At 38.8% G+C, this 288358-nt stretch overlaps 4 protein-coding genes and 1 pseudogene across 9 annotated transcripts; 3 read left to right on the forward strand and 2 right to left on the reverse strand.

Moving 5' to 3' along the window:
* Positions 1–2938: 2938 nt before the first annotated feature.
* Positions 2939–34552, forward strand: LOC127967812 (gastrula zinc finger protein XlCGF26.1-like; annotated as a pseudogene).
* Positions 34553–46338: 11786 nt separating this feature from the next.
* Positions 46339–50888, forward strand: LOC127981169 (uncharacterized). Its single transcript, XM_052585487.1, has 3 exons — positions 46339–46456; positions 47012–47060; positions 49484–50888. The coding sequence occupies exons 1-3, from the start codon at positions 46339–46341 to the stop codon at positions 50382–50384; spliced, it is 1068 nt and encodes a 355-aa protein (XP_052441447.1). The 3' UTR covers positions 50385–50888.
* Positions 50889–59457: 8569 nt separating this feature from the next.
* LOC127981185 (uncharacterized) lies at positions 59458–61480 on the forward strand. Its single transcript, XM_052585488.1, has 4 exons — positions 59458–60404; positions 60541–60793; positions 60905–61074; positions 61337–61480. Exons 1-4 carry the CDS (start codon positions 59916–59918, stop codon positions 61478–61480), a joined length of 1056 nt encoding a protein of 351 aa, XP_052441448.1. The 5' UTR covers positions 59458–59915.
* A 50280-nt stretch (positions 61481–111760) lies between these two features.
* Positions 111761–235367, reverse strand: LOC127967419 (stonustoxin subunit beta). 6 transcript variants are annotated; one of them, XM_052568319.1, is made up of 5 exons: positions 235217–235367; positions 178266–178358; positions 137876–139591; positions 131325–131357; positions 111761–112759 (listed from the first exon to the last, which is right to left on the reverse strand). In XM_052568319.1, the coding sequence occupies exons 1-5, from the start codon at positions 235254–235256 to the stop codon at positions 112158–112160; spliced, it is 2484 nt and encodes an 827-aa protein (XP_052424279.1). In that variant the 5' UTR covers positions 235257–235367; the 3' UTR covers positions 111761–112157. The 6 variants fall into 6 exon arrangements, with proteins under 6 accessions (XP_052424279.1, XP_052424281.1, XP_052424278.1 ...); XM_052568321.1 differs by lacking the exon at positions 235217–235367 and adding an exon at positions 234519–234698; XM_052568318.1 differs by lacking the exon at positions 235217–235367 and adding an exon at positions 203999–204197.
* A 35485-nt stretch (positions 235368–270852) lies between these two features.
* Positions 270853–273658, reverse strand: LOC127968413 (C-type lectin domain family 10 member A-like). Its single transcript, XM_052569623.1, has 3 exons — positions 272825–273658; positions 272087–272332; positions 270853–271015 (listed from the first exon to the last, which is right to left on the reverse strand). Exons 1-3 carry the CDS (start codon positions 272952–272954, stop codon positions 270858–270860), a joined length of 534 nt encoding a protein of 177 aa, XP_052425583.1. The 5' UTR covers positions 272955–273658; the 3' UTR covers positions 270853–270857.
* Positions 273659–288358: the final 14700 nt, after the last annotated feature.

The following is a 288358-nucleotide window of genomic DNA, read 5'->3' on the forward strand; positions in this document are numbered from 1 at the left end:
ACTCCTGAACACATATTATATCTGGGCAGCTTTCTTGTTTTAATATAAAGTTCTTAAACTCCTGTCCGTTTGCAATCAAACTTCTTGCGTTCCACTGCAATATTTGTAATACCATTATGAACCACCACATGTTGTCTGGGTGTTTCCTACCTGTACTTTTAGTTTTTCCATTTACCATCTCCACATTGATTCAATCCATTTCCAAATACTTTTCTGCTGCTCTAATGATTTTAATTCTCGCTGTCCGACTTTCCGTTTGTGCAGAGCAATTTACCACTTCAACTATAAATGCTACAAAAGACACTCAGTCTCTTCTAAGCCTTGGTTCATTCTCTGAGGTTCAACTTTCTCAATTTCTTTTGTTTTTGTTTCCTGTTACACTTTCTTCAGGGCCTCAGCATATGTTAACCCATTTTCCACTCTTACATTTTGTACTTTCAAGACCTTTTGTCTCGCTTGACCTCCTCCGTACCCTGCGCTGTGCTCTCCCCCACAGTTACAACATTTGGGATTTACTCCTTGTTCGCATTTACCGTAATCATGCTCTCCTCCACATCTGGCACATCTTTGTTTCCCTCTACATACTGCTGCAACACGACCGAATCTTTGACATTTAAAACATCTTAACGGGGGAGGTACATGGGGTCTAACCATATAGCTCATGTATCCTAAATATACTGTTTCAGGTAATTTATCCTCATCAAAATGTATCATCACAGATAAACTATCCTTCCTTTCTTTGTCTTCGACATACTGAAGTCTTCTTACTTCCTTCACTTCCGCTCCAGAGATATTCTTTTTGATTCTTTCAATTGTCATGTCAATCGGGATTCCTGTTATTACCCCTCTTACCCAATTTTTTTCTTCGGGAATTGAATTTACTACTTTTTTCCCCAATAACATCTTCATTCCTAGTGCTTTTTAGTTGCTTGTGATTTTTACAAAATAATAACAATTTACCACCCCTTAACATTTTTGCATTATCAATCTTGTATTCCTTCTTTCTTCTCCTTAACTTATGTCTTCCCTTTTCACTATCAGAATCCGAAATCTGACCCCAGTTTGACTTTCTTTTTCGATTTTCAACTACCTTCCATTCATCTCCTCCATTTCTGGATCGCTTCCGGAATCACCACAGCTTCCTACCATGCGCACTCCACTCTCAATCCAGCTGTTGCCAACCAACCGCTGATCAGCCATCTACACACAACACAACTGATGGTCCCAACCCCATTTATAAGGCAAGAAATCACACTTATTAAACCTGACAGGGCACACCTGTGAGGTGAAAACCATTTCAGGTGACGACCTCTTGAAGCTCATCAAGAGAATGCCAAGAGTGTGCAAAGCAGTAATCAAAGCAAAAGGTGGCTACTTTGAAGAACCTACAATATGACATATTTTCAGTTGTTTCACACTTTTTTTGTTATGTATATAATTCCATATGTGTTAATTCATAGTTTTGATGCCTTCAGTGTGAATCTACAATTTTCATAGTCATGAAAATAAAGAAAACTCTTTGAATGAGAAGGTGTGTCCAAACTTTTGGTTTTTTATATATATATATATATATATATATATATATATATATATATATATATAATATATATATATATATAATATATATATATATATATAATTTTTTTTTTTTTTGATGAGTAGTATACAGATCTTGATAGAAGATTGAAGATAGAAGAAGTACAAAATCACTTTTACAGACTTCTAAATTAAATGTTCCCTCCTGGTGGAATGACCTCCCTAACTCAATCCGAGCAGCTGAGTCCTTAACCATCTTCAAGAATCGGCTTAAAACACATCTCTGTCTTTAACACTCACTATTCTAATTCTATTCTTTAAAAAAGTGCCCCATTTAGACTTAAACTCTATTAATTTACGTGTTTTCTCAAAATAAATCAATAACACTTACTGTTCTATTCTTTTTGCATTCTATCTATTTTTTTATTTATTATACAATTAACAAAAGCAAAAAGGCTAGCTAAAAAGGCTTGCTCTATTCTACCCATTTTCTTTTTATTACATAATAAAACTTGCTACGTGAACTGCGTTTAAGCTAACTGAGACTTGTTATAGCACTTATTTATAATTGCTGTTTTATTGTCTGCTAAACAACTAAATGTAAATGGATATAAATACAAATACATGCATGTATATATTTAAGAAAAATGTTATGTTTATATATTAAATATATTTATATATAAAATATAAGAATGTAAATATAAAAACGTATATACACATGTAAATATATAGGCCTACAGTAAAAATATATAAATATATACTAATTGTGTGTGCATTTATATATACTTATTTTAAATACACACTAAACATTGGTTGTGTGGGCCGCGAGTTGAAAAAGGTTGGGAACCACTGATTTAGAAAATATTTTAATTAACTAAAGATTGCCATTCAGAGAATCAAAAGCAAATGTTTTAAACCTACCATCATGATAGGTAAAAATGTATAGCCTGAATGCATTGTAAGTCGCTTTGGATAAAAGCATCTGCTAAATGCATCCATTTAATTTGATTTGTAATATTTTAATATAATACACTTTAACTAAATAAAGATGATTTTTTGTGCCTGTTATATTCTGAGGAGAAACTGAGATTGAGATTAAACAGTTAAATATTTTTACTGTCTTTTCGATTGCTCCTGTACTGTATTGCATTTGTTTTTAAATGTAAAATTATATGTTTTTAGAAAAATACTTTTATGACAGAGCACAGGTGAGAGAATTGTTGGGTTTTTTAAAGGATACTGGGCTTTATTATAGGATATAAAGGGTTTCCCCCTTCCCTCCCCCCCCCTTTCCCTTTTTTTTGTTTTTTTTGGATATTATAGATTATACTGTAAACCTACTGACTGATCCACACTCCGGAACAGAAGGTGGCGGTAATGCACCATTAAGCTGGATGCCAACCGCCGTTAAAAAAAAAAAAAAGAAGAAGAAGAAAAGACTTTTATTTTGCTCTGGCGGTGTGACGTCATAAGGCTGCGCGCACTCCCGCGTCTGTGATTCGGCTGAAGAAAGGTGTGTGATTTTAATAGTTTAAAGAGTGTTTCAATCGACTAAACTCATTTAGAGAGTCGTATATTATTACACTGTGAAAACAAGTCTGAACCCGTGTCACATTGTAATGCTTTAACTAGTGTTATTAATGATGGTTAATGCTTGTAAAGTGCTCCCGCACAGAAGTAACAGTAACAGTGCGTCTCATTTCGCTCCCTATATAGTGAATCAGTTCATTTTAAACACAGCCTCGGTTACTGGTTAGTAGTGTTGGAGAAAACAGCAATGAATCAATTGAATTGCAAAATGATTCAGTGATTTTAACGAATCATCGCGCGCTGACGTCATCTGCTGTTTAAAACAGAGTAAATGCGATGAAAATGAACACAAATCTGTTTAATGATAACTTTTACTAACCAACTGTAAATATTTTCCTGAAAGTGAAATCTATTAAATATAATCTACACATGAAGCAATGCTAAACATACGTCTTAATACACATGTAAACCAATTTGTGTCCTTTTATTAATTTGATTGCTAATGTTGTTTTTAATGTCATACATTTTAAGTCCATGAACTCTGACTCCCTTAGCAGTGTGCTGACTACTGAACTAGAGCTGATTATTTCTGTTTATTATTCTCATCTTAATCACAGATAAACTGAGGTCCACGTGACACTGTTATAAAGATGGAGTTTATTAAAGAGGAGACAGAAGATGTGAAGATTGAAGACACATTCAGAGTCAAACATGAAGAGACTGAGACACACAATATTATAAAGATGGAGTTTATTAAAGAGGAGACAGAAGACGTGAAGATTGAAGACACATTTAGAGTCAAACATGAAGAGACTGAGGAACAAACAGGTTAGTTTTCATTCTCAAAGCTGAACTCAGTTGATCATTATTAAAATGTCCAGCTCTACAGAACACATTAATCTCTAGTGTTGATATTTCCAGTTATTAATAAAAGTAGTCTTAATAGAAGGCTATTATATTATTAACAAAAAAACTATTTCTGTGAAAGCAACAGTTAGTTTCCTAATTGTGAAAAATGATGTGATGGTGAATCGCTCCATCAAGATCAAGATGGATGGAGATTTGTTGTTGTTTTTTGGCTTGTGACTTGATCTTTTGAATTTAATACAAAACTGCTATTACAAAACTGAACCTAGTTGAGAGGAAAGTGTTTCTAATGTTTTAGACCTAGATGTCTGTAAGAAACCAGTTCTGCTGGGTCGAAGTCTTGTGGTCCTCTAACATGATTTTTGATGAGATGTTTGATAACTGCCAGCTTAAAGATACAGTTGCAATCAAAATTATTAGAGACTAATACTGTAGAAATGCAAGCTAGAATTTCATAAAATTGCATCTATAACAGTTTACTTGCATATAGGGCTGTGCGATATGCAAAAAAAAAAAACCTATCATGATTTTATTTATCAATTTTGCGATTTCAATTTTAATCACTATTTTGACACACACAGACATGCTTTACAGTCATAAATGCAATCAGTATAAATTTGAAACATATTTCCAAAAGAAAACCAATGAGAGCTTTATCAAAAAGTTGTAATATGTCTCTAGAACAGACTCGAGTCAAAATAATCATTAAGTAAAGATGTCAAAGAAATCTAGACATATGGCAAAATATTATAATAAAAAAATAAAATAAAACCCGTGTTCAGGGAGATGTTTTTTTTTTGTCATGCATCGGTCATAAAGCTCACTGTAGCGGTGCCTCGGGTGTTATATGTTTTGCCCAATATATAGGGCTGTGCAAAAAATTGAGTGTGATTTCCATGCGCATCTCATCAGTAAAGACGCTCCTGTAATTAGAAGTATATCTCCAGCACGTGCGTTCAGATCAGGGTTGCCAGGTTTTCACAACAAATCCAGTTGCTTCTTAAAACTAGTCCAAACCTAGCCCAATCGCGCTTCCAGAAGGTTTCTCGATAAAAATTGCTTCCCGGGGTTAAAATATAAGTTTTTTTAGCAGGGTTGCCTTGGTATAATTCGCATTTTAGGGGCTAAATATCACGTTATTTGTATTGGGGTCGCTTTGACCCGCGGACATGAAAAACAACCACAGACTTGGCAACACTGGTTGGCATTTACTACACCGAGCCGTAATTCACTGACAATCTACACAAAATCGATGTTAAAATTGCAGGAGATTCTTTGTCGATTTTGAAAGCGATTTTGTGTTAGTTGTCGGTAGACTACGGCTCTGTGTAGTAACTGCCGCTCCGCCTGAACCAATGTTGCCAAGTCTGCGGTTGTTTTTCATGTCCGCGGGTCAAAGTGACCCCAATACAAATAACGTGATATTTAGCCCCTAAAATGCAAATGCAAAGGGAAACCCTTCCAAAAAATTTATATTTGGCAACCCTGATCTGAACGCACATGCTGGAGATATACTTCTAATTACAGGAGCGTCTTTACTGATGAGATGCGCATGAAAATCGCATTCGATTTTTTGCACAGCCCTACCAATATAATTATTGCCCAAGGTTCACACGTACTCCGTCTGCAGTGCTTTTACAGTAAGTTATGTGTACGCGATTCAGAAGCAGCAACGAGAGCGCATTATTGTAACGTGAAAGCACATAAAATAATGCACGAGCCCGAATCTATCCACTCGCACACAGATTTCCTTTGCTCTGTTAACAAAACCAGACACGCGTGCTCAGATAATAGACTTTATAAGGCTCAGATACACACTGCCTCACAACGTGTCTCCTCTCGCTCAACCTGTGTCCTGTGCACTCACAACTCTCTCTGTGCTCATGCGCAAGATATTCAATCTTTTCGCACCTTTCTATCTATAACCTTTTCTGTTCTCATCTTTTTACTTCGTGCAGTGTAACCGCTCTGATACATTAACTCTATTTTCTATGAATAAGTAATGGTCGTAATGTTTACATGGTGGAAAAGCTGAACGCTTCTAATCGAAGAAACCTATCTGCTTGTGTGCTAAATTAAAGCGCGTGAGCAGATCATCTACAGGACAAGCAGGAATCCACCAAAGCTCCCCGTGATGAGTCTTTTAATTTGTGTGTGTGTTGGCACAATTGTTCAATTAATTCGCCAATTTCATCCATCCTTATAAGTAGTAATAGGTTGAATTGAAACACAGGGTCTGACTGTATTGTATATTGTTATTGAAATTTCATAATGTTTCACTTGATTATACATTTAGTCAGGATTTAAAGTTTGGAAAAAGTCTAACTAGTAAAATGTTTTACACGTTATGTGAAAACTAGTACAAGTATATAAATAATTAAAAAGAGACTTACTCATGTTTATTATCTCTGCTGAATAAAGTGCTTCATTCTTTTTTTCTGAGGAAATCCAAATCCTCAACCACATCACATCTTTTTGGAGTGATGTATGTCTTATTCCTCTCATCCCGAAGCAAACAGTAAAATAAAAAAACTTGAAGAACAGTCTGGCTGCTTTTTCTTCTGTATGGGCATATTCAAGCGCGGGGGGGTGGTCACATTAGATATAATGAAGGGAGACGTGAAAAACAGACATCGCGTTGTTTTCATATGGATTACTTTATCACAGAATGTTTTCGGCGGCACTTGTTTAGTTTAAAAGTAGACATGTCAGGCTTTCTATAGATATCTCTCTCATGTCTCTTCGTTGAGTATTCACGGAGTTACAGTTCATTTTAATGATGTGTTTGTAAATGAAGATCAGCGCAAACTAAGACTGCAGACAGCGCACCTTGTGTGTTATCTTTATTTTATAAATGCACAAAGTTCTGTTGTTATTATGTCTGTATCCAAAAAAAAAAATTAGACCCTTTACAGATTCAATTGATGTATTGCTCTTATCTGTACGATCAAAACTGAAAGTGTAATTTAAGTTCTTTTCGTGGTTATCAGGAGAAAATGCCTCATAACGCATATCTGCGTTAATCGACTCCAGAGGTTAACCCTCTGGAGTCTAAGGGTATTTTTGGGGCCTGGAGAAGTTTTGTCATTCAATTCAATTCAAGTTTATTTGTATAGCGCTTTTTACAATACAAATCGTTACAAAGCAACTTTACAGAAAATTATGTTTCTACAATATTTAGTAGTAGCTAGTAGTTTGTGTATGTTTGACAGGATTTTAGAAAAAATAAAAAATAATAATAATAATACAAGACGTAGTCAGCTAGACGATGAACTATCAATATTATTAATTAATAGTTATTATATGATGCAGTCACACATGTAGCAATAATTGTTAGTTATGTTTGTTGATTCAGGGTTAGCATCATCTGAGGTCCTCTGAGGGTCAGCATCATCTCTTCTCAGGTGTTCTGGATCCAGACTGGAGCTTGTGTAAATCCTAGTTACCAGAACATAGAAACAAAATAGAGACATCATTAGCATAGCTGCTTATCCAACAAAGTAAAAATTAGTTTAACCCAAGCTAATGAATAAAAATGCACATTTGATCAGATGCAACTACACTCACAATTTAAAAGATACATTATTCGAATGCTTGGCGAAAGAGATGCGTTTTTAATCTAGATTTAAACAGAGAAAGTGTGTCTGAACCCCGAACATTATCAGGAAGGCTATTCCAGAGTTTGGGAGCCAAATGTGAGAAAGCTCTACCTCCTTTAGTGGGCTTTGCTATCCTAGGAACTACCAAACGTCCAGCGTTTTGTGACCTTAGGGTGCGTGATGGGTTGTAGCGTGGTAGAAGGCTAGTTAGGTACGCAGGAGCTAAACCATTTAGGGCCTTATAGGTAAGTAATGATAATTTGTAACTTATACGGAACTTAATAGGTAGCCAGTGCAGAGACTGTAAAATTGGGGTAATATGATCATATTTTCTTGACCTCGTAAGGACTCTAGCTGCTGCATTTTGGACTACCTGTAGCTTGTTTATTGACGAAGCAGGACAACCACCTAGAAGTGCATTACAATAGTCCAGTCTAGAGGTCATGAATGCATAAACTAGCTTTTCTGCATCAGAAACAGATAACATGTTTCGTAGCTTGGCAATGTTTCTAAGATGGAAGAATGCAGTTTTTGTAACATTGGAAATATGATTTTTAAAAGACAAATTGCTGTCTAATATGACACCCAGATTTTTGACTGTAGAGGAAGTAACAGTACATCCGTCTAGTTGCAGATTGTAATCTACAAGATTCTGTGTAGTGTTTTTTGGTCCAATAATTAATATCTCTGTCTTATCCGAATTTAATTGGAGAAAATTATTTGTCATTCAATCTTTTACATTTTTAACACACTCACATTAGCTTAGATAATTGATAAGTTTCATCTGGTCTCGTTGAGATATAAAGCTGAGTATCATCAGCATAACAGTGGAAGCTAATTCCCAATTTTCTAATAATATTACCAAGGGGCAACATGTATATTGAAAATAGAAGGGGACCTAGGACGGATCCTTGTGGCACTCCATATTTTACTGATGATAAATGAGATGACACCCCATTTAAGTAAACAAAATGGTAGCGATCGGACAGGTAGGATCTAAACCATCTTAGAGCCTGCCCTTGAATACCTGTATAGTTTTGTAATCGATCTATGAGTATGTCATGATCTATGGTGTCGAACGCAACACTAAGATCAAGTAAGACTAGAAATGAGATGCAGCCTTGATCTGACGCAAGGAGCAGGTCATTTGTAATTTTAACAAGTGCAGTTTCTGTGCTATGGTGGGGCCTGAAACCTGACTGAAATTCTTCATACAGATCATTTTTGAGCAGGAAGGTGCTCAATTGAGCAGACACAACTTTTTCTAAAATTTTAGACATAAATGGATGATTTGAAATAGGCCTATAATTTGCCAGCACACTAGGATCTAGTTTTGGTTTCTTAATAAGAGGCTTGATAACCGCCAGCTTGAATGGTTTTGGGACGTGACCTAAAGATAACGACGAGTTAATGATATTGAGAAGCGGTTCTTCGGGTACAGGTAACAGCTCTTTCAGTAATTTAGTGGGTACAGGATCTAATAAACATATTGTTGGTTTAGATACAGTGATAAGTTTATTTAGCTCTTCCTGTCCTATATTTGTAAAGCACTGCAGTTTATCTTTGGGTGCGATGGATGAAACTGAAGTGTTAGACGCTGTAGAATCTACATTCGCTATTGTATTTCTAATGTTATCTATTTTATCAGTGAAGAAATTCATAAAGTCATTACTATTTAACGTTGGTGAAATATTTGAATCAGGTGGCGTCTGGTAATTTGTTAATTTAGCCACTGTGCTAAGTAAAAACCTTGGATTGTTTTGGTTATTTTCAATGAGTTTGTGTATATGCTCTGCCCTAGCAGTTTTTAGAGTCTGTCTATAGCTGGACATACTGTTTTTCCATGCAATTCTAAAAACTTCTAAGTTAGTTTTTCTCCATTTGCGTTCAAGATTACGAGTTACTTTCTTGAGAGAGTGAGTATTACTGTTATACCATGGTACAGTACGTTTTTCTCTAACCTTTTTCAATTTGATGGGGGCAACAGCTTCTAATGTATTAGAGAAAATAGTGCCCATGTTGTCAGTAATTTCGTCTAATTCATGTGTATTTTTGGGTACAAATAGCAGTTGAGATAGATCAGGCAGGTTATTTGCGAATCTTTCTTTAGTGACGGTAATGCTGAGACATATAATTAATATCAGTTATACGCAGCATGCACGATACAAGGAAATGGTCTGTAATATCATCACTTTTAGGTACAATATCTATAGCAGTAAGATCGATTCCATGCGATATAATTAAATCTAGTGTATGATTAAAATGATGAGTGGGCCCGGTGACATTTTGCTTGACTCCAAAGGAGTTTATTAGGTCAGTAAACGCAAGTCCTAATATATAATTTGCATTATCAACGTGAATATTAAAATCTCCCATGATTAGCGCCTTATCAACTGTAACTAGAAAGGTTTGAGAGGAAATCTGCAAATTCTTTTAGGAATTCTGTATACGGCCCTGGTGGTCTATACACAGTAGCTAGAGCGAGAGATACATTAGATTTCTTTTGCATGTCTGACAGAGTAACATTTAGCAGAAGTATTTCAAAAGAGTTAAACCTGTATCCTGTTTTCTGGGTAATTTTGAGAATATCACTATATATTGTTGCAACACCTCCGCCACGACCAGTCTGACGGGGCTCATGCTTATAACAGTAGTTTGGTGGAGTAGACTCATTTAGACCAAAATAATCATTTGGTTTTAGCCAGGTTTCAGTCAAGCAGAGTACATCAAAACTATTATCTGTGATAATTTCATTTACAATAACTGCTTTGGGTGTGAGTGATCTAATATTTATGAGCCCAAACTTTAAAAATTGTTTTTGTTCATTTACTTTACATTTTTCTGGTTTAATTATGATAAGATTTTTTCTAGATCCTACATTATATTTTGACCTCACTATTCGGGGAACAGACACAGTCTTAATAGTTTTTACAGCGCAAGTGCTTTTATCATTTAAGCGGGTGGAACAAAACTCATCATAATAGTTATTTGAGAATTGTCTTACTAGTCACATGGAGCGAAGTGTCCTGGAGATGTTGTCAGAAAGTAGCTCCGCTCCGATTGTGCTGGGGTGTAATCCATCAGCGCGAAACAGTCTAGGACGCTCCCAGAAAAGATTCCAGTTATTAACAAATAGCAGTTTCTGTTCTTTACACCCATGACAACAACCATTCATTTAAAGCAAAAAGTCTACTGAACCTTTCCTGTCCTCGTCGATACGTGGGCAGTGGTCCTGACACGATGATCGTCGCCGCGGGCGTCGTGCTGCAAACCGTCTCGATCAGGCTCCTGAAGTCCCTCTTCAGCGTCTCCGTCTGCCACAGCGTGGTGTCGTTAACCCTGGCGTGAAGCACGACCGCTCTGGGGCTCTCGTCCGCCTTCAGGATCGCGGGTATCTGCACAGAAACATCGAGAACACGAGCACCAGGAAAACAATGAGTGTGCACTTTACCTTCGATGAAGTCTCCGATGATCACAGCGTCGCTTCCTGTCTCGCGGAGGGGAGCGAAGCAGTTCCGGATGGAGATCTCGAAGGCAGGAGGGGAGAAGTCGTCGCCCGGGGCCCGGCTCGCGTCCTCCGCTGTGGATGCACCCAGGGTCCGTGGTGTCCCGGCGTCCCAGTGAAGGACATCTGGGAAGATCGCGTCCTGGGTGCACCGGGCCTGCGCAGAGAAACACGCGGAGTAGACGTGGCGGGACTGTTAACAGCACGCTGTATACTTACCCCGGACTTGTGAGCGTCAGCCCGCGATGATTCCAGCGCGGCTCTCCGCTCTCTCAGCTGGGCCTGCCTTACCTCCAGGTCGCAAATCTGCTTCCCCACGGCCTCGAGCTCGAGCTGCACAGAGTTCATCCGCCATTAAAGCAAGTAACAGTGAGTACAGCATTGGCAATGTGTGTGAATAGAGTATTAGCAATGTAAGCGCAGTTACCAGCAACCACGCTTGCAGATGCTAACGGGCTAAAAGCTAATAGTGGACCCGGGAGATCAAAATAAAACTAGTGATAGCGAGGCGCTCTGATTGTTTTTGTTGTAGAATACAATAGAGGATATATTCACACGTTATATAAACGGAAACGATGATGTATAAAATTGATTTTTAAGTTAAAAAATAGTCAATGAAAAGAATATAGTGACGGCGCTCAAACGCAGTACAGCCGCCAACAACAAACAGGAAGTGACATGGTTGTTACTGAGACTGCCCTGACATTTGTGCTTTTTTCAGTTTCTTATAAATATCTAAATGGGTAAAGTCTAATCTCACTGTAATCAGCACAAACTGGGCTATAATAATATGTGAGCAGCATGTATGTACATGATTGTGTTTTTTGAGAAAAAAATATTATGCGTGGTTACACATAAAGAACAATGGTTCCCGGGATTTTTGAGAACTGGAGCTTGTAGCCTAGAATTGTTCTTTCTAAATTATGTGAAAATCATCTTGTTTACTCACTCACAGAAAACAATATATTGATTTAAATTGTCTAAGACACTTTTTGTTGGTAAAAGTCATATGTGAGTAGGCGTCAACTATCATGAATATCATTGTGATTTACACCTGAGAAGACAAAGGCCCACATAATGAGCCTCTCATTCAACTGTGCCACTGTGAGTGAGGAGTTACAAGAAAGAATGTGAGGACAAAATAAAAGTATATAATTTTATGTTTGTAGTTTATTAAGAATATATTTAATTATCCCACAACATAATTGAATATCCACTTGGGAGAGCAGTTAAAAAGTTTATTAGAAATAAAGTTGACTTTCAAACTAATTGTTTGGCATCATTACTCCAGTCACACAATCCTTCAGAAATCATTTTAACAATCTTATTTTCTACAACAAAAAAAAAAAACATTTATTGTTATTATCATTATTATTATTATTATTAATGTTGAAAAGAGCTGAGAATATTTTTCTGGGTTTTTATGGGGAATAAATTGAAAGAAAAGCAACGTTTTTACATTTGTTACAGTTATCTATTTGTTACATTTATATTATTTACATCAAGCTTTTGAATGGTATAGTATTGTATATTGTTATTGAAACTTCATAATGTTTCACTTGATTATACATTTAGTCAGGAATTATAGTTTGGAAAAAGTCTAACTAGTAAAATGTTTACACGTTATGTGAAAACTAGTACAAGTATATAAATAAAAAAAAGAGACTTACTCATGTTTATGATGAAGTGCTTCATTCTTTTTTTTTCTGAGGAAATCCATTTCTCAGATCCTCAACCACATCACATCTTTTTGGGGTGATTTATGTCTTATTCCTCTCATCGCGAAGCAAACAGTAAAATAAAAAAAACTTGAACAGTCTGGCTGCTTTTTCTTCTGTGTGTGCGTATTCAAGCCGCGCGCTTCAGTTTGAATCTGAATAGCGCGTTAAGCGCGGGGGGCGTGGTCACATTAGATATAATGAAGGGAAACATGAAAAACAGACATCGCGTTGTTTTCATATGGATTACTTTATCACAGAATATCTGTTTTCGGCGACACTTGTTTAGTTTAAAGGGGGGGTGAAATGCTAGTTTTTTACACTGTTAAAGAGTTGGATTCCCATGCTAAACATGGACAAAGTTTCAAAAATTAAGTTGTACGTTTGAAGGAGTATTTTTGTTCCAAAAATACCTCTTCCGGTTTGTCACAAGTTTCGGAATGTTTTTTTCGAGTATGGCTCTGTGTGACGTTAGATGGAGCGGAATTTCCTTATATGGGTCCTAAGGGCACTTCTGCCGGAAGAGCGCACGCTCCCGTAGAGCAGAGCAGAGACATTCACTGATCAGAGCGAGAGACCGAATTGTCACAAAAGAAGTGTGTTTTTGGTTGCCAGGGCAAGACAACCCTGCACAGATTACCAAAAAAAAAACAGCATTAAGGGTCCAGTGGACGGAGTTTATTTTTACAGAGCATCAACGGAGTTGTGCAAGTGTTTGTGTTTGTTCCCTGCATTTCGAAGATGCTTGTTTTACAAACAAGGCCCAGTTTGACGCCAGATTTGCATATCGTTTATTTCTTAAGGATAATGCAGTCCCAACGAAAAAGGGTCACGATCGTGTGTTGGAACCGCAGGCGGTGAGTAAAACTGCTTCAAATATCTCTGTTTTCTTAACTTAGCTATCGGCGTGTAAGCACATCAAGTAAACAACATGCGATGTTGGCATCAAACTGCACTTTCCACATGTACAGCTTAAAAAAAAAAAAAAAAAACGACGACATAAAGTGGAACTTAGTCATTTTCCAAAACCGCTAAGCAAATATATACAGTTTCAATACATACCACATAGAGACGTTGTTGCTGATGCTGCTCTTGTTCAGTTTCAGCATCTGGATCTGATTCTGGATCATAAATAAACGGCTGAATCTGACTGTTAGCCATGGTTTGTTTTGGATGATGTTTTTTTCCTCACGGTAATGTCACAGCTTCCAAACGCTCTCAACGCAAAAGCCTACTGGCGCTCGTGATTCTTTAGCTCCGCCCACACGTCACGCCTCCAGGCGCTCGTGTTTTTCCGGGAAAAATCGGTACAGACTCAAGACTAGGTACTCAAGATTAACAGGATATTGAGTGAAAACGAGCATTTCACCCCCCCCCCCCCTTTAAAAGTAGACATGTCAAGCTTTCTATATATATCTCTCTCATGTCTCTTCGTTGAGTATTCACGGAGTTCAGTTCATTTTAATGACGTGTTTGTACATGACGATCAGCGCAGACTAAGGCTGCAGACAGCGCACCTTGTGTGTTATCTTTATTTTATAAGTGCACAAAGTTTTGTTGTTATTATGTCTGTATCCAAAAAAAGTAGACCCTTTACAGATTTGATTGATGTATTGTTTTTATCTGTACGATTAAAACTGAAAGTGTAATTTAAGTTATTTTCGGGGTTATCAGGAGAAAATGACTCAAAACGCATATATGTGGTAATTGACTCCAGAGGGTTTAAAACTGGGACAACATTCTAATCATATAACACACTAATAAATGAACATATGAACAGCAGATATATTAAACATTTGAACAAAATATGAAATATAAAAATGTAAAAAATAAAATAGAGCAATGACATTCAAGGTAAAGAAAGAATAAATTTAGCAGCATTATCTCAGTTATCATAAGAAACATTAGAGTAATAAATGTATCTTGATTCTGAACTTTGAATAAAAACATGAACAGCGATTTATATTAAACAATGTTTATGAACTCAGAAGATTAAATGTCAAAAGATAAATAATATCAATTTAAGCAATGGCATTGAAGTAAAAAAAAAAGCGAATAAAATTTAGCAGCAATATCTCAGATATTGTTACTTATTCTGTCAGTTGTGCAACCTGTTCTTTCAGAGGAGAAAACTTTAGTCAAGAATTGCGATTTAATGAGCGTCATCCTTTTCTACCAGTTGTGGACCGGCGGCCACAGCATCACTTGTGCTCGCAGATGCAGTCTAGTGATGCCCGGGTCGGGTTTTTTTCCAACCCGCGGGTCCCGCTTTTATGAAATTATTTGGCCCGCCCCAGCCCACAAATAAAGTAAGATTTCTTTACCCACCCGGACCCGCGCATCGGGGACATCACGGAAGATACGTTGCTACTAGACTCTGTTGTTCACTGAAGTTCCCATAGACAGTAAAAGTTCCTCCCTCCACAGCAGCGCGCGAGCTCGGCGCTATTAGCAGCGCATGCGCAGCTCGTGGACAGCTCTGTGAACTGTTTCATCCTGTCAAAGAGTTACTCAAGATGTGACGGAGCATGTGATTTGTTGAATGTAGTGAACGAATCCGCCCTTCACTGAACGAGATCGAGAGACCTTCTCATTCGTGAACGAGCTGAATGATCTGATACATCTCGTTTATGAATGAAATGAGTGAGCCAAGCATGTAAATCTCGATCAGCAATCAGCAGATACAAAGCAAGTTATAGCTGCTGTGCAGATACGCTTTTTTCATTTTCATATTTAGCATACAGAACATAACTCCATGTTTAAGCCCCGATTAATGTGAATATTATATATGAACTGTCTGACCAAACAATTAAAATGTTAATTATGCAAGAAAACCTCGTGCTTTATTCATCTGAACAACTTATCTAAACTATTTAATGCGATTATGCACACATTTTAGTAAAGTCAAATCAGTTTTGTAAAGCCACTAATGCAGACATCTCGCTGTAGTGCTTTTTTGCTGCTTGCGTGAAAAGAAAACACAGACATCCATAGTGAGGCACTGGAAGCGTATGAAATGCGTCTCTTTCAAATCTGGAACGCAGTCACTCTTTGAAGTATCGATACTAATAAATTTAGGTATCGTGACGTATTTAATTTCCGAGAATTGCGATACTTTTGAAGTATCGGTGCACCGTGCAACACTATAGCGACTTATAGGTGCGCACAAGCAGGGGGAATGAACCGTTAATAGTTTGTGCTATACGCTCCCATGTCTGCTTCTTGTCCCTTGCTGTGACACCTGGCCCGAATTTTCCTTTAAGAATGGCCTTGTGTTCATCCACTAACTGGGCTAACAGTAAACACTGTTCATCTGTCCAATTTGGCTTTCTCGCCCTTCTTGGTTTTGATTCCATGTTTGATACATTAAAACCAACATTCAATCCGCCACTTAAATAGGACAGCAATCACTGTAATTGAAAAAAGTCGAGCAATTTTTATCATTCTAAGCCAATCAAATATCTTATAGGAAATTAAAAGCATTGTAAATAAAAAAGGATATACACACATGTGTATGTGTGTGTGTGTGTGTGAGAGAGAACGATCAAATAGGATAAATTACGCATGTAAATTCAAAGTGAAAATTACAATAGACCCTATACCTAAAATCAATCTTTTTTTCATTGGTTGGACAACCAACCAATCACAGTCTTCAAAAGATTGTATCATACATAGCAACGGGGTCAACCCCGCCTCCTCACTAAGATGAAAGTTTTTGTCTTTTCCTTACTCAGGTCCCGAATCGCTCTTAAGCTAAGACTCCAACGTAAAAGGTTTTAAACTAAGTTAAGAGTTTTCTGAGAGGATTCTTAGAATCTTTATGAATACAGGCCCAGGAATCTTATCAAACGTGAAGTTTAGGGCAGATCATGTTATATATGTTATACGTTTATGTTATAATTTTAAGTTATATAGGAGGAGTTACACCGCACTCACGAGCACCAAGGTGCCAGACAAACAAGACTGAAAATCTCAAATAATAAACTCTCTGCACACTTGAATCCTTAAAGCATATCTAATCACCAAGCATTCAGTCAAACGACCTGAGGATTAATTTATTTAAAATAACAACATTTCCTGTTGCCAGCAGGTGGCGCTATAATTAATTTAATATTAGCCTTTAGATGTGTTCAGGCCCGGACTCTAATCAAATGTTTGAGGCAGATTGGACATTGTATGGACAAGTTATAGTAATGTTCTAGTTTCACTGCATTAATAGTATGTTTTAACACTTAGCTAAGTGTTGGTAGCTTTTAGCATACTTCTAAAATGTTGCCAGCCTATTACACACTTGTTGATGCTTTTTAATATGTTGTTAGAAGTCCATAAATGTAAACCATGCCACTTCCTGTTACCAGCAGGTGGCGCTATGACTATAACTGAATTTGGGCATGATGATGTGTTCAGGACAGGACTCTTGTCAAATATGTGAAGTTTAGGGCAGATTGGACATTGCTTGCCTTAGATACAGCAACTTTCTTTATCACTGCATTAGTAGCATGCTTTAGCACTTAGCTAAGTGTTGCTAGCATGTTTTATTATGTTTCTAGCATGTTGCCAGCCTATTTAGCACTTGCTGACACTTTTTAATATGTTCCTAGTAGTCCAAAACAGTGTTAACCATGTCACTTCTTGTTGCCAGTAGGTGGCGCTATAGCTATAACCGAATACGGGTTATGTTGATGTGTTCAGGACATGACTCTTGTCAAACATGTGAAGTTTGGGGCAGATTAAACATTGCTTGCCTGAGTTACAGCAACATCCTGTTTCACAACAAAACAACAAAATTTGTCAGGCCGCCAGAGAGACACCCCTTGATGAAAACTCAAAATCTTCACAATTTAACATCACAAAGGTCTTATGATGATTAATCAAATCACAGTCGCGATCTGAGACATTGTGATTTTGCTAATCGTAAAGCCTGCGATGTGGACATGATATTACTCTGTTCCAGAGCTGTCAGCCTTGAGTGACAGTCTTACTAACCAATAGAGTGAGGGCACCTCCGTTCTCCCCAATCAGCTCTGCTCTAACCAACTGTGTAAACGCCCACCATAAAAAAAGAGAGAGAGAGTGTTTGTGTGTGATTATGGCATCTGCAGGGTCGATAACTTAATGTAATATGAGATTACTTGGCTTCTAACAGATAGACACCAAACAAAAAAGGTAACGTTAATTTACAAGAGCTGTGTCACAACAATTATCAAGAGCTCACTTATTGGTTCTGCTTTCAGTACCTGAGAATTAGGGCTGCAAAAAACAATTATTTTGATAGTCGATTATTCTAACGATTGTAGCCGATCTGACTCGAACCAGACAAATTAAAAGAGTCGATCAGGGCTGTGGTTGAAACATGAGCCAAATTCCTCAGTAAGGCAACAGGAAGTCATAAAACATTCTGTGCCAAAAGTCCCAAGCAAGATAACCAACCAACCAACGCTTTCACAGAACAGCTTTCAACATTAACACCACTAGAACAATTATTGACAATTTTAATTCGGAGAAGAGATTGTCAAATTTGTTGTTCGTAATTGATAGGCAACGCCGGACATCACGTGTGAGAGTACTACACAAGATCCTTTGACTTCCCCCCACCCAGCAGAACCAGACTGAAATTCCTAAGGGGAGGGCCTTTGAACCTCTGGTCTCCACAGAAATCTTTGTCAAAAGATAATGACACAAAAACTGTCTTTTCTACATATATATGGACTTATAAATGAATATCAGTCTATCGCTTCACTCCATATTCATTTTTATGTAATCCACACATTTGACTATCATGTTATAATCACTTATTGTGTATGTCTTTAATAACTATGGGATAGCTTAAGGATTCATAATCCTGTTTGGTAGGTGTGTGATTGAATCTGCTTGCTTGAAACAGTCCTGACCATCAGTTATTTGTCAAATGTATCATATTCTTGTTATAGCAGGGTTTCTGCAGGGTTTAATAAGTCAAATTTAAGACTTTTTAAGACCTTTTTATGACCATTAGGATTTGAATTTATGACCTACACGAATTACGATAAATAACTTTCTAATATAAATAAATAATTCCTTTCAAAAAGCCTTTTTCTGTTATTGACTTTCATTTAAAGTAACAAGTTTTATTATTTAAAGAGTTATTCTATTATTTCTTAAGATTAAGAAACTGAAGCCTTCGCCTTATTTTTCTTGAGTTATCAAGAACACAGGAACACTTAACAATTGTAACATTGTAAAGTAACATTGAAAATTAACAATAATTTTATGGCATTACTTTCCAAAATAACAAGTGTTATTGGTGTTTGGTCACAGTATTCAACACCCACAGCCAGGGCCGTAGCTGGGGTCAGCAGGGACCCGGTGAAGGTTGTACCAGTGGGCCCTGTTTGAAATTGTTTAATTTGTATGTTTATTTTATTTATTTTTTAAGTTTATTTGTATTTATTTTTGCTATTTACAAAATCTTTAAGTTTTTTTCAAGTTTGTAAGTGTCCAGGTACAGAAACGAATAATTAAATGTAAAATAGCACTGTATAGTCTTCAATGTAAAAATAAAATATACAATCAAACCAAAATTTATTCAGACACCTTGAACATTTCTCACATTATTACAGTTTATTTGCTATTGCTTCTAAAATGGTTATAAAATATGACAAGAATTTAGAGTTAAACTCTGTCAGAACAAATTCGTCTTGATAATGTCATAACTTTGATAGAAAATGTACGTAATGGATTACAATCAACCAAAACTACATACAACTGTTATTATGACAATATTTTCACAACTATCAATACTTTGTTGACCAATTACCAAGCAATGCTTCATCTTGTTCAGACTGTGGTGTGAAAAGGTTGCATTAGCAATTCAGAAAAAAAAAAAAACATAAACAATGCATGGTGCTTTATAAGGTGCTGAATAATTTTTGGTCCCAATTTTATATAGATAGATAAAACATTTATATCTATTTCACTAGTAGTTCATTGTATGAAGATTCTTTGGGTATAATATGTCACAGTTTGCTTATACTCACTTACAAAAATGTATTAGTGTTCTGTACCTACTAGTAAAATATGTATATCAAAAATTATACCTGGAGTCTGGATAATTTTTGGTTTGACACTGCATAAATTCTTGATAAAACTACAAAGTAATGCAGTCAAGAGCAGTGAGTGATTTTTCTTTCATTTTCTTGGATTAACATTACAGCAGCTAGTGGATAAATTAGGCGCGGTCACTTTAAGAGACGATGAACGCATCTTTTCCCTCAACTGTTTACTTTCACTTAAAGAACCAGTAATATGAAAATTCTAAGCTTCCTATCACTGTTTATAAGTCCTGTACAATGGGTTTAAATCCATCCAAGGTTAAAAAACATTGTCATTTTGTCAAAATATCATTTTAAAATTACCTCAATTCTCAGAGATCCCCAAACGGTTCGCGTGAAGCTGTTCAAAAGATTCAGTTTCCTTAAACCCCACCTTTCGGTAGCATACTGTGTTCGGATTAGCCAACTGATATAGTCAGTTTTGTTTGGTTGATCCGCACACAACTTCATGGTAAACAATGCGTTAGCATCTTTTTGGGGTAAATTATGTCTTATTCCTCTCATCGCTGCTTTTTCTTCTGTGTGTGCGTATTCAAGCAGCACGCTTCAGTTTGAATCTGAAAGCGCGTTCAGCTCGGGGGCGTGGTCACATTAGATATAATGAAGGGAGACGTGAAAAACGGACATCGCGTTGTTTTCATATGGATTACTTTATCACAGAATATCTATTAGCAGCACTTGTTACACTTCATTTTAATGATGTGTTTGTAAATGAAGATCAACACAGACAAAGGCTGCAGACAGCACACATACTGATAAGACGCTCGGGAGAAAACAAACACATAACTTCATAATCATATTTCGCGTTGTGATTCGGAGATGCTTGTTGGTCTAAATAAAGTTGGTAATGAACCCTCTTTTATGGCCAAACGCTTTGAAAATCCCGCCTTGTACTCACCGAGATTAGAAAAGCAGTCATCAGTGAAATGTTGTGAACACAACAAAAGGGATTTGTTGTACTGCTCTGTTATTGTGGTAAAAATTAATTTTAGCCATTGGATCTTCTGATCTTCATTCTTTGGCAGTGAAAATAAAACAAACTTGCCTTTACAATTAAAAACACACTGTCTCCTCGACATGATGCTATCACACCAACCAGAGCGTCTGTGTTGAGGGTGGGGCAGGTCAGAGTTTTGTTTCTCTCAAGACGGTAGGCGATTATTATGCAAAGTGTTCCTAGTGACGTACATAGAGATGGGCAAAAGATTTGAAATCTATAACGACTCGTTTCAGCGATTCAGAGTCGACTCCTTAAATCGAGTTTTTTCGAGCATACTTTCCAAGGCGGGTATTTTGACATATTTTGTATGTATTTGTGTACAAGCGTTTTGAGACGCCTTTCTCTGCGTTAGTCCTGGACACCTGAACACCGTGGTATACTGAATTGGGCTCTTTCACGTCCTTTTGTTTGTTCAAAACTGCGATTAGTATTTGTTCGTTCATGTGCAGGAGGGACTGTCCGTGATACGCGGCTCTCTCTACGCACCGAACACAGAGCGCGCAAGTAACCAGCAGCTACTCAGTTCAGCTTTTCCACGTCTTGAGTTTGGATGCTTGATACCGATCGTTAGCGACGGGCTTGAGCCAGCTACAAAATGCACCATCTTCGAGCCATGGATCGTTAAAGGTACATTTTCCCATTGTGATAGCCAGGATGATTTCAATTAAGCCAAGCAGTGACTCAGTATGACACAGTATGTTCGGAGTTTGCGTGGGTTTCTGTGAAAGTCCTTCTGACAAGTCTGTATGCTGCCGCATGGACCTTGTAGTTCTGGAACGCTGTGATACCAGTGTGATACCACTCAGATTCCTCATACAGAACTACAACAGGCGAAACAAATGAATGCCGTTGCCGCTGCGAGCGCATTTTGATGGAAGAACAAATTAATGGACTAGCATATCAATTAAAGACGTGGCAAAATGTTTTTTATGAACTTGTATGGAAAATCCGGACGTTTTTATGACCTTTTATGGCCTTAAATTCTAATTGTTAAATTTATGACTTTTTATGGACCCGCGGAAACCCTGTATAGGATCATGTCCAAAATTAGACCCTGCAAGAGCGGGAAAATTCGGACCATGTGCTTGATAAGATAACATATGATTTATGATACCCCCGAGCCAAGACAATATCTGATTGGTCAAGACAACATTTGAGGTGTGGCCAACAGTCCAGTTTAAATACTTAGGACACCATAAAATCTTTTAGAAATTTTAAAATTGCTTTTAGTTTTTAGCTATGCGTTTAGCTTCTGCTATTAGTCATGCCTGCTTTTAGCTTTGCTTCTTAGCTTTAGCTTTTAGCCATGATGTTTGTCATCACTGTTCTTTGAGCGCGGTTCCAGCGTGCTTCGGCCTGCACGCCTGCTGCTACTTAGCCACAATGAGAAGAAACACCACCTAGTCTCGTCAAACTTTACTTCTTTTCTTTTCCGTTTGAGAGTTTCGTGTTCTGAGTTAAGTTTTGTAACCGAGTTCAACTTCAATCAGCCACACAACTCTGCATCTTCAGCCAACGCCCAACCACGGGCTTCCCAAGATGTCACTTCAGCGACTACTGAACTTCCAGCCAATCAGCGACATCAGAAACCCCCTTTCAACGACAACAAAGGGACACCTTTACACAGGCAATGTACCTTCAGACATTTGTACTGGTGTATCTAATATAATTTAAACCTCATTGAGGAACTCAATGCGAGGGTTAATTAAGTGATTGATGGCTGTTCATGTCTATGCAATTTAACGTATTGCTGTAAACTTGGGATTCCACATTTCCATTCTCTTAAACTCATTTTTTCCCTAACTTTCAATCTTCCTGCAACTTGTGTGAATGTGTGAGTGCGTGCGTTTATTTGTAAGATTAGTTTATATGTCTTAGATTTATCTAATAAAGCCTTATTCATATTGAAAAGAGAAGTATCTTGTGTTTTGTGCTTACAAGTTAATGTCTTAAACTGACGATCTTGTTACTGTGTTAATTGATAGTGTTTTCACTATAGTTTGTATATTAATATCCAGCGCAGATTTGATGTTAAACGGCTCGTTCAGTGAATCGCAGGGCGTCTCAGTGATCAGCCGTGAAACAGTGATTCTGTTCAAATTCCCTTTAAAATCTTAAATGATTCCCTTTGAGCTAAATTGACCCGTTTCCCTTACACGATTACTAGAACGATTAATCTACTAATCGCTGATTATTTCACTGATTAATCAATAGAATTTGATCGATTATTCAGCTCTTGCAATTAGTTAATACTGTTTTACATAACAAATAAATAAAAGATAGTCTAATCATTTCAGCTTTGGGAAATAATATTATGTAATTACAATTATTAAATAATTTATACAAATAAATATATTTGACAAAATGAGATGACAGAGAAACCATTTAATTACTATATGAAAATTAACGGAAGGACACATCATTCTGCATAACATCTCCTTTCGTAAGTGTGTAACATGGATAAGAGACCAAATAAAGTTAAGGGGTTAACTTTGTTTGCTTTGATTTTGGATTAGATTGGTGTTCTTGTTGTTAGATTAGTTTTGGAGTATTTCACAACCCTAGTAATTTAGTTTTTAGATTAGGGTAATTTAGTTCATGGCGTCGCATACGCCAAAGATCACACATTTTTCTTTTTAGTTTAGAAGATAGTTACATTTACATTACATTAAAAAAACATACAAATGAAAATAGCAAATAGAAGCAATTCAGACCTATATAAGGCCAACAGTATTCAAGTGCTGTAACAAGCCTTAAAAAAGGGTCTTGCTGATGAAAAATATGTTTCTTTAAACGTTTTTAGAAGATGGCTGCTCGAATTGAGATAGGCAGGTTCTTCCACCAGCTTGGAACAGTCCAGGTAAAGGTCTGTGAGAATGTTTTTGTGCCATTTTGGGATGATATGACGAGTTGTCATTCATTTGCAAAACTCTAGAAGGCGCATAAGTCTGAAATAGCGAGATTAAGTTCTTAAGTGCAGAGCCAGTAGTTGTCTTGTATACAAGTGTCTTGATTTTGATGCGAGCTGCTATCGGCAGCCAGTGCAAACTGATGAAGAGAGGTGTGACATGCGCTCTCTTCAGCTCATTGAAGACTACTTTTGTTGCAGCATCCTGGATCAGTTGCAGAGGCTTAATAGTACATGCCGGAAGGCCTGCTAAGAGAGCAATACAATAGTCCAGTCTGGAGAAAACAAGAGCTGTGTGAGGAAGTGTGTTACTTCCGGCGTGCCGCTACGATGGCGTCGCTGACGAGCGCTCTGTGCAAACTTTGCTGTTTTTCGTGTTTTTTTGTGTTATTCGTGTTACTAAGTATACTTACTTTTGCTCAGACAGTACAGACTCTAATACAATACGATCGGCAAACACTACTGGATATCCGATCAAATTTAAACTTCGGTTCGGAAACAACGCCGCCTCTGAACTCCAGCTTCAGCGTCTGCGCGCTCCCTCTGTTGCCGGCTTGCGTCCTAAGACACCGTCGGAAAAGGAGGAAAGGCAAGCGTGCTGGAATTCTATGCAGATCGCGGAAAAGAAGTTGTAATCCTCCTCTCCCTACCATCTTGTTAGCCAACATACAGTCTCTGGATAACAAACTTGACGAACTTAATGCGAGAATCACGTACCAACGGGACATTCGTAACTGCTGCGTTCTGGCTTTCTGTGAGACGTGGTTACACTCAGAGGTACCCGATACGGCCATTACACCGCCTGGATTCTCAGTTTTTCGTCATGACAGATCGTTAAACTCTGGTAAGAGCAGAGGTGGAGGTGTGTGCTTTATGGTTAACACTCGCTGGGGCACTGATGTTACAGTTTTATCTACACACTGCTCCCCTGAGATTGAACTGCTCTCCGTTAAAGTGTGCCCCCTTCTACCTCCCGCGGGAGTTTAATTCAGTCATTCTCACAGTTGTTTACATCCCGCCTCATGTGGACAAAACTAAAGCATTGAACGAACTGTACAGCACCATAAACGGATTGGAAATTGCTCATCCTGACTCTGCTTTTATCGTTGTTGGGGATTTTAACAGGGTGAATATGAGGAAAGTTCTTCCCAAATTCTACCAACACATAAATTTCCCCACACGAGGTGATCAGACATTAGATCACTGCTATTCAACACTAAAGGACAGTTACAAACCCCTCCCCCGACCAGCATTTGGCAAAGGTGACCACATTAGCATACTGCTGTTACCAGCCTACAGACAATGCCTCAAACAGGAAAAACCGGTTTCTAAAACAGTCTACAAGTGGAGTGAAGAGGCCATCTCCACACTGCAGGACTGCTTTGATTCCACAGACTGGCAGATGTTTCAAGATGCAGCTGGAGACAACATACAGGAATACACAGACTCTGTGATAGGCTACATTAACAAATGCTCAGAGGATGTTGTTCCATCAACTAACGTTAAATCATTTCCAAACCAGAAACCATGGGTCAACGGTGAGGTGCGGGCCAAATTAAGAGCACAGACTGCTGCCTTCAACTCTGGTGATTTAACTGCCTATAAGAAGTCCAGGTATGACCTTCAAAAATCAATAAAAACAGCCAAAAGAGACTTTAGGGACAGAGTGGAGTCAGAATATCATGGCTCTGACCCCCAACGCATGTGGAGCAGTCTACGCTACATCACAGACTACAAAGGAAGGAAAAGCAGTGGTGTGTCTTTGTCTGCCTCCTTACCAGATGAGCTCAATACATTCTATGCTCGTTTTGAGGCAGACAATACATTTCCTGCTGTGAAAATACCTGCTGACACTGACACCTGCCCCTTGGTTCTAACCACACACGAAGTGAGTAAGGCCTTCAAGAGAGTCAACGGCCGCAAAGCTCCAGGTCCAGATGGCATACACGGACGTGTCGTGAGGGCCTGTGCTGTCCAGTTAGCAGATGTCTTCACCAACATCTTCAACCTCTCCTTGAGACTTACAGTGATCCCCACATGCTTCAAGCAAACCACCATCATCCCTGTTCCCAAGAAAACAACCGTCTCCTGCCTGAACGACTACCGCCCTGTAGCACTGACATCAGTCATCATGAAGTGCTTTGAACGACTAGTCAAATCACACATCTGCTCCTCTCTGCCTGACACCTTGGACCCATTACAATTTGCTTACCGCTCAAACAGATCCACTGATGACGCCATTGCAATGGCCATACACTCTGCCCTGGAACACTTGGAGGGAAGAGATACCTATGTGCGGATGCTGTTTGTTGATTACAGCTCTGCATTTAACACCATCATCCCTACCAAACTTATAGCCAAACTGAAAAATCTGGGTCTTAACAGTCACTTATGTAACTGGGTCCTGGACTTCCTGACCGGCAGACCCCAGGTGGTCAGAATTGGCAATCACACATCCTCCTCACTTATACTCAGCACTGGTGCCCCTCAGGGTTGTGTACTCAGTCCTCTCTTGTACTCCCTGTTCACTTATGACTGCTCTGCTAAGCATAGGTCCAACACCATCATCAAATTTGCTGACGATACAACTATCTTAGGACTCATTACTAATGGCGATGAGACATCCTACAGAGATGAGGTTAATGCACTCACAACATGGTGTGCTGATAACAATCTCTCTCTAAACGTCAACAAGACCAAGGAGATGATTGTGGACTACAGGAAGTCACAGAGAGAGGGTCACGTTCCCATTCACATCAACGGAGAGATAGTAGAGACAGTTAAGAGCTACAAGTTCCTTGGCATTAACATCTCTGAGGATCTTTCCTGGAGCCTTCACTCAGAGACCATAGTGAGAACAGCCCGTCAGCGTCTCAACTTCCTGCGGAGACTGAAGAGGTTTGGCATCTCCTCTAACATCATGTCAAACTTCTACCGCTGCACTATAGAGCATTCTGACCAGCTGCATCACTGTATGGTACGGCAACTGCTCTTCCTTGGACCGCAAAGCTCTTCAGCGAGTGGTGAGAACAGCAGAGCTCATCATTGGACATAAACTCCCAGCCTTACAGGACATCTATCAGACTCGCTGCTTGAGAAAGGCTCGCAGCATCATCAAGGACCGCACTCATCCTGCTCATCACCTGTTTGCCACACTGCCATCTGGCAGGCGTTTCTGATCCATCCGTTCACGAACAACCAGACTGAAGAACAGCTTCTATCTTCAAGCTACTTAACAATCAGCTTTCCTCGATCTAAAAACCGGAATACATGCTGCTCTTATGTTTACTTTCATTGTACTTGCCTTGCACTGCCACTTTTTTTAAATACTCCTTAATGTTTCTACGTGACACTCTACAATGACTTTTGGACATTGCTCTACTCAGGAATACATCTGAATGTGTGCTGCTCTTAAGTTTATTTATTGCATCTGCACTGCCACTTTAATTTTCCTGCATGTAGCTCTACGTCACACTACAAAGACATTTTAGACACCGTTCTACCTCAGTAATCATAATACTACCTCAGGACTTCTTATGTACTCTATATATTCTAAACACTGATTACCTTTATTGTACCTGTTACTTCCACTTATTTGTATATAATGCTCTGTCTATGTCTTTCTGTCTAAGGGCACTGTAGTCACTCAATCTCAGTGCTCTCCATGTACGTCTATGTCTTATGTCTTGTTATTGTCCCGTGTGTCTGAGCCTCGTCATAAGCATTTCAATGCCCAGTTTTCCCCAGTGTTAACTATGCAAATGACAAATAAATGCCTCTTGACTCTTGACTCTTGAAGGGTCTAATCTTCCTAATGTTGTATAAAGCAAATCTGCAGGACCGAGCCGTTGTAGTAATATGATCTGTGAAGCTTAGTTGATCATCAGTCACAACTCCAAGGTTCCTGGCTGTCCTAGAAGGAGTAATGGTGGACGATCCTAGCTGTATGGAGAAGTTGTGATGAAGTGCTGGGTTGGCAAAGACCACACACAACTCATTCTGTCTTCACAAGGTTGAGTTTAAAATAAAGCACATCAATGATATTTGAGAGTGTATTTTCCCTTTTCAGGAAAAGTATCGAAAAAGTATCGAAATCGCAATTCTTGACTAGGTATCGGTATCGAAACAATAATTTTGGTATCCTGACAACACTATTCTGCTATATTCATAAATGCAGTTTTTTGAGCCTGCAAGGTAGGAGTGTCCAGTGAAAATGAAATGAACTGCGACACAATAAGATGTTCTGAAAGTGCTGTAATTGTTTGTGTGATCACTCTGCTTACAGAAGGCTGTGACAGACCCAAATCATCACTATTGCATTGTTGCATTTTCCCAGTTGCCAAATATCATAATGTAGTGATTACTTTAATTTCTGGCGCTATGGCATTTCTGCGCTGTGTCGGAGATGTTAGCATGTCTCTAATAAGATCAACACAATCTAATCTATAGCGTCTTATTAACTCACTGTCATCCATTGTCTGCAACACATTTCTTCTGCCTCTTCGTCTTTCTGCCGTTTTCTACTCTGCCAAAGAAACTCTTAAGCCTCTTAAAAGTCCTCTTCTGTGCTCCTAACAAGTTTGACCTTAAGACCTCTTTTAAGGGTTAAGATCCTTTCTGAATTACTTTTCTCTTTACTAGGATTTTTTCTTTAATTTTAAGAGTAAACGCCCACATTTCTAAGAATTTTCTTAGAATTTTGTCACTAGGAGCTACTTTTTGCATTAAGATTCTTTATGAATACGGGCCCTGGTCTCAACTGATCTTTAGGCCAATATTTATTTAGTCTTAGCGCCACCTGTTGGCAACAGGAATTTACTTCTTTTACACTAACTTAAACATGCAATGTCTAATCTGACCAAAACTCTGCATGTTTGGAAAGAGTCCTGTCCTGAACACATTTACATGCCGATATTCAGTTATAATCATAGCGCCACCTGTTGGCAGCAGGAAATGTGGCTCAAATATTTACCATTTTATAAGCATATGGCCCAACGTTCGCTGTTCTCCTATGGCAACCGGGTGGTGCTGAGCCCAGGTGCGAGGGCCCTTTCATCGCTTCTTGCAGCTTTAATTTATATTTTATCTGTATTTAATGTTCTACCATTAGTGTTACCTGTTTGCACCGAGGGTCTTAAGAGTAATGCAATTTAAATTCTCTGTATGTACTGTACTGTACATGTGGAAGAATTGACAATAAAGCAGACTTGACATGTCTAATTAATTAATTAAACAAATTAATGTTTCTACATTAATTTGGAGATTCAATGTGAAGTTGTGACAATACAAATATATTAATATGCAATTTATTTTCTGAAAGTATGCAATTACTAATTTTGTAATTGATTGACAGCATTAGTCTAAATGTTTAGATGTCTGTTGTTTTGTGTAATTAAACTAGTATTTGTCTCTTTTTACCTCAGACCTGATGGCACTGAAAGAGGAGAGTCAAGGACTGAATGAAACAGAAGAGAAAGATCAAAATGAGAAACATCATGATTTCAAAACTGAAGAAAAATCAATTAGTTGTTCACAGACTGAAAAGACTCCGAAAATACAAACTAAAACCCTTAATTACAACATAATTCACACTGGAGAGAAACCTTACACCTGCAAAGTGTGTGGAAAGTGTTTTACTCTGAAAAATCACCTTAATGTCCACAAGAGAATTCACAGTGAAGAGAAACCATTCATATGCCCTCATTGTGGAAAGAGATTTAAACAGAAAAATACCCTTAATGTCCACATGAGAATTCATACTGGAGAGAAACCTTACACCTGTGAGCTGTGTGGAAAGTGTTTTACACATAAAAATACCCTTAATGGCCACATGAGAATTCACACTGGAGAGAAACCTTACACCTGTGAGCTGTGTGAGAAGAGTTTCACACGAATTGGAGAGCTTAAGATTCACAAGAGAATTCACAGTGAAGAGAAACCATTCATATGCCCTCATTGTGGAAAGAGATTTAAACATATAAATACCCTTAATGTCCACATGAGAATTCACACTGGAGAGAAACCTTACACCTGCAAAGTGTGTGGAAAGTGTTTTACTCTGAAAAATCACCTTACTGCCCACAAGAGAATTCACAGTGAAGAGAAAACATTCATATGCCCTCAATGTGGAAAGCGATTTAAACAGAAAAATACCCTTAATGTCCACATGAGAATTCACACTGGAGAGAAACCTTACACCTGTGAGCTGTGTGGAAAGTGTTTTACACATAAAAATACCCTTAATGACCACATGAGAATTCACACTGGAGAGAAACCTTACACCTGTGAGCTGTGTGAGAAGAGTTTCACACGAATTGGAGAGCTTAAGATTCACAAGAGAATTCACAGTGAAGAGAAACCATTCATATGCCCTCAGTGTGGAAAGAGATTTAAACAGATAAATACCCTTAATGGCCACATGAGAATTCACACTGGAGAGAAACCTTACACCTGCAAAGTGTGTGGAAAGTGTTTTACTCTGAAAAATCACCTTACTGCCCACAAGAGAATTCACAGTGAAGAGAAACCATTCATATGCCCTCATTGTGGAAAGAGATTTAAACAGAAAAATACCCTTAATGTCCACATGAGAATTCACACTGGAGAGAAACCTTACACCTGTGAGCTGTGTGAGAAGAGTTTCACACGAATTGGAGAGCTTAAGATTCACAAGCATTCACAGTGAAGAGAAACCATTCATATGCCCTCAGTGTGGAAAGAGATTTAAACAGATAAATACCCTTAATGTCGACACGAGTATTCACACTGGAGAGAAACCTTACACCTGCAAAATTTGTGGAAAGTGTTTTACACAGAAAATTCACCTTAATGTCCACATGAGTATTCACACTGGAGAGAAACCTTTTATCTTCAAACTCTGTGGAAAGAATTTCTCACATAACATATACCTAAAGAATCACATGAGGATTCACACTAGAAAGAATCCGCTCAACAGGAGGAAGCCACAAGAAACACTTTAGAATTCGGCTGGTCTCCATATTTGGAAACCCAGAGTCCCAGTCAAACTCAGTCAGTCCAGCATGGGATGAACATAGCAAAGAAAATACTATTTTGAAGATGTGGAAGAAAGTTTGTACACAAATTTGAGATGTGGCTAACAGAGTTTAGCAGTGTGCTACATATGGAGAAATTCTGTTGTGAAATTGCTGGTAAACCGAAGAAATTCTTACAGATATGGAAACCCTTTTAAATATCGTGAAGGTGATAACTGATTATTAATTTCAACACTCTAGACAAGGGATAGGTAACATTGGTTCTGGGTACCACTGTCCTGCAGATTTTAGCTCCAACCCTAATCAAACACACCTGAACAAGCTAATTAAAGTCTTCAAAGTTACAAAGGCTACAGGCAGGTGTTGGTTTTTTCAAGGTTTGAGGTAAACTCTGCAGGACATCGTCACTCCAGGACCACATTGCCTATCCCTGATCTGGACATATTCTCTGTGTGGTGTGACAGAGTATGTCTAGTAAGGTTATCATGCAGCTATTGAATAATTGGATAATATTTTGTACTGAAATTTTATTTTATATAGCCCCCCTCCCAATTTTAGAAAACATTTGGGGCATCATAAAGAGGAAGATGCGACAAAGAAGACCTAAGACAGTTGACATCCAAAGCAATTTGACCAATAACATGCAGGTATTATTCATAATTGACCAATTGTGGGGCTGCGCGTGAGAAGGTGAGAACTACAAGGAACGATCAAAGTGGTGCAAACATGTGTTTGTTCTGTCGATTGACTTGAATCGTTGCTGCACACCAATCAAAAAAAGGCACCAAAGTAGGTTCGAGAGAGTGAATCGAAAGTATTAGGAGCGGTCTGCTTTGCTCTCTATAGCTCATGAATGTCACACAACCTGGATATTTTAGGCAATATTAAAATCCTGGCCGGGACGTGTCCCGTATGATGGCGCATGTGGCCACTCTATTGAGTATAAACTGCTTACCTGTGCTCCCACTTTCCAGTGATCACTCCGGTGTATTCTCCAAGTTCCTGTTTTCCTTGTCATCCAGTTGTCATCGTGTGTATAAGTGCTCCATGTGTGGTTGTAGCTCCATGTAGCTTCGCTTTTCTGTTGAATCTCCATCTTACTATCACTCTCTGTTGTCTAAAGTGATCAAATATAAACTTAATTCCCACCATATATTCGATATTATCTTTCAAACTAATCTGACCATTCGCTTTGTAGCCGATCTGACTTGAACCAGACAAATTAAAGAGTCGATCAGGACTGTGGTTGAAACACGAGCCAAATTCCTCAGGAAGTCCTAAAACATTCTGTGCCACAAGTCCCAAGCAAGATAACCAACCAACCAACTCTGCATCTTCAGCCAACGCCCAACCACGGTCTTCCCAAGACGTCACTTTAGCGACTACTGAACTTCCAGCCAATCAGCGACATCGGAAACCCCCTTTCAACGACAACAAAGGGACACCTTTACACAGGCAATGTACCTTCAGACATTTGTACTGGTGTATCTAATATAATTTAAACCTCATTGAGGAACTCAATGCGAGGGTTAATTAAGTGATTGATGGCTGTTCATGTCTATGCAATTTCACGTATTGCTGTAAACTTGGGATTCCACATTTCCATTCTCTTAAACTCATCTTTCACACAAGTTGCAGGAAGATCGAAAGTTAGGGAATGTGTGAGTGCGTGCATTTATTTGTTAGATTAGTTTATATGTCTTAGATTTATCTAATAAAACCTTATTCATATTGAAAAGAGAAGTATCTTGTGTTTTGTGCTTACAAGTTAATGTCTTAAATTGCCGATCTTGTTACTGTGCTAATTGATAAGTGTTTTCACTATAGTTTGGATATTAATATTCAGCGCAGATTTGATGTTAAACGGCTCGTTCAGTGAATCGCAGGGCGTCCCAGTGACCAGCCGTGAAACAGTGATTCTGTTCAAATTCCCTTTAAAATCTTAAATGATTCCCTTTGAGCTAAATTGACATGTTTCCCTTACAGCTTTAAACTTTACATTGCAAATGCTTTGCGTATACACCGCGTTAGCATTCGTTAGCTTGTCATTCACATTTCCACTCGCGCTTCTATTCGCATCTACTACCGTTTTCTTTTCTCTTGCCTCATTTCTTTTATCTCACACGCCATTTTTCAGAAGTTTATCAAAATACATTGGTAAGTCAGAATCATTCTTCATTCACGGTAAGTAATGGCTTCTTCTCCTGCTATTGTTGTTTGCATCACTTGCCACATGTACAGTTCAGCTTTCTCTGTTGGCAACGAGGGATTTACATGTGATAAATGCAGAGAAATAGCAAGGCTGACAGAGAAGATTTCAGAATTAGAGACACGCATCCAAACTTTAATCGAGGACAGTAAGACTGTGAGGGCTCTAGATACGGCTTTGGATGTGTCTAGCTCAGGGATTCCTGTACATTGTTCGGTTCCGGAATCAGAGCCCCTGCAGCAGGGCAACTGGGTGACGGTGAGGCAGTGTAGTCATGGGTCAAAACACCGCTCTTCTGTTCCGATCAAAACATTAAACAGGTTCTCCCCACTCAGTGATGCACCCACTGAGAAACCTGATGAAAGTGCTCTAGTTATTGGCGATTCTATTGTACGGAACGTGAATATAGGGACACCAGTCACCATAGTCAAATGTTTACTTGGAGCCAGAGCGCCTGACATCTTGGCAAATTTAAAAGTACTGGCTAATGCTAAACATTAATACTGTAAGTTATTCACTAATGATGTTCGTCGGAGATCACTAAAAATAACATTAAACTGTTAACCTGCACCCCGACGCAGGCGTCCTCAATGCCCCTCAACTCGCAGGTGTCAGTGTTTACGAATGGATTAAAATGAAATGGAACAAATTTAATCTTGACAGACTATGTATCATTATAAAGATCTAAGCCTCAAGCATCGATGACAGATCGCTGTTTTTGATTGGAAAGCTTATAAAGACTGTATTTGACTAGATTTGTGTAAGCAGTACACATCAAAACATGGACAATGGAAACGCAGTACATACCAGATTCATCGTAATAACGAGTCATAAACACATCCACAGCTGTAAATCCCAGTTTAGTTAGAAAGGTAAGGGTCCACTGAACGACATCTCATGGAGCACGTTTAGTCCAACGAAGCAATAACATTGTAATATGGATCATATTCCTTTGTTTACGTTTCAGTTCTTCAGCGACAGAATTGTTTGCGTCCGTTTTGGAATAACTCATGGTCAGAAACTGCATGTTGGTAGTAAAAAACGGCATGGTTTTGCAGCGTACAGTGTCACAAACAGAATGAGATGATCCACCGGAAAAAAGAATGAATGAAAGATAGGCGAAAGATAGATTATTTGAATTTCGCCGCTCCCTCGTGACGCGCTCTGACGCACCTGTCAGCTGATGGACGCAGAACTTATAGCAATCGCCTTTTTCTGTGTTTCTTTTAATTTTCAACAGTTTTTATATATGTGAGAGTGTGTTTTATGTTGAATGTGAATGTATCTGCATGATTGCCATCTGTTTGAGTGCAAATCAGCCCAAATCAGCTCGCTATTACTGCATGATCATGGCTATCAAAGTGAACGCGTCTATATGAATAGAGAGAGTGGATTATTTACTTTATGGCACATTTGTATTATTACCATCTGTATAAGTGGCCATCAGCACTTATTTTCATTGTAATTCATTGTAAATGCTGCATTTCTAGCAATCTCAGGATGTTCTGTAATTGGCAAGTAAAGTTAAATCTTATTATTATTATTATTATTACTCATGATTCTTATTGTATTTTTCTAGTGCTCAAATAAATCACTTATATGATGTCTAAGTTTCTGTCTATTGTTTTATAATTGAAAAAATGTGTTTAATGACTAAATAGTTTGTAGAAGCCTTCAATACTATTGGCAAATATTTTTATATTTGGGGTGTGGGGGGGTCTAGACATAGTCTCATAAAAATATCTCATTTTTCATGCTATCTTATTCAGATTTGAAATCTAAACTCATGAGACATGTGACTTCCAACCTATTAATTTTCTAGATTGCTCCAGGTATCATTTCATGTGTTTTCATATCAAATAAAAAAATATTTAAGTGTGGTAAAAAAAATAAAAATAAAATTCAAGGCACTTCAGTGTCTATACATTTTAATATTTTTGAGCATTATCAAATCTGGTTGATAAAAAGTAAAGCCCAGAGGGTCTTCTTTCCATAGACACCAAAATTATGTGTCTAACACACTGAAGTAGGAAACTTACAATTTTAAGTTAGGTAGAGCACTTTCAGCCCATAAGGGAGGGTTAAAGAGGTGTCTGAACTTGCAAGCACGATGTCAGACATTGTAATATGCTTACCGTGGTGATGAGATACACAGCAGTGTAAGGCAAAATTCCCAGTAGTGAGATAAAAAAGTCAAAGAAACATTTTTATATATATATACACCATATTTTTCGGACTATAAGTCGCACCTGGGTAAGTCGCATCAGTCCAAAAATATGTCATGATGAGGAAAAAAACATATATAAGTCGCACTGGACTATAAGTCGCATTTATTAAGAACCAAGAACCAAGAGAAAACATTACCGTCTCCAGCCGCGAGAGGGCACTCTATGTTCTCAGTGTACAGTCGTGGCCAAAAGTTTTGAGAATTACATAAATATTGGAAATTGGAAAAGTTGCTGCTTAAGTTTTTATAATAGCAATTTGCATATACTCCAGAATGTTATGAAGAGTGATCAGATGAATTGCATAGTCCTTCTTTGCCATGAAAATTAACTTAATCCCAAAAAAACCTTTCCACTGCATTTCATTGCTGTCATTAAAGGACCTGCTGAGATCATTTCAGAAATCGTCTTGTTAACTCAGGTGAGAATGTTGACGAGCACAAGGCTGGAGATCATTATGTCAGGCTGATTGGGTTAGAATGGCAGACTTGACATGTTAAAAGGAGGGTGATGCTTGAAATCATTGTTCTTCCATTGTTAACCATGGTGACCTGCAAAGAAACGCGTGCAGCCATCATTGCGCAGCATAAAAATGGCTTCACAGGCAAGGATATTGTGGCTACTAAGATTGCACCTAAATCAACAATTTATAGGATCATCAAGAACTTCAAGGAAAGAGGTTCAATTCTTGTAAAGAAGGCTTCAGGGCGTCCAAGAAAGTCCAGCAAGCACCAGGATCGTCTCCTAAAGAGGATTCAGCTGCGGGATCGGAGTGCCACCAGTGCAGAGCTTGCTAAGGAATGGCAGCAGGCAGGTGTGAGTGCATCTGTACGCACAATGAGGCGAAGACTTTTGGAAGATGGCCTGGTGTCAAGAAGGGCAGCAAAGAAGCCACTTCTCTCCAAAAAAAACATCAGGGACAGATTGATCTTCTGCAGAAAGTATAGTGAATGGACTACTGAGGACTGGGGCAAAGTCATATTCTCCGATGAAGCCCCTTTCCGATTGTTTGGGGCATCTGGAAAAAGGCTTGTCCGGAGAAGAAAAGGTGAGCGCTACCATCAGTCCTGTGTCATGCCAACAGTAAAGCATCCTGACACCATTCTTGTGTGGGGTTGCTTCTCATCCAAGGGAGTGGGCTCACTCACAATTCTGCCCAAAAACACAGCCATGAATAAAGAATGGTACCAAAACACCCTCCAACAGCAACTTCTTCCAACAATCCAACAACAGTTTGGTGAAGAACAATGCATTTTCCAGCACGATGGAGCACCGTGCCATAAGGCAAAAGTGATAACTAAGTGGCTCGGGGACCAGAATGTTGAAATTTTGGGTCCATGGCCTGGAAACTCCCCAGATCTTAATCCCATTGAGAACTTGTGGTAAATCCTCAAGAGGCGGGTGGACAAACAAAAACCCACTAATTCTGACAAACTCCAAGAAGTGATTATGAAAGAATGGGTTGCTATCAGTCAGGATTTGGCCCAGAAGTTGATTGAGAGCATGCCCAGTCGAATTGCAGAGGTCCTGAAAAAGAAGGGCCAACACTGCAAATACTGACTCTTTGCATAAATGTCATGTAATTGTCGATAAAAGCCTTTGAAACGTATGAAGTGCTTGTAATTATATTTCAGTACATCACAGAAACAACTGAAACAAAGATCTAAAAGCAGTGTAGCAGCAAACTTTTTAAAAACTAATATTTATGTAATTCTCAAAACTTTTGGCCACGACTGTGGACTACAGGAGCACTGAGCAACATAGAGCGCCCTCTCGCGGCTGGTAATGTTTTCCCTTGGTTCATTTCTCTTGGTTCATTTCTCTCGGTTCATGTCAAATTAATTTTGATAAATAAGTCGCACCTGACTATAAGTCGCAGGACCAGCCAAACTATTTATAGTCCGGAAAATACGTTATATATATATATATAGATAGATAGATAGATAGATAGATAGTGTATATATATATATATATATATATATAGTATTTATAAATATTGATTATATATATAAATTGCATTAGGACACAATTGATTATATATATAAATTGCATTAGGGCACAATTCTGTAAAGTTAAAAAAGCAAGTTCTTCTTTATTCATCCATGGGTGTTATTGCATCAAGTCAGTACAGACCGCCCAGAGAACACACAAGACAAAGAACTGCCAATTGAAAAATACAAAGTAAAGGAAACATCCAAATGAGTTCGACAAAGACATAAACTATAGCAGCTCTAAGCTTATCAAACTTGACTGTGTGAAAGTAGAAGAGGAGATCTTGAAAATAAGAGAATGGAAAAAGCTAGACCTAGAAAATGTCAAATTAAACCTAGAAATCATTAAATTACTAGAGAAGTTAAAGCCTCTGGCTATTCCTTCCAGTGATGTGCGGGACAATGTATTAATAACCTGCTCCCGACCGACGTTTTCAACTAACCCGCCAGCAACTCGAACAGCAAAAAAAAAAAATATTGTATCTGACTCGCTTCTTGATCTGCATTTTTTTAAAGTATAAAAATGCCCATCGTAGCGTCATTAGGCCATATACCTAGGAACTAGGCAAAAAAAAAAAAAAAAAAATTAAATGCAGGGTAGGTAAAAAAAATGTATAAAAAACTTTTTTTCCAAATTTGTTTAAACTTCATTTATATATCAATACATAATTAAAATGTAAGTACTCTGAAAAAGAAAGTATAAAAATCGAGTGTTTGTAGACCTCTCACGACTGTTTAAGACAGCTCATTATTTCCATTCACTCCACCCCCTCCCTTCTGGGCTCCTTCCAAAGCCACGCCCCCAAAACACATGAACGCGCGACTCCGACCACTGAGCTGGTGGTCGCATTATTTACCTGAGACGCGCGGAGAGGAAGGAGCCATGGGCGTAGGTTTAGGGGGGGATGCTAGGTACTAGTCCCTATCAATATTTTGAGATGACAAATTTGTCCCCACCAATATTTAGCAAGCTCCTTTGAACTGCTATTTGGATCTTTGCACTGCTATTTGGATCGATTCTAACGGCCAGGACGACGACAGTACAAGAAACGCCGTAATTTGATTGGCGGCAGGGTATCTGACAGACTACACGCTCGGGCCGGGACTACTTTTGTGCTTGCACTAGCAGCGAGCGGGTGGTTTGTGTGCGCGCATGTTGATGACGCCGACGGTAAGTTACAAGGGCCGTCTCCAACCAACATTTTAATATTCCGGTTTTTTTTTTTTTTTTGCCCCTTTTTGTACTTTGTAGATGCCACCCAAGAAGAAGAAAGGGGACATAAGAAGCTTTTTCATAAAGCAGAGTCAGAGTGTAAGTAGGCAAAATAACTAGCTAGCCACAAAAATAAACTAGCAGTTGTGACTGACCAGGCTTTCAAATGCATATTCTGTGGAAAATAGTATTAACTGGTGATAGTATTACCCAGGATGATAGAATGCTACGTTAGCAAGTAACTGAATGTCAATTAGCCTGTACCTTAACTTAGAATCTTGCAGTCAACAAACGTGAGTGTACTGGAGGGTAAATTGTGTTTATAATAGAAAAAGGTTATTATATTTATTTATTTAGATTTGTTTCCTTGTGGCAGAGTATTTTTTGTTAGTGTAAATACTAATGTACATAATAATTTATCTTAATAAAACGTTTGGTTGTTCAGCATTACACAGTCTCAGATTTTTATTTTTTGAGAGTGCATTTTTGAGATTATACAGTTATACTAAATCACCATTAAATAACTGGTATCTTTACCATTAAATCACTGAGGCGGGGGGTGGGGGTGGGGGGGGGGTGTCCCCACCAAACCAAACCAAACCAAACCAAACCAAACCAAACCAAACCTGAGACCAAACCTACGCCCATGGAAGGAGCACAGTACATGTAGTGACATCATGTCAGAATCACATGTAACTTGTAGTGTGGCAGTATGGAGCATTGGGACAGGGTCACAGAGTCGTGATACCAAGTTGCTGCGTCTGGAAGATACGCGATCGTTATCCTGATCCACTGCAACAGTACAGAGGTTTTATTCCTAGTAGAGTCTAAGAGTCTAGAGTGCTTTAGAGAACTGTCCATGAATACATGTACATAGTTTCTGTGTTTTACATTCTACAATATTACAATTATTTTTTTTGTTTGGTATACTATTTTCTTCGTTTATTTTTAATTTTTAATTAATTCTTTACACTTGATATAGCACTGATGTCATAGCTGATGCGAATCAATAAGAGGAGAGTAATCGCTAGCTCTGTTAGCTGTTTTAGTTCTTCAGATCGCATAAATCAGTGTAAAATGAATAGAAATGTTATTCTGTATGACGAAATATTTTACAAACATGTCATAAAATTATTATCTCTTCAAATGTAAGTACCATTGGACTATAGCCCTGGCGGATCGTGTATGTATACGAACACAAATAAACCGGAGCTGAGATGAATGGCTGCTGTATGAGTGATGATTTCTATTCAAAATAAGCGTTATTATTAATATTATTATTATTAATTGTCGGATATCCATTCTTGAATCTTGATGCAGTCTGTTGCATGTCGTTCATTTTGAACGAATCTTTAATATGACTCAGGACTACCGAGTTGTCTCAGAGAGTGAGTCGTTCATTTTGTGTTGACTGCACATGCGGATTACACAACATATGGGTTCTGAATCGACAGGTGAGGTCCGAGTCTTTTATTCTTCCTGTCAGTCCCATATGGGAAGAGAAAACATTGGATCATTTTGCTGAACGAGACTCAAAGATCCGAGTCAGTAAAATGATCCGAACTTCCCACTACTGTACTGGCAACACCGCAAGCAATTGGTCAACACTGACAAGTTGCAGCGCAATATGAAAGACTTCGTCTTTAACAACAAACAACCTATGAAACTAATAATGAACAATATGAAACTAAAACGACATAAGCTTAATTTAAAATGTCATAGGAACTGTAGGCTATTTAGAGGTGGATAAACTCAATTTAGAGGTGGATAAACGCACTTTGGAGGTGGGTAAATGCTATTTCCGAATTTTGGGAGGTGCGTAAACGGCGCAAAAAATTCTGAAAAAAAAATCTGATTTCCATGGCAAAATCTCAAAAGAAAGCAATGAGAGAGCAAGATACAGATCAGCGGGAGTTCGGGGAGGAGTTATAGACCACAGTATCAGCAAGCATGGCTTCATTTCAGAAAAAGGCTTACTTCTCGGTCTGTTTGGACCCATGAAATGGAAGATAAATTAGTATAAATTTAGCAGGAGCCCCCGTGTCTGTTTGAAGTTTCATCTGAGCTATCACAGTCTCATGTGAAAACTCCCGTCTTGCACGTGTGATATCGTGTTGTTTCCTTGTCACATCTCGTGGGTGTTTGATTGTGAAACATAGTTTGCGTGCCAGACAGAATTGTCCGCGATTCTTCCTATTGTTAAATCATGCAGTGTGAAACCTGTCGCCGATCCATCGAGCAGTGTGAACACAGCAGTGACTGAATGCTGGCAATGTTAGTCATTTGTGTGTGAAAAGTGTGAAAAGAACAGTGACCCGACTACTTTGAAAATCATGCAGTCTGAACTCGGCTTTAGCAAGTTTCATGGGTCAAAAAAGGGAAAAAAGTCACAGTTTGTGAGACTCTAGGACAAATATTAAGTTGTTATAGTTTTATTATTATTATTTTAACATAGTGCCATGAGTATGAATAATGGCACAATAACATATTTTCTTCAGACTATCTACAGATTGCATTATAATTTCTAGCAGGACTAATTGTTTTACATTCAGTAGTACAGTGTCTTAAAGGATGTGCTCTCTGTTTGCTTAAAGGCTATGGTGCAGGTTAAACACTACTTTCGATTAATGGGTACGTAAAGCAGTCAAGATATGTATATAAAGTTAGAAATGTCTCCAAAATGGTGTTAAAGTCCAGTTTTTGTAGTTTTTGGTTAGTAACGGTTATTTTTTACGCAATTCGGCGATGACGTCACATGAGGTAGACGTGCTGGAAGGTAGCCTCAGCCTTGCAGCTCAGCTACTAGAACTAGTTCTAGCACTCAGTGACTATGGCTTCTAACTGGGATGAGGAAGAGGTGGAAAGACCCACAGTTAACATTTATGATGGCCCACAGCCATATAATTTCGAACCGTTTAGACGTGACAGGGCGAATGAGGAAATACCGAGAGCCGATGGCAATCAAAGACAAATAAATGCATGGTCAGAGGAGAATGAGTGGAGAGTTGGTGAAGTGTCCTGGTGAGTTGCTACCATTTAGAAACGCAGCAATGACCGCTGGAGCTAGTAGTCTGTGAACAGCAGTGCATACAATAACAACTTTTTTTTTACTGTCAGTGAATAGCACCGAATAAAAGTCAACGTTTTCTTTATATCTAGTGACAGTGATTAGCTATGGGCTAGCTTGACAGTCCCACCTGTGAACCCCTACTGTTAATTTCTAAGCTTTTACCACCTCCTCCGGTGAAAATGTTGTTTGCAAACGTAGCCGACGCCGACGGCTGGTCATGTCTTCAGTGTGATTATTGTTGATAGTGCCAACTAGTTTTCCTCGTGATTAATTGTCATTGACACCGTCAGGCTTACCGGTAGAGGGAGTGAGTAGTATGCGTCTGTGTCGCTGTGTTTGGCAGGTGTCTGTGTGGGCGGTGTCGTCCCATGGAAACTGTGGTGGAGAGCTTGTGTTGTAGGGAGGTGAGAGCGTTTTGGTCGCTGGTCGAGGACCTCACCCCGCGGCCAGCAGATGTAACGTGCCTAACGCAGCATCCTGGATTTGAGGCATGCTGCCTGAATCCGTTTGTGCTACACATAGCATACTCACACTTCAGGCAGGATCATGGTCCCCTTCAAGCCAGCACGCACGAGTATGTTCATGGTTTGTTTACTTTACCAATCTTTTTACACTGAGTCTTTTGAACAACAGCTATAGGTGACAGGAGATGTGTTGCATACACAATAAACATGCATAAGAGACAGGCTTAAAATGACGTTTCCAACCTACTTACAGTTTTAAACTTAAGAATCTTTCCTACTTATCCCTAGGCAATACCGGTACACTGCGTACAGGCAGGCTATACGCTGGGCTTATGGAGTTTTAGGCAGGAGTATAAGGAAGCCTCTACCCTCTTGTGTTGTTTCAACCATCAGACAACAATTTCAAAGTGGTGACCAGACCTATCAGGGCTTTCAACTGCCTCGTTTGGATGAAAATTAATAAAAATAATTGCTTATTCTGTTGTGATCCCCCAATTGCCCTTAAAATGTTATAAAGCACACAGAACACATGAATTTTGATAAGAAAACACAGTTTATTGGCATTGCTTTTAACGGTTACTGAACATTTACTGAACAAGGACGAAGATTACTGACCTGAAACGTTTGCACAGTTTCTTTTGTTTCTCTCACACACACACACACGCAAAAGCACATCAAGCAGACACACAGTGAGCCCAGACAACACCGCACACAGAGGTTGACAAGGCACAGGTAAAATGATTGGTAAATTATTTTGAATTACATACAACAAATTTCATGCAAATAACAGGCAGAGGAGCAGACATGCGGCATGCAGGACCCCTTGAATGGGGTACAGCGACAATTATTGCCACTTACAAAGATGGAAAAAACACATCACAAACCAACAGACTAAAGCCAGCCTGGTACATACATTGTAAATTATCTGGCAAGACAGTCAGAGCTATCAGATTGTAATTAGATATTCTGATTTTCTAACCAGATGGCCTGCTGCGCAAACAAAACCGTACCTGCTTGATCTTAACAAAAGTTCCTTCCTGCTGCACGATGCTACTATCTGACCTCTCACAACAGGCCGGACAGATGGCAAAAAGGCCCATCAGCTCCTCTTGGCAAACAATGAATTTGTCAATGCCACTACAACAACAAAAAATTAGGGAGGGAGGGAGGTGTCATTCAAACTACCAAAGCTACAGTACACAATAAAATGAGCATTCAAAATGGTCTATGTTGGTTTTAAATTATCTCACTTGTGGTGGGGGTCACACGCGTAAGGTGGCTCCTCATCAAACAAGTCCTCCTCATGTATCGGCTCTTCGGGCACCCACGATAAGTCACTAACGACAGAGGCATTATCATCATCTTCATCATCTGTCTGTTCAGGACTAGCGAGGGGAGTGGAGGTTTGTGGGCTGAAAGACGTCTGTGTACCCACGCTGACCATCTTGGGCTTCAGGTTAACCTGCACAGCTGTGGAGAGGCAGTAAACATACCCAAACATGTGACAATCATAGCAAATCTAAGCGGCTATGTTTTGGTGTAGGCTATGTATTAATTTAATCAATGTGTATGGAAATGTACTGCTTGCATAGATACTGGCAATGATTTAGACAGAATATCTACCACTTAAAATACCCAAGACTTACCGCGAGACCATCGGGGGGGCTTCAAATAACACTGTGTCACAGCGTCAGAAGTGGAGGAGGGCAAGGGCTGATCGCCAGTATCGACACTCTCCACAGTACACTACACTGTCCACGGTCTCCTGCTGTGAGGTATCTGTAATCATCTTGCGAAAACAAATATAATAAGTGGTTATAAATGTCTAGAGTACATGTGGTGCATAAACTCTATGAGGTAACGTTAGTGAATTTACTGAGAGGTAGCTAAACTTTGAAGTGAAAAGTGGATAAACTGTTTCTGATATTCCAGAGGTGGGTAAACTGTGTTTACTTGCGTTTAGCCTCCACTACACGGTCACGGTCAAATATATGTGAAAGAGAACCGTAGCAGTCTAACACAAAACGCAAACACACTATTGTGAAAGCCCATTGCCGATGACGATTCCCGATGTCCATATTATGGACATTTACTTCAGGGCAATTTTGTTTCGGCTCATATTCGTGAATCACGAAATATGCTCTTCTAATGTCAGAATGATCATGCTTGTAGTGGAGGCTGTGTCAAAGGGAACACGGTATGCAAAATACAAACAGAGCTAGCTAAAACGCAGCTTGTAAACATTAACGTTAGCATGATGCTTACCGTGGCAATATATCGCTTGCGGCAGACGGTGTCTCTCGACCTCGGGACAGGACAAGCAGAGAGGTTTGCATTCACAGACGGCACGGCGGTAGGAATTAACTTAGCCATCCTCGTACTTTTTAAAGAAAGTGCGACCATCTTGGCATCCCCTGAGTGGTAATCCTCCTCTTTGAAATGCGCGCTGCATATTCTCGAGTAGGCGGTGACAGAGCTAGCTGAAAAATCTGCCCGCCTAATCTTGACAAATTGCATCCCAGCTTCGGAAGATCCCTTTGTCCTTGGGGAAACAATGGACCCTATGTCCAGTTTTGCTTTAGTTCTTGCACCCGCCACAAACACAGTAATAAACCATGTTGTCTATTTATTCTCTACTCTTTCTCTAAGCTATCTGTTATGCTATGCTATCTCTGACTATATATTTATGCTATGCTATGATATCTATCTATGTATCTATCTATTTATCTATCAATCTATCGATCTCTTTCACTAGCTACTAACACTACTCGTCTCACTCTCTCAATGGTATTAAAGCGGGCTTTCGTTTGTCGTCCAAAAGCGAGTACCTCATGTGACGTCATGCAATGCATTGTGGGAGAAACAAGATTCATTGCTAACCTGTAGCTAACCGCTAAGATATCACCTACTTTTCCTTATTATATTTCTTTTTTGTAATACCCTACAACATCAAATACAATGGATAGCTGTTTAAATGTTTATTACGAACTAGAAAATTGCCAGAAAAGAAAAAAAAAAAAACCTGCAACATAGCCTTTAAAGGGATACTTAACCCCAAAATAAAAGCTGTCACCATTTACTCTCCTTCATGTCTTTCCTAAACCATGAGACATTGGTTAATCTTAAAGTGACACAACTAAAGATATAGATGTTAGAGGAAGGATATGAATGGTAAAGAAGACAACTACTGTGGAAACACAGAATTATGTTTTTATTGTTACTGACACATGGTTTAGAACAAACTAAAAACTAACAAACAAAAGAAAAGCTTCAAGCAGAGAAAACATCAAATGTTAAACAGTGAAAAACCCCCACAAACTAAACAGACAGAGTTGTAAACAGATAACTATTTACATTTTACTGCTTTACTGAATGAACCTTTAAAAACACGGCGGTTTATGTGTTTTAAAATTAGCCTCATGGGCAGCTGGAGATCAGGTCATCCTCATTGAGTAGATGCTCTCAGGTATTGCATACACCACGGAGTCACTTGTGAGGAAGATAACTTCCACTTCAGTTTCTTGGACCTGCCCCATAGCAATCTGTAAGTTTTACAAATAAATAAATAAATAAAATAAAATGAGTCCTGGAAGTTTAAAGTTTTACACTGCATCCCAATTCAATTGCTTGTACTATATCCAAAAAATATGTACACTTAAGAGTACATACTTTAGAGTGTGTAGTAAAAGCTGCCAAAGTTTGAGACCTACTACTTTGTCGTAATTGCACCTATTAGTTATGCGCACCCTGTTATCATTTAAAGTGTGTAATGCAGATTAGAGACCCAGTGAGTCAATGTATTGATAAATTAGGTAGATTTTCTTTAAAGCATACTTATGAATAAGCTACTGAGTCATCTAGAGTCTCTAACCTGCATTACGTACTTTAAACTGCCCAGTCAATCATCTCATCACAGTTAATATCCTCCACATTAAATGTTAGTGTTAGAGTGTGCTATATCTGGACTTCAAATTTTGTCTTGAAACGATTATCTCGGTACTTTTGGAAAACTTATATCAACATACTACAGTTTGGGAAGCTAATCATAGTTTTGAATACTGTTTCATGATTAGGTTTGATTATCATGTCAAGTCAATGATTCGATTCAGTTCGATATAATAATGCATCATGATTATATCAAATTTAATTTGTGCATTTTTATTAAATTATACATGCAGGCTACTTTTTAACATAATTACGTCAATTAATTAATTATTGTCAAGTATCAAACAAAGTAAATATAGCTTGATTCATTTATTGTTTATAACTGGCTTTTCTTCATGGGATTAGTGTTTTATGGACATAGTAGATGGATTAGTTGTGCATTATGTACCTTCACAGAGGTATATATGGAAGACTGAACTTTTCCCCGGCCGTCGTTGAGGATGCGGGGACGAAGATGGGTGATGACCACATCCTCTCCTTCACACAGGTCCCACAGTGCCTCTTCCCTCCACAACGACACCTCGAAAACCTTTTCACCACACTTCAGGTGAAGATCCAGGACGGGAACGTGGGTGTGTCATCCTCACCCCACGCAGCTAGAAGATTAAAATTCAACTGAGTGTAGCATTTCACAATCCTGTTCCTGGAATATTTATTTTATTAAATTCACCCAATTTAGGTTAATTAATCTTCGATTAGGGAACACATTTGTTATTAACTTATTGATTATTAGCATGTATATTACTAACATATTGGCTGTTTATTGGTTCTTACAAAGATATATAGAAAGAAAAAATGTGTTGTTAATCATGCAGTGCTACTCCACATTTATTTAAAATTATTCTAAATTCTAAATCTTTATACATGGTGTTGGTGAAGATTTTCTGATTTAGCTTCTGCATCATTAACTTTACTATGTTAAATGGAAAATATGTGTCTTTATATTATTTAGTTTTTCAGAATTACTTTAGCACTTATTTTCTGAACCTTATTTTCAAAACTTCAATTCAATTGAAAGTTTATTTGTAGTGCTTTTTATGATACAAATCATTTTTATGTCTGATTCCTTTGTTTTTCTTACATTTGTTATGTTTGATTTCTTAAAGTCAGTTCACTCTCTATGCTAGGTAACTTGGAGCTGGAAAAGGATGATAGAGAGGTAATACTGTTAAACTGGTAAGTTACTTAAAGGGTTAGTTCGCCCAAAAATGAAAATTATGTCATTAATAACTCTAACCCTTATGCTGTTCCAAACATGTAAGGCCTCCTTTTATCTTCGGAACACAGTTTAAGATAATTTAGATTTAGTCCAACAGCTCTCAGTCCCTCCATTGAAGCTGTGTGTACGGTCTACTGTCCATGTCCAGAAAGATAAGAAAAACATCATCAAAGTAGTCCATGTGACATCAGAGGGTCCGTTGGAATTTTTTGAAGCATCGAAAATACATTTTGGTCCAAAAATTGCAAAAACGACGACTTTATTCAGCATTGTCTTCTCTTCCGTGTCTGTTGTGAGAAAGAATTCAAATCAAAGCAGTCTGGATATCCGGTTCGCGAACGAATCATTCAGTTCACCAAATCGAACTGAATCGTTTTAAACGGTTCGCATCTCTAATACGCATTAATCCACAAATGACTTAAGATGTTAATTTTTTTAATGTGGCTTACACTCCCTCTGAGTTCAAACAAACCAATATCCCGGAGTAATCCATGCACTCAAACAGTACACTGACTGAACTGATGTGAAGAGAGAACTGAAGATGAACACCGAGCTGAGCCAGATAATGAACAATAGACTGACTCGTTCACGAGTGAAGAACCGGTTGCATCGGTGTTCGGATCACCAGTAGTTGTTTTGGGCAGTTTGATTCAATTAACCGGTTGAAGAAAGCGGTTCACCGTTTTTTTTGTGCTCGACATAATGGCGTCATTTGCAATGATTGCCCTTGATTCAAGCCTTCGGTTTACCCGCGCTCATAACACTAGCACAGAATCAGTTCAGAATCAATCACCAAAAGAATGAGTTCGGTTCAGACGCTCTGTGTGTCGGTCTGCGTCATGCTGAATCACACATGCACAGTATCATCAGCTCCTCGGTTCACGAATCGGACGCGTCTGACAGAAACGGTTCTTGACTCGTGAACGAGTCAGTCTTTCGTTCGTTATCTGGCTCGGTGTTCATCTTCAGTTCTCTCTTCACAGCAGTTCAGTCAGTGTACTGTTTGAGTACATGAATTACTCCGAGATATTGGTTTGTTTTAACCTCAAAGTGATGATATTACAGACCATTTCCTTGTATCGTGCATGCTGCGTATAACTGATATTAACTATATGTCGCAGCGTTACCGTCTGGGCAGAACTATTGTTCCAGCCACCAAAGAAAGATTCGCAAATAACCTGCCTGATCTATCTCAACTGCTAATTATACCCAAAAATACACACGAATTAGACAAAATTATTGACAACATGGGCACTATTTTCTCTAATACATTAGAAGCTGTTGCCCCAATCAAATTGAAAAAAGTTAGAGAAAAACGTACTGTACCATGGTATAACAGTAATACTCACTCTCTCAAGAAATTAACTCGTAGTCTTGAACGCAAATGGAGAAAAACTAACTTAGAAGTTTTTAGAATTGCATGGAAAAACAGTATGTCCAGCTATAGACAGGCTCTAAAAACTGCTAGGGCAGAGCATATACACAAACTCATTGAAAATAACCAAAACAATCCAAGGTTTTTATTTAGCACAGTGGCTAAGTTAACAAATTACCAGACGCCACCTGATTCAAATATTCCACCAACGTTAAATAGTAATGACTTTATGAATTTCTTCACTGATAAAATAGATAACATTAGAAATACAATAGCGAATGTAGATTCTACAGCGTCTAACACTTCAGTTTCATCCATCGCACCCAAAGATAAACTGCAGTGCTTTACAACCATAGGACAGGAAGAGCTAAATAAACTTATCACTGTATCTAAACCAACAACATGTTTATTAGATCCTGTACCCTCTAAATTACTGAAAGAGCTGTTACCTGTAGCCGAAGAACCGCTTCTCAATATCATAAACTCGTCGTTAACTTTAGGACACGTCCCAAAACCATTCAAGCTGGCGGTTATCAAGCCTCTTATTAAGAAACCAAAACTAGATCCTAGTGTACTGGCAAATTATAGGCCTATTTCAAATCTTCCATTTATGTCTAAAATTTTAGAGAAAGTTGTGTCTGCTCAATTGAGCACCTTCCTGCATAAAAATGATCTGTATGAAGAATTTCAGTCAGGTTTCAGGCCCCACCATAGCACAGAAACTGCACTTGTTAAAATTACAAATGACCTGCTCCTTGCGTCAGACCAAGGCTGCATCTCATTTCTAGTCTTACTTGATCTTAGTGCTGCGTTCGACACCATAGATCATGACATACTCATAGATCGATTACAAAACTATACAGGTATTCAAGGGCAGGCTCTAAGATGGTTTAGATCCTACCTGTCCGATCGCTACCATTTTGTTTACTTAAATGGGGAGTCATCTCATTTATCATCAGTAAAATATGGAGTGCCACAAGGATCCGTCCTAGGTCCCCTTCTATTTTCAATATATATGTTGCCCCTTGGTAATATTATTAGAAAATACGGAATTAGCTTCCACTGTTATGCTGATGATACTCAGCTATATATCTCAACGAGACCAGATGAAACTTCCCAATTATCTAAGCTAACAGAGTGTGTTAAAAATGTAAAAGATTGGATGACACACAATTTTCTCCAATTAAATTCGGATAAGACAGAGATACTAATTATTGGACCAAAAAACACTACACAGAATCTTGTAGATTACAATCTGCAACTAGACGGATGTACTGTTACTTCCTCTACAGTCAGAAATCTGGGTGTTATATTAGACAGCAATTTGTCTTTTGAAAATCATATTTCCAATGTTACAAAAACTGCATTCTTCCATCTTAGAAACATTGCCAAGCTACGAAACATGTTATCTGTTTCTGATGCAGAAAAGCTAGTTCATGCATTCATGACCTCTAGACTGGACTATTGTAATGCACTTCTAGGTGGTTGTCCTGCTTCGTCAATAAACAAGCTACAGGTCGTCCAAAATGCAGCAGCTAGAGTCCTTACCAGGTCAAGAAAATATGATCATATTACCCCAATTTTACAGTCTCTGCACTGGCTACCTATTAAGTTCCGTATCAGTTACAAATTATCATTACTTACCTATAAGGCCCTAAATGGTTTAGCTCCAGCGTACCTAACTAGCCTTCTACCACGTTACAACCCATCACGCACCCTAAGGTCACAAAACGCTGGACTTTTGGTCGTTCCTAGGATAGCAAAATCCACTAAAGGAGGTAGAGCTTTCTCACATTTGGCTCCCAAACTCTGGAATAGCCTTCCTGATAATGTTCGGGGTTCAGACACACTCTCTCTGTTTAAATCTAGATTAAAAACACATCTCTTTCGCCAAGCATTCGAATAATGTATCTTTTTAACTGTGAGTGTAGTTGCATCTGTTCAAAGGTGCATTTTTATTCATTAACTTGGGTTAAACTAATTTTACTTTGTTGGATCAGCAGCTATGCTAATGATGTCTGTATTTTGTTTCTATGTTTCGCCACGGGATTTACATCCCGTGGTAACTAGGATTTAAACAAGCTCCAGTCTGGATCCAGAACACCTGAGAAGAGATGATGCTGACCCTCAGAGGACCCCAGATGATGCTACCTTGAATCAACAAACAGAACTAACAATTATTGCTAAATGTGTCACTGAATCATATAATAACTTAATTAATAATATTGATAGTTCATCGTCTAGCTGACTACGTCTTATATTATTATTATTATTATTTTTATTTTTTCTAAAATCCTGTCAAATGTGCACAAACTACTAGCTACTACTAAATATTGTAGAAACATAATTTTCTGTAAAGTTGCTTTGTAACGATTTATTTTGTAAAAAGCGCTATACAAATAAACTTGAATTGAAACTTGAATTGAATTTTAACTCAGAGGGAGTGTCAGCCACATTAAAAAAGTGAACAGCTTAAGTCATTTGTGGATTAATGCGTATTAGAGATGCAAACCTTTTAAAATGATTCAGTTCGATTTGGTGAACTGAATGATTCATTCGCGAACCAGATAACCAGCTGCTTTGATTTAAACTCTCTCTCACAACAGACACGGAAGAGAAGACAATGCTGAATAAAGTCGTCGTTTTTGCTATTTTTGGACCAAAATGTATTTTCGATGCTTCAAAAAATTCTAACTGACCCTCTGATGTCACATGGACTACTTTGATGATGTTTTTCTTACCTTTCTGGACATGGACAGTAGACCGTACACACAGCTTCAATGGAGGGACTGAGAGCTCTAGGACTAAATCTAAAATATCTTAAGCCTTGAAATTCTGCATAATTAAGGGCGTGGCCACTTGGGTGACAGGTTGATTGACGTTGCTATCTGTTAGCCGTCACGTCACGTCAGCCGCTGAACTTGTTGTTGGTACACGATCCGTTCCACCTGCACGATCCGTTCTACGCATGCGCGTAATTACGTAGTAGAAAACGTCACTGTTTTCCTACACTATCGGTACCTACTAAAACACTTGACGGCAAGGCGGCACAACTTGCGGCATATTTTATGTAACGTTAGTTGTATTGTGTTTAACATTTAACAGCTTTTAAATGTAGCTTACGCTATGCATTACTATGTGTTTACGTGGTTGCCAATCCAAAATAATAAAGGATTTGTGAGTCGTTACATGAAAATACATGATCACTTTCCTCCATACATTGCGATTCATTGCTGGTATTAGGCTTAATTTACTTAACTTGCCGTGTTTTGGTCTGAGGTCAGTAGTATTGTCAAAGGCTGTTTGTGTAGTTTTTTTATTTGTTTATTAAAAGCTGCTAATCGAACTGGCGTCATTCTACCAACTCATCTGTCAGTTAAATAAAATAACTGCTCTTGAGCCGTTTGTCAATTTAATCAGACTGAATAAGCTTCTTTTTGCACTAAAAATATTTTATCTGCACTGTTTGTTCACTTCACTGGTTTGCACTCGATCTGCCTTCTGCCGCTTTATTTAACTTGATTTTTAATTTTATTATGTCTTTTTTACATTCCCTTATTGTATAGTTGTATCTACATTTTATATTTGACCTAGATTTTTAGGCTGTACTGTTAATGTTATCTGTATGCACCGGAGGGTCTTCGATTCTCTGTATGTATGTACTGTACATGTGGAAGAATTGACAAAGCAGACTTGACTAATAGTTAACCTTTAAGTTAGTAATTTTGTATTAGTATGGGTCTATATAGACTAATATATAGACTAATATATATATCGATCGAAGTGAGGGAAATAATCCCTTCAATGTTGTTTACAGAAGCCAACAAGGAACATAATGCATTTCTGCCAAGACTATCTGCACTTAAATGAAGAAAGAACTACAAACAAGTGTGGGGAAACGTTATAGAGTATTTCAAACTGACAATGGAAATTACTTGAAAGAAGCATGTGTGCAAACAGAAGTTTTATTTAAGAGTAAAAATTATCTCTGACTTTCTCTCTCACACACACAAACACTCTCACCCTCTCTCACACACACAGACTCTCTCTCTCTCCCTCTCTCCCACCCACTCCCTCCCCCTCTCTCTCACACACTCTCCCTCTCACACATACACACACACACTCTCTCTCTCTCGCTCTCTCTCTCTCACATAAACACACACTCTCCTACCCTTCCTCTCTCTCCCACACACACACTCTCCTACCCTTCCTCTCTCTCTCTCTCTCTCTCTCACACACACACACACTCTCTCTTGCTCTCCCCCTCTCTCACACACACACACACACACACACACACTCTCTCTCTCCCCCTCTCTATCTCTCACACACACACACACACACACACACACTTCCTCCCTCACACTCACACAGTGTGTGGGTCACTGTGCAGGCCAACTCCAGCATTTACTCTCAGGTTGAGGGTGTCTTTGCAAATAATCATAAAGGTTTCCATGTCCTTGATTTTTTCAAAAATGAATGTGAAGGGCTCCATAGCATCGCACTGCATTGACTCCAGCACCCTCCATGCTTCCCTTCGGTCATCATGATCCATGAACGTATGTTGGCTCTTGCATCTGGCCAGTGAAAAGCCCAACACTGTTCCTCACAATGTATTCTGCCTCGTACATATGTTTTAATTTAATGTGAGGGGCAGCTCCTCCACTTCTACCTGTTCCTCCTATGATAAAATAAAATATCAAAAATTAACCTGTTATGTGTCACTCACGTTTTTGAAGATAGACATGAATGTGAATGATACAAACCTAAATTTTTATAATTCATGACTGAAAACATTTTGTTATGGTTTGAATATTATTGTTGTATTTTCATTTAAACCATAACATGCACAAAGTAAATAAAGGTAGGTCTCAAATAATTAGAATATTATGGAAGTTTGTCAATTTCAATAATTCAAATGTAAAACATGAATCTCATACATTATATATAGTTGTATATACAGCAGTGTATAAAACTGTTACAGGCACCGACATAATATTTCGGTCTTCATCGCGGCACAGAATAACAAAATACATCCATAAGAACCCGTTTGTTATTTAATATACATAAATTAAAACAGTGGACAGTATAGGAGTTCATCATTTGTGCTCTGCATTAGGCTATGTGTGAATAATCAGAAAATAAAAACTGCATGTAGAAGTGAAGAGATTTGCTCCAGTCATGTAAACATCTTACTGCGATTAACTCCTTACTCTGATCATTGGAAAGAATCGCATTATTGGTGTACATCTGACCCACCTTGACTTGAACAGTTTGTTATGATCTTCTATTTTTGAATATATCATATGATGTAACATGTTGTATAAATCTATATAATGTATCGGTTTCAAGTTGTACATTTAAAGGGTTAGTTCACCCAGATAGCAAATTTATGTAATTAATAACTTACCCTCATGTTGTTTCAAACCCGTAAAACCTCTGTTTATCTTTTGAACACAGTTTAAGATATTACCGGATATCCAGACTGCTTTGTTTGGAACTCTCTCTCACAACAGACACGGAAGAGAAGACAATGATGAATAAAGTCGTAGTTTTTGCTATTTTTGGACCAAAATGTATTTTTGATGCTTCAATAAAGACCCTCTGATGTCACATGGACTGCTCTGATGATGTTTTTCTTCCCTTTCTGGACATGGACAGTAGACCGTACACACAGCATCAATGGAGGGACTGAGAGCTCTAGGACTAAATCTAAAATATCTTAAACTGTGTTCCGAAGATAAACGGAGGTTTTACGGGTTTGAAACAAAATGAGGGTAAGTTATTAATTACATAAATGTGCTATCTGGGCGAACTAATCCTTTAATTCAGTAATTCACACACTTTTGCACAATATTCAATTTTTTTGACCTACCTATATAGAATGCATAAGTAAAAATGGTTACCTGGTTTGGCCATACCTTGACTATTTGGGGTCGATAAATCCTAAAAATAGGTGGTAGGGTGCCTGCCATCAGCTGTTCTGCCTCCTCTGTCCAGAAGGCAAAGCGCTGCCCAAATTTCTGCCCATGCCTATTCAAAAGTATGGTACTTTTAAATGTAGCATAATTGTAAAGCAGAGCAGTGTTTCTCTGCTTGAAATGTGTCCTACCTTGCGATCGAGAATTTCTCCAGAATCTGGATACACCACCACTTACGAATAGATGGGATGTCAGTCTGTAATACACATGTAATATTGGAGTCTTGCATTGTTTGTTTCTTAACATTCTTGGATACATACATTCCATGAATTACAACTTACATCCAAAAAGTGAAACATGGCACCAGTACAGATGCAGAGGGCATACTGTTAAACCCTGTCCATGGTCGCCCTCACGCACCCATGGTTCCCTGTGCCAGGGTTGTTGTGGCACTCCTCCAGGACAGCCCGCCTCTGCTCATCAGACAGCACAACCAGTCTCATGAATTGTGCACTGGGGCCAGTGTAGAATAATTTATTTTCTGTGATAGACAAACAAAGTTTTTACATAATGATTTTGCTGCTTTGTTTGGTATTACAATACAGCACTTACGTGCATGTGCCTTTGTTCAGGGATGCAAACACGTGTGGTGAAAAATGTTGGGGGTTACTATGTCTGACTAGATGGAACGTTACTAACATGCTCACATGTGTTAACTAAAACAATGCTAATATTAGGGCTGGGTATTGTTCAAACAATTTTGATACCGGTTCCTGAACGATACTTTTTAGATACCAATTTTATGAAATCCATTTTTAACAAGATTACATAACACATTACCTCAGAAAACTTTTTATTTTTCAGTTTGACTCATGCTCCTTAGATAGTGCACTTTTTTAATTTTTTATAAAGAGCTCATGATCACCAAAGCTGAATTTGTTTGATCAAAAATAAAGTAAAACTTGTAACACTGTGATATAGTATTATATTCAAATAAGATTTTAAATTATATTTCACAATGTAATTTATTCCTGCGATGTCAAAGCTGAGTTTGCAAAATCATTACTTCAGTGTCACATTTCCTTCAGAAATATAAAAACAGTTTGCAACTTTATATTTTGGAAACTATGATAAATGTTTTCATGATTCTTTGAATTAGAATTTCAAAAGAACAGCATTTATTTGAAACAGAAATCGTTTGTAACATTACACGTTAAGTTCATGATTCCTTACTGGAAAAAAAATCTGACTAACCAACACATTTTTGAATTATTGCAATATAAACACTGTCAGCGTGATCAACAAAGTATCCTCTTCATTTACCAGTCGGAGACGGAAAAACTTTCTGCTCTTATGTTTACTCCGTGCACTGTCAAGGTCTTCATCACATCTGTCATGGTACCAGTCTTTGGAGTAAGCATTTTACTGCAAATACTGCATCGCGCGCTGTTGGCATCGAGACTTTTCCAAATTTTTAGTGTGTGTGAGTGTGTGTGTGTGTGCGCGCGCCTCATAGGAGTATGTTTTAGGTGTGTCGTTGAGCATTTCTTACGTATTTGTTTAAGCACTGATATTGACGAGTTAACTCTTTAGGTATTGGAATCTGATACCAAACAAGAAGTCATTTTTTCGATAGTATTGAGGCAATTCGGTCGGTAACGTTACCTAAAAAGTATCGAACTCGGTACCCAGCCCTAGCTAATATTATTTCAAATTCCCACACTCACTTACCTCTTATAACGAAATTTGCAGCCATTCGTGAGACCTTCTTCTTTAACACCGTATCCACTAACCCGTCAACCAAATATTGCCTAACGGCATCGTAAAGGGCAAACTTCTAATTCCTTCCGCTGAACTCCATTTTCTTTCGCGGTGAGGGAATTAAGTCTCGCGGTACAAATTTGCGCATGCGTGGAACGGATCGTGCAGCGTCGTAAATCGTCACAAAACAGAATTACCATTTGCGCATGTGCGTTTTCTACTACGTAATTACGCGCATGCGTAGAACGGATCGTGCAGGTGGACGGATCGTGTACCGACACTTGTCATCTCTGCCGTGTTTCTGCCTTTGTTTTAAACATTCTATGTTTGTTTTCGTGATTATTTCTTAAAATCATCAAATAAAACGTCTTGTTGTGCGGTTAATTGTATTAGCAGACCATCCAAGTCTATGATCCTTTTTTTCCGGTGAGTGATATTGTAATGTAATTTTATTTATTTATCTATTTATTCTTTATAACGGGGATTTAAAACTTTACACTCCAGAATCAAACAGACTGTGATTAGCTGTAACGTTATTTAACGACTGTAACATTATTTAACGCCCGTATTTAACAACAATTTTTAAGTGTTTTCCTTACACTGAACACCATTAACTTTAGACTATGAGAAAACACTTCGACTTAAACCAAATAAAACTGTTTTAAAAGACGAAACTCAGTAAGAACATGATTAATAAATAATACTATGTACAGACAAGCACTGTTTTAATGCATTAAGCCATGTAAGTTAAGCGTTTTCCTTATAACGTTTATTTCTATGGGAGGAAACCGCCAGATGCGTGTTGCGTTCGTATTCTGGACTCATCTGCTTGTCTGTACATAAGTAGGCTATGATTTATTAATAACGTGTTTTCTGAGTTTGGTCTTTGAAAAACACTGTCTTAATGCATTAAGCCAAATTAAGTTTTTAAAAATATCCCAAACAGAATGAGGACCGTGATGGCCTCCACCTTTTTTAAGCCAAAAAAAACACTTTTATTCTGAGCATTTTAATACTAAAGTCATTGAATTGTTTACATGCAAAAGAGTCTGTGAAAGAGGTAACTATCTATTTGTCTGTGTAAAGTTTTCCACTAGGTGATCACGACCCTCTCAGACTAGACCCGTGGATGCTCAACATGAAACGACAGAACTGGACTCCTAACAAGGCTTCTCGTCTGTGCAGTGTACACTTTGAGATAGGGCTGGACGATTATGGCCTAAAATCGATTAATTGAACATTTTACCTCGATTACGATTAATGAACGATTATTTTGTTTCTGTTTAGTTTTTTTGCCCTCATAGTTCACTGACAAGGTTTGTACTGTAAATACGATTGACTTTCAGCAGTTATTTTATCTATGTTCATAACATTTCTTACTAAGGTTTGGGTATTGTATGAATTTTATCGATTCCTAGTTTAGATTCCAATAAGATAAAAAATCCAATATAAAAAATGTTTAGATGTCAAACATCTTTACAAAGCCTTCTGTTGCAGCTGAATAACTTGAGCAAAAATCAGCAGCCTACAAAACACTGCAAGAGGAATATTGCCTGTGATTTAAAAAAAATACCACAGCAAAAACAACTAGATTAATATAAATTTCAAAGTGTTAAAGACAAGTAATAAGATAGGTCAGTAATAAGAAAGGAACAAACAAATAAATTAGCAATATCATAAATTACTATACTATACTTACTATATTTACATTTGGTCCCCATAATGTGATAAATTAGTAAAAAGAATAGATGATTTATTAATTATTTAATAAAATTATTTAAGTTATGTTCTAATTTTAAATGTTTATTCATGTAAATTCTGCGTGACTGTGACGTGTTTAAATGGGCGTGCGTGCTGAACATTCGAGTTTCATTCAAACACTGGAGCGGAGGGAGTTGCCATAGAAACGGAGCGCCAACACAACAACTGACAAGCAGAGAATCACTGACTTTTGCTGCTGTTTTCAAAGATTTCGGTAAGTGTAGTCCCTAAAATCACAAAGATATTACCAGGGCTCTCAAGTCTCACGCATTGGGCGTGAGACACACGCATTTCAACCCGTTCACACGCCACACCTTGTATTTCTCACGCAGAGACATTACGAGGATAACGCCCACCAAGTTGCGGCGCTATTTTTTAAACAGTGAACAGGTAGATGAATCAAGTAAGTTCCCCACAGAGCTTTGAAGGCCCTGACACGCACCAGTTAATCAAATAAAAAAAATAATTACGGAACAGCCAATCATAAAAAAGCATTGCTGTATCTGGGTAAGATTTTCAGAGGCTCATGCGCGACACAGATTCAGATGTTCGCTGAAGTAACTTGGGTAACGTAACGGTTACAGAAGAGGACAGCGGCTGTCACTTTTATAATTTCTACAGACTTATCAACGTGGGAGAAGAACATCCTAAGAATACAGTACGTCATCTCATCATTGCTGGGGAATATAACGTTATGTGTCCAGACAGCTGGTACACAGTTTGCAGTTTGATCAGACTATCAGGTGAATTAGCCTATAAAAAAAAAAAAAAAAGTAACACTAGCCTGTTGATTCCCTGCTAGTTCTATTTTAAGAAATTCACAAAGTATTGGCCAAGACAATGACCCCGATTTTTTAAATATAAAGTCTAAGATATGTTTTGGTCTGATGGGTTATTTTTGCGCCTATTATTAGCCCACTATTATTTTGTATAGCTATACGTTGAAGAGGCTGGGTGGCTACTCTGACAGTTTTATATAAGAGACTTCTATAATAGGCCTATCCATATTGGGAAAAAATTACATTGCAATATTTTATTTTTCTGCGATATATATTGCGATATGAAATCTAATCAAATTTTTTCTTACAAACAAAAATGGGGTGAGCAGATTTACATTCTCATTTTAAATGATTTAAACATCGACACCATCGTGTCAATTGATTAATATGCGCGAGGGAGAGAGCAAGACAGCGCTCCTGTTGTTTGAAGCGCTCTCTCCCTCTCTCTCTCCCCCTGTCTCTCTCTCTCGCGCGCGCAGTCTTTCTCGCGCTCTTTCTCTCGCTCTCTCCCTCTCGCGCGCTCTCTCTTTCTCTCACGGTCTGCGCGAATCGCATTCGTCAAGGGCCGGGGAGCAGCTTGCAGTTCCACAGTTCAATTCAATTAAATTCAAGTTTATTTGTATATCGCTTTTTACAATACAAATCGTTATAAAGCAACTTTACAGAAAATTATGTTTCAACAATATTTAGTAGTAGCTTATGGTGGTGACTGTCAGTTTGTGCACGTTTGATAGGATTTTTAGAAAAATCAATACAAGACGTAATCAGCCAGACGATGAACATTATTAATATTATTAATTAATAATTATTATATGATACAGTCACACTTGTAGCAATAATTGTTAGTTCTGTTTGTTGATTCAGGGTTAGCATCATCTGAGGTCCTCTGAGGGGTCAGCATCATCTCTTCTCAGGTGTTCTGGATCCAGACTGGAGCTTGTGTAAATCCCGTGGCAAAACATAGAAACAAAATAGAGACATCATTAGCATAGCACACCCTACATCCACATCCTGCAATGTGACTATAGTGGATTCTTACATCGCGATATCGATGCTTAAACGACACATTGTGCAGCCCTTTATTTTTAGTTTTTTCTTTCTTTTTATTTTTACTGAACAACCTCCTGGTCCCCATTGTGAAAACGTTCTGCCTAGGCTATTTCATTATATTTTATCCAATGTAAAATATTGATTATTGCATTTGTCAAAATTTCAAAGATGTCAGGGAAGAGGCAAAGGAGCATTCTTTCATGCTTTGCTCTTAAAGATCAGCTCCCTAAAAAGGTGGCTAGGTCAGAGGAGGAGACTGTGGAGAAGACAGTAGTGGAGGAGGCAGTTAGGGTGCCAGTAGAGGATGGGTCCATGGAAGAGACTGAGGAGGACACCATAAAGGAAACCATGGAGAACCCACTGGAAACAGGGAGAAAGAGAGGGTTAAGTAGAGCAGCCACCTATAGGTGTTCCTTTAAGAAGGAGTGGTCAACCCGATGGCCATTCATCACAATGGGAACCAGCAGCTCTTTTTACTGGTGCTCAGTCTGCAGACAAGAGAGCTCCTGTGCCCATCAAGGTGTGAGGGACATAAGCAGGCATGTGGAAAGCAAAGGACATCGAACCAAAGAACAGGCTCTAAAATCAGCCAGCAGTGTTGCACAGGTCTACACACCAGCAACTTCTGTTGGAGGCATGAGTGTACAAGAGGCCAAGGTACATAGCAAAGGAAAACCAAAAGGCTGTTGGCAATGTTTGATAAATTGCATTTTCCTTTAAAATTGTAGGTTATATTACACTGAACACTTATCTAATGCTTTATGAGTTATTTAATTAATTGTTTCTGTTGCAGACCAGGAGGGCTGAGGTGAAGGTTGCCATTGCAATGGTGCAGCACAATGTTCCATTTGCCGTTGCTGACCATTTCAGCCCCTTGTACAAAGAATGTTTTAGAGACTCCCCCACGGCTCAGAGCTTTAAGAGCGCAAGCACCAAAACAACGCGCATCATAAATGAAGCAGTGGCACCTCATTTTAAGAAGGAACTGGTGATGAAGATGAGAGAGAATCCCTGCACACTTGTCACAGATGGCTCAAATGACACTGGTATGAGTTTAACAACTACCAGTTATTTGTATTTTTTTATCCATTTCTACATGCACACTCATACAATTTTTGAACAACATGTTGGTTTAGTTATGCACTTTATTGTTACAGGTCTAGAGAAGATGAATCCCCTCACAGTACGAATATTTGACAGCAACAAAGTTGTGCACAGATTCTTTGATATGTGCACCACAAGTGGGCGGAACTGTGGAACTGCTGAAGTGATTTATAAAAAAATCAATGACACCCTGCAGGAAAGCAACATCCCTTGGAGAAACTGTGTAGGTCTCTCTATTGACAATGCTCCTGTATATACAGGTGCCAACAATTCAATTGCAGCCAGAATGCTTAGGGAAAATGGCAGCATTTACATACATGGATGCCCCTGTCATATTATCCACAACACTGCCAAACAGGCAGGGCAGAGGTTTTTGGAAGTACGTTCAAAATGTACACTTTATATTACCAATCTGTTAAGTCCAATGGCAAGTTAAACAGTTTGCTGATAGTGTTGTATTAATTATTGGAATTTATGTATTTCAGATATCCGGTTTTGATCCTGAAGATCTGGCGGTGGATGTTGGGTATTGGTTTAAGGGAAGCACCAATCGTAAAGGTTACCTGGCAGGTTCGTGGTTCAACCAGCTCTACTTTTATACAACAAAATGCAGACTTTTTTTATATTGATGATATATATTATTATTATTATTATTTTTTTTCTTTTCTTTTTTTTTTCAGAATTTTTTGAATTCCATGACAGTGAGTATATGGAAATGCTGCTGCACATTTCAGTGCGATGGTTGAGCCTGGAGAGGTGTATAACCCGAATTCTGCGACAGTATGGGCCACTTACCAGCTATTTTAAATCTTTAAGTATGTTGCTTATTTCAATGACAGGAGTACAGGTGCATTACACCAAACTAAATATAAATTTTTAAGCACAATCTGTTTTTATTTACAGATGAGAAACAACCAAGGTTTAGAAGGCTGGTGGATGCTTTTTCCAAGCCCCTGACTGAAGTTTACCTCCTTTTCTATCAAGCGATGCTGCCAATATTCTCCACACTGAACCTCCTCCTCCAGAGGGAAAGGTCTTCCATCTTCCAGCTCCATGGAGAGGTAACATGCAAGGGTTGGCCATCCTGCTGCTTATTTTTCATTGGCTGATATGTCCTTTTTCAAGTAATACATGGAAATCTTTTATGAACTACAAATTTGCAGATGACAAAGTTCATCCTGAAACTGTTTGCAAGGTTCATGAAGCCGTTAGCACTACAGGGCCGACAAGTCCATGACATCCTCTACATGGACCCACTAAACCAACTGCCAGGTAAAACTTCCAAGTCTCACATGAGATAGACCTGTACTTTTTGGGAATATTGTTACTGGGTAAGTTGAGTGATATCTCTGATGTTATGGAAAAGGCATAAAATGTGTGTAGGCATACAATGTTTATGTAAGACCCCACCACCTTTAATGTTGAGGAGTTTTGGGGGAGTATGTCCTCAATCAAGTGCAAAGTAAGACATATTTGGCATCACATGACATACAACTGAAATCATAAAAGCAAAGCATTTGAGTAATAGAGGCTCTTGGTTCCTTTTTTCAAAGGTGACCAGTTTGAGCCAGTTTGGGAGGCTTTCTAAAATAGCGTCATTGGTGTTAGTGCTCCCTCATTCAAATGCCGACGCTGAAAGGGTTTTCTCCATGGTGGGATTGAACAAGACTAAAACCAGGAACAGCTTAGCACTTGATGGAACCCTGTCATCCATCATGACAGTAAAAATGGCTGGCCTGGAACCACAGTGCTTCAAATGGGAGCCACCAACCCCTGTGCTAAAGGCCTCAAAACCAGCTACAAACACCTACAATAAACAACACTGACCATTCTCTCTCTCTCTCTCTCACACACACACTCACACACAAATAAATAAATGTTGAATTAAATAAATATTATTTCATTTGTAAGAATATGTGTCATTTATGAGTACCTGCCGCCGCCAAAATCTCACTCTAAACTCATTTCAAAACTTGAGAGCCCTGATGATGCATTGTTGTAGATTAAACTACCCAACAGTGTATTAGTAGGCAACTTTAAATTGAATAACATTGAACATATTTAGAAATTAAACAAATTATTTTTCAGAACAATAATGTACATACCTTTACTTTTACTCTCAATACCCAAAGTATATTAGAGTATGCAAGATAATACTTCTACTTAAAGGATAGTTCAACTAAAAATTACAATACTGTGATCCTTTGCTCAACCAGTTGTTCCAGATTTGTAATTTTCCTTTTTGGGTAAACTATCCCTTCAGCTAAGGTTTTAAACATGACTAGTAGATTTTAGCCAATATGGTATTGGTAGTTACTAAAAGTAGTTTACTTAAGTATCTCAATATTTCTTCTACTAATTACATTGTCAGGGAGCTAAACAATTTCTCTTTTCCTTCTTTCCCTAAATCAGACTGTACCCCTGTACTGCAGGATAAAGCTGAATGTGGCAGCGCTGGACAGGTGTTTAATGGTTTAAGCCCTGACAGTGCTGCTGGATCTTCTGAGAAGTGAACGCCAACAGTGATGGGTGCCACAATCCAGACCCTGGTGTTTCTCTTCTATCTGCTGCCAGTGGTAAATCATAAAGATGGTCTCCAGAGTGTTTGACATGTGCCTCGTTCCACTGTCACTGCATTGTCCTCCGAGTCTCTGCTTCACCAAGAGATTCACCTCCTGAAGACCTCAGAACACATGGAAGCAGCGCTGGGCTCAAACTGATGTTGTTTTTCTGATTTTAAACCTAAACTATGCTGTAAATGGTTGTAAAAAGTACTTTCAATTATAGAGAAATTTGTTTTAATGTGTAAAAAAAATATTTACAGGATGAAAAAAATAAAATAATCTTTTGAGAAAAAATTTATAAGCTGCATTAAACAAATTAACAATGTACATAAGTACTTTTATTTACACGTGAAAATGCAAAAAAAAAAATATACAAAATGTACTCCTTTACAAACAAATTACACACAAAAAAATGAATAATGTATAGGTCACAGGTCGGAGCGGACCACAGATGTTGTGAGTCACGCCCCTTCCTAGTTTCCACCTCTAGGAGGTCCCAAGAACACCCCAATGACCAGACACACGAGAAGACGGTAAGTAAATATTAAAACAAACTTTAGTAAATGACTAAAAAAAATGGTATGGGGAAGGGAGGCTAAAATCCAAATCTCCAATTGGAGAGTCTCGAGTCTCTTAGACTCTGTCACGGGAGATCTCAGGTGAGTCCTTCACTCCTCTTTCCTTCTGGCTATGTGACGACAATCAGCTTATTCACAAGTGCCCCTTTGTTCTGGCTTGCAGGAAGACTGTCCAGGGCCCTCTCCTTTCCTGGACGTAACAGATACAAGTGGTGAGTATTGAGAGTTTGAATGCACGATGGATACCTGCTTCTACTCGTGGCGAACTCCGAGGCGGCCCAGCGAGTTGGACTCCCGGTCGTCCAGATGCTGGTGGAGCGTACAATGGCTGCCGGGATCCGACTGAAACCGTACTGGTAAGTGTACGGGGGAGGGGGGGGGGTTCCGCGGTTTCTGTATCCTGAGTGACGGGTCGACGTTCAGGTAGACGCTTCAAAGGGACCCGCTAGATCTGCACAAGAACATACAGGTAAGTATAACAGGACTGGACACGGACGGTGGACAGAGGGGCCGCTGGCTCTTCACTCGGGGCACAGGTAAGTCTGTAGAAAAGACAACTGGGGCTTCACTTGGGCATACAGGCGAGTGTACAACACAATATGCTGGCTTTAGCTTTGGGCATAAGGCAAGTACATCAAAGGTGACTGGGGCTTCACTTGGGCATACAGGCGAGTGTACAACACAATATGCTGGCTTTAGCTTTGGGCAATAGCTTACGGTGAATATACAGGGAAACAGGAAGTGATGTAACTCACAGACCTTTGAGGAAATAGACGTCAGGCGTTCCTTTTCTGAGGCTTCAACCAACTGCTGATAGAGATGCGGATCGAAAGCTGCTGCTGCGCTGGGCCGAACACGGCCTCCGCTGGTGTCACACACAGGTAAGTTGTTTCACCCGGGGTGTGCTACACTGGGTGGGTCGAACGCTTCCCTCTTCTTTCTTCCAACCGACAGGGCAAGAGATCTAGACAGGGGCGAACCTTTGAAGAACTCCACAGCAGGTAATAATACACGCACAGCTGATTTCCTCCTACAGCAGCCTACTCCTCACCGTTAATACTTCCCACTATATCCACACTGTTCTTACTTGAAATTGTTTTCTGCCACCGTCACGTGGAGAAGGGTTAGGTGTCGTCGACGGCATATAATTGGAGATGTTTTCTTCGCCCGCCTCAGTACTCACTTCCTTCACAGGATTTAGTCAGGCCTGAAAGGTGGTTGTTGACGACACAAACACAGCACCACATTGAAATTTTCAAGTGTATACACTCACAGCAAAGGACAAAGACTCACCCACTGCACTTCACACACTCTTGGTGAATTTAGGGTCAAAACCCCGTCTGACCAAAGACTCGTCCTGGAAATCGTAGAGACACTGATACGAATATTCAGATTTAAACATCGCCGCCACGACACCCCAACGTCTTCTCTCGCTCACTGGTCCCGGCGCACCCACAATCCTCCTCCACGGTGGGGCCGCTCACATACTATGCCACAAACTCACAAAAAGGCTCACAGATAGTTCACTCTAAATGATTATGCTGCTGTACGATGGTTTAGGGTACTCACACCGTTACTAACACGAGGTCTCTTTTCCCTCTCCTTTCCAGCTCCTGGATACTTCTCCTGCTGCCACGTGACCTGTCGAGAGGGCCTCCTTCGGCGATACTTCCTGTTTTCAACCACTCAGAATTTGTTACACATGTCCATAGAGCATTTCACAGTTAGGTAGACATCCCAAAATACTCAGCCCGGTTTCTGTTTCTGCCAAACCCTTGTCTCCTTCTTCGCCCAGCCAACAATATCCTCTGCCTTCTTTCCGCTGCACTCGCCCAAACACTCCAACTCACTCGCCGAATCGGCTAGAATAAAAACCTCCCTCTGCAGTTTCTGAAGCCCTCTTTATACTCCTTCTCTTCACACTGCCCAATCCGCGATCGCCCCGCTCATCTATCCACCTGTGATCAATAAAACCCTGATTTCCTTTCCCGGAGTTCCCGGAAGTAACCGGTGTTTGAGGATTATGGTCCGGGCGGAACCAATCTCCGTCACTTTTAGTTCCACCCTTGCAAAGTAACTCCGTGACATCTACAACTTGCACCACAAAAATAAACTAAAGAAATTAGGTTGTTTCATTGACAATATGATATTTTAAAAAGATACTGAAAAACTGAAATGTACCCATTTTTTCCCCACTGTTTTCTCTTGACTAATGAAGAATATATTTGTTAAACATTCTCTCAAGAAGAGAAAGCTTGTGCTCCTCCCTCTCTCTCTCTCTCTCTCTCTCTCTGGAGTTTGATGTCCTACCTGAGCAGCTCCACTCGCTCCCTCACCTGTCCCATGACACTTAGCAAATAAACCATGCCTGTTAACAACAACAACACAATGAATTTCAGCAAAAAATTGTCTATTAACTTTGTATTAAGTCTTTCCCCAGCAGGCTCACTTTCTCCAGAATATTACTAAAATTACACTTGTAAAAAATAGAAAAAAAATACACAAAGAGATCTTAACATTAGAAAATATGACAAAGCAGGACATGCATACTAAATTCTGAAGAGCTAAAGTTTGGTTAAAACATTTGTAGACATCTCTTGCATGACAGCACTTCAAAAACACAACAAAGGGAAAGACAATTGCCTTATACTATATATAATCTTGACTTGACTGTCTTATTGTTTGTGGGCTTTATGTAAAAAAAAAAAAACCTGGCTTTTAACACTTTGGCTAGATATTTGGGTAAATGAAAACACAATACTTACATTTCAATGTTAACTCCCCCACAGAACTCTCACTGCCTTGTTATTTGAATATAAACACCGTCGTCGTATGCACGCAAGTGATTCTGGGATATGGTAGGCTGCGAAGTGTCCATCAGATGTACACTTCGTTTTCATGGGAACTCTAGGGCGCATTTGACGTCGCTTTCGAAATTCGTCAGCCTTCGTCGCGCCGCGGTGACGCATTCGCACTTCAAATGCGCCCTTCCAAGTGCGCATTCTGACTTTGGGACAGCTTACGTCTTGACGCTGTGACGCAATCACACTCCACATCCGCACTTCACTTTGGGACACCCTTCGTCGCGCTGCTGTGACGCATTCGCACTTCGGAGACCACGCACTTAACTTTGGGACACAGCTAAAGAACATTATTAGCTGGGTGCAAAGACGTAATAATGCGGTCTGGATAGACATACAGTATTGTTCAAAATAATAGCAGTACAATGTGACTAACCAGAATAATCAAGGTTTTTCGTATATTTTTTTATTGCTACGTGGCAAACAAGTTACCAGTAGGTTCAGTAGATTCTCAGAAAACAAATGAGACCCAGCATTCATGATATGCACGCTCTTAAGGCTGTGCAATTGGGCAATTAGTTGAATTAGTTGAAAGGGGTGTGTTCAAAAAAATAGCAGTGTGGCATTCAATCACTGAGGTCATCAATTTTGTGAAGAAACAGGTGTGAATCAGGTGGCCCCTATTTAAGGATGAAGCCAACACTTGTTGAACATGCATTTGAAAGCTGAGGAAAATGGGTCGTTCAAGACATTGTTCAGAAGAACAGCGTACTTTGATTAAAAAGTTGATTAGAGAGGGGAAAACCTATAAAGAGGTGCAAAAAATGATAGGCTGTTCAGCTAAAATGATCTCCAATGCCTTAAAATGGAGAGCAAAACCAGAGAGACGTGGAAGAAAACGGAAGACAACCATCAAAATGGATAGAAGAATAACCAGAATGGCAAAGGCTCAGCCAATGATCACCTCCAGGATGATCAAAGACAGTCTGGAGTTACCTGTAAGTACTGTGACAGTTAGAAGACGTCTGTGTGAAGCTAATCTATTTTCAAGAATCCCCCGCAAAGTCCCTCTGTTAAAAAAAAGGCATGTGCAGAAGAGGTTACAATTTGCCAAAGAACACATCAACTGGCCTAAAGAGAAATGGAGGAACATTTTGTGGACTGATGAGAGTAAAATTGTTCTTTTTGGGTCCAAGGGCCACAGGCAGTTTGTGAGACGACCCCCAAACTCTGAATTCAAGCCACAGTACACAGTGAAGACAGTGAAGCATGGAGGTGCAAGCATCATGATATGGGCATGTTTCTCCTACTATGGTGTTGGGCCTATTTATCGCATACCAGTGATCATGGATCAGTTTGCATATCTTAAAATACTTGAAGAGGTCATGTTGCCCTATGCTGAAGAGGACATGCCCTTGAAATGGTTGTTTCAACAAGACAATGACCCAAAACACACTAGTAAACGGCAAAGTCTTGGTTCCAAACCAACAAAATGAATGTTATGGAGTGGCCAGCCCAATCTCCAGACCTTAATCCAATTGAGAACTTGTGGGGTGATATCAAAAATGCTGTTTCTGAAGCAAAACCAAGAAATGTGAATGAATTGTGGAATGTTGTTAAAGAATCATGGAGTGGAATAACAGCTGAGAGGTGCCACAAGTTGGTTGACTCCATGCCACACAGATGTCAAGCAGTTTTAAAAAACTGTGGTCATACAACTAAATATTAGTTTAGTGATTCACAGGATTGCTAAATCCCAGAAAAAAAAATGTTTGTACAAAATAGTTTTGAGTTTGTACAGTCAAAGGTAGACACTGCTATTTTTTTGAACACACCCCTTTCAACTAATTGCCCAATTGCACAACCTTAAGAGCGTGCATATCATGAATGCTGGGTCTTGTTTGTTTTCTGACAATCTACTGAACCTACTGGTAACTTGTTTGCCACGTAGCAATAAAACATATACTAAAAACCTTGATTATTCTGGTTAGTCACATTGTACTGCTATTATTTTGAACAATACTGTATATATATATATATATATATATATATTTATTATTTTTCTGTTTGAAGATAAACAGAAAACCAAAACAGCAAGGGTTTATCAAACAAAAATCACAGATTTGAAAAAAAGAACTGCTGTTACTAAGAGCTGAATATGATAAACAATCTAGTTTTAGGTCTGTGTCTATTCTTTTAAGATTAAACATTAAGGAAATAAAGCAGGAAAATTATTAGCCTGGCAAATTAAACAACTTGAATCATCAACACCAGTAATATCTATTAGAACACAGGGGAAAAAATGAGATATTAATAATTCATTTAAAGACTACTATCAGAAGTAATATAATTCCAAAGGAAGTCATGATGGTAAAGACTTAAAAAAAAATTTTGACCGCACTAAATATTCCAGTTATTTCAGATGATTTGAGGGTTAATTTAAATATAGGAATAAATAAAGTGGAAATATCACAGGCAATTGATGGAATGAATTCTGGTAAGCAAGCAGGACCAGATGGGACTCCTATTGATCTTTATAAAAAAAATTAAAGATTAAATTGCTTATACCTCTATTAGATATGTTTACAGAGGCATTCGAAAAAAAGCATACTTCCATCTTCCATGAATCAAACCCTAATTACTTTGCTGCCAAAGCCTGGTAAACCCCTGATAAATGTGAAAACTTAAGACCTATCAGTTTGCTAAATTCTGATCTAAAGATCATTTGTAAACTTTTAGCTATAAGGCTTAAAAAAATCCTGCCAGACATAATATATAGGGATCAGAATGGGTTTATAATTGGAAGACAAGGTTATCATAATGTAAGAAGGGTTTTGAATGTTATTTGGTCTAAGGAAAATACCCAAGATACTGTGCTCCTATCGTTGGACGCAGAAAAGGCTTTTGATAGGGTCGAATGGCCCTATCTTCTTCATGTTCTGGAAAGGTTTGGATGTGGAACTAACTTTATTAAATGGGTCAAAATGCTCTAACCCGACTGCGGAAATCATGTCAAACAAGTTATTTTCAGAGCCAATTAAAATTAAAAAGGGTTGTAGCAAAAGGAAGGTCCGCTCTCTCCCTTGCTATTTACACTAGCAATAGAGCCTTTGGCAAAAGCCATTCGCATCCATCCACAAATTTCTGGAATTACAGTGAGACCCACAGAGCACAGAACCTCTTTGTTTGCAGATGATGTCATCTTATTTTTGACAAACTTCAAGACGTCAATCCCAGCGGTGGTGAAAGTGATTCAGGAGTTTGGAAAAATATCATGTTATAAAGTAAACAATACTAAATCCTCCATTCTCTTATTAAATGTAGCTGAAAGGAACAATCCTATTTGTGAGATTACTCAATTTAAAGTAGTGGAAAATTTTACCTATTTAGGTTTCCAGTTTTTTCCAGTATTGAATCAGGTTGTTAAAACTAACTATGAGAATCTAATAAAAACAATAAATGATTCAATTAACAGATTGCTAGCCATGCCTATATCCGTAATGGGAAGAGTCAATATTCTAAAAATGAATGTACTGCCAAAGTTACTTTACCTTTTTTCAAAATGTTCCACTGCCACCCCCTCCTGAATTTTTTATATGGCTTTATATGTAATAACAGGCGTAGGATTCGTCTTTCTTTTCTCTATTTACCATTCGATGGTGGAGGGCTAAAATGTCCCAACTTCAAATTCTACTATTGGGACACAATATCTATATTTCTACCAGGAAGACTCTGGAGATAGAAGGATGTACGAAGCATACATGTATTGACACCTCAGCGAGCACAATTATAAATTTCTTTGGTGGAAGGCCCCGTCCATGGTTCGTAATCCGAGGGTAGCGAATCTGCATTTCCTACCTGAAGACGAAGGCAGGGGCGACCCCCAAAATTAGGTGGATTATGAGACCTCCAGACGGGGCCAGCCTTCCCCCCAAAAAGTAGATGAAGTATACCGACCAGTTGTGAATCATAAGGTTCCTGGAAGATATAGAAAGAGAGTTAGCATGACCAGTATAATGACGTTAGATTAAACTTCTTATAAGTTTTTACAGAAATAGCCGCAATAGGCCAGACACAGACAGCAACGATAGGCAGACACAGACAGCCACAATGGCCGACACAGACAGGCCTCGATAGACCAACAGAAATAGCCACGAGGCAGACACGGACAGGCCCCGATAGGCCGAACATAAATAGCCACGATAGGCCAGACGCAGACAGCCACGATAGGCAGACACAGACAGGCCTCAATAGACCAACAGAAATAGCCACGATAGTCCAGACGCAGACAGCCACAATAGACCAACAGAAATAGCCACGATAGGCAGACACAGACAGGCCCCGATAGACCAACAGAAATAGCCACGATAGGCCAGACGCAGACAGCCACGATAAGCAGACACAGACAGGCCCCGATAGACAAACATAAATAGCCACAATAGGCCACACGCAGACAGCCACGGTAGGCAGACACAGACAGGCCTCGATAGACCATACAGAATAGCCATGATAGGCAGACACAGACAGCCTCAATAGACCGTACAGAAAAATAGCCATGATAGCCAGACACCGACAGGCCTCGATAGACCTTACATAAATAGCCACGATAGGCCAGACGCAGACAGCCACAATAGGCAGACGCAGACAGGCCTCGATAGACCGTACAGAAATAGCCATGATGGCCAGACACAGACAGGCCTCGATAGACCATACAGAATAGCCATGATAGGCAGACACAGACAGCCTCAATAGACCGTACAGAAAAATAGCCATGATAGCCAGACACCGACAGGCCTCGATAGACCTTACATAAATAGCCGCAATAGGCCAGACGCAGACAGCCACGATAGGCAGACACGGACAGGCCTCGATAGACCGTACAGAAATAGCCACAATAGGCCAGACGCAGACAGCCACGATAGGCAGACGCAAGACAGGCCTCGATAGACCGTACATAAATAGCCATGATAGGCCAGACGCAGACAGCCACAATGGCAGACGCAGACAGGCCTCAATAGACCGTACAGAAAAATAGCCATGATGGCCGGACACGGACAGGCCTCGATAGACCGTACAGAAATAGCCACGATAGGCCAGACACAGACAGCCACGATAGGCCAGACACAGACAGCCACGATAGGCAGACACGGACAGGCATCGATAGGCCGTACAGAAATAGCCATTATAGCCAGACACAGATAGGCCTCGATAGACCGTACAGAAATAGCCACGATAGGCAGACACGGGACAGGCCTCGATAGACCGTACAGAAAAATGGCCATAATAGCCGGACATGGACAGGCCTCGATAGACCGTACAGAAATAGCCACGATAGGCAGAAACAGACAGGCCTTGAAAGACCGTACAGAAATAGCCACAAAGGCCAGACATGTACAGGCCTTGATAGACCATACAGATATAGTAACACCACCACCAGTAATTGCATGAATTTACCTGATTAGTTACAGGAGAGCTTGCTGAGCTTCAATAATGGTTTTGAATCAGGTCTGATGTATGATTCAAATGCGGAGGAAGACCATCTGCCCATGATCTTAACAGCTGATGTAGAGATCCCTCGTTCAGCTGCTTTAGTAGCTGCCCCAATTCTGAATGAATGGCCAGTAGATAGACTGCAGCTTTGAGAACAGTGGTTAAATGAGTTCTAAAACAGGCCTTGGAAAGGGGTGCTCCGTTAGGTAAAATAGAGCTGGTGCGTTTTTAGAAGTTCTAGGTCGGATTTTAAGAAATTTCACCATGCAGAGAAGGGACAGAATTTATTATTGATTTTAGAATTGTTAAGGTGACACCAGAACCTTGCACATCGGTTTTTGAGTGCTTGAGGAGAGTGTGAAGAATTTAGGTCCGAATCACAGATCTGAAGGAAATGCCGCGAGCAGGATCAAATTGATTAGTTTGAAGTGAATTCCCCTGGAAGCATAACCTGTAGAAGGCAGATAAACACTGCCTCGAGAAGAATATTGAGGTACTTAGAAGGAAGGCCGTAGCAGATGGAAGCAATTAATTTTGCAATATGGGCAGGGTAATAGGCGGACATTTGTCTTCAATTTGTTGGAAGATTTAGCTAACCCCTTAAGTAGTAATAGAACTGAATAACCAAAAGGCTTGAAAATTAGGATTATAAAATTTTAGCGTAGATTAGATGCTGGCAAGGAGTCTGCGAATAGAGAAATTTTAAGATTGCGTTTTTTTTTTTTTTTTTTTTATTACGACGAGAAAGGAGCAACGGTCGAAATTAGAATAGGAATGCAAAAATCGGAAGGAAAAACATAGAAAGCGGACCATGCAAACGTGTAGGCTTGATTGTAGAGGGAGCGACGCCTTAGAAATGTGATTTCCAGCTGACGTAAGCACTTCGTTTAGTATTATGTCTGCTAACGGAGGGCAGACTGAAGAATCTGGGTTGGCTGAGGGCACAGCTGTCTGAAAGTCTAAAAGTGAAAAGTGAAAGCCGCAACAGCCGAGTAAGAGTGAATGAACCAACACCAGTAGATGCGCGAAATAAACAAGCCTTGATTGTAGCTTAACCCCTTAACTGTCACTCCCCAATTATTATTTTTTTTTTAAGTTGACGTATCAAAAGTTAAGTTTAAAATAAGCATAATCGAATTGACTTAAGCTTACTAGCACACATTGCTAATCTTGATGTAAACAATTAAACATTGTTTGTCTTAGTAATCTTATCAAATTCTGAACATTTCCACTCTGTAACGAATAATTTTTCTGATGACGTCAGTTTGACAGCATGAGCAGAACCTCCTTAACGCACCCTCCAGCCGTTAGTTAGCTATGAGTGATGGGCCGTCACACTGCACTTTCTCTCCATTGACTTCCATTCATACCATAGACAGTAAAAGAAATGGACACAGCGACCCCATTGGAACTCAACTGAGACAAGTGAAGCCCATTTTTAGCGTTTTTTAGCACTTCCGTTTCTGACGCGCAGACTCAAACTAAGCTTGATGACGTCAGCAACCTCTCTGACAGATGTAAATCTTCTAGTAGCTGTGCGTGAAAACTGCCATCGTTAATCTTGCAGAGACGGCGAGCTTGAGCGGGGAGTTCTTTGGCGTGAGTCAGCAGGAGTAAGTATTCTGAAGAATTATTTTGTATAGTATTTTAAAATGTAACGCCAGTACGCCATATAAAGTTAATTGCCTGCGAGCTTCTCCTCCTGTCTGTACGGTAATGCGACAGAGAGACGAGTGGTTATGACGCAATCGTTAGCCTATTTTTACAAAAACTGTTTCTATGGGGCCATAATGTAACATGGAAGATAATGGAGCCCTTTATACATTGTCGTGTATCTTTAGAAATAAATAATGGACAAACGGAATCTTTAAACGCCTCAGATGTAAAGTTATTCGCTGTCAAAGTGACGCCAAAATGAATGGGAGTCAATGGGAATGCTAACGCAAGTGAAGTTCTGCTACAAGATGGGGGCACCCGGCCGACTTCAACTTCCGGTCGACTACCTTGCCGCGTGATTCATACGCATGCGAATGCATCGGACCGGAAACGCAAGCTTATGCAAAGTTCCAGTTTGGTGAACTCTGACCTGGGAATTTGCATAACGTGAGGATGTGGACCAGTAGAAGAGCGATACATTGCTGCATGACCTCTCTGTACAAAAATTCAAAAAGGAAGGAAGCGCTATATAACTTAGCTGTTGCGCAGCGTCCTATTTTATAATACATTAGAAGATTTATAAAATAAAAGAAGCTGCATGGTTTATAGTGTCGACGGCAACAGATGATACTTTGGAATGACGACGTTCTATATATATATATACACTTTTTTTTTTTTTTTCTCCTCCCCTTAGGGTGTATATATTTATAGAGAGAGATATAGAGTAACGTTACGATATAATAAAACGCTTTCAACGCCGTCGCAAATGACACAGTGCTAGCAAGCACATGTTAATCCATCTTGTGATAATTGAGGGGAGACCGTTTTATCTTGCTCCCGCCCATATTTGCAGTGGCGTTCGAAATAATTTTGCATGTTTAAAGTCTAGTGTGACCGCGCCTTGAGACGGAGACCAGGAGCGCAAACAAACCATGCCTGCTAATTAATATCCGGTTTAAACTGGAGATATGTCACTACGCTGAAATAAAGTCAGCAGCAACTCGTGTCACGTGGAGTTATATGCCTGCTGACTGAGCATTGAGCCGAATCTTACCTACGACTCAAAAGAAAGGGTCCATATACACTTCAGCTTGGTAAATCCAGTGTTCATAATGCAGTCCAAGAGTAAGCCATGTGAAGATGAGGTGAGAGCAGCGGTTCCCTGCATCTGCAACCATAGAATCCCATTAGAGTATGAACTTTTCAGGAATAACGCAAATGAAAAAGACTGAATAAACAAAGATTAAAGCATAGGATTAAAACAGCGAATCTTAAGTGTGCTAGACAGAGCCTCTTTTTTTTTTTTTCAGAAATGCGAAAAATCTTTATCAGTATAAAAGATTGTAGCGTTTATGATGAGCCTTAAAGTGCCTCATTACGAAGAAGTTACTCAGAAAATTGCATGCACTATGATCAACATCTTAATTATGCTGTGCAAGTCTGCTAGATAAACAAGCATGAAACGCCCAGTGCTTTATTTGAACGTGTGAGTATAAATCCTTGCAGAGAATAAATAAATGCCCAGGCGCCGCAAGTGCATAGAACAAAATGATACGTATAATGCTGTAGACTTGTGAAGTGATGGAGGCGAGATGCCGAAGAGACCGGCAGCCTTGATTCTGTCTGCTGGTCCGGAGAGACTTCATTTGTGCAGGTTCACGTGAGCGTACAGATGAATATTTGTTGATTGAGACCAAAGTCTTTTCAGGTGTTGAGACCCAAGCAGCACTGACGCGACATCCCGGAAAGCACCAGCGTTGCCAAGACCGTTTTTTTTTTTTTTTTGTGGGTTGCTATTTCTGTCCTGGGTTTGAGGTGACCCCAATAGTGTCATATATAGCCCCTATAATGTGAATTCTACCGATAAATCCCTTTTGAACGCGATTGGGCTATTTTTTTTTTTTTTTTTTTTTTTTTTTAATAATAGTAGTAACTGGCGGTTTTGAGAACCTGGCAACCCTGGCCTGGAAGCACACGGAACTCCGCCAATGTTCACATCCTCTGCCGAGAAAAGCTTGTAAATCATCCAACACAACGACTGCAGATAATCACTGCGACACGGAGCAAAGCCAACGATCCCGTGTGCATCTTAGAGGAACGTCAACTCTAAATAGTTTGCGGGGCACAAACTTAATTACAGCAAGTAAATGAATAAAGCAACAGCTTGAGCAAGGACAATCGCGTTGGAATCTGCGTTTGTTGTTGCGTCGGCATCTGCGAACTCAAACATGTGTAAGTACGATCTTTTATACAGGAGTATAAAGACGTGATTGGATAATGATGAAGGTAATTAGTGACGAAGTGATTGAGTCTTCCTGGCAGAACTTAGGCTAAAGTTTCCATATCTTATATCTAAGTACTATCATCTTTTACTTTTCAAGCCAAAACAATCCACATTCGGTCAAAATGGAGTCTCATGATTTAAAATTATTTCTCCCATTATTCATGTATTCTGACAGGGAAAAAAACCTACGGAAACAAACTAGAAATCCAATACTTATAAATATGATTACAGTCTGGCATGATGTAAGTAAATCGTTCAAAGAATCAAACATTTTGTCACAATTTAGCCCAATATGGGGCAACCAGCTCTTTGTACCAGGAAATGCAGAATGCAACTTTCAAACGATGGTCATCGGTAGGACTTAAAACAATTCAAGACCTTTATCCATCAGAGTCTGATAAATTTATGTCCTTTGAAGAGTTACAATACAAATTTAACTAGATAAAAAAACACTATAAATACTTTAAATACCTTCACTTGAGAAGTTTTGTGAAAGCAAATCATAGTAATCTAAAGCACTATTCGGATGGGACTAGTTTTCTAAACTATGTTTGAGTTTCGATTCTTACCACCTGACGTCTGTGATTTTCATGTACCAATTCGGGACTAACATCTCCATGTTTATTACAGAGGTGGGAGGGTCTGATTTGTGCATCTGGGCGTCACAGAGAACACGCGCTCTGTATGCGTGCATTCCATTCATTCAGAATGAGTGCCTTAGTATTATTACACAATAAATACTAAATGGCTAGTATAACAAAACCATGCTAATGTGTGGTTCCTTTAGTTTACTTACAACTTAGTTTACTAGTAACTTGTTTTCCTTTTTTTTATTTTTTTTTTATTAAATGTAATTAAAACATTGTGTAACTGAGTACATAAATGAACGTGAGTAATCTTACCTGATGCTGATATTACAATAGCCCGTATTAAAAGGTTACGCGATCTTGCTCTTGATTTTATTATTTGTATTATTTTTTTATTATTATTTATTTGCCGCTAAGCAAATATATCAAACATCCGTGCGGTAAGAGCATCTACGGTAATTCAAGTTGGCCAAAACACACAAGGAAACGCGTTGTGAAATAAAATATGACCGGCAATCACAGACATTCACAGACATTCGCATTCGGACGGGATTATTTTTCTAGGAGGATCACTGAGTTTGCTGAAAAACGGTAGGTAATTTGCTCTGGAATTATCACAGAGGTTGTGTGAGAAAAACACAGACGTGGCAGATTCGGACGGGATTAAAATCACCAAGTACGTCTGTGAAACGCAGATTTCTCTAACGACCCCCTGTAAAACTAGTCCCGTCCGAATAGGTCTTAAGTTAACCTCCCCTTACATTGCTTGAAAAGTTGTTGGTTAAAAATAAATTGAGAAAAGGCATTATTTTTATAATCTGTTGATCTCCACTGTAGCAGAGAATTCGAGGGATAAACTTATGTCATGGAATGTGGACCTGTCAATAACGCTTGGAGAGCTGGAGTGGCAAAGGGCTTGTGTTAAAACCCATACCATATCTACAAATAGCCGTCTATTAAACCTGTACAGCTAAATAAATATAATAATAATATACCGGATGTATGCATAAAGTGTGGCTCTAGAGGGACTCTAATACATTGCATGTGGGAATGCAGGCAAATAAGAATGTTCTGCGAGGAGGTAAAAAATTAGTTCCAAACAGATAGTTTTGGAGCCAAATTTGTTTTATTAGCTTTATACCCAGACAAACATAATTATAGAAAAACTGAATGTACTTTTATAAATATAAGTTTGTTGTCTGCAAAGAAATGTATAGCTTTGTCTTGGAAGAACCCAGCGCCACCCAGTGGTTAAAGCAGATGATGTCCAACCTCCCCCTAGAGAGAATAACATACATTAGGAAATCTAAACAACATTTATTCGATAAGATTTTATTAAGGACGTAGATTTGATAGATGATTTTTGGGACTTTTGAGACAAGGAAACCGATAGTTCCACAAGTTTAAATTTCACTTTAAATAAAAGTGGAAGAATTTACTCTTTGAGATAAGATTATATGTTATACTATGTTTTTATTTTCTATGATTAATGACCTATGTTGAAAAGAGAGGCGTTGTTCACTGTATAAGTTCTTTCTTGCTTAATTCTTGCTTTTTAATAGGTTTAAATTCATGTAATGCAGTCATTATCTTCATGTAGTAACAAGATTGTGATTATATTTACATGAAGAAAATCTTAATAAAACATATTACAAAACAAAAGCAAAGGTAACTTCCAAGATCCTGTGGATGTTTATTGATATTTTCAGTATCACTAAATGAAGAAGTATTGGCCAGTTTTTAATAACAAATAGTAAACAATTGGTCATTTTTAAATAATCATGATTATGATATTCAGTGCTTCCCAGAGATATAAAATATACTTGCGGTGGTAGCCGGGTTGAAAATCCTCAAAATTGAATACTACATGGGACAAATAATTAATGATTTTTTAACAATATTTTTTTTTTTTTATTACATAGGCCACTATTACATTTAATTATATACTAATATATTTGTATATAACTATATTTGGCGCCTAAACTCTGGAATAACCTACCTTACATTGTTCGGGAGGCAGACACACTCTTGCAGTTTAAATCTAGAATAAAGACCCATCTCTTTAACCTGGCATACACATAACATACTAATATGCTTTTAATATTCAAATCCGTTAAAGGATTTTTAGGCTGCATTAATCAGGTAAACCCGAACCGGAAACACTTCACATAACACCCGATGTTCTTGCTACATCATTAGAAGAATGGCATCTACGCTAATATTAGTCTGTTTCTCTCTTGTTCCGAGGTCACCGTGGCCACCAGATCCAGTCTGTGTCCAGATCAGAGGGTCACTGCAGTCGCCCGGATCCAGTACGTATCCAGACATGATGGTGGATCAGCACCTAGAAAGGACCTCTACTGCCCTGAAAGACAGCGGAGACCAGGACAACTAGAGCCCCAGATACAGATCCCCTGTAAAGACCTTGTCTCAGAGGACCATCCGGACAAGACCACAGGAAACAGATGATTCTTCTGCACAATCTGACTTTGCTGTAGCCTGGAATTGAACTACTGGTTTCGTCTGGTCAGAGGAGAACTGGCCCCCCAACTGAGCCTGGTTTCTCCCAAGGTTTTTTTTCTCCATTCTGTCTCAGATGGAGTTTCGGTTCCTTGCCGCTGTCGCCTCTGGCTTGCTTAGTTGGGGTCACTTCATCTACAGCTATATCGTTGACTTGATTGCAAATAAATGCACAGACACTATTTAACTGAACAGAGATGACATCACTGAATTAAATGAACTGCCTTTAACTATCATTTTGCATTATTGACACACTGTTTTCCTAATGAATGTTGTTCAGTTGTTTTGACGCAATGAATTTTGTTTAAAGCGCTGTATAAATAAAGGTGACTTGACTTGACTTCCTTCAGTCGATTATTCACTGACTTGTAGGAGGCTGGACTTTAAAGGAACTGTCAGTCATCTGGGTGTAAAATCTGGTTTGTTTTGTGTGAGCAAATCCTTAGCATATAACTGACAATCAACAGTCATAAAAATATTTTAAATAAAACAGTATATACTTGAGGTATGTAATTGTTTCATATAGTCTTAATCATGGCTCTGATCTGGTTCAAGGAACGAAAACTAAAACCGGAAGCAAACAAAATTGACAGGAAAAGAACCAGAAACAGAAACAAAATAAAATTTTAGTTCCAAACAGAATCAAACATTTTAAATGGCCATTAACTGGTTAATGATGTTATTTTATCATTCCATTTAATATTTGAAATTTGCTGTCAACCAATCACAAATTCCAGTAGTAGCCTAAGGCATATGCAAATGTGATCCTGAAGCCAACGAGTGAAATGTCCGCTCAGCTGTGAACTCATCACAAGCCTTTCCTGCCCAATTGAGGACCGCAGCTCTCCTTTGATTATTCCCAACTTTGAGAAGCTCCGCTCGCCGGAGTCACTGGACACCATCATGCACAGATAGATGCGCTAACCAATTCCGACATTTGAAAACGTCTGAGAAAGATTCAGCGATGCCAAAAGCTCGTACAAGCTCTGCTGATTCGTTCAGTCACCGGTTTCTGAGTGCGCATGATGCAGCAAAATGTATCGGCTAATTTTGACCGATTAATAATCAGTTAAACGGTTTAATAAGTAATTTATTTATTTTCAGTAAATTATCAAAATATTTAAAAAGGTTTGCTGCATGGTTAAAATAAGTTACGTATATTTATGTATAGATATATATATAGAGAGAGAGAGAGCGAGAGAGAGAGAGATAAAACATATATACGTTTTAATTCAAAAATATACAAAATGCAGTCACAAAATGTTTAAAAACATTAGGTTATAATAAACACTAGGCTATTTTTATAATCATTTGTCATCCAAATACATCCCAAATACGGAAACATTTTATTTTGTGAGAGATCCAACATTGGTTTTAGTTTTGTTTTAGCCTAAATTAATTAGTTTTGGTTTTTCGTTAATATTGCTATAGCTTCTTATAATTTTAATTCTTGTTCTTTTCTAAATACTGTTAATTGAAATGATTTGTTGTGGAGTGAGGGGAACTAAAATGGCCTAGAGGAGATTCTGAAATTTCCCAGAAGCTGAACAGTTTTCATTTGCTATATAAACTATTATTCTATATTCTTTGCACTGTGACGTTTCTGACTAGGGATGTTAATTTCAGTTATTTTTCCTAACCGACGCTCCTTAACCAATTATTAACTGTTTACAGACAAGATTATTTTAAGTAATGATAATTGAAAGTACTAACACTATATAATAAATGACATTTTAGCATCCAAATATGTCGGGAACATGGAAACATTTGGATTTGTGCCGAATGAGTTATCAGCTTCACCTTAGATTACCATATTGTTCGGACTATATATCGTACCTGAGTATAAGTCGCATCAGTCCAAAAATACGTCATGATGAGGAAAAAAACATATATAATATATAACATAACATATATATATATATAACATATATCGCATTTATTTATCTTGGTTCATTTCTCTCAGTTCATGTAAAATTAATTTTGATAAATAAGTCGCACCTGACTACAAATGGCAGGACCAGCCAAACTATGAAAAAAGTGCGATTTATAGTCCAGAAAATACGGTAATCTGGTTTTGGATTAACGTTTTCATAGCCTACACTTTAGAGGATTTGTTTTGGAGAGAAACTAATAACTGTTTTTATAATGTTTGTAAACATTTTGCTTTAGACTACAGGCATTTGAGCCTTCATTATTTCAGAATAATAGGGCTTTTAACATGCGATGTGAGCCCCAACTTAACTTTTTTTTTTTTTTACAATGCAGCAAACATTTTTAAATATCTTACAAATACTTTGATGTCTTTAGAGTGTTGATAGATTTTTTATTTTTTAAGTAGCTTACATTTTGCCAAAATCTAGAGAAGATGATGCTGTATTGGCTGTGACTAAGCGTAAGATCTATTTTTTTATTTTCGTTTTGAGTAAGGAAAACGCTATTCTTTATTATTATTATATTATTATTGTATCTGTATGTTTTATTCTTCTTCTTCTCCAATGGGGGTCTATGGCAGCCCTATAAGGGAACATGGGAAAATGATGAAATTTGGCACACCTGTAGACATGGCCATTATTAGTGATCTGACCAATTTTGGGGTCTCTAGGCCCAACTCTATAGCGCCACCAGCAGTCCAAAAATTCAAAATTCAAGCGTTAATAACTCTTGAACCACTAATTCTATGAAAATAAAACTTAGTACATCTATTTTGTCTCTTCATGGAGATTCCATTCCATACCTTACATTAAGACTCCGCCCATTACAGTAGCGGCCATTTTGAAAAGTATAGTATTCCGTCTAAACGCTACTCCGTCAAAATTGATCCAATTCTTCTGAAATTTGGCTCAGATGATCTTTGGAAAGAGCCGCATAGAAATTACTGAATAGATATTTGATATTCATCTTTGTTCAAAAGTTATTAAATTGTGAACTTAATGAAGTTGACCTAAAATCGGTTGAGATGCTGTATCTCAACCAAACTTTGATCAATCGAAACCAAACTTGATACACTTCATCTACACCATGACTTGAGGGTCCATGCCAAAGTTGGGCCACCTATGGGTGTTGAGATACCAAAAATTCACTTTTTTGCTTATAACTTCTGAACAATTCATCAGAAAATTATTATCTTGGTGTCTAAGGATTCTTTAGATAATTTCGAATCTGTGGATGTCAATTTTGTTAAGACCACCTGGACCACCCGTATCATACCTGCTATATTTTTTGAACTACTTGACAAATCTTCACAAACATCGGTAGGCATCATCAACACCATGTCACAAAGGTACCCCGGAAGTTTGAAGACAGCGTTACCTAGTTATCAAGAGATATAACGATTCTTATAAAACTCCTTATAACTTTTGAAATCGTTGATCATTTTTTCTTATTTTTATGTCATTTTGTTCCTTTGGTTATGCCGAATCTGATGATGTCTCATTTGTCATTTTCCAACATGGCGTCTGTCCGCCATATTGAATTGAATGAAAAAACATTTTTCGCTACTACTCCCTGAAATCTTGTTCAATTTTGTTCAAAATTTTATCAGGTGAACTTCAGACCGGGCCTGACAGAAATGACTCAACAGATTTTTGATATTCATTCCCGTTCCCGACATGTACAGCTCCGAAGTTTGACCATGCTTGTGCTAGTTGATTTATGCTAGTGGCCTAATGGTTAGAGGGTTGGACTCCCAATTGAAGGGTTGTGGGTTCTAGTCTTGGGCCGGACGGAATTGTGGGTGGGGGGGAGTGCATGTACAGTTCTATCTCCACCTTCAATACCACGACTTAGGTGCCCTTGAGCAAGGCATCGAACCCCCAACTGCTCCCCGGGCGCCGCAGCATAAATGGCTGCCCACTGCTCCGGGGGTGTGCTCACAGTGTGTGTGTGTGTGTGTTCACTGCTCTGTGTGTGTGCATTTCGGGTGGGTTAAATGCAGAGCACAAATTCTGAGTATGGGTCAACATACTTGGCTGAATGTCACTTCACTTCACTTCACTTCTAATTAGCTTAGCATGCTAATAAGCTAACATGCTAACACGTTTCTATTCACTCTAATGAGTCTCTTTAGCTATCGGATTAACTTTGAGCAATGTTAGCATTTTTTAGCTTAGCATGCTTATCTGGCTAAAATGCTACTTCAGGCTTTTGAGAGATCATTCTCACACCTCAACCTCTCTTCTGTGGCTTGTCAAATGTGTGTCAACTAATGTGGCGCACTTGGCTATGGCACTGGTCCCAAACTAGAGAGGTTGTGGGCTTGAATCCAGGGTGGTTTGTGTTGCTTCTGTTCCAGCCACTGGAATTTCTGTGTGTCTTGAATCAGAAATGGTCCTTCTCATCTGATCTTCTAAATTTTGAACTTCTCTTCTTCTGAAATTAGCTGTTTTTTAATGTACCTCCCTTTTTTGCTGTACTTGCTCTGCACTACACTTAATGAATATCCTTGTTTAGCATGCAAGTCAGTGCTTGCTCTGTGTTCCTTTTTATATTAAAACAGATCTTCATTATAGTGACTGTGCTGTATGTGAATTCCACTCTCACATTTAAGGGCCTGATGTGGCCCTTCTCATTCTCATACTGTATTCTTTGGCTGCCTCTGACCTCTGGAACCCTTTACTCCATAGTATATAAAGAAAAAAGGTAAAATAGGCTTTTCAGCACTAGCGTCATCTATATCACATGTAACAATAGAACACCTTCTGTATTACACTTTTATACTGTATAGATATACTGTATAGCAGGATCATTAATAGGATTTAAGAGCCTTCAATAATATTAGTCCCACACCCAGCCCAAGGTAATAAAAAAAAAAACTGTATGGCACATTTACTCCAAATAAACATGGAGTTAAGCTAACAAGCCACCAACTTTAATTTACCAAATAAAATAAAAAATAAGAACCCAGAGTCTCTGAAGGCATAACAGCATAAGTATTAATAGCTGTACCATTTTTTTTTTTTTGGCTTTAAGTGCAACGGTTAAAGATGCTCTTTATTAAAAAAGAACGTTTAAAACCTACATTTAAGTTAAGTGATTGTGAACTTCAGTCACGAGAAGTCAAACTTAGGAAATGGAACTCAAACAGGCTTTATTAAAGCAGTATTTAAAGCATAGATCACGTTCATAAAAAAAAGGGGGGTAGATGAAAATTAAAAAGCATAGTGAAACAACTCAACAGCTCCCCTTAATTTGGACCAGGTGATGCACAGCTACTTGGACCAGGGAAGGCAGCAGTACTTGGACCAGGGAAGGCAGCAGCAGTACTTGGACCAGGGAAGGCGGCAGTACTTGGACCAGGGAAGGCGGCAGTACTTGGACCAGGGAAGGCAGCAGCAGTACTTGGACCAGGGAAGACAGCAGCAGTACTTGGACCAGGGAAGGCAGCAGCAGTACTTGGACCAGGGAAGGCAGCAGTACTTCAACCAGGGAAGGGGGCAGTACTTGGACCAAGGAAGGCAGCAGCAGTACTTGGACCAGGGAAGGCAGCAGCAGTAATTGGACCAGGGAAGGCAGCAGCAGTACTTGGACCAGGGAAGGCGGCAGTACTTGGACCAGGGAAGGCAGCAGCAGTACTTGGACCAGGGAAGGCAGCAGCAGTACTTGGACCAGGGAAGGCAGCAGCAGTACTTGGACCAGGGAAGGTGGCAGTACTTGAACCAGGGAAGGCAGCAGTACTTGGACCAGGGAAGGCAGCAGCAGTACTTGGACCAGGGAAGGCGGCAGTACTTTCACTAACGTCAACTAACTCTGCCTTTACAAGTACACGGCCCATCATTTGGACCCTAAGCCGGTCATGACTCAAGACTTTGGTTGCCAGGTCATCGGTTGTATCTCTGAATTTTTCAGACAAATTTAAGACCTCACGGAGATGGCCATCATCCATTATGATCTTCTTGTGAACTCCATTTACCTCAATTGATACATGGCCATTTAAATTGGACTTGCATTTCCCTGGTCCAATTACTGCTGCTGCCTTCCCTGGTCCAAGTACTGCTGCCTTCCCTGGTCCAAGTACTTGGAAGGCAGCAGTACTTGAACCAGGGAAGGCGGCAGTACTTGGACCAGGGAAGGCAGCAGCAGTACTTGGACCAGGGAAGGCAGCAGCAGTACTTGGACCAGGGAAGGCAGCAGCAGTACTTGGACCAGGGAAGGCGGCAGTACTTGAACCAGGGAAGGCGGCAGTACTTGAACCAGGGAAGGCAGCAGCAGTACTTGGACCAGGGAAGGCGGCAGTACTTGGACCAGGGAAGGCGGCAGTACTTTCACTAACGTCAACAAACTCTGCCTTTACAAGTACACGGCCCATCATTTGGACCCTAAGCCGGTCATGACTCAAGACTTTGGTTGCCAGGTCATCGGTTGTATCTCTGAATTTTTCAGACAAATTTAAGACCTCACGGAGATGGCCATCATCCATTATGATCTTCTTGTGAACTCCATTTACCTCAATTGATACATGGCCATTTAAATTGGACTTGCATTTTGTAAAATGACAACAATTGTCACATTTAATGCAACGATTCATAAGAGTGGTTGTGACTTCAAGTCAGGGTCTGCTTCTCAAAGCAGAGAGAGTATCTTGACTTGGATGGTCACCTGTGACAATTAAAACAGTTTTAAATGCTCATTCCTTAACACAGACCTCAGTAAATTCAGGGATAAACCTCATATCCCCTACTTTAACTAACATCTGCAAAACTTTAAACTTTTCAGTAAGAAAAGAAAAAAAAAAAAGTAAAAGTTACCCTCTGATACTCCCTGACATCACTGGCAATTTCAATTAGGGTTCTGGTTTCACTAGTGACTCTCAGACCATCATCAAAAGCAAATGATAACTGTTGGATGATTGAAATCTTGCTGTAGCTGTTTACAAATATATCGTCTTTTCCTGAATGTTGAAACGATGGCTTCAATGTGATTCCAGTTAGTTTCACAGGACTCCTGTAAGTAGAAAAAAAAAAAACTCAAGTTGCAATTTCACTTGACAACCATTATGGATGAATAAATTCTACAGTAACACTTTAAAGTCTGTCATGTCAGAGACAATGTTAATGCTAATTCTTGACAAATTAGAACTGCTATGCTGCTGAAGAACAGGTATCCATTACAGCCAATACATTCACATACTACTGGGAGCAAGAATGACATCCTGTGGTCTTAAAACAGCATGTATTAGTATGTATACACTAATAAACACCTGTGTCTGATTGCAGTAACTGGCGTGGAGAGATCGGATAAAAAGCCACCGGAGAACGGCAAGGTGGAAAAACAGACTGGACTGAGAGCTTGTGCATGCTTCTCCCAATAGCAGCAGGATGAACCACGCCCCCTCACTACAGCTTAATAGTTTAGTTAAAAAGAAAAAAAAAAACATTTTTATTCAGCAATGATCCATTAAATCGATGAAAAGTGGGTGTCACTTTTTTTGTTTCAGATAAATGCTGTTCTTTTTTATTTTTTTCCTGAAAAAAAAAAGCTTTGGTGAGCATGAGATATCTTTTCAAAATCATAAAATATCTTACTGAATTTTGAACAAAAGTGTATATTTGTGGTTATTAACTGTATGGTTCAGTGTTCTTTGTAGATGTAGTCTGACAGGACTCTGGGGTGTAGCAGGCCATTATCATTGAAGAATCTAGGAACATAAGCAATTTGTCACAGAGACAACCATATTTAGTGTACAATACCAGTTTTATTACAAGGAACCAAGCTAAAGCAGAGAGGAAAATAAAAAGAAGAAAATAAAGAAAACTATTTCTTAACGTAACAGAATTTGTTTCTAGGTTTTCTTATTTAATATAGCTTACTTATGGATGTCAAAGCCTTCTTAAAAATTTAAGAAGCTTTCGCAGTTCTTCTGCCTGCAGAAATTGCTAAATCTTGGAGCTTCCCCTGTTGCTGAGGTTTTTTTCCTCTTCTGAAAGGCTGAAATCAATAGTTTTTGTCAATATTTGTTTACCATGAGAGATTAAAACATATGATTCAGTTTATTGTCGCGCTGATGTAAGTGATGTCACCGATTAACGGTTAACTTACAGTTTACATGTTTAACTTTAGGCTAAATAAATGAGCCTATTTCCAGTCACCCATTTAAAATAAATAAATAAAACACAGCAAACCTTTCACAGACCTGTCAAATGCTCTCATCTACACATAAACATGTAATAGAAATCCCAAACTTTAATAAAGAGGTCCGTCTAATGTTACCTCCTCTGAAAAGGGTAAGATGCTAACAGACTGATTCGAAGACATTAAAGAGCCAGTAAGATAAAAATTCCAAGCTTCCTATCAGTTTATAAGTCCTGTACATTAGGTTTAAATCCATCCAAGGTTAAAAAACATTGTCATTTTGTCAAAATATCATATTAAAATTACCTCAATTCTCAGAGATCCCCAAACGGTTCGCGCGAAGCTGTTTAAAAGATTCAGTTTCCTTAAACCCCATCTTTCGGTAGCATACTGTGTTCTGATTGGTTTGGGGTGAATTATGTCTTATTCCTCCTTTTTCTTCTGTGTGGGTGTATTCAAGCCTAGCGCTTCAGTTTGAATCTGAATAGCGCGTTCAGCGCGGGGGCGTGGTCACATTAGATATAATGAAGGGAGACGTGAAAAACAGACATCGCATTGTTTTCATATGGATTACTTTATCACAGAAATATCTGTTTTCGGCAGCTCTTGTTTAGTTTTAAAGTAGACGTGTCAAGCTTTCTGTAGATATCTCTCTCATGTCTCTTCGTTGAGTATTCACGGAGTTACACTTCATTTTAATGACGTTTGTAAATGAAGATCAGCGCAGACAGTCTGCAGACAGCACACAAATTGATAAGACGCTCGGGAGAAAACAAACACATAACTTCATAATAATACTTAGCGTCGTGATTCGGAGATGCTTGTTGGTCTAAATAAAGTTGGTAATGAACCCTCTTTTATGGCCTAACGCTTTGAAAATCCCGCCTTGTACTCACCGAGATTAGAAAAGCAGTCATCAGTGAAATGTTGTGAACACAACAAAAGGGATTTGTTGTACTGCTCTGGTATTGCGGTAAAAATGAATTTTAGCCATTGGTTCTTCTGATCTTCATTCTTTGGCAGTGAAAAAAAAACAAACTTGCCTTTGCAATTAAAAACACACTGTCTCCTCGACATGATGCTCTCACACCAACCAGAGCGTCTGTGTGGGGGGTGGGGCATTCAATTTACAGTGAACATGGACAAAGTTTCAAAAATTAAGTTGTACGTTTGAAGGAGTATTTCTGTTCCAAAAACACCTCTTCCGGTTTGTCACAAGTTTCGGAAAGTTTTTTTTCGAGTATGGCTCTGTGTGACGTTAGATGGAGCGGAATTTCCTTATATGGGTCCTAAGGCACTTCTGTCGGAAGAGCGCGCGCTCCCATAGAGTAGATCAGAGCAGAGACATTCACTGATCAGAGCGAGAGCGAAATGTCACAAAAGAAGTGTTTTTGTTTGTCAGGGCAAGACAACCCTGCACAGATTACCAAAAAAAAACAGCATTAATAGGCTAGTGACAATGCCCCTGAATTTTCGAGATACCCCTACCGGAGGTAGAACTAAACCCAACAATGTTTTTCCTCATCTCTAAGGTCTCCCATATATGAAATGGATTCTTGGCTAAAAATATTTTACTGCTAAGATTGTTAAATTAACAGATATTGTTATACACCACAAAACCAATAAAGGACTAAAATATAGCCTGTCCGTATGGGAGTTAAGGCATATAAACTAATGCAGATCAATCACACAAGCTCTGAGAGCTTTGAAACTTGACATGTTTGTAGTCAGGAAGTTGATTTAACTACTAGAAAAGACTGGATGTGAATATCTTGATGTATGGAATAAATAGACACATGTAAACACATATCTAAAATAAGCGGACATGCACAAATTTAATATCTATGCAGAATGTTTTCATTTACTTTGTGCTTGCTTTGCCTGGCATTATCATAGAAACACATATGATGGCTTGTTGGAAAGGTGGGGTTGTGCTGAATCCAGCAATACCAAATATGTAAATATATGATAAAAGAGAAGTGTTCTGTCACTCAATGTATGATGTGTCCAAAATGAATGAAAATGGAACACTGACATAATTGAGTCCAAACCCATTCATTATCAGTGGTGAGAAGAATGTTGAGAAATTCAAATATAAGAGACATCAAAAAATATTTAATATGGCACCTTGTACTATATGGAAACAAAGATTGAAATCGAAAGATAACACCTTACCATAGCACAAACAGGAGACCAGGAGTTTTAACTTAATGAACTTTTTAATAAAACTATAACTTAACTTCACACAATACAACTTAAATTACTGTCTTAAATAAAACAAATGGCAATCTAACTAAAGAAACAAACACTCTTTGGGGAAATGAGCCCTGTCTTCTCAGGCTGTTTAGTTTATTTTCTAGCAGCAACCATTTGGAACATCAGCTGCTTTTGGTAACCATTGGAGAAGGGTCTGGCTGCAGACTTGCACTTGCACTCTCAGACACTGCTTCTGCTAGCGACGTCACTTGCAGTCTTTATTTTTTATTTTGTTCTATTTATTGATAACTTTTTGTTTGAATTTCCCAACATTTTATAACAGTTGCCATGTGGCGAAGACAAGAGAAAATAAACTAAATTACAATGTCAATTGCAATCGCTACTTGCACTCTCCGCTACCTGTGACTTCACTTGCAATCAACACAAATCGTGCATGTTGCCAATGGAGACGAGACGCTGTGGTTGTGATTAAACGATTAAAACTAATTTAGTACTATAACGTACAGGGTCCTGCAAGAAAAAGACAAGCACAGACCTTGGCCACAGAACAGCAGAATATGAACGCAATGCACAAAGTCTTTCGTTAAGCGTTTTCCTCCTGTAGAAAAAAACTAACACTTAATATGGCATAATGTATTCAGACACATTAAGTTCAATTAAAAGATCAAATTCGATATATAGTAATTATTCAATGTACTGCAAGTCAAGCAGATGGCTATGAACACAATGTGCAAACTTTGTCCTCCCATACAATAATGCTTAATGTGGCCTAATAACAGACTAAGATGATAAAGACAATTTAGTAGGCCTAGCCTAGCCTATATGTCTTGTTGTTGACTCTAAGTATATACAGACCAGCAAATATGAACGGCATTATGCATTAAGTGATTTTAAAGGATCAACTCCGTACAGGCAAGCAGACGAGTACAGAACGCAGTGCGTTAAATTGTACATTAAACGTTTTCCTCCTATAGAAAACCATTAAAAATAAAACACATAATGTAGGTTAATGGACAAAGACAGTGATATAAACAAGTTGTAGACAGTTTATTCTATATGGAAAAATGCTTAATGTGAAACTTTGCGTGTTGCGTTTATTCTGGGCTCACATGCTTGCCTGTACATATTAGTTATGTATTTTAATAAAGTAGAGAAGCATGAGTTTGGCCTTTCTCATCTATGTCCATTATGCCACATTTTGCGGTATGTGAGGAAAATACTATATACATATTCCTTATATTAATGAACTGTACATTTAATTTGATATTTTAATAGCATCTTAATATATTAAGCCATGTTAAGTGTTTTTTTTTCTATGCTTAGCTAGAGACTTTATGCAAATGTTCATATTCTGGTGTTCTGGCCATGGATTTGCCGATCTTGTCTTTTTCTTGCAGGACCCTGTACGTTATAGTACTAAATTAGTTTTAATAATTTAATCACCACCACAGTGTCTTGTCTCCATTGGCAACATGCACGATTTGTGTTGATTGCAAGTGATGTCACAGGTAGCGGAGAGTTCAAGTAGCAATTGCAAGTGATATTGTAATTTAGTTTCTTTTTTCTTGTCTTCACAACCTGGCTTTATAAAATGTTGGGAAATTCAAACGAAAAGTAAAAAAAAAAATAAACAAAATAAAAAATAAAGACTGCAAGTGATGTCACTAGCGGAAGTGCAAATGTCTGAGTGTGCAAGTCTGAGAGTGCAAGTGAAAGCCTGCCGCCAGGCCCTCTTGAAACATTTTGGGGTCAACCCCCCATGATGTTACAACTGCAACACACCACTCATCCACATTGTCACCAGTGACAAAGTGGGTCATATTTGGACAGTCAGGGCAAGAGCAAAACCCTGTGCAGGTCAAGCCCACAGAAAGACACTGGCAGGTGAGGTCTCTAACTCCTTTAGGTCTCTAACTCCTTTAGGTGCTGGTGCCTTCTGGAACATCACAGATTAAATGCAGCCACCTTCTCTGAGCCTCCATCCTCTACCAACTGGGTTCCAGAGAAGAGGTTTGGCCAGGTGGCTGTGACGCCACACTACTGTTTGGTACACGGCTCTCAGCACATGTTGCTGGAAGCCATCTTCTGTTGGGGGTAGATTTGCTGCTGACACCTCAGCTCATCCAGGTTGGTGCTAGGATGCCCATCTTGGTGCCTCTTCTTTGCCTCTTCTTTGTCTTTCAAGATCTTTGATTGAGTGTTGGTGGTCATATCTATCAAAAACTATAACGACACAGCTGTTACCTTCCTTTCCCATTAAAGTTGCGATCTTTTTCCAGACACACTCACCCAGATCACTGTACGTTTGAAAGGCTGAACATTGAGCATTTGAAGAAGATCCATGCCATCAATGATATATGCTGATGGTTCTTTTACACTTGGCAGCTGCTGTTGTCTTCTTTATGCTTCCATCATCAAAAAACAAAGAGGGTGGGACAAAATCATGTTTAATCTGAGATACAAGATTTTTATGACTTGGGAGCGGGGAGATACGAGGTTATGCACTCATTGATAAGAATGATACAGACACAGACGTCGCTGCCGCCAGCAGTGTTCATCAAAGTCCGCGGTCGTGTCGAGCCTTTTGACAAGAGATAAGGCTTTAAGGGGTAACTAAACCCCTGGTCAGAGCCTGACTCCACCCACTGGCAATATTTGAAAAATGCTGAAAAGTGGGCAGAGCACAGCGGAGATAGAGGGGACAAACCAAGGGCAGAGCCGGTGGGGCGTGAACCTGAGACCCTCAGTGACAGATTAATTGACAGCTGCTGTTAGAGTTGCTAAAATGGAGAGTGACTCTAGTGACGCAAGTAGTTTTGCAACAGAGCGTTCATTTGAAGTAGAGGACTTTTCTCCCCCACCTTCACCTGAAGTGGAGGATGTCGAGGTGTCTGAGGACACAGGGCCAAGGCCTGAGCCATATCAATTCAAGCCACTGGCTCAAACTGCGGTCTTAACTCCCGGATTCTGATAGGCATCCGATGATGCTAGCGAAGCAGCCGTGCAAGAGAGAATGGGCCAGTCTCCGAGTAAGGCACTGCGTCGCTTTTCAGTGTGAGCTGTGTGGAGCATTACAGCTGTGTGGAGCATTACCGAAGCATTACAGCTATGGATTTTTAACAAAACAAGCCTACTCAAATGTATCTAACCTAACGATTTTCATTCGTTATTGTAAGAAATGAAAAAGAGTTATGCAAAGATAGGCTTACTTGGCGCCAGTAGACAGACCTTTTTTCTCCCATAAATAAAACCTGTTAGCCTACTTGGGGCATTTTACATGCACAGTGCCAACTTTGAGTCAGTAAAATAATAATAAAAACAATAATTTTATGCTGGTATCCAAAACATTTAATTCAATACAAGTAGAATTAGAAATTAGATACATTTTAAAACTTCAATGCACATGTATAATAAGCCTAGTAATAATAACCCTAGTACTATCGATCATAACATACTTCTACAGAGACTGGAAAACTGGGTTGGGCTTTCTGGGATGGTACTCAAATGGTTCAGGTCATACTTAGATGGGAGAGGCTATTATGTGAGTCTATTAGAGCATAAGTCTAAGTGGACGTCCATGACATGTGGAGTGCCACAAGGGTCAATTCTTGCACCGCTCTTGTTTAGCCTGTGTATGCTTCCACTAAGTCAAATAATGAGAAAGAACCAAATTGCCTATCACAGATATGCTGATGATACCCAGATTTACCTAGCCATATCTCCAAATTACTACAGCCCAATAGGAGGATCTTTGATGACATCTTTGAACGCATACGCGAGTGGTTGTGTGGCAACAAAACAAACAGTATGGCAGGCTGTAAAGACGCAACGAGCACTTTCAAGTGAGTTAAGGCCCGTTCACACCAAGCACGATAACTATAAAGATAACTATAAAGATAACGATATTAGCCACACCAGCGAACGATATTGTCTGTGTATTTGAAGCGGACGCGGCACGTCTGCTGCTTTAAATTCTCGAGCTCATTACAGCAGGATTGATTCTGATTGGTTGGCAATGTTTTATCGTTCATCAGGTGGAAAAATCGTTCTGAAAGTGATTCCAACGATATCGTTTCTTTATCGTTATAGTTATGGTGTGGACTCTGCTATTCTTTAATATTGAGAACGATTTTTAGAACTATATCTTTATCGTTATCTTTATAGTTATCGTGCTTGGTGTGAACGGGCCTTTAGCAGGCAAAATCCTCAATATATAAGCACTTTAACATCTGAAGACCGGAGGAGGTTTGGAGAGAAGCTCAAAATTTGTATTGGTGACAAAATCGAAGCTATTCAAAGCCCATATGAGATCTGGGATGACAAAAAACGTTGGTCCGACTCGCCCGTGTCTTGGCCACGAATCTGCTGGGGAGACATTTATTCTTATTTAATAGAAACCCCTGGACCCTTTACTCATGAAAGATTAAAGGCTTTCAAAAGTCTGAAGGCCTATGATTATTTTGTTTCTTGAAAAGTTGGGCCAGTCTTTTCTGCCAAGCAGAAAGCAGTGATCGTGCTAAAAGCAGAGGTTAGACCTGGCCAAGCAGAGTCACAGCATGATTCGCATCTCCCGTGGGTGTTCGACAAAGAGAACGGCGAAATAATCACTGCTCACTGCGACTGCAAATCCGGGTAAGTCTTCATTGATCAGTGTTCTTATTTACTTATTTATTTACTGAAAATGTAGTGACTGTTGTACCAATTCAATTGTTTTCAGTGTGAGACTTTCAATGGCGTCTGTACTAATGGTGAAAAATTGTATATCACAGCTTACACATTTCTCCTTCTTTCAGATCCAGTCTTGGAGAAACATGCAGTCGTGTAGCAGCTTTAATGTTTAAAGTAGAAGCAGCTGTCAGGATAGGACTTACAAATGCTGCATGTACTAGTGAGGCTTGCAGCAAAGCACAGCTACAGAATGATGTGAGGAACATAGTCTGGGTGCTGTGGATTGCGGTTTGGGACACCTGAATCAGAAAGCGAAAACATATGACTCGGTTGATTTGACTCAGTTTTATTTATTTTTATTCAATCTTCTATAAATACATAGTCACTAAGACTTACCATGAACAAAATGTGCCTCACAAACTCGTTCAGAAGCTGCAGGCTTTCTTCGGAACGTCCAGGTTCAATCGCCTAATTGCACGCAACCATTTCTTTCATTTTTCGCTATCCTTTTCGGAGGGAATTCGAAAAAACTTTTTATCAGGCCCCCAACTAACCATACAATCGACCACACAGCAAGAGTGAACCATCCTCTTCTCTAAATCCTCCTCCAAACGTGCAAAACAATCAAATTACAGGTATCTAGCGGTGTTTCCTGCCACACGATTCCCATGATGCAACGTGACGAACATAAACAATGACGTCACAAAAGATCCGCCTATTGACTCCCTCTGCCAATGCATTGATAAAATTAATAGTTGGATGTGCCAGAGCTTTCTTCAGCTAAACAAGGAAAAAACTGAAGTCATTGCATTTGGAAACAAACATGAAGTGTTCAAGGTGAATGCATACCTTGACTCTAGGGGTCAAACAACTAAAAATCATGTCAGGAATCTTGGTGTGATTCTGGAGACCGGTCTGAGTTTCAGTAGTCATGTCAAAGCAGTAGCTAAATCAGCATACTATCATCTCAAAAACATTGCAAGAATTAGAGGTTTTGTTTCCAGCCAAGACATGGAGAAACTTGTTCATGCCTTTATCACCAGCAGGGTGGACTATTGTAATGGGCTCCTCACTGGCCTTCCCAAAAAGACCATTAGACAGCTGCAGCTCATCCAGAACACTGCTGCCAGGATTCTGACTAGAACCAGAAAATCTGAGCATATCACACCAGTCACACAAGTCCTCAGGTCCTTACACTGGCTTCCAGTTAAATATAGGATTGATTTTAAAGTACTTTTACTCGTATATAAGTCACTAAATGGCCTAGGACTGAAATATATTGCAGATATGTTCACTGAATATAAACCTAACAGAGCACTCAGACCACTAGGATCAAGTCAGTTAGAAATACCAAGGGTTCACACAAAACAAGGGGAGTCCTCCTTTAGTTACTATGCTGCCTGCAGTTGGAATCAGCTTCCAGAAGAGATCAGATGTGCTAAAACACTAGTCACATTTAAATCTAGACTCAAAACTCATCTGTTTAGCTGTGCATTTATTAAATGAGCACTGTGCAATGTCCGAACTGATTGCACTATATTTTCACTTTTTTATGTAAAATCATTTTCTAACTGTTTTTAAATTCATTTTAGTTAAGTAGTTTTTTTCATAATTTTAAAAGTTTTAAAATTGCTTGTCTTTATTTTTATTATTTTTCTTCATGATTATTTTACTTTATTTTATGTAAAGCACTTTGAATTACCATTGTGTATGAAATGTGCTATATAAATAAACTTGCCTTGCCTTGTCTAGTAATAAGTAGACATTTAAAATACATCAATAACTGATATCATAGTTTAAAATAGATAAAATCTGAGTTAAGGCTTGCTTTATGTGTTGCTCGATGAGGATTTCTCAATCGTTGCGACTTTAAATCCTGAGGACACAAAATGCCGTGGAACCTCCTGCCGTGGAGTGAAGAAGAGGTGGCGTTACGAGGATTCTCAGACAGTTGAAGTGTCCAATGGAGTTAAGAGATTTGCTCTCAATCTATTTTCAACACTTTAGATTGTTTACCACGTGGGGTTTGACCAATAGCATTGAATTGTGAAAAAATATGAAATAGACAAAATTTTGACATGCGAGGATTCTGCATGTCAGTGACGATATTTTAATAAAGGTGTTCCATTCCAATGTTAACCTGATTCAATTGGATCTGTGGTTCATATGAATTGTATAGTATACTGTGCCTTATGAAATGTATTATTAGTAAATGTAGATCAGCACTTACCTAATGTAAGTTACTTTGCAGTAACCATGAATTTGTCAACATTCTTCTCACCACTGATAATGTGATTTGGACTTGAGGCTATTTTGTCCAGTGTTCTTTCATTTTGGCCACCTCATACATTGAGTGACAGAACACTTCTCTTTTATTATATATTTACATATTAATAATTTAAGCTGTGTTGTGTGAAGTTAAGTTATAGTTTTATTAAAAAGTTAAAACTCCTGGTCTCCTGTTTGTGCTATGGTAAGGTATTATCTTTCGATTTCCATATAGTACAAGGTGCCATATTAAATATTTTTTGATGTCTCTTATATTTGAATTTCTCAACATTCTTCTCACCACTGATAATGAATGGGTTTGGACTCAATTATGTCAGTGTTCCATTTTCATTCATTTTGGACACATCATACATTGAGTGACAGAACACTTCTCTTTTATCATATATTTACATATTTGGTATTGCTGGATTCAGCACAACCCCACCTTTCCAACAAGCCATCATATGTGTTTCTATGATAATGCCAGGCAAAGCAAGCACAAAGTAAATGAAAACATTCTGCATAGATATTAAATTTGTGCATGTCCGCTTATTTTAGATATGTGTTTACATGTGTCTATTTATTCCATACATCAAGATATTCACATCCAGTCTTTTCTAGTAGTTAAATCAACTTCCTGACTACAAACATGTCAAGTTTCAAAGCTCTCAGAGCTTGTGTGATTGATCTGCATTAGTTTATATGCCTTAACTCCCATACGGACAGGCTATATTTTAGTCCTTTATTGGTTTTGTGGTGTATAACAATATCTGTTAATTTAACAATCTTAGCAGTAAAATATTTTTAGCCAAGAATCCATTTCATATATGGGAGACCTTAGAGATGAGGAAAAACATTGTTGGGTTTAGTTCTACCTCCGGTAGGGGTATCTCGAAAACTAAAGCACTTTTTGACCATTTGTCACTAGCCTATAAGGGACCAGTGGATGGAGTTTATTTTTACAGAGCATCAACGGAGTTGTGCAAGTGTTTGTGTTTGTTCCCTGCATTTCGAAGATGCTTGTTTTACAAACAAGGCCCAGTTTGACGCCGGATTTGCATATCGTTTATTTCTTAAGGATGATGCAATCCCAACGAAAAAGGGTCACCATTGTGTGTTGGAACTGCAGGCGGTGAGTAAAACTGCTTCAAATATCTCTGTCTCCTTGTTAGTGCGTCCGCCTCCCATCGGAGACCCGGGTTCGAGCCCCGCTCGGAGCGAGTCCTTGCTGCTGCTGCTCTCGTTCAGTTTCAGCCTTCGCAGCTGTCACAGCTTCCACATGCTCTCTACGCAAAAGCCTACTCGCACTCGTGATTCTTTAGCTCCGCCCACACGTCACGCCTCCAGCCGGTCGTGTTTTTCCGGGAAAAATCGGTACAGACTATCTTTCTCTTATGAATATATTAAAACTAAATACTTTTTGGAGTTATGAAGGATGCAGTACTACTCTATTGGTACTCAAGATTAACAGGATATTGAGTGAAAACGAGCATTTCACCCCCCCTTTAAAATATATTGTGATATATTGTAATATATTATTTTCCCTTTTTATTTTCTAATATATTATATATTTGAATACTTTTAATAATATATTGATGATACATATATTATATAATATATTGCAAAATAAACAAATGATTGCCGCTTTCAATATATTGCAATATATTGGAAAAAAATAAATATATTTAAGAATATATGCCTAATATATTACATGATATTTTCCAATATACTGCAATATATTTGTTTCATAAGGGAAGTACAAACCCCTAAAATAATAAAATGCTGTAGTGAAGTAAAATAATTATTTTATAGACTTGTATAAGACAATTGCATAAGCTTTTACAGTATAAACAATAAAAGAGTAATGTTAACCCGTTTCTCCCATGATCGCGGTTACATCCGTGCGTTGTTTGGAGCTATCTGTGCCAGAAAATTCATCCAAAATGACTCGTGGATAAAATGTTATATACTTCAAATTTCTCAACGTCACTTAAATATCTTACCTTTATGAAAATGTCGAGAGCAGACATACATAAACGGAGATATGTTTCCAAAGGTGATGTTTTTGCGTCGCACAGCTCCAACCCAGGCCATCCGACGCCTCTTTGTTACGTCCACTACAAGCTGTCCATGTCCTTTCTTCAAACAGGGAAAACTAAAAAAAACCTTACCCCGCTGTTTAGTTTGTGACCCGTTCTGTCATGAGACTTACTATTGCAGCCTATCACACAACAAGAACGTACCATTTTACCACATTTAAGACCAACACAATCCTCCCAATTGAACACACTAGCATTGATACCTTACAAATGGCAGCTATACCCATAATGCATTTCGTGTTCCACGAGTGTGACGTCACCTGACAATGAGCGATCATGATCCCGCTAATTGGGTTCTTCGAACACACCAGGGGCCTGTTCTTCGTACGTCGCTATCTCAGTTAGCTGGATTTGAATGTTGACGATTTGGCGTGATCTTGGATCGTTTGGTTCTTCGAAGCTCAATTCCGGAGCTGCTGTCATAGCAACAGGTCCGTAAACTTAAACCTGCTCGAGAAAAAAAATAATATAAAAATGTTGTGTAGTCCATAACAGCCTACTATAGACACAGCCAGTTTTACTCACTGAAATATTTATTTGTCATAAAAGTGTATTACTTCATAATTTTATTAGAGTCATACACACATGCTATACAGATAATAGAGTCGTGCATTATTTTGAGTGATGAGTGTTATTATAAGAGTGGCTTGATGGAGTGCAGGAGATGCAGATAACATGATATTGACCCTTAAGAAACTTTCATTAATGCTGTCACGTAACAAATCTGTCCAAATACAAAATAATGCACGACTCTATTATCTGTATAGCATGTGTGTAAGACTCTAATACAATTATGAAGTAATAATTTTATGACAAATAAATATTTCAGTGAGTAAAACTGGCTGTGTCTATAGTAGGCTGTTATGGACTACACAACAATTTTATATTATTTTTAAATAATTTTTTTAATGATTATTATTTTTAATTATTGTCCCTGGATCAGTACGATACTCTTGTAATAAAGTAGTGGTGGTAGCAGACATATTTTGAGTGTCAGTTCTGGTTGAAAAGAAGCGATCTAATCCAAACATGAAATAAGCTGCTCCTGAGCAGGTTTAAGCTTATGGACCTGTTGCTATGACAGCAGCTCCAGGATGAGCTTCAAAGAACCAAATGATCCAAGATCACGCCAAATCGTCAACAATCAAATCCAGCTAACTGAGATAGCGAAGTACGACGTTGGATGATATTGCAGTAGTGATAACCTGATGGCTTTTTATCTAATACTTTGAGAGTTTGTTTATATAGCGTTTGTAGTGGAGCAAGTATTGTTTTTCCGGTTTGTGACCAACTTGTGATGCAGTATGTAAAATGTGAGAAAATCATTGAGTGCATATACAATTTGGCAGCATCTAGAGGTAACTGATTACGAATGTGTCTAAAATTTCTCAAATTAAAACAGGTTTTTACAAACCTGTTTTATATGTTTTTTAAAAGACAACTGTGAATCAATAGTAACTCCCAGATATTTAAAATGGGACACAATCTGGATTTTTTTCCCCATGTACAACGACATCTGGCTGATTTTCATTTTTCCTTATATAAAAATACACGCAGTTTTACTGACATTTAGCGTCATGCAAGACTCAGAGAGCCAAGTGGCAATTTTTGCCATTGCTGCTGTTAATTTGGTTGCCACTTCATATTTGTCTCTTCCATGTGCCAGAATGACTGTGTCATCTGCATACATTTGGGTGTCAACTTGAGGACATGCTAGTGGTAGATCATTAACATATAGACTGAATAACAAAGGGCCTAAGACTGAGCCTTGCAGGACACCAACAGAACAGCAACTGAGAGATGACATTTTATTCCCAGCTCTGGTGCTTTGTCTTCTCATGGTGAGATAGGACTCCATCCATTTCATAGCATCATCGGGAAAATTTAAGTTTGACAACTTGGAAAGAAGAACATTATGATTTACTGTATCGAAAGCTTTTTTAAATCCAGAAAAACTGCTCCTACACCGTCTAGTTTTGATTAGATTTTTTTCAACAAAATAGCAAGTAGCCATGTCGGTCGAGTAATTTTTCCTAAAACCAAATTGCATTGGATGAAGTATTTGTCCAGAATTTAGAAAGTCGGTTAACTGCTCAGTTACCACTTTTTCTGCAATCTTTGATGCCACCGGCAATATGCTGATAGGTCTATAGTTAGCCACATCAGTAGGTTCCCCTGCCTTGAAAATCGGAACTAACACTGCATTTTTCCAGGCAGCTGGGAAAATTGATTGCTTTATCGATAAATTGACTAGGTGTTTAATGGGGGTGCTAAGGGAGTGAATATTGTTCTTTAAAAATGTTGAATCCCACTTGAATGTGTCCTTTACCTTTGAGAGCTTTAAAGTGCTTATTGTCTTACAAATTTTATTTTCAGGAACTTCAGTTATCTTAAAAATGGTATTATTATAATCTGGTGTTGCTATATTTTTAATTCTTGCACCAAAAGTGTCAGATAATTTCTGCACTGATAGGGTAAAATAAGTATTAAACACAGAAGCTATTTCACTGGGGTCATTATTTAAAATTCCATTAATTTTTAGCTCATATCCATTTCCCTGATTTTGCTTCTCGTCTTTCTTTGTTAGTTTATTTATGTTGCTCCATATCAATTTACTATTTCCTTTTCCGCCTTTAATAATATCCATAAAGTACTTTGCCTTTGCTTTCCTTAGTTCATTGACCACTTTATTACGAAGGTTTGTAAAAATTTGTCTGTCAGTAATTAATTTAGACATCAGTGCTACTTTCAAGGCAAAGTCACGTTTTTTCTCTTACACTACGAATGTTAAGGTGACCTCCGATGAGGCCCCTTGGCTTTGCGCATGGGCAATACTGAATACTGAAGCAGTATTGGAAGAAAACGAAACAGGCAGACTTATACGAGACCCATATGCAAATAATTATTTTGCTTAATATTGTAACAACTTGTAGTTGTTCTATTACCGTGGGCTGACTAGAGCTAAGCTAGACTGTTTGTTTTTAATCTAACGGCTAGCAGGGTGCTAGCGTCTATACGTCGCAACTTATCTTCACCAGCGGGCAGAGCGAGCACTCGCGTCCCATACACCGCACGACCGTGAGTGTCTCAGTGAGCAGAGTTATTAACAAACCAGCCAACAGGAGGCAATAAGTGTCTGTTACTCTTTAATTCAGAACACAATCAACAAACTGCACAGGCAAGGCCATATCACAAGTCACTCCTCAACACATCTCTCTCCATGACGGTGACAGTCATCCTTTTTTTATAACATGGCAGTAAATGAACCCAAATCAACTCCAATTAACTTAGACATGAACATGTATAACATTACTAATATTAGAACTCAACCATCTTGCTTAAATAACCCATAATTGAACGCTAAACAAATACCCATAATGCACCTGGCTGTCAGTGCTGACTTTCGGGTCATTACATAGCCCCCCCCAAGAGGGTTAGTGTCCCCACAACCCTATTCTCCCACAACAAAATCTAACAAATGTCCTGGCCAACGTCGAACACGCTTCGGCCTCTCGGATGTTTTACCCCCAGCGCCAGGCTCAACCCTGAGTCCGTTATTGTCCGTTGCAGCGCTGGGAGTGGATGGTGGGGAGCCTCCCTGGCCTCCACCATTCTCTTGTTCTGGGGCCAGTGGGTGGTACGGTGCCAACCGATCCTTGTGAAGCACCACCCGCCTACCCCGTCCAGGCATTCGGACCCGGAAAACCACCTCCGAAATTTGATTTAGAATCTCTCCAGGTCCCTGCCAATGATGAGTCAGTTTGGGTGACAACCCGCGCTTCCTCTGGGGGCAGAACACCCACACTCTGTCCCCTGGCTTAAGGGTAGGCCCGTGGGCCCGGGTATCGTACGCCCGCTTCTGGCGGGCTCCAGCGTCCTCTAGAGCCTCTCTGGCCAGTTGATGGACTGTGCCCAGACGCTCCTTTAATCGCCGGAAGTAGTCCAGTTCTGGTCCACCAGCAATCTCCGGCTCGGGAGGCGACCCGAACACCAAGTCCACCGGCGTGCGGAGCTCCCTTCCAAACATCAGCGCTGCCGGCGTGCACTGACTTGACTCCTGCACTGCTGTCCTATATGCCCACAGGACCAGGGGCAGATGCTGGTCCCAGTCTCTCTGATGCTGACTAGTCAAGATGGCAAGTTGGGTGGCCAGGGTGCGGTTGAACCGCTCAACCAGTCCATCGCTTTGAGGGTGGAGGGGAGTGGTTCTTGTTTTCTTTACCCCCAGCCGCTGACACACCTCACTGAACAACCGACTTTCAAAGTTCCGCCCCTGGTCACTGTGAAGTTCGTCCGGCACCCCGAAACGGGCAAACATCTCATCCACTAGTCGCTGTGCCGATGTGGAAGCACTCTGATCCGGCACCGCATATGCTTCAGGCCACTTTGTAAAATAGTCCATAGCTACCAGGACAAAGCGGTTGCCGGCCTCTGTGATGGTAAATGGTCCCAAGATATCCACTCCGATCCTCTCCATGGGTGCCCCTACTAGGTACTGCTGCAACGGTGCGTGAGAGCGTTGGCTGGGTCCCTTCTGCGCCGTGCAGACATCGCAGCAGTGAACATGTAGCTCTGCATCCTGCCGACACCCCGGCCAGTAGAACCGCTGCCACAGCCGCCGCACTGTTTTGGAGTTCCCGAAATGGCCAGCTCCAGCTGCCCCATGAACCCAATGGAGGACTTCTGGCCGCAGAGCGTGGGGAACTAGAAGTTGGAGATGGTCAACTCCCCCCCTGGGTGCCTGCCACCGCCTGTAGATCACGTCATCGTGGAGCTCCAGGCTGCCCCACTGAGCATGAAGTGATTTGATCTCAGGCCCCTGTGAGGACACCGCTGGCCAGTCCGGACGTGCTCGAGCCTCCAGCCAACCCTTCACCTTCACCAGAACTTGGTCATTTGCCTGCTGTTGTCTCAGCTGCTCGATGGTGAATGGCCCTCCATCTCCATCACTGCCACCCGGCTCGGTGGCTGCCGACGATGGGCCCAGATCTCGTTCTTCCTGACGAGCACAATACCGACATTCATCAGCAAGGCATGGACGTCTGGAGAGGGCATCAGCGTTGGCATGCTGCCGCCCTGGTCGGTGCTGAACCTCGAAGTCATACTCTTGGAGGATCTCCAGCCACCTTGCCACCTGACCCTCTGGTTGACGGAAGTTCAGCATCCAGGTGAGGCTAGCGTGGTCGGTCCTCAGTGTGAACCTGGTGCCCAAGAGGTAGGGCCTGAAGTGACGGACTGCCAGGACCACAGCTAACAACTCCCGCCGGGTGACACAGTAGTTTCTTTCAGAACGACTGAGGCTGCAGCTATAATAGGCCACCACTCGCTCTCCAGTCTCCCCCTTCTGGGAGAGTATGGCGCCAACCCCCACGTTGCTGGCATCAGTGTCCACCAGGAAAGGTTTGTTGGGATCAGGGTAGGCCAAAACAGGAGCATCTATAAGAGCGGCTTTTAGCTGGTGGAAGGCTGCCGCACAGTCCTCGGACCACCCAAATCGCCGACCCTTATTTGTCAGCTGATGTAAGGGGCTGGCGATGGTGGCAAAGTCTCTGACATACCTTCTATAATAGGAGGCCAGGCCTAAGAAACTCCGCAACTCAGTGAGGTTGGTTGGTGGGGGCCAGTCCCTCACTGTGGCCACCTTTGTTGGGTCGGTGGCCACTCCGCTCTCACTAACAACGTGACCCAGGAACTGCGTTTGGCGGGTGAGCAAGTTACACTTGGCCGGGTTCAACCGCAGCCCAGCATTACGGATGGCTGTCAGAACCTCCCTTAAATTGTGGACAGCGTGGTCAAAGTCTCTGGCATGGACTAACAGATCATCCAAATAGACCACACAGCGGGTACGGGGAATGTCTTTAAGGACCCGCTCCATAAGCCTCTCAAAGGTGGCTGGGGCATTACACAGCCCAAAGGGCATCACCTTAAACTGCCACAGTCCTTGCCCTATGGTAAACGCAGTTTTGGGCCGGGCCTCCGCCGCCAGCTCCACTTGCCAATACCCACTGCGCAAGTCCAAAGAGCTGAACCAACAGGATCCAGCAACATAATCCAATGCGTCATCAATGCGCGGAAGTGGGTATGAGTCCTTGCGGGTGACCGAATTTAGCCGACGAAAGTCCACGCAAGGGCGCCACCCCCCCGTTTTCTTCCGCACCATGACCATAGGTGCAGCCCAGGGACTGTCTGAGGGCTCTATAATGCCATTAGCTGCCATATCTCTGATCATTTCCTCAGCAGCCTGGCGCTTGGCGAGAGGCAGTCTGTGGGGCCGCAAGCGAATGGGAGCAGCGGGACCAGTGTCAATGTGATGCTGCACCAAAGCTGTTCTAGTACAGTCCTCCTCTCGAGCTGCAAAAATGTCCACAAAGTCTTTCAATAGGCATTGCAGCTGCTCCTGCTGCAGCACGCTCAGATGCTCACTACTTCGTCGCCCCAACTCCTCAACAGCAGCAACAGTCTCAGGTGATGGATGGGTGAAAGGAGCGTGCACTGATAATGACTGGGATGCACTGGTCTGAGTTGCAATACACCCCGGGAACACCCCTTGAGTCTCTACAGATCTTGTATGGCGGCTGGGGGCTGGAGCCAGTGAACACTGGTGTCTAAGCGGTGGCAGCGGGGCGGCAGCCTCTCCATGATGGCTCCGACCCGACCGGAGTGGCACTCTCTCGTTACCTAAGCACAGTGTGGGCCCCAGCACGTCGACACATGCTCCCCAGTGGGCTAACAAGTCCAAACCAACAATGCACTCATCTCTGATGTCGGCGAGCCAGAACTCATGGCTTGTCTGGCTCATCCCCACCGATACAGACAACAACTTCTTCCCAGGCATTACTGTCTTTTCACCCGTGACGGTGAGGAGTTCGGTATTGGTGGGGGTCCAGTCCCCTGGAAGAGGACCGGCTGTCCCTGGCAACAATCCTTTTTGTAATAAGCAAATGGTGGACCCCGTATCCACCAGGGCACTGCAGGGCTGTCCGTCAATAACACAGTCAAGGTACAATCCTCTGATAAGCCCACAGCGCCCCACAACAGGGCAGTCATTGTGGAGGGGTGCCAAAGAACGGGGTGAGGGTCCCCTCACTGCCTCACTCCAAGGTCGTTTCCCGGGGGTGATGTTGCCCGGGGCCGGGGACTCGGGGCAGGGCAGTCCCTGGCGAAGTGCCCCGGCTCTCCACAGCGGTAGCAGCGGTCTAGTTTCGACCTCCGTCGGGGGGTCACTGGTTGAACCCGGCTGACCTCCTCCTCCTGAGGCTGAACTCCGTCAAGCTCTTGTTCTGCTGCTCTCATCAGCTGGCGCTGTAGTTGAGATCGACCTGTTGTCGGCCCAGCCTGCAGCACCTCCTCAGCTCGCTCAGCCTCTCTCAGTGCCTCACTCAGGTCTTGGGGTGATGACAAACGGACATGCTGACGTAGGCGCTCAGGTGTCAGGCCCCGCAGGAAAGCGTGGAGGCTCAGCTCTTCCCTCGCTGTGGCTGGGAAGGTAGGGTAGCCTTTCCGAGTATGGACCCGTATGTCAGCGGCGAATGCACCCACACTCTCTCCTTCACGTCGACGTCGGTTAGTAAGCTCTTCCCTGCTCTGCTCTGCAGAAGTTCTCTGCCCGAAGCGGCTGTTAAGGGCAGCGGTGAGGGCCTGGATATCACGCCGCTCTTCGGGAGACAGATCGCTGAGGACCTGAAGTGCAGGACCCTCCAGAGCGAGGGCCAAGTGAGTGGCAGTCTCCTCGCGGGTCCATCCATCGTGGAGAGCAGCCAGATCGACCTGGGCCAGGTAGGGCTCCAGGGGCGTCAACCCGCTGTATCGTGGTAGCTTTGCGGGTGAACGTGGAAGGAGGCTAGACTGGACACTAATTTGGTGCATTGGTGTGACAGTCGAAGGTTCATTCTGCCCATGCATAGGAGAGCGATGCACAGTCCGGGGAACGCTGGCGCCATCAGGCCAGTACGGAGCCCTTCTCCGCGTCGACTCATTTGTCAAGCGCTCCAACGTGATTCGGTTCTCTCTGAGAGCACGCTCTATTTCGCCTATACTTCGCTCCATAGCTGCGTCTTCTAAACGGCCTAGATCCCACTTCTGACACCAGTGTAACAACTTGTAGTTGTTCTATTACCGTGGGCTGACTAGAGCTAAGCTAGACTGTTTGTTTTTAATCTAACGGCTAGCAGGGTGCTAGCGTCTATACGTCGCAACTTATCTTCACCAGCGGGCAGAGCGAGCACTCGCGTCCCATACACCGCACGACCGTGAGTGTCTCAGTGAGCAGAGTTATTAACAAACCAGCCAACAGGAGGCAATAAGTGTCTGTTACTCTTTAATTCAGAACACAATCAACAAACTGCACAGGCAAGGCCATATCACAAGTCACTCCTCAACACATCTCTCTCCATGACGGTGACAGTCATCCTTTTTTTATAACATGGCAGTAAATGAACCCAAATCAACTCCAATTAACTTAGACATGAACATGTATAACATTACTAATATTAGAACTCAACCATCTTGCTTAAATAACCCATAATTGAACGCTAAACAAATACCCATAATGCACCTGGCTGTCAGTGCTGACTTTCGGGTCATTACAATATGGTCTAAACCATGTGTAGCCTTTAAAATTTACCACTGGCCCCTCAACTTTCTCCTTAGTTGAACAAACACACAGAAGTCAAAGTATTTCATGTGATTTGTCTTTATTCAGAGTGAATCTGCCTGTTGAGGGTTTAAACACACAAATAAATGTTGTGGAAAGTGATCAAAAAGGTAATGTTTTGTTAAAAAATGGTAGTTCTACTTGCATTTTTCTGTAGCTGTTGAATTTCCAGCTCCAACTTCCTCATCTTCAGTTTTTATACTGGATTCCATTTGTTTAAGGAGGTAGCGTTTATACACTCCTTTTATGTTTTCTGGGTTCTGTAGCAACTAATAGATTTCAGTTATTTCATTGAATACTCTTGTCACATTGTTTCCATTTCTTAATACTCACTTTGTCACATGTGGTCCCAGACTGAGAGGGCTCTAGAACAGTGTCAGGATCCTGAAAACACATTATGATCATTTTATCACACAAGTACACTTTTTAATATTCAATACAGTATCACATGGAACCTGTGACTACCTCAGGCCTCCTTGAACATACAGACACAGTCTCCTCATCCTCCTCAGTTAGTCAGGAAGGAATAATGATAATAAAACACACACACCTTTTATATACTCACTCCTTATACTACGTGATATCATTTTAGATGATGTCCCCCCCTCTATTCCCTCAAGGACGGGCCTCCCTTTATTAATTTCCAAAGCCAGCGCCTCTGCAGGAGTGAAGCTGGCTGGTGGTGGCCCTCCAGTCTTCTTTTTGGTCGCTGCAATTAAAAAAAAATACATAAAAAAAAACACTGAATAGTTGTAACTTCAAGCTGGCATTGATAAATTAATTAATTAATTATCTAGACTATTTAAACCTGACTCAAATTTGTAAGATCACATGATCCTCAACTTACTGTTATGGAACCAATTTAAGCGCGGATGTTTAGCTCGGCTCATTCAAGTCAGGTTTTGGACTTTAATCCCCGCTTTTCTAAGCGTCTTTTATGGAACAGCCCCCTGGTTTACAGACAGGGCTTTGATTAAGCCAGAATTAGGACTTAGTTTAATAAGGACATTTAAGTAGAGACAAAACAATAGAACTGAGATATTTTAAGATACTTCAGAACAAGTTGAATTTGAATCTGGGATTAGGTTTAAGCTTTGTCTGTGAAACCAGGAAACTTTAAAATTCAGCAAGAAAAGTAATATTAAAACCTCACATTATCATGAATGTAGACTATAGCTTTGTTTTCTGAAGTATGACCACCAGCTTTCAATTGGTTAGTTTGTGGTTGAGGCTTGAAGCCCCTGGAGTTCATCTGTGTGGATTGATCTCAGCAAAAGTGACTTTACGCAGCTCTACTGGATTTACATTCATTTCCTGTCAGAGGGAAAGCCACGCCCCCAGATATGTATATTTAAAATAAAATAAAATTAATATTTTGTTAATAATAATAATAATAATAATAATAATATATATATATATATATATATATATATATATATATATATATATATATCGTTATAATTTAAATATATATAATTTATATTTTGGTTAGCATTAAATAATAAATGTTTTGTCTTATTTTATTTTTTTATAAAAAATACAATAATGATAGTAATTATTATCACTATTATTAAATACTGACATTTTATTTTACAGTGCAGTATGATTAATACAATAGTAAGAGTTTTTATTGATTTGTTTATTAATATATATTTAAAATAAAGTAAAATAATAGTTTGTTAAAAATAATAACAACAAAATATACATTTTACTTTACTGTTAATTTTAACAATTAAACAGATCAATAAAATCTTACTATTCCAATAATCCTATTGAAAATTTAAGTCTGTATGTAATAATAACAATAATAATAATAATAATAAATGCTAACTAATTTTACAATGGAACAGGATTAATATAGTAGTAATTTATCATTTAAATAATAACAAATACATATTATTTTTGGCTTATATTAAATACTCACTTTATTATGCAGTATGATAGGATTACTACATTTATAACATTTATTTAATGTTATAATAAAATAGTAAAATTAAGTTATTATTTTGGTTATTATTGTAGCACAAAACTGATATTTTATTTAATAGTGCAAAAAATATATTTTATTAATTATAATTGTACTATTTAAATTAAAATCAAAAATCCATTAAATATATTATTGCAATTTTTATTAAATAAAAAGTCCATATTTATTAATAATATCAACCAAAATATGAATTTTATTTCAATAACTGTAAGAAAATAACTGTTACAATTGAAAATTATACTATTTTAATAGAAAATATATGTATTAATATTAATAAATGTATTATTAGTAGTAGTAGAACTGACATTTTTATTTTACAATTTTTAATGCATTTATTAAGTTTATATTATTATTATTATTATTATTAACTAAATATTATGCTTACTTTATGTTTAATATACCAATTAAACAAATAAATTAAAGCTATTGCAGTATTCATATTGCACTCTAAAATAAAATGTCAGTATTTATTAATAATAATATTAGTTTTAATAATAGTTTTGTTATTATACACTTAACCAAAATATTTTATATTGTCATATTTTTTATTAATTATAATTATAACAAATGAGAAAGTACATATATTATGATTGCAATAATCCAATTGTACTGTAAAATAAGAATGGGTCTTTATTAATAATAACCTAAACAGTAATTGTATAATAAATTTAATTATTAAAAAATATTGCAATATTTTTTTAATTATTTGTTTAATTGTTAAATATTATTTGAATGACAAAAATTAAAAAATCCATCAGAAATGTTATTATTGCAATATTTATTCATTAAAAAGTTAGTATTTATTAAGATTAACCAAAATATGAATTTTATTTTATTATTATAATAACTGTTATAGTAGTAGAATAAATATACTGACTTTTTATTTTACAGCAATTGTAAATGTTTGTGTGTATTTATTATCATTTAAATCTTGTTATCTCTACAAACACAAATCTCACCGTCACAGACGCTCAGCTGATTTACACCAAAACACCTTCAGTTTATTGTTAAAAACACGCAGCGTTTTCAAACAGATTTCAGATGGATTTATTTGATGCTTGAACAGAGTTTGAGTCTCTTATAACACACATAACATACACACAACACACTTCAACCATCTTCACACATTTGTGATGAGAAGCGTTTATAAATCTGCTGAAAACAAACCAGACGCGTTATTATTATTAACTACATATTCAGTTTACTGTTTTAATTACATCAGTTAAACTTAATTATATTTACTTTAAATAGGTCAGTATATAATAATAATAAAATATTGATTTTTACTTGTATTATAACAATTAAAGAAATTAAAGAAAATATATTAATTATAACTGTATTATTTAAATTACGATTAAAAACTGTCATTGCATTAATATTATTGCACTTTATTAAAAAAAGTCATTATTTATTAATAATATTAACAAAAATATGAATTTTATTTTATTATTATAAGGAAATAACATAACTGTTGAAACACAAAATAAAATTCCACAATTATTATTATTATTAGTAGTAGCAGAATTAAAACACTCACTTTTTATGTTACAGTGGAACAGGATTATTGTAGCAATAATTGTTATAATTTAAATAATAAAATATATAATTAATATTTTGGTTATCATTAAATATTTTTTATTGTAAACTATGATAGGATTACTGCAATTATATCTGTTGTTATAATATAACAATAAAATAATAATAATTATTATTATTAAATACTGACATTTTATTTTAAAGTGCGTTATGATTTGTTTAATGGTATATTTAAAATGACGTAAAAATTATATTTAGTTAATAATAATAATAACAACAAAATGTTTTGTACTTTAATACTTTTATTAATAAACTTTAAATAAATAAATATAAAAATAAATATAATATTAATATAATATTTATTTAATAAATATTGCAGTAATATTATTGGGATAATATTTTTTATTTGATTAATTGTAATATAAATAATATATTATTGACAAATATTATTATTGTATAACATACCATTTCTTTATTTCTTATAATATTTGTAATATTTCAATTATAGTAATAACCAAAATAATCATTTTATTTTATTATTAAATACTGACTTTTTATTTTTAAGTGCAATATAATTATTGCAATACATTTTTGAAAACTGGTATATATAAAAAAATACATTAATATTTATTTATAATTTTTATGAATAATAATAATACATGCATACACACTTTATTTAAGAGTACAATAGTATTATTGTAATAATATTTATTTGATTTCTTATAATTCAAATAATAGAAATAATATTGTAGTTGCTATCATTATCAAATCAGCTGATTATGTTTTATCACAAAGTTTAGTCACAATATATTTGATGAAATGCTATGATGAATGTTTTATTTTATAACGTCAGAAACTCTCCTGAAGCTCATGTCAGTCTTGTGATGAAATCGATTATATTCATGATACAAACATCAATTCAGATCTGAACAAGTTCATTTCTCATTGTTTTATTATTTATGAACAAAAACCAGAGAGAAAAACTAATGATGTACTTTTCACAAACATGATTCACAAAGAACTTTTCTGTTGAAAGAACATTTTAATAGAAATAATACAAATTATTGTTCTGACTACAATAAAAACACAAATGTAGATAAACACACACAGACACGCACACACTTTCTCTCTCTCTCACACACACACACACACACTGATCTTATGGTTTATATGATGATTTCTGATACACATTTATTCTGACTGTTATTTCAGTGACAGATGTTCAGCTGCAGTATTAATGTCATGAAGAGACTCTATAACATCTCACTGTCACTGGTTCATCATGCAGCTCAAAGCATTATGGGTAGAATCTCTCGTCAGTCTCTGATCCATCAACACAGTTTCACTGATGATTTATGACCAACAGTGAACCCAGGATAGAGCGGCTGAGTGAATGTGGTCTGGACTGTGTGGATGAGGCTCATTGTGTTTTCAGAGACGCTGTAGAAGGACAGAGTTCCTGCTCCGTGATCCACATACACACCTATTCTACTGATATAATCATTATCATCATCATCATCATACACTCCTGTTCTACTGATATTATCATCATCATACACTCCTGTTCTGCTGATGATGGACTTCACAGGGAGAACAGTCTGTTTGTTATTGTGTCTGAATGAGTAACTGTCACGAAAGCAGATCAAACTCCAGGACTGATTATTATGTCCAAACACAGACTCACCACCCCGTCCCTTCCTGCTGATGCTCTTATATGACACTGATATAAACACATATTCTCCACTGCTCTCAATCTCCCAGTAACAACGTCCACACACACTTTCTTTACACAACACCTGATAGACATCATCAAATCTGTCTGGATGATCAGGATACGACTGAGACTCTTCCACACATGTCACCTCTCTGTTCTCCTCAGACAGAATGAGATCAGTGTTTGCTGTGTTTGGATCCAGTGTGAGAAAACAGCCATCTGAAAACAAGAACAGAGACATTAATAACAACAACAATCACTACAGCTGTGTGTGTGTGTGTGTGTGTGTGTGTGAGAGAGAGAGAGAGTGTGTGTGTGTGTGTGTGCGAGAGTGTGTGTGTGTGTGTGTGAGAGAGAGAGAGAGAGAGAGTGTGTGTGTGTGTGTGTGTGTGTGAGAGAGAGAGAGAGAGAGAGAGAGAGAGAGAGAGAGTGTGTGTGTGTGTGTGAGAGAGAGAGAGTGTGTGTGTGTTGAGAGAGAGAGAGAGAGAGAAATTTTGATTTTTGAAAAAAAACTTTATTTACAATTTTAACAGTATCTTTTCACAATAAGCTGACCATATAATCCATTCAACACATTACACAGAGGGTACTAAAACCTAATGAAATTACAAAGAAAAAAAAATCAAACTGCACACAAAGCACCATGACTGCACCATATCAATTCAAAGCTTGAAAGATCTCTCATAGTTTTATAAAACCGAAAATCAATCAAAACTCTAGATTTTATCAAAGTTAAAAAAAATTTTAAGCCATTTTTGCTTGCCCTAAAATGAAATTCAACAGTTGACAGGTGAAACGTTTTTTCTGAAAGTACTTAAAACCCAAAATGAAAGTCTCAATACAAAAGATTTCATCAAACCTACAAAACAATTCTTTTAATCTCACAAACAAAGGTTCTAATCTAAAACAATGCATGAAAGCATGAAAAACAGTCTCCCTTTGAAGACAGAAAGGGCAAGCAGAATCAACTTCTGGATTCAGCATCGAAATAAAAGAATTGACAGCAAAGGCACCGTGGAGAATTCTCCATTGTATATCACCAAACCTTTTAGACAATGGTGGCTTATATAATGATCTCCATTCAGGTTTTACATCATTTCTCAATTTAAAAATAGAACGCCTTGGTATATCAGTTCTTTTTTCTAACATTTTCTTATTAAAAACCAAAACACAGGCTCTATACAGTTTTTTCCCTTCACTTGACAAAAAAATCTAAGAGCATAGATTCACCTGATTCCAGCAAAAAACCCATACCTTCTTCAAGATTGGGTTTAATAATCAAACATGGAAATGGATCCTCAACATCAGGAGTACAAACCCCTGTAAAAAAGTCTCTTAACAAATGTTCTTCATCGACTGTAAAACATGATTTCAGTTTGACAAAAAAACGAGTTAATAAACGAACAGATCTGATTCCTAAATGATTGGATACATCATCCACATTTTCAAAATGAGGCCCAGTTAAAGTCAACAAATGTCCCAATGTAAAAACCTTGGATTTCTGAAATATGGTGCTGAACCCCGGCAAACAACAGTGAGTAGCAATGTCCAACCGGGCCCCAAGTATCAGTGGTTCCTGCAAGAGCCAGTGGAGAGAAAAAGAGTTCTCAGTCTTTTGAACACGAAAAAAACTCCACACCTTAAAAAGATTTCGATAGAAAGCAGGCAGTTCCGATAAATCCAATTTGGTTGGATCCATTAAAGAGAGGGATTTATCCAGTCCGAAATCCCCAATAGTGTGCAAAATGGTGCAGCTCGCAGCACGCCAGCTGAAATCTGTAGAACCATCAAGTAGTCTTTTTAAAAACTGTAACCGAAAAGCAGCCATTCTACTTTGTAAGTGAATCAAACCATGCCTGCCTTCATCTTTGGGGAGGTATAAAACACTTTGTGGGACCCAGTGCAGTTTGTCCCAAAAAAAGTTGACAAGAGCAGCTTGAACTTCCGCTAAAAACTGTGGTGAAGGGTCTACACAGGCCAATCTATGCCAAAGTGAAGATGCCACTAAGTTATTAACAATGAGAGTTCGCCCCCTATAGGACATATTCGGTAACAACCATTTCCACTTATCCAAGCGCCCCTTAACTTTTTCCATCAGCCCCTCACAATTTTTTTGTAACACACTGTCATCCCCTAAATACACTCCTAAATATTTTATACCCCCACTCCCCCAGCACAAACCATCAGGAAGGCAAGGTTTACCATCAGTCCATTGTCCCAACAATAAAGTATCACATTTTTTTCCAATTAACTCTTGCAGAAGACAACAGTCTAAATTCTTCAATTAAATTAAGTAAAATCTGCACATCACTTTGTCTTTTGATCATCACCACAATATCATCGGCATAGGGTGACAAACAAATCTTATTATTACAAACTGGTAAAAACAAACCACTTAATTGACCTCTTATCTGTTGAAGCAATGGCTCAATAGCCAAGGAATACAACATCCCAGACAAGGAGCAACCTTGTCTGATACCCCTGAGAACCTGAAAAGGAGCACATAAGCCACCATTTATTTTCAGCATACTCTCAACGTCACAATAGAGCACCCTAATCATGGCTATACAATTTTTGCTAAAACCAAAAGCTGTTAGAGCATTCCACAAATATGAGTGCTCTACTCGGTCAACCGCCTTCTCCTGATCCAAAGATATCAAGCCACAGTCCAAATTTAACAATTTAGATATGTAAAAAATATCCAGAATTAGAGAAATATTATCGAATATAGATCTACCAGGGACACAGTATGTCTGATCCGGATGGATAACCTGACCCAACACTCCAGCCAATCTGTTACCCAATGCCTTAGAAAGTATTTTATAGTCGCTACAGAGAAGCGAGACAGGGCGCCAGCTCTTAATAGCTGTAAGGCCCCCTTTTTTTGGAAGAAGAGTGATCACCGCTGTTCTGCAACTCAATGGCAACCCACCCTTTGACAAGCTGTCTCAGTACCTCCAGCAGATCTACACCCAACTCCAACCAAAAAGCCTTACAGAAGTAAATCGGGAGGCCATCCACTCGTGGTGCCCTCCCAGACTCCATGCTTTGCAGGGCCTTATAGAGCTCTTCCAGGGTCAGCACTCCTTCAAGATCATTATTACCCTCCTCTGACACCTTTGGTAGGCTGTCAAGGAAAATGTTGTCCATACAAAACTCTGATTTGAGCTCACTCCTATACAGATTTTGATAAAACTGTACTGCCCTTCCCCGAATATCAGCATGATCCAACAATAACACTCCATCTTCGGAGCGCAATCCATGAATAAAACGTTTCTGCCCATTCTTTTTTTCTAGATTGAAAAAGTATTGGGATGGTGCATCCATCTGGTCTACGCTTTGAAAGCGTGAACGGACCAGAGCCCCCTGTACTTTATGCCCCGGTAGATCAGCTTACTGAGCTTTCTTCTTTGAGCAGGCTTCTAAATAATGAATCTCACCTGTAGATTGAGCCAAATTTTCTAATTCAATTATCTCTCTTTCCAAAAACCCTAAAGAACGAGTCAACTCCTTAGTAAAGTTATGAGTATATTGTTGAGTAAATTGTCTTATTTTTACCTTACCAACATCCCACCACTGTTGCAATGAATGAAAAGAAGACTTCTTTGTTCTGTGAGTTTCCCAGAAATACTTAAATGATTCCTTAAAAAAAACTATCATTTAACAAATTAGTATTAAAATGCCAGTATGCGCTTTTTGTTTTATTGAGTTTAAAATAAGCTTACAGTGAACCATACTGTGATCTGTAAAACTTACTGGTGTTATATAACATTTATTGAAAATACTAAGATGGTGATTAAAACTGTAAAATCTGTCCAGCCTAGCTAATGACACAAGATTATCACGTGTGTGAACCCAAGTGTACTGTCTCTCATTATTATTTAAAGATCTCCAAACATCACATAAATCATACTTTTTAATGATATGAATAGGACGTTTACGTGAAGCCAAATGAGGCTCAATGTGATTTCGATCTAAATTATGCTCAGTACAATTGAAATCACCACCTAGGAACAAGAAGTCTTCAACAGTTTTGTAGAGTTGAACACAGTATGTCTAAAAAAAAACATTCTTTCAACTGGTGCAGTTGGAACATAAACACAAATAAAAATAAACACATAACTTTCAATAACAGCTCTAACTTTTAAAAGTCTACATTTTACTATTTCATCAACAATCGTAATAAATAAGACTAAAATTCTTTGTGAATAAAATGGCAACTCCCCCACTTATTGAGGGGTTATGGCTTAACACAGGGATGCCATCAAACTCCCTCGCCCAGTCAGCAGCATTTTTCAAGTCGCTGTGAGTTTCTTGCAACAAAACGACATCAATATCTTTCTGTTTAATTACTTCATATATCGTAGCTTTTTTCTAGAATCTCTTGCACCGTTAACATTCAAAGTAGCTACATGAACTTCACTCATAAAAAAGAAAAAAGAAAAGAAAAAAAAACACCCAAAAGCCAAAAAAACATCAGCCATTCTACTTTTAAAATGAACTCTCTGCCATTAGGCTTCTTGCTTTTTCAGCAAACTGTTTGACATCAGGAAAATATTCCTGCACGTGCACACCACTTTTATTTTTTGTTAATTTAAGGAATAACTTCATATCATCAAGTCCGTAATCCCGACCAATGAACTCCCCCTGAGAAAGCGTCATACTAGAGTCAGAAGACCCACTATCACTTTCTGTATCCTGATCCACATCGTCTTGCACTTCACTCGTTTTACTTATTTTGGCATCAAATGTTTTTTTAATCATCTTCCTTTTATGAGGCGTTTTGAAAAAATGCTCTTCCTCCTCACAATCCATCACACATGCTTCTTGCAATATCACCAAACTGTTCTCTAAAGCACTTTCATTTTGCTGATCTCCTTTATCCTGAGAAAACTGTGCCACGCTCGGTAAATCTTTCACATTAGCCTCCGGAATGTTTCGGCGCATATTGTGCCCGAGTATTCACACTGCAGTGATGTCGAAGTAACAACACTCTCACCGCCACAGCCGAGCTCGGCCCCTGCAACACCTCCTCAGCTGTGTCTGCAACACCATCACCCCCAGTACTTTCATTAACTACGTTTGTTTCCCTTTCTGAATTTTTTTCAGGACAATTGCGAATTAAATGTCCAGATTTACCGCAAAAAAAAAAAACACTTAGATTTCGCGGTAGTGACAAAAATGACATATTTAAAGTTGTCAATTCGAAAATTTAGCGTCATGTCTAGCTCAACATCATCCTGAATAATCATATATGCGAAACACCTGAACGAAACAATGTATTTCAACAGAGGTGATCCGCTATTGATTGGAATCTTTTTAATCGGAGATACCAATTTTCCATATCGATAATAAATTTGCAGTATTGATGGAGCACTTGAAGATGGGTCATTTGGTCGACTGGTAAACGATGAGCACAAGGCACCAAATTGCAGAATGAAGTTGATCGAAGCAGAAGGGAAGCCACATCTCCGCCTTTTTGCACTGAAGGAAATTACAGCAGGAACTGAAATCACCTATGACTATGGTGGGAAAGAATGGCCCTGGCGTAAAGAGGTGGGTCATTTTGATTTTTTCCCTATGAAGTGGTGTCAAGATTTAAAGCCTATACATCTAGACATCTTTATAACAATGAAATCATCTTTGTCTTAATCGCTACTGTGTGTTAAGCTGTGTGAGTTTCATGATGCCACAGAGATTACACAAATACCAATAGGGGAAGGATGAAGTGCTTTATTCAGCAGAAATCATAAACATGATTAAGTCTCTTTTTATTTATTTATATACTTGTACTAGTTTTCACATAACGTGTAAACATTTTACTAGTTAAACTTTTTCCAAATACTTTTTCCAAACTATAATTCCTGACTAAATGTATAATCAAGTGAAACATTATGAAGTTTCAATAACAGTATACAATACTATACCATTCAAAAGCTTGATGTAAATAATATAAATGTAACAAATAGATAACTGTAACAAATGTAAAAACAATGCAGTTATTTCAATTTATTCCCCCTAAAAACCAGCTGATAATGATAATGATCATAATATATCATAATAATGATGATAATAATAACAATAAATGTTTTTTTTTTTTTGTAGAAAATAAGATTGTTAAAAGGATTTCTGAAGGATTGTGTGACTGAAGTAAGGATGCCAAAAAATATGTTTGAAAGTCAGCTTTGATTGTCCCTAATAAACTGTTTAACTGCTCCCCCAAGTGGATATTAAATTATGTTGTGGGATAATTAAATATATTCTAAATAAACTACAAACATAAAATTATATAGATTTATTTTGTTCTCACATTCTTTCTTGTAAGTCCTCCCTCAGAGTGGCACAGTTGAATGGGAGGCTCATTATGCGGCTCATTATGCAGCTCATTATGCAGCTCATTATGCAGGCCTTTGTCTTCTCAGGTGTAAATCACAATGATATTCATGATAGTTGACGCCTACTCGCATATGACTTTTACCAACAAAAAGTGTCTTAGAAAATTTAAATCAATATATTGTTTTCTGTAAGTGAGTAAACAAGATGATTTTCACATAATTTAGAAAGAAAAATTCTAGGCTACAAGCTCCAGTTCTCAACAATCCCGGGAACCAATGTTATGTATGTGTTTTATGGCCTTATTCAAGTGATTTAACATTTTTAGTTTTTCACTAACCATGCATAACATTTTTTTTCTCAAAAATACAATCATGTACATTAGGGGTGTAACGGTTCACAAAATTCACAGTTCGGTTAGATACGATACACTGGTGTCACGGTTCGGTTCGGTACGGTTCGGTACGTTTTAGATAGAGCAAAAAGAAAAAGATAAATTTCCTTGATTTTTTTATTTTTTTATTTTATTTATTAAAACTAACAAAGTATGTTTTTTTTTTTTTACATTGAACAATAATGGAGCTATTCTTTATCCATCTTCTATGGTGTTTTCTTAGCAGCATACTGTATAAAACAAAATAACTCCTTATAAAAAAAATAAAAATAAATGTAATGTTGTAGTAGTTATGAACAAATACAAAGATGTAACTCTTTTTATATGGAACTCTATAACTCTTTATATTGAGTGTGTTTTTACTCAATTGGTTCTCTATAGGGCTTATGTTTTTTGGAACAAAGCAGGAATTACGGTCTGGCTGAAATGGGCTCGTGAAGGAATAATGTAACGGGGCTCAATTACATTAAGCATGTTCTTAAAACCTGCGTTTTCCACTACAGAGTAAGGTCTCGTATCCGCAGCTATAGCACAAATGCAGCATTCGCTGCGGTGATGTCCATAGTACGGAGCCCGGGACGTCACCTGTAGGAGAAAAAAAATCAATCCGTGGCGACGGTTTTGCAATCCGTCCCCTCAGTTTATAAACCGTACTCACGAATTCATAAACTGTTCCCTCGGTTTAACAAATCGTGCCCAAGGATTAACAAACCGTGCCCACCAAATTCCAATCCGTGCACTCAGATTTTGTAAACTGTACCCTCGGTTTTTGAAAAAATTCCATTATTATACAGTAGCCTAACATAAACATATAAGTTGGTGTTTTTTTTTCTTCGGGAGTGTCAGGGGCGTTGCCTGTTACGTCGTTTGGGTTATTGGGCTACCTTGTTGAACACATAACATTATATTTCACACACCTTTTTTATTTTCCAAATTTAATTGATTAGTCCAACGAACCATTCGGTACGGTTCAATACGAATACGCGTATCGTTACACCCCTAATGTACATACATGCTGAACACATATTATTATAGCCCAGATTGTGCTGATTACAGTGAGATTAGACTTTACCCATTTAGATGTTCATAAGAAACTGAAAAAAGCACAAATGTCATGACAAAACTTCTCCAGGCCAAAAAAATTTCTCCAAAAATACCATTAGACTCCAGAGGCTTAATTAAGACATTTAAAACAAGCAGGGCTGTAACATAACCCATTAAAAAATGCACACCAGGTCTACACCGGACACAAGTGGAAGGATCCAACAAAAGACAACAGAACACAGTGATGGATACACTGGACACGATCCCCATCAGTTATCTGATGCTCGTTCTGTTTATGATGAAATGTTCTGACACTGCGTTCAGATGATTTGACACTAGTGTGATGTCATCAAGTTTAGACACACTTTTAGCACAGTGGGGCACGGATGACTACTCTCGCATCCGGTGTAGACACAGAAATATGCTTTCGCCCAGCACTAAAAGCAAGTAAAGAAGGCTCCCTTTAAAATCACTTATGTTGTCAGTTAATGAAGCTCTTTTTTACATCATGTGTATTTTGTTGATTATAATGAGAGAACTTGAGTTTAATCGTGAGGACGTTTAATTAATCCACCCATTCTTTAGAGTTTCAAAGATTTAGCTAAATCGTGCAGGTTTAATTTATTAGTTTCTAGTTTTAGGCTAATTAGCCATAAATAATGTGAATGAAATTATACAGTGCTTCATGTTTAAACATGCAACAATTTCTTAATCAGTTTACAGACAAATGTCTTTTTTTCCAAGAAGTGATCTGTCAAAATAAAGGACAGGTAACAAATAACAAAAATGCATGTTGTTTTATTAAAGGAATTTTAAAATATAAATTAAAATATAGGCATAATATATTAAAATATTGACATTGCATATTAATCCATGTAGCCTACCACCCTAAAATAGGCTACCACTTTTAATGCTCCGATGCAAAGTAAACCACAATTTCTTTTGAATAATATAACGCATAATTAATATAATATAAATAATACTGCACACCTTTTAAATGTGTCAAATCTAAAATATGGTTTAATACCATGTAGCTTCGAGAAAATATAATCACAGGCTCAGGCACAGGCTTGACATTTATCCTGCTTGAATTCGTTCTAAGAAATGCACATTATATATATATATACAGTACAGACCAAAAGTTTGGAAAGATTACTATTTTTTATGTTTTTGAAAGAAGTTTCTTCTGCTCATCAAGCCTGCATTTAATTGATCAAAAATACAGATTTTTTTTTTATATTGTGATATATTATTACAATTTAAAATAATTGTTTTTAAATTTATTATACTTTAAATGATCATTTATTTCTGTGATGCAAAGCTGAATTTTTAGGATCATTATCACATGATCCTTTAGAAATCATTCTAATATGATGATTCATTATCAAAGTTGGAAACAGTTCTGCTGCTTAATATTTTTTCAGAACATGTGATACTTTTTTAGGATACTTTGATGAATAAGAAAGTAAAAAAGAAGAAGCTATGTTTTTAAAATATTAATATTTTGTAATAACAATAACTTCTTTTTAAATAAAATCAATACTTTTATTCAGCAAGGATGTGTTAAATTGATAAAAGTGATAGTAAAGAAAATATATTATTAGAATATATATTATTAGAATTTTTTTATTATTTTGAATAAATGCAGTTCTTTTAAATCTTTTATTCATCAAATATATTAGACAGCAGAACTGTTTCCAACACTCATAATAAATCAGAATATTAGAATGATTTCTAAATGATCATGTGATAGACTGGATGTTACATGTGACACTGAAGGCTGGAGAATGATGCTGAAAATTCAGCTTTGCATCACAGGAATAAATTATTTTTTTAAGTATATTCAAATAGAAAACTATTATTTTAAGTTATAATAATATTTCACAATATTACAGTTTTTTTCTGTATTTTTGATCAGATAAACGCAGGCTTGATGAGCAGAAGAAAATTATTTCAAAAACATTAAAAATAGTAATGTTTCCAAACTTTTGGTCTGTACTGTGTATATATATATATATATATATATATATATATATATATATATACATATACACTCACAGTGGGTGGCCATCCAAAACGGTAGGTCTACCGCCGCCGCGTCTGCAAAGTGCATTAGCATATTTTGACCACTGAGTGGCGCTTTAATCACACGTTTTCAAAAAAGCGCATAAAAAGAAAAACACTCTAGGCTAATTAAAATGTTTAATATTCACATATGAAAGTTTAGTCCTTATGAAGATATGTCATTTCTTAAAACTAATTCAAATCTATGAGTCTGTGCTTATATTTTCTCTACACCATATTTTAGATTTGACACATTTAAATAGTTTGAAGTATTATTTAGATAATATTAATTATGTGTTATATTATTCAGAAGAAATTGTGGTTTACTTTGCATCGGAGCATAAAAAGTTGTAGCCTATAGTGAGCTAGGCTTGCGTGATTTATGAATTATTTTCTTTATTTTAGTAAAACGTGAGGCACTGTATAATATCGCTCCCAATATTAAGGCCTAATTAAAACAAGAAACAAATAAATTAAATCTGCACAATTTAAATAAATCTTTGAAACTTAAAAGAATGGATGGATTAATAAAACGTCCTCACGATTAAACTCAAGTTCTCTCTCATTATCATCAACAAAATGCACACTAAGTAAAAAAGAGCTTCATTAATTAACAACTTCAATGATTTTAAAGGGAGTCTTCTTTACTTGCTTTCATATAATTTAATTAAAGTAAAAATAAATAAAATTAAGAACAAAATTGCAGCCACATTTAAATACAGGTTTGTATAATATTCCTTAAATTATTAAATTATCAGAGTGCAAGATCAGCATTTATTCTTATTTGTCCACATATTTTAATTATATATTCATTCATTACAAATTTTGTTTGGTTTTATTTTGGATAACTGCATGTAAAAAAAAAATATTTACTTTGTAATGCATATGGAAAATGTGAATTATTATTCAAATTCAAGTGTTTGTGTAAAAATTATTCATTATAATTATCACTAGTGTTCTTGTTTGTCACGGTTCCTGGATCGACACTGGGCTGTGTTCTATTCAGAGATCATCACTAGTGTTCTTGTTTGTCATGGTTCCTGGATCGACACTGGGCTGTGTTCTATTCAGAGATCATCACTAGTGTTCTCGTTTGTTCTATTCAGAGATCATCACTAGTGTTCTTGTTTGTCACGGTTCCTGGATCGACACTGGGCTGTGTTCTATTCAGAGATCATCACTAGTGTTCTTGTTTGTCATGGTTCCTGGATCGACACTGGGCTGTGTTCTATTCAGAGATCATCACTAGTGTTCTTGTTTGTCATGGTTCCTGGATCGACACTGGGCTGTGTTCTATTCAGAGATCATCACTAGTGTTCTTGTTTGTCACGGTTCCTGGATCGACACTGGGCTGTGTTCTATTCAGAGATCATCACTAGTGTTCTTGTTTGTCACGGTTCCTGGATCGACACTGGGCTGTGTTCTATTCAGAGATCATCACTAGTGCCCTTGTTTGTCACGGTTCCTAGATCGACACTGGGCTGTGTTCTATTCAGAGATCATCACTAGTGTCCTTGTTTGTCACGGTTCCTAGATCGACACTGGGCTGTGTTCTATTCAGAGATCATCACTAGTGTTCTTGTTTGTCACGGTTCCTGGATCGACACTGGGCTGTGTTCTATTCAGAGATCATCACTAGTGTCCTTGTTTGTCACAGTTCCTAGATCGACACTGGGCTGTGTTCTATTTGTTCTATTCAGAGATCATCACTAGTGTTCTTGTTTGTCACGGTTCCTGGATCGACACTGGGCTGTGTTCTATTCAGAGATCATCACTAGTGTTCTTGTTTGTCATGGTTCCTGGATCGACACTGGGCTGTGTTCTATTCAGAGATCATCACTAGTGTTCTTGTTTGTCATGGTTCCTGGATTGACACTGGGCTGTGTTCTATTCAGAGATCATCACTAGTGTTCTTGTTTGTCACGGTTCCTGGATCGACACTGGGCTGTGTTCTATTCAGAGATCATCACTAGTGCCCTTGTTTGTCACGGTTCCTAGATCGACACTGGGCTGTGTTCTATTCAGAGATCATCACTAGTGTCCTTGTTTGTCACGGTTCCTAGATCGACACTGGGCTGTGTTCTATTCAGAGATCATCACTAGTGTTCTTGTTTGTCACGGTTCCTGGATCGACACTGGGCTGTGTTCTATTCAGAGATCATCACTAGTGTCCTTGTTTGTCACAGTTCCTAGATCGACACTGGGCTGTGTTCTATTCAGAGATCATCACTAGTGTCCTTGTTTGTTCTATTCAGAGATCATCACTAGTGTTCTTGTTTGTCACGGTTCCTGGATCGACACTGGGCTGTGTTCTATTCAGAGATCATCACTAGTGTCCTTGTTTGTTCTATTCAGAGATCATCACTAGTGTTCTTGTTTGTCACGGTTCCTGGATCGACACTGGGCTGTGTTCTATTCAGAGATCATCACTAGTGTCCTTGTTTGTCATGGTTCCTGGATCGACACTGGGCTGTGTTCTATTCAGAGATCATCACTAGTGTTCTTGTTTGTCACGGTTCCTGGATCGACACTGGGCTGTGTTCTATTCAGAGATCATCACTAGTGTTCTTGTTTGTCACAGTTCCTAGATCGACACTGGGCTGTGTTCTATTCAGAGATCATCACTAGTGTCCTTGTTTGTTCTATTCAGAGATCATCACTAGTGTTCTTGTTTGTCACGGTTCCTGGATCGACACTGGGCTGTGTTCTATTCAGAGATCATCACTAGTGTCCTTGTTTGTTCTATTCAGAGATCATCACTAGTGTTCTTGTTTGTCACGGTTCCTGGATCGACACTGGGCTGTGTTCTATTCAGAGATCATCACTAGTGTCCTTGTTTGTCATGGTTCCTGGATCGACACTGGGCTGTGTTCTATTCAGAGATCATCACTAGTGTTCTCGTTTGTCACGGTTCCTGGATCGACACTGGGCTGTGTTCTATTCAGAGATCATCACTAGTGTTCTTGTTTGTTCTATTCAGAGATCATCACTAGTGTTCTTGTTTGTCACGGTTCCTGGATCGACACTGGGCTGTGTTCTATTCAGAGATCATCACTAGTGTCCTTGTTTGTCATGGTTCCTGGATCGACACTGGGCTGTGTTCTATTCAGAGATCATCACTAGTGTTCTTGTTTGTCACGGTTCCTGGATCGACACTGGGCTGTGTTCTATTCAGAGATCATCACTAGTGTTCTTGTTTGTTCTATTCAGAGATCATCACTAGTGTTCTTGTTTGTCACGGTTCCTGGATCGACACTGGGCTGTGTTCTATTCAGAGATCATCACTAGTGTTCTTGTTTGTCACGGTTCCTGGATCGACACTGGGCTGTGTTCTATTCAGAGATCATCACTAGTGTTCTCGTTTGTCACGGTTCCTGGATCGACACTGGGCTGTGTTCTATTCAGAGATCATCACTAGTGTTCTTGTTTGTTCTATTCAGAGATCATCACTAGTGTTCTCGTTTGTCACGGTTCCTGGATCGACACTGGGCTGTGTTCTATTCAGAGATCATCACTAGTGTTCTTGTTTGTTCTATTCAGAGATCATCACTAGTGTTCTTGTTTGTCACGGTTCCTGGATCGACACTGGGCTGTGTTCTATTCAGAGATCATCACTAGTGTTCTTGTTTGTCACGGTTCCTGGATCGACACTGGGCTGTGTTCTATTCAGAGATCATCACTAGTGTTCTTGTTTGTTCTATTCAGAGATCATCACTAGTGTTCTCGTTTGTCACGGTTCCTGGATCGACACTGGGCTGTGTTCTATTCAGAGATCATCACTAGTGTTCTTGTTTGTTCTATTCAGAGATCATCACTAGTGTTCTTGTTTGTCACGGTTCCTGGATCGACACTGGGCTGTGTTCTATTCAGAGATCATCACTAGTGTTCTTGTTTGTCACGGTTCCTGGATCGACACTGGGCTGTGTTCTATTCAGAGATCATCACTAGTGTTCTCGTTTGTCACGGTTCCTGGATCGACACTGGGCTGTGTTCTATTCAGAGATCATCACTAGTGTTCTTGTTTGTCACGGTTCCTGGATCGACACTGGGCTGTGTTCTATTCAGAGATCATCACTAGTGTTCTCGTTTGTCACGGTTCCTGGATCGACACTGGGCTGTGTTCTATTCAGAGATCATCACTAGTGTTCTTGTTTGTTCTATTCAGAGATCATCACTAGTGTTCTCGTTTGTCACGGTTCCTGGATCGACACTGGGCTGTGTTCTATTCAGAGATCATCACTAGTGTTCTTGTTTGTTCTATTCAGAGATCATCACTAGTGTTCTTGTTTGTCACGGTTCCTGGATCGACACTGGGCTGTGTTCTATTCAGAGATCATCACTAGTGTTCTTGTTTGTCACGGTTCCTGGATCGACACTGGGCTGTGTTCTATTCAGAGATCATCACTAGTGTTCTTGTTTGTTCTATTCAGAGATCATCACTAGTGTTCTCGTTTGTCACGGTTCCTGGATCGACACTGGGCTGTGTTCTATTCAGAGATCATCACTAGTGTTCTTGTTTGTTCTATTCAGAGATCATCACTAGTGTTCTTGTTTGTCACGGTTCCTGGATCGACACTGGGCTGTGTTCTATTCAGAGATCATCACTAGTGTTCTTGTTTGTCACGGTTCCTGGATCGACACTGGGCTGTGTTCTATTCAGAGATCATCACTAGTGTTCTCGTTTGTCACGGTTCCTGGATCGACACTGGGCTGTGTTCTATTCAGAGATCCTCACTAGTGTTCTTGTTTGTTCTATTCAGAGATCATCACTAGTGTTCTTGTTTGTCACGGTTCCTGGATCGACACTGGGCTGTGTTCTATTCAGAGATCATCACTAGTGTCCTTGTTTGTCATGGTTCCTGGATCGACACTGGGCTGTGTTCTATTCAGAGATCATCACTAGTGTTCTTGTTTGTCACTGTTCCTGGATCGACACTGGGCTGTGTTCTATTCAGAGATCATCACTAGTGTCCTTGTTTGTCATGGTTCCTGGATCGACACTGGGCTGTGTTCTATTCAGAGATCATCACTAGTGTTCTTGTTTGTCACGGTTCCTGGATCGACACTGGGCTGTGTTCTATTCAGAGATCATCACTAGTGTTCTTGTTTGTTCTATTCAGAGATCATCACTAGTGTTCTTGTTTGTCATGGTTCCTGGATCGACACTGGGCTGTGTTCTATTCAGAGATCATCACTAGTGTTCTTGTTTGTCATGGTTCCTGGATCGACACTGGGCTGTGTTCTATTCAGAGATCATCACTAGTGTCCTTGTTTGTCACGGTTCCTGGATCGACACTGGGCTGTGTTCTATTCAGAGATCATCACTAGTGTTCTTGTTTGTTCTATTCAGAGATCATCACTAGTGTTCTTGTTTGTCACGGTTCCTGGATCGACACTGGGCTGTGTTCTATTCAGAGATCATCACTAGTGTTCTTGTTTGTTCTATTCAGAGATCATCACTAGTGTTCTTGTTTGTCACGGTTCCTGGATCGACACTGGGCTGTGTTCTATTCAGAGATCATCACTAGTGTTCTTGTTTGTCACGGTTCCTGGATCGACACTGGGCTGTGTTCTATTCAGAGATCATCACTAGTGTTCTCGTTTGTCACGGTTCCTGGATCGACACTGGGCTGTGTTCTATTCAGAGATCCTCACTAGTGTTCTTGTTTGTTCTATTCAGAGATCATCACTAGTGTTCTTGTTTGTCACGGTTCCTGGATCGACACTGGGCTGTGTTCTATTCAGAGATCATCACTAGTGTCCTTGTTTGTCATGGTTCCTGGATCGACACTGGGCTGTGTTCTATTCAGAGATCATCACTAGTGTTCTTGTTTGTCACTGTTCCTGGATCGACACTGGGCTGTGTTCTATTCAGAGATCATCACTAGTGTTCTTGTTTGTCATGGTTCCTGGATCGACACTGGGCTGTGTTCTATTCAGAGATCATCACTAGTGTCCTTGTTTGTCACGGTTCCTAGATCGACACTGGGCTGTGTTCTATTCCGAGGAGATCATCACTAGTGTCCTTGTTTACATCGACACTGGGCTGTGTTCTATTCAGAGATCATCACTAGTGTCCTTGTTTGTCACGGTTCCTGGATCGACACTGGGCTGTGTTCTATTCAGAGATCATCACTAGTGTCCTTGTTTACATCGACACTGGGCTGTGTTCTTTGTCTGTGTTCAAAAAATTTACTCAAGTAAATGTAACAAACTAAATGTAACTCGTTACTACCCACCTCTGTGTATGTTTATCTAATTGACAAAAAAAAAATATTATGTCTTTCAATTAGCTAAGAAATAATATACACTGCTGGACAATAACCAATATTTTGTATACTATAGTATTTTTGATATACATTTTCCTAATAACAGTTTTATGATTGTGATTCAGAGATCATCACTATGATTCAGCTTAGCTACAGTAATAACTGGATGTATTCCTCTATATTAGGGATTTGCTGTCAAGTCATAAGTTATTTATTCTGTGAGTCTGTTTTGGACTATCAGCGCAAGAGCGCCCTCCAGCTTCGTGTATGAATGAAACAGACACTGCAGCAGAGTGTTGAGTGCTCCATCAAGTTCATGTTTTGAATATGAATAAAACATATCCAAAACGATGTGACTATCTTGTCTCTTTTAATTTAAAACTAGATTTATTCACACTGGCCCTTGAAAATGTCTGTGTGAACACACTTCAGAGAGCAGGGAAAGATTGTAGGTTTTTTCAAAAGTGATCGTTACTGAAAGCGGTTCTCATCAATGCACGCTTCCTGATAAAAAAAAACAACATAAATAAAAATTAAAAAACCTTCATTTTACACAACTTCTTTACTGTTCAAGCATTGGACTTCCTTTGTGTTACAGAGACATAGATTAAGCTTGGCGAATTATGCTCACTTGCTGGATTGTCACCACAGGACTGTAATTTTTTAAACACCCCGTGCTTGTCTGAACACGGTGAGGGCCTAGTGATGAACTTTTACTATTATTCTATAGCAATTTTGAGGTGCAACTATATCAAATACTGCTAGCAAACCCCACCACTATAGTTTTGGTGTATCGTCCTACCACACAAGACACAATTTCTTAACGATTTGCTGCATTTGTGGAGGATCTTGTTACTGCTCATGATAAAATATTGCTGTTGAGGGATTTTAATATTCATGTTTGTTGCACATCCAAAAGTTTATTCCTGGAGTTTTGAGTTCCTGATGTTATTGAGTCATTTGACATTGTTCAGTGGGTTTCTGACCAAACGCATTTAGTCCATACTCTGGACTTTGTTTTTAACTCATGGACTATATGTATCGGACATTTCAACCATTTCTGATCACATGCCTGTTTTTTTTCAGGTTTCTTTATCCCTCCTTTATCATTTCTTTATGAGTGTGTCAAAAATTAAGTAGTCCTGCGAACCTGTATTGTCATAACTACTAGTCCTACTCGAGAAAATGGTTCAAGCTATTTCACTGTCAACAGTGAAGATTAACTAAAAATGCTGATAGCCTGTTTATCTTTTAAAGGGTCCTATGTTGAATTCAGAAACCCTTGTTATTAGAGACACTGTTGGCTGTTAAGTGAGCTGAGGCCAGCAGCTTAATGCTCACTGTGTCGAGTGGGGCGGGGCCGAGGGATGTGGGAACGAGCGAGGCTGGTGGAGTTATTGGGAAATCTGCGACACCTGCAACCCACCACGGTTCTCGAGTCCCACAGAGGAGATGGAAGGATATAAAACTGGAGCGACGACAGTGAAGGACGAGAGAGGACCAGGCCTGGGCCTATTTTATGTTTTGGCTTTTATTTGTGCGCGTCAGTCGCCGTGAGGGGCTGACGCGCTGTTTTGTGTTTATTTTTGTAATTAAAGTTTCATTTTGATTGTGCGTCAGATCCCGCCTCTTTCTTCCCGATGAATATGAAGATTTTATTATTACACTCACGTTCTTGCACACACTCCAAAGTAACGCGAGCGAGCGACAGCCATTGTGATTCACTCGTCAGATGAGGTTCATTAAATTTACACTAATATGATAGTTTCCCTCGGATTTTCCAAGCAAATCTTTGAGTTCTTCATATAAAAATTTGTTTACAGTCCTCATTTTTAAAGTTTCATTATGTGCTTTTCACACATTGACAATAAAAAGCAATTCATACTTGAAAAATCTTTCATAAATCCCCTTTAATATTTTTATTTTGTCCAAGTGGCTAACTCCAGCTAGAAAGCTAACATCATGTGTCAGCTAGCAAGCAAAGTTCTAGAGCAGTTGTTATATTATGGAGTGGAAATGATAAATGAGACAACGAATGATCCTCTGCAGCCATCTAGTGGTTATAGTGGCAATATCATGACATGGGCTTTATCACTTTTTCGACCCTGATGAGTTTGTATCCTTCCATGCCCAAGTTAGTTAATGGTCTTTTGGTCATTGACTAACAGAACGTTTTCTGTGGGAGTTACTGTTAGGGGCTAGAATACAGGGGAGCACCAACACAGATCTTGCATATCTCTCAGCAAATGTACAGTTGCGCCCTGAGAATGAGTTGAGTGTTTGCTGTGTTTGGATCCGGTCTGAGAAAAACATGCATTTGATCCAAGACATTTATAACACAATAACAATCACTAAAGTTGTGAGTGTGGGTGAGTGTGATTTCACCAAGTACAACATGTTCCTGGATTAACATCCTTGTTGATTTTTGAACAACATTCCATTCGATCAGGGTTAAGTGCTTCTACACTCTTGTTGATCAGCTATCATTTCACACTGATTTTAGGAATAAATTATGGGTAGGGTTAGGTTAATTCTATATTTTTGGACAGTTATGTTGATCTAGGATCAACAAAAGATGTTGATCCAGGAACAAGTCTTACTTGGCAAAATCACAGCAACCGTGAGTGTGAGTGAATTCAAATCATCACTTATATAGTTACATTTTTTTTTGGTTACTTACATTGTAGGAATTCGTTCCTGGTCCAGTCAGTGACTGTGGAAATCAACAGACAAAAACAGTGTCACATTTAGTCAGTAAACAAACAAAATCATGAACACACAGTGCAGCATGATTAATTAAATTACATCTTCAAAAGGGACAGTTATAGGATTTAATTTTTATGGGGGCTTAGCCCTTACTACTGTTACTGATAACACCACCCTGTGTTGTTGCTGTGTATTGCAGAAACACATATGGACACAATCACATATGTGAAGAACCAACATAATTTCTGCATTTACACGCTGCAGTTACAACATGAATGCAGTCATAAATGAAGCAATATTCACAAGATAAAGACATAAATCAGTGCTCCTGGATTAATTACTTTATCTTAATTCCAGTAGACTAAAAACTTTGTAGTCTTTGTTTTATTTCTTGAGAAGTGTTTCTTTTTTTTCTTTGCCATGTATTACAGTTTTTCTCGATTGCTTCAACACATTTCCTGAAACTATGCCTCGTATTCTCAAAACAGTAAACACAAATCCATAACTTCTAATTCGATTGCACAAACTTTCTATATTCAAGTCAAAATGAAGCTCTACACTCAAAACAACTCAATCTTGCTGAAAAACCAAACTTTGCTCTCAGATATGACACACAAACAGTCAAAAACACATACTTCAACACAGTTTTACACACTGATTAGATAAATTCAAAACAATATTACAAAAAACGGTAGTAAGCGTGGTACTCTCCAAATGTTTTTTTCTTTAATTTAATGTACTGTAGAGTACAGTACAACACCGCAAACAACAACTAAAGTAATTACTCTGCCCAAGTATCCCGTTTTTGGTCTGGAACAGGCCAAAGAACCTTTTCAACATCACAGGCTACCCTGTGGGTAAAATCCTCTCGCTGACCTGATGTCCTTGTGTCACTGTTCACAAACAAGAGAGTCAAAATGCTTAGTCACGTTCAAGTCAAAATGAAGCTTGAGGGTATTAACATCCAAGGTATTAACTTATAAAGCCCTGAATAGTTTAGCACCTCAGTATTTGAATGAGCTCCTTTTACATTATAATCCTCTGTTCGCTACGTTCTCAAAACTCAGGCAATTTGATAATACCTAGAATATCAAAATCAACTGCGGGCGGCAGATCCTTTTCCTATTTGGCGTCTAAACTCTGGTATAACCTATCTAACATTGTTCGGGAGGCAGACACACTCTTGCAGTTTAAATCTAGATTAAAGACCCATCTCTTTAACCTGGCTTACACATAACATACTAATATTCTTTTAATATCCAAATCCGTTAAAGGATTTTTAGGCTGCATTAATTAGGTAAACCAGAACCGGAAACACCTCACATAACACCCTATGTACTTGCTACATCATTAGAAGAACGGCATCTACGCTAATATTTGTCTGTTTCTCTCTTGTTCCGAGGTCACTGTGGCCACCAGATCCAGTCTGTATCCAGATCAGAGGGTCACTGCAGTCACCCGGATCCAGTACGTATCCAGACCAGATGGTGGATCAGCACCTAGAAAGGACCTCTACTGCCCTGAAAGACAGCGGAGACCAGGACAACTAGAGCCCCAGATACAGATCCCCTGTAAAGACCTTGTCTCAGAGGAGCACCAGGACAAGACCACAGGAAACAGATCATTCTTCTGCACAATCTGACTTTGCTGCAGTCTGGAATTGAACTACTGGTTTCGTCTGGTCAGAGGAGAACTGACCCCCAACTGAGCCTGGTTTCTCCCAAGGTTTTTTTCTCCTGTTTTCCTAATGAATGTTGTTCAGTTGCTTTGACGCAATGTATTTTGTTTAAAGCGCTATATAAATAAAGGTGACTTGACTTGACTTAGTCTAGCACAGATAATAAATTTAATACTAAAAGAGTGTGGATATGATTGTTCAAATTAAAGAGGATCCTTACCAAAATATCCCCTCTATTTATTTAGGAGACCAAGTATTAAATGTGGTTAATAAAATACAATACCTGGGTCACATTATTAGAGATGATTTAAATGATGATGGCGATGTGCAGCGTTGGTGCTATAAGTTAAAATGGACTGGCAAATATGTTGGCTAGTAAATTTTACATGTGCACTGATGGATGTTAAAATTGCACTTTTTAGAGCTTAATTTACTTCATTTTATTTATCACATTTACTGGTGTAGTTATAATGAAGCTAAACTGAAAAAGCTTCAGGTGGCCTTTACTCACACATTAAGAATTCTGCTTAAACACCCAAGGTGGATAAGTACAAGCCAAATGTTTGTATGTTCTAATGTTTCTACTTTGCATGCTGTGTTAGGAAATGATTATTTGATTCAAGAAATAAAATCATAATGGTCTTAAATGATCCCACATTAAGCGACATAAGGTGTTCCTCCTTGTTCTGGAAGCATTGGAATTCAAGTTTTTAAGTTATTAAATATTTTTTTGTAAAAATTAAGATTACATACAAACAATTTACAGTAGTTTGTATGTAATCTTATTTTTGCTTTTACTTTTGTGATATAGACCTAAGAGTCTGAAATAAATAAATAATAACATAATTTAAATAAATGTTACACTATCTAAATTATAATAATAATATATATTATATATACAATTTAATCATGACAACTCAACAACAACACAACAACAAGATTTTAGCATGGTGATGGATATGTAAGGAATAATTGACGACTGGCCGTTGAATTACTAGAAAAATAATGCACACCTGAGGTGGAAATGCGGCCAGACACAGTAATCACACACAGATGTGCGCTGAAACAGATGGTAATTATGCAGATACAGCCACATTCCCCACAAAACACACGTATATAAAAAATGTTGAAGAAAAAAAAGTTTGTGCAAAAAAAACGATTGCTAAGTTATGTTTCCATCAGACGACAGGTGTGTCACAGTGCGCATCATGAGCCATCACGAGAGAGCACCAGAATTCAAATAAACAATATTCTGCACAATCACCTTGTTTTTTTACTACCAAGATGCAGTTTTTTGAGCGCAAGTTATTCCATAACGGAAACAAACAATTCTGTCCCCTTAGAACTGAGACTCAAACAAAGGAATTATGATCCATATTAAAATGTTCTTGCTTCGTTGGAGTAAACGTGCTTCATGAGATGTCGTTCAGTGGACCCTTACCTTCCTAACTAAACCGGGATTTACAGCTGTGGATGTGTTTATGACTCGTTATTACGACAAACTGTACGTACTGTTATTATGCATGTTCTTATGTGTACTGCTTATACAAATTTAGCGAATACATTCCTTATAAGCTTTCTATTTAAAAACAGCAATCTATCGTCGATGCTTGAGACTTAGACCTTTATAATTATATAAAGATTCATTTTGTCCAGTTTCATTAAATCTATTCATAAACATTGACACGTGCAAACAGAGAGTTCAGTGCACTCGCGTCCAGGTGCAGGTTAACAGGTTAAAGAAATTAAAGATGTTGACAGATGAATGTGAGCCTCCTTTGGACTCACAGTAGGTTAACTGAGGTAAAACCTTCTAGTGTGACAACAAAGCTCCTTCACATCTGTTATTATATCCCTGTTGAAAAACAAAATCTCATTGTTGCTGCAGCGCCATGTTGTGGAGTCGCTGTGTGTTTAGTTGAATTGAAACTTGGTTCTTCCAAAAGAGGACATGACTAGAAATCATTGGTTATATTGTATTTCAACACTGTTCCAGAACAATCCAACCCAAATATTCAGATTGAGGCCTGTTTCCTGAACCAGTAGCCTGCAATGCGTCTATGGCAAAACAGCTGTTTCTATAAAGCTGGGCATTTCAAACTTTGCAAGGACAGTCTGGTGCTTCTGACTCACAATGTTTTTTTTTATATTTAAATAATTTGCCACTGATGATTCAAAAGCGAGTTTTGAGCAGTAGAGTTGGCCTGTCATTTCTCCAATCACAAATGCAGACATGGTTTTATGTTTAAGCAGCGCGATACGCAACACAACACGTTACAAAATATAAGTTTATTATGACATTTTTAAGGAAGCACAGAAAACATTTCAGAGCACTATAAAATCAGGCAAATCAAGGTATTTCGTGGAGAAAATCGAAAAGAACGCTAACAATCCTAGAACGTTATTTAATATAATAAATACAGTCATCATTTCATTGTTATGCAGATGACTTGCAAATATATTTACCGTTACAAAATGGAAATAATGTGCAATCTCTAATGTCTTGCCTGTCTGATCTTAAATCATGGCTTGCTTGTAATTTTTTATACCTCAATGAAAAAAGACAGAGGTTGTAGTGTTTGGCCCTAGAGGAACCAAAGGTGCAGCAGAGTTCAATTTCGGATCACTGTCATTATATGTGAAAGACGTATATTGTAAAAAATATGTTAAAAACTTGGGTGTTTATATTGATAGTGCACTGAAATTGAATGCACAGGTAAATTATGTGGTCAAGTCAAGTTTTTTTCACTTGAGAAATTTGGCTAAAATGAAATCATCTTTGACACATAAGAGCCTTGAAATTGCAATCCATGCTCTTATATCCTCAAGACTTGACAATTGCAATTCTTTATATAAGGGTATTAGTCAAGGATCTATTCAACGGCTACAAAAGGTACAAAATGCTGCAGCGAGATTATTAACTCACACCAAAAAACGTGAACACATCACTCCATCCTTGGTCCATTTACATTGGCTCCCAGTACAATATAGAATTGATTTTAAGCTTCTTTTATTAGTGTATAAATCTCTGCACGGCCTTGCACCGACTTATTTATCAGATTTGTTAATAGGGTACAAGACAGGTAGAACCTTGAGATCATCAACTCAAAACCTGTTATAAATTCTGAGGACCAAGCTAAGCCAGTAAGGGGGTCGTGCCTTTGGGGTAGTTGCTCCAAAACTTTGGAATAGCTTACCACCACATGCTAGGGACGCGGATTCTGTTCATGTTTTTAAAGTACAACTTAAGACACACTTGTTTGAAATGGCTTATTCATCTATTTGATGACAATGATTATTACTATTTATATATTTTAATCAGTTTGTCCTAATATTGTTGTATTGTTTTATTGAGATGGTGTAAAGCACATTGGGCAACATGTGTTGTTTGAATGGTGCTATATAAATAATCAGTAATTATGTCCCCACTGTATGCAACAAACTCCTCGTTTGTAATGGATTTTATTTGTTTTGTCTCATCTATTGATGTCCGGATCATGGAAGAATCTTTCTATTCAACAGGATCTTCTTAGTGAACCAGTCGAACCAGTTCACCAAATCTATCTGTATCGTTTGACTCGCGTCTCCAGTACGCACTGATCCACAAATTATGGTATTGATCCCTCTTTCAGAAGAAATCTCCAGCACTGAACTGACCCTCATTTGTGGGAGAGTCCGCTGTAAAATGTTAGCACAAATGTATAGGACTTTTACTTTTTTTCATGGGATATTTCCTTCGAATATATAAGTTAACCACTGTGTCCTCAGGGGTCTATAGAAACTCCTATGTTCATTGGTGCATCCCAGCATACAACATTTTTAATGGCTCTTTGGCGCTGACATTGCATCTCCAGGAACTACAGCAAGAAAGCAGTAATGGCCGACCAGAGCTTCTCACTCAGGGCTGTGTATATGGCTAATAGGAGAGCGAATGTAACAAATGGGTGGGACTTTCACCAGTTATGTCGTCATAGTAGTGAGAAACCTGGAACTGCTGGTGTGGAGAGACTGTTTATGAATTATTGGGATTATAAAACATTGAGTGGGTGGATTTTTACCATTATAGGCTGGTTGTTTTCACACACTATGGCCACACAACTGTGTTCAAACACCTCATAAATGTGATTTTTGCATTCTATGGCACCTTTAAAATGCAGAAACACATTGCATTACACCAAATACGCAATAATGTTCTTTTAAGCAGCATCATATGACCTCTTTAAGATGGTCCTCGGATGGTTTGAGCTGGTCATGTGCTGGTCCTAAGAAATTAGCTCCTGTTCAAGACCAGTTTAAACCAGCTGCAATGCTCCAAAACATACCTAACCAGCATATGCTGTTTTTTTAACAGGGACGAGACTCTTGGTATACATGTGTCAGCTAGGAAAGAACCAGAGAGAGGACACCCATATACACTGGTGTCTGGCAGTTTAACCTCTGTTTGATTTTTAAAATGGTGGTGGTGAGAATAGTGGAACAAAAATAAAGTAAATCTCCAGTAACAATTCAGAGAAAGATACTCCACAGCAGATGAAATGAATACATGCATGGCAAGCACACAGACCTAGCAACCCTGACCTTCTCTCATTCTTATCATCGCCAGATGAGTGGTGTCGTTTTGATTTTGCCTTTGTTAGTAAGTACTATCCCCGCCATGGACCTCATACACCTAATGGGTGGTTATTAATATAGTATCTGTTAAAATAATGTTTATGCTGCTGTGTGAACAGGACAGCTTGGTAGTTACACCTGTTAAATACAGGCATACTGACAGTTTGAGCATAGCAAATGTTTTGAGGTAATCTAAAATAATTAAGTATTTATAAAAATGTGTAAATGACACTTACTTTGAGAAAGTGTAGGGCTGACAGTATCACTGGCTTCACTCACTCCTACTTTACCCACTATCCTGTAGCGGATCAGGTACTGCTTTCCAGATATCAATCCAGTCAGTGTAAAGTCTTCATCAGCTGTGTCTATGAAGAGCCACTGTTCCTCAGCTCCAGAATCTGCTTTCATCTGCTTGTACTCTACTCTATACTTCACTGTTTCTCCAGTTGGGGACTTCTGCAGTTTCAGGGACACAGTTTGGTCCAGAACATTCTTCACTTCTGGTGGGGGCGGCTTGGACACAGGCTGGAACTGTGTATCTGTCAGAATCCCTTTTTCATACAGATAGATCGAGGAGCCTGGACTGGAGGAATCAGATATTGCAGAAATAATGAAGTGCATTCTCCTTTCATCTTTATTGGCCTCTGAAAAACTTCTGAAGTGAGATAAGTTTTCTCTCATTTTTGAAGTGAAATCATGAGGGTTGAATGATTTTCTGAAAGAAGATGTCAGGGGAAACTTGTTTTCCCCATCTAATTCTTTAAAGGGGTCAGTTTTTAGAAACTCATTCAGGGTTGAAAGATATTGGTCTTTATATTTCAGAGATGTGAAGGTCAAGCACACCACAAAATCAATATCAGGATCAAGGAGGCTGATGAGACTGTCTGAATCTTCTATTTGGATCCCCTTCAGTGTCTTAGTGTAAACACTCAAGAGGTCAAGTTGTAACTCGGTGTCATGTAACCACTGGTTAAGCTTGCTAGCTTTAAAAGGGGAGTTAAAGTGGATCTTCAGGATGTCTGCCAGTGACTCTTCCTCCATCCCTCCTCCTCGAATAGCAGGCAAGACTCTGGCCAGTGCTTTCTGGAGTACCATCTTATAATTGCTAAATGATCCCTGAAATGAGTTCAGCCTCTCTTTAATGTCACTGAATAAATTTACAATTTTTCTTCTGGACAGGTCTTTGCATCTCCTCTCTACTTCTCCCAGCTCCTCTATTATATTTTCAGTGTTAGAAATGAGACGTGTGCTGATTTCTTTAACCAACTGAGCTGCTTTTGGATCCAGTAGAGAAAGAGGATAGAGCCAGACTTTTATTGGCACTGCATTCTCTGGATTCTTCCTCAGTAGAGAGGGGAGCTTCTTATACACCTCTAGGGCTTCTATGTATGTGGTGGGGTTCTGCTCAAGATGGACATCACCATGAAATGTGCAGGTGATCTCCTCAGCCTTCTTCTTTTCCTCATCTGTCATTTCTACAGCTCCTTGTCCCTCAATAGATAATTTAGGGATCTTCTTGACCATGACATTCAGTTCTCCCTCAATCTCCTGCCTGTTTTCATCTTCTACAAATGAACGATCAAACACCATGAAGGCCTGAGCTCCGTACAACACAGCTGTGACCACATGAGTTGCAGTTTTCTGCTCAAACACCTGAGGGTAGGTGAACTGGCCCAGATGAGTCATACTGAGTTGTTTGAATTTTGAGGTTTCACTGTAATGCATTGTTACTCTGGACTGCTGGTTTGAAGATTTAGTGTTCCGCAGGTACTTGGCAGATCCTCCCACCTCCACTAGCCCTCCCAAAAAGCTGGCCTTCAGGGAAGCACTTACATCCAGGAGACTGGACTTATCAGAGAGAGAGTCCGAGCTACTGAACTTTAAATCTGTCATGAGCTGTGGACGACTGTACGGATCTTCATTCAGTGATTTCTTATCCCACAGAGTAACACCTGAAATGAGAAACAATTTTAACAGGATACAATGTACAACTGACGTAAAAATGCATCCTGTATTTGTAAGAATATTTTTAACTAATTTAATATTTGTGTGCTTAATTTTATTCACACAAATTAGCTATATAAGTACTTTTGGTAACACTTTATAATAACTTTATAAGTTATTAACAAAATTGCTCAAAAATTATTAACAGAACATTAGTTAACCCTTTAGGCACCAGTTTTTTTTTTTTTTTTATATGTTCGATTTTGGCATCTTAATTTCAAAAGGCTATCTGTTAAAAGTGATAAAAGATAGAGACAAAGTTTTCAAATTTTCCGTCTAATTAGCATATTATGAGGTCCTATGGTGGCGGGCATCTTGGATTATAGAATTTTTATGAAAAGTCAAGTTTAAGAGATAAAATGCAGCACTCCTTTCCCCTCAAAATGTCCCTCACCTTCTGTATGCTATATTGCACAATACTGAATGCTCAGGTAAATAGTAAGTAGTAAACAAACTGTGTGAATCATTACTAATAAATGGTAGAAACAAACCGCATGCATGTAGCGGTTGGCCTTTTGCTGTAGAGATTTTTCATTTACTACATACAGTAGGTGGACTACCTAAATGCGGGGCCGCGGGGTTAACTGTAATTCAGTTGTGCGTTAAAATCATTCGCAAAACTACTACAGTGTACTACAAACCCTATTTTACCTCATGGATAATAGTTAATATGGAAACATTTGGATTTCTCCCGAGTGAGAGAACCCAACCTTACCTTATTTTTAGTTTAAATTATTATTATTATTTTTGTTTGTTTATAGCTAAGCCTTTATTATTATATACTGCAATTATATTTCTCCATTAGAATTATATATTTTTATTTCTTGTTTTGTTCAGATAAATTTGTTAAATTTAAAGGATTTGTAATAAAGTTAAGGGAACTAAAAATATCCTGTTGGTACATAATAACTTTATTAAGCCAGCCGTTATTATTTCTAAATGTAATAAAATGCAACTCATACATGACTTATATATTTTTTCCTCTCACAAACTTAATTTTTTTTAGCATGTTTACAAAAATTTAATTAATAAATTAATAAAAAAAAACATGCAGCAAATGAAAATAGGTGATTAATCCGTTAAAATTTGTTACTCTGGTTTAACAGTATTATAATTATTATATACTTCAGAACTGAGCCTGGGCCTAATCAAGGCTATGCAGTTTTTTTATTTTTTTATTTTTTTCATGACATCTGAAAATGACTTTCAGTGCATTACATTCACTTCAGGTGCTCTGGCGCAGATCCCCCTCTCACGTTGCTCAGCTGTGGACGATTAAAAAAATGTTGATATAAAGGTTGCCACCCCATTTTATACAGGAATTGTTCATTTAAAAAAAAAAAAAGAATTATATTGTTAGTTCTAATTATATTGTTAACCCAAGTTCATGCAATGTGACATTTTATCCTTTTTTAACTTATAAACTCCTTGAGATGTTAAAGTTAGTTTAATAGTATTTAAATTATTTTGTTTAAATTATTTCTATGAATTAATAATATGTTATGTTTATTCTTTCAGAAAATAATGGAAAAAATAAGGGATGATCCAAATATTTATTTTGCTTCACCTATTTATGAAAGCTACAAAAAAAAAATAATAATAATAAAATAATGTCATTCAAAAATGCCATCGGCATGAGTAAATTTGACCGTTATAGAATTGTGACTTTAAAGGGCACCTATTATGCAAAATTCACTTTTACATGGTGTTTGACCATAAATGTGTGTTGGCAGTGTGTGAGCAAAACCACCCTAGAATGATAAAAATCCACCCAGTGGTTTTTTTACAATCTCAATAATTCATAAGCACTGTCTCAGAACGCCCTGTTCTAAGACTGCTCTCACTGTAGTGATGTGTCGTTCGTGAACGAATCGTTCTTTCTGAACGAATCTTTTAGGTGAACGAATCGTTCTCGTTCACGTAATCCACTGACTCATATTTCTCGTTCAGTGAAGTTCCTCCCTCCACAGCAGCGCGGCGCTATAAGCAGCGCATGCGCAGCTCAGTGCACCAGGTAACAACTGTTTCATCCTGTCAAAGAATTACACAACCTCGAGCCAATAGCCTTCGAGTATGAGATGTGACAGAGTATTTGATTTGTTGAATGTAGTGAACGAATACGCCCTTCAATGAACAAGTTTCATATGAGTCTGAACTAGATCTAGAGATCTTATCGTTCGTGAACGAAATGACTGAACTGGTACCCATGTCGTTCGTGAATGAGTTGAATGAGCTGATACATAGCGTTCGTGAATGAAATGACTGAACTGGCACACATGTCGTTCGTGCACGAGTTGAATGATACATCTCATTCGTGAATGAAATTACTGACCTGATGGTCAGGGTATATTCTGGCAAACAGTTTACCAATCACGTTTCTCAATCGGCAAAGCACATGTCGTTCGTGCATTAGTTGAATGATTTAGTAAATCTAGTTCGTGAATGAAATGACTGAACTGGCACACATGTCATTCGTGAACGAGCTGAATGAACGGATACATGTTGTTCATGAATGAAATGAACTGGTACATAGCTTATCTCGTTCGTGAACGAAATGAATGAGAGTAAACCGGGTCAGTCTGCCATTTAGCATGTCAATCTCGCAAAAATGCAAAGCGCAGTTATAAGTACTGTATTGTGCACATACGCTTGTTTTGATATTTAGCAACTCCACGTTTAATCCACGATTGATGAATGTGAATATATAATAAACAAACTGTCTGACCAAACAATTAAAATGCTATTTAGGCAAGAAAACCTTGTGCTTTGTTCATTTGAACAACTTAATTAGACTTTATATATTGAATGCGATTATACACACATTTTAATAAAGCCGGATCAGTTTTTGTAACAAGTGAATACGTTCGTTGACTTAAGACATAACAACACAATACACTTTTTGCTATCTGCTGGCTTATTTTGTGTAATACGAAGAAATGGTCACTGAACGAATCAGTGAACGATTCTGAACGAATCATTTTGGTGAACGAACTGAAAATGAACGAATCACTAGAAAGAATCATAATTTCCACCACTATCTCACTGTGACGTAGAATTGCGCTAAGCCCCACCGATGTGGTTTGATTGACAATCTGGTTTTGGCATAGACCCCACCCTCGGTGATCTGTACACCATCCTCCATTGTTTCAACGACAGCCGGTAATGTCTCCTAAGAAACATTAGTGTTCTGTTGTGGGATGTAATAATGAACATAGTAGTTTTTACTTACATCTGACATCAGAGCCACTGAAAACGCAGTGGATGGATTTTATGTACGAAGGAAAGGTGCCACTCAAAATTCCAAAATACATTTATGTTTACACTAATCATTTTTTGAATGACTGTTTTGAGAACTAGGGTCAATTTTAATCCTCGAGTGTGGATTGTTGCCTACTGTTCGCGATCCAAAGTCACATCCAGAAGAAGTAAGTGTATTTAATGTTTTTTGAGCAAATAGTCATTTCAGTCGATGTCAGCCAATTCAATAACAAATGCATCTAAAGTTGTTGTCGTCGTCGTAGAATGTCTGTGTATATAATTTAAACCTTGTTTGTATAGTGTGTATCCAAACATAATAAATTTTTTTTTTAAGATATTGTATTAAAAACTGTGTATGTTTTCTGTAAAGACAAGACATCAAAATTGATATGTTTATACAAAGGCCAGCACATCGACACGAAGCTGTAGAACGAGGGATATAGGCGTGCAGACAGAAACATCAAAGCTATGCAGTATTGGTACACAACTGTCAATGAGGACGCTTCAAATACACCACAGGAGTATCAGTATGTTTATGTTTTTAACTATATTTATATTATATAGTATACAATATAATATTATATAATTGTATTAACTAATAATATTTTTATATGCACATTTCGACATTTTCTGTAAAGTTGCTTTAAAACAATGTATTGTGAAAAGTACTATACAAATAAATTTGAATTGAATTTAATAGCCACGATAGAGAAAGTGAATCTTTGCAGAAACTTTGCTGAATTATATATTCCAGGTGTCCAGACAGAGACAACATTGTCAAGTTTTGATGTTAGCACAAAATTAGTTTCTCATACAGCTGTTGCGTCCTCCACGCCCCTCAAGACTTCATCAAAGAGACCTTGTCTGGACCTTGAGGAAGATGAAGATATCCTACAGGAATGCTCTTCAATACTAACATCACAAGAGACTGATGTCACATTTAATCCTGCAGAGGCAGACACATCAATAACAGAGCCAAAAGACTTGTCGTAAGTTTATATTATATTTTAGAATAATGTTTGTTTTAATTATAGCATATCTAATTTTTCTGTAGTGCATGTAAATGTAAAAAGTTTTTTTTTTTTTTCAGAGCTCAATCCAGCCCTATTTAAAACATTTGTAAATATATTGTCTATGAGACCTGCATCATGGAACTGTTTGTCATAGAAGCTGTCATATAAGATCACAAAGGATTGGAACATTTCTACGTGTTGAACAACTCTGCCACCATTGTTAGTTCTCACGGAAATGGAACAGTCGATTTTGGGCAGTACTCCAGCTGGAAACCTTCACCTTTCTGCAGCTGTGTATCTCAGTGGTGCTTCATTTTTAACAATTGAAAAGGTATTTGTAAATGAAATAATTAATAGCTTTGCAGTTACATGAGACTAAACATTTATAATGTAAAACATTTTATTTTTATTTATTTACTGTTTACCAACTTTTCTCTATGTGTTGTCAGATATTTGCAGCTATGAAGTTACATCTTTTCAAGTATGACACCTTTCGTCGTCATGCACGAATGTGCATTGAGCCTGCTATTCTACTCAACAGGTACATTGTGGGACAAATTTACATTGTTTTTTTATAAAGAAAAAAATATATAGAATTTTATCTTATAGACAAGGCACATTGTGTAATAAGAGATTATGTATTTTTGTTTTTGAAGGGCACTCTGCCAAATATGGCAGTTACACAATGATGGACCTGGAGACAAACACCGTTGTTGATGTACAACTCGTCCAGGTAAATGAGCAGAAACCTTTGATGCAACGTCCTGGAAAACTTGAATATTTTATTTTAAAGCCCATAGGTTTAGGTTTAGGACTGGTTGTGGTCTGCCCACACATAAGATTTTTCTAGTTCTAGTCGTTCATTTGTTATATTCAACTAATCAGATGTTTATGTTAAATTTACTTAATCAAGTTTTAATATATTCCACGCTCAAGCACATTCATTAAGTTTGCCACAAATCACATGCAGAAGTAGCCTAATAATTGTGAAAAATTTGACATTTTAATTATCTATTACAGTATTTCACAACTGCTAAAATACTAAACCCCATTCTCTGAACCCAATGCTCAGTGGCCTAAACCCATTTGTCGATTCAGTCCCTTTGTAGGCAAAATCTTAAACAAGTTCAGGTAGAAACTGTTTGCAAATCTCATCCACTCTTTTTGCAAAACTTTAAACACATTCTTACTCACTAAAACACATTTTGCACTGTTGCAAAATGGTAAATACATGTGGCAAAAGTTAAACACAACTACAACACAACTGTCATCGTTTACACACAACAACTCAAAATTGTTCACACTTGTTTCTAATGATGTGATCAAATCAGTTGTTTAGAATATAAGCCAGTACAGGTGGCCCAAGTACTTTGAGTGTTGATACCACAATAGATGGAAACAATGTGAGAGGCAGAAGAGGAAGAGTTTGTGTAAGAGGTGGTGGACAAGAAGGAAGAGTACAAGGACAACTGTAGCCACCATAATCAGGACATTCAGAGAAGAGAACAGGTAAATGTATTGTTTTTCTAATTTGACATTTGATATGTTACATCAGTTCCCTATCTGTCGGTCACTACGAGTTATGTCGACCGACAAATGGGGTCTCACTTGGGAGGCCAATCATATCTGAATTTAAGAGAAAACGCCAATGAAAATTGGCTAGTGGATTAACATACCTGAGCCACTCCCGTGCCGACGGGTATAAATAGGGCGACAGGTGCATCCACTCATTAGATTTTTGCTTCGAACCGAGTGGTTGTATGAAAGCTGTTATACTCCACAAAGCCATTCATCTGCTGTGTCGGGAAGTTGTTCTGGTTGGCGGTATGGCGCAAACAGCGGTGTCCCTTTCAGCGATTCCCCTGGGCGCTTCAACTAAGAGAGCAGATTTCCTAAAAGAGCAAATCGCGGACGATTCGCGTCTTTTTCAAGACGCCGTTTCGTCCGCGTCTTTCTGGATGCGGTCGTTTCCTGTTCTCTGACAACGGCCACGTTCGCTCTCTTCCGTGTCTGGGCATTCAGCACGCTGAAGGCGCGTTCGTGGATGGTTCATGCACGCACTGCGTGTGTGACCATGGCAACGCTGTGATCGTGTCTCCCCTTTCTTAAAGGGAAAGGAGCAGACCCCTCTGTCACTACCCGTTCTGGTTTCTCTGTCTCGAGCAGAGGACCGCCGGCTAGTGCTCTGGGAGATTTGAAGGTGACAGTGAGAGCTTCTCCGCCGGGCCACGCCCCACGGACCTCTTACCCCTTCCGCAGTGTTTGTCCTGTGCGGCTGCTGGGTGATTTTGTTGGGCTGTCTTATGGCAGTCCCAACAGGTCATTCAGTTTTGCCGCCGGAGATCAGATGTCGATTGCAGCATCGGGGATGGGCTGTTGACCTCTGTGGATGAAGATTCGGCAGGGGCTGCCCCCCTCGGGTGTTGTCGCCACTGCCGAATTGGACCCAGAGTTGACAGCCGTGCTTGCCCGGGCAGCTGTGAGCATCAGGATGGAGGTGAATGCACCGCCCAGCCCTGAGTGCTCATGGCTGTTTGATTGGTTCTCGGTGTGGAGCGCGACTCACAACCACGTTTTACTCTGGTTCCTTTCTTCCCGGATGTGCATGGGGAAGTGATGTAGTCGTGGATAGCCCCTTTTACGGCCGGAAGCAGCTAATTTCGTTCCTCTGTCCTCACTACCCTCGATGGCGGGGCAGCTAGGGGTGTGTTGACATTCCCCAGCAGGAGAGTGCGATTGCGGTGCACTTGTGTCCGCAAAACGCCGCCACTGGGAGGGATAGTCCGTGCCTCTCACCCAAGGCCTGTAAGCTGTCGGCCGCGCTCGCTACCAAGGCTTACAGTGCTGCGGGCCAAGCTGTCTCTGCTTTGCATGCCATGGCTATCCTGCAAACCCAACAAGGCAAGGCTTTAACAAATGCACGAGGGTAGGACCAACCCGAGGTTAATGCAGGAGCTGCGCATGGCGACTGACCTCCCCCTTCTGGGTGACGGAAGTCACAACGCAGTCCCTCGGGTAGGCGATGTCCACTCTGGTGGTCCAGTAGTGCCGTTTCAGGTTCAGCCTGGTCTGTATGAGAGACATTGACAAAGTGCATTTTCTCGATGCTCCCATGTCCCAGACTGTCCTGTGTGGCAACGCTGTCAGGGGCTGTGCCCAGTAGTTCCTGACAGAACAACAGCAGACTGAGGCCATATACCCCTCTTCTGCCACGACGTGATCCTCCGGTTGCCACCATTCCGTTGCAGGCAGTGCCTCAGCCTGCTCGTCGCCGAGGGCGCCCCCCTGCGTCCTCCACACCAGCTCCGCCCCGTGCTGAGAGTTCTTCGAGGCCGGCGCGTCGAGCCCCGCGCAGGAGAGCGCCGCCCCCCGTGTCACTCCCGACTGCGAAGTCCTCGAGTAAGTCGACTAAGCGGCCCTGACATAGGCAACTCGGAGATGCAGAGAACTGCTCTTCAGGAGATGGCGAAGACAGCGCCACTCCTTCCCCCGGAGGAGGGCCGGGTGGAGAATCTTCTGGTTCTGTTCCGCCGCTGGTCGAACGGCCAGTGGCACCCACATTTTCATTGAAAGAGCAATTTCTCCTTCCTCCGAGTTGCAAGGCTCGTGGGCTGACAATGAGCGACGCACAGCCTCCTCATTCTCACCCACGACGCCCCCTTTCGCCAGCGGCCAAGAGGTCACGGTTCGGAGACGCAACGCCTCTCCACGCGTCTCTGGCCAGTTCCTCCGGGAACACGGGGAGTGTGGTTGTGATGACCCAGGACGCAGAGCCTTCTGGGCCTTCCGGCACGACTCCCCATCGCTGCACCACTGCGGGTATGTCGACTGTCCCTTTGGTGCCACTTGTACAGAGTCTGGGAGCGTGGCTTGCGCTGCCCAACCCGTCACGCTGGCTCATCCGGACGGTCCGACTCGGCTATGCGGCTATTCAGTTCGCCCGGCGACCCCCCCCAAGTTCAATGGCGTGCTCGAGACTTCGGGGGCAGTCCGGGACACCCCTGTCTTGCGCGAGGAGATTGCTGTCCTGCTGGCGAAGGATGCAATCGAGCCGGTCCCTCCTGAAAGACACTGTGCAAGGTCAGGGAGGACGAGGAACAGGTCCTGTTGGTTGCGCCTTACTGGCCCACCCGGACCTTGTTTTCGGAACTCATGCTCCTCGTGACAGCCCCTCCCTGGCGCATCCCCCTGAGGAGAGACCTTCTCTCTCAGGGGCTTGGCACCATTTGGCACCCGCGTCCAGATCTCTGGAACCTCCACGTGTGGCTTCTAGACGGGACGCGGCAGACCTAAGTGATTTGCCCCCAGCGGTGGTAGACACTATCACTCAGGCTAGAGCCCCTTCTACGAGGCAGGCCTATGCTCTGAAGTGGAGTCTGTTCACGAATTGGTGTTCTTCTCACCGAGAAGACCCCCGGAGATGCTCGGTCAGTGTCGTGCTTTCTTTCCTGCAAGAAAGGCTGGAGCGTGGGCTGTCACCCTCCACCCTGAAGGTGTATGTGGCTGCCATTGCAGCCCATCATGATGCAGTGGACGGCCGGTCCCTGGGGAGGCATGACCTGATCCTTAGGTTCCTGAGGGGTGCCGGAAGGTTACATCCTCCTAGGACACCCCTATATCCCTCCTGGGACCTCTCTATTGTCCTGGCGGGACTTCAGAGGGGTCCCTTTGAGCCGCTGGATTCGGTCGAGCTGAAGTTCCTGTCTATCAAGACAGAGCTCCTGATCGCGCTCACTTCCATCAAGAGGGTCGGGGACCTCCAAGCATTTTCGGTAAGTGAAGAGTGCCTTGTGTTCGGGCCGGCCTACTCTCACGTTGTCCTGAGACCCCGGCCTGGATACGTGCCCAAGGTTCCCACCACTCCCTTCATGAGACCAGGTGGTGAACCTGCAAGCGCTGCCCCTGGAGGAGGCAGATCTAGCCTTGTCGTTGCAGTGTCCCGTAAGAGCGCTTCGCATATACGTGGACTGCACCCAGAGCTTAGAAGCTCTGAGCAGCTCCTGGTCTGCTTTGGAGCTCAGCAGAAGGGGAAGGCTGTCTCTAAGCAGAGGTTGGCCCACTGGATAGTGGACGCCATCGCCTTGGCTTACCATTCCCAAGGCGAGCCGTGCCCCCTGGGGGTGAGGGCCCACTCCACACGGAGTGTGGCCTCTTCATATGCGTTGGCACACGGCGCCTCTCTGGCAGACATCTGTCGAGCTGCGGGCTGGGCGACACCTAACACCTTTGCGAGGTTTTACAACCTCCGTGTAGAGCCAGTTTCTTCCCGTGTGTTGGGTAACAGGTAATTGGCGGGAAGGGCTGGCTGGGTGTCTCGCTTGCTGCGCCATTCCCCCTAACACGGGGATGTGAGCGCCTTCTCCCAGTAGAGTTCCCCGGTGGGCGTACCCTGGTCGAGCATCCTCCAGCACCCTCGGCGTCAGACTTGGCGGAGCAGTCTGTCGCCAGGCCCAGTACTGGCGTTAGCATGCCCGGAGCCGGTCAGCCCCTGTACTGGGCTAGGTGTCCATATGGCTGGGTTCCCTACGGGTAATCCCATATGTGTATTCTTCCATGGTAAGGTTTCCCTCTTGGCAAACCCGTGTCTTCCCTTGACAGACCGTTCTGTCAGTCTCTTCTGGCAGCCGTTCCATCCCTACTCCAAGGTAGGACCTGCCTCAGAGACCCCTTCCATATGTAGTACTGCCCCCTGGGTCAGTCTATATCGGTATATCCACATGTCACCTCCCTACGGGTAGGATGTGGTCTCCGTAGCGGCCTTTCCTAAAGGCTTGCTTCCCCATTGTCTTGCCAGCTGAAAGAACAAATAGGAAAGATTTGAAGCAATCTTTCACCGAAGGTTGAAATCCCTTCCATTTACTTATGTGGGCGGAACAGCAGCATGGCCTTCTCCAGCAGCGATGTACTCACCTTTTGGCCCCTTCGGTACCAAGGTCAGTGAATTTGCGCTGGGGCTTTGGGAAGGTTACGACCTTAAGCGTAGCTTTTGTGGCACGCCAGGGCTTGTCAACAACCTAATGAGTGGATGCACCTGTCGCCCTATTTATACCCGTCGGCACGGGAGTGGCTCAGGTATGTTAATCCACTAGCCAATTTTCATTGGCGTTTTCTCTTAAATTCAGAGATGATTGGCCTCCCAAGTGAGACCCCATTTGTCGGTCGACATAACGTCTCCGTTCCCTCCATCAGGGAACGAGGGTTACGTACGTAACCGAGACGTTTGTCAATAGAAAGGGGATTGAGGAAAAAAGAAAAAAAGATTTGGAATACAATTTACATATGAATGTGATGTCCATTACTATTGTTTCTGTATGTATACATTTGTAAGAGCATTTTCCCTTTTGTAGAATTGCAAGACTACCAAATGAAGGTGGAAGGAATCCTTTGTTCTGCCAACAGCAAGAGGCTCTCATTGTTGATATGGTCCGCCAAAACAATCCGACTGCGTGAAATAAAGCAAAGACTTGTAGAAGACAATGTAAATTTTGAAGATATCAACAGTGTCAGCCTTTCTACAATTTTCCGTGTCCTCCATTGCAACAGGGTAAGCATGAAGCAAGTGTACAGAGTACCCTTTGAGTGCAATTCAGAAAGGGTCAAAGATCTACGATATCAGTATGTGCAAGTAAGTGTACACTTTCAGCACTGATGCTTGTAGTACAAGTTTGTAGCTAACAGTTTTTTTTTCAATTGCTTACACACTAAAATTTCCCACAATTAGCAAAACCTTACACTCAAGGAGCAAAACACCAGCCTAGATTTGCACAACTGTAAGCACATTGTCAACTTCACACTTTTTGCAAAACATTACACACAGTGATTTGCTAAACACTAAACACACTTGTATGCATTTGACACCGAAATTTATCATGATGTAATTTCCTTGCAATTTCAAAGCAAAGGTTTTCAAATGAACACACCCATGAACCAATGGGTTAAACACAGGCACCAGGTGTGCACACACACTGGTGCTTCATTGTAGACACACCAATCAGGTTAAAGCACTATAAAAAGACAACAGGTAAGTTCACCTGTCTTCAACAAAAATGGATGGTGTCAGAGGAAGAGGGAGAGTGCGGATGAGAGGGGGAATCCAGAGAGTACCAGGAAGAGGAAGAGGAAGAGGGAGAGGAAGACCTGGAGGAGACAAAATTTGTGCTACAATTGTGGACCATGTAATAAACCACGGATTAACACTGAGGGAGGCTGGATTGAGAGTACAGCCTAACCTAAGCAGGTACACAGTGGCGTCAATAGTTTGGACATTTCGTCAAAAGCATAGGTGAGAAACTTCTCTTCAGTCAACAGAAAATCCATTGCTTACTGCATGTACTACATCAACAGTACTGTATATGTACTCTATATTTTGGTACTTTATATATATTTCTGTATGTATAATTTTACAGTAAGCTGTGTATTTTGTTTGGCCAACATAGGATTGAAGGTCGTAAATACCAAGGAGGGAGGAGCCCCATATTCACACAGGAGCAAGAGAGAGGATCCCTTGTTTTGGCCAATAATGCAATCAGACGTCGAGAAATTCAAGCCCATATTGTCAATGATCACCTAATTTTCAATAATGTTCAACAGGTCTCTCTGTCAACAATAGCCCGTACATTTTTAATGTAAGTGAGACACCAAAATTTTAATTCATTATCAGGAAAATATTAAAGTGATGAGATGGCGCCTCCCTGTCATTAATGAGCATTAATAATTTTTGCACAAACACTTAAATATGAATATTAATGCACATTTTGCATATTCATTACATAGTAAATAATTTTTTTACATGGAATTATCCAAAGTAAAACCAAGATTTCTAATAAAGATAAAACAATTAAGAATAAATGCTGCACGTCGCACTCAGCATCACACGCGCCGTGCAAACCTTACACACCTGCATTTAAATGCAGCTGCAATTTTTTTATATTAAATTGAATAAAAGCAAAGGCTGGGTGATAAATCGATTTTATCGACTAACTCGAATGTGTAATTTACATTGGTTTGTTTGAAGGAAAATTGGTTTTCTATTTAACATCCACCGGTGCTCCACTCGGGGCTCAACACTCCCCGCGTGTCTGACACAGAGACATGCTGCCGGGCGGAGTATGAGCAGAGCGGAGTGATTCTGACTGGAGCAAGGAGAGGATCTTTTTAAGAGTCTGAGCGTTGTGGTTTCTCCAAGAGTGCTCCATCACAAGTACAATCCATGCCAACAGCCTGTAATATAACTGCATATTCAGCAAGAATTCATGTAAAAACATATTAGCTATAGCTTGATCAGAAGGTGCTAACAGACTCTGCATGCCGAGTGAGAGATGTTTCACCCGACTAAATGAAGACGACCGTGGCAGCACAAGCACAGCATATCTGCCAAAAGCAACCTGCAGCAATGCTCGTTCGGGAGGGAGTTCAGCTTCCTGACAGCCTGGTGGATGAAGCTGTCCTTCAGTCTGCTGGTCCTGGCCTGGACACTCCGCAGTCTCCACTCTAATGCACACATCCTTGGGGGGCCCCAGTGTTCAGTGTGATGGTGCTGGATGTTTTGCTGCCGACCTGTACTGCCTGAGTCAGAAAGTCCAACAGCCAGTTGCACAGCGAAGTGTTGAGCCCCAGCTGAATCAGTTTGTAAATGAGCTGTTGAGGGATGATTGTGTTGAATGCTGAACTGAAGTCTATGAACAGCATTCTGACTTATGAGTCCTTTTTGTCCAGATGTGTGAGTGCTGAGTGGAGGGTAGTGGAGATGGCAATATCGGTCGAGCAGTTGGACCGATATGCAAACTGGAAGGGGTCCAGGGAGGGGGGGGGGGGGAGCAGACTTGATGTGGTGCATGACTAGCTGTTCAAAGCACTTCATGAGGATGGGGGTAAGTGCAACAGGACGGTAGTCATTGAAGCAGGATGGAGATGGCTTCTTCAGAGCTGGAATGATGGAGGTAGTTTTGAAACATGTGGGAACAACAGCCTGACTCAGTGAGATGTTGAAAATGTCTGTGAAGACATCAGTGAGTTCTGCTGCACAGTCTCTCAGTACAAGCCCTGGGATGTTGTCAGGACCTGGAGCTTTGCGTGCATTGATCCTGCTGAAGGATCTCCTCACGCTGTCTGGGGTCAGCATCATCACCTGGTCACCGGGAGGAGGTGGAGTCTTCTGTGCAGTGGTGCTGTTTTGTTGCTCAAAGCAAGCGAAGAAGGTGTTCAGCTCATTTAGCAGAAAGATGTTGTTGTCACAGGTCGGTGGTGGGGGCTTGTAGTCCTTAATGGTCTGTATCCCCTGCCACTGATTCCTAGTGTCTCTGCTGTCACTGAATTATTATTTTTTTCACTTTATTTATGATTTTTGACAGCTTACAACAACATAGCACAATCAAATTTCTCTGCTGTGCCTTTTTTTCAAACAACAACAACTAAAACCCCAACATAGAAGACAACATAATTAGACATTTAAGGTTAGAAAATTAAGCAATTTAAATACCAACCAACAATAGACAAACAAGACAAAAGACAAAAAATAAATAAATAAATAAATATATAATAATAATAATAATAATAATAATAATAAATAAAATAAAATAATGAGTTTAGTTCAAGTTCAAGTCTGCTTTATTGTCAATTTCCACGTAAAGTACATACATGCAGAGAATCGAAATTGCGTTACTCTCAGACCCCGGTGCATACAGATAACATTAACATTAAAGCCTAAAAAATAACTAGATCAAATATAAAATGTAGATACAACTATACAAAAAGGGAATTATAAAAAAAGACATATAATAAAAATAAAAGTTAAAAATAAAGTTAAATAAAGCAGCGCAAGGTAAATGACAGATATAGTGCAAATAAATGAAGTGAACAACAGTGCAGTTAAAAGTTTTTTAAGTGCAAAAAAAAAAATCACTTATTAAAAATATCTTAAGTCTGATTAAAGTGACAAGTGATAAGTGACCAAGAGCAGTTATTTAACTGACTGATGAGGTAGTTCCATGCCAAATGAGGTAGTGAGCGGTGAGTGAGCAGACCAGTGCTGCACAAGTGACTTGTGCATGTCATCATATAATTAGTGGGGGGGGGGTTCATAGTTCAGTGGTGCCTGGGGAAGAAGAGGGGAGGGGGGCAGGTTCGGGAGGGAGTTCAGCTTCCTGACAGCCTGGTGGATGAAGCTGTCCTTCAGTCTGCTGGTCCTGGCCTGGAGACTCCGCAGTCTCCTCCCTGATGGCAGCAGGCTGAAGAAGCTGTGTGATGGGTGAGTGGGATCACCTGTGATGCAGAGGGCTTTGCGGGTGAGATGGGTTCCATAGATGTCCTGGATGGAGGGGAGAGAGACACCAATGATCTTCTCAGCTGCTCTCACTATGCGTTGTAGAGTCTTTCGGCAGGACGCGTTGCAGGCGCCATACCACACAGTGATGCAGCTCGCCAGGATGCTCTCGATGGTGCCTCTGTAGAATGTGTACTCTGGCTCTGGCTCTCCTCAGTTTGCGGAGGAAGTAGAGACGCTGTTGTCTCTACTTAACAAATAAGATCAGATTTTCAGCAGTTAAGCCATCACATTTAAGATGTGGCTGATTTTCCATGACATGGTATAGTGCACATTTTAAAAGTTTCCATATATTTATATGTGTGCAATTCTAAGGGAAGTGCTGAGCTCAACAGAGCAGGTAAAGATGTTTTCCCACAATTAGATGCTTCAATGTGCACCCAAGAAGGAGTTTCGGAATTTGAATCACTAAACCAGTAAAGCATGTTGCGTATATATGCTGCCCAATAGTAAAGTTGAAAACTTGGTAAAGCCAGACCACCTAGTGATCTAGGCCTTTGCATAAAGTCTTCGCGTATACGTGCAGATTTACCGTTCCAAATAAATTTTAAAATAAGTTTATCTAAATTAACAAAAAACTCTTTTTGGTCAATAGAGTGGAATACACTGGAATAAATATAAATACTTTGGTAATATGTTCATTTTTACAGAATTGATGCGGCCAATCAGTGATAATGGCAAGTTATTCCATCTCTCTAAATCAGAAACAAAGTTTTTTTCATAAAGTAATTTATATGAGCAGGTTACATTGACTCCCAGGTAAGTTATATAGTCTGATTCAGCCTTAAAGTGGAAATTGTCAAATAAAATGTTTTTTGCCTTAGAGTTAATTTTAAGTAACTCACTTTTGTGAATATTTAACTTGTAGCCTGACATACTACCAAAGGTGTTAAAGACAGTGAAAGCATGAGGAAGAGACCCAAGAAGATTCGACACATATAACAGGATCCAGGAGATGAATTTAGGTCCAAAACCAAATTTATTAAGAGTATAAAACAAATAGTCCCACTCCACTCTATCAAACGCCTTCTCAGCATCAAGTGATAAGGCAATTTCTGGAGTTGATGTTGACGGTGTGCCCAGTATGTTGAAAAAATGACGCAAATTGAACAATCGAAGCCTACCTTTAATAAAGCCAGTTTGATCCAGAGCTATCAAGGAAGGTAATTGCTGCTCAAGTCGAATAGCCAGAGTTCAAAGTCCACATTCAACAAAGATATAGGACAGTAGGAGGAGCAGTCTAATGGATCTTTGTTCGGCTTCAGTAGTAGCGACACCGTTGCCTGCCGTTATGCGGTGACAGGGATTTTGCATTTAGAGATTCTATGAACATGTTTTCATGATATGCACATTTTTTTAGATAGATTTTTTTGTGTTTTCATGAGCTGTATGCCAAAATCATCAGTATTAAAACAATAAAAGACCTGAACTATTTCAGTTGGTGTGCAATGAATCTAAAATATATGAAAGCGTAATTTTTATCATTACATTATGGAAAATAATGAACTGTTATCACAATATGCAATTTTTTTGAGAAAGACCTGTATGTTTGATGTACTGTTGAAAAAAATGAGTACTGTTTAGCTAAGGGATTGAGAAGTCGACAAACGTCCACAAGCCCATACGTCTGTAAGTAAGACTGTAAAGCTTGTGCAGATTTTGAAATTGGAAAATGCTTCACGGAAGAACGGTCAAGCACAGAATCCATAACCATATTCATATCTCTGCCAAGTATCAGGAAGTGACTATCAACCTGGGGCAAAGAATTTAACAACTTAGTAAAAAACATGTAGTCATCCCAGTTTGGGGCACATATATTCGCCAAAATAAGTGGGGTATTGAACAATGAGCCAATCACGATTATGTATTGACTATTAGAATCAGCTATTGTTTCGGAAACTATGAGGGGAGTATTTTTATTGATAAGAATCGCTGTTCCTCTAGCTTTAGCATTAAATCTAGACTGAAAAATTTGGCCAACCCAACTTCTTTTTAATCTTTGATGGTCATAGTTCTTAAGGTGTGTTTCGTGAATAAACACCACATCTCCCTTAAGATTAGAAAGATGAGAGAGTACCTTATTACATTTTATTGGGTGATTCATCCCCCTCACATTCCAGCTTATAAAATTGACATGGGAGCCATTCTTTGTTAAAGAAGAAAGATTATCGGTCTTAAGAGTCACCGTCAAGACCTACTGGAAGTAAAATATTACATACCACAATCAAAAATTGTTTTGGTAAATATAAAAAACACTCAACTGCAATCTGAGATCGTACATAAAAAAGAAAAATAACAAGGGCATAAAAAAACCCAACACGCAACATACATATAACCTCCCTTCCCCAAAAGTGCTGTCCCCAAACAAGAAACACAAAATCCCTGAAGCCTCTACTTCCTCAAAAGCCCTATTCAGACGGGACTAGTTTTACAGGGGGTCGTTAAAGAAATCTGCGTTTCACAGACGTACTTGGTGATTTTAATCCCGTCCGAATCTGCCACGTCTGTTTTTCTCACACAACCTCTGTGATAATTCCAGAGCAAATTACCTACCGTTTTTCAGCAAACTCGGTGATCCTCTGAGAAAACTAATCCCGTCCGAATGCGAATGTCTGTGATTGCCGGTGATATTTTATTTCACAACGTGTTTCCATGTGTGTTTTGGCCAACGTGAATTACCATAGATGCTCTTACCGCACGGATGTTTGATATATTTGCTTAGCGGCAAATAAATAATAATAAAAAAAATAATACAAATAATAAAATCAAGAGCAAGATTGCGTAAACTGTTAATACCGGCTATTGTAATATCAGCATCAGGTAAGATTACTCACGTTCATTTATGTACTCAGTTACATAATGTTTTAATTACATTTAATAAAAAAAATGTAAAAAAGGAAAACAAGTTAAACTAAAGGAACCACACATTAACATGGTTTTGCCATACTAGCCATTTAGTATTTATTGTGTAATAATATAAGGCAATCATTCTGAATGAATGCAATGCACGCATACAGAGCGCGTGATCTCTGTGACGCCCAGATGCACAAATCAGACCCTCCCATCTCTGTGATAAACACAGAGATGTTAGTCCCGTCCGAATTGGTACATGTAAATCACAGACGTCAGGTGGTAAGAATCGAAACTCAAACGTAGTTTAGAAAACTAGTCCCGTCCGAATAGTGCTTAAGAGATCCATTCTCCTTACGAAGGTCCCAAACTTATAAGAATAATAACCAACACAACTCGTTCTAATTATATGATAAACTTAAACTTATGAAAAAAAAAATATTAATAATAATAATAAAAATAGTTCCAAATGTCTACTCTTTGAATAAAACAAAATAAAACCAAATTAATACCTATCTTGTTTGATTTGTAAGTAGTATCTCAGCAAATTTGAGTAATTAAATCAACAATAATAAAATTACAGATAAGAAAAAAAAAAACTTCCTGTGAAGACAATGCTATGACCGAAAGAGGTCACAAAACCTTGATAGTTAAATGATGTTACTATGGTTTAGATTTTTCCTAACAGTGTACAACGAACATTACAAGAATATGTAATCACGAAAGAGGCTTATCAAAGAACAAATAAAAAATATAAACGAACACCTTGTAAATATATCTCGTACCTTTCACATGCCTTCCCCAGTGAACTCACAGGCCGGTATATCTGGCAATACAGTTACTCAACGTCTCCAAACTTAGAGGAATAGAAGTCTTTTGCAGCTGTAGGAGAATCAAACATCTTGGTTTCTCCATTGAAGGACACCTGAAACTTAGCTGGGTAAAAAATCCTGTAGCGCACTCCTTTCTCCTGGAGCATCTTCTTCACCTCGTTGAAGGCTGCACGGCGTTTATTTACATCAGCGCTATAGTCCAGAAAGATGAAGATCTGCTTTCCCCGATACTCCAAACGACCCTTCTCTCTGGCAAGGCCTTGTATTTGCTCCTTTTCAGAAAAGGGTATTCCTGCACAACCGGAGGCTGCAGTTACAAGACCGCAATTCTGTGACCGCAGCTTTAGGACCCTAGTTTTTTTTGTGACAGCGCCACCTACTGTACTGAATCAACACTAATTAAAGATGGAAGACGTACACAGCAACCAGACGGTGAGTATCGATATTTAATTAAGTTTTATTTTATAACGTTTAAACGGTGCAAAGTTTACATAGTGAGAACTGCTACCTATGAATTAATAATTAATTCCCACCAAATTAAGAATTTGTGAGTTAGTTTTATTAATTACTACGACGTTACTACTACGTTAATTCGTGGATATGATTTCATTAATCTTAATTGTGTTTTGAATGACGAAGTATTATAAGTGAATCTAGCCTGCACATTAATTTAACTTATCAGATGACAAGACCATGGTTGATGTAAGGTTTGTAAGATTTACCTGCAGCTTAATGTATTAGTGTGAATACTGGCTTAATAGTTGTTGTTTTACCATATTTAGAAAGTGAAAGTGAAGTGAAGTGACATTCAGCCAAGTATGGTGACCCATACTCAGAATTTGTGCTCTGCATTTAACCCATCCGAAATGCACACACACAGAGCAGTGAACACACACACACACACACTGTGAGCACACACCCGGAGCAGTGGGCAGCCATTTATGCTGCGGCGCCCGGGGAGCAGTTGGGGGTTCGATGCCTTGCTCAAGGGCACCTAAGTCGTGGTATTGAAGGTGGAGAGAGAACTGTACATGCACTCCCCCCACCCACAATTCCTGCCGGCCCGAGACTAGAACTCACAACCCTTCAATTGGGAGTCCAACCCTCTAACCATTAGGCCACGACTTCCCCTTTTTGTATAAAATATATTTTATAATTAAACTGCACTGACTGCCCAGTTGCAGTTTGTGTTAGCCTGTTGTTTGGCATTGTGTTGCAATGATAAATGAGGCATTTGGCAATTTTAATAGTTTGTTACAATTTGGCCTAATCTGCAGGTCTACTCCACATACAGTTATACATTGCTATCATGTGTTAGTTTCTGTCATGTTCTGCATGGCCAATATGAAGTGATTTTATGGATTCGATTAGGCTCATTTTAGGACAGATGATTAAAAAAGGCACTAGGGATATTTTCATGATCTCAAAATATTCTAACAAGTACACTCTCTCTTTTCCAAGATACATATAACAATCCAAAAAGGGAGATCCCTGCCCGAATTGAAGAGATGCACCACATGCTGCAAGGACTTTCACTTTTCATATATATATATATATATATATATATATATATATATATATATATATATATATATATATATACAGTCTTGCTCAAAATAATAGCAGTACAATGTGACTAACCAGAATAATCAAGGTTTTTCGTATATTTTTTTATTGCTACGTGGCAAACAAGTTACCAGTAGGTTCAGTAGATTCTCAGAAAACAAATGAGACCCAGCATTCATGATATGCACGCTCTTAAGGCTGTGCAATTGGGCAATTAGTTGAATTAGTTGAAAGGGGGGTGTTAAAAAAAATAGCAGTGTGGCATTCAATCACTGAGGTCATCAATTTTGTGAAGAAACGGGTGTGAATCAGGTGGCCCCTATTTAAGGATGAAGCCAACACTTGTTGAACATGCATTTGAAAGCTGAGGAAAATGGGTCGTTCAAGACATTGTTCAGAAGAACAGCGTACTTTGATTAAAAAGTTGATTAGAGAGGGGAAAACCTATAAAGAGGTGCAAAAAATGATAGGCTGTTCAGCTAAAATGATCTCCAATGCCTTAAAATGGAGAGCAAAACCAGAGAGACGTGGAAGAAAACGGAAGACAACCATCAAAATGGATAGAAGAATAACCAGAATGGCAAAGGCTCAGCCAATGATCACCTCCAGGATGATCAAAGACAGTCTGGAGTTACCTGTAAGTACTGTGACAGTTAGAAGACGTCTGTGTGAACCTAATCTATTTTCAAGAATCCCCCGCAAAGTCCCTCTGTTAAAAAAAAGGCATGTGCAGAAGAGGTTACAATTTGCCAAAGAACACATCAACTGGCCTAAAGAGAAATGGAGGAACATTTTGTGGACTGATGAGAGTAAAATTGTTCTTTTTGGGTCCAAGGGCCACAGGCAGTTTGTGAGATGACCCCCAAACTCTGAATTCAAGCCACAGTACACAGTGAAGACAGTGAAGCATGGAGGTGCAAGCATCATGATATGGGCATGTTTCTCCTACTATGGTGTTGGGCCTATTTATCGCATACCAGGGATCATGGATCAGTTTGCATATGTTAAAATACTTGAAGAGGTCATGTTGCCCTATGCTGAAGAGGACATGCCCTTGAAATGGTTGTTTCAACAAGACAATGACCCAAAACACACTCGTAAACGGGCAAAGTCTTGGTTCCAAACCAACAAAATTAATGTTATGGAGTGGCCAGCCCAATCTCCAGACCTTAATCCAATTGAGAACTTGTGGGGTGATATCAAAAATGCTGTTTCTGAAGCAAAACCAAGAAATGTGAATGAATTGTGGAATGTTGTTAAAGAATCATGGAGTGGAATAACAGCTGAGAGGTGCCACAAGTTGGTTGACTCCATGCCACACAGATGTCAAGCAGTTTTAAAAAACTGTGGTCATACAACTAAATATTAGTTTAGTGATTCACAGGATTGCTAAATCCCAGAAAAAAAAAATGTTTGTACAAAATAGTTTTGAGTTTGTACAGTCAAAGGTAGACACTGCTATTTTTTTGAACACACCCCTTTCAACTAATTGCCCAATTGCACAGCCTTAAGAGCGTGCATATCATGAATGCTGGGTCTTGTTTGTTTTCTGACAATCTACTGAACCTACTGGTAACTTGTTTGCCACGTAGCAATAAAAAATATACTAAAAACCTTGATTATTCTGGTTAGTCACATTGTACTGCTATTATTTTGAACAAGACTGTATATATATAATATATATATAAATATATATATATATATATATATATATATATATATATATATATTCCAGTTGAATATGTTAAACAAATGTTTCTTATTTATCTCTCTCTGTCTCTCGCTCTCTCTTTCTTTAGAGTTGAAGCCTACAGCCGTTCTATCCATGCAGCAACTGATGGAAAAGGGGTTCACTTTGGTGCTGTTGTCACAAAAATGACATGTATATACTGTACAGACCAAGAGTTTGGACACACCTTCTCATTCAAAGAGTTTTCTTTATTTTCATGACTATGAAAATTGTAGATTCACACTGAAGGCATCAAAACTATGAATTAACACAGGTGGTATTATATATGGAATTATATACATAACAAAAAAGTGTGAAACAGCTGAAAATATGTCATATTGTAGGTTCTTCAAAGTAGCCACCTTTTGCTTTGATTACCGCTTTGTACACTCTTGGCATTCTCTTGATGAGCTTCAAGAGGTAGTCACCTGAAATGGTCTTCCTACAGTCTTGAAGGAGTTCCCCGAGAGATGCTTAGCACTTGTTGGCCCTTTTGCCTTCTGTCTGCGGTCCAGCTCACCCCTAAACCATCTCGATTGGGTTCAGGTCCGGTGACTGTGGAGGCCAGGTCATCTGGCGCAGCACCCCATCACTCTGCTTCTTGGTCAAATAGCCCCTGATGCCTTCAGTGTGACTCTACAATTTTCATAGTCATGAAAATAAAGAAAACTCTTTAAATGAGAAGGTGTGTCCAAACTTTTGGTCTGAACTATAATATATATATATATATATATATATATATATATATATATATATATATATATATATATATATTAGGGGTGTAACGATACGCGTATTCGTATTGAACCGTTCGGTACGACGCTTTCGGTTCGGTACGCGGTACGCATTATGTATACCGAACGGTTCGTTGGAGTAATTAATTATATTTGAAAAAAAAAAAAAAGAGAGAGAAAGAAATATAATGATATGCGTTCAACAAGGTAGCCCAATAACCCAAATAACGTAACAGGCAACGCCCCTGACACTCCCGAAGAAGAAAAAAACACCATCTTATATGTTTATGTTAGGCTACTCAGCAGGCGCTCGCTCACTCAGTACACGCTGAAGGCTCGTTGCAAAATAGCCAATGCGTTTAACAGACTAGAAATGAGAAGATCCTCCAATAACCAACAGGTCTGGTGTTTGGGTGCACTTTGGATTACCTTTAAGCTATAATGGTGATGGCAAGAGAGTGGTGGATAAATAAACAACGGTATGTCGCATCTGCAACATGACAGGGTACACCAGCGGGATTACAAAAAAAAAAAAAAAAAAAACCAGCGGGAATATCTGGGATATATGCGTCAGTACTATCTGGGAAAAGACGAAAAAAAGGAGAAACATGCACGCAGCAAACTATCCCTGCAGCATTTAGACACTATAGCTTACAGGGAATCCAACCCAAACACCAGACCTGTTGGTTATTTTAGGATCTTATATTTCTGGTCTGTTAAATGCATTAGACATTTTGCAACGAGCCTTCAGCGCGTGCTGAGTGAGCGAGCGCCTTAGGGGCCGTTCACATATCGTGCCTAAAAACGCATGGAAAACGCTAAGCGCGTCTTTCTCCTGAGGCGTCTGTCTTTGCTAAGCAACAATGACGTGCTCTCTCCATGAGACGCGGAATTTTCAGCGAAGGATAAATGGATTTGCAGCTCTAAAAATCGCTTGCAGTAGCTCTGCTACTGAATTTATTTCAAAATTGCAATCCATATACAACTATGATCAGCTGTTCCTTCATCTTGGCTGAGCTCTCAACGTTGTTACGGGAAAGGATGAAGCTGATTGGTTGGTTCTTGTCACATGACCCGCGGTGCGCTTGCGGCATTCTGAAAAGTTGAGATGTTTTTACATTTTGCTGTATCTAAAACGTATCGAACCGAACCGAACCGAACCGTGACATCAGTGTATCGTATCGAACCGAACCGTGAATTTTGTGAACCGTTACACCCCTAATATATATATATATATATATATATATGTATGTATGTATATATGTATATAAATAAACATTCTTGAATCATTCTTGTGTCTTGTCTTGCCTCTCAACAACTTTTAAAATATTGGCAGTAATTTAGTGACTCCATACGCTGATTCCAACTTTAACAACCTTTAACCTGATAATGAGCTAATTCACCTTAAGGAAGTGAATCAATATACTGTATAATTCAAGAGACTTTTCAAGAGACAATTCAAGACTTTTAAGGTTCTTCATTTTTTACAATTGTTTTAACATTGATATACATCAATTTTACAAAATTGATATTTCATTTATATTTTGTGTAAATTCATGTTTAAATTTAAAATTGTGACTCAAAGCACACTTAGTAATTTAACTCTGCTGCATTTTGAATCAAAAACCACATTTAAAAACATGCTACTGAGATTAATATAGTGATGCTATATACAAAGTAACGTGACTGCAAACTAAACCAACAGGATACTAGAACTGCGTTCCTGAAACTGCAGCCATCGCTATATTGGCCAGTACGGTAGGTGGCGCTGTCAGGAAAAACTAGGGTCCTAGAACTGCGGCCTAGATCTGCGGTCCTGAATCTGCAGCCTCCGGTTGTGCAGGAACATACTATTGCCTTTTCATGGTAGTAGTGGACACATATGATGAACGGCCATGGTCGTCCTCCCTCTGTGGGTCTACCTGCTGCTCGATGCGCTCTATCCAGAATAGGAGGTTTCTCCAGACCATTGGGACCACCCAGAACCTCGTGCAACAACCCAGCGATGAATCTGGTCGGATTGCGCTGCTCCAGGTCCTCCGGGATCCCCAGTAAGCGAAGGTTACATCTCCCTCTGTTCTCCAGATCATCCACTTTTTCCTGTAATTAATCGTACTTGCTGCTGAGCACTGCATATCGAGTCTCCATCTCCATCTGATAACTTATTTTACGATGTCACGGAAGGCTTGTAAAGTGCTAGCATCTATCGCACCTTTGCTAGCAGCAGCTGTGCGACTGTTAGCCTCCAGCTCCTGGATAGTAGTCTGAACTGTTTATGCTATTCCTTTTGGAGGCATTTTGGACAAAAGTTGTTTCTCTGTTCCTTAAATCGTCCGATACACTGTTTCTAAACCGAGTTGAGTAAGCTAGTGGGTATTTTTAAGTAAAATATTGGGACCTCGTGGTTTGCACGTCTACTCCATAATGCGCCCCTAGTGGTCTCCGTCGCTGAATTTATGAGCTATCCTCCTGGAGTGTGGTCTCTTAGCCTCTCTTATGCCACGGGACAGGTTGGCCCTGGCTGTTCTCAGGCCCACCTCATCACCAGCTCTGAAGGCAGCGTTCCGTGTCTTCAGGGGTCTGTAGACCTCCCCTGTCATCCATGGCTTCTGGTTGGCCCGGACAGTGATGGTTTTTGTGACCGTTACATCATCAATACACTTGTTGATGTAGGCAGTGACAGTCTCTGAGTACTCCTGGAGGTCAGTGGTGTTATTGCATGTGGCAGCCTGCTTAAACATGTCCCAGTCAGTTGTGTTGAAGCAGTCTTGAAGAACCTCTGATGATCCTTCTGGCCACACTTTAATCTGTTTGTAAACTGGTTTGACGAATTTAATGAGCGGTCTGTATGCAGGGATTAACATGGCAGTGATGTGGTCTGAGGCTCCGAGGTGGAGGTTGGGGAGGGGGAGGGCTTTGTAAGCTCCTCTCTGTCCAAAATGTTATTACCTCGTGTTGGAAAGTTAACTCTTAAGGTCAGCATGGTTGAAATCCCCAGCTATGATGAGAAAAGCATCGGGGTGTGCTGTCTGCTGCTCACTGATGTGCTGGTACAGTTCATTTAGTGTGTCGTTCCTGTTGCTGATGATGTTGAATGGGGGAATGTACACTGAAATGAGCAGTATAGCAGTATATTCCCTCGCCAGATAGAACGGCCGGCACTAAATAATCATAAACTCCACCAGAGGTGAGCAGTGTTTGCAGATCACAACAGTATCGTGGCACCACGCGTCATTGATGTAAACACAAAGCCCGCCGCCGCGGGTTTTTCCTCCTGCAACGAGAGCTCTGTCAGCTTGATAGCACTTCAGCTTGTCGAGCTGAATAGCGCCATCTGGAACGCTGTTGCTGAGCCATGTTTCCGTGAACACAAAAACACAACAGTCTCTTACAGTCTTCTGAGTTGAGCGTAGCCCAGTTTATTGTCCAACGAGCGTACGTTAGCCAGTATGATGGTGGGGATAGATGGCTTGTGTGGGTTAGCTGTTAGCTTAGCCTGGATACCTCCGCGGTTACCCCTCTTCTGCTTCCTCTCACACCGCTTGTGGCGCCTCCGCTGTGGGCGAGATGCAGTAGTGGGGGTCGGTGATGGTGAAGGCCTCCGTAGCAGGCCGAGATCCCGCAGCTGTTACGTGTAAGCGTAGTTTAACTGTAAAAAATGCGGTTCTGCCAACATCAAGCAGATACTCGCGTCTGTATTCGCGCTTACAGACAGGTAGACGCGACGACGACGTACAAAAAACACGAAAACACGTTCTGTCGGGACAGAGAGAAGCCACTGCGTGTGGACGCGCCGCCATCTTGGTTTCAGATTTCATATATTTAATAAACCATTAAAACAAGCAGGGCTGTAACATAACTCATTAAAAAACGCACACCAGGTCTAAACCGAACACAAGTGGTGCGATCCGAGAAAAGACAACAGAACCAAGTGATCGATGCCCTGGACACGATCCCCATCAGTGAACTGATGCTTGTTCTCTTTATGATGAAATGTACTGACACTGCATTTAGATGATTTGACACTGTAGTGTGATGTCATCAAGTTTAGACAGACAATCAGTGTACAGACAAATGTCAAGTTATTTCTCAAAATGAAGGACAGGTAACAAATAACAAAAATGCACATTGTTTTATTAAATGAATTTTAAAATATAAATTAAAATATAGGCATAATATATGAAAATATTTACATTTTGCATATTAATCCATGTAGCCTACCCCCCTAAAATAAGCTACCACTTTTAATGCTCCGATGCCAAGTAAAACACAATTTCTTTTGAATAGTATAACAGATAATTCATATAATATAAATATTACTCCACACCTTTTAAATGTGTCAAATCTAAAATATGATTTAATACCATGTAGCTTCGAGAAAATATAATCACAGGTTCAGACACAGGCTTGACATTTATCCTGCTTGAATTCGTTCTAAGAAATGCATATAACTTCATAAGTACCAAACATTCATTTGTGAATATTAAACATATGAAATATTTGAACTACAGTGTTTTTCTTTCAGTTTCCGTGACTGAAACAGTCAAATGTAACACAGCAGCGAGGCAAAGCTGACGTCTATTTTCGAAAATGTGCTGTGATGCGCTTGTTTGATAACTTGTGGTTAAATCGCCACTCAGCGGTCAAGAGCTGCAAATGCACTTTACAGACGCTGCAGCGGCGGTATAAGGGGTGTTTTGGATGTCTACCTACTGTACAGTGGGCACTCTGATTTCATGTATGGGGCACATATATATTATTCATATGACACACAAACACAAGTAGACAAAACCTGTTTAATTCAAAAGCTATGCCCGTGTCACACCGCCTCTGCTTCTGCTACGAGCAGCGCGGCGAGATCTGCCTCGCGCACGCACCGAGTGTGCACAGCTCGGACTATTGTCATTGCAAAGTCTTCTCCACAATACTGTCACCGCAATTGTGGAGAGGCACACGGTCAGATACTCCCGCTTCATTCCCCGTAACACTGACATGTCTGCTAACTTCACGATGAACACTATACTTTCACTTTCAGTATCACCATCATCTTTTGAATGCAGATATTCCCCTTCAGAATCAGGGTCCGTGAATCAAGGCCGGCTCTAGGTTATTTGGTGCCCAAGGCGAGAGAGCCTACTGCAAAAAGTTCCTTTGGTAAATTGATATAATAATAATAATAATAATAATAATGCATTTTATTTACTGTAAAGGTGTAAAAAGTTGTTGGTCATCCTCGTCTTTATCTCCTCCAGGTAACGTTAGGCTGTGAGCTTGATGATATAGTCTACATAAGTTACCTCTGCTTTGTGCCCGTTTTTCTTCCTCCTCCTTCCTTCGTTTTCAGAAAGCCGATCCCGATGGCTTGGGTGTTCTTTTCATCATAAATGATCATATATATATATATGATCATTTATAGCCTACAACCGCCAAGGGCGCTTTTAAGGGCGCATTTAAGGCGGTATAACCAGCTGTCACATGTTTTCGCGCCACTCCCGGTTGCTGAGCAACGCGCGTGAGTTTGACAGCTGCCTGTCAGAGTGACTCAGTCATTTTTTTGGATTATAGATCTAGTAAAAGAAATGGACAAATACAAGCAGTGTGTGGACAGTGCACAGTAAAAGTGTACTGCGTGTGTGCAGCTTTCATAATACGATACATACATTTAATTAATTTTTTTTATAATTCTGCAATTTTGCGCCCCGTCCAGCAGATGGCGCCCCAGGCGGCCGCTTGTGTTACCTGTCGGCAAAGCCGGCCCTGCCGTGAACAGAAGTCCCAACACTTCATTGGGGGTAAGCTTTATTGATGCCATTAGATAATAATAATAATAATAATAATAATCTAATGCAAATACTCACTGACGTTGACAATATTGCTCTGATAAAATGGCTCACTCTCACACTAGCTTCGCTTTTGTTCGCACTGATTCATTGAGCTCTAGCTCGAAGATTTTGTATAGAAGCATGATGTTTTTTTGAGTTGGAGATGAAGTATGACTATCTATGGAGGGGAGGTCGAACAAAATCTGACACCCTATTTGACAAAATCGGCCGTGGTGCCTAGAGGGTTAATATTTAGTATTTTAACTACAAATATGAGATAATGTGCTAGTGAATGTTTGCTTATGTACTCATTGGACTTTAGTTAATAATAGCCACGTTTCCACCGCAGGAACTTTACCCAGGAACTAGGGTCTTTGGCCTGGTACTTGGTGTGTTTCCACCGCTGGAACCAGGAACTAAATAAAGTTCCAGGTAAAAAAATTCCTCTAAGGAATTTGCTGATGGCGAGGTAGTACTTTTTTCAAAGTTTCGGAACTTTCGGGGGTGGGACTTGGGCACTAAACATCCTGATTGGTTGAGTTCACGCAACATTGGTTGAGTTCAACCACCATTTATTCGGATCATTTTCAAAATATTACTGTTATTGTGTCATGAAATGTAATTTATAAGTATTCAGGCGAGAATGTAGTTGTTTAAAACTCAAATCTGTTTTATTTATAAAGACAGAGCCTATTTAAAAATTTGTTTTGTCGATCCCGGAGACAGTGAGCTCCACACGATCAGCGAGAGCTCAGTGATCATCTATCCGCCGAGAAGCAGCCTCACTTCGGCTAGACCTTCTGATGTGTGCTGCTGGCTTTGATGTCTCTTTAGCGGTTAAACATAAAATATAATTTGTTTTGGGTAAATCTAACAGGTAATCTCTGGTCTGTATTCAATTTATCTATATGTAAAAATGAAAATAAAAAAAGTATATATAGTCATTTTCATTGTAATGACTATACACATTTCCTTGTACTGAGTACATTTCTGCAGCTGTTATTATGTTTAAATGAAAACAAAAGGAGGCAGTGGTATTTGATATCATAATTAGTTTTATTGTAAATATACAGAGAGGAAAATTACAGTGGCCAAGGCGAGCTGACTGATGTTATCAAGTACGCTGCTGTTTGCAGAATTACCTGACTTGCGTCGTTTACTGAATGCGCAGAGTCCGAACTACCGAGGATGCAAGTCCAAAATGTGCGTACTTTATATTGAGAAACGCACGCAGACCGACATCACCAGACTATTTTCCTAATCTTCCTGGTACTTTAGACCGTGGTGGAAACACAGAAAGCAACGGGTCTGGGGGGGGGGGGGGGGGGGGGGCGGGGCGATAGTTCCTGGGGAAAAACGTTCCTGATACAAATGTTCCGGGTAATTTCAGTGGAGACACGGCAAATGTAACAAAGCAGTCTCTCTTTGGTAAAACACCAGATTCAATGGGTGTTTTTTTTAATATCCCTCCTTGTTTCCTCGATCCTCTGTCCTCTACTGCTCCGGGTGTGTGTTCATGGTGTGTGTGTTCACTGCTGTGTGTGCACTTTGGATGGGTTAAATGCAGAGCAGAAATTATGAGTATGGGTCACCATACTTGGCATGTCACTTTCACTCTTGAAATGACCGGGAAATTAATCGAGCATAGCCATCTTGAAGGACATCTCAATTCTCTAATTGCACAACGAGGAGGCGAGGATCAAGTAGGCTTCCTGAGGAGTCATGACCGAGGATACACAGGTGTATCCTTTGCAGAAGTATTTTTCATTGAAAAACCTGATGCACCTATAATTCTTCTCCCCCTTCACATCTGTTGTAATAATTAAGTTGGCTTGAAAAGTTGGCTTTACGTTTTTTTGTAAACCAGACTATGAAAACCACCTAAAATCCCATAGACTTTCATTGAGGGGGTGATAATTTTAGACAATAAGACTTCTAATGTATTTAAGCTGTCTACTGCCATAGCAAAGCTTAAAACTCCCTACTCAAAATACAGCTAAAACCAGCCTAAGCTGATTGGTTGCTTTGGCTGGTCTCCCTAAGCTAGTGGTTTTTAAGTGGTTTTGGCCACTTTCACACTGGTCTTAGCTGGTTTTAGCTGTTTTTTTTTTACTGAATCAACTGTTTTAGCTGAATTAGCATAGAAACATGTTAACAACATGATAGTAACTGGCTAATCAAGCTAGAAACAGGCTTGGTTTTTAAGTGGTTTTTGCTGCTGTCACGCCGGGCTTAGCTGGTTTTTACTGAATCAACTGGTTTTATACTACCATCTCACTTGGTAGTCATGCTAACAACTTGCTAATCTCTTGCTAATCATGTCATCAGCATGTCGGTTACTTGCTAATCATGTTACATGCTAGTCACTTCCTAGAGACATGCAAGTCACTTTTTAATCATGTTAATGACATGCTAATCATGCTTATATCGGTAACATGTTAGTCACTTGTAATCATGCCAATTACATGATAGTCACTTGCTTATCATGTTAACAACATGCCAGTAACTTTGTTAATCATGCTAATAATATGCTAGTCACTTTCTAGGCATGCTAATTACATGATACTCATTTGTTAATCATGTTAACAACATGCCAGTAGCTTTTCTAATCATGTTAACAACATGCAAGTCACTTGCTAATCATGCTAACAACATTTTAGAGACATGCCAGTCACTTGCAAATCATTATAACAACATGCTAGTCATGCTAATTACATGCTAGTCACTTGCTAATCACGCTAGCAACATGCTAGAAACATGCTTGTCAGGTTTGCAATATGCTAGTTACATGCTAATCATGCTACCAACATGCTAGTCACTTGATAATCATGCTGACATCATACTAGTCACTTGCTAATCATGCCAGCAACATGCTAAAGACATGCTAGTCACTTGCGAATCATGCTTGAAACTTGCTATTAACTTTGGTAATCATGTTAATAACATGCTAGTCACGCTAACAACATGCTACAGACATGCTAGTCACTTGTTAATCATGCTATATATATATATATGCTAGTCACTTGCTAGTCATGTTAACAACATGCTAGAGACATGCTAGTCACTAGCTAATCATGCCGGAAACTTGCTAATGACAGGCTAATCACTTGCTAATAATGCTAATGGCATGCTAGTAACTTTGCTAATCATGCTTATAACATGCTTGTCACTTTCTAGTCATGCTAGTAACATCCCAGTCACTTGCTAAGGAAGTTAACAACATGCTAGTCACATGCTAATCATGCTGGGAGCATGCTAGTTACATGCTAGCTTCAAACTTTCTGGCTAGGCTTTTTAAAGCCAACTTAACGGACGACTGATGTGCACAAATAAAAACCAAAACATAAACTAAAGTCCAGGCCTGGTCCTCTCTCGTCCTTCACTGTCGTCGCTCCAGTTTTATATCCTTCTATCTCCTCCGTGGGACTCAGGTGTTGCTCATTTCCCAATCACTCCACCGGCCTCGCTCATTCCCACATCCCTCAGCCCCTCCCCACTTGTCACAACGCTGTTCAGTGAGTCTATGTGAACACAAATAAACCGCTGCAGACGTGACTGAATATGAATGGGTGGTGAATTTCTATTCAAAATGTGACATAATATGGATTTATTATTTTGCACTCCTGACATAAATTACTAAATAACTGTCACTTCAACAATGTTTTATCAAAACATTGGTAAAATATCGAAGTTAGGGTCTTTAAACTTTCAATTGATGCACAGTTTCTCCAGATCAAGTAAAGCCCTATTCGGACAGGACTAGTTTTCTAAACTACATTTGAGTTTCGATTTTTACCACCTGACGTCTGGTACTGATTTTCATGTACCAATTCGGACGGGACTAACATCTCTGTGTTTATTACAGAGGTGGGAGGGTCTGATTTGTGCATCTGGGCGTCACAGAGATCACACGCTCTGTATGCATGCATTGCATTAATTCAGAATGATTGCCATTAGTATTATTACACAATAAATACTAAATGGCTAGTATAGAAAAACCATGTTAATGTGTGGTTCCTTTAGTTTAACTTTTTGTTGTGTGTAATGTTAGTAGGCTAAACCTACCGTATGTTTAATTTTCATATGTAGGTACATGTGTAATTAAAACATTATGTAACTAAGTGCATAAATGAACGTAAGTACATGAGTAATCTTAACTGTTTTCTGGAGCAGTTAAAATGCCTATAATGTATAATTTTGATTCTTAATTTTCAATAAATAATTGTAAAAAAAAAATTAAAAGGTAGAAATAACTGAGTACTAAAAGGCAAAACTTTTTTTTTTTTTTACTTGAACATTTGAACATTGTCACCCAACCAATATGATTGTTTAAAATCTGTTGCTTTTTGACATAATACCTGTTTAAATTATTTTAGTGTGTTTATCAGTACTTTCGGAACATTTCCAATGTCCTCGCACCCGGGCTCACCACCACCCGGTGGCTATAAGAGAACAGCAAACATTGGGCCATATGCTTATATATGTTTATGCCACATTTTCCTGCTGCCCATGGGTGGTGTTTAGAAATCAGAAAGAACTTTATTGCCAAGTATGCTTGCGCATACAAGGAATTTGTTTTAGTGACATGAGCTTCCAGTACACAGAGACACCAACACACAGACAAAACAAAAAACAAAAACAAAAAAAAATTGTAGGAAAATAAATTAGTTTATAAACAATTGTGCTATAAATGATAATGGAATAGGATTGAATAAGAAGCAGGGATGTACTAGGATAGAGGGGTAACAAATAAATATAAGGATATTGCACTTTTTTTTCCCATAAGCATAAAATGTGCCTTACTGTTCTGGTATTTGCGGCTCTGAGGGCAAAAGTAAAAAAATGGGTTGACTTGGATGTGAGGGATCCAGAGTGATTTTCTGAGCCCTTTTCCTCACTCTGGATGTATACAGTTCTTGAAGGGTGGGCAGGGGAGCACCAATAATCCTTTCAGCAGTCTGAACAGTTCTCTGTAGTCTTCTGATGTCTGATTTTTTTGCTGAGCCAAACCAGACAGTTATAGAAGTACACAGTACAGACTCAATGACGGCTGAGTAGAACTGTTTCAGCAGCTCCTGTGGCAGGTTAAACTTCCTCAGCTGGCGAAGGAAATACAACCTTTGCCGGGCCTTTTTCACAATGGAGTCAATGTGATTGTCCCACTTCAGGTCCTGAGAGATGGTGGATCCCAGGAACCTGAATGACTCCACTGCAGTCACGGTGCTGTTCATGGGGAAAGTGCAGGGGGGGGGGTTCTCCTAGAGTCCACGATCATCTCCACTGTTTTGAGCGTGTTCAGCTCCAGGTTGTTGCATCAGACAGCCAGTTGCTCAACCTCTTGTCTGCAGACTCATCACCGTCCTGGATGAGGCCGATGACTGTAGTGTCATCTGCAAACTTTAGGAGCTTGACAAAGGGGTCTTTAGAGGTGCAGTCGTTTGTGTACAGGGAGAAGAGCAGAGGGGAGAGAACACATCCCTGAGGGGCACCAGTGTTGGTGGAGCAGCTGTTTGACGTGAATTTCCCCAGTCTCACTAACTGTTGCCTATCTGTCAGAAAGCTGGTGATCTACTGACAGATAGAGCTAGGGACAGAGAGCTGGGTCAGTTTGGTCTGGAGGGTCGTTGGGATGATGGTGTTGAATGCCGAACTAAAGTCCACAAACAGGATCATCATCATCCACGGACCTGTTTGCTCGGTAAGCAAACTGCAGGGGGTCCAGTAAGGGTCCAGTGATGTCCTTCAGATAACCCAGAACCAGTTTTTCAAACGACTTCATGACGACAGAGGTTAGAGCCACAGGCCTGTAGACGTTAAGTCCTGTTATCTTGGGTTTCTTTGGAAAGGGGATGATGTTGGAGCGTTTGAAGCAGGAAGGCACTTCACACAACTCCAGGGATCTGTTGAAGGTCTGTGAAAAGATGGGGGCCAGCTGGTCAGCACAGATTTTCAGACAGGCTGGTGTAACGCCATCTGGGCCTGGTGCTTTTCTTCTTTTGTTCTTCTTGAAGACCTGGCGCACATCATCTTCACAGATTTGAAGAGCAGGAGGTGTGGAACGGGGGATTGCAGGAGGTGTTAATGGATGTGTAGGGAGATGGTCAGAATGGGTGTTGGGGGTTTCAAATCTACAATAAAACTCATTCAGCTCGTTAGCAAGTCGTTGATTAGCCTCAGTGCAAGGGGATGGTGTCTTGTAGTTTGTGATGGCCCTCAGTCCTCTCCAAACTGAAGTTGAGTCGTTGGAAGTAAACTGGTCTTCCAACTTTTTAGCGTAGGTCTTTTTAGCCGCTCTGGTCTCTTTGTTCAGTGTGTTCCTGGCCTAATTGTACAAGACCCTGCCCCATTTCTGTAGGCGTCCTCTTTGGCCTGACAAAGATGTCTGAGTTTTACTGTAAACCATGGCTTATCAATGTTGAATGTCAAATAAGTCCAGGTAGGAATGCATACATCCTCACAGAAACTAATATAGGATGTTATTTGATGTGGGAGTCGTGGCCTAATGGTTAGAGAGTCGGACTCCCAATCGAAAGGTTGTGAGCTCGAGTCCCAGGCCGGCAGGAATTGTGGGTGGGATGAGTGCATGTACAGTTCTCTCTCCACCTTCAATACCACGACTTAGGTGCCCTTGAGCAAGGCATCAAACCCCCAGCTGCTCCCCGGGCGCCGCAGCATAAATGGCTGCCCACTGCTCTGTGTGTGTGCACTCTGGATGGGTTAAATGCAGAGAACAAATTCTGAGTATGGGTCACCATACTTGGCTGAATGTCACGTCACTTTCACTTCTTCACTTTCATGTTACAGTCTCTGTGAGTTCGTCCAGTGGTAACAGCTTCAAAAACACTCCAATCAGTGATGTCAAAACAAGATTGTAATCCTGCTCTGTTTCGCTGGTCTATCTCTTCACAGTCCTTACTACAGGTTTAGCAGATTTAAGTTTTTGCATATATTACTGTCTCTGGTGGGACATGTAACATGCTGTCTGTATTTTGGCAGTTCACGGGAAAGATTGGCTTTATTAAAGTCCCCAAGAATGATTAAAACAGAGTCCGGGTGTTGTTGTTCTGTGTCTGTGATCTGATCAGCGAGTTTCTGTAAAGCCAGGCTTACTTGTGCTTGCGGAGGAATGTAAACACTAACCAGAATGTACGAGTGAAACTCCCGTGGCGAATAGAACGGCTTGCAGTTGACAAACTGCATTTCTAGATCAGGACAGCACATCTTCTTTATAACTGAATGTTGGCATGTAAATGTCTTCAGGCCAGGACTCTAACAAAACATGTAAAGTTTGGGTCAGACTGGATATTGCTTGTTTAAGTTAGTTTATAACAAGTACACCCTTACGAAAATTAACCATGGTTTTACTACAAAAAAAAAAAAAAAAAAAAACATGGTTACTGTAGTTAAACCATGGTAACCACAAATTAACCATGGTTTTGCTATATTAACCATAGTTTAACCATGGTATTTGTAGTAAATCTGTGGTTTTACAAATGGCAATCAATACGCCAAAAAAACATGGGTTACTACAGTTTTACTATAATAAAACCATTATTTTTCGTAAGGGCATTTCTGTTGCCAGCAGGTGGTGGTGTGATTATAACTGAAATATTGGCGTTAAGATATGTTAAGGCCAGGACTTATATCAAACTTGTTAAATTTGGGACAAATTGGACACTCCATGGCAGATTTACAGTAACTTCCTGTTTCACTGCATTAATAGCATGCTTAGCTAAGTGCTGCTAGCATATTTTAGTATGTTTCTAGTATGTTGCTAGCCTATTTAGCACTTGTTGACACTTTTTAATATGTTCCTAGGAGTCCATAACAGTGTTAACCATGTCACTTTCTGTTAACAGCAGGTGGCGCTATGACTATAAATGAATTAATTAATGAATAGCACTTAGTAAATGTTGTAAGCATGTTTGAGAATATTTAGCATTTTTAGCACAAATTGGCATATTATAATTTTTTTTTTGCTAATAGGGCATACCAGCGTAAAACATGTAACTTCCTGTTGCCAGTAGGTGGCGCTATAGCTATAACCAAATATGAGCATGTAGATGTGTTCAGGCCAGGACTCTAATCAAACTTGTGAAGTTTGGGGAAGATCAGACATTGCTTGCCTGAGTTACAGCAACTTCCTGTTTCACTGCATTAGTAGCATGCTTTAACACTGAGCTAAGTGTTGCTAGCATGTTTTACTATGTTTCTAGAATTTTGGCAGCATATTTAACACTTGTTGATTCTGGCTATTATTTTGCCAGGAGCCCATGACCTGTTGCCAGCAGGTGGCACTATGAGTATAATCAAATACGGGCATGTTGATGTGTTCAAGACAGGACACTTATTATGCCTGATTTACAGAAACTTCCTGTTTCACTGCATTAATATGATGCTTTAAGTATTTAGCTAAGTTTCTAGCATGTTGCCAGCTTATGTAACACTTGTTGACATTTTTTGATATGTTGCTAGGAGTCTATAACAGTGTTACACATGACAATTCCTGTTGCCAGTAGGTGGCTCTATGATTATAACCGAATACGAGCATTTTGACATGTTCAAGACAGGACTCTTGTCAAACAGTTGAGTTAGAGCAACTTCCTTTTTCACTGCATTAGTAGCATGCTTTAGCACTCAGATTAGTGTTGCTAGCATGTATTAGTATGTTTCCAGCATGTTGCCAGACTATTTAACACTTGGTGATACTTTTTAACCTGTTAACCTGACCTCCCCATTATGGGACTCACAGCTGAAAGTTCTCTACCTAACTGTATAATTGTTTCCTACTTCAGTGTGTTACAAACATAATTTTGGTGTCTTTGGAAAGAAGATCCTTTGGGCTTTACTTTTTATCAACCAGATTTGATAATGCTCAAAAATATTAAAAGTTATAGACACTGAAGTGCCTTGATTTATTTTTTTATTTTTTTTACCACACTTAAGTATTTTTTTATTTGATATAAAAATACATGATATGAGTCCTGGAGCAATCTAGAAAAGTAATGGGTTGAAAGTCACATGTCTCATAAGTTTCTATTTCAATTCATGAAAAATGAGACTCCTGCAAATATTTTTATGAGACTATGTCTACACCCCCCAAATATAAAAAAAAATGTTTACCAACTGTATTGAAGGCTTCTACAAACTATTTAGTCATTAACCATACCACAGCATAGTTTTTTTCAATTATAAAACATTAGACAGGAACTTAGACATCATATAAGTTATTTATTCGAGCACTAATTTGAGTAAGAAAAATAAGAATAAGAATAAAAAGAAAAAAAGATTTAACTTTGTATGCCACTTACAGAAAATCCTGAGATTGCTAGACATGCAGCATTTACAATGAATTATGATGAAAAAATGTGCTGATGTGCTGATGGCCACTTATACAGATGGTAATAACACAAATGCGCCAAAAAGTGAATAACCCACTCTCTCTATTCATATAGACGCGTTCACTTTGATAGCCGTTATCATATAGTAATAGCGAGCTGATTTGGGCTGATTTGCACTCAAACAGATGGTAATCATGCAGATACATTCACATTCAACATAAAACACACTCTCACATATATTAAAACTATTGAAAAATAAAACAAAGAAAAAGGCGATTGCTATAAGTTCCGCCTCCATCAGCTGACGGGTGCGTCACGATCTGTCACAAGCGCCAGAATTCAAATATACTACCTTTCATTCATTCTTTTTTCTGGGTTCCTAGGAGTCCATAACAGTGTTAAACATGTCACTTCCTGTTACCACCAGGTGGTGCTATGATTATAACTGAATTTGGGCATGGGTGTTTGTTCAGGACAAAACACCTATCACACGTGTGAAGTTTGGGTAAGATCGTACATTGCTTGCCTGAGTTACAGCAGCTTCCTGTTTCACGGCAAAACATCAAAATATGTCAGGCCGCCAGGGACACACCCCTTGACAAAAACTCAATATCGTCGCAATATAATGTCACAAAGGTCTTATGATGTCCCTCACCAAATCTGAAGATAATCCAATTAAAACTGTGGGAGGAAATCGTCAAAGTACAAGGCATGGAAATGGCAAAAACTAAACAAAAATCATACAGGAAATTCAAAATAACTTACTTTCTGTTGGATTTTGGATTTTGTACCAAGAGACTTTTGTACAGGTAATGGTGAGTTATACGTGTGTACCGATTTTCATGCATGTACGTGAAACGTAGCTCGAGGCACACTCCGTTGAAATCTAACAGGTGGCGCTATCGAGCCATTTTGCTGCACCCACTTCTGAAACCTATATCAGATGTAAACATTCACCAGTTCTGATGTGTGTGCAAAGTTTAGTGAGTTTTGGAGCATGCTTAGGCCCTCAAAAATGTAAAAATTAATTTCGGAGAAGAAGAAGTGGAAGAAGAATAAATGGAGCAATTCCAAGAGGGTCCTCGCACCACCAGTGCTCAGGCCTTAAAATTAATAATTCCTTATTATGGAATGACCAGCAAAAAGTAAAAGTACCTGGAATGAAGGAATCTTCACGGCAGTCATACAGCATACCAGGATACAGAGGTCTTCCTAGGGCTGCCATTTCAATGGGTTTTGATTCCATGTCTGTAGTAAAAACAAAAAAACAGCAAGAACAAAGAGAATATTTTTTTAAATTGTAATCTTTATAATAATTTTATCATTCTAAATGTAACATAATTATGTAATCTATAGGGTTAGTGTAATCTAATTCTATTTTAAAATCCAATTAATGTAATCCCGACTTTACTTTTTTGTACTAATTTCTCTGAAGGAACATTTCAAGACAAATAAAACAAAAATCCACCAGCCATTAGCAAGGCCAAGCACAAAATGTAACTGTAACTTTTACTGTCATGCAAAGAAAGTCTTATATATGCTTGTGAAGTTGTTCTTTTCTAGTGCAGTCCTTGTGTCACCTTCTGTAAACGAGTCCCAGAGAGGACAACACTAAATTGTAGTTGGACTACGGGGACATCAGAGAAAAAGTTAAAAGGACTGAAAAGTAAAATAGTTGAAAGAATGAAGTATTTAAAGTATATAGAAATTGAATAATTTTAAAGTATGTTATCAGCACTGGCTAGAGCGTTAGCAGAGGCCATTAACATAAATCGTCTACCAGTACCAGAGCCTGCTGTCGTCAATGGTCACCCTCTCAAGTACAAAGATTGTATGGATTTCTGTATTTTACGACCTCTGAGGGATGAAACATGTGATTTGCATAGATTCGAGTTTTTTTTTTTGGGGGGGGACCTTAATCGATTACCTAAATAAACTGCTAAAAGAAACATCTTGGATAGGATCTGCAGGAGAGTTTAACCGTTCAAATGATTCAAAGCGCCAAACGCAAGCAGAATCAGCACTGAAATGTCCACCGTTCTCATCTGTAAATCGCTTTGGATAAAAGCATCTTCTAAATGAATAAATGTAAATGTGTTATTCGACCTGGTGACTTTTTATGAATGGCGGTGATAATTTGAGATTTCTAGTATGCTCATAAAATTCACAATGGTTGTGTTGTAATTATATAAAAGGCTGTAGTGTGACACGCTACGTCTTCTGTTACATTACTGTTTTTAGAAAGATTTGTGAGTGCTCTGATGTAGATCGAATGCTTATCTTGTATTTAAAGTGGCTGCAAAGCATACAAACTTGTTAAACTTGTGCAGATTAACCACAATGACGGTAATGTTATAAGTTAACCATTAAATATTGTTGTGGACTAGCAATAATCAACCTGTCCTCTATTGTGCTTGAGATCTAATGTGGTCGGAGCTGTGTTCTCTGAAATCCTCTCAAGCGGTGGACTTCTACATTCAGACTGGTTGCCGCTGAACTACGTCATCACTCCTTACCATAGAGTTGCTGAAAAAAAAAGCTGATTTTAACGGTCCTCGATGCTCTCAACGGCTAAGCCACTGCCCAGCTCACATTGAAAATGATTGACTTCCAGCCACTTTGACGCTCTCGACGGTGGCGGTGTGAACACACAGTAATCTGAGCATATCACACCAGTCCTCAGGTCCTTACACTGGCTTCCAGTTACATTTAGGATTGATTTTAAAGTACTTTTACTCGTATATAAATCACTCAATGACCTAGGACCTAAATATATTTCAGATGCTCACTGAATATAAACCTAACAGAGCACTCAGATCATTAGGATCGAGTCAGTTAGAAATACCAAGGGTTCACACAAAACAAGGGGAGTCCGCCTTTAGTTACTATGCCGCCCGCAGCTGGAATCAGCTTCCAGAAGAGATCAGATGTGCAGATGTGTAATAACACGTCCTCACGTTTAAACTCAAGTTCTCTCATTATAATCAACAAAATGCACACGCTGTAAATAAAAGCTTCATTAATTGACAACTTCAGTGATAGCATGTAAACATTTGTTATTTACTTTGTAATGAACACGCAAAATGTGAATTATTATTATTATTATTCATATTCAAGTATTCAAATTATTAATGGGCATGCATGACAGGGAGGCACCCTCTCGATCACTTAAATTTTTTCCTGATAGTGAAATATCTTAAAAATGAGAAATATATCTACAGAAAGCTTGAAATGTCTACTTTTAAATGAATCAATTCAAAACGAAAGCATTATGCATATGTGAAGGTTGCATTTCTCTCTAAAGGCACGTCTATGTGGAGAGAGTCAACACTGTGACTTTCATCTTGCAGCTGACAAAAAAAAAAGTGTTTATTAATAAATAATTAAAATGTCTCCTTTTACACAATTATTAGGCTACTTCTGCCTGTGCTTTGTGGCAAACCTGGATTATAATACTTCATTAAATTTGTTAAATAGCGCTTTTCTAGGCACTCAAAGCACTTTACATAGACAGGGGGTATCTCCTCATCCACCACCAGTGTGTAGCATCCACCTGGATGATGCGACGGCAGCCATATTGCTCCAGAACGCCCACCACACACCAGCTTACTGGTGGAGAGGAGACCGAGTGATAAAGCCAATCAGCAGATAAGGGGATTGTTAGGAGGCCATGATGGTCAGTGGCCAATGGGCGAATTTAGCCAGGATGCCGAGGTCACACCTCTACTCTTTTCGAAAAACTCCTTGGGATTTTTAATGACCACAGAGACTCAGGACCTCGGTTTAACGTCACATCCGAAGGATGTAAATTTATAGATTTATAGATGTAAAATTTATAGATGTAAATTTAATATAAACCTCTGATTAGTTGAATAATGACAAATGAAAATCTTACGTGGGGGACAGACCTATTAAATACCTTCTAGACATTTCTGTTAAAGTTTTTAAAGCATTTTATATGCGTTTCCATAGATTCAGCTTTCAGAACGGTCTGTAATGGAGATGCCTTAACATTGATTTTTACTCTGAAACACAAAAACAAAAATTGAAATAAAATTCATATTTTCATGGTTCGTACAAGGTGCTTAAAGTGCTTGAAGTACTTGAATTTGACTTTTTGGAATTTAAGTCCTGGAAAACCCTTGAAAACAATCATATTAATGACGAGGTAATTGAAAATTGCTTGAATTATTTAAAGGCAATATTTATGAATTTACAAAGCAATTTTGAAGTGTATATTTTTTTTCTATAAAACAAAATTAACGTTTAAAATTAACGCCTCAGCCCATCCCCCTCCTTCTACCCGCCTTATACGTTAACTCGCTCGTTCTGACATCACTTACCTGGAGCACATTTACGAAATGGTAAAGAGTAAGACGAAGAAATGCCGGGGAAGTGTAAATTTAATCCAGCTTGGCTGGAAAAGGAGCCATATAAAAATTGGCTTCTTGAAGACCCTAAAAGTGTGCATCGTGCACATTGTAAAATATGCCGCAAATCCCTCGAGATTTCAAACATGGGCGAATCGGCACTGAAGAGTCACATGCAAGGGGAGTGTCATGTCAGTGCAGTTGCACGCACTGGACCACCATCCGTCCGAGAATATTTCACCCCAACAGTCACAGAGCAACAGGTAAGCATTTTATTTTTGTGATTAATATTTTCAGTTTAAGTAAAGCACCATCCGTTTTTTTCTGACATTCTTTGGTTTGGTCATAGCATATGATCATGCTCTCATTCAAGTGTTTTTCAAGCGCGATAAGAGCCAAAGTAGAAATCAATTCGGTTCTGAAGAAGCGCTGTCTGAAGAGGCATTCTTTGCTGCTCACACGTACACCGAGAGAAAGGCCGCTTCTCCTCAGACAGTGCGCGCCAGTACCGCATTGATTACTTGAGGACGAAACATAAAATTGTCCAAATGACAATTTTGGGGAGTATCCTCGCAAGCACAGTCTTAAATGAGTTTCAAAGACTTAAATGAAGGTCAAGAGCTGGAAGAAAACCGGATTTGTGTCAGATCCGCGAAATGTGCGTCAGGTCTTAAAGAGACAGCTGTCTAATAAACCCACTGCTGTCAGTCTCAATGTTAAAAAAAAAGAAAAAGAGAAAATCACTTGCTGCTCTTGATTGAATAACATTTGAAGCTTTAATAAGGATGAATCTATATTTTAATAAATGTATTTGTCATGACCATGTCACAGTTAAAACTTTTACGTTTTTTTTCTACAACATTAAAACATATGCATTTCACAAAGATTTTTTTGTGCTCGAAGTAACTTTAATATACATTATGTAATAAGTTGTATACTGTATTTTGAATACCCTGTATCTGCAATTTGAGTGATAAACAATTTTTACAATATAAACAATAGTTTTAGTGCAAGCAAGTCATTAGAATAAATTTAAATAATTACTTTGTAACTGTTACAACCAACACTACATGCTTGCTAGATTGCCATGACTGAATAAATTTGGTGTAATTTTATTTGTACATCTTTTGCAGAACCGTAAACCTTGTGGAACATCTGGAGACTTGGATTCTTGGGTCAGAAACAATGATACTTGGCTGGCTGAAATTCTTTGGACTTTAAAGAGTGTTACATCCCACTACTCCAACAAGAGTGCTGAGGATAATTCCACGTTATTCCAGCTAATGTTTCCAGACAGTGTGATTGCAAAATCGTTTGCTTGTGGTGAAAAGAAGACATCCTACATGGTTAATTATGGAATTGCTCCTTATGTGAAGCTGCAACTGCTGGAAAAAGTGAAAACCGATCCAGGGTATGTCTTGCTGTTTGATGAATTGCTTAACAAGACACTTCAGCTGAAGCAGATGGATGTGCACATTAGGTTTCTGGATTCAGTTGCAAACAAGGTCTCCACACACAACTTGGATTCTGCCTTTATGGGGCATGGTAAGGCAGAGAACTGTCTGGAGCATTTCAAGCACTTGACAGAAGAGCTTGATTTGAGTAATCTTCTTCAGATATCGATGGATGGGCCCAACGTAAACCTTAAATTCTACCGGGATTTTCAGATCAAAGTATTGGCTGAATGTACAGACAAACAACTGATTGATATTGGGACATGTTTCTTACATAGTGTACACAATGCATTTCGAAATGCCTTCCTTGAAACTAATTGGCACATTGACAACCAGTTACTTGCATTTTATCGCCTGTTTCACGATACACCTGCACGAAGGGATGATTATGTCACAATAACTGGTTCATCGCTGTTTCCAAAGAAGTTCTGCTCTCACAGATGGGTGGAAAATGTTGAGGTTGCTTCAAGAGCGTTAGAGCTGTTGCCTCATCTAAGAACCTTTGTGAAAGCAGTAGAAGCAGACAAGAAGTTTACCACTCCAAAGTGTAAAACATTCACTGTTGTGAAAGAAGCTTGTGAGGATCCACTACTCCCTGCAAAGTTGCATTTCTTTGTCTATGTAGCAAAGCATGTGCAAGGCTATCTACAAAAGTATCAGACTGATAGCCCCATGATCCCATTTATGACCTCAGACTGGGTAGACATATGTTAACTAATGTTATGGAGACAATGACAGACCCACTGAAGATGTCCAAGTATGAAATGAAAGATGAAGATGCATTAGGTCTGGCTAAGGTAGACCTTGGATTTTCCACAGACAGATCTCTCAGACAAATGGCAGGGAAAGTGAGTGAAAAAATAATTTTAGAATTCAGAAACGATGCAAGGCGCTGTTTCCTTCAACTCTTAAAGAGACTTTTGGACAAAACCCCCATTCGATCCAGTTTTGTGAGACAAACTACCTGCCTTAACCCCAAGGCCATGGCCCATGATCCTGATGGATGTGAATGAAGGTTCAAAAGGCTTCTGAACCATTTAGTTGAGCTAAAAAGATTTCCAGAAAGCAAGTGTGATGATGCTCAAATGCAGTACACAACCTTCATTAAAGAAGAAGTGGCTAAAAACCTGTCAAAGTTTAGGGACTTTAATATCCAGTCACACACTCTTGACCATTTCTTCTCAGAAACCTTGCAGGGTAAAGATGAACTCAAATACCTATGGCAGGTAGTGAAAATTGTGCTTCTTTTATCCCATGGTTAGGCTACTGTGGAACGAGGATTTTCTGTGAATGCAGCCATGAGTACTGAAAACAAAAAGAACATCAGCTATACATCACAGAGACTTGTTTGTGATTATGTCTCAAGTGTTGGAGGAGTTAAGAAAGTTCAGATAACTCCCAGAATGATTGCCAGCTGTAAAGCAGCACAACAAAGATATGAGAGTTCTCTCATCAAGCAGAGAGAAAAGAGAGCTGAGAAAACCAAATGCAGAGACCAAGAGGAGGAACAAAAAGAAAAAAAGAGGAGGCTTGAATCTGATATTGCCCACTTGGAGCTAGAAATAGAAAAGGCAGCCACTGAAGCTGAGACCTCCTCCAAACCAAGAGAATGCATAATTAGATTTAACAGTTTTAGAAAGTCCCTGAAAGACAAAAAAGATGAACTTAAGCAGATTTGTTAAATCTGCCACAACCTAGACCACTTTGACAGGGCTTCTACACAAGCCAAAGAGAAATACAGTTAATTATTTTATGTAATTTTTTCTGAAAGACAAAACCCTGTTGAATACTTCTGTAAAATTACTCCTGTTTAATTTGGAGAAAGTTTATCTTTACTTCTGTTATAGCACTGAATAAGAAGTTTATGTCCTCTTTGGATGCGCTCTTTAATGCACAGAGTACCGTGACGTTCATGTTCTCATACTTAGAGTTGCCACAGTCATTGAATACTTTAATGTGCTGTACCTTATTTGTACCATCTTGTTTAATTTTTATTCATCTATTTTCCTTTTTTAGAATTTAAAGTAAATAAAGTATATGTTTGATAAGTGAGACCTCTGATTGTAGTCCTTGAAAATCCCCAAAATAGTGCTTGAAAAGTCCTGGAATTTCATTATACAGTATCTGTACGAACCCTGTATTTTATGTTTTGAGAATGGCCAACCCTTCTCTGCAGATATTGTTGCTTCTGGTTTGTGCATTGCTAATACAACAAAAACAAAAAAAAATAAAACAAAATATAATGTCTTCAAAACTCTGTTTTTGTCACGTCTGTAATGCATGTGAATTTCCCAAATCTTCCCAAAAACAACCTGTAAAACATGTTCATAGACGGATACTTTACTGATGTCTGGACTCTGTTTGTGATTTAGAAAAACATAAAGAGATGGTTCAATATATTGGCAATGAATAGGCCAAATTATGTGAGAATTTGTATTTCGGAGTCAAAAAAATATTGTTTAGACAAAACAAAATTAAATTAACTCAACAGTTTGCATAATTTATATATATATATATATATATATATATATATATATATATATATATATATATATATATAGGCCTTATATGTAATGACTGTCTTGCAATACAGTCTTGATGAGTAGACTGTATCCTAAGACTATCCCACGTTAAATATTTTAAGGATGTTGCAATGTTATATTAGAATGTTATTGTTGTTTTACTTCTTCTTTTTATCTCCGTTTAGAAACCAACATTTTACTATTACATTCAGTTCACAATCAATCCCTTTGCGCCACCTGGCAGTAGTTTCGCGAATGATTTGAACACGCGAGTGACTTGCAGTTATTGCCGCGGCCCTGCGGAGGCAGTACACATGGCGGTATTACCCATTCTGGTTGTCCACCTACTGTATTACCAGCTGCCAAAGTATATTTGGAGAAACATTTTGTTTTTATTATCTTTATCCCCACCGAAATAATGAAAACATCTGCAACTGATTAACTAGTGGAATATCTCCTTGCCCTACTCATTTCTTATCTGTGTGCGCGAGAACCGGTTCATCCCGCTGACAGCTTGAGACACATAGATGTGTGCGAACTGTAAAATGTATTTACCACTGCAAGTATTTTTTAACTAAACAATAGAGCGTGGAGATGCAGAAAAGGTCCCACCTGAAGAACTGAACAAAAGCCCTGCCTAATTCATTCCGCACTATGGGGTGTACCACCGCCAAAAACCTGGGAAAATAAAAGTAGTGTTTGATTGCTCAGTGAAGTATTAAGGCGTGTCATTAAACGATCACCTGCTCACAGGGCCAGATCTGATAGGTGTCTTGTGCTGGTTTCGCGGGGGTCCAGTGGCAGTGATGTATGACATAGAATGTATGTTTCATCAGTTCAGAGTCAGAGCCGAAGATAAAGGCTACTTCTGTTTCCTGTGCTGGGACAACAGAATTTCACTCAAGTCCATCAGTCTACCCAATTTAGGTTAATTTTTTTGGAGCTGCCTGTTGGCCAGCCTGCGTAATCTTTGGTCTCAAGTACATCACGCACAAGGTCAAGGCCAGTTCAGTGAAGCAACTGTAAGATTCATTGAAATAAATGTTTACGTGGATGATGGCCTTATCAGTTTCCACTCAGAAGAGGCTATTAGTATAGCCCATGAAATTAAACAACTCTGCAGTACTGGAATGCACAAGTTGGTTTGCAATAGCCCACAACTTCTAGACTCTCTTCCTAAAGAAGATTGTGTAGAGACAGTAAGAAACCAAGACCTAGCCCTGGACGAGCAACCGATTGAAAGAGCCCTAGGTGTTAAATGGGGGGTCACCTCACGCCATCTCCAGTTTCGAGTAATTGTGAGTAGGCGTCCACTTTCCAGACAAGGAGTCTTGCCAACTGTAGCCTCCATCTACGACCCACTTGGCTTTGTGGCACCTTTCATTCTACTTGGCAAGCAAATAAAGCAGCGAATGTGTTGTGAGAAGACCGACTGGGACAAACCACTCTCAAATGAGCTCAAGCCACGGTTGGAGTCCTGGCTTCTAGATCTAAAGAACCTTGCTCATGTCAAGATTGATTGCTGTTATCTTCCAGCAGATTTTCAAGAAGTTCAGAGATATGAGCTTCACCATTTTTCAGATGCAAGTGTTGCAGGATATGGTGTCTGTACCTATCTAATAGCAATCAGTAAATCAGGACAAATCCACTGCTCACGTGTCATTGCCAAGTCCAGAGATGCACCCACCAAGGTAACTACTGTGCCAAGACTGGAGTTGTCTGCAGCAGTAGTAGCAGTGGGCTTAAGTGACATGCTCAAAAGAGAGCTAGAGTTGGGAAATTTTCAAGGACAGTTCAAAATGTTCAAAATGTTTTTTAGGGGGGATAAATTGAAAGAACAGCATTGTTTGTTACATTTGTTACAGTTACCTTTATTTGTTACATATATACAGTATTGTTCAAAATAATAGCAGTACAATGTGACTAACCAGAATAATCAAGGTTTTTCGTATATTTTTTTATTGCTACGTGGCAAACAAGTTACCAGTAGGTTCAGTAGATTCTCAGAAAACAAATGAGACCCAGCATTCATGATATGCACGCTCTTAAGGCTGTGCAATCGGGCAATTAGTTGAATTAGTTGAAAGGGGTGTGTTCAAAAAAATAGCAGTGTGGCATTCAATCACTGAGGTCATCAATTTTGTGAAGAAACAGGTGTGAATCAGGTGGCCCCTATTTAAGGATGAAGCCAACACTTGTTGAACATGCATTTGAAATCTGAGGAAAATGGGTCGTTCAAGACATTGTTCAGAAGAACAGCGTACTTTGATTAAAAAGTTGATTAGAGAGGGGAAAACCTATAAAGAGGTCCAAAAAATGATAGGCTGTTCAGCTAAAATGATCTCCAATGCCTTAAAATGGAGAGCAAAACCAGAGAGACGTGGAAGAAAACGGAAGACAACCATCAAAATGGATAGAAGAATAACCAGAATGGCAAAGGCTCAGCCAATGATCACCTCCAGGATGATCAAAGACAGTCTGGAGTTACCTGTAAGTACTGTGACAGTTAGAAGACGTCTGTGTGAAGCTAATCTATTTTCAAGAATCCCCCGCAAAGTCCCTCTGTTAAAAAAAAGGCATGTGCAGAAGAGGTTACAATTTGCCAAAGAACACATCAACTGGCCTAAAGAGAAATGGAGGAACATTTTGTGGACTGATGAGAGTAAAATTGTTCTTTTTGGGTCCAAGGGCCACAGGCAGTTTGTGAGACGACCCCCAAACTCTGAATTCAAGCCACAGTACACAGTGAAGACAGTGAAGCATGGAGGTGCAAGCATCATGATATGGGCATGTTTCTCCTACTATGGTGTTGGGCCTATTTATCGCATACCAGGGATCATGGATCAGTTTGCATATGTTAAAATACTTGAAGAGGTCATGTTGCCCTATGCTGAAGAGGACATGCCCTTGAAATGGTTGTTTCAACAAGACAATGACCCAAAACACACTAGTAAACGGGCAAAGTCTTGGTTCCAAACCAACAAAATTAATGTTATGGAGTGGCCAGCCCAATCTCCAGACCTTAATCCAATTGAGAACTTGTGGGGTGATATCAAAAATGCTGTTTCTGAAGCAAAACCAAGAAATGTGAATGAATTGTGGAATGTTGTTAAAGAATCATGGAGTGGAATAACAGCTGAGAGGTGCCACAAGTTGGTTGACTCCATGCCACACAGATGTCAAGCAGTTTTAAAAAACTGTGGTCGTACAACTAAATATTAGTTTAGTGATTCACAGGATTGCTAAATCCCAGAAAAAAAAAATGTTTGTACAAAATAGTTGCGAGTTTGTACAGTCAAAGGTAGACACTGCTATTTTTTTGAACACACCCCTTTCAACTAATTGCCCAATTGCACAGCCTTAAGAGCGTGCATATCATGAATGCTGGGTCTTGTTTGTTTTCTGACAATCTACTGAACCTACTGGTAACTTGTTTGCCACGTAGCAATAAAAAATATACTAAAAACCTTGATTATTCTGGTTAGTCACATTGTACTGCTATTATTTTGAACAAAACTGTATTATTTACATCAAGCTTTTGAATGGTATAGTATTGTATATTGTTATTGGAACTTCATAATGTTTCACTTGATTATACATTTAGTCAGGAATTATAACATTTTGAAAAAGTTTTTGAAAAAAGTCTAATTAGTAAAATGTTTACACATTATGTGAAAACTAGTACAAGTATATAAATAAATAAAAAGAGACTTACTCATGTTTATGATCTCTGCTGAATAAAGTGCTTCATTCTTTGTTTTCTGTAGGAAATCCAAATCTCAAATGCTCAACCACATCACATCTTTTTTGGGGTGAATTATGTCTTATTCTTCTCATCGCAAAGCAAACAGTAAAATAAAAGAACTTGAAGAACAGTCTGGCTGCTTTTTCTTCTGTGTGGGCGTATTCAAGCCCCGCACTTCAGTTTGAATCTGAATAGCATGGGGGCGTGGTCACATTAGATATAATGAAGGGAGACATGAAAAACAGACATCACGTTGTTTTCATATGGGTTACTTTATCACAGATTATTTGTTTTTGATGGGACTGTCGAGTTGGGACTGTTTAGTTTAAAAGTAGACATGTCAAGCTTTCTATAGATATATCTCTCATGTCTCTTCGTTGAGTATTCACAGTGTTACAGTTCATTTTAATGATGTGTTTGTAAATGAAGATCAGCGCAGACAAAGGCTGCAGACAGCACACCTTGTTTTTTATCTTTATAAGTGCACAAAGTTTTGTTGCTTTTATGTCTGTATACAAAAAAGTAGACCCTTTACAGATTCGATTGATGTATTGCTCTTATCTGTACGATTAAAACTGAAAGTGTAATTTAAGTTCTTTTCGGGGTTATCATGCCTCATAACGCGTATCCGTGTTAATCAAACTTCAGAGGGTTAAGTAACCTATATAAAATTGCGAAATAAAGCTATCAGTACTTTTTTACTTAGGTGCATAAAAAATCTAGTACTTCTGTACTTTCACTCAAGTAAAACTGAAAAAGGAGTACTTTTACTTTTACTGGAGTAATATTTTATTATACGTATCTGTACTTTTAATCAAGTTGATTTTTGGTCTCTATTTCCCCCCGGTAGAATTTAGACTGTTATTCCCTCATCCAACACTTTAATGCAAATGCAAATAAATTTGGTCAAATGTAGTTATCACATGCTCATCAGAAGATGAATCCTGTTAATTTTGTGAACTCCATCACCACTAACATAAAAAATATATAATAAAATAAAAATCTACCTACTGAGTGTGTGTGTTAACAAAAAAAACGTGACCAGTGAGATGAACCAGCTGGATATTATTGTTATGATTAGTAATAGTGGTGGTGGTAGTAGGAGTGATGTTTTTAGTAATTACTGGTTTCATTAACTGTTCCATTCAGCCAGAGACTAATAATGATGCTCCACTAAACGTCACAGAATCCTTATAATCCTTGTGGCCATCCAGTTATATCATTAACTTTAAATATATTTAAAAATTATTATTTATATTATACATTTTTTATATATCCATCATAATTATATATATTTTGTATAATTTTTATAATTTGCATACCGTTAACAAATTATCTAAAGAGCAGGTTAATAACGAGAATTCAGGTTTCTTCATGCGCCTCAATCCAGTCCATTAGGTGGCACTAATTTAACTTCAATCTGGCTAATCAAATAAAAGCGTGCCACAAATGTGCAACAGACAGAGATGAGGCCTAAGGGGCAGCGACAAAGTAGTTTTTAGAGGTAATAAAAGATTATTATAAAAAGAAGCATTAAATATAATACCTATAAATAATAACAATAATAATATAAAAATTTATGTACTTTCTTCACAGAGAGTTCCCTTTATTTGATGACAGTTGAAAGATGTTAATTATTTATGTTAATTATTTTCAAAGTGACAGACATAACATATTCAGAGAAAAGAAGCACATAGATTTAATTTATTTCACTATTCATCTTCCTTACAACTAGGTAAGAACTTTCTGGCAGCTACCAATCTCTACTTATTAGCTTTCACTCCCTCTAAAGGATTTGACCAAGATAGCAAAACCACTGTGGATTCTTCAATGTGCAGATGCCAGACTTGTGATGTTTTAATTTTAAGAGTTATTATTTTGATTTATTTTTACTTGTTTTAAATTTATTTGTTTTAAGAAAATAAATTTTATCATTCAACACACATGTACCAGGTGAATGTTTTTTTAGCAGGAAAAATACATTCCCATGACATTTATTTGTAACCTATCCATGTTTCGATTCTGCTTATCGATTCTGATTCTTATTGCATCCTAGTTTCGATTCCAATAAGATAAAAAATCCAATATAAAAAAATAGGCTTAATAGTTCATGCGTGTTTCATTATTGATGAAAAAAAAAAAAACATAATTAGCAAAAATATGCCAAAGTGGACCGCGGCCATCCCCCTGAGCATTTCCTATTGAATAAATGTCTTCTATAAAGACACACCTGTGGAGCTCTTTTAAAGACGACGGATCGTCCTTAAAAGGATGCCGTTTCACCCGTGCGTTTCTGGGCGTTTCATTACCTGGCACCGGGTGATGGTCACGATCACTGCCTCACATGTCTGGGCCTAAAGCACGCTGAAGTGGCCTTCGTGGATTCAACATGTTCCCACTCTCGGAGCTGCGAACCAGGCTGAGAACACAGACAAGGTTCAGTTCCTCAATGCCCCTGTGTCACAGACCAGCCTCCAAGGCAAAATAGTCGAGAGCTTTGCCCAGCATTTCTCGGCCGCCCAGAAGCAGATTGAGGCAATACAACACATCCTGATCTGGCGGGTAGCTGTTGCCTCCACCCTTCCACCGGCCGCAGCACCCCAGCCTGCTCATCGTCGACGGCGAGCCCCTGTGTCCGCCCCTGCTCCTATGCCACCTCCAGTAAAGCAGTGTCATGGAGCCAGGCTTGGGCGGGCCTCCCCGCCTGGGATGAAGGGATCTGCTCTTCGGGGGATGGTGAATGCACCCGGGTTAGGGCCGGGTTAGAGAACCTTTTGTTAAATTTTTTTCCCACATACTCTACAAAAGAGCAGTTTCCTTTATATATGGATCCCAGGAGGGCACAGAGAGTTGTGGACTGCCAAGCACAGGACCTCACTCATCCTCCTCCTTCACCAGATGGCAGCAGTGGGTGGTTCGAGAGCGTCAACAAAGGCCCTACTCACGAACTATCTGTGTCCCTGTTTAACACCTCACTGCCTCAATGTGGGTACGGCTGTATTTGTGCTGGTCCTGCTTGTGTGGTTTCTTGCTGGCTTCTGTGGACCATCAGTCTTAGCTATGCAATTAAGTTCGCCCAGAAAGTGATTAGAAATTTACTATCAGTATTGTAGAATATTTGAGTGAGCTGAGCAAAGGACCATGTGTGCTTCGCCATCGAAAGGTCACATGATCTCTGTTGTAATATTATTATTATTATTATTATTATTAAGAAGCTAATCTACAGGCTAATCAAAGTTTCTGGACAAAAATCCTGATCTTGATCATTGGCTGCACGTCGTAATTTACAGACTCACACCAGACATAAATAAATAAACTTGAACAAAATAATCTGTGAGAAACCAAGATTAATGGGCTAAAACTGTAACATGAAAAACACCTAGAAATCCTACTAAAAGTAGGATATTAACTTGGAATGTTTACAGTACATTGTTTAAGGAAGTGTGAATTATGCCTTAAAGAAAGACAACTTTCCTTATTGATTATGTCTTCTGTTATGTGTATCTGTGTGATTAATTATTTACGAGTCCTTAGGTGGCGTTGTGGGAGGATTTCTTACGGGAGAATTATGTGATGTCATCGGGGATACCAGATAAGGCTTCGAGACGGCAATGGCGGTGCTCTCTTTCTCTCCGTTGCTCCGCTTCCCATTCACCAGCGTCTCTCATCGCCTCTTGGAGGCGGTTTTGTTTGTTTTATGTTAAGCTTAGGTTTAACGTATAAAGTTGTTTTGATATTTGGTATATTTCTTACGGTTCAGTTGCGGGTAGTGTATGTATTTATTTATTAGTTCACGTTTGCTTATATAGTAAGAACTGAGCGAGGGAAGCAGATGTCCGGAAGACTCACATGTTTTTATTTTATTGTTTAAGAACTTTATTCCGAGAACAGGTGTAGTTAGGGAACTGTTTTCTTAGTTTCCCTACCCGTGAACTGATTGTTCTCCTTATCATCCATTAGATTGTTTTTTTTCTTATAAATATTATTTGTGAATGTTTGATTTTGAACTTTGTTAATTAAATAGAGACATCTTGGAACTCACATCAGGGGTTGTGATTCTTTGTTATATGTTCGGCCTGTGTACTTAGAATTCACGAGCCTTGAAATGGTAATGGGCCGTAAAATATTTGGGCGCTCATCCAGGGATTGATCTGGATTTTTTGTGACTTCCTGTGATCTTTTTGATCTGTTCACACTTGAATTTGTTACTTTGTTGAATCACAGACTTTGATGGGCATTTCGGATTGTGTAGTGCTTTATTGTTTTTCTCTTTAACCTGAGACGTTTATAAATTATGTTTGAATTAACGAATTTTATTGCGAATCCGACGCAAGCTGAGTTGTTCCAAATTAATAGGGTTGATCTTATGAAGATTGCTGCACATTATAAGGTTGGTTTTCGTAATACGCAGTCCAAACGGGAACTTCAATTGTTGCTTGTGGATTCGTTGCATAAACAGGGAGTCTTTGGTGAGGAGGAAATCTGGTTGATTATCCTGAAGCGGATGAGGTTAGTGTAGATCCTGCTTTGCAAGTCAAGAAGATGGAGTTGCAAGCTAAAGAGCACTATAGAGAGTTGTTGAAAGAAAGAGAGGAATGGGAGCGTGAGAAAGAGAGACAAAGAGAGCGTGAGAGACATGAACTTGAGTTGAAGAGGCTTGAGATGGAACAAGCTTGCCGCCTCAAGGAAATCGAGCTGAAAGCTCATGAAAGGGGTGCTGCGGATGTTTCGGATTTCGATGTGGGTCGCAATATTCGTATGTTTCCTCCTTTTCGAGAAAAAGAGGTAGACAAGTTTTTTGATCTTTTTGGACGGGTTGCCATCAATCTTAAGTGGCCGAACAATTTTGGCCCATGTTGTTGCAGTGTGTTCTTGTGGGGAAAGCCCATGAAGCTTATTCTTCTTTGTCCGTGGAGGAGTCTCTCGATTATGAGGAAGTAAAAGCTGCTGTTCTTCGAATTTATGAATTGTTTCCTGAGGCTTATCGCCAAAAGTTTCGTAATCATCGAAAAACTGATGAGACCTACGTTGAATTCGTTCGTGAGAAAGAGTCGATGTTTGATCGGTGGTGTGCTTCTATGATTTTAACCAACAGGGCAACTGACGTATGAAGAGCTCCGTGAACTGATTCTCTTAGAAGAATTTAAAAACTGTTTACCAGAACGCGTTGAAACGTATCTAAGTGAGCAGAAAGTTCTCAAATGTTCTGCCGCTGTTGCTCTAGCGGATGAATATGTGCTTACACATAAGACTGTGTTTGGTACTGCACAAAATCCTGGTAGCAACAGTCGACGGGAATAGCGCATCTTGGATCGTGATCCGTGAGGATAAAGTGGCGGAGAATACTATCAAATCCGTGTCCTCACCCATTTGTTTCTATTGCAAGAAACATGGACACATTATTGCTGTGTGCAAAGCGCTCAAAAAGAAAAATAGTGTCCCTAAACCGGTAGGTTTATTGATGTCCTCGCTAGGGCTGGGTATTGTTCAAAATCTTTCGATCCGGTGCCAATTTTGATACCTCAGTTTCGATACCGGTTCCTAACGATACTTTTTTCGATACCATATATTTAAAAATCCATTTCAACATCAGCACAAATACATTAAACACAAAACTTTTATTTTTCACCTTAATTAAAACAAATTCTGGTAACACTTCACACTCAGGATATAACATTATTAATACAACTGGTTGTGCTTTTTGGATAGGGGTGCGCCATTCAGGGGCGGACTGGGACCAAAAAGTTGCCCTGGACTTTCTGGCCCACAGCAGCCCACCACATCATAACACAAACACCCCTGTTTTGATGTCATTAATTTTATATTTAAGTATACAGTTTGGAGATTTTAACCAACAGGGCAACTGATCCTCCGTGAAAAAAAAGAAGAAAAAAAAAGAACAGCAGCTGTTCATTTAGCGACTCCTAGTGAATGATACATGCTCATCAAGACACAAACATTCTTCTGGAACTCACTTTGCATTCAGTTAGCAGATCCATACCAATCATGCATGAAATAGAAATTTATAAACTCAAACGATAGCTTTATGTGCTTTACAGATGAACTTGAAGTCTTTATTCATTCAAGATGTTTAATAATAGATAATCTTTGGCTCGGTAATACAAGTTCATGATCCAATTAGTGATCCGATGATTATTTTGAGTCAATCTTTTAAAATAATAATTTATTTTAACAAAACCAGTGTTTCACAAACTTGATTGATCTGAGGTGCAGGGCTCTTAAAATCGCTATCTTGATGTCCCAGGGGTATTGTGTTTTCCAGTCCGATGTGCTATTGTGAATAGTGATGTAAAATTCCTAACTTGATTTGCGTTGTTCACTCGCTTGCAGGGGTGAAACGGATCATAGCCGTTCATTTGCATTTGTTTCTAAATATTGCTGATTCAAGCATTTTAAACAATTTGTGCACATTCGGAGCTTGCACTCACTCATTCAAAGCACGTGCTGCGAGCAGCATTTCAGACAATACGCGTACAGAGAATGAATTCATCTTTCGCGTATCGTAACTTCTGAATGAACACTTACACACACAATTATATCAAAATAATTGTCTCTGCAAGTATTCTCGTAAACACAGTCAGTTATGTTTTAAGTGAACGTATACAGTGGCCTGCTGCTTAGAGAAATTCACTGTACCGGATAAATCTGTCTCTCTCTGTTTTTTAGACAACGTGAAAGGGGGCGTGTTTCAAGATACGCATGGAGTAGACCAAACTAAACAGGGAGGGAGGGCAAAACACTCATCCAAACAAATGCTTCATTAACACCGGCTTTGGTTGCAATACTCTTATTGCATATGTTGCACTTTGCTAACTCGACATCCACTTTTATAAAGTGTAGCCGGAAAGGAAACGTTTTGAGAAAAAACAACTACAGTTGTGTTGTGTGACTGTGAGTATCTTCAGAAATCCTCCCCGTCACGTCACGTGGTGGTGGACAGCCAATCACGGCGAATTTGGGTCCTTATATGCATGTATGCTACAAGCTCACACAGACACAGCCGCTTAGCAAAAAAAAAAAAAAAAAAAACGGCCGCTTGGCTTTTGGAACCGAAATTTGGCACCGAAAGATAAATTATTTTTCGATACTCATAGTATCGAAGTTTTTCGTTCGATACCATAAAGGCATCGAAGTTCGGTACCCAGCCCTAGTCCTCGCCACATTTAGAAGGACTGGAGTCGTTAGCTTCACAGGCTGACATGTGTGAAAAACAGGGGTATGTCCCGTTCATAATGGACGGATTTGTGTCTTTGGTTGGTAATGCAAATTCGCGAAAACCAGTCAGGGTACTTCGTGACACAGGAGTGGCTCAGAGTTTTATTCTAGAAGGAATATTACCATTGTCAAATGAGAGCTCTATTGGTTCAAGTGTCTTGGTACAGGGATTTGAGATGGGCTTTGTGAACGTGCCTTTGCACAGAATTGAAATTGAGACCTCCCTTGTTACCGGCCGTGTTGCTGTTGGAGTGCGTCCGTGTCTTCCCGTTCGTGATGTCACATTTATTTTGATTAATGACATGGTGGGAGGAAAAGTTTTTGCCAGCACTGAGGTAAAAAATGTTCCTCTTTCCAGTGATACTCCTGATGAATTGGCTCAGAAATATCCAGAGGTATTTCCTTCGTGTGCTGTAACCCGCGCAATTTCACAGAGACTTAAAGATAAAAGCTTTGATAAATCAGAAGGTGAGTGGGAATTTCAGATTTTGGTGAAATGACGTGTTCAAACTCTGCTGATGGTTTAGACATCGCCATCAAGAAACGAGATGAACATTCCATGTAGCTTGATAAATTGTCTCTGTCACGCGAGCAGCTTATTGTTGAACAGAGGAAAGATGAAAAAATGTCATCCCTCTTTGAAGCTGTTGTTCCTGTTGAGCAACTCGAGTGTGTATCGCAAGGATACTTTGTTGAAGATGGTGTGCTGATGAGGAAGTGGAGACCATCAATTGCTGCTGCTGCTGACGAATGGCAGATTGTTAAACAGGTAGTAGTTCCTTCCTCATATCGTCCTGAAATCTTGAGACTTGCGCATGACGGTCCGTTCGCCGGTCATTTAGGAGTAAACAAAACATATGATCGTGTGATCCGACATTTTTTCTGGCCTGGCTTAAAAAAAGATGTAGCAAGTTATTGCCTAAGTTGTCATGTGTGTCAAAAGATTGGGAAACTGAATCAAAATATATCACACCTGCTCCGTTATATCCAATTCCAGCCATTGGTGAACCATTTGAGCGTGTGATGGTTGACTGTGTCGGTCCCTTGCCTCGAACAAAGTCTGGTAATCAGTACTTATTGACAATAATGTGTACATCTAAGCGTTTTCCGGAGGCAATTCCTTTGCCGAAAATTACTGCACCGGTGATCGTAAAATCACTTCAAGTTTTTCTCATTGTTTGGTCTTCCGCGTACTATTCAATCCGACCAAGGTACGAATTTCATGTCGCGCTAGATATCCAGAAAGACTGGGATTGAAGGAGTACCTATGGTAATGTTTGCAGTGAGGGAAGTAGTACAGGAATCGTTAGGTTTTAGTCCGGCCGAGTTAGTGTTTGGTCACACTGTTCATGGCCCACTAAAGCTGATCAAAGATCATTGGACTAATGATCTGAGAACAAACAAAGTTCTTGATTATGTTTCAAATTCTGTTTGAAACTGCACCGTGCATGTGAGTTAGCCAAAGAAAACTTGAAGATGTCACAACACCGAATGAAAACAAGTTTCGATCATGGTGCTAAACTTCGTAGCTTTTCTCCTGGTGATAAAGTGCTAGTGCTGTTGCCAGTACCTGGATCTGCACTGCAGGCTCGTTATCATGGTCCTTACCAGGTGAAGGAGAAGGTGATTGAGCTTGATTATGTGATAATGACTTCCGATAGAAAGAAAAAAACTCGTCTGTGTCATATTAACATGCTTAAACCGTACTTTGAGAGACAGCCAGATCTGTCTAGAGCGAAGTCGGCTGTGTTAAAGTCGACTGTGTCAATCGTCTCACCTACAGATTCTCCAGTGGTTAAAGAGCAGGCGCTGTCCAGTGCTGAACCTCTGCCCTGTCTATTGTTCTCCGATACCTCTGATAGTGCCGCCGCCCTGACCACACTGGAGGATGATATTGATTTTCCTTCTACAGAGTTGGTGGCGGGAAGGTTGAGAAATCTGGAGATAATTCAAAATCTTGAATTGTTTCTTTTTCATTTGACTGTTATCGAACGCTCTGACGTGATTAATGTAATTCTGACATATGGTAAATTGTTCTCTGATGTTCCTTCACATACTTCGCTGGTAGAACATGATATTGATGTTGGTGATTCAAGGCCTATAAAACAGCATGCATATAGGGTGAATCCTGAGAAGCCAGCTCAGTTGAAAAAAAAGTTACTTTCATGTTCGAAAATAACATCGCTGAGCCAAGTTTTAGCCCTTGGAGCTCACCGTGTTTGCTGGTTAAAAAGTCAGACGGCTTGTTTCGTTTTTGTACTGACTTTCGACGTGTTAATTCCGTAACTAAACCAGATAGCTACCCACTGCCTCGAATGGAGGATTGTGTGGATCGTGTTGGAAATGCTGCTTTCGTCACCAAAATCAATCTTTTGAAAGGTTACTGGCAGGTGCCTCTGTCGGATCGCGCAAAAGAAATCTCTGCGTTTGTAACACCGGATCACTTCCTGTATTACACTGTAATGGCTTTTGGTCTACGAAACGCACCGGCGACTTTCCAAAGGTTAGTAAATCGTATTATTGACGGAATGCACATCATTGAAGAATATCCGGATGACTTGGTTATTTATAGTGCATCCTGGTCAGAACATGTTGAACAGCTTCATGTTCTTTTCAGTCGTCTGTCTGATGCTAATCTTACAATCAATTTAGCGAAATGCGAGTTCGGACGAGCTATGGTGACTTATCTGGGAAAGATTGTGGGGGGCGGTCAAGTTTGGCCTGTCGAGTCTGGTGGAGGTGGAGGCTATTACTCATTTTCCAGTGCCCACTACGCGTCATGAGTTGCGTCGATTTTTGGGCATGGTTGGGTATTACAGGAATTTTTGTGTACATTTTTCCGTTGTCGCCTCTCCCTTAACTGATCTCCTCAGTCCAAAAGTACCATTTAAATGGACAGAACAGTGTCAAACAAGTTTTCAAAAGATTAAAGCGCTTCTGATTAATTCTCCTATTCTTTTTGCTCTTGATTTTTCCTCTCCGTTCTTGCTTGCTGTTGATGCAAGTGACACAGGTGCTGGAGCTGTACTTCTCCAACGAGATCAGACTGGTTTTGAGCATCCCGTTTGCTATTTTTCACGAAAATTTAATAAACATCAGCAACGTTACTCCACCATTGAGAAGGAGGCATTAGCTCTCGTCCTTGCTCTCCAACATGTGGGTTCTGTGGGATGTCTATGTGGGTTCTGTTTCGTTGATCATTTACACAGATCATAACCCATTAGTCTTCCTGGCCCGAATGAAAAACAACAACCAACGTCTGATGCGTTGGAGTTTGTTTTTACAGACGTTTGACCTAGAGATTCGAGACATTCGTGGTAAAGATAATGTTATCGCTGACGCTTTATCACGTGTCTAATAGGAATAAATTGCCCCCCCCTTTTTGTTAAAAAGAGCAAAGAAAGCAAAAAAAAAATAAAAATGGGTAAGAAAGATTATTTCTACAATTTATTCACTTAAGGGTGAGGGTGTTATGTGTATCTGTGTGATTCATTATTTCTGAGTCCTTAGGTGGCGTTGTGGGAGGATTTCTTATGCGAGAATTATGTGACGTCATCGGGGATACCAGATAAAAGGCTTCGAGAGGGCAATGGCGGTGCTCTCTTTCTCTCCGTTGCTCCGCTTCCCATTCACCAGCGTCTCTCATCGCCTCTTGGAGGCGGTTTTGTTTGTTTTATGTTAAGCTTAGGTTTAACGTATAAAGTTGTTTTGATATTTGGTATATTTCTTACTGTTCAGTTGCGGGTAGTGTATGTATTTATTTATTAGTTCACGTTTGCTTATTTAGTAAGAACTCACATCAGGGGTTGTGATTCTTTGTTATATGTTCAGCCTGTGTCCTCAGAATTCACGATCCTTGAAATGGTAATGGGCCGTAACATATTCCCTCAGGTAAAATGCAAGTTTTCTTGCATGTCTGGGTGTTGGAATCACATTGTTTGCATGCTCCAAAACTGATTAGCTGAAGCCGAAAGACTGATTTTTAAAAAACCTAATTCCGTTAGCGCGAGCTAACAGCTTGTTGTAAAGGAGCGAGCGACCAGCCGGCAGAGGATTCTGCTTTGTCTTAACCCTTTAAGCCCTGAAGTCATTTTTGCCTCCCTGAAGGTGTTTTTCTGAGAGACATACACGAAAATAATGTCTCATAACTCAGGGTGCCTGTGGGTCCTTTAAAAAACTCTTAAGATGTCTTAAATGTAGTTTTATCAAATTTAAGGTCATAAAAAGTCTTAAACTGTATGAGAAAGTCTAAACTATGATTTCGGTAGCACTTTATTTTACAGTCCTGTTCCTCATGTACATACTATGTACTTATTATAGTAATTACAATAACTATGTAATAACTAGGTACTAACCCTGAACCTACCCCTAAACCTAACCCTACCCCATATAGTTACCTCGTGGTACCAGAACTTTCTTAGATAAATACATTATAAATACACTATAAGTACATGTTAGTACACGTACTGTAAAATAAAGTGCAACCATGATTTCAAGAGGCCTTGAATTTTGTAACGGAATGCCCAGGGCCCGGTTCCCCAAAACGTTCTTATCGCTAAGTAGTTCTTAACCTATTCCTTAACCTCTCTCTTAATCTTATGGCACAATTCCCGACATGTTCATACACTAAGTATATCTTCTGTAAGTCAACCTTTCGTAAGGTTGGTCTGGACCATTCGTAAACTCTCTCTTAGCGTTGTTTGAGCTCAAGACACGAGTCTGAGCCACTGTGCAGCAGTCTTTAGAAATCAGCGCAGCACAGTACAAGTCAAACTATGGTATGTTCACAATGTTGTGGCTCAACAATGATTTTATGTTATGGACATTTTAAGACTAATAATAAATTATGTTCGCAATGGATACAGGCCTATTTATGAAGTTGACTTTATTTAGCATCAGAACTAATATGGTGGTAATTAGCCAAGGCTATTTCGTAATGTAATTAAAGCAAATTGGCAATCATTTTTGATAATTAAAATCTTGCAAACAATTTGGCTCTAAATGGCTAATCTATCTATAAATGGGTAAGCATGGTGGTGTCCAATTAAACGATGAACTATGGCAACGAGCCCTTTTGACATTTTGCCTGACGTGGCTATATTTAAAAAAAAAATAATTGCTTCCCAAGACAACTGATTTTGGAGCTGCTGGACCTTCTCAGACCTGCGCTTGCCAGGCTAATGCGGCAGAATTTAGCTTTAAGCCCTGAAGCTCAGCTGCTTGAAGCGCTGAGGTTTTTTGCTACAGGGAGCTTCATCGACGTGGTGCGAGAGGGCTACGGTCTAAGCTAGGTGCCATTTTATACATTGCTTCCCAACCATATTCTGTATCTAACTCTCTCTCTCTGTTTATAGTTTGCTTTTTATTGAAAATTAACCAATGGCAATCAATACCGCATTAAACAGAAGTAACTGGAGCTGCTTGCCAATCAATTCTGATTGTAAAGTAACTTACAGCGCTCTTGTAACGTCGGACGTAAGAGGCAACGGGTTAAGAAGCTTCCTAAGGGACACTTCGGGGAACACACTTAGGAGCATAAACAACTTTGGTAAGATCTATCTTTCAAAGTCTTCTTGGCATGCTAAGAGAGAGCATTATCGGGGAACCGGGCCAAAAATTTCAATATGGATTAATGTTACAATTAAACTTCAAAAGGCTATGATTTTGAAATTGTTGCGTTTTATAAATTATTTCCATTGTTTTAGTAAAACTTGAGGAAGTGAATAATTTTGTTGTCATTATTTAGGCCAGACTAACAAAAAGTTCTCTAATTATAATCAACAAAGTACACACAATGTAAAAAATAGCTTTATTAATTAACAAGTTCAGTGATTTTAAAGGGAGGCTAGCTTTCATACAATTTAAATAAAATTGCAGTCACATTTAAATGCAGGTGTGTATCATATTCCTTAAAATATCAGAGTGCAAGGTTTGATGAAGCTGAGTGTGACGCACAGAATTTATTCTTTTTTTGTCTACATATTTTTTGGGTTTTATTTATCACTGCATGTTAACATAAATAACTTTGTAATGCATAAACAAAATGTGAAACTGCAATCTTATTCGCAGTCTATAGCATTTTATAATTATTTGTGCAATAATATCTAACTTAACCTGCTTTGTATCTTTATTATTTAATGTAAAAGAGATTTATTAAAACAATCAAAATAAACAAATGGGCATATCTCTGCCATCTTGGATTCCCGGGATTTATGATATCACTTCAAATGCAAATAAGACTTACACTGCTATTATCACTATACTATAAATATTAACTGAGCCAGTGGATTTGAAACTGTGTATGTTTGGGTCTGCTGAATGAATTGGGGGCTTTATCAAACATTGATAAAAACACACATGCATCCAAACAGCGATCTTTTAATCAATGCAAACTTACCATACTTACATTACGTTTAATTGTACAGTTAGCTATAAATTGTAATCAAGTATAGTTAATAAGTTAAACATGCTTTATCAGAAATCTCTGTGCATCTCGTTTGACAGTAGAAACCTTGAGCTTACATAAAAGTCAGAACAAAACCAGCACTTCGAAAATGTAAAGTATTGCATATTTGAGTGGTTTGTGTTTGAAAGAAGAAATCCCTGTGGACGGATTAACCTGACGCTGACAATGATCTGCATAATCAACAAATTACAACCGTGTTGTATCTTGATGAATTTCCACACAGAGGTATGCAAAAATTTAGGGAAGATGTTTCCCCATGTTTTTGATATACCACTATTCGCTGTTAAATTTGAAAATCATTAATTATATACATCTAGCCAAGTTTCCTACGTAAGTTTCCCTTACAGTAAATGCGAGCGTCGCAAGACCGGAAGTAAGTATGCACACACTCACGTCACTGAAGCTCACCGGCACCATCTTGTGCACCGAGCCCATTGGAATGGCATCAGCTGTTAGATCATTTTAAAATGTCAAATAGCCTTTAATTTACAGGCTATAACTGCATCTGTCTCGGTTGTAGACTTGTGGAGATTTATTTTTTATGCGGATCCCATCCTAAAATAAATGTGCTGTTTTATTATTCATATTCAAGTGTTTGTGCAGACATTTGTCAGTCAATCAGATTCAAGCATTCAACAGCCCTGTAGTATAATAAACATGAAAAAATAAAATGCACAGAGTGTGTCTGTATTAAAGAGAGTTTAAATTGATCTGAGTCCATGTCAATATTGGCTTTTTGTGATATTAAGTGAAGAGCTACTTTAAAGATGCATTGAACAGCAGCGCGATTTGCTAAAGCAGCATAATAAGCTGGCATCCTATCACATGCACACTGCTTGTGTGGATGCAGTCCGTTTTGACTGTAAAAGATGACATAAGCTGATTGGATATAATGTATTTGACCATTTACGGCACTCCCATTATACCCCCCCCCCCCCCTCCCAACCATTGTCATCTCACGCAGCCCTGGTTTGAGAAACACTGTTCCACTACAAATCTTTTTCATTTTATGAATATATGTCTACCTTTTTAAATATAATACAAATATATATAATCTTAATTGGGTATAAATGAACTGAATTACTTTTTCCTTACCTTGCAGCAGCTTGATCTGAGTTGTGTGATGAACGTTCATGATATTTTGCCCTTATATATAACACAGCTTTTAATGTCCAGCCCTTTAATGCTGATTGGTCAGAGAGAATCAGGAGATTGTGTCTGGTCTGTCACTCTCTCTGGCACTCTGATTCGCTACTGACCATAAACCCTAATGTTCAGTTTAACACAAGGTTTCACTTCCACAATCAGCAACTACATGCTGGAAATCATGTGACAGCAGATAAAATTATTTCTGTCTCTGTGTCATACTATCACACTCAGATGAGCATATTGTATATCTGAGCTATGAAACATATGAAAGCCATATGAAAACAAAAGCTGAAGAGTATCAATGCAGAAAAATAAAGATCCGTTTTATACAGTTTTTTTTTTTTTTAAGTGAAAGTCATGACATTTGCCAAGTATGGTTACCCATCCTCTGAATTGGTGAAGGTGTGTGTATATCAGTGTCATATAAGAGTATCAGCAGGAAGAGACGGGGTGATGTGTGTGTGTTTGGACGTAATGATCAGTCCTGGAGTTTGTACTGTTCTCCTGACAGTTACTTGTTAAGATACAATAACATAATGCAGTGGTGATGACGTCAGTAAGCCGTTTTGAAGGTACTTTCGAAATTAATTTAAAATAATATTATTTACATCATTAACACTGTTTTTACCTTGGATGAATTTCATTTGGTTTCATAGGATTATGTGTTTAATTTATTGCTTTCTATTAATCTATAGGCCAATAGCGCTTTAGAGTATGGCTCGCCTTTAGGTGGAACAGCCAGTTTTCTCTAAGCCTTTTGGCACGGCCCCTACCTTTCTTTCCACCAATAAGAAACCTTTCGGCACACCCACTGCTCCAGGCTGCAGTTACCCCTACTTGTGTGTGTGTGTGTGTGTGTGTGTGAGAGAGAGAGAGAGAGAGAGAGAGACTCTGTGTGTGTGTGTGTGTGTGCGCTCTTGTTTTTGTGACATATCAGGACACAACTCTGTATAATGACATGGGTATGACACAGGTATTACAAGGAGAGGGAGACTTATGAGGACATAACCCATGTCCCCATTTTTCAAAACGCTTATAAATCATATAGGATGAGTTTTTTTGAGAAAGTAAAAATGCACAAAGTTCCTGTGAGGGTTAGGTGTAGGGTTGGTGAAGGGCGATAGAATATACAGTTTCTACATTATAAAAACCATTACGCCTATGGGATGTCCCCATTTTCACAAAAAGAAACGTGTGTGTGTGTGTGTGTGTGTGTGTGTGTGTACCTACTTATGCCACTTTTAGGGACATTCACCAGGGTACAAACCAGTAAACTGAGAGCCACCTTGACAATTTAGGACTTTTTTATGTCCTCATTTGTTTGACCATATAATAGCATTTAGCATGCACTAAAATTGTGTCTAGACTTAAAATCTCAATTGTCCCAAAAATGCACTTTTACGTGATTAAGTGTGTATAATGTGTATGCCCCCCCACTGATTTGTGTATAATGAAGCGCCCTCTAGGAGGAACTACAATTCCGGAAAGATACACACGTCGGGGATTCTGACCAATCAGAGGCCAGGGAGAATCAGAGCTCTGTCGCTCCTATGGGCCATTGTAGAAATTGCACCTTTTGGATCGTTTATAAATTTGACCAATCACGAAGTCAAAACGTCATCAGTATTAGACTGCGGAAGTTACACATGAAGGAATAAACAGATAACCCTGCTGAAAAAGACAATAGAAACCATTACAGAATATGTAATGGTTTTAATGGTTCTAATTGGAATTCTAATGGTTTTAATGGACACTGTAATGGTCTCTGTGGGTCTCTATTGGTAATTTGCTTTCTTCTATCAGTGGCATGTATTGTCTATTGGATACCATTAAGGACCAATAGAAAACCTTTGGAAACTTCTGGTGGTATCTACTGGACACCAGTAGAAACCATTATGACTCCAATAAATTTAGTGGTTTCTTTGGAAAACTGTAATGGTCTTGGGTAGGCTACTGCTGAAAAAAAAAAAAGTAAAAAAATGAACACAAACAATAGAAACCATTACAAAATTTGTAATGGTTTTAATGGTTGTAATGGGAATTCTGTTGGTTTTAATGGTCACAATAATGGTCCCTGTGGGTCTCTATTGGTAATTTGCTTTCTTTTATTGGTGGCATGTATTGTCTTGGATTGTCACCATACATCATTTGGAAAGGTTATTTTTATTTATTTAATTTATTTTATTATTATTATTTTTTTTTTAAATCAACTCAGCTCCTCATGGCCTTCAAAAATTGACGTTGAAAGTTGGTCTTTGCTTGGTTCGTCGGATTTGGTCTAAATTTAGCCCCAAAATCAGCAATGGTCTTTTTTTTTGTCTGTCGATTTGGTCCAAATTTAGCCCCAAAATCAGCAATGGTCTTTTTTTTGTCTGTCGATTTGGTCCAAATTTAGCCCAAAAATAGATGTTGAAATAACAGTGACTTCCACGTGCTGTAATGTGCGCGCGTGCTGAACTGCAGTCTGCAGCGGAGGACATCACCATGGAAACGAGGTGGCGGCCCAACCGTCAAGCAGCTGAACGCTGACACTCAATGTGGTTTCACTATTTGTTTTAGGTAAGTTTAGTCTATTAAATTACACAAATAGTACATTAAAGTATTTCTGACACTTTATTTCATGTAAATTATACGCTTCCGTTTAATATTTACTTTATAGAAATGGTTTAATTAGTGTCGTCAGAAAAAGTCCGTTAGCATCTCAACCGTAAGGCTAACTAACTTACAAGAGGTAACGATAGACATGAGCTCTTATTTATTAAGTTTGGGCTTTTAATGTCATCTTGTGTGTAGATGAGCTCTCTCTCTCTCTCTCTCTCTCTCTCTCTCCATATATATCAACGGATGAATGGAAGTAACCAAATTAATTTAACCCTAAAAGTATGCACTGTCTAATCCTAAAATGTACACAAACGTAACGGGATAACGTTACATCACTTACATAGAGCGTGAAAATGGACTGAAACATTCAGGTTTTGATCTTTCATGGTAAACACATAAATACATAAACTTGTTCTGTGATTTCAGAAGTGCCAGAAAAAAACCTCTATGACACAGGAGAAGTTCCTGATTTTAACATTTCTGAAGGGGGCTGCTGACAGAGAGGATGAAAACACACACATTTTGATGTCCACACTGTAGGAGCATTACTAAATAAGTAAAACTAAAATAAATATATATTTTGTAAATTATTATATAAATTATATATTCTGTGAATTATTATTTTTCTTTTCTGCATTTCACCTCTGCTATAGTTTATGCCTTATACCTGGCATTGTATAATAAATGTTGTTGTCTCTGTGACAGTGCTTATGTTCCTAGGTTCTTCCATGCTGATGGCTGTGCTCTAGAGTCATATCTCCTGTCGAAGAACATTTTTAGACATTATGAACCATGAATAGTAAGCAATTCCTCAAACATACACTACCATTCAAAAATGTAAGGGTCAGATTTGTCATGTATTTCAAAGACATCTTTTATGCTCACCACTGCGGCATTTATTTGATTAAGGGTGTACTCACACTAGGCACGGTTGCCATGAACCGGGCCCGAGTACGATTGTCCCCCCTCCCCACTCCCCCTCTGGCCTGCACTCACATATAGGGTTTCAGCATTCGTGCCGGAGTACGCTTACGTCATTAGGGTGCAAAGGTTTCGGGATAAACAGGAAGAGCGGCGCTCTCTGAACACAATGGAGTACATCGCTCTGTTTTCTTTGTGGATAATTTTGTGTTGTTTGGTCCACAGCCAGTTGTTAAACAGATGTGTCGCCTTAGTGGCCCTAAAAATACAGTAAAATAGTAATATTGTGAAATTACCATTTTTTAGTAACTATTTTCTATTTAAGTTTGTTTTAATAAGTGATCAAAGCTGAATTTTCAGCATCATTACTCCAGTCTCCAGTGTCACATAATCCTTCAGAAATCATGCTTTGTGAAAACAAGAATAAAATTGTACGATATATTCACATATAAAGCAGTTATTTGAAATTGTACTAATATTTCAAAACATTACCGTTTTTATTTATGATCAAATAAATGCAGTTTTCTTAGTGAACATGAGACCTATTTTAGAAACATAAAAAAATCTCTATCTCCAAGCTACACACTCTCACAACGTGTCTTCACTCTCACGTCAAAGTGACTGTTAAAAATCATTCAAAAAAGGAAAAGGCATCAGATCACCGTCTGTGATTTGTTGTTTCGTGCCGCATCCAGTATAGAGAGCATCACTGATTATAAAAGGCTCTGTTGTATTTTGTTGTGCTGTCCAGTGACGACACAGTGTTAGAACTCTTGTTAAATATCATTACATATGATGTATGTATGATGCCATTCAGCACTGATAGATCTTTTCTATTTCAGAGACTGAAAATCATTGATAAACGACAAGGTAATTGTTACATATTTAAACAATATTAATAAGAATAAATAAAAATGTATCTGTGACTTAATATTGCTTCTTATTTTTCAGTGGGTTGAAAGTTCTCATTAAACACATAGCGTTCTTCTCATCTTTGTGCATTTTCAGACGTTGTGTATATTTCTGAATCATTTTTTAAAAAATTTTTTACTTCATAATATTGGTTGTCTTCTCTTGTTTTAGAGTTTAGCTCCAACCCCAGTTAAGCGTACCTGAGCAGCTGATCAAGGATCAGCAGAAACTCTGCAGAACATTGGTCCTTCAGCCCAGGACTGGACATCAGTGTTGTAAGTCATTCTGCCTCTTTATAGTGCATTTTCAGAACATATTGCAGGAGATCTCAACATTGTCTCTTAAGGTCCACTTACATGCAGAGTTTTGCTCCTGCAGTGCACCTGAACACATTAAAGGGTTAGTTCACCGAAAAATTAAAATTATAATAGTCCGAGAGCTCTCAGTCCCTCCATTGAAACTGTGTGTACGGTCTACTGTCCATGTCCAGAAAGGTAAGAAAAACATCATCACAGTAGTCCATGTGACATCAGAGGGTCAGCTAGAATTTTTTGAAGCATCGAAAATACATTTTGGTCCAAAAATGGCAAAAACGACGACTTTATTCAGCATTGTCTTCTCTTCCGTGTCTGTGTGAGAGAGTGTTCAAATCAAAGCAGTCTGCATATCCGGTTCGCGAACGAATCATTCAGTTCACCAAATCGAACTGAATCGTTTTAAACAGTTCGCATCTCTAATACGCATTAATCCACAAATGACTAAAGCTGTTCACTTTTTTTAATGTGGCTGACACTCCCTCTGAGTTCAAACAAACAAATATCCCGGAGTAATGCATGCACTCAAACAGTACACTGACTGAACTGCTGTGAAGATGAACACCGAGCCGAGCCAGATAACGAACAATAGACTGAGTCGTTCACGAGTGAAGAACCGTTTCTGTCAGACGTGTCCGATTCGTGAACCGAGGAGCTGATGATACTGCGCATGTGTGATTCAGTGTGAAGCAGACTGACACACAGAGCGTCTGAACTGAACTGATTCTTTTGGTGATTGATTCTGAACTGATTCTGTGCTAGTGTTATGGGTGCGTGTAAACCAAAGGCTTCAAATCAAGGGCAATCATCGCAAATGAAGCCATTACGTCGAGCGCAAAAGAACCGGTGAACCTTTTTCTTCAACCGGTTTATTGAATCGAACGGTCCGTAAGAACTACAGGTGATCCGAAAACCGATGCAACTGGTTCTTGACTCGTGAGTCAAGGTTTTTCTTACCTTTCTGGACATGGAAAGTAGACCGTACACACAGCTTCAATGGAGGGACTGAGAGCTCTCGGACTAAATCTAAAATATCTTAAACTGTGTTCCGAAGATAAAAGGAGGTCTTACATGTTTGGAACAGCATAAGGGTGAGTTATTAATGACATCATTTTCATTTTTCGGTGAACTAACCCTTTAATCAAGGTATTTAGTTTTACTAATTATTAATTAGTAATATTAATTTCAGTATTCGGTACCAGTACCAGTGAAAATCCATTGTACTCTTTACCAATTTCAGTACCAAAGCAAAACACAAAAACATGCTAATTATTATTTTTTTAATTATGATAATTAGCTGCACTTATGCTAACAATTAACTACTCTAATAACAGTGTTCATTTCAATCCGACATTAAAATTACAGTTATATATATCCTGATAAATACATGTGCTGGTCGTATAATTAGAATATCATCAAAAAATTGATTTCACTAATTCCATTCAAAAAGTGAAACTTGTATATAATATTCATTCATTACACACAGACTGATATATTTCAAATCTTTCTTTTAATTTTGATGTTTATAAATGACAACTAAGGAAAATCCCAAATTCAGTATCCCAGAAAATTTGAATATTGTGAAAAGGTTCAATATTGAAGACACCTGGAGCCACTCAGTCTAGTTCACTAGGCTACATACTCATGGGGAAGACTGCTGACTTGACAGTTGTCCAAAAGACGACCATTGACACCTTGCACAAGGAGGGCAAGACACAAAAGGTCATTGCAAAAGAGGCTGGCTGATCACAGAGCTCTGTGTCCAAGCACATTAATAGAGAGGCAAAGGGAAGGAAAAGATGTGGTAGAAAAAAGTGTACAAGCAATAGGGATAACCGCACCCAGTAGAGGATTGTGAAACAAAACCCATTCAAAAATGTGGGGGAGATTCTGCAGGAGTGGACTGCAGCTGGAGTCAGTGCTTCAAGAACCACTACACACAGACGTATGCAAGACTTTCAAAGGTTTCAGCTGTCGCCTTCCTTGTGTCAAACCACTCTTGAACAACAGACAGCATCAGAAGCATCTCGCTTAAAAAAGTACTGGACTGCTGCTGAGTGGTCCAAAGTAATGTTCTCTGATGAAAGTAAATTTAGCATTTCCTTTGGAAATCAGGGTCACAGAGTCTGGAGGAAGAGAGGAGACGCACACAATCCACGTTGATTGAGGTCCAGTGTAAAGTTTCCACAGTCAGTGATGGTTTGGGGTGCCATGTCATCTGCTTGTGTTGGTCCACTGTGTTTTCTGAGGTCCAAGGTCAACACAGCCATATACCAGGAAGTTTTAGAGCACTTCATGCTTCCTGCTGCTGACCAACTTTATGGAGATGCAGATTTCATTTTCCAACAGGACTTGGCAACTGCACACAGTGCCAAAGCTACCAGTACCTGGTTTAAGGACCATGGTATCCCTGTTCTTAATTGGCCAGCAAACTCACCTGACCTTAACCCCATAAAAAATCTATGTGATATTGTGAAGAGGAAGATGCGATATTCCAGACCCAAGAATGCAGAAGAGCTGAAGGCCACTATCAGAGCAACCTGGGCTCTCATAACACCTGAGCAGTGCCACAGAACGATCGACTCCATGCCACGCCGCATTGCTGCAGTAATTCAGACAAAAGGAGCCCAGACTAAGTACTGAGTGCTGTACATGCTCATACTTTTCATGTTCATACTTTTTAGTTGGCTAAGATTTAAAAAAATCCTTTCTTTGAATTGGTCTTAAGTTATACTCTAATTTACTGAGATAATGAATTTGGGATTTTCCTTAGTTGTCAGATATAAATAAATATATCAGTCTGTGTGTAATGAATTAATATAATATACAAGTTTCACTTTTTGAATTGAAATGATGATATTCTAATTAGGGATGGGACGATACACTTAAACTCACAATACGATGCACCTCGATATGCCAGGGTCACGATACGATACGTCACGATACGATATCAAAAAAGAAAAAAATATTACTGTATAATAACAACTTATTTATTTTTGTTTCAGCTGCACACAGGGAAGCACAAGGCCTAACTGGCCAAACACAAACAAGAACACTCCCTTAGTGCTGCTCTAATCCTAGGTTAAGTTATCTCATGACTGGTTCTTCTTAAAAAAAAACTAGCATATCAACATGTTCTGGTGTAATTAGTGATCTTTGAGAGCTCTGCTCTGCTCCCTGTGCTGCCTCAACCATGACCCTGGCCTGCTCTGCTGCTGCCCCTGATGTTGAAGCACTGGCCCTAGTGGTTCTTTAATCTATGTCACTGGTCTGAAAAAAATAAAATAAAACTAGCTCAAACATTTCTGTCTTTCAATCTTTCACTCCCTCCCTCTCTCACAGACACATGCACACAGAGACTCTCTCTCTCTTTTTTTCCAAAAAATAAATAAATACAAATGAACAGTGGGAGCCAACAGCCTGTCATGGAGAAAAAAAAAAAAATCTCTGAATGCTCCACGTGAAACTTTGGCGTTTCGCCCTTTTTCTATTGTGTCTAATGATTTTGGTTAATATGCACACGAGAGAGAGAGAGAAAGAGAAATAGAGAGAGAGAGAGAGAGAGAGCAAGACAGCGCTCGTGTAGTTTGAAGACTGTGAGTGCGCGAGCACGCGTGAAACTTTGGTGTTTCGCCCTTTTCTATCGTGTTTAATGATTTTGATTAATATGCACAAGGGAGAGAGAGAACAAGAAGCGCTCGTGTTGTTTGAAGACTGTGAGTGCGCGCGCAGCCGGGGCTCTCTCTCGTACGCGCCCCGTCAGGCACAGCAGTCATTCACTCACCGATCAAATAAGGCTCCGACAGCCACCAATAAAAAAGATCAATGCAGAAAAAACCCTGGATTGGTTATATAACGTTGGACAGAATGTTGATCCGGCCATCGCGTATATTCAGCGCACATAAGGTAAACGTTTTGCAAACGTTTTTTAGAGAAATAAAAACAGGTCGACGAATCGATGGGCATATTTTGCGTCGCGTTGTCCCAGCCCTATTTTTCACGTATCACTGTCTTGACGTGACGACGTACCGCACCGTTCCACGGATATAAAGTTTTTTTTTTTCATTTTGTTTTTTTTACCCTGCTTGATCAGCAGATGTAGTTTGTTGTGAGATGTGTTTTATTCACAATATGGTTATTCAACCCTTGTTTTCATGAAAGTGATTATGTGTGTGATGTGATTTTTGTACACGAGTGTAGAATTATTAAGGGTGTCGATCAGCGTTGAGATAATTGTGACCTTGGGACTTTTCAGCACTTCGAATGCACAGAAGAGGACCAATCAGGATCAACTTTATATGTTGTGTCACCGGCTTTAGATTGCAGTGTGAGGATTATGGCACGAAACAAAGTTAAGAAACCTAAAGATCTACAATTTTATTGACTATCTTGTCAAGGACCGCAGCCCGAATTCCAGGCAAGTTCACGCTTTATTTTTAATTTTATTTTTTCGGTCTTGCTGAGAAGATTGTTTTCATAGTTAGACACCAGCCAGCAGTGCTAGTTTTATAGTTTCATAGAGGCAAGCATTAAGATAAAAAAATAATAATATTAATATAATAAAAAAAATAACCGAAAAAACGAATGAACCTATCCTACTCAAAATAGTGCGCTTACAGTAAGTTATGATCGTTATGTGAACATGTGAAAGATCGTTAAAGCAGTTACCTCAGTATTAAAACGATTTAAAGGGACAGTGAGTAGGAATTACTCCCATCTAGTGGTGAAATTGTATTTTGCATTCAAACTAATTTTGCTCTCCAGCGCCTCGCTTTTTCAAATGCGCGTTGCATCTACGGTAGGCGTTATGTACCAAAAAGCTTTGACAGGATGTCTTCTAATAGCACTTCGTCGAGTTTTTCTTCAGGTGAACAGGTGTGTTATTTCAAACAAACTGCAACATGACAACTAACAAACGAATGTTACAGTATGAATTACTGACTGTGGAAAACATGAAATATTGTAATTAGTAGTTATGTCTTCTTTATTCGTTATATTTTCTGAATTATGTGCATTGTTATATATAAAAAAAATATTATAATATAGATTGTAACACTGACTTACCAGTCGAGAAGAAAACTGGCCACTTCAGCGTCTCTTTTGAAATCTTTATCCAGCATTAGCTCTTTCCACCTAGAAAAAGCTTCCGCGACATTAACTCTTGTTTTCTGTAATCTACGGTCACGTTTCCTTTTACGTTCTATTTTTGACTGTTTTGGCGACTATGTTTTCTTCTCCTGTGGCGCGGCATATGTGTGGTCCATAATAAGAATGCAATCCAGACTTTTAAACTTGCCGGTGCAGTTTCAAGTGCCTCTCACTGCTCTGCACCTGCGTTTCTGGCTCTGACCAAAAACACGCTGTGGAAACGCGTTGGCTTAGTACTTTTTGTCCCTCTCTGCTATTATAGTTTTGCAAGATGGCGGAACTACATGGAAGCCTCCGTCGACCTACCCGTCCAATGTATATAAAGATAATAAATTCTTCATTTACAAGGATTAGTTTAAACATTGGCATAGGTATTTGTACACCATTGAGGGCATATTTATGAATAAAAATATTGATTTTAGATAATAAAATACCTAAAAAGTTACTTATTGTCCCTTTAAGAATGATTGTAGACTCTGTAGCTACCCAGCCGGCACATGACCGACCTTCAACGTTGAAATATGGTTGAAATAAGGTCAGTTGTGGTTTCAATGTTGAAACAACGTTGATTCAACGTTTAAAGATGAACTGTTGAAAAACTTCCAGCACATGACCAACTTTCAACATTGAAATATGGTTGAAATAAGGTCAGTTGTTTTAATGAAACAACGTTAAAAATGTTTAATGCTAAATGGTAGAAAAAGTTAACAAGCTTTTAAATTATTTATTTTAAATTATTTAAATTAATTATTATTTTAATAGCATTAAAAATATTTTAGTCATGATACCTATTCTAAAATCTAAAGGTATATGTTAAATATTATCATCATTAACAACAATAAAACTATACATTTCGCTGCTTTATCACACTGAAACAACTCCCATTGGTAGTTTTATTTTATTACTTCTATCATGATTGGTTAATCTGGCTGTCATTCAGGAAACTGGACAATGAATCAGTTCGCGCTTTTCTATATTTAAAAATATGACCGTTATTGTCGTCTTTCTGTGAGTAAGGCGGCTAACTGTGAGCTGCTGCTCGTTATAACTGACTGCTCGGTCGGTCCCGAATTATTTCATATTTGCCTGTACATTTTTTATTTATTTTGAGCGAATTTGAGTCATGACATGTCAATGGAGAACAAAAACTGTGAACACAAGAAGGGTCAGGTGTTCTGCGAGGTCCTGAAAACATCCTGTCAAAATGAAGTAAGAAAATCGCTAACTTTATCTTTATTATCTTTTGAAAATAGTAAAGTATTACCAGAGTTTACAAATGGGTAGTTTAAAGGACATGTAACCTGCAGATAAATAAATACCCGTGTGTCTATTTTTGCATTGCTTTATCACAGATGATCAAGTTAGATGCTCACCTAATGTGTTGCTGGTAAGTTATGTGTTAATGTCTGTCTTTTAGAGATTTTCCCATATTTTCCTGATATGAATCCCATGCATTAGGTGTGTTATATATGTTTGTATTCTTATAATAGTTTCAAAGTGTTTTCTGAAACATATAAGTGCAAATGTCGGTATTTAAATAATATAATTTTAATGAATTAATGAAAATGAATAAATAAAAAAAAGGATTGTTTAAAGCCATGGTTCTCAAAGTGTTAGGCCCCCTCTTGTTGTTATGCAGGTGAATCACTAAATTAAACTAATTAATGTTAATATATTTTAACTTATTCTTTGAGTAAGTTTTTTTTTGCACATTTAAGTATGTTAGAGTTAAAGTACAGTACAGTTTTGTAACTTTTGTTACATAATTACATTTAAAATTACATTTTAATTTAAACTTTTTTTTTTTCATTTACCTGTGTATGTAAGCACAGTTGTAGTGTTAATGTTCAAACTGTATTTACCATGGTAAAGTGTCTGACAACAATTAATATTCTTATTAGAATAAAACTGCCTCATTTTTTAACTGTAGACCTGTAGCTGAATAGTTTGGCCTACTACGCAGCTGAAATGTAATGTTGGTCATTATGGTGCAACTTAATATTTAATAACAAATATTTTCTGAAGTGGTACTTGGTATAAAAAGTTTGAGAACCAGTGGTTTAAAGAAATGGTATAATATGAAATCCTGCTTTTTAAGAACTTTTCAGTAAACCATTTCTTCTTTCCCCTTGTAGAGTCATCGAGGATCCAGCTTGTTCTTGAAACATTGGTAAGAAATTGTTCTTCTGCTACATTGCACTGTCACTTCTGCTAGAGATGCTTTGACCTTTTGTGATAGGTTTTGATTGTACTTAGTTAAATAAAAATTTACTGAATTAGATTTTACTTATTTTACTACACTGTAATGTTAGCGTTCTGATTAAAACAGTGTAACTGGGGGCTCTGAAAACACTGCTTGTGAATAATTTGTTAATATTGTACATTTTCATCTGAATACATTAAATAAGTGTTTAATGAATAGTGTTGTCCACTTGTTTCCAACCTCACTGTTACTGAACTGTAAAGTGAAAATATTGTGTGATTTATTTTGCATTCAGTTTTCAGTTGAATATATTTCACAATATCAAAGTTATTGTCAACCAACTAATGCTAGCACTTTTCCTTCTTTTCTTGTCTTTTATATATATATATAAAAAAAAAAAAACCTGGCTATGCGTTCTGTACTAGACTAACTGAGACTTGTCATAGCACTTGTATCCTGTTGTTGTTCGCTTGTACACCTGACTGCTTCTGTTGTTCTCATTTGTAAGTCGCTTTGGATAAAATCGTCTGTTAAATGATTAAATGTAAATGTTTATACAGGACGGTACAGAAAGTGCACAAGTGGGAGAGAGTGAAGGGGACGGCGTCAGAATGGACCTAGCGCTGGGACACTTTCAAGGATCACCTGAAGCACAACCACACTGTATACACGAGGCTGCTGATTCTAACATTTTAGAGTGCCCTGCGGTAGAAATCTCATTCTGCATTCCCCACGGTAAAGAAGACACAGTCCGGGGGGGTTCCCATTAGAAATCAACTGGTGGAAGGTTCCCTTCTCAAACTGTGCAACACATTTTCACGGCACAAATGTGCACAACTTGAAATGAGACACATTACTAAAACATGTTTTTGACAGAAACTGTAGGTTTCCACCAAAATAAAAGATCCACTGGTTTCAGTCATAAAGGTACAAGGGTTTGTCTTGTAAGTGCTGAAAAAAATATGCATTTTTGTGCCAAATTATTTCACAAAAACCTTTAAATATTATTGTATTTGGATTGTTCTACTACATGTTTTTAGCATTACCTCCATGCATACTCTGCATAATAAAGTGTGGGATTATTTTCATCTGTTTTATACAGTATGTTTCCAAAATTAACTGCTGTTTGACAATTTTGAGCATGTGGTAGTTTATTGAAGTTGTTTGTAAAGCCATTGCTGCCAGTCATTAGATTTTTAGCCTTGCATGTACATTGTTGATCTAAATGCCAACTCGGATCTAGGTGTATTTATACACGGTGCAAGGTACGACGGGGAAACAACATCGTGTTATCAACGCTGATTAACTTTTCAAAATCAACACCTCATTCAGCTTTCATCCCAGGGCTGTAGCACGACCCTAATTCACCCATAATGCAGGTAAGACGGTGAAACAGCGTCGCGATTTCAACGGTGAATCCACGTCGTGTTTCAACGTTGATCCAATTTGCAAAATCGAAAGGTTATTCAACGTTGATTCAACGTTGGGATTCAAAAGACTGTTGACAGTTTGTACATGTTGATTCGCTGGCATTTTCTGAATTTCTTTTTTTTCCTCCCTTAAAAACAAATTTGTCCATTCTGATGCGCAATTTTACCTTACAGGCAATTTACCTAATGGCTGTTGATGACTATTTGAATTGAATTCTGCCAAAGTGCGCGCTTGTATGTGTGCGTTAAATGCTTATGCCAGTGCTCATGTCTAAATCCTTCACCTTTCTGCAGCTGTGTATCTCAGTGGTGCTTCATTTTTAACAATTGAAAAGGTATTTGTAAATGAAATAATTAATAGCTTTGCAGTTATGAGACTAAACATTTATAATGTAAAACATTTTATTTTTATTAATTTATTAATTTACTGTTTACCAACTTTTCTCTATGTGTTGTCAGATATTTGCAGCTATGAAGTTACATCTTTTCAAGTATGACACCTTTCGTCGTCATGCACGAATGTGCATTGAGCCTGCTATTCTACTCAACAGGTACATTGTGGGACAAATTTACATTGTTTTTTTTATAAAGAAAAAAATATATAGAATTTTATCTTATAGACAAGGCACATTGTGTAATAAGAGATTATGTATTTTTGTTTTTGAAGGGCACTCTGCCAAATATGGCAGTTACACAATGATGGACCTGGAGACAAACACCGTTGTTGATGTACAACTCGTCCAGGTAAATGAGCAGAAACCTTTGATGCAACGTCTTGGAAAACTTGAATATTTTATTTTAAAGCCCATAGGTTTAGGTTTAGGACTGGTTGTGGTCTGCCCACACATAAGATTTTTCTAGTTCTAGTCGTTCATTTGTTATATTCAACTAATCAGATGTTTATGTTAAATTTACTTAATCAAGTTCTAATATATTCCACGCTCAAGCACATTCATTAAGTTTGCCACAAAGCACATGCAGAAGTAGCCTAATAATTGTGGAAAATTTGACATTTTAATTATTTATTACAGTATTTCACAACTGAACCCCATTCTCTGAACCCAATGCTCAGTGGCCTAAACCCATTTGTCGATTCAGTCCCTTTGTAGGCAAAATCTTAAACAAGTTCAGGTAGAAACTGTTTGCAAATCTCATCCACTCTTTTTGCAAAACTTTAAACACATTCTTACTCACTAAAACACATTTTGCACTGTGTTGCAAAATGGTAAATACATGTGGCAAAAGTTAAACACAACTACAACACAACTATCATCGTTTACACACAACAACTCAAAATTGTTCACACTTGTTTCTAATGATGTGATCAAATCAGTTGTTTAGAATATAAGCCAGTACAGGTGGCCCAAGTACTTTGAGTGTTGATACCACAATAGATGGAAACAATGTGAGAGGCAGAGGAGGAAGAGTTTGTGTAAGAGGTGGTGGACAAGAAGGAAGAGTACAAGGACAACTGTAGCCACCATAATCAGGACATTCAGAGAAGAGAACAGGTAAATGTATTGTTTTTCTAATTTGACATTTGATATGTTACATCAGTTCCCTATCTGTCGGTCACTACGAGTTATGTCGACCGACAAATGGGGTCTCACTTGGGAGGCAAATCATATCTGAATTTAAGAGAAAACGCCAATGAAAATTGGCTAGTGGATTAACATACCTGAGCCACTCCCGTGCCGACGGGTATAAATAGGGCGACAGGTGCATCCACTCATTAGATTTTTGCTTTGAAGCCGAGTGGTTGTATGAAAGCTGTTATACTCCACAAAGCCATTCATCTGCTGTGTCGGGAAGTTGTTCTGGTTGGCGGTATGGCGCAAACAGCGTTGTCCCTTTCAGCGATTCCCCTGGGCGCTTCAACTAAGAGAGCAGATTTCCTAAAAGAGCAAATCGTGGACGATTCGCGTCTTTTTCAAGACGCCGTTTCGTCCGCGTCCTTCTGGATGCGGTCGTTTCCTGTTCTCTGACAACGGCCACGTTCGCTCTCTTCCGTGTCTGGGCATTCAGCACGCTGAAGGCGCGTTCGTGGATGGTTCATGCACGCACTGCGTGTGTGACCATGGCAACGCTGTGATCGTGTCTCCCCTTTCTTAAAGGGAAGGGAGCAGACCCCTCTGTCACTACCCGTTCTGGTTTCTCTGTCTCGAGCAGAGGACCGCCGGCTAGTGCTCTGGGAGATTTGAAGGTGACAGTGAGAGCTTCTCCGCCAGGGCATGCCCCACGCCCCACGGACCTCTTACGCTTCCGCAGTGTTTGTCCTGTGCGGCTGTTGGGTGATTTTGTTGGGCTGTCTTATGGCAGTCCCAATAGGTCATTCAGTTTTGCCGCCGGAGATCAGATGTCAATTGCAGCATCGGGGATGGGCTGTTGACCTCTGTGGATGAAGATTCGGCAGGGGCTGCCCCCCTCGGGTGTTGTCGCCACTGCCGAATTGGACCCAGAGTTGACAGCTGTGCTTGCCCGGGCAGCTGTGAGCATCAGGATGGAGGTGAATGCACCGCCCAGCCCTGAGTGCTCATGGCTGTTTGATTGGTTCTCTGTGTGGAGCGCGACTCACAACCGCGTTTTACTCTGGTTCCTTTCTTCCCGGATGTGCATGGGGAAGTGATGTAGTCGTGGATAGCCCCTTTTACGGCCGGAATCAGCTCATTTCGTTCCTCCGTCCTCACTACCCTCAATGGCGGGGCAGCTAGGGGTGTGTTGACATTCCCCAGCAGGAGAGTGCGATGGCGGTGCACTTGTGTCCGCAAAACGCCGCCACTGGGAGGGATAGTCCGCGCCTCTCACCCAAGGCCTGTAAGCTGTCGGCCGCGCTCGCTACCAAGGCTTACAGTGCTGCGGGCCAAGCTGTCTCTGCTTTGAATGCCATGGCTATCCTGCAAACCCAACAAGCCAAGGCTTTAAAAAATGCACGAGGGTAGGACCAACCCGAGGTTGATGCAGGAGCTGCGCATGGCGACTGACCTCCCCCTTCTGGGTGACGGAAGTCACAACGCAGTCCCTCGGGTAGGCGATGTCCACTCTGGTGGTCCTAGTACATCCCTGCATCTTTTTCAATCCTATCCCATTATCATTTATAGCTCAATTGTTTATACACTTATTTATTTGACTACAATTTTTTTTTTTTTTTTTGTCTGTGTGTTGGTGTCTCTGTGTACTGGAAGCTTATGTCACTAAAACAAATTCCTTGTATGCGCAAACATACTTGGCAATAAAGCTCTTTCTGATTCTGATTCTGATTCAGTAGTGCCGTTTCAGGTTCAGCCTGGTCTGTATGAGAGACATTGACAAAGTGCATTTTCTCGATGCTCCCATGTCCCAGGCTGTCCTGTGTGGCGACGCTGTCAGGGGCTGTGCCCAGTAGTTCCTGACAGAACAACAGCAGACTGAGGCCATACAGCACATCTCGCCACGACGTGATCCTCCGGTTGCCACCATTCCGTTGCAGGCAGTGCCTCAGCCTGCTCGTCGCCGAGGGCGCCCCCCTGCGTCCTCCACACCAGCTCCGCCCCGTGCTGAGAGTTCTTCGCCCCCCGTGTCACTCCCGGCTGCGAAGTCCTCGAGGAAGTCGACTAAGCGGCCCTGACACGGGCAACTCGGAGATGCAGAGAACTGCTCTTCAGGAGATGGCGAAGACAGCGCCACTCCTTCCCCCGGAGGAGGGCCGGGTGGAGAATCTTCTGGTTCTGTTCCGCCGCTGGTTGAACGGCCAGTGGCACCCACATTTTCATTGAAAGAGCAATTTCTCCTTCCTCCGAGTTGCAAGGCTCGTGGGCTGACAATGAGCGACGCACAGCCTCCTCATTCTCACCCACGACGCCCCCTTTCGCCAGCGGCATAGAGGTCGCGGTTCGGAGACGCAACGCCTCTCCACGCGTCTCTGGCCAGTTCCTCCGGGAACACGGGGAGTGTGGTTGTGATGACCCAGGACGCAGAGCCTTCTGGGCCTTCCGGCACGACTCCCCATCGCTGCACCACTGCGGGTATGTCGACTGTCCCTTTGGTGCCACTTGTACAGAGTCTGGGAGCGTGGCTTGCGCTGCCCAACCCGTCACGCTGGCTCATCCGGACGGTCCGACTCGGCTATGCGGCTATTCAGTTCGCCCGGCGACCCCCCCCCCAAGTTTAATGGCGTGCTCGAGACTTCGGGGGCAGTCCGGGACACCCCTGTCTTGCGCGAGGAGATTGCTGTCCTGCTGGCGAAGGATGCAATCGAGCTGGTCCCTCCAGCCGAGATGAGGACGGGGTTTTACACCCCTTACTTCATCGTGCCCAAGAAAAGTGGTGGCCTTCGACCTATCCTGGATCTGCGAGTCTTGAATCGGGCCCTACACAAGCTCCCGTTCAGGATGTTGATGCAGAAACGCATTATCAAATGCCTTCAGTCCCAGGACTGGTTTGCTGCGATCGACCTGAAAGACACGTACTTTCATGTCTCTATCCTCCCTCGTCACAGACTGTTTCTGCGCTTTGCTTTCGAGGGTCAGGCATGGCAGTACAAGGTCCTACCCTTCGGGCTCTCCCTGTCCCCCCGTGTCTTCACGAAGGGCACGGAGGGCACCCTTGCCCCACTCTGGGAAGTGGGCATCAGGATCCTCAACTATCTCGACGACTGGCTCATTATGGCCCGGTCCCGAGAAGAGTTGTGCGATCACAGGGACTTTGTGCTCCGGCACCTCAGTCAGTTGGGGCTTCGGGTCAACCGGGAGAAGAGCAAGCTCTCCCCTGTGCAGAGAATCTCTTATCTCGGTATGGAGTTAGGCTCGGTGAGTATGACGCCACGTCTCACCAGCGAGCGTGCCCAGTCAGTGCTGAACTGCCTGAGTTCCTTCAGAGGCAGGACAGTGGTACCACTGAAACACTTTCAGAGGCTCCTGGGGCATATGGCATCCGCAGCCGCAGTCACGCCGCTCGGGTTGCTTCATATGAGACCACTTGAGCACTGGTTACACTCCCGAGTCCCGAGATGGGCATGGCGCCATGGTACACATCGTGTCAACATCACACTGATGTGTCGCCGCCTATTCAGCCCCTGGTCGGACCTTGCTTTTCTACGGGCCGGCGTGCCCTTAGAACAAGTGTCCCGGCACGTTGTTGTCACAACAGATGGCGCCAGAAGTCAATCTGCGGAAAGATTGTGGGGGGCGGTCAAGTTTGGCCTGTCGAGTCTGGTGGAGGTGGAGGCTATTACTCATTTTCCAGTGCCCACTACGCGTCATGAGTTGCGTTGATTTTTGGGTGAAGGAGTGGATGCCGAGTTGCCATATCCTTCATACTGATATTATATTATATTATTACATGATTTCTTGTTTGACTATTAATCAAGTTATAGCAATAGTGAAATGTGTAACCTTATGTGTGCTGTATTTCTTTTCCTCAAGATTAATGTCCACATATTATGTGTGTGTATCCAATCGTAATGATAAGACACTTGCCAGTACTAGAAAGCCTTGAATTTTGGATAAGTTCTCTGTGTATGTGTGTTAGTATCTGTCTGTACAGGGAGAACCCAGGACAAACGATCAACTGCCAGTGTCCAGCATATCAGATATACGTCTTTGGAGAGTTTTATCTAGGTTTTGGAACCAATCAGAATTTTGTTGACTCATGTATTGACGCAATTAGTATCCTCTGTCAGGGTATAACTGTGGTTGATTTTGTATTGTACTGGGGGCGGCCTGCGAAATCCTTCGAGAGTGTTGAAGCTGACTTCTGCTGATGAAATTGCAAACTATTTTCTTCAAGTAAAATTATTATTATTAATTGAACTCATCTCTGACTCCTGGTCTTCATTGCGACATATCTGGTCCTTGGGTTTTAACTGTAAATTCCCCTACAGTTAATGGTGGAGGATCGGCGGGCAATAGTTCTTTGGTGACATCCCTGATCAATCATCAAACCAAGGTAGGAAAGATTTTAGATTTAATATTATTGGTTAGGAACTGTCTGTAAGTGGAGGGGGTCGAGAGAAGGAGGAACGATAGACTCACTCAGACGTGAGGGGGTAGACACCAGCTCCAGGGTGGAGTAGGTAAATTGGTGTCACAATATACCTGTAAATAAGTAACCTTGTGAGTATAAGGGGTACAAGTACACATCGGTAGGTCTTGATATAAGATATTTAGAGATGTGTACAGTTACAGAGGGAACAGGTGCACACCTATAGGTCTTAGAGAGAGACGTAAAAATTTGTTTCTAGGTGTGCACAGTCCAGGGGGGGACAAAAACGCATTCTTAACAGGCATGTGAACCCGTAAAGGGCAGTGCTGCGTCAAGCACCGAGGGACAAGGGACACGTAGGGCCGTAAATAGGCAGTGCTGGGTCAAGCACAGAGAGCCAAAAAGCACGAGAGGCCATAAAGGGCAGTGCATTTACGGCTGGGTAAGCCAAAGTAGGGGTATGGGAAATCCCGAGAAGAATGTAAGACGCTAGACGGGGGTTCTAGTCGTATCTCGCTCTTCCAACTCTCGATCACCCACCATTACAGACAGGGGCGCCCCGAGCTTAGAAATAGGCCAGGTCAGTGGTTAGGGAAAAGAGTATCCAAAATTAGTGTTTAAAAATAAATAGTGATAATTCATATGTGCACCTATAAAAATACAGGGATATATGCAAAGGGAAAGTATTGATTGATCTGGGATGCCTCAGGAACAACCCCAAAAGAGCTAAAATGTAGTTTTCATGACCCTGATTGGATTGGACCAGTATATGGAAATTCTGGAATATACTTTGCAATTTCATCACGCAGAAGTCAAGTGCTGTTGGTAAGATCGCCGCCTCAATATGTTTTTGGTTTATGATAGAAATATGACTGACAAATTAGGTAACCTGGTCAGCCCTGATAGAAATAATGAAACAGAAGAGAGCAAATGCTGTAAACAGTTTGGCTCTGAAGCTCTGACTTTAAAAAAAAAAAATATATTCTCTGAATTCATTTAAAGAATGATCAGTCTGAGCTTTAATTCTGATTGTAATGTTAAAACAAAAACTTGATTGGCTTTAAACTTAGAAAGAACCTGAGAAATAAACATTTATAAATGTATGTGCCGATTTGTTAAAAATAATCCCAGAAGTAACTGAGTGATGATTTAATCTGATTCTCTGTGCATAGAAGGTTCAGATGACAAAGAATGATATCATAAGATCTGTTCCAGTTCTTATATAATTGTTGAAAGTTCTGACAAGGAATACTGAACAGAAAAAAAAAAAAAAAACCGGAAGGCACACAAATTGCCAGTGGCATTTTGGAAAAACTTAGAAGCTTATGTTTTGCTTTAAAAGATAAAATTGCTTTGACTACAATGAAGCCGTTGTTTTATCTCATGCTGGCCCCCACCATGATTCTGGCTTAAGCTGCAAAAGTACCAGAGACATGTTCTGAGTGGAAAATTTGTAATTCTTATATTAACTAATGTTTGGCCAAAAGATTAATTTTATTGTTGGATTGCAAAATTGCAGCCACGCAGCATCATAAAAATAAAATAAAATAAAATGAAGAGAAAAGAAAATTATTGTTTGTTAATGAGATGATATAGTTGTAAACAAGTAACATAAACGGGGGTTTCAAAGTAACTTTGAAGACAGCATGCTAGCAAGACCCAAAGTAATATACCTGAGTCAGATAACCTCTGACAGATTTAAAACCAATGTTGAAATTCAGAAGCCATGGCCAGAATTAAGTGAATGAATAAATACAAGTTGATGTAAAAGTAATGACAATGACTGCAAAGAACTTTGAGAAACATTTGATTTGCGAAAATAAAGTAAAAATACAAATATAAATATGTTTATTTTTAAAATGAATATAATTTCTGACAAGTTTTAAACTGGGCTAGAGTAAAATGATAGTACGATGAAATTATGTTAAAAATGAATGAAAATGCATTGTTACGAGTCCTGAATCCCTCAGAGTTCTCTCTCTCTCATTCAAAGTAAGCTAAAATGCCGTTATCTGAGCTTGTGTTTAAGTGATAAGATATTTATAGTACAGCACAGTGTTTCAGTCAAATCATAGGCAGAGATGCTAAAGGACATGCTAAAAAGAGTTCAGATTTAACGCATTAAGAGGGCAATTGGTAGTTAAATGTTCAACTGCCCAATGCATGTAAGAAATAAGAGATTATAAAAATAATGAATAACAATTTAGGAGCAATTGTTGAAGAGACATGAGGTCTTTAAAATCATAATACAGACCCTGAGCTATAGATGTAGTAATTTTGAATAGTTAAACAGTTGTATTGCTATTTGTTCTATGACCAGTAACTTATCTGTCTTATTTTTAGTCTCCACCATCATACAGGGCCTGATGGCTGCAGCTACAGAAGCAACAGAAAATTACGATGAATGGACGGGTGTGAAAAATAAATTCACTGAGAAATCTCAGCATGATAGTTTGGAGGTATCCAATTGAGTTTAGCGATTAAATATTAGTTTGATTAACCTTTTTCAACGTTTTAACACTAGTAGGTGCTGTCAATGGCTCTCATGGTTCTTGAGTGCACCTTTCCTAAGCTGCAGGAAATACTGGATTCTGGAAGAAGACTGTCGAGGATGTTGCAACGGGAAAAAGTGGTTACCAGTGTGCATGAGGTGATTTCTCAATGACGGGTAAGATCCTCTTCTGGCCAATAGGGGACAACCTAAGGCAGGGGGTCGCCGCCACTGGGCACCTGCCCTGAAGGGAGGTGTTATATGTGAGATGGTAGTGGAGTTGAGCAGATGCTTGATAGGCCTAGAGCATCATTAAGAGGGGAACTGTAGGAAGTACAGCAATCTGCCTCAAAATGTGAGCTCCTCCAGACCTGATCACCAGCAACCGCATTCCTTGACTGATTGTTGTGACAAGCGTCCACAACTTGATGCAACTATGCCACTGGATCACACCCTGAGGACAAGAGGCTTATTTAAAAAAAAAAGTTAATGGCAATGGGCTTTCAAGAACCATCTGAGACCATGTGATGACAGCCATTATTTTGAGACAAAAATTTCTTATGAGGCTAAAATGATATTGAACTAATATGTCTATATCATAGTCTTTACTCATGCAGGTCATTATCCATGGCATAAGATGATTACAAGATATGGTGGTGGCTAAAAATGAAGACTGCTTCTGCTTAATCAAGAGATGGTTTAGATAACAAAGGTTAAGGGAATTAAGCATTTACGGTAAAAATTATTTTAAAGAAATGTTCCTAGCATTATGTATTTTAAACAGTTTAAACTGAGATTTTAGATCTAGAAACTTTGACATGTTTAACTTATTTGAATAATTTAGGGTTATATGTTGTAATGAATTTTATATTATAGTCTAAGTTAAAGTTTGGCAAAAATTGTCAAAATAAATAAATAAATAATATTTTGCACAGTAAGAGAGAGAGAGAGAGTGCTTGAGTGGAGGCAGGGATGGTGCTCTTCTTCTATTATTGGCCTGCTAAGAAAGAGTAACCAAAACAGAGCAATAATTTTAAGACCAAAACAACCCAGCTGATTTTTCTCAAAATAAAAATCATTAATGAACAGGCAAACTTTGAGATTAGATAAGAGATTAGGTACAAACTTGGTAAAATGCACAGACAATGTTTGAGTTTAAATCCTTCCGATTTAATACCAAAAGGAAAACCTTAAATATGAGCTGTTAAAATATAAATGTGTTAAGTATGTGCATGCATGAGGATGGCTATATATATATTATTGGGGGACAATTCTGTTCCTGTTTTGTTTCAATTGAGTCACTAACCTCTGGAATGAGTGTTTTATCATTACAGATGTGTGAGTGAAATTACTTTACAGAAGTCGATAATTCTGAGTGAAACTAATGAAAAGACAATGCCGAACATGGGACGAGCTTTAACAGGATTGGTTATCCAGCTCTGTCTGCTACTGGTAATAATGACTTGTTTTGTCTTTTATAATACTGATTTAAATCACTCTCTGGATTAATATGTTTAAGAGTGTTTATATGATTGGATTTGTGAAATTTAAGTTTGCCGTCCAAAATGGGTTTAAAATCCATGCCTAAATTTAAATGAGGGTCTAAATTTTAACAAGTTAACACTTTGTTGTTTGAATGGTGAAGGTAAATATTTTAGACTTGACGGCAGAAAAACAGTGACAGATTGGCTACGTCACTAACCAAATTATCCAGAGAGCACCCTCACATAAAGAAGCCTGGTGGGAAAACAAAGGAGTGAATCCTGTTTATGTAATATATAGTGCAAAAGCTTTATGTAGTGGTTTATGTAGAACAGAGATAAGTTGAACAAAAACGTGTGGATAGCCCCTTAATGGAGCAAATCCATAACAAGAGGTTTGAATTAATTGAAATAGCACAGCAAAAAAAAAAAATAATAATAATAAATTTTGTTCAAACAACACAATTGTAATAGGCTCTATGGAGCTGCTTATGAACACTTGTCAAGTCAAATTAATATTGTGAACACTGACAGGTCTTTTTGATAATGTATACTGTTTCAATACAGATTTACAGAAACTGAGGATGTCTCTTTAATAAATATTTGGCTGTTTAGAACTAAGTAATAGTATTGTTCATTTAGTAATAATATTGGGAAATCTGTCTGCTCTTTTTCAGTTTATAATAATTTTGAGTAAATTAATATCACTGCCAAATGACAAACATGAACAAGGGTTTTTAAGACATTGATCACGTAGCTGACCTGTAAGCATTTCTCACTGACAAAACAATGAGAACTAAATTGACTTTATACTAAGTATTGAGGATTTGCTTCTGAATGTGTCGCTAATATAGTCTGAGTACAGTAATATGGTATGATAATTGACAAGATTTGCATTAAAAAAAAAAAGGTAATTATAAGGCAATGAGTATTGTTAACAGTAATGTCATGGTATAAAATAAATACATGCATGACAATAAGTGGATAGGTTAGTTGTATTTTAAAAGTTAGACACTTCGATACTTAAAATGTAATTTTAACCAAATGTGTTAACAATGACAAGGTTTATGGTTCATGTATGTGTAAACAGCATGTGAACTATGATGACTGCAAATGGATTTGTGGTGAAAGTGAAGCTTAATAAAAGGGCTATTAAGTAATAAACTAGGAACTGCTCTAGGTTTTCGAGGAAATAATGATTATGATTATTTTTATTTTTAAAGATGGCTCAATATTGATCTTACTTATTTTTGGTTTGTTTATTTTTGTGTTTTTAACACCAAGTTTGGAATGAAAGGGTAAAATGGATATTCAATCTCTATAATTGTACCATTGATCGGGAAAATGATAGATTTTCATAAAATAAGGGTATCTTTACTGGGATTTAGGTTATAAGCAATGTCTGTATTTGGTATCTGTGAGGTGACTGAGGGTCTGACATATGTCAGGAATGCAATAACAGTGGTTATTCATTTAGCCCGGCTTCCAGAGAATAATATATATACGTTTATTGTAATGAGTTTATTTTACTATATGACCAAATTAACTAAAATTCATCATAGTTGTATAAGACATGTTAAAAGAAAACAAATAAGACAAATATTCTTCTTAAGGGTTAATTTTTTTTTTTTTGAATTGGTTATAGTGTATGCGTTTTTCTTTAATGATTTGTTAAATCTGGTTAATGAATATGCAAATTTAGTCTTAAGGCTGTTGGATAAATGTTTTGTTTTAGAGGGTAAGTGTGAAGTAGCTGTAGTAGGAAGAGAGGTATTTACAAAGATATGTTGATGAAAGTGAGGACACTTTTCCAGGTAGAGGGACACACAGAATAATTCACTGGAAAAGACATTATGTGAAGAAAGACTAGTGCAAGTGCCGATATTGTGGGATTAAGTAAGTAGATGAATGTATATGGGAAATAAGAATGTATATGGGAAGTATTTTGTACAAAATAATGTGTTTATTACTAGAAATGTCAGACAGTACCAGAGATGTTAAGTATATGCACCTGCTTAAGTTGACAAACAGCCTGCATTATTAGCATGCATCACAACTACACCTGACCTCATTTATTAGACCAGATGTGGGGTATTAGACCCCACATTGATCTAAAACGGGGGACTGAAGGAGTGGATGCCGAGTTGCCATATCCTTCATACTGATATTATATTATATTATTACATGATTTCTTGTTTGACTATTAATCAAGTTATAGCAATAGTGAAATGTGTAACCTTATGTGTGCTGTATTTCTTTTCCTCAAGATTAATGTCCACATATTATGTGTGTGTATCCAATCGTAATGATAAGACACTTGCCAGTACTAGAAAGCCTTGAATTTTGGATAAGTTCTCTGTGTATGTGTGTTAGTATCTGTCTGTACAGGGAGAACCCAGGACAAACGATCAACTGCCAGTGTCCAGCATATCAGATATACGTCTTTGGAGAGTTTTATCTAGGTTTTGGAACCAATCAGAATTTTGTTGACTCATGTATTGACGCAATTAGTATCCTCTGTCAGGGTATAACTGTGGTTGATTTTGTATTGTACTGGGGGCGGCCTGCGAAATCCTTCGAGAGTGTTGAAGCTGACTTCTGCTGATGAAATTGCAAACTATTTTCTTCAAGTAAAATTATTATTATTAATTGAACTCATCTCTGACTCCTGGTCTTCATTGCGACATATCTGGTCCTTGGGTTTTAACTGTAAATTCCCCTACATGGGCATGGTTGGGTATTACAGGAATTTTTGTGTACATTTTTCCGTTGTCGCCTCTCCCTTAACTGATCTCCTCAGTCCAAAAGTACCATTTAAATGGACAGAACAGTGTCAAACAAGTTTTCAAAAGATTAAAGCGCTTCTGATTAATTCTCCTATTCTTTTTGCTCTTGATTTTTCCTCTCCGTTCTTGCTTGCTGTTGATGCAAGTGACACAGGTGCTGGAGCTGTACTTCTCCAACGAGATCAGACTGGTTTTGAGCATCCCGTTTGCTATTTTTCACGGAAATTTAATAAACATCAGCAACGTTACTCCACCATTGAGAAGGAGGCATTAGCTCTCGTCCTTGCTCTCCAACATTTCAATGTCTATGTGGGTTCTGTTTCGTTGATCATTTACACAGATCATAACCCATTAGTCTTCCTGGCCCGAATGAAAAACAACAACCAACGTCTGATGCGTTGGAGTTTGTTTTTACAGACGTTTGACCTAGAGATTCGAGACATTCGTGGTAAAGATAATGTTATCGCTGACGCTTTATCACGTGTCTAATAGGAATAAATTGCCCCCCCCCCCTTTTTGTTAAAAAGAGCAAAGAAAGCAAAAAAAAAAAAAAAATGGGTAAGAAAGATTATTTCTACAATTTATTCACTTAAGGGTGAGGGTGTTATGTGTATCTGTGTGATTCATTATTTCTGAGTCCTTAGGTGGCGTTGTGGGAGGATTTCTTACGCGAGAATTATGTGACATCATCGGGGATACCAGATAAAAGGCTTCGAGAGGGCAATGGCGGTGCTCTCTTTCTCTCCGTTGCTCCGCTTCCCATTCACCAGTGTCTCTCATCGCCTCTTGGAGGCGGTTTTGTTTGTTTTATGTTAAGCTTAGGTTTAACGTATAAAGTTGTTTTGATATTTGGTATATTTCTTACTGTTCAGTTGCGGGTAGTGTATGTATTTATTTATTAGTTCACGTTTGCTTATTTAGAAAGAACTCACATCAGGGGTTGTGATTCTTTGTTATATGTTCAGCCTGTGTCCTTAGAATTCACGATCCTTGAAATGGTAATGGGCCGTAACATATTCCCTCAGGTAAAATGCAAGTTTTCTTGCATGTCTAGGTGTTGGAATCACATTGTTTGCATGCTCCAAAACTGATTAGCTGAAGCCGAAAGACTGATTTTTAAAAAACCTAACAAAGTTAGCGCGAGTCCAGCTTGTTGTAAAGGAGCGAGCGACCAGCCGGCAGAGGATTCTGCTTTGTCTTAACCCTTTAAGGCCTGAAGTCATTTTTGCCTCCCTGAAGGTGTTTTTCTGAGAGACATACACGAAAATAATGTCTCATAACTCAGGGTGCCTGTGGGTCCTTTAAAAAACTCTTAAGATGTCTTAAATGTAGTTTTATCAAATTTAAGGTCATAAAAAGTCTTAAACTGTATGAGAAAGTCTAAACTATGATTTCGGTAGCACTTTATTTTACAGTCTTGTTCCTCATGTACATACTATGTACTTATTATAGTAATTACAATAACTATGTAATAACTAGGTACTAACCCTGAACCTACCCCTAAACCTAACCCTACCCCATATAGTTACCTCGTGGTACCAGAACTTTCTTAGATAAATACATTGTAAATACACTATAAGTACATGTTAGTACACGTACTGTAAAATAAAGTGCAACCATGATTTCAAGAGGCCTTGAATTTTGTAACGGAATGCCCAGGGCCCGGTTCCCCAAAACGTTCTTATCGCTAAGTAGTTCTTAACCTATTCCTTAACCTCTCTCTTAATCTTATGGCACAATTCCCGACATGTTCATACACTAAGTATATCTTCTGTAAGTCAACCTTTCGTAAGGTTGGTCTGGACCATTCGTAAACTCTCTGTTAGCGTTGTTTGAGCTCAAGACACGAGTCTAAGCCACTGTGCAGCAGTCTTTAGAAATCAGCGCAGCACAGTACAAGTCAAACTATGATATGTTCACAATGTTGTGGCTCAACAATGATTTTATGTTATGGACATTTTAAGACTAATAATAAATTATGTTCGCAATGGATACAGGCCTATTTATGAAGTTGACTTTATTTAGCATCAGAACTAATATGGTGGTAATTAGCCAAGGCTATTTCGTAATGTAATTAAAGCAAATTGGCAATCATTTTTGATAATTAAAATCATGCAAACAATTTGGCTCTAAATGGCTAATCTATCTATAAATGGGTAAGCATGGTGGTGTCCAATAAACGATGAACTATGGCAACGAGCCCTTTTGACATTTTGCCTGACGTGGCTATATTTAAAAAAAAAAAAATTGCTTCCCAAGACAACTGATTTTGGAGCTGCTGGACCTTCTCAGACCTGCGCTTGCCAGGCTAATGCGGCAGAATTTAGCTTTAAGCCCTGAAGCTCAGCTGCTTGCAGCGCTGAGGTTTTTTGCTACAGGGAGCTTCATCGACGTGGTGCGAGAGGGCTACGGTCTAAGCTAGGTGCCATTTTATACATTGCTTCCCAACCATATTCTGTATCTAATTCTCTCTCTCTGTTTATAGTTTGCTTTTTATTGAAAATTAACCAATGGCAATAAATACCGCATTAAACAGAAGTAACTGGAGCTGCTTGCCAATCAATTCTGATTGTAAAGTAACTTACAGCGCTCTTGTAACGTCGGACGTAAGAGGCAACGGGTTAAGAAGCTTCCTAAGGGACACTTCGGGGAACACACTTAGGAGCATAAACAACTTTGGTAAGATATATCTTTCAAAGTCTTCTTGGCATGCTAAGAGAGAGCATTATCGGGGAACCGGGCCAAAAATTTCAATATGGATTAATGTTACAATTAAACTTCAAAAGGCTATGATTTTGAAATTGTTGCGTGTTTTATAAATTATTTCCATTGTTTTAGTAAAACTTGAGGAAGTGAATAATTTTGTTGTCATTATTTAGGCCAGACTAACAAAAAGTTCTCTAATTATAATCAACAAAGTACACACAATGTAAAAAATAGCTTTATTAATTAACAAGTTCAGTGATTTTAAAGGGAGGCTAGCTTTCATACAATTTAAATAAAATTGCAGTCACATTTAAATGCAGGTGTGTATCATATTCCTTAAAATATCAGAGTGCAAGGTTTGATGAAGCTGAGTGTGACGCACAGAATTTATTCTTTTTTGTCTACATATTTTTGGGGTTTTATTTATCACTGCATGTTAACATAAATAACTTTGTAATGCATATACAAAATGTGAAACTGCAATCTTATTCGCAGTCTATAGCATTTTATAATTATTTGTGCAATAATATCTAACTTAACCTGCTTTGTATCTTTATTATTTAATGTAAAAGAGATTTATTAAAACAATCAAAATAAACAAATGGGCATATCTCTGCCATCTTGGATTCCCGGGATTTATGATATCACTTCAAATGCAAATAAGACTTACACTGCTATTATCACTATACTATAAATATTAACTGAGCCAGTGGATTTGAAACTGTGTATGTTTGGGTCTGCTGAATGAATTGGGGGCTGTGATTTATTTTCATAAGTATCCATTTCTCAATTGTGTACATACATCAGTTTGTTTCATCATTATTTTCACAACATATTTTGTTATTTTACACAGTTAACTAATACATGATTAATTTTAATATGTTTTATCTGATAATTAATGCAAAAGAATAACAATATACATGCACTGCTCATAGACAGTATTTTATTAATAAAAATAAAATAATGATTTGTGCTGCAGATTTTTCACAAAACAAACATTGATAAAAACACACATGCATCCAAACAGCGATCTTTTAATCAATGCAAACTTACCATACTTACATTACGTTTAATTGTACAGTTAGCTATAAATTGTAATCAAGTATAGTTAATAAGTTAAACATGCTTTATCAGAAATCTCTGTGCATCTCGTTTGACAGTAGAAACCTTGAGCTTACATAAAAGTCAGAACAAAACCAGCACTTCGAAAATGTAAAGTATTGCATATTTGAGTGGTTTGTGTTTGAAAGAAGAAATCCCTGTGGACGGATTAACCTGACGCTGACAATGATCTGCATAATCAACAAATTACAACCGTGTTGTATCTTGATGAATTTCCACACAGAGGTATGCAAAAATTTAGGGAAGATGTTTCCCCATGTTTTTGATATACCACTATTCGCTGTTAAATTTGAAAATCATTAATTATATACATCTAGCCAAGTTTCCTACGTAAGTTTCCCTTACAGTAAATGCGAGCGTCGCAAGACCGGAAGTAAGTATGCACACACTCACGTCACTGAAGCTCACCGGCACCATCTTGTGCACCGAGCCCATTGGAATGGCATCAGCTGTTAGATCATTTTAAAATGTCAAATAGCCTTTAATTTACAGGCTATAACTGCATCTGTCTCGGTTGTAGACTTGTGGAGATTTATTTTTTATGCGGATCCCATCCTAAAATAAATGTGCTGTTTTATTATTCATATTCAAGTGTTTGTGCAGACATTCGTCAGTCAATCAGATTCAAGCATTCAACAGCCCTGTAGTATAATAAACATGAAAAAATAAAATGCACAGAGTGTGTCTGTATTAAAGAGAGTTTAAATTGATCTGAGTCCATGTCAATATTGGCTTTTTGTGATATTAAGTGAAGAGCTACTTTAAAGATGCATTGAACAGCAGCGCGATTTGCTAAAGCAGCATAATAAGCTGGCATCCTATCACATGCACACTGCTTGTGTGGATGCAGTCCGTTTTGACTGTAAAAGATGACATAAGCTGATTGGATATAATGTATTTGACCATTTACGGCACTCCCATTATACCCCCCCCCCCCCCAACCATTGTCATCTCACGCAGCCCTGGTTTGAGAAACACTGTTCCACTACAAATCTTTTTCATTTTATGAATATATGTCTACCTTTTTAAATATAATACAAATATATATAATCTTAATTGGGTATAAATGAACTGAATTACTTTTTCCTTACCTTGCAGCAGCTTGATCTGAGTTGTGTGATGAACGTTCATGATATTTTGCCCTTATATATAACACAGCTTTTAATGTCCAGCCCTTTAATGCTGATTGGTCAGAGAGAATCAGGAGATTGTGTCTGGTCTGTCACTCTCTCTGGCACTCTGATTCGCTACTGACCATAAACCCTAATGTTCAGTTTAACACAAGGTTTCACTTTCACAATCAGCAACTACATGCTGGAAATCATGTGACAGCAGATAAAATTATTTCTGTCTCTGTGTCATACTATCACACTCAGATGAGCATATTGTATATCTGAGCTATGAAACATATGAAAGCCATATGAAAACAAAAGCTGAAGAGTATCAATGCAGAAAAATAAAGATCCGTTTTATACTGTGTTTTTTTTTTTTTTAAGTGAAAGTCATGACATTTGCCAAGTATGGTTACCCATCCTCTGAATTGGTGAAGGTGTGTGTATATCAGTGTCATATAAGAGTATCAGCAGGAAGAGACGGGGTGATGTGTGTGTGTGTTTGGACGTAATGATCAGTCCTGGAGTTTGTACTGTTCTCCTGACAGTTACTTGTTAAGATACAATAACATAATGCAGTGGTGATGACGTCAGTAAGCCGTTTTGAAGGTACTTTCGAAAGTAATTTAAAATAATATTATTTACATCATTAACACTGTTTTTACCTTGGATGAATTTCATTTGGTTTCATAGGATTATGTGTTTAATTTATTGCTTTCTATTAATCTATAGGCCAATAGCGATTTAGAGTATGGCTCGCCTTTAGGTGGAACAGCCAGTTCCCTTTCGAGGGAACTTCGAACTGCGTCCTCTAGGGGGCGCTTTGGGGAACACCTCGTCGTGACCCGTGTCTGAAGCATACAATGAAAAAACACCAACTTGTTGGCCGTCGACAGCCTCCGACGTCACTACCGGCGCGACTATAAATCAGCACCGGGAGAGCACTTCATTATCTTCTTCATCTTCAACTGACTGTTTTGTTTGAAGCGTGCATCTGAAAGAACCGGTAAGGGCGATCTTTCTCTGTTTATCATGGCGACAACTAGCAAGCGTTTAGACGATGTGTGCATTCGTGTCGGCGTTATTTGACACCCGATGACACACGCGATCTTTGCGTCATTTGTTTGGGTGAAGAGCACGCACGCGATGTCTTTGAGGAGGCAATCTGCGTGCACTGTGAGCGTTTTTTCGATGGAAAAAGCTCCGCTCTCGTTCGTCTCTCTTCTAAAAAAAAAAAAAAAAAGGCAAGCCATCTGCTTCCCGCGGTTCAGGATCTGTCCACGCTGAGGCAGGAAAGAAAATGAGCTCGTGAGAATACAGATGGATCTGTCTGAATGGTTTGAAGAGGGACTTTCCCTTTCGAGATCGTAAAAAAAAAAAGGGGCGGCGGACGAGAGAGAGCCTTGGGAGGATGATGTTATATCTTTAACACTTTCTCATACTGAGGTTAGTGCTCTGCTGGGTTTTTACCCAGGAAAAGCAGGAGATATTTAAGGATGGTGAAGAAGCTGAGGCTGAGCCTTCTCAATTCTCCTGCCCTGCGTATGTAGAGCTGTTGGAGGTTATTGAGCGAAAATTACCTTTTTGACCATAACCCTCCAGCTCAGGTGAGCCTTTCATTTGTGCATGATCTCCATACAGAGATTAAAAAGAAATGAAAGATGCCGTTTTCTTCTTGCATCCATCGGTTTCGGCATTAAAGTAATCTACCGACATCGAGGTGATACGTGAAAGCGGCTAGGAGGGAATGCCCCTGTAGAAAGAGCTAAAAATTTTATAAATAATTTATACATTTTTATATGTGAAAAATGTTTTCTTTCTGCAGGGGAAACCTCCTCTCTTAATCTCCCTCCTTGCCATCTAAGCCCCTTCAGAAAATCATCCCAAGGCATACGCAGTAGCAGGTCAGGCTGTGGCTTTATTACACACAATGCTGGTGCTTCAAGCATATCAGACTGATCTGCTAAGAGACCTGGATAGAGGCTGGGGCCTTTTTCTGATCTGGTAGCTGAGCTGCGCCACACCACGGATCTCTCTCCATGCTACCAAACAGGCCGCCTCCGCCATGGGGCAGGACTATGGCGGCCATGGTGGCAGCGGAGAGACATCTGTGGATGAACAGACATCGGGAGGAAAGAAAATGCTTTCTGCTCGATTCTCAGGTTTCGCCTTCTGAACTTTTCGGTATTTCCGTTGAGGCGGCGATTTGAAAAGTTCAGGGAGACGTAGGCGCGCTCTGCTGCTTTCAGATCCTTCGTCCCACGAAGGTCCAGGTCTGAGCCCAAACAACATAGGGGTCCTGGCCTGTCTCGATCTGAGGATCAAAGACGGGAACAGAAGGCTAGTGTCGCAACTCGCGCTCCTCCCCCACCTGCGGGCAGGGGTTAGAGGAATCGTGGGTCACGAGGAGGTAAGCAGAACCTAAGAGGTATGATCTAGACGAGGCAGCGTTCTCGTCCGAATCAGAATGATACCGAGGTATCTACTAAAAGAAAAGACATAACGCGTATATGCGTTAATCGACTTCAAAAGGTTAACTTCTGCTTTTATCCTCCCCTTCCTAATTCCCCTGTAACCACCAGCTCTCCACCTGATCGAGGTTAGGTGGAAACCTCTCGCATAAGTCTCCTATGCTGGACCTATAATATTTTTTATGGTTCTATGTCCATAGCAACCAACCTGAAACTGATGGTCCAGGTTAAAAGGAGGTACCCCTTGAGCGGGGCTCCGGCGTAGGAGGGTGAGTGAGTAAATGTAACCCTCTCTGTATATACTTATGTGTATTTAATTGCTGGTGGTTACGTGTCTTCTAATAAACTCTGTCTGAGTTTCCTTTGCAGTGCTCAGTTACAGTGTTTACTAAACATTCGCCAGCAGCAGCCATCCGGCTTCATGTTCCGGTATTAGGCGGCTGAGATCACAGGTTTCTGAGGGAGCCTCCTTGATCATCAGGCCTGGCACAGCACTGCAGGGAATTTCATGGATGTGTGGCCAGGTCACCCCGAGGGGTCTCCTGGCCGCTTAGGGGTGCTGTCGTATCTACCGGGAAGTGGAGGTGGCAGTTACAGAAGTCTTCTTGTATATGCTGCCTCAGGTGATGCTCCCCTCTCCCGAGGTTTGTAAAATTGAGCTTGCCTCTCCCGTGAGATTCAGCTCCTCTACGATGCTTAGGAACCTTTAAGTACACACGCTAAGCTTTGTGTATTTTCTCAAAACCACATGGTGGTCAGTGTGTATGTGAACGCTTTGCGCACTTTCTAAAAATCCACAAGTGGTAAGTTTGCATGCAAGACTCTGCAAACTTTCTGAAATCTTGTACGATGAGGGGTAACGCTTCGTTCCCTTTCTTGAGATGATTAGACCTTGGTTCCTTGGGCTCCATTCAGCCAGTGTGTATTTGTTTATACACCTCAAGCATCGCTTTTCTCAACATGAGGGGCTATTTGGGTGATTCTCGTGGTAATTTAGCAGCGCTCCCCTTTTTTCCAAAAAAGGGTCACCTATGAGTGCGCTACTCTGAGCTCGGAGTTCTCCTCTCGTACGAGACGGAGTTCTCTTTTTTTCCCAGAGCGCTCCAGTATTGTTTCCATAGATCGAGTTGATGACTCTCAATCATACTGTTTTAAGATGCAACATTCCATCTATGAGCTGCTCTATCAGAGTGCCACGAGAGCCCCTCCTTAGAACAGTATTTGAAAATCCATGCTATGGTAAGTGTGCACGTGTAGTCTTTGCACATTTTCTGAAATCCACACTGTGGTAAGTTTGCACGCTAGTATTCTGCGTTCTTTCTAAAATCCTATATGGTGAGGGCTTCGCGCGGTTGCTTCGTGCCCTTTCTTGAGTTGGTAAAAGCCCTGTTCATCTTGGGCGCCACTCCACCTATGTATCCTCGGATACCTATCTAAACAGGGTGTTGCTACTAGAGAACTGTTGAGACAGCTCTTTCAGCAAGCTTATGCGTAAGCTAGCGGTAGCCCCTGTGTGACAGGCAGGACTTGGTACAAATGCTAGGTTCTTAGCCGTATCCCTTTAAAGGAATCTTTCCTGATTCCAAGCCTTCAGCTCTACCCAGGGCAGAGGCCCTAACAATTAAATTGGGTATGTAGTTTAGGCCTTTTGGCCGTAAGGGGTACTGTCACAGACAGCCGTCTAAACGTCCCAGGGGCAACTCCCATAGTAATGGTAGAGTTGGTACTTAGTGCTCGCCATGATTCTGGCCTGCATTCCCCTCAGCATGGCGGCGTGGGTATACTGTTCCCCAAAGCGCCCCCTAGAGGACGCAGTTCGAAGTTCCCTCGAAAGGGAACGTCTCAGGTTACGTATGTAACCATGGTTCCCTGAGTAGGGAACGAGACACTGCGTCCTCTAGCTCTCTGCCATGCTTCGGACGCAAGCTTCAGACGAAGAAGATAATGACGTGCTCTCCCGGTGCTGATTTATAGTCGCGCCGGTAGTGACGTCGGAGGCTGTCGACGGCCAACAAGTTGGTGTTTTTTCATTGTATGCTTCAGACACGGGTCACGACGAGGTGTTCCCCAAAGCGCCCCCTAGAGGACGCAGTGTCTCGTTCCCTACTCAGGGAACCATGGTTACATACGTAACCTGAGACGTTTTCTCTAAGCCTTTTGGCACGGCCCCTACCTTTCTTTCCACCAATAAGAAACCTTTCGGCACACCCACTGCTCCAGGCTGCAGTTACCCCTACTTGTGTGTGTGTGTGTGTGTGTGTGTGTGTGTGTGTGTGCGCTCTTGTTTTTGTGACATATCAGGACACAAGTCTGTATAATGACATGGGTATGACACAGGTATTACAAGGAGAGGGAGACTTATGAGGACATAACCCATGTCCCCATTTTTCAAAACGCTTATAAATCATATAGGATGAGTTTTTTTGAGAAAGTAAAAATGCACAAAGTTCCTGTGAGGGTTAGGTGTAGGGTTGGTGAAGGGCGATAGAATATACAGTTTCTACATTATAAAAACCATTACGCCTATGGGATGTTCCCATTTTCACAAAAAGAAACGTGTGTGTGTGTGTGTGTGTGTGTGTACCTACTTATGCCACTTTTAGGGACATTCACCAGGGTACAAACCAGTAAACTGAGAGCCACCTTGACAATTTAGGACTTTTTTATGTCCTCATTTGTTTGACCATATAATAGCATTTAGCATGCACTAAAATTGTGTCTAGACTTAAAATCTCAATTGTCCCAAAAATGCACTTTTACGTGATTAAGTGTGTATAATGTGTATGCCCCCCCACTGATTTGTGTATAATGAAGCGCCCTCTAGGAGGAACTACAATTCCGGAAAGATACACACGTCGGGGATTCTGACCAATCAGAGGCCAGGGAGAATCAGAGCTCTGTCGCTCCTATGGGCCATTGTAGAAATTGCACCTTTTGGATCGTTTATAAATTTGACCAATCACGAAGTCAAAACGTCATCAGTATTAGACTGCGGAAGTTACACATGAAGGAATAAACAGATAACCCTGCTGAAAAAGACAATAGAAACCATTACAGAATATGTAATGGTTTTAATGGTTCTAATTGGAATTCTAATGGTTTTAATGGACACTGTAATGGTCTCTGTGGGTCTCTATTGGTAATTTGCTTTCTTCTATCAGTGGCATGTATTGTCTATTGGATACCATTAACCCCTTACTAGTAACCCCCCTTTTTTGGCATGGAGACCGAAATTACATACCCAAAATAAAAAGGTTTCTGTTCATGATTCTTTCTGACTAGATATATAATCAAACTTTGTTCACAAAGCTGACACTTTAAAGTTTACTGTTCAGGAATCAGAATCACTCAGACTGTTATGATAATAGAGATATATAAGCTCAAACATAAAAACAAAAATAAAAATATAAAAAACATATGTTTTAAATGTATTTAAAAAATTGTTGATGTAGGATACGAGTTTGAAAACACAGTGTAGCTAAGGCCACAAGTCTTCCAAACCTTCATAAAAAATTTCTTAATCGAATCTGTAAAACGGTGAATTTTATGAAATATTTTCTAAGGCCATTTCATGTGTGTTTTTAGAGAAGGCTCATCAGATTGATTTATGGCCCTTGTCATCTCTGTGAGATCTCACATGTAAACTCTCCTGTGTATTTTGTGTTTGTTTGGCTGTGAAAACTGCCCGATTAATCCCTATCTGTTATTCCATTGTTCTCACCAAACGAGTCTTTCACACCTCCGCCAGGTATGACACATTATCCGCATTATTCTTTTATCATTATTCTTTTGTTTTTATTCCACCTTTATTAGCCTTGATTGTGGTTTTTCAGGCTTTACAAAGACACAAAGCAGCAATCTCACTTCAGTCTCTGTTTGCATTTAGCCCTTATTTATCAAAAGTCTTACTATAAAAATACAACAAAACATTTTCTTACGACCTTACGTGAATTATTGAGACAAAAATGCATTATGAAGAAGAAAAGCACCTGCTATTAGTAGCATTGGTGCTAACGTTAGCATCAAGCTACATCTGACAATTTATGAAATTATTAGTACACTTTTACTAAAAACTCACTTTAAACCCCGATCGAGTGTTTATAATAATTTCCTTTAGCGATCAGGGGTGGAATTTGGTCGTTTACTGTTGTCAAAATATGTTATTTGTAGCCTTTTTTATCGCTGCACAAGTTAGCATTTCCGATGTACATTTTCGATTTTTTTTATAAAAACGCCCCAGATCTCAAGAAATTCTCATACCAAGCTTTACTATCGTAATCGCGGGTTTATTGTTCGGATATTTTGTGTGTACAGAGGTTTTTCAGTGTTGTTTTGGCCAGATAACTACCAGGAAGTGTGCAGGAAGCATGTGACACGATGGGGCGGTGTCCAGATATTACACTCTCAGATTGACTTTTGGGAAGGCCCAATCAGAGTCTGAGTCACACACAGCACGAGCTGCCGGCACAGCAAACACATACACAGATCGCTGGGAGAGGCTGTTTATCATCTGATCGCGTAAATCCGTGGAAAATGAATAGAAATGACGATTCTGTCTGAAGAAATATGAAGTAAACATCAGTAAATATATCCATATATCTCCGCAGATATGCATCTTTGGTCTGTAAATCCTTATTGACGCTGTTCAGTGAGTCTATGTGAACACAAATAAACCGCTCTTGACGTGACTGAATATGACTGAGAGGTGAATTTCTATTCAAAATGTGGCATAATACGGATTTATTATTTTGCACTCCTGACATAAATCACTAAATATCTGTCACTGCAACAATGTTTTATCAAAATATTGGTCAAATATCGAAGCTAGAGTCTTTAAACTTTCAATTGATGCATAGTTTGTCCAGATGAAGTAAGACAGTGATGTTTAATGTGCTGTGAAAGTGAAACAATAATAAACTGGGGCCGTCAGCGATGTTTGCACGCAAAGGGGTTAAGGACCAATAGAAAACCTTTGGAAACTTCTGGTGGTATCTACTGGACACCAGTAGAAACCATTATGACTCCAATAAATTTAGTGGTTTCTTTGGAAAACTGTAATGGTCTTGGGTAGGCTACTGCTGAAAAAAAAAAAAGTAAAAAAATGAACACAAACAATAGAAACCATTACAAAATTTGTAATGGTTTTAATGGTTGTAATGGGAATTCTGTTGGTTTTAATGGTCACAATAATGGTCCCTGTGGGTCTCTATTGGTAATTTGCTTTCTTTTATTGGTGGCATGTATTGTCTTGGATTGTCACCATACATCATTTGGAAAGGTTATTTTTTATTTATTTTATTATTATTATTTTTTTTTTTTTTAAATCAACTCAGCTCCTCATGGCCTTCAAAAATTGACGTTGAAAGTTGGTCTTTGCTTGGTTCGTCGGATTTGGTCTAAATTTAGCCCCAAAATCAGCAATGGTCTTTTTTTTTGTCTGTCGATTTGGTCCAAATTTAGCCCCAAAATCAGCAATGGTCTTTTTTTTTGTCTGTCGATTTGGTCCAAATTTAGCCCAAAAATAGATGTTGAAATAACAGTGACTTCCACGTGCTGTAATGTGCGCGCGTGCTGAACTGCAGTCTGCAGCGGAGGACATCACCATGGAAACGAGGTGGCGGCCCAACCGTCAAGCAGCTGAACGCTGACACTCAATGTGGTTTCACTATTTGTTTTAGGTAAGTTTAGTCTATTAAATTACACAAATAGTACATTAAAGTATTTCTGACACTTTATTTCATGTAAATTATACGCTTCCGTTTAATATTTACTTTATAGAAATGGTTTAATTAGTGTCGTCAGAAAAAGTCCGTTAGCATCTCAACCGTAAGGCTAACTAACTTACAAGAGGTAACGATAGACATGAGCTCTTATTTATTAAGTTTGGGCTTTTAATGTCATCTTGTGTGTAGATGAGCTCTCTCTCTCTCTCTCTCTCTCTCCATATATATCAACGGATGAATGGAAGTAACCAAATTAATTTAACCCTAAAAGTATGCACTGTCTAATCCTAAAATGTACACAAACGTAACCGGATAACGTTACATCACTTACATAGAGCGTGAAAATGGACTGAAACATTCAGGTTTTGATCTTTCATGGTAAACACATAAATACATATTTATAATATAAATTATTATATAAATTATATATTCTGTGAATTATTATTTTTCTTTTCTGCATTTCACCTCTGCTATAGTTTATGCCTTATACCTGGCATTGTATAATAAATGTTGTTGTCTCTGTGACAGTGCTTATGTTCCTAGGTTCTTCCATGCTGATGGCTGTGCTCTAGTCATATCTCCTGTCGAAGAACATTTTTAGACATTATGAACCATGAATAGTAAGCAATTCGTCAAACATACACTACCATTCAAAAATGTAAGGGTCAGATTTGTCATGTATTTCAAAGACATCTTTTATGCTCACCACTGCGGCATTTATTTGATTAAAATACAGTAAAATAGTAATATTGTGAAATTACCATTTTTTAGTAACTATTTTCTATTTAAGTTTGTTTTAATAAGTGATCAAAGCTGAATTTTCAGCATCATTACTCCAGTCTCCAGTGTCACATAATCCTTCAGAAATCATGCTTTGTGAAAACAAGAATAAAATTGTACGATATATTCACATATAAAGCAGTTATTTGAAATTGTACTAATATTTCAAAACATTACCGTTTTTATTTATGATCAAATAAATGCAGTTTTCTTAGTGAACATGAGACCTATTTTAGAAACATAAAAAAATCTCTATCTCCAAGCTACACACTCTCACAACGTGTCTTCACTCTCACGTCAAAGTGACTGTTAAAAATCATTCAAAAAAGGAAAAGGCATCAGATCACCGTCTGTGATTTGTTGTTTCGTGCCGCATCCAGTATAGAGAGCATCACTGATTATAAAAGGCTCTGTTGTATTTTGTTGTGCTGTCCAGTGACGACACAGTGTTAGAACTCTTGTTAAATATCATTACATATGATGTATGTATGATGCCATTCAGCACTGATAGATCTTTTCTATTTCAGAGACTGAAAATCATTGATAAACCACAAGGTTACTGTAACATATTTAAACAATATTAATAAGAATAAATAAAAATGTATCTGTGACTTAATATTGCTTCTTATTTTTCAGTGGGTTGAAAGTTCTCATTAAACACATAGCGTTCTTCTCATCTTTGTGCATTTTCAGACGTTGTGTATATTTCTGAATCATTTTTTAAAAAATTTTTTACTTCATAATATTGGTTGTCTTCTCTTGTTTTAGAGTTTAGCTCCAACCCCAGTTAAGCGTACCTGAGCAGCTGATCAAGGATCAGCAGAAACTCTGCAGAACATTGGTCCTTCAGCCCAGGACTGGACATCAGTGTTGTAAGTCATTCTGCCTCTTTATAGTGCATTTTCAGAACATATTGCAGGAGATCTCAACATTGTCTCTTAAGGTCCACTTACATGCAGAGTTTTGCTCCTGCAGTGCACCTGAACACATTAAAGGGTTAGTTCACCGAAAAATAAAAATTATAATAGTCCGAGAGCTCTCAGTCCCTCCATTGAAACTGTGTGTACGGTCTACTGTCCATGTCCAGAAAGGTAAGAAAAACATCATCACAGTAGTCCATGTGACATCAGAGGGTCAGCTAGAATTTTTTGAAGCATCGAAAATACATTTTGGTCCAAAAATGGCAAAAACGATGACTTTATTCAGCATTGTCTTCTCTTCCGTGTCTGTGTGAGAGAGTGTTCAAATGAAAGCAGTCTGCATATCCGGTTCGCGAACGAATCATTCAGTTCACCAAATCGAACTGAATCGTTTTAAACAGTTCGCATCTCTAATACGCATTAATCCACAAATGACTAAAGCTGTTCACTTTTTTTAATGTGGCTGACACTCCCTCTGAGTTCAAACAAACAAATATCCCGGAGTAATGCATGCACTCAAACAGTACACTGACTGAACTGCTGTGAAGATGAACACCGAGCCGAGCCAGATAACGAACAATAGACTGAGTCGTTCACGAGTGAAGAACCGTTTCTGTCAGACGTGTCCGATTCGTGAACCGAGGAGCTGATGATACTGCGCATGTGTGATTCAGTGTGAAGCAGACTGACACACAGAGCGTCTGAACTGAACTGATTCTTTTGGTGATTGATTCTGAACTGATTCTGTGCTAGTGTTATGGGTGCGTTTAAACCAAAGGCTTGAATCAAGGGCAATCATCGCAAATGACGCCATTACGTCGAGCGCAAAAGAACTGGTGAACCTTTTTCTTCAACCGGTTTATTGAATCGAACGGTCCGTAAGAACTATGCAACTGGTTCTTGACTCATGAGTCAAGGTTTTTCTTACCTTTCTGGACATGGACAGTATACCGTACACACAGCTTCAATGGAGGGACTGAGAGCTCTCGGACTAAATCTAAAATATCTTAAACTGTGTTCCGAAGATAAAAGGAGGTCTTACATGTTTGGAACAGCATAAGGGTGAGTTATTAATGACATAATTTTCATTTTTCGGTGAACTAACCCTTTAATCAAGGTATTTAGTTTTACTAATTATTAGTGTTGTCACAGTACCAAAATATCAGTATTCGGTACCAGTACCAGTGAAAATCCATTGTACTCTTTACCAATTTCAGTACCAAAGCAAAACACAAAAACATGCTAATTATTATTTTTTTTAATTATGATTATTAGCTGCACTTATGCTAACAATTAACTACTCTAATAACAGTGTTCATTTCAATCCGACATTAAAATTACAGTTATACAGTCAGGTCCATAAATATTGGGACATCGACACAATTCTAATCTTTTTGGCTCTATACACCACCACAATGGATTTGAAATGAAACGAACAAGATGTGCTTTAACTGCAGCTTTAATTTGAGGGTATTTACATCTAAATCAGGTGAACGGCGTAGGAATTACAACAGTTTGTATATGTACATCCCACTTTTTAAGGGACCAAAAGTAATGGGACAGATTAACAATCATAAATCAAACTTTCATTTTTTAATACTTGGTTGCAAATCCTTTGCAGTCAATTACAGCCTGAAGTCTGGAGATCAATTAGACATCAGCGTACGCTGGGTTTCATCCCTGGTGATGCTCTGCCAGGCCTCTACTGCAACTGTCTTCAGTTCCTGCTTGTTCTTGGGGCATTTTCCCTTCAGTTTTGTCTTCAGCAAGTGAAATGCATGCTCAATCGGATTTAGGTCAGGTGATTGACTTGGCCATCGCATAACATTCCACTTCTTTCCCTTAAAAATCTCTTTGGTTGCTTTCCAAACACCAAACTACCCGGAAGACCATGGAAAACAACTGTGGTGGATGATCGAAGAATTCTTTCCCTGGTGAAGAAACCCTTCACAACAGTTGGCCAGATCAAGAACACTCTCCAAGAGGTAGGTGTATGTGTGTGTCAAAGTCAACAATCAAGAGAAGACTTCACCATGTGAATACAGAGGGTTCACCACAAGATGTAAACCATTGGTGAGTCTCTAAAACAGGAAGGCAAGATTAGAGTTTGCCAAACAACATCTAAATAAGCCTTCACAGTTCTGGAACAACATCCTATGGACAGATGAGACAAAGATCAACTTGTACCAGAGTGATGGAAAGAGAAGAGTATGGAGAAGGAAAGGAACTGCTCATGATCCAAAGCATACCACCTCATCAGTGAAGCATGGTGGTGGTAGTGTCATGGCGTGGGCATGTATGGCTGCCAATGGAACTGGTTATCTTGTATTTATTGATGATGTGGCTGCTGACAAAAGCATTAAGATGAATTCTGAAGTGTTTCGGGCAATATTATCTGCTCATATTCAGCCAAATGCTTCAGAAATCATTGGTCAGCGCTTCACAGTGCAGATGGACAATGACCCGAAGCATACTGCGAAAGCAACCAAAGAGATTTTTAAGGGAAAGAAGTGGAATGTTATGCGATGGCCAAGTCAATCACCTGACCTAAATCCGATTGAGCATGCATTTCACTTGCTGAAGACAAAACTGAAGGGAAAATGCCCCAAGAACAAGCAGGAACTGAAGACAGTTGCAGTAGAGGCCTGGCAGAGCATCACCAGGGATGAAACCCAGCGTACGCTGATGTCTAATTGATCTCCAGACTTCAGGCTGTAATTGACTGCAAAGGATTTGCAACCAAGTATTAAAAAATGAAAGTTTGATTTATGATTGTTAATCTGTCCCATTACTTTTGGTCACTTAAAAAGTGGGATGCACATATACAAACTGTTGTAATTCCTACACCGTTCACCTGATTTAGATGTAAATACCCTCAAATTAAAGCTAAAAGTCTGCAGTTAAAGCACATCTTGTTCGTTTCATTTCAAATCCATTGTGGTGGTGTATAGAGCCAAAACGATTAGAATTGTGTCGATGTCCCAATATTTATGGACCTGACTGTATATATATATATCATTGCTTGCAATAAGCGCTGTTAGGACTGGAACTGTATTTTCCTCCAACCGCAAGTATGCATTGAATCAGAGAAAGTGGTTTAATAAAGGACATATTTTATCTTGTTAATGTTTAGTTTCTTTTAGTAAAAACTTTTATATGGGACTGTAGATTTAAAATGTATTGTTCAGGAACATGTAGGGCTTTTACCCTTGTTATACACAAGTAACAGACATACTCAAATAAAGGGCTAGGACGAGTGTCACAATCTGGCGTGGACAGTGAATAAGAAGAGAGGCTTTCACAGCACACAATCACTCGTGAGATTTATACAGCATTTAACAATGTACAGGTGTAATCACTTCAAAATAAACCCCACACATTAAGAAATTATATAACTACATTAGTTTGATCAGTCATAGCCTTAACCCCTTTAATGTTCTGCTCAACCATTTGGTAGATCACTTTTTGAGTCCCTATATCTTATTGAAAAATGTGTGGAACTGAACTCAAGCTGATTGGGTCATCTCTACAACTTGGTTGAGGTATGCTATGCTCCAAACATCCACTAAATGTCACTATTTTTTGACAGTAGATCTTTTCACTCATCATGCTGCCAACAAGATTAAAATTGAAAAATCACCTCTGACATTTGGACTATTTTTGGCTGTACTTTCAAAGGTGAGTTCATTTTTTCAACATTTTATATCATCTAACACGTTAATTAACAGAATTATGTAAATTGGTGCAAAAAAGAAACCTCTTATAATGGTCAAATAATTTTTTTAAAACATGCTTGACCATACGGTTGAGTAGGCACTCCATGGTATACCTCGGCATGGAATGATAGCTCATCCGCATGGTAACAGTTTGGTGAAGTTATGCTAATTTTATTAAAATTCGCTATTTTCCATGGAATAAAAACACATCTGTTCATGCATTGTTATCAATATGTTACAGTTATAGTGTTATTATACTTAAATGGTTTAATATGTATGATTTTTGTAACATACTGGCATTTATATATAATGGTGCATCATTTCCTTATTCCTGTCTTGTTTTTCTGTGTTTTAGAAGCAAAAGATGGATACTAAATCATTTTATGGTTCAAGGCCACGACATTTTCTGGCCCTTGTACCAGAAGATCCTCAAGACTCTGAGGCTGAGTGATAATCATGATGACATATCTTATAGTTCTGGTAGTTATAAAACTAGATTGTCTTTTAAATTACTTTTAACTGTGCCTCGATCATACACAGAGTTTGGTAAAACTGCCTTTTCCTGTTATGCGCCCAGACTGTGGAATGAAATGCAGAGTATTTTGAAGCTAAACATGCTGCCATCGTTAAATATTTTTAGAAACCTTTTGATGTCACATTTGAAAGAATCATGTTCCTGTTTTACTTAACATTTATATATTACAATAATCTTGAGTGCTGGACATTTTTGTGACAGGATTTTTTTGTTTTGTTTTCCTTTAATGTTTGTCTTGTAATATTTTATGTGTGAAATTTTGTATGCTGCCATTTTGGCCAGGACTCCCTGGTAGAAGAGATTTTTATCTCAAGGGATTATTCCTGGTAAAATATGGGTTAAGTAAAATAAAAAATAAAAAAACATAGGGATACTGATTACCTGCCCAAACAAGCAGAAATGATTAGGGATCTTTCCATTGAATTGGATGAGGAGGAGATGCCCTCAACAAGCACATCTGCTAAGAGGAAGATAAAAGGGAAAAACACCCTAAAAACAGCCATGGAAGAGCTGGATGTGGCTCTTATGTCACCCCCAGTCACAAAGAAGAAGAAAATGGCTGAAAAGAAAGATAAAGAAGCCAGGAGAATCTGGAAGCATGTCGATATTGAGGAATTCCAGGTTCAACAAACAAACAAACAAACAAATCTCTACTCTGCCCAGGAGTTGGGGGATCCGATCAAGACTAACCCTGGTGAGATGGAAGATTTCCTTGCTATGTTACTTTTGATGGGTGTTTTTGACTTCCCGGCCATGGAGGACTACTGGCACACTGTGATTGCTGATATCATGCCGCATAGGAGATTCAAGCTATTATGTCGCTACTTTCACTTCAATGATAATCAGCAGAGTGTGATGGGAGCCCTGACCGATTTTACAAAATCTGACCCCTTTTTGAGATGCTTTGTAAGCAATGTCTCCTCATCCCATCCACCTACAAACACAGTGTGGATGAAGTCATTGTGTCAAGGCACAAGGGCTGGCAATCCGCCAATACATTGCCAATAAACCTGACAAGTGGGGCTTTAAAGTGTTCTGTCGTGCCAGTTCATCTGGCATTATCCTACTGCACTATCAAGGGCCGTCCACCTTCTTTAATGTTGATCTAAGTGAGGAAGAGCAGGAGCTACTTCTAGGGAGCAAAGAGGTGACAACATTATGCAAAACCATGACACAGCCACGGCTTTCAGTTGTCTTCTTTGACAATTACTTCACTAGTTTCGACCTGATCCTGAGCCTGCACGCAAATCTGGGCATCAAGTGCATCGGCACAGCCCGATCAAACCGCAGAAGAAGTTGGAGAGATCCCTGTATATTTTTGACAATACAATTTTCGTTAAAATTGTTGGAATGTTATGCAGAAAATGGGAGCGAAGTTCTTTTGTTTAAATAAAATTTACTTGACATGAATTGTTTCATGGTATTTTTACATTTTCAACTTTGTTTTGTCTTTGTAGGTATTAAATGATCATTTAAATGCTATTATACATTTATAATTATGTAATAGGTACTTTTACTATCATGCAGCATCTCAACCATTTGGTAGAGGCCTATATTTAAAAAACTGGGTGTTATATAATTATTTATTTTTATTAATTGTGTTATTAGTGCCCCAATAACCTAAAAAATGCAAACAAGTAATTTTTACATTGTTTTTTTTCTTGGAGTGAACATTAAAGGGTTAAGCCTGTCTGATTCACGCAGCAAACATATTTTGTTTGTTATCAAAAAATATCTACTCTAGAGGGACTTGGCTGTTGTTATTGATTTTATTTGGAAGTCTACTGGAAGTTAAGTTAGGGCCACAAAAGCGCGCACGCACAGTAACGTTTGTTTACGTTGTTGCCGTTGAAACCATCTATATCATATTTTAAAAACAACTAATAATAAATGAGGTACAATCATCTATTAAAACACTTCCTTCAGTGAATACGCAGCCTGCAAAACACTAAAATAAATAAAAAATACAGTTAAACAAGAAAGTAGCCTAAATAAGAAAGTTAATACACCCTGTCCGCAGGAATCGAGTGGCGCGGCGCGATGTTAATGATACTATAGAATTCATTATAATCAATGAGTGCTGCTACACTGGATACAGCACGACGCGACACAAATACCCAACAAATTGCTTCTAATTTGAAAGTAAAAAAGGAAAATGTGCACAGCGCTTTTACAAGCTATTTAATAGAGAAGGAAAGCAAGGAAAAGAGGGAAAACTCAAACTAAATAAACTGTTTTGGGCTGTTTTTCTCTGAAATAAATGTTTTTGTTATTACACAGAGAGTAAAGTAGTTTAAAACGTTACCGTTGAGTACTGGCAGCAAATCTCAGGCACAGATACCGGTAACATACCGTACCCAACCCTAAAATCACATGTCTAACTGATCTACTGACTGCTTACCAGTTTCTGTGGCGCAACGCTTGTGCTTGACCGTCTTTACTGAGGTAGAGAGTTCTTCATCTTTCTCTGAAGCATATGGAGATCACAACAGTACAAGCTAAATCACATGCCAAAACCATCTGTTTAGAAGCAAAAAAGGTTTCTTACGATCATAACAAACAAACAATTTCTTTCTAAGCAAAGGTGATGCTGTAAATCAGTCAATGCGTATCGAAACAGTTTTATATTTTGTCTAAAGCAGGGGCTTCGTCCTTGAGATGATTTAACAGATGACAGATCTTCTAATCGTGATACTTCTGTAGGAAGTTGCAGGTAATAATAGTCTGCTGTTGAATATTAATTACCTGGACTTTTGAGGGGTTTTTAAAGTATTTTCCACAACTACCATTGTATTTATTTTCATATTTAGTCCACTGGTATGCCAAAATGATTTGGTTACAAACATTCTTTAAAATACTTTGCTTTGTGTTCAACTGAACATAGAAATTCATGCAGGTTTGGGACTCGGGGGTGAGGAGATGAAAGCAGAATTTACATTTTTGAGTGAACGATCACTTTGGCCCCATTTACACTGCATGGTTCAAGTGACCCAAATCCGATTTTTTGCTCTCATGTGGCACAGATCGGATATGACCGGTGTACGTGTAAGCAGGAAAAAAACGCATGGATTCCGATGTTCTCAGATCGGATTCAGGCCTCATTCATATGTGGAAATAAATCGGATATGAATCGGATACGTGCATTTGCGTGTGCCATGTAAGCAGACAAATCGGATATTCCCCAGTAAATGCGAGCCGTACGTCATTAAAAAAGTGACGTCAACTCAGGTGGACACCGCCAACTGAGATCACATGACTTATTATAGGCATGATGGAGGACGAAGGATACACACAGTGGAGCAATGCCGAGGTTTCATGTCTTTTCAGTCTTTGGGGCGAAGAGATGGGGCAAAAATGCAGGGTTGTTACAGAAATAAAGGGCTCTCTTTTTTTTCTCCGCCATACGTGACCAATGTTTTGCTGATTTAAAAAAAAAAAAAAAATTTTGTTGCTGCTCCCCGGCCCTTGACGAATGTAAATCGCGGATTAATTGCACAGCTCAAAAAAGTTTTGACAGGTCAGTGAGAGAGAGAGTTGCGAGCGAGAGAGCACGAGAGAGATAGAGATAGTGCGCGTGAGAGACAGCGAGAGAGAGAGCGCAAGAGAGAGAGAGAGAGAGAGAGCCCCGGCTGCACACTCACCGTCTTCAAACAACACGAGTGCTGTCTTGCTCTCTCTCCCTCGCGCATATTAATCAGTTGACACGATGGTGTCATAATCATTAAAAATGAGAATGTAAATCTGCTCTCCCCATTTTTGTTTGTAAGAAAAAAATTTGATTAGATTTCATATCGCAATATATATCGTAGAAAAATAAAATATTGCCATCTCATTTTTTCCCAATATCGTGCAGCCCTACTGTATAATTTTATTTACATCTGCATCCATTGTATTTTGTGCTGTTTTACTTCTTTTTCCGGGTCAGAACGTCTACGTTTGGTAGTTTCAGCAGTGTATAGTGTAAATGCAAAAATCGAATACGGGACACTTTTAAAAGATGATGTAAGCAGGTCGTCAAAAAAATCGGATATAGTCAGAAAATTAGATTTGGGCATCAAGACCTGCAGTGTAAATGCAGCCTTTGAAGTTAAGACAGAGTCGAATATGTTTCACTCCAGGACTCTATGGTTGTGGATTGTTCCTTGCAGATTTTAAATCAGCGACGTGTTGATTATGGCCTCTAAGCTAACCAACAGATCCTTGACGTTCTGACCTTCTTCTGTGGTTCGCCATTCATGCTCTCGCAGGCCTCTGGAAGCAGGGCTTCTGTCATTTTCAGTCTCTGTGAAGCACATGATTAACAAAGATGTCATAAAAACAAAACAACATAAAAACAGATATACTACATTTAATATAATCACTGTAGTGTGAAAATCCAAATTAATTTTACTTACCCTCTGTACTAAATGTAATCTCTTCCAAAGATTTTCCTTTGTAACAATCAGATCCTTTTTCTAGAGACAAAAGCATCTTGCTAACTTTTGCGAGTTGGATTGTATTCTCGGACAGTCTGTAAAACTCGTGGTGCACTCTAATGTCGTGTCTCAGGAATTTGGCCAATTGGTCGAGTTCATTGTTTTTTAAATTCATGATCTGACTCAGAGTTGCTATTTGTTTCCTTAATTTGGTTGACGTAAGGCTCCTGGGGTCTTTTGTGTCACACGTTTTTAAAAACTTCCTCAAACAGTCTGATCCGCGGATGTGCGTTAAAGCCCCCAGTCTGTAAAAACGTAAGGATTGGCTTGGTCGATGCCCACTGTGCTCCTGCTTTCATTCAGCAGGTCCATGGACTCCAGCATGTCCTCGGTCAGCAGGTCAGGCACTTTCTTGCCTCTCTTCCCTCGGATCTCTAATCGAGTCAGCTCATTGCACAGCTCCCGCTCTAATTTAGTCAGAGATTTGACCACATCTTCATTAGGAGGCTTCACGTTTCGATTCACGTATGATGCAAGGAGCAGTTTGGATGCCTCACCTTCACGTCTCCCATTAAAAAGAATGATTTGACAGAGTAACGTCTCAGCCAAGATTTTTCACTCGGAGCCATTCAAATTCTCTTTGAGTTTGTCTTTTGAGACCTGCTCCACACTCTTGAGATGCTTTTGTAGAGCCACAACATCTTCTGTGAGAGGGATGGTGTCTCCCTTGTTCCACTTGCTTTGCTGCAAGGTGTTGAGGGCTTGACTCGAAATGTTGGTACAACCAATGACTGTCAATGAGCTTGATGAAGTGTTTCAGCTTCTTCTCAGTGTCTCTGTCCCCTGCCAAGTGTGTAAACACCCACTATTAAAAAAATAAAATAGGAAAGGAAAGTGGAGAGAGACAGAGTGGGATTATGGCGTCTACAGCGTCAGATCAATAGTTAGGCAAATTAAAACTAAAGAAAAACGTTATGTAACTTAAGCTTTGAAAATACAGACAATGATCAAAAGGTAATTTGCAAGAGCTGCGTCACAATACACAAATTAACGATCAAGAGCTCCATTATTGGTTCTGTTTTCAGTACTGGATAATAAAAGATACATTCTTAGATGTTTTGTTAGTACGTGAACATTCTTACACATTTTATCTCCCAAACAGAGTAATTTGAAATAAGTTTCTAATGCATGTTCGCTATTCTCAATTTAGAAGAGCACACACGCAGACTATGTCCCTGAATGCTTCTCATACTCGCTACTCTCTTCCCCATGCGGCGCGAATCCAGTGTCACGGACGAGACGTTCACACTCGCTGTATTCACACAGCCTGTTTCGTAACGCTGGGTTATACTCGTGTGGCCCTGCACCTCTCCACGAGCGCATCTGGCAGTATGATGAGGCTTGACGACTCGAACCTGGCTCCGCGTTTAACACTAATGTAAGTTCAGTCTAACTGCATGCTAACATTACTTGGATGAACATTCAGCACTTTTTTCACCAATCCCAAATACAATGTAACATATGTAATACTTAAAAAATTTACTAAAGAAACTTAGTTATATATATAAAAAAATATTTCCAGTGAAATTCAGTAATTAAGTTAGTTAAGTAAAAGTTTACTTATAGTTATAATATTAGTTAGGGTTAGTTATAATCTTAACTATAAAATAAACAAATATATAGAACTCCTCCCAAAAACACAAATAATAGATTTCAGGGTTATAATGGGAATTGTAATGGTTTTTATGTAAACTATAATGTTGTCTATTTGAAGGATTCAATTAATATGTTAAAATGTTAACATAATGTAATAATTTTATTAATGTTGTTAGGGTTAGGGGTTTTTAGGGTTAGTCTGGTTTGGTCTAACCCTAATTTTCAGTGACTGTTCTTTATTCTTGACTTTAGGGCTCGCTAAATTCCAAAATGCCTGTTAGCCTTTGGGCAGGCATACTTCAGCTTTTGGTAGCTCAAAATAGATGCAACTAGCCTGAACAAAAATGACATCGGCTGAACTTCACTGTTTGAAAATTATGTTTTGTTAAAACAAGTCAAGAGAATAGGGCTGCGATGAGGCTATAATTATTGAAAAGCCTCTTAGAAACACTAGTGAAATGAAAAACATTGATAAAGCGTAGTGAAATTCATTCATACGCATGACTGAAATAATTAAATATTTTAGTAGATGATGAGAGCTAATTTCACTTCAAATGGAAACGGTCAACACTTCCATTTAATTTGGTGCGTCTCACAAATCCTTCAATGGCGATTAGTCCTAAGTTGTCTGTGGGTATTAATATTTTAAACAACATTTAACCATCGTCAAGTGCAATTCTGAGAGTGTGTCGAAACAGAGCTCAGGACCGCCCAACCGAATAACAGAAACGCCGCCCTGCTCTTTAATTACTGAGCACATTGATTCCAATGACTTACACTCCACAGAAGCATTGCATCTTTAACTGTCGAACACATCGTTTCCTTCGACTGTACGCACACTCAAACCTTTAATAACCGTGCTCGGCATTCTGACTGACAGTACATCTACCGCCAGAGCACAGCACCTGCCATCACTAAATTACATTATATTTGTCCCATCTTGTCATCAATATATTATAATATACTGACTTCATCTTGGACCACTAAATAAATAGACTGCTACTGTTATGCAAGTATGAGGGCTAGATTATTTAGTGTAGAGGACATTTCAAGAGTGATAAAGTGATAGAAAATATTTATTTTCATACATTTTAAATGTGCAAAAATGTGGAAACCAATCATTGCATCACACCATCTCCTGACTGCATTAGTGGTCGACTGATATATTGGCATCGGCCGATAAGTTTTTCTTCTTGGTCGATGTGTTCGAGGCAGGGCTTTTATTTTGACAGTGCGGAGAGCTGCAGCGTCTGAACACACAGTGCTAACTCTCTCTCGATCGTCGTCGTTATTAACAGTTCTGTCTAATACTACAGAAAGAAGGAATTAATGTACACAGAAATTATTATAACGATTGGTTTTACATTAGGCCTGTTAGTAATAGAAAGGCAAACATTTCAATACTTTATCGTTTGGCGTCTGCATTAAGCAAATATGGATTTATATAATTTAAACAAATCTTTGAATGACTAATGAACATTTAATTTCACAAACCTTGCAAACTTAGTTGAATCTATCTGTGAGATCTTGTGAAGTGTGTCACTGTCATATTCATGCCATTTGCACTGTGTGTAAAATGTATACCCTGAGTCTATATGAAAAATATGATTCCCAGTGCACACACACTTCCCCGAATACTTGATTACAGTGTTTACTTTCTTTTTAATTATATTTGTATTAAATATTTATTTGTGAAAAATACTGTCATCTAAAGTATAAGCGTGTCTCTTTTACACATCAACTTTTTAATCCACTGTCAAGTGAATTCAAACTTCTTAAATATTAATAATAATAATTTAAAAAATCATATCGGCTTTATATCAGCTATTGACCCCCTGCTTTCTAAGATATCGGCAGTCAAAAAACACATATCGGTCGACCACTATAAAGGCTTTATGGAGATTGTGTATATACATGGTTATAAGTATAACAGTTTACAGTTCATTAATTTAAGGAAATTAACAAGTGTCTCAGCTCTCAAGGGACTATTTGGCCAATCATCTTTTTCCTGCTTGAAAAGGTAAATGTTATTGATGGACTAGCATTACTCAACATTGCTTATACCTTCAAGCAACACTACATTCAATTAAGGTAAAATGGTAAAAAAAAAAAAAAATTAAAAAAAATATTTAAATGTTTATTTAAATGAAAACCGGAATATTTGTATGTAATATATGTTGCATTTTGACATTGCCAACCTTTAAATTAAGTTGACAGTAAGTAATAAACAGTATTAAGCACTGAGTAGTTGAATATGGTTAAGTTTTCCCTATCACTATTTTTATTTTTATAGTTGTTAAATGATCAACTTGCAATGAACAGAAGAAAAAGAAAATCTGAAAATATATTTTTGTGTTCCACAGAAGATAGTGATACAGGTTTGAAACTATATGAGGGAGTACGAGACAAAAAGCTCGTTTTCAGGTAAAAATATTTAGCTGTTTGTGAATGTATGTATAATAATGTGTAATAAAAATATATCCAATGGCCTGTTTAAATTGAATAATATAAACAAAAATGCCCTTAACTATGACCTCTATACAAATTTCCTGGACAAAGTCATTTTGTCCGTCTCGGTCCTCCTCATCCCACTTCTGTCCATCTTGATGTGAAGTTTTCATCTATAATCAATCATTTTTTTAAGTTAACTTACAGCAATAGAAAACTAGCTAACACACAAAAAACTAAACAGTCATTTCAAAAACAACATTTTAAAGTATTAAAGTCCTCTTCATCATAAGTGGTGTATGATTATTTTCTTCATATTCTTGTACTGTTTGTGTCCATGCACCTTGTTCAGTGTTAAAAGTGTGGCAGATTCCATCTCATTAGTAAAATCAACTATAACAGAAACCAGCCGAAAAGATATTCCAATGTTCATTATTTTTGTAATGTTTTAATTAATCATTAAAAGCAAAACACCACATGGCAACAACTAACACTGCATACCTGGAATACAATTTTTGAAAGCATCTCCACACTGCATTCAAGTTTCCAGTGTGTACATTTTGTAGTACTCCGCCTTGTAGTATGAGGAAAAGGCACTCCAATTTGTGACACCTGTAAACATGTAAAAGTACACAATGGGCTCATCTTCTGAAGGCTTCCCTCATCACAACGTCTCTGAAGGGAGTGCACACAAGTGCCAGTTTCAGAATTGCCTCGTCACCCTCCTGAAGAACAACATGGATAAAAATGTCCTAGTAATAAGAAATTAAATACTTTTTGGAGAGAGTAATTTGTACAGTAATCTACACTGATGCAATTAGAAACTAGTAATTAATTACTTTTTTTTTTATTAAGAGTAACTTACATAACACTGGCTCAGAGTTAAAATTTCTAAAATGTACAATTGGTAGCGACTTAGACATTATACCGCAAGAATCCCATGTTCCTTGAGACAACCGTTCATGTAGCTCACTTGGTCTTCCTTGAGGCTTAAGGCTTTCCTATAACACAGTTAATGGTGTCAGAAATAAATAAAAGAAAGTTAAAACTTTGGAAAGAATGGTTTTGCCAATCTGTTTCTCACGTTTCATGGCTCATCCACTTTAATACTAAGTTCAGCCAGCACTCATGAATGTAAGGCATGTCTATCTATGGAAAGTAACATAAGACATTGATTTTAAGATTCTTATCCCTTACATACTCTTCATATACCTATTGCCTTTGAAATGCCACTAATGGAATCCCCAAAGTCAGCTAAGGTTAACTTTCATCTTCATTTGTAACATACCATTAGCATGAACACTCCACACTCCAAGCTGTCTCTCTGTGATGGAATATCCTGGCAAAAATACAACATTTACTATAGACATTTTGTATTGATAGCAGTGTTGAAAGCTGAGTGCTATGTACCTTGTTTTTAAAAAGCTGCCAGTTTCCAGCAACCAACAAAGACAGTTAAAAACATTTTTAAATGTACAATCCACCTCTACAGGTCTGATTCTGAGAACCCGCTAATTGGGTTTCAGTAGCAAGTTTGACACGTGTGTTGTCTACTGTCATGCACTGTAAAGCATGTACACATGAAGGCAAAAAAGACCCGTGCTGTGTCCCAAAGTGAAGTGTGTGTACTCCGAAGTGTGGATGTGAAGTGCGATTGCGTCACAGCGTCACGACGTAAGCTGTCCCAAAGTCAGAATGCGCACTTTGAAGGGTGCATTTGAAGTGCGAATGCGTCACCCCGGCGCGACGAAGGCTGACGAATTTCGAAAGCGACTTGAAATGCGTCCTTCAATTCCCATGAAAATGAAGTGTACATCTATGGACACTTCGCACCCTTCCATATCCCAGAATCACTTGCGCGCAGAGCAGATCAGCCCTATATGCTCACTACGCAAGCTGCGTAGGGCCCCGCAAATTACTCAAGGCCCCGCCTCCTCCTCGTGTCATAGCACGTCACGTCACGTCACCGTCAATTAATGTTTACAACATCCATGACAAAATGAAGCGAAACTATCCTTCTGGTCACGAAAAGAGGAAAAAAAACCCATGAAAGTGAACTGCGGGAACAACAATCAGGTAAACTTGTCTTCTCTCCTCTCTAAGTTTGAGGTCAGCAAAGTAAAGTTTATGTGCATTTCTGTTGTGTTTTTTCGGTCTTGCTAACCTAGCTGGGCAGGCAGGCAGTGCATCTCTTGCATCACTTTGTGCCTGACAAAAGTGAGAGTAAAATACAATTATTTATTACGTTTGTTTTTGATAAACGACAAAGTGCAACGGTGTTTGTTTACTGCAGCTCGGAATAGATAACCGCGTCGCGTGTGTTATCATGCGTTCATATGCGCAGCACGAAATTAAATGCGCATTTTTCAAGCAGAAATATATGTGGAGACCAGACAGACTGTACAATATATGGGCGTGAATGATGGCACTCCTCATCAAAAGTGCACATTATACATAGCCTACATACTTTTAAAACAAGACACTGATTATCTAGTCTCAGTCAGTGTGTAGTTAAAAACTCTATAGGCCTACAACTGCACTGCACTAATTATGCAAAATGGAAAGCAATGTATTGATAATTTGACAGTGATTGACTTGATTTATAGGCTATATTGAATTTAAAATGTTGATTAGCTGGACATACTGGTCAATGTGTGGATGCACATCCCTCAGTTAATAATAACCATAAATCAAGAATTGCTTCACCATATATATTACAAAAATAAAAATAAACCTTTAACATGCTATAGCAAGCCATTTTAGCTTTTATTCATTCACAGTTTATGCATTTTTGATATCAAGCATTACATTTTTTTACTATTTGCAATGTGAATTCTTGATTATTTTTACTAATAGTTAGTCAATAATAGCTAATACTAATAATATTAATACTAATAGCTAAAAGTAATACTTAGTTACATTTTTATCTACCAATGTCTATTTTTGATATCAGGAATTACATGTTAACTTGTACAAAAGTTCATTCTTGATATCAAATAAATAATAATAAAGTAAATGACTGTTTAACTAACTATGTGATATTCTTCTCAGTTTCTTCTAGACAGTCCAAATAGACTGGTGTTGCCCATACTGATGCCGAAAATGCCCAGGCTGTAGAGAGAACCTAAGTTAATCCCAAAAGCCAAAGCTCAGAGTTATAATTTATTATTTTCTTCTTATTTATGTTTACGTTAATACTTAATAATATTCACTTGTTATCTTAATATTCTATAGGAAATACTCTATTCAATACATATTGTTTGTTTGAACCTCATTCTGTTCAATAATGTTGTTCTATATTGTCGACTGTTTTGTTTAAAGGAGGGAGGATTGTATTGGGATCACTGAAGTGTCAGGTGTGACTGTGTGGCAATGGCAAATGGTTTACATAGCTCACGGCGTCACGGGTCAGTTAGAGGGCCCCTTAGCAGAATTTTGCTTAGGTCCCCAGGGAGGTCAGGATCGGCACTGCTTGCGCGCACATGACGACGGTGGCAGGTGAGAGTTCTGTGGAGGACTTCACATTAATATGTAAGTAAGCTATTGTATATTCATTCCCTCAAATACTTAGCGAAAGTGTTAAAAGCCAGTTTTTTTTTTTTACATAAAGCCCACAAACAATAAGACAGCCTCTATATAAGACAATGGTATTTCTCTTCGTTGTGTTTTTGAAGAGCTGTCATACAAGATATGTCTACAAATGTTTTAACCAAACTTTAGCACTGCAGTATTTTGTATGCATGGCCTGCTGTGTCATATTTTATATTGGTAAGATTACAGAGCTATCTTTATATTTTTCCTAAGTGTTTCCATTTTCTCTTGTTTTATTACTATTCTGGAGAGAGTGAGCCTGATGGGAAAGCCTTAAAAATACAAAGTTAACAGACAATTTCTTTGCTGAAATTCATTGTGCTGTTGTTGTTAACAGGCATGGTTTATTTGCTAAGTGTCCTGGGACAGGTGAGGGAGTGAGTGGAGGTGCTCAGGGAGGACATCAAACTCCAGAGAGAGAGAGAGAGAGAGAGAGAGGGAGAAGCACAAGCTTTCTCTTCTTAAGAGAATGCGTAACAAATACACGCTTCATTAGCCAAGAGATAACAGTAGGAAAAATGGGTATATTACAGTTTTTCAATATATTTTTTTAAATGTCATATTGTCAATGGAAAAACCTAATTTAGCTAGTTTATTTTTTTTGATGAAAGTTAAAATGAAATGCATAAGTTATAAGTTTACATTTTTCTTTTTTAGTGTGTAATTTATTCATAAATAAACCTGAGTACTTTCTGTACATTTTGTATTTTTGTTTTTCATATTCATGTGTAAATAAAAGAGAAGTACCCATGAACATTTATTTTAATGCAGCTTATAATTTTTCTTTTCACAAAACATTCTTTTATGTGTTTATTTTTTTGTCCTGTAAATATTTTTTTACACATTAAAAACCATTTACAGTATAGCTTAGGTTTAACATCAGTAAAACACCATCAGTTTGAGCCCAGTGCTGCCTCCGTCGGTTCTGGGGTCTTCAGGAGGTGAGTCTCTTGGTGAATGGTCAGCACCTCCTCAGTGACTCGGAGGACAATGCGGTGGACAGTGGAACGAGGCACATATCAAACACTCTGGAGACCACTCTGTACGATGAACCACTGACAGACAGAAGAGAAACACCAGGGTCTGGATTGTGACACTTCTCAGAAGATCCAGCAGCTCTGTCAGGGCCTCGCTGCTCAGAACAACACCATTAAACACCCGTCCAGCACTGGCACATTCAGCTCTATCCTGCAGTACAGGGGTCTGCTCTGATTTAGAGAAAGAAGGAAAAGAGAAATTGTTTAGAGCTATGACAACGTAATTAGTAAAAGAAATAGAGATACTTTAGTAAACTATAATAACTACTCATACCATATTGGGGAAAAACTAGTTGAAAAACTAGTTATTTAAAACCTTTGCTATGCTAAAAAATCATAATCAGTTTATTCCGTTTTATTTTCATGGTTAACTGCCTTAAAAAATCTGGGTAGCAAACCGGTCTACATATGATCACCTTGGTCAAGATAATAAACTACGTAAAATTGCACCTTTGTCAGATATCAGTCAGCACTTGCTACACAACTGCTATGTGTGTGTTCGTGTATTTTGTAGTTTTTCATATGTATCGTTAAATTATTCAAGTAATCTCCAAGCCAGTACCTGCATTTAAAGTTGTAATCCGACAAAGGACGCAACAAACCTGTGTAATTTACCTGGCCTCGGTCTTGGCTGAGTCTGAGGTACATCACCTCCTCCACTTTGACGTAAAACATAAAAACAAAAACGAGCAGTTCTGGCTCCTCCTATCCTGACAGTCCTCTCTTCAGCTCTCTGCTCGCACCGTTGCTATGCGACAGAGCGCTAATCGGAAACACCAGGTGGTGGAATAGAGCTCGGGCGTAGACGTTATGGAATGGTGCATTGTGGGTAACGGCGGCCATTTTAGAGGCATCGCAAAGCAGGTTTGTAATAAGATAATAGCCGGTCTCCAGAAAAAGTTATAGAACGTGACAAAAAAAGTTGCCTATACCTATACGGACAAACTTAATAATGAAGCCAAACAACGCTACTTAAAAAAAAAAAAAAAAAGAGGTTGTAGGCGGAATTGATCCCTATGAACACATGAAAACATGAATGTGTTCCCTTTCTAACAAGATTTTAATGATTGACTGTACACTGTTAAAACATTTCAAGTTGGTTAAACTTAGAAACGAAAGTTCACCTGCTGCCTTAAAAATGTGCGTTAACTCAACTTACAGATACTCTTTGTTTCAACTAAAGAAGTTAAGTTTTACAATTTATTAAACTAATGGTCATTTGTTGTTTAAGAACAGTGCTACATCCATTTCATCAAAACATCAAAGTTTCTCTAATAATATACAGAACTAGAAGAAAGGTAGATGTAAAATATAAAAAGAAAAAGGGGGAAAAGGGGGAAAGAAAAAGGCATGAATTGTGGAACAATGAGGAGTGGCAGGCCATGTGTAATGATACAAAATAATGGCTCATCAATCACTTTAAAGATTGTAAGTGTTCTCTATATAAACAAGTACATGTAGCTTTCTGACCTTTGAATGATTTGCACAATACACGGTCATTGACTGTGTTGAACAATACTCGTGTTGTAAACGCTCACTAAAAGCAATAAGAACACACATGTGAAATTGGTCTATTTCCAATAAATGCTCAAAGTATTTTTTGTATCTTTATATATAAATGTTTTTCCTTATAGTAAACAATTGACCAACATTCAGCATTGGATTCCAGATAAAGCAAAAAAAAAAAAAAAAAAAAAACTTTAATATTTTGTTAGATTTGTACATGATATTATTGATGACATGTTTAGACATGATATAAAGCATAGTACTTAGATTGACTGACAGTCAAAAAAGCATTTTAGCATAAATTATTACGGATTCTGGGATAAAATAATAATAATAAATATATTGTAATGGTTAAGCTGATTTACTTTTTCCCTACACATACTGCTCTACAATGAATTCAGTATCATCAGTACATTCACAAGATTTAAATATATTTTCTGACATCACACATCTTGATTATCTCAGAAGTCTCCTCTGAAAGGAAGCGTAGAAGGCCAAGGCAGCTTTTCTTCTGTTCCAATTTGTGTCCTACATACAATTATAAACAATACTGAGTGACTCCTATATATATATATATATATTAACGTAAATGATTAAAGAGGTCATATATAGAGGTCATGACAAGTAATAAAATCAAGAATAAAGAATGTTTTAAAAATAAGCAAGTTCACAATGGCCTAGGTGCACAAGATGGCGCCGGTGAGCTTCAGCGACGCGAGTGTGTGCGTACTTACTTCCGGTCTTGCGACGCTCGCATTGACTGTAAAGGAAACTCACATACGAAACTTTGCTAGATGTATATAATTAATGATTTTCAAATTTAACAGCAGATAGTGGTATATCAAAAACATGGGGAAACATCCTCCCTAGGTTTTGCGTACCTCTGTGTGGAAATTCATCAAGATACAAGGCGGAGATTGCTTTATTCTTCTGTTGATTATGCAGATCAGCGTCAGGTCCACAGGGATTTCTTTTTTCAAACACAAACCTCTCAAATATGCAATACTTTTCATTTTCGAAGAGCTGGTTTTGTTCTGTTATGTAAGATCAATGTTTCTGACTGTCAAACAAGACACACAGAGATTTCTGATAAAGCCGTTTTATTAACTATATTTGATAACATAATTTATAACTAACTGTACAATTAAGCGTAGTATAATTATGGTATGTTTGCATTAAATAAAAGATCAATGTTTGCATTCATGTGTGTTTTTATCTGTTTGTTTTTTGAAAGATCTGCAGCATAAATCATTATCTGTCTATGAACAGCCCTGTATATTGTTATTCTTTTGCATTAATTATCAGATTAAACAGATATTGAAATTAGTCACGTATTTTTTACTGTGTAAAATAATAAAATATGTTGTAAAAATAACGATGAAACAGACTTGTGTACAATTGAGAAATGGATACTTCTGAAGATAAATCGCAGCCCACGTCTCACGAGGTAAATATTTAATATAAAAATAATAATAATAATGCTAACAATTTCGAGAAATAAGTAATTTGTACATTTACATATTTGGTAAGATAAAATACATTATATTTCTGTGTACACACCATGAGTTCAACTTTCATCTCGTGTACAGTAGTGAACATTAGTGTATTTAATTCATTCACCAGACCCAAACATACACAAGTTTCAAATGCACTGGCTCAGTTAACATTTATAGTATAATGATAATAGCAGTGTATATCTTATTTGCATTTGAAGTAATATTATAAATCCTGTATTTATCCTGACTTCTCCGGTTCTCTGCACTGACTTTAAGCACAACCGGAAATATCTACGCACACACTCGCAAGACCGGAAATCCAAGATGGTGGAGATATGCAACTAGCCCATTACCTTATTGTAAAATGAATGTTCTTCACACAGTTTCTTGAAAACTTTTTAGGGTGACACTTTATATCTTTAGAGTGACAATAACTTTGAAGAGGAATCAACAGCTGTAACGGTGTGGAAAAGCAGTAGCATATCAGTAGAAGCAATATAGACTAAGCAAATGAAATTGTACAAAAATAATTGCATGGTCTGCATTAAATATGTTGTGTGACTGCATTAGTCCTGCAAAAAATATACAAGTTAAACAGCAAACGATTTTAATATCAGTAAGGATGTGTTAACTGTACCTCATTGTAACATGAATGTCCTTAAAATCAGCTTCTTGAAAACTCTGCAGGGTGACAACCTTAACCTTATATCTTAGGCTGACAATAACTTTGAAGAGGAAGAGCTGTAAAAAGCAGGTGTGAAAAAGCAGTAGCATATCAGTAGATGCGATACGAAATAAGCATATGACATTATGTTATACAAAAATCAGTAGACAAACAGCTGTCAGTAACGTTTAAAAGTAACTAAAATATATAAACTGAAAACCGAAGTGAAATATTAAGCTATTTTAGCATTTGAGGCTCTAGTAAAATTAGCGAGGGAAAAACCCGTGTCCTTATATTGCCCCAGTCAAGTGCGTCTTCATCTGTGTAACGTTACACCCGGTCAAGCCTGCGCTGCCTGGATTTGAACATTTGTCTATTTTTTAATTACAGTACAAATGTGTGGCATGGCCAAAAAGCAGAGAAAGAAGATTTTTGGAAGCTTAATGTATGGCGACACCTTAACGTAACGTACATCCACAAACAGACGTGCACTCGTGCAGCAAAATCCAGGCGACGGCAGGCTTGACCGGGTGTTCACAGACGGTGGCTCAACTGACCAGCGGTCTTACACTCGCGGAGCACGGTCAGTGCAATAAATAATAATACCTGCAGACTTCAGGTCGAAGACCAACTAAAATATAAGCACTGTGAACCAAAGTGATATAACTATTTTAGCGTTTGAGGCTCTGGAACACAGTGAATTAACGAGGGAAAAACTTGTGGTGTCATATTAATTTCGCAAAGCACAGTCAAATTGGCTAACATGCAATAAATCACAACATTATTAATTTATCATTACAAATTACAAATAAACAAAAACTCACTTTCCTTGCATTCTTTGTGTTTCTCGACACAAATTCGTGTAAGGTCTCCAGGCAGCTGCATTAACTCAAAATGGCGATGACTTCTCTCTGTATTTCGCTTTTCGCGCTCTCCGTGTATCGCCCCTCCTCCAACAAATAACTAACAGACACGAGTTAAATGAACTTTTACAAGCCAGACAAAACTCAGAAGAAGTCAAGACAACACATTACTTTACGTTTAAATTTTCAATAACTTATAAACTTAAGTTCAGTATCCAAAACTTAAAATGACAATTTAAGTTAAAGAGAAAAAGTAAGTTCATATAACTTATTTGGGCTATGATGTTTTACAGTGTAAACATAATGTAAAACCTGATACTTATCTTACCAAAAATATCTAAACCTTGACAAAAAGTAATGTCTAGATATAGATCTAAATGCAAAACCTAAAAAAAATTAGGAGATGAGGTCTAAAACACTATGGGAATCCAAAAGCCTCTGTATATATCTATATAAGGTGTTAATACAAGAGGTTACGCAACATTACACAAGTTTTTACTTTTTAATGCCTCCAGATTTCCCAATTCTCACATAATTTTTATTTTTATTTTAAATGCTTTCACTCTATTTTAATGTGAAATATTGCATTTATTTAATAGTAAATAAATAAAGAGATAAAAAAATATATATTAATTCTAATGGAGAAAATAGTTTTCCTGAAGAAAAGAAAGTTACATTTCAAGGCTTCGGTCACTTTTGACTGCGAAGAAGGTAAGTGTGACTCCTAAACGAAGAGGGCCAGAGGGTTAAAACACATTAGTAGTTACTGCAAATTTATTTATTCACTATTGTGAAGACCCTTGGCATTAATTATACTGTTTTATTAATCTCTCTCTCCCTTCATTTTAATGGAAAAAAAATCACTGAAATTATGACCTAAATGAAATATAAAAGGTTTCTGGATATTGGCCCATGTGTTAGAGAATATCTGCAGCTTTGAGAAAAAACTGTATGAGCTATAGCTGAAGAAATAAAGTGCAATGACCACATATATCCAGCAGAGATCCACAGGGACGCATTCATTTCAGATCAGTTTCAAGTCAATTTTTCTTCATGTTTCAACTTCTCATAACTTTGATATATGTTTTTTGAACATGTATTTAATCATTTTAAAAATATAAAAAATCAATATTTTTGTCAAAGGTTAGAGTTTGTTGTTGTCGGATATCTTTTGAATTGTCTGCTTTAGTATAGAAATCTCTGTGTGTGTGTGTGTGTGTCATGTCTACCCCTTCACATTGCTGTGCATTTATGTTTACTGCTTGAATTTGCATTGGACAGAAAAAATACTCATTGGGTTCAGCACAGTCCGAAAAAAACAGGTGAAGAAGACTTTGTATTGTAAAGAATTATATAAAATTATCCGGACTTAAAAACACTGTAGTGTCCCTCATTGCAAAAATAATAAGCAGCGTCAACCATATTTGAGTTTTCAAACGGTTTTCCTAGCGATAAATGTCTGAGGAAGAAGTGGATACATGCTATTAGACAAGTAGAAGGACAAAAGTTTACGATCATTAGAGGCAGCACATTTGTCTGTGGCTGGCACTTTATCAGTGATGATTACACTGCCGATACTGGTCATAAACGCCTCAGAAAAGGGACGGTTAACTCTTTGATTAAAAACATTCTTCAAAATATTTTCCGTTGTGTTCAGTAGAAGAAAGAAATTCATACAGGTTTAATACAACTTGAGACTGAGTATATGATGACAGATTTTGCATTTTAAAGTGAACTATACCATAAAGAGTGACTTATAAAATGTATTATATCTTAATGTTACACCTCTTGTATTATATTTTTTCACATCGTATAGTTTGATAGACGATTAGTATCAGCTGTGCATTGTTGAAATAAAGTAACAATTGTAGTTTCATAAACATTTATTGAAAATCATATCTCAGTGTTAAAACATACATTTATACAAATATAAAATCATCAGAACAATTACATCATAATAGCCTTTGAGACTGCTGAACTCCTTTTCAAACATGTGTTTCTGAACTTTGGGATCCCATAAGACATTGTGTCTGACCGTGGACCACAGTTCATTTCCCGGGTATGGTGAGCTTTCTTCTCATTACTCAATGTCACGCAGTCACTTCTGGTTATCATCCCCAGACAAATGGACAAACTGAGCGCAAAATTCAGGATATCAGTCGCTTCTTATGAACTTTCTGCCATCAAAACCAAAACCTGTGGAACCATTACCTCATCTGGGCTGAATACGCCCAAAACTCACTCCGTCACTCATCCACTAACCGTACCCCATTTCAATGTGTCCTAGGTTATCAGCCTCCGCTGTTTCCCTGGTCAGGTGAGCCTTCGGAAGTCCTTGCTGTCAATACCTTGTTCGAAAATAGTGAGAGGGTTTGGGACCAGGCCCATCAGCATCTCCAACAAGCCGTGAATCGTCAACAACTCTTTGCTGATACGCATCGAAGGCCGAACCCCATGTACCAACCTGGTCAACTGGTATGGCTATCTACCAGAGATATCTGTCTAAAACAACCCTGCAAAAAGCTCAGCCCTAAGTACATTGAACCTTTCCTCGTGGAACGATAAATGAACCCTGTTCCCCCCACAGACATATCCCTCTCATATCCTGATTTCTACAGTCAGACTGTTGTTCATATTCTCAGTCAAACATTAGAAGCTGTTTATGCAACTTTCCATTTATATTCATCTTCACGTGGTTCAGGAAATAAACCAGTTTTTGAAAACAAGTAAATCATGTTTATTGTCATACTGTAATTACAAAAAAACTGCAAGAGTCACATTTCACATCAAACTTTACTGATGTACTGAGTAATACTCCTAAAATCATGATCATTTTGGTTAACAATATTGGATCAATGCTGTTTTTATGAATATTTCTATTATATCAGTGTATTACTGATTTTATTTCAGTCTGTAGAAACATCGCTGTTGTTTTTCACATTCAGATTTTAGTTCAGATCTAAAAATTCAAAACAAAATGATTTTAAAAAGTTTTATATGAAAATGTTAATATTATAATGTTTTTTTCTATTTATTTTTTATTTGTTTTTACAGAATAACCTAATTAATGTGCCATAAAAAAAACAAACAGGTAAAATTACTGACATTTATCCGTTCATGATGCATATATGTACATTTGTATTATAATGTATCATTTATTTAAGGATACTCTTCTCACAGATCCATTTAACAGTAACATTACATTTAGTATCAAACCATCCTGATGAATAAGTGTTAGCACAGTCTTCGTTTCCCTGATAGCCCTCAACAGATCAGAGTTAGATCAGAGCTGCTTTCTGTGTGATATGATACTGACTGAGACGATCATTTATTAAATAATAATCAGTTCAGTTCAGTCATTTCTCACTCAGAGGTGATGTTGCTGTTGCTGCCATCAACCCATTTCCATCTGCCCTCCTCTTCAACATCAGTCAAACCAATCCAGAAATGATCAGAACCACAAATATTCTTCACAAAATCCTGAGAAGAGAAACAATAACATGATTTATAACACAAGCACAGACTGATTTCAGCACATTCTCTTTAATTTAAAAAACGAAACACCACTCACACACACACAGACACACACACACACACACACTCTCTCTCTCTCTCTCTCTCTTTCTCTCTCTCTCTCTCTCACACTCACACACACACACACTCTCTCTCTCTCTCTCTCTCTCACACACACACACACACACTCTCTCTCTCTCTCTCTCTCACACACACACAGACTCCCTCTCTCTCACACACACACACACACACACACACACACACACACACACACACTCTCTCTCTCTCACACACACACACTCACACACACACTCACTTGTTCCTCTATGTTGTTGATGATGATCAGATCTGCTTCTCTCTCTCTACAGTATCTTCTGCTCTCAGTCCAGTTCTTCTTCTCAGAGGAAAAGAAGTAAAGACTGGATTGATGGCACTTCAATCCATCTATAAACACAGATAAGACATCCCTAGTGAAATATAAATACACTAAAATGATAAGTATACTACAAATACATTTACATATTTATGTACTTAATAAAAATACACTGCAATTGTACTTGTGGTATATTAAACTTGTAAACTTAAAGTCTGCTAAACTGGAACAACCTACTCTGTACTGAATGCATTTGAATTGTGCAGAAGTAGTGCTGAAGTGTAACTAAAGATACACTGAAGTTTATTTGATTGTGTTAAAGTGGGACTATAGCAATTATACTTCAGCTACACTTGAAATATCTTGCATTTAAAGACATTAAATATTATTCAGAGATCATACAATCCTCATCAACAGTGAGATTTAAACACACTGTAGGCTTTATATTGAGAGATGTGCATTGTGCACAAGCAGCACTACAAATAAAGCTGAAATATAAATGTTATATCAGTAAGTCTAGAGCGATATATCAGTAAATATTCAATAGATTTGAACTATTCTTAATATGAAATAAATATACTTTTAATAAATTGTTTTTTTTACTAGGGCTAGGGATACTTGAACTAAATTTGAATCTAAACCCAATTAAAAATGTTATTTATATTACTTGTACTAGTAGTGTTTATTTTATTGTAGTTGTTTATAGTATTATTACTGTACAATAACTGACAGTATACTGTATTGAATATTCAATTTTCAGGTCTTTTCTTTTTGAGTGAAGAGCTCTTTACAGTTTATCTCTTAATTTCACTGTATCTGTACGCTCTGTTTATGTTGTATTCTGTAACAGACAATGACTTTCAGAAGGAAACCTGTTTCTCAAAGGAAGGTTTCTGTAACAGTGTTTTAAACTGATCTCATTCGTGTTCTCTAGACACTGAAGCAGTCTGTGTATTTGACAGGTTTGTGTCTCATCTGAGGCCAAAGATTGATTATCACAAAAGATAATGTTTTTTCTCTAAATTATCATTAATCATTATAAACATAAAGAGCTAAAGAAAGGTCAATTACAAGCATAAGCTACACAACAGATCCAGGACAGTCCACTTTAAAATCTGACCAGTTAGACTGAAGAAACTAACCCGCAAACTTCTTCTGAAGATCATTTCTTTCTGATTTCAGCTGGTCTCTCTCTTCTGTGAGGTTCATATTGTTTGTTAGTAGCTGGTCTCTTTCTACTGTAAGGTTGGTGATCTTAGTCAGCAGCTGTTGTCTCTCTTGGGTGAAGGTGGCACACAGTATAATGCGTGCAGTCAGCAGAAGAACACACAGCAGCACAAACACTACTGCAGCTGCTCTGGACCTTCTGATCATCACACCATCACTTCCTGAAGAGGATAGATATGATGTTAGTCTCTTCACTTCCTCATATCATACGACTCACATCTTCTGAAACATGTGAACTGTAGACTAACTTTAACGCTTGTCAGACGTTTATTAGTGTGGTTTTTGTTCTTGTGTTTTGTGAGTAAATGCAGAGGAACAGTTCACTCAAAAATGGTTTCCTGATTATTTACTCATCTGAGTTTCACTGTATATGATTTTCTTTTTCCAGCCGATGATACATTTTTGGTTTTGGAGGAAACCGTGAACAGGTCTCAAAATAAACCTTTTCTAAAGGTCAAAAATCCATATTTGGGAAGCTTAATTAATCCACATGACCCTGGCTGATAAATAAGTGTCTTCTCTAGCAAAACGATCAGTCACATTCAGGACAAAAATAAAGCATTAACCACCATCAACAAATGGAGCATGTCAGATCATACTGGAGGACCTGGAAGAGAGAGAATAATCAGAAAATGTCCTTTAATCTCAGTTACCTGTGTGTCGAGGTGTTCGGGGTTCTTCTGTGTTGAAGTCTTCTGTCTCTTTCTTATGTTTCATGTCTCTTACAGCCTCTGCACTGACGTAGATATCAACAATCCTTTCTATTCGGTCTTCTGAGTCCATTATTGAATCTTTATCCGTGCTATATGACTGGATTCTTGTGGCGTTGAATCTGTGATATCTGTTCTGACTTTACCTCGTACGACGTTCACATATTCTTAGACATCATCCATGTTGTTTCTTCTTCTCTGAGTTTTACCCTTTTCTATATTTTCATTTCCACATTCAGTAAACTAACACTAGTTTCTCTCGCTGTAGTGGACTGTGTTGTGTTCCTCATCTGTTTGTGTGGCCAGTATTTATGCAGAAAGGAAGTGTTTTTACAGAAATACTTCAAGTATTTATGTCAAAGGGAACTTCAACTCACTGCAGAAGGACATTGAAAATAAGTGTTTCAACCATGTGGATTGTGTTCATGTAAATGAGGTTGAAGCACATGCATTAATTTTACAGTAACAGATGATGTTGTAAAGTTTCTGAAATGTTCAGGTTGTTGCTGGTACATCAAAAGTCCAGAAAGCTGGAGAGCATCTGGAGATTTTGTTCTGATCAAGCTAAATATGTTGGCTGTTGGCATGAATTTTACTCGTGATAAGAAGCTCATATTCAAGTGTTTGTGCAAAAATTATTAATGTGCATTAATGACAGGGAGGCGCCGTCTCATCACTTTAATTTGTCATGATAATGAATGTATAATTTTTTAATTAACATAATATTGTGGTGTCTCACATAGGTACATTAAAAATATATCTACAGAAAGCTTGAAATGTTTTTAAACGAAAAGGAAGAGTGTAATGTGTGAATGTTGCATTTCTCTCGTCGGAGAGAGCCAGCACTGTGAATATAACCAAAACAAAAGTCCTATATTAACCGGTTCAGCAAGTGAAAGCCTCATAAGACACTGTCCATGAAAGAGCAATTCACACCTTTATCTCGACCCCCACAAGCCATGAATAACTATCCAAAACCCAACCCCCTCCAGCTGAACAGAATTCAGTCTGTGTTTTCGCTCTGAGGAACGGTGTGTTACTGGGCTGAAACATGCCTGCACTACACTTCATAATTTTCACGAAGCCCATATCATTACTTTCACAAGACCATAATGATAATAACAAATCATCAATTAATAATTAATCATTATTTTACGAAAATCATTGTTATTTGTGATCGTGGATGTTTGCGGGAGGCTTTAAGACCAAGCGGAGTCCTCTGTTCCCGCCTCACAGCGCGCGGGTCTCCGAGGCTTCACTGTCTGCGGTTTGACTTTACTGAATCAGATTGAGGCGAACTTATTGATCATGAGCCCAACATTTAGCAAGGCAGGAAAATTCTAACGGAAGGAAGACATATATCATTGAGCTAATGCTGTTAAACAGAGAGAGAGAGAGAGAGAGAGAAGTCTAGGACTATTCTTAAAGGCTCATTATATTGAAGTACATATCCAAACACCAGAAACGTTATGCATTTTATGAATAATAAAATGTTATGAAAATTATGCATTTTATTTATTCACATGCTGTATGGTTGAAATAATATTTTAGTTCACAACTTTAAGTTCCGTTGTTTAAAAAAATGCTTTATTGGATAATGTTTCATAAACCTTCAGTTGTTATGCTCTAAAATCCATGCCATTATTAATTTCACAGTATTTTTACCACCTAAATGACTAATCTTTAAAGTCACAATTCTATAATGGTCAAAATTACTCAGGCCAATGGTATTTTTTAATTATATTATTTTATTATTATTATTATTTGAATAATTGTAGCTTACATAAATAGGTAAAGCAAAACAAATATTCGGATTGTCCCTTATTTTTCCCCTTGTTTTCCTAAAGAATAAACACGTATTTATTTACAAGAATAAACATTGTAACATATTATTAATTAATAAAAATAATTTAAGCAATTAAACCTTTTTTTAAAACTTGAATTTAAATACTATTAAACTAACTTTAAATTCTCAAGGTGTTTATAAATAAAAAAAGTTCTAAATGAACTTGTGTTAACAATATAATTAGAACTAACAATATAATTAGATTTTTTTAAATTAACAATTCCTGTATAAAATGGGAAGCAACCTTAATATCAGTGGTTCTCAACCTTTTTTTCCAGCGGGCCACACTATGGTCTAAGTGCAAGTCTACGCATATAATTTACATATTACGTCAGCAATACAAACCAACCTGATTTATAATATTATAGCCTAACTATTATGATATATAATTCATTGAAATATACAATTCTACTCCCCATAAATAAAACACCTGATGCTGTCGGGAGCTGACCAATTTTGTGAGATTCAGCTTGAAAGGAGTAACACAAAGAAGTTGTGATTGTAACGCCTGTGTTATACACGGCCAGCGCGGACGCAGACTTCTTCAATTTATACTTCTGAATGCGCAGGCTGATGGCCAGCTCTGCAATTGCCCAGAATTATTGTACATCTGACTGTCTTTATATTCTTTTATTGACGCATTGCACAGGTTCGAGTAGCAACGAGCTTCTTCACTCTGCCTGGCTGCACATGTGCAATTTTGCTTTTGAAGCCTACTGACCAGGGGCACATGTCCGCGTGGTCGTCTGCTCAGAGCCTCGGCACACACTCTCCAATGACGATTTTTACATCACGCCTACCTAGCGGTCCATAGCGGACGCAGAAAGTTTAACAGAGGGTTTAAGATGCAGGCTTGCATGACCTGAAGCGCAACATTTCAGAAAATGTGCGTTCACAAATGTAGCCTATTTTGATCCAAATATGGAAAGCACTTTTGAATTTAATAATATGAGGTTCTCTCTTGAGATATTTGCCACATTTCTTCAATTAAGGATTGTTACATAGTGTATGGTGTTTCCATTTATCTGAACTTCTTCAAGTGAGTTGCGGGGCAAAAAAAAAAATGAAAATCCAGCACTTCTCCTTCAATACTGATACTGCGACTGTTGACAGTTTGTACATGTTCATTCGCTGGCATTTTTTTAATTTCTTTTTTTTTCCTCCCTTAAAAAACAAATGTGTCCATTCTGATGCGCAATTTTACCTTAAAGGCAATTTACCTAATGGCTGTTGATGACTATTTGAATTGAATTCTGCCAAAGTGCGCGCTTGTATGTGTTCGTTAAATGCTTATGCCAGTGCTCATGTCTGAAAATAATATATGAAGAAGAAAAAAATCACATAAAAACATTAGGATATAGCTTATATTTCATTAGTAGCATATTTTTTTAAATTGATGTAAACAATAACATTTTACAAACTGAACTTTTTTTTTTTTTCATCATGTGGTGCAGGCCGCATTAGAATTCGTGACGGGCTGCGGGTTGAGAACCACTGCTTTATATCAAACATTTTTAAATCGTCCACAGCTGAGCTGAGTTTGTCAGAGGAAAAAAATATATGAGTTGTGTATAGGTTTCATTTTAACGGATCAATCACCTATTTTCGTTTGCTGCATTTTTTTTTTTAACACGCTAAAAAATAAGTTTGAGTTGAGTTTGTGAGAGGAAATAAATAGGCTATTAGAAAATTATTTTATTATTTTTAGGCTATAAAATTATTAGGCTATTATTTTACAACAAATCCTTTAAATTTAACAAATTTATCAGAACAAAACAATAATTGAAAATATATAATTCTAGTGGATAAATATAATTGCAGTATACAATAATATAGGCTAAGTAATAAATAATAATAATAATAATAATAATAATAATCATCATCATCATTTTAAGGTAAGCTTGGGCTTTCTCAATCGGGAGAAATCAAACGTTTCCATATTTGTGATGTTGCCCATTTGAAGCTTAACTATTATTCATGAGGTAAATAGGCTGTGTGCGCTTCAGTATTGATAAAAAAAAAAATTAACAATATGTCAAAGTGCTCACGCCGAATGTCTGGTGAACGACTGCTGTTTCCATTATGTGCGCGAGGCACCAGCGATCAAACAGCTGAAACTAATAATACTTAATTTTTGGTCACACATAAGGCATAATTCAAAATTGCTGGTAGTTTGAAAAATCAAGAATAATAACAGAGTTAATACTAATTATTGCTAAATGCTGGACCGTTCCCATTTTGCTCTGCATATGGAACCTGAAGATTTTTTTAAACCAAGAATGAATCGAAATGAAAATGAAATTAAAACATTTAGCTTATATAGGCACTTATATACACTTATATTAGTGTTAAGGTCTTCTTTTAATTTTTGTTTAGTAGACTGTAGTCTAAGACTATCCTACATTTTAAAAATTAAAAAATTGTAAAAAAAGTTTTTTAATTTTACAATGTTATATCATAATGTTATTGTTGTTTTACTTCCTTCTTTTATCTCATTTTACAATTACATTAATTTCGCAATCCGTCCCTTTGCGCCACCTGGCGGTAGTTTCGCGAATGATTTTAATAGGCGACTGAATTACAGTTATGCGCGGCGGTAAGCCCCAGAAAGGCTGGCCGCCTACTGTATTCTGTTTTTATCTTAGCTGTGGATAGCAGAATGCTAAGGTAGGTCTGTGTCAGCATATGTTTGCTGACAGGGGCATAAGCAGAGTTCTAATTGATGACTTAAGACTTATGGTTCTTATGGTCACATTATCACTCAGAATTTACTGATAGTTCACAACAGGCTCAATCTCTGAGTAAGTGCAGTAGATGAAAGAAAAGGAAGAGGAGAGCATTCCTATTCAGATTATGCTTATTACTTGGTGTTCAGGATTATAATTATGCCCTAGTATTGGTCTAGATGACTTGTGTAACAGGGTCATAAAATAAGAGCGCATGTTGAAAATAAACAAATCAGAAATAAAAAATTGTCTCTGCTTCCTTTTGAGGTTCAGAGAGAACATCAAACCAGAATGAAACAAGAGTGGGTATAGAATTTAAACGGATTTAAAAATAGCTGACTGCTATTATTAAAAAAGGGTAATCAATCTGATTATTAGGAACAATTGGTAGCACTAGTGTTTAACTGCAAGATGTGTGTTAGGCAGCACACCATGGTTGGTCACAGCTGCTGCGGGTCTAAGCATGGGGACCATACCATGTGTTATTCACTTGTGCTATCAAAAAACCCCAATAACTTAATAATTATTCTCTAGATAAACAGTTAAATGTAATTAAATTTAGATTTAATTAACTAGTAACTGAGCAATAGCATTCAGGAAGGATACATCTGAGTTTGTTACATTAGCTGAGAAGAATTAAAGATAGGGAAATGGAGAATAGAGAAAGTGAAAAATCATTTAAAAGCTTCAAAGCTTCAAAGAAAGCTACACAAGATCCTGGGCTCTATGCATAGGCATTCCTAATGGGCCCCCATGCCCCCCACCCATTAAAATATCCAGGTAAAATACAATATATTTCAGATTCATACTTTTCAAGGGCCCTCTCTTCCTTTGGGGCCCTGGTAATGAGTAATGGTTTTACCCCAAGTCCAACCCGGGGAGCTAAACTATAAAGGACACTGGCCCAGAGTTTGGAGCTGTAAGGTCAAATTATTTTTATGTACTTTATTTTCATTTTATTTACTTAATAATGCTGCTTTTGCTGACATTATGTCTGTGGTCAAAAATGTAAATGTCTGATGCCTTGGCACAGTGCACACACACACACACACAATGCTCGGGATATGACAAATGCGCATGGCAAGGCCACGTTTGGCTCTACTGGGCATGCGCACATAAATACAGCAAAATTTTTGTCATACTGTACTAGGGATTGCATAGACTAGTCGAGCGCTGTTGGAAACAATTGACTACTCCAGTATGCATTAACCATAATGCATACAAAGTGTTTGCAAGTACGATGTGAATTTTAGGATTACAATATTGCGTGGAACTGTTACTGTCTATGACCTTATCTATGTTGCATGTAAAAATAAAATATGTAATGTAATAATTAGGTTTTTGCCTGAAGCCGAATACTTTATTTGAAATGGCTCGGATAATGGCTTTAAAAACGAATAACGGACAAGGAGCAATTCTGCCTGAATACTCAGCTGTAGCTGACACACTCTGGTGTTTGCTAGATAACAGGTGAGCCAGGGGATCAGCGCAATATTATACGGAGATCTCTAAAGTCACAAGTGTGAAGTAAATGAATGTAAACCTTATGAGCAAAAAGAGCGCAAATCAAACACCGCATTGTTGTCGCCTCTCTGTGCATCTCTCCAAAATCAGAGCGTTGCAAGAGTAATTTTACCTATAATAATACATCATACACATTATAGTATTTGTATATATTTAAAAAGCAATGATTTAAAGCTTAGGCTACGATACGATACGAATGAATGGAATAAGCACAGCTCACTCACCAATCAAACAGCCGTGCTGTGCGTCTCAGTCTCTCAGAAACCAAACCAGTTCTTTCTCAAGAGTAGGCTAACAATCAGCTTAGATACGGGTACATTGTCTACTTGTCCTACATGTTTGCATCCTTACCTTTTGCTGTTTTGCGCGGCACGCATGCATTTGTTTAGTGAAGTTCACTAAACATTAAGACTCGCTTAAAGTGTTCTGCGTAATGAAAGTGTGCACATTGAATTGATTCAGTTGTGTTCAGATAATCACTAAATGTTTGTCATGACATCCCTCTGCTTGCATGATAAATATTTTTTTTTAGAAATTAATAATTATTTTAGTTTAACACAACATACTTGTTCAATGATAATATGAAAAAAAAAGATAAGTCATAATGGTCTTATCAAGTACTGTACGACGTTGTATCCGAATGCAGATACGAAAAATGTTGTGATAGTTACAGATACAAATACTATTTTGACTTTTGATATACAGGTATTGTTGTATACTTTGTATTATTATTTTGATTACTTTTGAATATTATAATGCATTTTGTATTACTCTTAATTGGGCAACATCCATCATATATGGATTGCTTTTAAAACTATATTAATTTTGGGATTTGTATTTTCTATATTTGAAGCTGATTTTAATACTTACTAATCTGTTTGCAAGTTATGAGTTGTATTCTCATTTCCTATATTCTTTGAATAAATTTGCAAACTAAAATACCGCCCCACCGTCTGACTTGGATTGAAAGTAATTTTTTGCATCAGTATATATTTAATTGTTGCATAAGGCTATCTAGGTGTAGACGTAAATAAAACACAATCTAACAGGTAACGTTAGAAAATTTAAATTAGAAACATCTAAACTTTTCAGGTCGCAGTAAGTGCACCGCTGGTCATGCACATCTTTTCCTGGAACAATACTGAAAGCTAAGCCAAGATGTAGAAACATATGATCACAGCTGTACAAGGATAGCCATTTTTTAAATGAATCTATTAGCAGAGCTACTGCAAGGGATGTTTAGTGCTGGAAATCCATTTATTTTTTACTGAAACTTCTGCGTCTTCATGGAGAGCGGGTCTTGGTTGCCCAGCAACAGCAGACGCCACTGGAGCGCAAGCGCAGATTACAGAGTGCTTTGGAAAAAAGGAGAGCAGCGTGCCTAGCGTTTTCCACACGTTTTCAGTCGCGACATCATGCAGATCTGGTTTTGTTTTGAAAGAGAAATTTTATTTATTTATTTTTTTGATGGACTCACCAACTAGAATAATTGGCGAGTCCAATGGCCAAGTCCGATACAAGTCCGAGTGCGAATGCAACGAGTCCGAGACTAAAGAAAAATGTCTCGAGTCTGTTAGTACAGCCCTACTATCAAGCACACACTTTTAGGTTGACAGTGTCTTAAGCTCATAACCTTTGTTTTATCATGCCTGCACTCTCCACCAATAATTTATGAATCAGCTCAAAGGGGAAATAAGTATAATCAATCATAACTAGTTACGATAAGTTATAAATATTTAGATCAGCTGTAAGTTTTTACTTGACCTCTCAGTGTCAACTGTCTATCAATTCTAAGAATGTTAATTCCTGGTTAAGGAAAATAACTTTCTTACTGTGCAATACTGCACAGAGCATGTAGCTAAAATCTGCATGATTAGAAGCTTCAGTTATGAACAAAAAATGAACAACCTCAAGTGTGATACAACTAAGATATTATTTACTACATAAACACTTAAACTAGTCTAACACACACATGCATACAGTGGGCATAGGGAAAAAAACTTAAGCAGTAAAAAGAAAAGAAACAAAGACATGAAGCTATTGTACAATTTGATATTCAGCAGATCTACAGCCTGAAGGACACATCAGTTTCTTAGTTCAAACATACGTTTGTAAAAGATGCATATGATACTTAATGTATCAATTAATAAGACTAAGTTTAATACTAGCAAGTCTCTCCTGTTTGATAAAGAGTCCTGATGCACTTTGGGGCTCCAGTTGGTCTCTGCTGAAGTGAATTGATGAGACCAGTTTGAATCTGAGGATCTTGATGAATGAATAGTCAAGGCCGAAGCCTGCACAAGCTTAGCGTGGTTTTGAAGGCTCTTAGCTCAGCATCTTCTGCTGTAATTCCTGAATCTAGAAGAACCGCCTGATCTGGTGATCAGTGATCTATATAGAGGGATGATAAAACACCCTCAGGATTTGAGTGAGCCAATGAGGAATGGTACCTTTATTATTTTTATTTATTTATTTATTTAGGCAGTAACCATTCTGCTCAAAAGAAGTGGGCCGAAGCAAAAGAGCTTATAAGTGCCCACCCCCAAGATGAATACAATAAAAAAATCTGATTTCACAATAGTACAAAGGAACATAGTGTTCCTTTGCACTACAACACAAGGAACAACAACACAAGGAAACAAACAAAAAAAACAATATAAAAAAAATAAATAATAATAATGGATTATATACACTTACAATAACTTATCATGTTAGAAATAACCCTAGTGACAAATCATTTCTTCTTTATACTTTTCAAAAAAAAAAAAAAATGTTTATATTTATATTTGAACAGGTTGATATTTGGACATAGTTCCATCTCCAAATTATTCCACAATTGTACCCCATTAACTGTAGGGCTAAAACTTTTCAAAGTTGTACTGTGTTTCTGCTTCCTAAAGTTTAATTTCAACAATTTCTTGATAACTTGACTGATAATCTCCTATGATCACACATTGTTTTCAATTTTTTTGGTAACTAGTAACCCACTGTAGTGCTACCCCTCTAATCCCATACTGTTCTAGCTTATTAATTAAAATATCATAATTTAAAGGTACGATTTGTAAGATATTTGCAGTAAAATATCCAAAAACCACTAGGGTAGTGTTATATATTTTGTCCAACTGATTACTAACAATATCTCTAATGTTTTAAACTACTTGTAAAGTATGAGAAAATTCCCCTTCTAAACCGTGACACGGGGCAGTGCAGTCGCCTGTCAATGACATTAAATAATCACATGACAACAGTGTCGTGGACAAATGCGGAAGTAGTGTCTAGTGTCCAGCAAACCACTAGCTTGCTTCAAGCAGTTCCTTATTTACTTCTTCTTGCACGTTTTATGGTGGATTGTGTTACTTATTTATGGAACATAATTACTGTTTACCGTCTGCTGCTGGTTCGACAAGGACAGCTCCTGTAAACGTAAACATACGGGTCAACCAAACGACCCAAGAAGAGTTTGGGACAAGAGCATTTTCTAGATGGAAAGAGCTTCAGGACAAACTTCAACTAGAAAGACATGCTGATGGGGCAGATAGACGTCAAACGCAGGGCAACGTATCTCTAGACCCGCGCGAGGTCGCGTCAGATCCATTGTCTGATCGCATATTTGCATTAATTTTGTATGTAATCTACTCGTGCAAATCGATGAACCCAAATTTGAAAATTATGACATCAAACACAACATTTTTAAAACTTTACCTCATCCGTTAAATCCATGATTTATCTTTCCGTCTGATTGATGGCCGTCAGCGGTTGTGTAGAAGACAACAAATCCCAACATTCAACGCACCTTCTTAGCGTCATCAAACCACGCGATTGTTATTGTTTTGGTAGTGCGCCCTCTAGTGGCAGGTCATACAACCTGTACCTTTAATGTGTCGAATGCTTTACTTAGGTCAATAAATAACCCTATTGCATATTCATTGTTGTGTACAGCATTAGTTACTTCCTCAATTATATCAAAGAGTGCATGCGAAGTTGAACAATTATTCCTAAAACCAAACTGATTATCTGAGAGTAATTTCTTTCTTTCAATAAAACTATCAAGTCTTGAATTGAAAACCTTCTCTAAGAATTTTGAGAATTGCGAAAAGTGAAACAGGAATCAGGGTATCTTCCGTCCATTCCAAATCCGTTCTCATTTAAAAAACAGAAAACGAAAGACTCAAGAGGATTCAAGTGAGAGAACATGAATTCAATAACGAGAAATGGAAAAATGGCTCATTTATTCGTTATTCCATCTAGGTTAACAAACGGAAAATGAGTTTTTGACTTGATTTCTCATTTTGTCGTTTGGGGTTTAAAAAACGGTTTATGGCTTCAATATTTCATTCGCACTTGTGGGCGGAGCTGAAACGCTCCTTTCATCTGATTGGTCGAATCGCTCCGCCTTCAACTCGATCTTAAATTCTTTCAGAATAAGAGTCTTATAAGAGTAATGTCTGAAACCACCGCTCACTGTTAATTAACATAATATTTGAGTCAGATGTTGCTGCGCACATAATTCGTGCTGCTGTGATTTGCAAGTCACCCCTTTAAATTATTTCTAGGTTATAGTATTGTATGAGTATTGTCCCACTGTAAATACAGTGCAAATAGTTCTATCTCCTGGGATAAAAGTGAAGTGGAAATAAAAATAAATAATAGACTGAACATTTCCATGATAATATGTCTGTAACATTTACCACTCTCGTCTTTTAAGTCTAAAGGCACTAGGTAGGTGTGTGTGACATTAATAATTAATTGTGGAAATTAACATAGTTAAGTGTTTCAGAGTGTGCTGAAGAGGAATTGAGGACTGAATATCCCCCACGGGAGTGTAATGAATGGATTGAGGCCTCTGATCAGCCTTACTGTGTGAGTGAATTGCAGGGCTTTTGCCTTATTGTACACATGGATTCATTGCTGTGGATTTGTGGTGAACACGAGTGGGGTGTTTTTGCTGAGAAGCGGTCCTCAACCCTTGTTTATACGTCTGTGAAAAGTTATGATACCTACTCACCGTCAGAATCCCAGAATGATACAGCTGAGCTGGGAGGAACATATTGCTGTGGAGAAAATCCCTTACCTGTCTACTTACCGTTTGAGTCCTGGAAGCATGCAGCATTGCTGTCTGGAAGTACGCAATATCACTGAAGAAGTAAGCTTTTAAATCACTCTTTCTCTAATGTGCCCCGACGAAAGTATTCTGTACTGTGAAGAATTCTTACCAGTCTACTCACCGTCTGGGTCGTGAAAGTATGCAGCATCGCTGGCAAATTAAGCTTTTAAGCCACTGTCTCACTCACGTGTACTGACACCAGTATTATGTACTGAGAAGGCTTCTTACCCCCCCCCCCCACACCCCTACTTACCGTCTGAGTATGGAAGTACGCAGCATCGCTGAAGAAGTAACCTTTTAAATCATTCTTCTCCATTGTGCCCTGATGCAAGTATTCTGTATTGCGAAGGATCCTGAACTGTCTACTCACTGTCGTAGTCCTGGAAGAATGCAGCATTGCTAGTGGAGTAAGCTTTTTAAACCATTGTTTTACTGCGTATCGACGCAAGTATCCTTGACGGAGAGGCATCCTTACCTGTATACTCTCTGCCTGAGTCCTGAAGTGAGCCGCCCCATTGGTGAGTCGCCGTCAAGGCGAAACCGTGACGTGTGATCAGTATCTACCCGTAGCTGAAGACCTAGAGGACACTGAAGTCTATCACACATGTGCTCATTGATATACTGTGTTCAATAAAGATTGTTATTCCTTTGACATTACCTCTTGTCTGCGTTGTCCATCTGTTGCGGACCTGTGGTGTCGGCTCCTCACGGTAGGGTTGGAGTTAGGGGTGGCCGGTCCCCCGAGGGTCCACCCCGGTGACATTCATCACTAATGCTCAATCAGCACATCATTATGACATTAACGTCTTTACACTCAAGTACAGACTTCTATAAACACCAAGAATTTTGCAGAGTATGAAGCGACAGTCTGTCTTATCACTTCTTCAGCACACTTCCTCTTATCAGTTACTGAATACATAACACTCTTCACACATCATGTTTGACCTTAGCTAAATTTACAGCATCTAGATACAGTCATTTTAGTGCATGAGGAAGAGTGACCGTAGAATAATACTGTTATCTTGAGCTGTATTCGTAATATTGTGTAAATGTCATTTTGTAACCTGTAAAATGTGCATATGTTAATATCTATATGATGATATTTTGTAGTGTATATGGGTTAAAATGTAACAAACTTTCCTTTTGATAGCGATAGAAACACCAAACGTCAACTTTTTGATTGACTTCCTGTTTGACCTCTTAAAATAACTCCAACTGGATTCGTCTGAAAAAAGGAAGTCATATACGCCTAGGATAGCTTGAGGGTGAGAAAATCAACTTCTGTTGAAAAACTCAGATCTTAACTGCAAGTCAGCGGTCATTTTTTCAAAAATATATATCTAATCGAGTCTCTTTTGCTCTATCGTACCCCCGTGCAATGCGATGCAAGGCACAGCACAAGTGTGTTTGCTAGTTTCAGTTCGGCACCGTTTGCATTTTCCCATCCAGCGCCACATCGTTTAATTAGCAAATTCATTTGTGCCCATTTGTGCGCCCATGGGCATGCTGGTCTAGAAAAAGAGGTGTATTCAGGCACATTGCTGGTGCATTGCTATTTTAAGGAGCTGTAAATTTAAAGAGCGCTTTGGTAGAAGATGCGCCTCTGGGTGGATCCACAGTGGGTGTTGACTTTAGTCATATAGTTCTATACCATTCCACGAAAAACTGTATGTTTTATTAATTAACTACATAAAGAAACTGAATCTGTTGAATAATCCATTTTTCCCTTTGTAAAGTAATTAAATATTTGCAGAAACAAATTAAATCTGTTCAAAATAGAGTTTGTAAGACAATAATAGTTTTTTCTCTTGAATATTAAATGTCCCTGTTTAGTGAAAGATTATTATGCAGCAATAAACTATCCAGTATTTCTTAATGCATGTTTTTGTCCTTTGATAACTGAAAACATAATCAAAACAAATGTGTTTTAATGCTTAAAGTTCAAATAAGTGAGCAAATGAAAAAAATCTGTATCAGGCAAAAATTGGTATAGGTGTTTCCCTAGTGCATGGGTCCTCAACTTTTGTAAGCTGGGTCCCCCCAAAGCTGGTTCATTGAGCATGAATCCAAACAAAGATCACAACATAGCATATATCACAGCAACACTCAATCGTGTTTTGAATGATTCAGTGTTTTGATCAAATAGTTTGAGTCAAAGATTCAATGACCCATTCACAAACATCTGTCTCATTCTTGATGAATTGGCCGTTTGAACGAATCGTTTGAATGAACGACTCAATGACTCGCTTAATCAAACCTCTTATCACCTGCATTTGTGCTATCGACAAAACATTTAAATTGTTATTCAGGAGTTATGCATATACAAAATAACTTTTTATGACCGTAGTTTAGAGATTAAAAAATAAAATCTTTTCAGTTTTTTTTCATCCCGTCCTGTAGCCTACTCAATAAACCCTAAATGCGATGCCTACTTAAAATCCATAAAAACTTCTTTGCTCATACTCCCACTGACAGGCTGCAGAATAAAGGATAATTTTGTTCAGAAGAAGCTGAAATAATGGATCTTGGAAGTCCAAGCTTTAAAGGTAAACTTTATTTATGTAAAATTAAAATGCACCTCTCTGTATGTTCATTATAACCTAGTGTGTAACCTAGTGTGTTCTGAGTAAGACAGTTTTCTTACCTTCTTCTATTCTCGTCTTTTTTCTTCTCTTTCTCTTTACAGATGAACAAACTGATGAAGAAACCCTCCTGCTGCTAGATGAAATATCACTAGAAGCTATGGTACCAAAAATAGGCCTGCGATTGAGATTTAAAAAGCACCTGAGAGAGCTGCTTGTGATTGAAGAAATGCACATTTAAGATGGATATATCTGCTTTAAGTGCAAAAAGATTGTTGGGGCCTATGTTCGTTTTTTGTTTTCGCATCTAAGAAGAATGCATAATGTATATAGTTCATCAAGTTATTTTGAGTGTGGTCAGGCCAGGTGTCAAAGGACATTTAATTACAGCAAATCATTTAAGAGGCATCTGCTTCAGCGCCGTGTAGAGTCTGAGGCAGAAGTATCCAGCCAGACAACACACTTGCCTCAGACAATGACATTGAGGTCTGACAGTAGACTGACGGCTTCTCAGAGTGAGCCTTTTGAGGAGGAAGATAATGCTGCTGAAGATAACGCTGAAGATAATGCTGCTGAAGATAACGCTGCTGAAGATAATGCTGCTGATGATAATGCTGCTGAAGATAATGCTGCTGAAGATAACGCTGCTGAAGATAATGCTGATGATGATGCTGCTGATGATAATGCTGTTGAAGATAACGCTGCTGAAGATAACGCTGCTGATAATGCTGCTGATGATAATGCTGCTGAAGATAATGCTGCTGAAGATAACGCTGCTGAAGATAACGCTTCTGAAGATAACGCTGCTGAAGATAATGCTGCTGATGATAATGCTGCTGAAGATAATGCTGCTGAAGATAACGCTGCTGATGATAATTCTGCTGATGATAATGCTGCTGAAGATCATGCTGCTGACGATAATGCTGCTGACGATAATGCTGCTCAAGATAATGCTGCTGAAGATAATGCTGCTGAAGATAATGCTGCTGATGATAATTCTGCTGATGATAATGCTGCTGAAGATAACGCTGCTGAAGATAACGCTGCTGAAGATAACGCTGCTGAAGATAACGCTGCTGATGATAATGCTGCTGAAGATAACGCTGCTGAAGATAACGCTGCTGATGATAATGCTGCTGATGATAATGCTGCTGAAGATAACGCTGCTGATGATAACGCTGCTGAAGATAATGCTGCTGAAGATAATGCTGCTGAAGATAATGCTGCTGATGATAATGCTGCTGATGATAATGCTGCTGAAGATAATGCTGCTGAAGATAACGCTGCTGAAGATAATGCTGCTGAAGATAACGCTGCTGATGATAATGCTGCTGAAGATAACGCTGCTGAAGATAACGCTGCTGAAGAATGCTGCTGAAGATAACGCTGCTGAAGATAATGCTGCTGATGATAATGCTGCTGAAGATAATGCTGCTGAAGATAATGCTGCTGATGATAATGCTACTGATGATAATGCTGCTGAAGATAACGCTGCTGAAGATAACGCTACTGAAGATAATGCTGAAGATAATGCTACTGAAGATAATGCTGCTGATGATAACGCTGATGAAGATAACGCTGCTGAAGATAATGCTGCTGATGACATGGAACGGGATGAGTTAGAGCAGAACACTTTCACAGATCGAGTGGACTTGTTTTTATCAAAATTGAGGGCAAAATCATCTCTGACCCTGT

The sequence above is a fragment of the Carassius gibelio genome, chromosome A4, assembly GCF_023724105.1.
Source record: "Carassius gibelio isolate Cgi1373 ecotype wild population from Czech Republic chromosome A4, carGib1.2-hapl.c, whole genome shotgun sequence".
NCBI lineage: Eukaryota > Metazoa > Chordata > Actinopteri > Cypriniformes > Cyprinidae > Carassius > Carassius gibelio.

Coding starts and splice junctions, on each gene's coding strand:
- LOC127981185 (XM_052585488.1), top strand. CDS start 59,916: ATGTCAGGGAAGAGGCAAAGGAGCATTCTTTCATGCTTTGCTCTTAAA. Junction 60,405..60,540: donor TGAGTGTACAAGAGGCCAAG/GTACATAGCAAA, acceptor TTTCTGTTGCAG/ACCAGGAGGGCTGAGGTGAA. Junction 61,075..61,336: donor ACATCCCTTGGAGAAACTGT/GTAGGTCTCTCT, acceptor TATGTATTTCAG/ATATCCGGTTTTGATCCTGA.
- LOC127967419 (XM_052568319.1), bottom strand. CDS start 235,256: ATGAACGTTCATCACACAACTCAGATCAAGCTGCTGCAAG. Junction 139,592..178,265: donor TGAAGATTCCTTCATTCCAG/GTACTTTTACTT, acceptor TTCTCATTTCAG/GTGTTACTCTGTGGGATAAG. Junction 112,760..131,324: donor CAGGAACGAATTCCTACAAT/GTAAGTAACCAA, acceptor TCTTGTTTTCAG/ATGGCTGTTTTCTCACACTG.
- LOC127968413 (XM_052569623.1), bottom strand. CDS start 272,954: ATGGACTCAGAAGACCGAATAGAAAGGATTGTTGATATCTACGTCAGT. Junction 272,333..272,824: donor CCGAACACCTCGACACACAG/GTAACTGAGATT, acceptor TATCCTCTTCAG/GAAGTGATGGTGTGATGATC. Junction 271,016..272,086: donor TCTTCAGAAGAAGTTTGCGG/GTTAGTTTCTTC, acceptor CTGTGTTTATAG/ATGGATTGAAGTGCCATCAA.
- LOC127981169 (XM_052585487.1), top strand. CDS start 46,339: ATGGGTGATGACCACATCCTCTCCTTCACACAGGTCCCACAGTGCCTC. Junction 46,457..47,011: donor GATCCAGGACGGGAACGTGG/GTGTGTCATCCT, acceptor TCTCTATGCTAG/GTAACTTGGAGCTGGAAAAG. Junction 47,061..49,483: donor GAGGTAATACTGTTAAACTG/GTAAGTTACTTA, acceptor TCCCCTTCTATT/TTCAATATATATGTTGCCCC.